This window comes from Dipodomys spectabilis, unplaced genomic scaffold, assembly GCF_019054845.1.
Source record: "Dipodomys spectabilis isolate Male_0828 unplaced genomic scaffold, ASM1905484v1 ptg000061l, whole genome shotgun sequence".
Classification (NCBI taxonomy): Eukaryota; Metazoa; Chordata; class Mammalia; order Rodentia; family Heteromyidae; genus Dipodomys; species Dipodomys spectabilis.
The window spans coordinates 5168358-5407873 of NW_024870738.1; the positions used below are offsets into that span (position 1 = coordinate 5168358).

General features: G+C 42.0%; 4 protein-coding genes, 1 non-coding gene and 1 pseudogene across 10 annotated transcripts; 4 read left to right on the forward strand and 2 right to left on the reverse strand.

Annotated features, from left to right (window-relative positions):
• Positions 1 to 81761: 81761 nt before the first annotated feature.
• Ctps2 (CTP synthase 2) lies at positions 81762 to 184437 on the reverse strand. 6 transcript variants are annotated; one of them, XM_042680448.1, is made up of 22 exons: positions 177407 to 177591; positions 177227 to 177322; positions 172946 to 173033; positions 171593 to 171797; positions 169807 to 169842; positions 168710 to 168880; positions 166988 to 167088; positions 160832 to 160948; positions 160070 to 160153; positions 158340 to 158420; positions 154025 to 154176; positions 152571 to 152703; positions 150406 to 150494; positions 149538 to 149632; positions 146814 to 146876; positions 146680 to 146723; positions 116895 to 116991; positions 108187 to 108242; positions 106761 to 106857; positions 98764 to 98908; positions 83398 to 83496; positions 81762 to 81986 (listed from the first exon to the last, which is right to left on the reverse strand). In XM_042680448.1, exons 4-21 carry the CDS (start codon positions 171756 to 171758, stop codon positions 83415 to 83417), a joined length of 1809 nt encoding a protein of 602 aa, XP_042536382.1. In that variant the 5' UTR covers positions 171759 to 171797; positions 172946 to 173033; positions 177227 to 177322; positions 177407 to 177591; the 3' UTR covers positions 81762 to 81986; positions 83398 to 83414. The 6 variants fall into 6 exon arrangements, with proteins under 6 accessions (XP_042536382.1, XP_042536381.1, XP_042536383.1 ...); XM_042680447.1 differs by lacking the exon at positions 177227 to 177322; XM_042680449.1 differs by lacking the exons at positions 172946 to 173033; positions 177227 to 177322; positions 177407 to 177591 and adding an exon at positions 184340 to 184437.
• Positions 128580 to 133602, forward strand: S100g (S100 calcium binding protein G). Its single transcript, XM_042680453.1, has 3 exons — positions 128580 to 128662; positions 129272 to 129415; positions 133390 to 133602. The coding sequence occupies exons 2-3, from the start codon at positions 129281 to 129283 to the stop codon at positions 133492 to 133494; spliced, it is 240 nt and encodes a 79-aa protein (XP_042536387.1). The 5' UTR covers positions 128580 to 128662; positions 129272 to 129280; the 3' UTR covers positions 133495 to 133602.
• On the reverse strand, positions 129583 to 129786 carry LOC122108567 (annotated as a pseudogene).
• On the forward strand, positions 160281 to 160387 carry LOC122108568. Its single transcript, XR_006147595.1, has one exon. It is a non-coding gene; the product is annotated as a U6 spliceosomal RNA (small nuclear RNA).
• Positions 184438 to 184540: 103 nt separating the features above from the next.
• On the forward strand, positions 184541 to 217552 carry Syap1 (synapse associated protein 1). The gene is made up of 9 exons (XM_042680434.1): positions 184541 to 184862; positions 191806 to 191924; positions 194041 to 194107; positions 197444 to 197517; positions 201643 to 201782; positions 211679 to 211827; positions 213599 to 213657; positions 214053 to 214200; positions 216899 to 217552. The coding sequence occupies exons 1-9, from the start codon at positions 184667 to 184669 to the stop codon at positions 217024 to 217026; spliced, it is 1080 nt and encodes a 359-aa protein (XP_042536368.1). The 5' UTR covers positions 184541 to 184666; the 3' UTR covers positions 217027 to 217552.
• A 9323-nt stretch (positions 217553 to 226875) lies between these two features.
• Positions 226876 to 227260, forward strand: LOC122108560 (10 kDa heat shock protein, mitochondrial-like). The gene has a single exon (XM_042680538.1). The coding sequence runs from the start codon at positions 226876 to 226878 to the stop codon at positions 227182 to 227184; it is 309 nt and encodes a 102-aa protein (XP_042536472.1). The 3' UTR covers positions 227185 to 227260.
• The last annotated feature ends 12256 nt before the right edge of the window (positions 227261 to 239516 follow it).

A 239516-nucleotide genomic window follows, 5' to 3' on the forward strand; every position in this document is an offset into this window, starting at 1 on the left:
GATGCTGCTAAATGTCCTCCAAAGCACAGGACAGCCCCACTGTGACACAGTTATTCAATCTAAAATGTCAAGTGTCCTCATTGAGAAATCCTGCCTTTGATTCAGAGTGAGTCCCTCCTTTGCCTAAAGGATATACTTATAGACCTAAAAAGGGCTATTACATAGGTAGATCATCCCTCTGGAACAGTCAATTTCTGGGCAACAATCCTAAGTTCTCAAAATGCCACTTAAATCTCAGGAACAGTTTCTAGAGCATCCCACAGTTCCCAGGTTAGCCAGACAAACTATATTCTAAATAGGTCCTTCGTTACATTCAAGATGATCATATTGTCTCTTCCTATTATCTATGCTCAATCCTGCTGATTCTGAGAACAGTTTTCTCTGGGAAAAAGACAGTGCTTATTTATTGTTTTGTTTTGTTTTTTAACTGTAAAGCAGTTAATAGTCCAAGCAAATAAAAATGGCTTCCAATGGAGCATTGCATTATGGGACTGCTGTGTGAATCATCAGAACCCTTTGATAAAAATTCACCTTAATTGCAAAGAATAATTCAGTTTTAACAAAATGACATTCGTTCCATAGAGGAAAAGATTTTCTTAATGTCAGAGAGAACACCAAGAACAGAGAGAATAAAAATTATATAGACAATGATTAAGATGGCAGCTCCCAAGAACAAAAGCAAAAAGATATGAAAGCCACATTTCTCCTTTTACCATGGCTTTTAATAATGCTAATTATTAGAGTGGCTTGACATTTCCCTAGTATGAAAGATAAGCTAAAATCTTCCCAGGAAATTTACTTCCGAAATTTTCTCAGACGAATTCAATAGTGCTTCTTATTAACCCTGGACTTTGTACCTTATCTGCTCACTTTATGCTAGTAGCTAGGAAAATTGTCCTCACTCACTGGAGTTCTTAAGAACAAGACAGGGAGGGTGCGGAGAAATGAAGAGTCATGGACTTCATGCCAACTGGCTTTAAATCATGATCCTCAGATCTCTGCATCCTGAGTAGCTAGGATTGCAGGCATGAGCCTCCAGTGTCCAACATGATTTCCCCTCTTTTTCCTCTTGTTTCCCTCATTTCTGAATGCTGTCCCTGAACTTTTTTGCTCAAAACTAGCACTCTACCATTTTGAGCCACAGCACCACTTCCAGTTTTCTGATAGTTAATTGGAGATAAATGTCTCATGAGCTTTCCTGCCCAGGTTGGCTTTGAACCACAATCTTCATATCCCAGCCTCCTGAGTAGCTAGGATTACAGGCATGGAACTGCCAGCACTAGGTTATTGGAAGCTTTTCAATAAAAAGAAATGAGATGTCATTCTTTCTGATAGAAGCATAGAATTCCATTTTATATATATATATATATATATATATATATATGCCACATTTTCTTCATCCATTCATTTTCTGAGGGGCATCTGGGTTGGTTCCATATCTTAGCTATGGTAAATAATGCTGCAATGAACTTATTTGTGCTGGTAGCTCTAGTGTGGCCTTGTTTGTGGCCCAGGAGTGAGACTGTTGAGTCACAGAGAAGCTCTATGTTTAGTCTGTTGAGGAACCTCCATACTGCTTTCCAGAGTGGTTGAACAAATTCGCATTCCCACCAACAGTATAATAGCATTCCCTTTTGGCCACATCCTCCCCAGCATCTGTTATTCTATGCTTCCATCAGAAAAAATGACATCATCCCATTCCTAAGGAAATGGAAAGACTTGGGAAAAAATCATATTAAGTGAAGACAACCAAACCCAAAGAAACATAGGCTCCATGGTTTCCCTCATTTGTAATAATTAGTGTATGTCTAGGATAGTCCTAGCAGAGGATCACAATAGCTCAATAGCTATGTACATATGACCATATAAAATGATGTTAATTGAAATGAACTCCAAGATATGGAAACACCAGGGGTTTTCTTTTGTTTTTGTTGTTTTAGTGTACTGTTTGCAGTTATTTATTTTTTTCTTTCATTTTTTTTCTTCTCGTTTATTCCCTGTTTTTGGTTTTGGTACCCTTTGTCTTGTATATAAATGTATGTGGTTTGGGAAAGGAAGGGGAAATCACAGAAATGGTGGGACACAGCGATACTCACTAGACACTATGTTGTAAATGAACTTTACACTTTAGTGGAAGTTCCGTCAGGGGGAGGACAAGTGGGAGAAAATGAGGGAGGGGGTAACACTGTTTGAAAAGAAATACACTTATTACCTTACTTATGTGACAGTAACCCCTATGTCCATCACCTTTACAATTAAAAAGGGAAAAGAAAAAGAAATAAGATTAGTCTGGCAATACTTCAACCAGTGTTTGTCAGTGGAGGCTTCATGACAGAAACACCTAGAGAGTCTCTAAAAATGGATGGATTCCTGGGGTCCCATGACATAGATGATCATTTAATTAGTATAGGATGCAAAGTGAGCAGTAGGATTTTTTAGGTTGCCCTCAGATGATTCTAATATATCAAATTATACACTAAACTACTGCAACCAGGAAAATTTCTAGGGATCAATACATCTCTTATTAAGGGTCCAGAGTCTCTTTTTCTAGAAGATTGCATCTGGCCTTTCACTCATTTTGAGGGGGGGGGCAGGGGTGTGTGTATGAGTTTGTGTGGGAGTGTCAGTACTGGGTTTTGAACCCAGGGCCTAGGAGTTGTTCCTTACTTTTATCAATCAAACTGGCACTCTACCACTTGAGCTCCACCTCCAAATCAAGCTGTTTGGTGATTAGTTGAAGAAAAGAGTCCCACAGACTTTGCTGCCCAAGCTGGCTTTCATCATGATTCTCAGATCTCAGCCTCCTGAGTAGCTAGGATTACAGGTGTGAGCCACCGGTGCCTGGCCTCCTTCACTGACTTTTAAAAATTGAATTTTGGTAACAGACAGTCATATTCACTCAGGTAGACATAGTCTACAGTGGCTTCTCTGCTTCAGCCATGGAAGGGAGTTATGATGATGGAGACCATATGGTCCACAAATCATAAAACAGCCACTGTGGCATTCTAGAGAAAATGCTGCCACCTGTGACGTAAAACGAATTTCAAATACATTAGTTGATAATATGGTGAATGTTTGCATTTTCTCTTAAAAACTCAAGGTACCATTGATTGTTTATACGCCTGCTATTGTTCATACCTTGTGAATCTTCCTCCCTATGATTCACTTAGACCTTGTCTTATTCTCCATAATTACTTAGGAAGTCTGGCAATATCACATCTCACAATGCTGAAGAGGAGAGGTGGTAAATTTTATTGTGATATATGAATATGAATATAACAGAAAACTTTTAAGATTACCTGCAATAAATAGCTTTTCATGATTGTCTGACACGTGATTTTTGCTGTTTTTTTATTTATTGCTATTGTAGAGTTGATATACACAGGGATTACAATTACATGAATTGGGTAATGAGTAATAATTCTTTTTGAACCCTGTCTCCCCTTCCCTCACTTTCTCCCAGTTTTTCCCTCCCATCCCCACCCACAAGATATACAGTTCATTTTCCACATCGTGTCTAGTGTATACCACTGTAGAATTTGCTTACCCTTGTTCCACCTTTGCTGTGGCCCCCTTACCTTCCCAAATACAAACAAACAAACAAGTCAAAAGGAAAAGGGGAAAAAACAGCTACAATGGCAACTAAAATTAGCTCTTGTTTTCTTTTCTTGGAGTTCATGTCATGAAATATTATTTTCTATGATCATCTGCACATAGCTATTGAGTCTCTGTCCACCATTCCTATGCATCTCCTCTTTGGCCTCAGTGTGTGAATGTCTAGAATCCTATATAATTTATCATGTCCCAATGTTGAGCAGAATGAGTATTTCTAAGTCTTTACATATATCTGAACCTTCTGTATACTGAGAAGTGAATCTCGTTCCTCTATATATTGAACATACAAACTATCAAAACAAGATTAAGGCTGGTGCTGGTTGCTCACACCTGTAATCCTAGCTATTCAGGAAGCTGAGATCTGAGGATCATGGTTCAAAGCCAGACCAAGCAGAAAAGTCCATGAGACTTTTATCTCCAATAAAGTACTCAGAAAAAGCCAGAAGTAGTGCTGTGGCTCAAGTGGTAGAGTGCTGGCTTTGAGCAAAAGAAGCTCTGGAACAACATCTAAGCTGTGAGTTCAAGCCCTAGGACTGGCACAAAAAAACCTTTCATATTACACTATTAGCATGCAATGCTTGGAACATATTTATATACACTATATGATGTAAGCTAGGTAATATGGGAGCTATGATCATTTTTGTTGCACTGTCTTTGGAGCATTTGGGAATTTCACTTTGCAGGTTTCCTAAAGCATTTGACTAATCATCCATGAACCCTAAAATAAACCTGTATTTCAGTGAACTTTTACTCATGAGGAATATATGGACAGACATCTGTAGGACTACCTAACCCCATCTTCATTTCCCAAGAGTATTCCCTGGTTGCATAATAATCTGGATGATTTGTTGTTTTTTTTCTTTCATGGGATTGTTTCTAACACATTTATAAGATTATTTCTTTGTTGCTTTGTATGTCCCTCCCCCACGGTATAACCCCTGTTTTCACTGTATTTGATGTTGTTATAATTTGTGGAGGGGAAGGGACAAAACAAATCGTTTAAATAGGGATACAGATGGACCCATTGCAACAATGAGACGTACAAGTCGTTATGTTGAAAACGAACTTTACAACTTTGGTGGGGGGGAGGGTTGGGTGGAGAGGTGGGATGGGAAGGGGAAACAAAGGAGGAGGCTACAATGCTTGATAAGAAATGCACTCATTACCTTGCCCATGTAATTGTAACCCCTCTGTACAGTATTTTCACAATAAAAAAAAGAAAGAAAATAATCTGGATTTGTAAGGTCATTCAGTGTGGTCTGCTTGCAGCATAGAAAGTGCACAGAGATTATAAATGGTTTGAGTATCTGTAATTCTGTGTCATTCATATGCACACACCTCTATCGCACAGGATATTTTTCTCTATTGCCTGCATAGTTAATAGGAACTTTATTAAACATTCATTTCTATGGGACACTGATAAGTCCTAGGAATCTCCACAGCTGGAGAAAGTGCATCAGAGCACGGCCCTGCTTCAATCACAGCCTTGCTCCAGTTCTAATAACTTGCAGGATGGCGCCAAGGGAGGCTGCTGGAAGCGCTTAGACACTGTGTGTAATCATGCCTCCCACATGAAAATCACTCTTGCATCAGTCAAGAACCCCACGAAGGAAGTAGAAGCATTAACTTGAATAGTAAAATCTGAGAAAACATTTAATGCATTTACTGTATGAAATGTTTTCACCAGTAGAAAGCCCTCTGATTGAGGGGAAGAAAATTGCTGAGAATTTACAAAGGCTAAATGATCTCACAGCTACTCTTAAATTTGTTTCTAGCTTGCTTGGAATCACACACTGTGAATGATGGTAGAGTGTACCTCAATATACCATACACATAATTTATTAATATATATATTGAGGAGAAGACACAGGAACTCATTTCAGTTACCTTGACATAACAGATATGGAAAACTGAGCTCCTTTCAGCTTTAGATTAGTGGTCCTGTCATCTCCTTGCCCAACCATATTTGGCCTTGTTTCCTGCTCTCTCATATTGTGATAGATGGCATCATTGTGGATTTCTGGAAATCCACTTCAGCTGAACACAAAGGGCCATTGACATACTTTTAGTGTTGATTGGATATGTGTTTTGTGAACCAATTGTCTTCAAAAGCAATCTATCTGTGGTGGGTCTGTGGTTATTTTTATCCTAGCCAGATTACTTAACTAACCAAAAGAGTCGTTTTCATGAGTAGCATAACAAACTTTAGTACATTGAGTTACAGAAAAATGAATTTTTTTCATTCAGTCTCTAAGCAGCATAAATGATACTCTGATCTTTCTGCTACCTGAATGGTCCAGCTAACAATGGTAATTATGGCTGGATCCCAGACATAAGTCACATCTCAAATACAAAGGGCAAATGTAAAATCTGACTGGCCTGCCTGGCTCCAAGGCCTATGCTGTCTGTACTTCCCAACAATTCGTCAGCTTCTGTTTTATACGGAGCAAGGTTATTGTTCATTATAATGAGAGGTGGATCAATCTTTTCTTAGGCATCTGACCATCTGATATTCTGTGTTGGGCGAATCCAAAGTTAAATAATCAGATGGCCCAGAAATTCCCTCCCTGAGTATATGTCCAAGAAAAATGAATATGAATATATGTAAGCACTTGTACATGAACATGGATAGCAGTGGCATGATTTCCAATAACCAAAAAGTGGAAACAGCCCAAATGTTAATCAACTAGTGAGTACATTAACAAAATATGGTACATTTCTGGGACTGATGGCTCCCGCCTGTAATCGTAGCTACACAGGAGTCTGAGAGCTGAGGATCACTGGTCGAAGCCAGACCAGGTAGTAAAGTCCATGAGACTCTTATTTGTAATTAACTACCCAAAAAAATCCAAAAGTGGAGCTGTGGCTCAAGCTTTTTTGATCAAAAAAGCTCAGAGACAACACCCAGGCCCTGAGTTAATGCCCAGGACTGGCACAAAAAATTCGGTATGTCTGTACAATGGTATTATTTAGCCACTGATGAAATTCCCATACATCCTATAACATGACTGAGCCTTTAATATATTATGCCAAATAAATGATGTCTAGCACAAAAATTCATGTAACACGAACTTTCCAGAAAAGGCAGAGATAAGAAATAGATTTGTGGTAGGGAGGTAAGATGGGGAGTAACTGCTTATGAATACAGGGTTTCTTTTGAGGGTTATAAAAAAAAATCTTTGGGTTACATTGTGTTGCCCAACTTGGTAAATATACTAGAAAACAGTGAATTCTGCCTGGTGAAATGGTAAATGTTATGGTACCTGAATTATCTCTCCATTTATTCAGCAAGAAAGGAAGTAAAAAAATGAAGGAAGTGAGAATAAACAAGAAATGAACTTGTACCAATATGGGAGAGGAAGGCTTCCCAAGGCCGGAATGCAGCCTAATTGGAGAGAATGTGGGCCCCTCCTCACTGGATGGTTATCCTGGCGATCAAATGGACCAGAACTGATCTGCACTCAGAACCATGGGCCATGGTGGCAAGCTGGAAATTGCTCCATCCCAGAATAGCAGTAGAAGGAGGATGTCTCTGAATTTGCTTGAAAGCTGGCTGGACTGTTACTAGTGGACAAAGCCTCAGGGGCACCAGCTACAAGGGAGTACAGCAGAACTCGCAAGGAAGTCATCCAGGCCCTGAGCCAGCCCATCACAAGTATGGCCCCTGCAGAAAACAAGTCGTGAAGCTACCCGTGACGGTGCTGCTGAGACTCACTGAGCTGAGCTCCACCTGGATCCTCCACATGTCCAGCCCACACCAACACTAATGCTCAGAAGAGAGGCCCCTTGCTCCTGCACAGCCTCACAGCACCCTCCACCGGAAAGCTTATCATTATGAGACCAGTGGATCCAGGGGAAGCATTCCAGCACAAAATCAAGGCACCAACCAGGGCATGTACAAGCTGAAAGACTGACAATGGGCACAGGTATTAACAGCTGTTCTTTAAGTTAACAAAAAAAAAAGAAAGGCTGGGGGAGAATGATGAAAGGGCGGTGCTGATGAAGATGCATTGCATTTATAAACTGCTCTGTTGAATGGAAACGCCTTGGCACAACTACTTCAACGTAATTTTTCACATGTATTTTTAAAAAAGAAAGCTTGTGGCAGGTGCCCGGGGTTCGTGCCTATGATGCTAGCTACTCAGGAGGCTGAGATTTGGGAAGCATAGTTTGAAGCCAGCCCAGGCAGGAAAGTCTATGAGACACTTATCTCCAATTCACCAGCAAAAAGCCAGAAGTAAAGTTGCAGTTCAAGTGGTAGAGCACCAACAATGAGTAAAAAGGCTAAGAGACAGGCATCCAGGCCAGGGTTCCATCCCTAGTACAGGTGCCCCCCCCACAGATGGTTTGTTTTCAAATAATTTTGGAAAACACTACTTAATATACCCCTCCCATCGTAGTGCTAAGACTTTCTATGGAAGCAAAACTTGCATCTCTGCTCAGTGATTGCCTGCTAGTTCACATCCTAGTTTTCCCCTGGAAGCTGCTTTCTGCGTGGTGTGGTGAGACGGGCATGGAGGGAGCAAAACAGGAGAGAAAGCGGGGCAGTGGCAGAGCAGCTCCTGATTCACACAGAGCCTGTCTGCTGCTGAAGGAATTGCTGTGGAACAGAATGCACACAAATGGAGTCATCTGGCCAGGCTCCCTTGTGGTATTCCATCATTTTATTTACTGCACACAAACCATAAGCTCTGCACATACTGTGGAAATACGGTTTATTTAGGTAACTAAAAATATCACCCAAATGGCATTTGGCCATTTCTGGATTTCTCAACTGCTTCTGTGTGCCCAAGCTTCAACTCTAAATTATCCCTTGATAGTATAGTGCAAAGAATATGGGATTTTAAAACCAGAATTGATGACATTAGGGTCAGAGGCCTTGTGATGCCAGAATCCTGCCTGGCCACTCATTTTTATTTTCCATTTTGAGATTCTAAGGGAATTAGAGGGCAAAAAGAAAAAAAAATGACTGGACAGGAATCAAAGCAGTGCCAGGCATTTGTAGTTGTAACTCTGACTACTCAGGAGAATGAGATCTGAGGATACCACCTTGATGCCAACTTGGGTAGGAAAGTTTGTGAGACATTTTATCCAATTAACCACCAAAAAGTGAGAAGTAGAGCTGTGGCTCAGGTGGTAGAGCACTTGCCTGAGCAAAATAGCTAAGCGAGAGCACTCAGGCCCTGAGTTCAAGCCCCAGGACTCTCTCTATCTCTCTGTCTCTCTGTCTCTCTGTCTCTCTCTCTCTCTGTCTCTCTGTCTCTCTCTCTCTCACACACACACACACACACACAAAGAAAATCAAATTAGTGGTTCATTATCAGCCCAATGGAAGGTTTAAACCTCAGCCAAGAACAAAGGTGTTAGTATTTGTAAGCCAAGGGGGGAGAGAGCCTCTATATCCCTTCAGTCTTACCTACAAAACCTAGATCCTCTCATTTGGGATCAGCTAGCCTTCAGATTCATCTGCTCACACATAAAATAATGTGTCTATATTACTCATTACAGCAAGGATTTTAGTAGCAAAACAGTGGAGACATAGAAGGTTCATCAAAAAAGACTCAATAAGACCCAGTACAATATGCAAAGGGAAACTATGCAACTGTAAACAGTGAAAGGAAGTTCACCTTCTGCTACTAAGAGAATCTCCAGAAACATTGTTGAGTAAAACCATGAGGGCAAGGAGCAATGGACTCCCTATGATTGTTTTTGTGTAAGAGTGGGGATGGGGAGAGGTATTTATATTTAAAAAGAGACCAAGCTGAGTGACAGTGTCTGTAATCCTAGCTCCTCAAGAGGCTGAGATCTGAGGATCAAAGTTCAAAGCCAGCCAGGAAAAGAAAGTCTATGAGACTCTTATCTCTGATTAACCAGCAAAAGGCCAGAAATAGAGGTATGGTTCAAGTGGTAGACCACCAACCTTTTGTGAAAAGGCTAAGGGATAATGCTCAGGCCCTGAGATCAAGCCCAATTATTGGCATACATGTGAGCACGGAAGCACAGGGACACACACACACACACACACACACACACACAAATATGACATAGCAAATAATAGATTTTTGTTTTGTAAGCCATGAAACTTAGGAGTAACTCTTTATCATAGTGAGATAATTAATGCAGATTTTCAAAACAGAATTCTGAATAGATTATTCAGAAATGGGACACACACACACACACACACACACACACACACACACACACACACACAAAGAGCCTTAAATAAATTTCTCTAATCATGGTATCCAGTGAAACAAAGATCAAGATTTTCAAATGGCATCAAAGCGCAACTATATTTTTTGCATGTGTTCCCTCATTCATTCCTTCAGCAAACACTACAAGCACTTGCTGCCAGACAAGGTTCTAGGAGTCTCTTGTTGCCTGTATACAACAACATGCAAAACCTACCAAAAGCTCTGCCCTTCGGGGACTTCCACACCAGTGAAGGGGACACAAGCATGTGTAGTGCGCTCCAAAATAAGAACAGCAGGAAGAAGAAGTAATGATGTCTGAGAAACAGGGACAGAGATCAATCAAGCTTCACTAGTGACTTTCAAAATAGTCTAGGTCACCAGGTGCTGGTAACTCATGCCAGTAATCCTAGCTATTTCGGAGGCTGAGATCTGAGGATCGCAGTTCAAAGTAAGCCTGGGCAGGAAAGTCCATAAGACTCTTATTTACAATTAACCAGCGAAAGGAAGAGGAGCTGTGGCTCAAGTGTTACAGTGCTAGCCTTGAACAAATAAAGCTCTAGACAGTGCCCAGGACCTGAATTCAAACCCCAGGATGGGCACCAAAAAATAGTCCAAGTCATTCTCCTCTTCATAGTGACTCATAGACAAGCTCAGGCTCTTTAAACCTTGTGACTCCACTTTCTAGGCTCGCGGTATCCTCCAAAGAGGGTCAGTAAATGAGGAAAGTAAAGAAGAAGGCACACTCATCTACCAGCTACCCTACAACCAAGAGTGGCCTGCATCACTTTCACTCATGCTGTGACAATAAAATGGCAGGTGGCCTGGCCTCCCTGCAAAGAAACCTAGGAAACGTCGTCCCGACAATTGCTCTGTACTAGAAAGGAAAGCAGACTCTTTGGCAGGCAACGATTTTTTTTTCCTCTCATCAGCAAAACATTCATTGATTTATCCCAGCTCAGCCTGCTCCGCTGCGGGGCCACGCTTAGGCCCCACAGAGTCACACCAAGGAGAACAAATGCCTCCCATTTTAATATCTCAAATCCCATCACCAAGAAATTCAATCTTTTATTTTCTGAATCATTTTCCTATGTTGTATTTAGCTCCTCAGCCAAAAAAAAAAAAAAAAAATGCAGTCACCTGGAGGGTGACATATGGAGTTCTCAATCCTTACCGAAGCTTATCAGATTTTCTTGCTCATGCCTTGAGATTAGAAATACCAGTTTCCATGGTAATTCAAGGAGCTTTAATGAAGGAATAGAAGGAGGCTGAGTTCCAATAACTACTCCTAGCTTTGCTAAGAGTGAACAATTTGGATTCTCCATCACAAAGTTTAAATTACCCCAGGCACCATCTTGACTACTTAGCTATAGTCATTCTCCCAAGTCAAGGGAACTGTGTACACATGCATATATCAGCTTCACAGTTCTCCAAGAGAAAAGAATGACCCTGGCTAATTGTACAAGTAGCTAAATGTCAGGAGTCATCACTGAGATGAGAGTGGCTCATCAAAGCAAATCTAGAACGAGAAATCTATTTAGAAGCTAAATGGGGTCCCTGAAAGGCCATCCCTGAAAAGAATGACTTCCCTAGCTGATTTTCTTTTAATGCAAAGATGCAGTCTTTCCTCTGACTTGCTCTGATTATTGTATCCAAATTGCATTATACCAGTCCCTTGGGAAATACAGGTGTGAGCTCCATTTCCACTTCCTGGGACTCCAAAGGACTTTGGAGGGGCTGAATTGGACTTTGTGGGGGGTTTCTCTTAATCTTTAAACATTCATGTGTTCCGGAGGCAATAGATGCAAATACAGAGATGCACTGCATTCGTTGGCAGATCCCAAATCTCTAACAACCTGTAACCTTAGACTCTCAAGAAATGTGTTCACGCAGAATAATTTCACAACCTCCCTTTGGAAAGGCAGATCAGCAACCTCAATAGTGAGTTAATTTTTTAACCCCCCCCCCCCAAAAAAAATACCTAGCCTTTCCTTAGTGAACACATCTGTACTGGTTTTGTCTTTCAAACTGAACACCATAGACAGAGCACGGTAGCAACTCTAATACAAAACAAGGAAGAATGGTTCATGGTCGCGGGGTTTCTGTCTGTGATGGGAGGATTAGATGCTGGGAGACAATCATCTCAATCATGTGTATAACATCTTTTGAGGATTCCTTGCTGGAAACCAGTTTTCAGTCTGCCACTGACAAAGACTTCAAGAGAGACTATAGCTAAAGATTGAGACTGATTTTTCTTTAAGTGACTCAAGAAAGAACACCTTTGAAGAACATCATTAAAGGTTTATGAGTTACCATAACAAAGTACCACAAGCTTGATAGCATTAAAAAGCAGAAATGTATTCCTTCCCATTTCTGGTAGCCAGAAGTCCAAAATTAATGTATTGGCAGAGACATTCTCCCTCCAAAGCCTATTGGGAAGGATTTCTCCATGCCTCTCCCCATTTCTGGACCAGCAGTTCCTTAGCTTGTGACTATGGCTACATCACTCCAATTTCTCTCCCATCTTTATATGGCCATGTTCTCTCTGTTTATCCTCTGCCTTTACATAGCATTTTTTCCCTCTTACACACCAAATCAGATCTAAATGTAAAAGCCAGTCTACTGCCCCATTCCCACCCTCACCCCTAGGTGACAGGTGCCTGAAATCCTGGAAGCACATGGGGCAGGAAACTTAAACAATAGCTCCCAGAGCCAGACCTGCACCATACACTCAAGAAACTCTTTGAACCCTTGACTACCTGCAACTCTGCTCCCCACCCTTTGAGCCATGGAGCTCCCTATGACCCTGTCCCCTAACCAGTACCATAGTTGAGTCCCTCTGCCCCTGCCCACAACACACCGCCTGTCTCCTAGCTCTCCTCAGGAGGTCACCATGCTATCCCTTTTCAACTTCCCACTAAAATTGATCTGGAAGGAAAAAAGAAAGAAAGAAAGAAAACAAAGAAAGAAAGAGAGAGGGGGGGGAGGAAGGGAGGGAGGGAGGGAAGGAGGGAGAGAGGCAGGGAGGGAAAGAAAGAGAGACAAAGAGAGAAAGAGAGAGGGGGAGGGAGGGAAGGAGGAAAGGAAGGAAGGGAGAGAGGAAGGGAGAGAAGGAGGGAGGAAGGGAGGGAAGGAGGGAGGGAGGGAGGGTGAGAGAGGGAGAGAGAGAAAGAGAGAAACAGAAAGAAAGAAAGATAAAGAGAGAGAGAAAGAGAAAGAAAGAAAGGAAGAAAGAGAGAAAGAAAGAAAGAGTGAGGGATGGAGGGAGGGAGGGAAGGAAGGAAGGAAACCAGAGTTTAAGGAGTTGCTTAGGTGGTAAAGCATGTCAACAGCATGCCTGGAGCCCTGGATTCGATCTCCAGCATAATAAATAAACAAACAACAAACAAACAAGTAAGTCATAGTGGGTTAGGGTCCACTCTAATTGACTAGATCTGTGAAATTTCTATTTCAAAAGAAAGAAAGAGAGAGAAAGAAAGAAAAGAAAGAGAGAAAGAGAGAAAGAGAGAAAGAAAGAAAGAAAGAAAGAAAGAAAGAAAGAAAGAAAGAAAGAAAGGAAGGAAGGAAGGAAGGAAGGAAGGAAGGAAGGAAGGAAGGAAGGAAGGAAGGAAGGAAGGAAGGAAGGAAGAGGGAAAAAGAAAAGCTCCCAGGTACTTCATATTATCCTTGCGGGGGGTGGGGCACCCAATTCAACCTATACTAAAAAGCTAGCCAGTGGAGTCCCAAATGTTATTGCAAAGATCATAAAGTCCACAAAGCTAGTATCGCAGCTTTGCAAAATCACACTTGAAGAGGCTGGAACAAGAATACAAATGGAGGACAAGCAAATGCAGCAGTGATACTCACTAGACACTACAGTGAAAATGAACTACACGACCTGTAGGTGGGGAGAGGAGAAAAAAACTGGGAAAGAGAAAAGGAAGGGGTGACATGGTCGTTACCAGACTTACATAACTGAAACCCCTCTGTATGCCACCTTTACAATAACAATAAAAAGTATTAAATAAAAATAGAAGAGAAATGGAAGGCCATATGCCATTCCGTCTAATCATACAGAACTTCACGACCAAGCCACACAATAGCCTGGCACACCCATGCCTACCCACCACACACACACACCAGAAGAGGACCACTATTGGGTAGACTCTTCATGAGTTGAGGGAAATGAGGCCCATCGAAGGCAACTCAGAAACATGGTATCTAGAAACACAGAAGCACTATCTTGGCTTCAAAGAGAGACAATAGGATGCAGTGCTTCCTGAGAGATCCATTTCTCACCCCAAGAATGAACATTTGTCTGGCAGGATGCATTCCTTCCTGAGAAAAATGCTCTCCCAAAACTTAAGCAACCTACCCAAAATGGAGATTACAGGAGCCTTCTTTATTTCAAGGATAAGCATCTGTTTTCTGGCAGGATGGATTCTTACCTGGAAGAAATGCTCAAAACATCCAGGAACTCAGAAACTGTAACCCCAGGAGTGATTAGAGCAATGTCAAGGAGGAAATTAGGGAGGGAGAAAGAAGGTAAAAGTATTCAAGCCCCCATAATCAGGATCAATTCATGATTACTGAAAGTAAGAAGCTACCGGCCTGACTTTATTTGTTCATTTATTTTGCCTGATTTCTATCAAAGCTCCCTATCTCTAGTTTGGATCATATTTTTCATAATATATGGCTGCTCTTAGGTGGGCAAATTAAAATAAACTTTATGAATATAAATCTTGTGTGTTGTGTGATCTCAACTCTGCTCTGAACATAAATTTTAAAAGACAGGAAGGAAACAGCCAAAGAATGGACTGGATCACTGGATTGGTTTTGTTTGTTGTTGTTGTTTTGTCGGTTGTGGGGCTTGAACTCTGGGCCTACAGCTATCCTTCAGCTCTTCAGCTCAACACTAGCACTCTACCACCTGAGCCACAGTGCAACTTCCAGCTTTCTGAGTGGTTTATTGGAGATAAGAGTCTCGAGGACTTTTCTTCCCTGGGCTGGCTTTGAACCACCATCCTCAGATCTCAGCCTCTTGAGTAGCTAGGATTATAGGCGTGAGCCACCAGCACCGAGCGATCACTGGATTGGTTGTTGCATTGTAGAGAACAATCTTGCTTCTTTGACCTTTGCTATACTTTTCATCTTTCGCAATACTCAGGTCATATTTTTGTAATGAGAAAAAAATATAGACACATTAAAATATATAATAGCCTTGCATTTATGTGATACTTAGGGGAATTGTGAAATATGACTGGCCATGCCAATATGCTATCTTTGTGTGTGTGTGTGTGTGTGTGTGTGTGTGTGTGCGTGTATATGTCTTTGTGTGTGTGTTCACACGTGTGCATGTGCCAGTGCTGAAATTTGAACTCGGAGCCTCATGCTTTTGCTTAGCTTTTACACAAAAGGCTGATACTCTACCCACTTGAGCCACAGCTCTACTTCCAGTTTTTTGCTTGTTAATTAGAAAAAAGAGTCTCCTAGACTTTCCTGCCCAGGCTAACTATGAACCATGATCCTCAGATCTCAGCTTCCTGAGTAGCTAGAATTACAGGCATAAGGCACTGGTACCCAGCACTATATGAAATCTTGATGTTTTTGTTTTTGTTCTTTTGTGCCGGTCCTGGGGAGTGAACTTAGGGCCTGAGTACTGTCCCTGAGCTTTTTTGCTCGAGGATAGCATTCTATTTGAGCCACAGCTCCGCTTCCAGCTTTTTTTGAGTAGTTTATTAGAGATGAGTTTCGGTGACTTTTCTGCCCTGGCTGGCTTCAAATGGAGATCCTCAGATCTCAGCTTCCATTGTAGCTAAAATTATAGGCGTGAGCTACCCGTGCCCAGGCTGATGTTCTAAATACTAGAACATTTCATCCATTTTCCATGAATTTTGTCTTGTAACTGTAACTGTTATTGATTTTTGTCTTGTAACAGTAATTGCTCAAGTTTCTCAGTGGCCATCTGGGCTTTCTTCTACTCACAGGAAAGCCGTTTACTGAAGAAAGGCTCATGGCTAATGGTTTTGACATGTAAAGCTGTTCAACTGCCCAACATGGCTCATTTAGTCACTCATCCTGTTCAAAAAGTGGACAGGAGTTCTAAACACCACTTTCATCTTTGACCTTTGACTCCAGGCTTCAGCCCATACAGCATACTGTACTGTTGTCAGCTCTCCCAGTTAACTTCATGGAGCAGCCCTTGGATCCTAAGTTATCACTTTCTTCCAGCACAATGTTAAAGCGCACCTTAGCTTTGTTCACTTTGGATATTTACTAATCACTATGAGCCATTGCCCTTCAACTACTTCTTTCTCTCATTTTGACTCTTTTTGCACCATCCCAACTGCTCCTTGTCCTTCTCACCCCTTCTCCTGATTTATCCTAGTGGCTTCAAATGAAGTTCTTGGAAAAGCACATTTCACAAAGCTGCAATATGTAGTAGACATACAAGATGGTTATATAGATGTGCCATCATTCCTTACGAAGTGGAAAAGTGAGCAACTTTGTTACCAACTTTTGTTTACAGGTTATAATGTTTAATTAGTGTATATTAACTATACAAAATAATGGGTTTCATTATGATACTTTTATGCATGCAGATAAGATGCCAATATCTTCTCTTATCCCTCCTCCCTTTGGAGACTATTTTTGTGTGTGTATGCTAGTACTGGGGCTTGAACTCAGGGCCAGGGTACTCTCGCTTAGCTTTTTTACTTAAGACCAGTGCTCTATCACTTGAGCTACAACTCCATTTCTGGCTTTTTTGGAGATTAATCAAAGATAAAAGTCTCATTGACTTTCCTGTCTAGGCTGGCTTTGAACCACAATCCTCAGATCTCAGTCTCTTGAGTAGCTAAGATTACAAACATGAGCCACCAGTACCCAGATCCTATGGAGACTTTTAAAAGCAGATATGAGCCTAAAGAAGATCTGAGAAGCTTGCTCATATTCGTGGAGTGAGTTGAGAAACAAACAAAAGCATGGACTATAAAAAATTAAAAAACATACAAACATATATGAGGAAGGATACTCAAAATAGCACTTTTTGTATTGCTAAAAAACATTAGAAATGAAGTAAATATACAGTAAAGGATGGTGGTAGAAATTATAGTGTCTCCAAACAGTAAGATACCATATATTAATACTTATTAAGAAACATTTGAGCAAAGGCTTACTAAGAAAGAATACCTTCTCTTGTTGAGATTGTTTTCAGAAAGAGAAATGGAATAAAAAAAGGGGGGTCGGGGGCTGGGAAGGTGGCTCAGTCGTAGAGCCTTGTCTTGCATGTCTGAGGCCCTGGGTTTGATTCCTCAGTACCACATAAGCAAAAAGAAAAAAGCCGGAAGTGGCGCTGTGGTTCAAGTGGTAGAGTGCTAGCCTTGAGCTGAAGAGCTGAGGGACAGCGCCCAGGCCCAGAGTTCAGGCCCCATGACTGGACCAAAAAAAACAAAACAAAACAAAAAAAAACAGCAACAACAAAAAAGGGGGAGCGTTGAGTGACAGAGGAGGTAAGTCTGATCAAGGTACATTGCACATACACACACACACACACACACACACACACACATATGGTCATGTCCAAATAAACCCCTTTGTACAACTACTAAATGCTAATAAAATTGTAAAACACATTTTGAAAAAGAGAATAGTTTCTTAACATTAGTTGTTCCTATACATATGGTTCTACCCTTTATTATCACAGAGTCCTTGAGGTATGTTTGTTATCTGGATACACTAATTAGCTCTCCCCTTTCCAGCCGCCTGCATCTCTACTACTTTTGAGATTTCACTTATTGGTTGTTGTGACCGTGTAACAATTTGCATAATGTTTCTTTCATTTAAAAAACTTGGCTGGGAAAGTGGTGTTGTGACTCAAGTGGTAGAGCGCTAGCCTTAAGCTGAAGAGCTGAGGGACAGCACCCAGGCCCAGAGTTCAGGCCCCATGACCAGACCCCCCCCCACAAAAAAACTGTTGGGGAGCCGGGCGCTGGTGGCTCACGCCTGTAATCCTAGCACTCAGGAGGCTGAGATCTGAGGATCACTGTTCAAAGCCAGCTGGGGCAGGAAAGACCATGAGACTCTTATCTCCAATAAACCACTCAGAAAACTGGAAGTAGTGCTGTGGTTCACGTGGTAGAGCACTTGCCTTGAGCTGAAGAGCATGGGGACAGCACCCAGACCCAGAGTTCAAGCCCCACAACCACCAAAAAAAATAATAACTTGAAATTGTGGTGGTAGGATAGGAAGGCAAAGGGGCTTTCAGAGGCTTTAGGGGAAGGTAGAGTTGTTCACACTGGAAAGGATGCTGAAAAACTCATTTTTTGCTGAGAAACATCAGCTTCTCTTTAGGGCCCACAAATTAACTAAAACCAGGACAAAAGCTTGGCATCTCTGCCTCCATGTTCTGTGTCTCTGCTCTAAGCCATTCTCTCTACAGTTACTTTGCAATCGCCTCTGAATCTGGAAAAGAGAGGTCTTATAGCAGATCAATAACATCTTTACTGCCCCTAAGAATCAATAGAGCCTCCTCAACACAGACCAGCCACCAGGCAACAATGAATTGTTTATCATGACCTGTGACAGGAATTCTAAATACAACACCCATGGAACCCTTCCCAAACTAAGGACTGAAATTATAATAAACTACCAGGCCATATTGTGACCAGGACTGTTTAATAATTGTACATACCTCTATCTCCTTTGTTCCCAGTTACCTGGCTATTTAGATGTGTAGGTCTGTACCCAGAATAGAGTTAAAGATATACAGAAGTACCGTCTTCCTGTGGCTCCCATGTAATAAATCCTCTTTCTCTGCCCTTCACCAAGACTCTTTATTTGGTATATAGGGAAATGGGATCAGATCTGCAAGGTGGAACTCCTAGAATTTGGGCCTGAAGTCTAAAAAGTTCCAGTTTCAACAATACTGGAACTGTATGTCCACAACATTGATATCATCACATTAACTCAACTATAAAACTTGTCAATAAGTTTCCATATAAATCTGTTTATTCTCTATATTCATAACCTCCTCTTCCCACTGCTGCCCCCACTTAATTCCTATAAAGGAGGTTCAATCACTGTGACTACAGCATTTATGGAAGGCTCCATAAAATAAGAAGAACTGGAGCAAAGCCTTCAAGAACGAGAGAACCTTCAGTAACTAGGCAGATGAAGAAGATTCCAGTACACCCACACTAAGTAGCATATCTGAGAAGTTTACCCTGAGGTCCTCTGAGGCGTGGGAGACTCTGGCCTGGCCTCGTAAATGGGCTCAGCTGGAAAGTGAGTAGAAAAGATGGTAGGTGGGGCTGGGAATGTAGCTTAGTGGTAGAGTGCTTGCCTACATGCATGAAGCCCTGGGTTCAACTCCTCGGTACTACATAAACAGAAAAAAGCTGGAAGTGGTGCTGTGGCTCAAATGGTAGAGTGCTAGCTTTTAGCAAAACAAGCTCAGGGACAGTTCCCAGACCCTGAGTTCAAGCCTCAGGACTGACAAAAAAAAAGAAAAAAGAAAAAGAAAAAAAAGAAAAAGATGATAGGTAGTTGGGAACCACCTTATCATGTCTGTGAAGCTAGGCGCTAGTGGCTCACACCTGTAATCCTAGCTACTCAGGAGGCTGAGATCTGAGAATCACAGTTAGAAGCCAGCCTGGGCAGGAAAGTCTATGAGACTCTCATCTCTACTAAAACTACCCTTAAAAATCCAGAAGTGGAGCTGTGGCTCAAGTGGTAAGTCCCAGGACTGTCATACACACACACACACACACACACACACACACACACACACACACACACACACACAAAGAAGGTCTGTGAATATATTTGAATCAAGAGTAAATATTATTCTGTAGTGGATAGAGGAAATGTAGGGTGATTCTAAGAAAGGACAAGAGAATATGGGAGTCGCTCTGGGAACTCTTCTGAACCACATGACCTCCCTCCCCAGTTGCCACTGAGAACCACTGCCACAAGAAAACATTATTCATCTGAGAACCACTGCCACAAGAAAACATTATTCATCTGAGAACCACTGCCACAAGAAAACATTACTCAGCTGAAGTGTTCAAAGTCAAGAGGAAACTCTTGACTGGAGTTCCACAGCAGCAAAGTAATAACTGTACTAAGAAACCACTCTCTCACCCCCCCCCCAGCTTTGTATTGGCCTTTCAGTCCTCTCATTGTGATTACCTCTGCACTTCCCCCAAGATACACCTTTCCTCACACCCTAGCTGAACAACTCAGAAAATCTTTGTCTTTTTGTTTCCATGTCAGAGTACAGACAGAGTTTGAAATTACCAAGAGAAATAATACAAGGAGATAAGAATAGCACAAAAAAAAGAGTCCATTTTCCCAAAGAAAGATTTGGGGACCAAAATTCCCTAAGATAGGCAGTGTCATTGAAGCGAGGAACAGGTGCTCCCTGCTTTCACTATATTTGATGTCAGTATAACATGTGGAGGAGATGGGGACAAACAAATCGTTTAAGGATTCAGGTGGATCTGTTGCAACAATGAGAAGTACAAAATGTCATGTCAAAACCAGCTTTACAATGTCGGAGGGGGGGGAGGGGGGGTATGATTGGGTGGGGGGGAGGGGGGAGGCTGGGAAGGGATGTGAAGGGTAAACAAAGGAGGAGGCTGCAATGCTTGGTAAGAAATGTATGCATTATCCTGACCATGTAATTGTAACCCCTCTGTACAGTATGTTCTCAATTAAAATAAAATAAAATTTAAAAAAAAAATAAAAAAAAAAAGAATAGCACAAAAAAAAGAGTCCATTTTCCCAAAGAAAGATTTGGGGACCAAAATTCCCTAAGATAGGCAGTGTCATTGAAGCGAGGAACAGGTGCTAGGCTGAAAAAAGAAATCAACAGCCAAATGGGAACCCCAAAGGCAAAAAGATTCAATGACATAGAGAGCCTGTAACTCAGCAAAGAAATCTGTCAAATCTACTTGTCTGCCCAGTTTCCAGGGATCCCAAAATTCTCAGTGGTTTTTCCTCATCCTCTCCAGGAAGCTACTCCCTCCTCCATCCTAACTCCACCATCTTGCTCTCTTATTTCTCTCTTAAGTTTCCTCCCTTTGATGTTCTGACTGGACTTTTGTTACTTATTGCGTATACATGTTAACTATATTTGTTAGAAAAATGGAGAACAGAAAAGGAATAGACGGGACTCGATCTTCAACAGGCTAGGACTGTTCATTGCCAGAGAGGGGCAAAGAACTTCCTACAGGTATGGAGGTTGGGCGAGGTACTGGAATTGGGGTCGGGTTTATATGGGTCTTAACAAGGAAGCAGAAAATACAAAATAGACTGGTCTTTTGGGGGCCAAGGGCAGTGTCCTTGGCCAGGTCCAAAATGGAGTGCTCTACCTGGGGTGAGGGGATTTCAGCTACGCCAAGGTTGGAGTGACCTGCCTGCGGACAAGCACGGGAGCCCATACCTGGTGTTTTGCTTGACCTGGGAGAATAAGGAGGGAATGGATCTTTCACTATTAACCTCAAGCAAGCATGCCAGATAGTTTCAACTTCAATGACTCTGTCCTGTATTTCCCATTAGAAGAGTCCAGGTTATCAGAGCCTACTTTGGGTTCAGAAACTCCTAACCTTTGATCTGTATAACTCTTACCAGAACTTCCCCTTCAGTTCTAAAGAGTTTTGGAGGTTATGATTGGCTCCGATGATAAAGTTTCACTTTCAAAATGTCCTGTGTCTGTCTAGGGCCAGGATCATTTCTCTTTGAATATGCTTCACAAGTTTACTCACGCTTTTCAAATGTAAATGCACCGATTTGACAGCGAGGTGTTTTCAGACAATGGTGTTCATCAGATGTCACTGCTGAATTGAAAAGATTTCTCCAGGGCTTCAACTCTAATCTTTCTCTGTTCCTAGCTCTAGAGATTTCTCTGTGTATCTTTATTCCTGTCAATAACTTTAATTAGCATCTGGAAAATGATGCCTTCTAAGCCTAGGTTTGCCATTTGGACTTTCCCCCCTGAGATTCACATGTAGTTCCAATTACCTAGAAGATATCTCCACTTAAGCTACAAGCTTCCCACACTACACATCTCCAAAATATACCGTTATCCTCCAGAACTTTCTCTTCTTCCTATGGTCAATGAATGGTAGCAGGTCCACACAAAAATCTGGCATATGATTTCTCCAGAAGCTAGAACTCATTTATATTGTATAAGCAAATGCCTACAAGTGTAAAGAAAATTTCAGGGAATATTTTGAGTCCCAGAACTATGAATAAAGAAAAGATTAGAAAGACAAACTCAAAGGCCAATGGGTTTTAGTGGACTGAATCCTGAAAAAGGCATCCAAGTCTTCTTCAGCCCGAGTGGAGAAGAAATATTTTCTTACAATAAAGTTGTATTGAAATAAGGACACTGGATCTAACACACACCATCTTGGTATCTTGATAGAAGTTAATAATAGATGGAGACGTTCTGAGAATTCTAGAGGTGACAGAGGACACTCTTTGGATTGCAAATATGTCATGAGTTGTAGGGCTCCAGAAAGCTCATGCTTCCCCTAGATAATTGTCCTCACTGTCCCTTATTGTTCCCTTAGATAGTTTACTCTGCCTGTGTATAACACTTCTGTTAGGGTTAAGCATCCCCATCTAGTTTGCTCTGTTTATAACCCCTTTATTAGGAATAAATATCTTCATCTAGTGCATGTTGTTTTATGTATAACACTTTTGTTAAAACTGTTAAGGCTTGGTCTCCACCCCAACATGTGATCTTTGTCTTTAAAAGCTATGTGCTAGCTCTGTTGTGGGCTGCTAGTGTTTGAGACAGGAGTCCACTATGCAGTTGCTGGGCTTTTAATAAAGACTCCCAATTTGACCTCTCAAAATGTGGCTTCTCTGTTTTCTCACCATACAACAGTATGCAAGTGCACACAAATGTATTCCCCGAAGTGTGGTATTTGCTGGGGAGAATTCGAACAATGTAATTCATTAGAAATAGCAATTCATGCCGGGCGCTGGAGGCTCATGCCTGTAATCCTAGCTACTCAGGAGGCTGAGATCTGAGGATCACGGTTCAAAGCCAGCCCGGGCAGGAGAGACCGTGAGACTCCTATCTCCAATAAACCACCAGAAAACCGGAAGTGGCGCTGTAGCTCAAGTGGTAGAGCGCTCGCCTTGAGCTGAAGAGCTGAGGGACAGCGCCCAGGCCCAGAGTTCAAGCCCCATGGCTGATCAAAAAAAAAAAAAGAAATAGCAATTCACAGTCCTATAAAATGAACCAGGCAACTCGCACTTGAAAAGTGTTGGGGGTGGTTAAAAAGATGGGCATAGGGCTGGGAAGGTGGCTCAGTGGTAGAGCGCTTGCCTTGCATGCCTGAGGCCCTGGGTTCAATTCCCAAGCACCACATAAGCAAAAAGAAAAAAAGCCAGAAGTGGCACTGTGGCTCAAGTGGTAGAGCGCTAGCCTTGAACTGAAGAGCTGAGGGACAGCGCCTAGGCCCAGAGTTCAGGCCCCACGACTGGACCCAAAAAAAAAAAAAAAAAAAAAGATGGGCATAGACAAATAAAGGAATGGAGAGAATGCAGTCATATTATTTAATGCATATCCTATAAAACTAAAATTGAGGGGAAGGAATGCTTTAGGATGGTGGAAGCAAATGATGAAAAGGAGCGAACTTGATCAAGACTCACTGTACTTGGAAAATGATTTGTTGACTGGGAATTCCTTTGTACAACTACTTAAAAGTGAGTACAAAATATTTTTTAAAAAAGATCACAAACCTAGGTCTCATTCATTTCCATGTCCCCAAACCCTAGCACAGGATCTACTCTACTTTTTTAAATTGTATTTTATTGTAAAGATGCTGCACAGAGGGGTTACAGTTACGTGAGTAAGGCAATGACTCCATTGCTTGTTACCCACTCCCTTGTTGTCCTCCCACTATCGCTTTCCTCCTCCAGGATCTACTCTATAGTAGTGTTCACTGAGTGCTTTTTATTTTTCAATTAATAATGGAGTCCTGGTTTTGTTTATGGTTTGGGTACCAGGCTTTGAACTCAGGGCTGGGTGCTTGCTAGCAAGGGCTTTGCCACTGAGCTACTTCATCTCTGGTTAGCTTTAGCGGTCCAATCAGCTTCAAAGCCCAAGCACACTGAGTTGGGGGCATTGGGAATTTGTCTTCGTAGGATCATGATGGATAGCTTGTGAACAACGTTTTGTAAGATTTATGTCTGCAATAACATCTTTTGTATCCCAGAATAATTTATAGCACCTTCAATAATAAATTATTTGACCTGGAAAATTCTTTATGAAATCAAGCACAAACGCACATATACATGAAATATCCTCTGGTCTTATCATTTTAAACCTTTCTAAGTTTGGAATGTTTTTCATACAGATATATTGGTTTTTTCAGAATTTGGGGGTGATTAGAATGCTCATTCAAAAGACTTTTTATTAAAATAATACTTCCGAATTTCATAACATCTGAATTTACAAAAAACAATATAATGGCCCTGAAAACATTTTTGGCATTGAAATTCATTCATCATTGTTTACATAATGATAAGGAAAGCTACAAATCTATTTAACATCTTGTCTTTGATTAAGCACATGAGAACGCGACTATCTAGCCAAAAGATAGGTCCTTTTATTATGAGACTCTGTTATAATACTTTTCTAACAAACTGTCAACTCCTTCCTGTCCTCTACCTTTTTATTTATATTCTATACAACTGTAGTGTTATAAATTGTACTAACTGAGGACTATTCACATTTCTAACATTGTGACAAAATACCTACGATAACTCAAAGGAAGAAAGGTTTATTTGGGTTTTCAACTTCAGATATTTCAGTCCATGATCACATGACCCCATTGCTGTGGACTATGGAAAAGAATGATAACATAACAGGGAGAGTGTGGCAGAACAAAGCTGCTCACCTCTTGGCAGCCAGAAAGCAAGACCAAGAAGGAGGTAAGGAGAAGGGAGAGGGAAGGCAGAAGAGGATGAAGAGCCGAAGAGGAAAAGGAAAGTCCAGGTTGAAAGTCACACTCTCAAACCCCTTACCTACTTCCTCCAACTAAGCCCCACCTTATAATAGCTCACTCTGCTAGGAACTCAGTAATCCATGATCCAATTGCCTCTCAATAGCGCCACCAGGTGGACACCAAGTCCTGGACACATTTCCTTTTTGAGGGACATTTCAGATCCAAATCATAATGAGGACATGGTTTAACACATTAGTGAAGTTTGGGCTATAAGTAAAAGAGTGCCAATATACTGTCAACAAAGATATTAATAGATCTACTTTGTGTATAAGATAAAATATTTACAGAAGTAGATAAATCTCAAATACCCTACTTTCCAGCTTAATAAATCTTTTATTAAAGAGCCAAAGTTAATCTTTTGATCTACAGATTCAACACAATCTCTATCAAAATCCTGGCTATCTCTTTGTTGCATAAATTGACAAACTGATGCTAAAATTAATATTGTAATGCAAGACTTGCATAGTAGTCAGAACAAAAAGAAGAACAGAGTTGGAGGATTCTTCCATCCCAATTTTAAAATTTACAATAATGTTGTAGTAATAAAGGCAGTTTTGTACAGACATATAGATAGAAGACGGAGCAATGGGATAGAGCTGAGAATCAAGAAAAAAAACCTTATTTTACGGTCAGTTGGTTTTGACAAGGGCAGTAAGTCAATTCAAGGGGAAAAATAGACTCAAATAAATGATGACAAAATAACCACATCATGCAAAAAAGTAACATGAAGTTTATACTTTATACTACACAAAAAAATTAACTTCCTATGGATTATAGACTCAAATGTAAAAGCTAAAACTGTAAAACGCTGCTGGGCACAGGTGGCTCACACCTATTATCTTAGCTACTCCAGAGACTGAGTTCTGAGGATCACGGTTCAAAGCTAGCCCAGACAAGAAAGTCCATGAAACTCCAATTAACCACCAGAAAACTGGAAGTGGCGCTGTGGCTCAAGTGGTAGAGCACTTGCCTTGAGCTGAAGAGCTGAGGGGCAGTGCCCAGGTCCAGAGTTCAAGCCCCACAACCAAAAAACAAAAACAAACTATAAAACATTTAAAAGAAATTCACAGGCCATGAAGACTCCACTGATCCCTAGTGGCCGAAAAAGAACAAAGAACACAATGTTTTAGAGTTTTCCTTTCTGTCTTCTTATTCTAGTACTGTACCTTTAACTCAAGGCCAGGGCACTCTCCCTGAGCTTTTTTACTCAAAGCAAGCACAATGTCATTTCAGCCACACTTCCACTCCCAGCTTTTTGGTGGCTAAATGAAGATAACAGTTTCACAAATGTTTCTGCCCAGGCTAGCTTTGAACCAATATCCTCAGATCTCAGCCTCCTGAGTAGCTAGGATTACAGATGTGAACTCCAGGTGCCTGGCTATGTATGTCATTTTAAATTTCTTGAAGCTGTATGCTTTAAAAATGAAAAAGAAACAAGTAAGATTTATTTTAATGTTTTGTTTAAATAACGTTTCAAAATATTAAGATATAAGCATTTAATAATATGAAAGAATTAATGAGTTATTGTCAGGTATTTTGTTACTAAGTCTTTGAAATCTAGTATATATGTAGTGCAGTTCAGCACGTTCCATCCAGACTAGCCACATTACAAGTGCTCAGTAGCTTGGAGGTACAGTAGCGGATGGCATAGGACCAAGGAAAAGTGACCCTGAAAGAAAACAGACCCTTGAATGATAACCCTTCATTCACCATGCTTCATTTAGCAGGAGAACTGAGCTAAACTCTCCATAGAAACGAGAGACCAAGGCCAGCAGGAGTGAGGCATGAGAGAGGAATAAGTAATGAGCTGGAAGCCAGCCCTCTTCTTAGGAATAATTGTATGTGTAACCAGCCCTCCTGTCTAATCCACATCTGCTGTGTCAAAACCCAATTTGCAATCTTACTTTCTACTGTATCAGGAACAACTTGCACTTCCTGATCTCTTTCTGTTTCCCTATTATTCCTTCTATACAATTTCTTTCAAAACAAGAAAAAAATCTGGCTCATTCTTGCTGTGCAGTATGCAATAAAGTCCTTTATCTCTGATCTAAAGGTCTTATATCTTCTGCCAGTATCCATAAGACTGTGACAGACTGACTCATTGGCTTGAAAGTAGGGTCAAATCTCAGATTTGTTACAATTGTTGACAACATCAGCCCATCCTTTAAGGCCTAATTAAGGTCTGAACTACTCAGCCCTAAGAATATGCCATACAGTATACTTTGTGACTGTTACATGTCCTCCTCCATTTTTTGGTTTGACTGCCTCCATCTTAGGTCCTCTGCCTTTTCCCCAAAATAGGATGACCAGACCAGGCCACCCCATTCCTGAAACCAGAGGTATCGCTAGCCTCCAGCAGCATCAGCAGAATACTGTCTATTCAGGTCTGTCCAGCTGCAGAGTACTTCCCACTTTGAGCAAAAATTCCTACCCTCAGCCTCGTTGTCTCCCCTTCAGCTTCCCTGGCACTATATAATTAAAACTCCTTTTCAAGGACAAGCTGCTACTCTCTATCCCAGGAGAGCTAGCCTATCAGCCCTAGCTGACAATAAACTCCTTTTGTTGTACGTGACTGTGTGTCTACGTGGTTCTCTGGGCTGTTGTTTTCAGTGATAATTTTCTTTGTGGCCACATTTTAACATGTCTTATTCCCTCCAGTATTCTATGCATGACACTTACTATAGTATTGCTGAGTTCTCCTTTCTCTTCCATCTTTACTCTCCTTAACCCTAAACCAGACCACCTCCATGAAATCAAAGCCATTGAACCTAAAGTTATGGGAAGGAAAAGCTAAAGAAGGCAGTTTTAATAGAACCGAAGACAACTCAGAGAACATTTGTCTTCAGAGGAAACAAAAACAGTTTCTACCTTTCCTAGACCAATCTGTGCAAATCTCTTTGGAATAAGAGATACTGTTAGGAAAATGGAGGAGAAAGAACAGGCTGTACTCATCTCAACAGGCGAGGAGTGTTTATTGAGGAACAGTGAAGAGCAGCAACCTTCCCACAGGATTGAAGGTTGTGCAAGGAAGTGGGGTTAGAGTTGAGCTTCTATGGGGTCTGAGCAAGGAGACAGAAGTTACAGGGGAGGTGACTACAGGTATGGGCAGAAAATAGGGCACCAATCTAGCTTGTGGTTATAACCATTAACATGAGGTATAGTTGGTATACATAGTGATAATTGACTCATCATTAGGGAGCAGAGGGGAGTGATCTTATTCCCAAGGTGTCAAGCTTTTAGTGTCCAAACAGCTCGTACTCAAGCACACTTGAGGTAGTAACTTATATATCTGTCTTTAATATTTTTGTTGTTGGTCATGGGGCTTGAACTCAAGGCCTGGGCCCTGTTCCTGAACTCTTTTGCTCAAGGCTAGAGCTCCACCACTTTGAGCCATAGCACCACTTCCTTGACTGCCTTGCCTTGACTGTTTGATCTTTACAGGATCCAGTTCTTAGCCTTCTGAGCGCTAAAGAGGTGGTATTCCAACCTCTTAATACTTTCCTGGTCTCACGGCTTGGCCTGAGTTCCCTACAGGCTAGGCCCACAATGTAATGTTTACGGCCAGGCTTTGGTCAGATTGCCCTGCCTGTGTCAAGCATGTGCATGCATACCTGGGGTCTTGTCTGGCATCTATCCATATGTACATGGGATAATAGGGTGGGGGTCCATCCTTCACTAAAGTGAACAGATTTTCCATTCTTTTCTTTACCAGAAAAAAAATGAATGATGACATGAACTTATTGGAAGATACATGATATCTACCATTCTATTTCATATAATTACACCAGGAAATTACAATTCTTTTTTTTTTTGGGGGGGGGGGGTCCGGTCATGGGGCCTGAACTCTGGGCCTGGGCGTTGTCCCTCAGCTCTTCAGCTCAAGGCTAGCACTCTACCACTTGAGCCACAGCGCCACTTCCGGCTTTTTTCTTTTTGCTTATGTGGTGCTGAGGAATCGAACCCAGGGCCTCAGGCATGCAATGCAAGCTCTCCACCACTGAGCCACCTTCCCAGCCCCAGAAATTATAATTCTCTTAACCTATATACCAAATGACATTTGAAAAATATAAAAATAATCTGGAATCTCATATGTGAGTTACTTTTCTCTTTCCTTCGTACCTTTTCTTTTTTCCTTTCTTCTTATCTACTTTCAAATCCACAGCATTAAATACACTTTTTACAGCTTTTTTAGGTGGGTGAAATGGTAATCTATAACATCAAAACAGCATTGAATCCAGGCACTGGTGGTTTATGCCTGTAATCCTAGCTACTCAGGAGGGTGAGATCTGAGGATCTCGGTTCAAAGCCAGCCCAGGCAAAAAAGTCCCTGTGAGACTCTTATCTCTAATTAACTACTCAAAAACCAGAAGTGGCAAAGTTGTTCAAGTGATAGAATGCTAGCCTTGAGCACAAAGAGGTTCAGAGACAGCAGCACCCAAGCCCTGAGTTCAAGCCCCACAACCAACAAAACAAAAAATACTATTGAGAGGCCAGGAGCCAGTGGCCCATGCCTGTAATCCTAGCTACTCAGGAAACTGAGATCTGAGGATCACAGTTTGAAGCCAGCTCAGGTAGGAAAGTTCCTGAGACTCATAGCTCCAATTAATAACCAAAAAGCCAGACATGGAGCTGTATTTCAAGTGGTAGAGTGCCCACCTTGAGCAAAAATCTAAGGGACAGCCAGCATTCAGGCCCTGAATTCAAGCCTCAGTTTCGATATAGAAGAAAGGGAGGAGAGGGGGAAGAGGGGAAAGCAGAAAGTCGAGAAGGGGGGAGAAGGAGGAAGAAAGGGGAGGAGGAGGAGGATGAAGACTTTATAATTATGTAGGGAGAGTTAGCAACCCCAGGGGAAGTGCTGTGATGGAATCATTATTTGCAATATAACAACAAAGGAATGAGGGCTGGGAAGTTGGCTTAGTGGTAGAGTGCTTATCTAGCATGCATGAAGCCCTGGGTTCGAATCCTCATAAACAGAAAAGGCCAGAAGTGGCTCAAGCAGTAGAGTGCTAGCCTTGAGCAAAAACAAGCTTAGGAACAGTGTCCAGGCTCTGAATTCAAGCCCCAGAACTGGCAAAAAAAAATGAAGTGGGGAGTGTTAGAGAACTAGGGGTCATTCACAGAAGACATGTGGCCACTGGCTTAGGAACAGTGAGGATTTTGCTTCTATGTATAATACAAAGGCCTAAAGGAGGCACAATAGTCACTGGTGAAAAATGGTTCCACCTCCAGGCTAAAGCAGGCCTGCCATTCCCAGCCTCTCTTGGCTCTCATGATCTGGGTCTGCCCACCATACCTGAGCTGCTCGAGAAGGACCAGTGAATTCCTTTTCTTCATCAGTGAGTCAAGAAAGAATTCCGTTGCCTACGCCCAAATCATTTGATGAATAAACTCTTTAGCTTTCCAATTAGAAGACTGATGATGCCTGCTTGGACTCCAAGCTCACCAAGCAATTTCCTGATCTCCATTTGTCTTCTCATATGTTAATTAGAAAAGCTGAACTTCTGGGTAACTATGTGCCTTATTAAAAAATCCATTACCATTTAGATCTGAAACTTTTAGTGATAAGGAAGAATAAGGTGAGTCTGCTCCAGAGAGAAAGATCTGTTTTCTATCTGTTGGCAGAATTGGATTTCTTATGCTACAATGCTAACAGAACATAGACTGTGACCATAGGAAGGGTCTCTATACACACAGGACAGCAACCCAGCCCCACCCACATGAGCCCTTCTGTGTAGCTCAATCTCCTACAGTACACTACCCTCTGGAGTCAGTTAGCACTGTGCCTTTTATTCTCCAGTCATGGAGATTGAACGCAGGGCCTAGGCAGAGTCCCTGAGCTTTTTTGTTCAAGGCTAGTGCTCTACCACTTTGAACCACATCTCCAATTTCAGGGAAGGGGTTTTGTGGTTAATTGGTGATAAGAGTCTTTTGTGCTCAGGCTGGCTTCGAACTGTGGTCCTCAACTCTCTCTCCTGAGTAGCTAGGATTACAGGCTTGAGCCACAAGCATCTGGTTTCACTATACTTTTTTATAGCGTTCTTGGAGGCAATGGGATAAGTAGGTTTCAATAAGGTTTTTGGAAGTTCACAGCTTCCCAATAAGGCTAGCTATGAATCTTGAAATAAATTTGAGCATAAAGCATCACATTTACCAAGTTGCTATTTATCATCCATAAAGCATCCCATACCAAAGCCATATGGAAAGAAATCGTTATCAAAAAGCAATCTGTGTCTCCTTATTGACTACACCTCATTAATTTCTCACTTGATTCTCTCTAAATTGTGTCAATGAATATTTGCTTGTTGGTTTCATTTCCTTAAACATGAGTAATGGTAGTAATTATGTCACCTTATATTTATGGAATTGTTTAGATAGTTTTCAGAAAATTTTCTTACCCAGTACCTCATTCTAATCCTCACAATGATCCTCCCCCCCCAAAAAAACTTTCCAACCTTTTTGGCAAATGGAAAATCAGAACAGTATGCCCCAGGTTATACAACTACTACATATTGAAGGGTAACATAAATTACTTGGATGTTTCCAACCCCAAAAACCCAACATAGTAGTTCTTGTCATTCTTGGAAGATTTGTGAAAAATCAACATTGCATGAGCATTACTTTGAAATATCTGGATCAGGGCTGGGAAGGTGGCTCAGTGGTAGAGCGCTTGCCTTGCATGCCTGAGGCCCTGGGTTCGATTCCTCAGCACTACATAAGCAAAAAGAAAAAGGCCAGAAGTGGTGCTGTGGCTCAAGTGGTAGAGCGCTAGCCTTGAGCTGAAGAGCTGAGGGGCAGCGCTCAGGCCCAGAGTTCAAGCCCCATGACCGGACCCCAAAAAAAAAGAAATAAAATATCTGGGTCAAAGCACCCCAAAAATATTTTAGTACAGCTGGACACCGATGGCTCACTGGTGACCTGTAATCCTAGCTACTCAGGAGGCTGAGATCTGAGGATTACAGTTCAAAGCCAGTTGGGGCAGGAAAGTCTGTGAGACTCAGCTCTAATTAACCACTAGAGGGCTGAGAATGTGGCTTAGTAGTAGAGTGCTTACTTAGCATGCATGAAGTCCTGGGTTTGATTCCTCAGAACCACACAAATAGAAAAAGCCAGAAGTAACACATGGCTCAAGTGGTAGAGTGCTAGCCTTGAGCAAAGGAAGCTCATGGACAGTGCCCAGGCCCTGAGTTCAAGCCCCAGGACCAATAAAAAAAAGAGTTTCAGCATTAATCCCTCCACTGTATACACAAGTACTGGACAAAGCAATCAGTGTTAATATTTTTTGTGCTGGTCCTAGGGCTTGAACTCAGGGCCTGGGTTCTATCCCTGAGCTCTTTTGCTCAAGGCTAGTGCTCTACTACTGTGATCCACAGCTCCACTTTTGGCTTTTTTGGTAGTTTAGTGGAGAAAAGGGTCTTGCAGACTTTCATGCCTGGGCTGGCTTCAAATATCTGATTTTTAAAAGCAAACAACTGCCAGATAATGTTGCCTCACACCTGCATTCCTAGCTACTTAGCAGGCAGAGATCTAAGGGTCACAGTTTCAAGCCAGCCCAGGCAGACAAATCTGAGAGATTCTGATCTCCAATTAACCAGCAAAAAATCTGGACCAGAAGGCATGGATCAAGTGGTAGACCCTTAGCCTTGAGTAAAAACCTTGAGTGAGAGCATTAGGCCCTGAGTTCAAACTCTAGTATTTGCAAAAAAATAGAGGGGGCTGTAGGCATGGGTCAAGTAGTAGCGTGCTTGCCTAGCAAGTGCAATACACTGAGTTTAAAGTTCATGACAGCCTAAATAAACAAATAAAACTATAGATAAATAGATAATAGATAGATGCATAGATAGATTATAGATATAGATAAATGCAGATGACTAACCAATCTTCCACTGAGCCACCTTCCCAGCCCATGACTAACCAATCTTCTACCTGACAAGTTTCAAACTTCTAAATAAAAACATATTGGATCCCTGTGAGTTCCATTAAGAAATCAATTGTTAGCTTGATACTTTATAGTCTCCTGATTTCGCAATCATCTCTTCACTGTCAGTGAAGTATCTGTGCAGTGTGAAGTACAATATTTTATGGCTTACCCAGTGCTATATGCACTTTACTAAGTTCCCACAGCAAACCCCTGTATGATGGTCTATCATGCCAGTATTTTTATCTCCATGTAACAGATGAGAAAACTAGGCCTCATGGTGACCAGAGGCTTTTCTCAAAATAAGTCATGTCAGAACTGCCAGGGCTCAGTAATTCCTGCACACTGGTCCAGTATAAAAATGGGTAATTGCCGGGTGTTGGTGGCTCATGCCTATAATCCTAGCTACTGAGGAGGCTGAGATCTGAGAATGGTGGTTCAAAGCCAGCCCGGCCAGGAAAGTCTGTGAAACTCTTATCTCTAATAAACCACTCACCAGAAAACCAGAGTGGTGCTGTGGCTCAATTGGTAGAGCACTCCTCTTGAGCTGAAGAGATGAGGATAATGCCCAGGCCCAGAGTTCAAGCCCCATGACCAACAACAACAACAACAAAACTGATAATCTAGCTACTCAGGAGGCTGATATCTGCAGATCAAGGTTCAAAGCTAGCCTGGGCAGGAATGTTGTAATTAATCACCAAAAAGCTTGAAGTGGAGCTGTAGATCAAGTAGTAGAGTGCCAGTCTTGAGTGAAAAAGCTAAGGAACAGCATCCAGTATCCAGTCCCCCCCCCCCCCCACGCACACACAGAGCAATGAAGACTTTCCTACAAACTCCATGGACATATTCTTTCTTCCCTAAGCCAAGCAAAGCACAGCTTTACTGTGTCCATACGTGGCATCTTATTTTGTTCCTGAGTCTCCTCTTCTTCACAATTGCCTCCTCCAAAAGGATTAATGTAAACCTGTTCTTGATAGATCCTTTTCTTCCTGTTCATTTGAGGGGATAGTTATAAGGATTAAACTTTAAAATGTATGTAAAAAAGACTTTGTAATCATGTACAGCGAGAGCACAGCTAGGAAAGTGTCATTATAATAATTACAGGTTATTCAGAAGCCGACAATAGCAGCTCTCTTCCCTCCTGCATTTCTCCCCCTCCTCCTTTTCTCCTTTACCTCCCCTCCCTTCCTCCAACCAAATCCCGGAGCAAAAGCAATCATCCATGGAATCAACAACCAATGTGGACTCCACTGGCCAAGAATACAAGACTATGGTCTCCTGGGTCACATGAGCGACCTTGACATTGCCCTACCTTCAGGACAGAGTAGTGGCCAATCTCAGTTTTTTACCCTAATTATTCATGACAAAAATTGTGACTAACGCTAACAAAATAAATGCAAGATGTTTAGATGTCAGTTAGGTATATTTTTTTGCATTGTCCTACTAAATATCAAAATCAAACATGTAATTGATTTAGCTGAAAAGAGTATTAAAAATAATGAAAATACACCCATGCCTTTTAAAGGACTTCCTGTTTATCTCCGCATCTCAGCTTGCGGGGAACCCCAAAAAAAGATAAAAATTTTCTAGGCTTTGGGGGTTTTTTGTTGTTGTTTCTTACTTTGCCAAGGGAAAATTATGTACAGCAATAGAAAGAGTACTCGCCCTTCTCGAACACAGATTATGACATCTGCTTTTTCATATGTTAATTCGTTCAAGTCACACTATTATCCCAAAGTGATATTATTATCTTTACCTTAGCAATTGGAAAAATTGGAGGCTCTGAAAAAAAATTATAAAGGAAGTAACTTTCCATGTCTTTGATACCAAAGCTGAGACAAAATGGTGCTGAACTGAATGACGTGGAAAGACCAAAAGGAAGAGACACAGAAGGGAAGGAAGAGCAGGGAAGGCATCAGAAGTTGTCAAGAGGCAATTAGCAGGGAGAGCCATTGCTTGACACACACACCATGCCAAGCAGTTGGACTAACAAACTGAAAGACCTTCCATGTACTTCCCAGTAGCAGCAGACATGGCACTCATCTATACACCTCCCAACTCAACTTCCCTGAGTACCAGCCTGGCTTCCAGCCACCTGTAACTGTGATGCACTGCCCTTGGGCTTTCTCCTGCTATTCCAGCAGTTCTCTCTGCTAGAAGCACTGGTAAATTAGCATCCTCCTGTGGATGGTCCTCAGCCAATAACTGACAAGAATGAGAGTGGACACAGCCAGGAGCTGGTGGCTCACATCAGTAATTGTAGTTTTTCAAGAGGCTCAGTTTTGAGGATCATGATTCAAAGCCAGCCTAGGCTTAAAAAAAGTCTATGAGACTCTTACCTCCAATTAACCAGCAAAAGGCCAGAAGTGAAACTATGGCTCAAGTGGTAGAACACCAACCTTGAGTGAAAAAGCTAAGGGACAGTACCCAAGTCCTGAGTTCAAGCCTCAAAACTGGTGCATACTCCAGTTCTTCTGCCTTTCAAAGGAGCTAACTTGGGTTATGTGGGAGGAGGTGTTCTACAGATGTTCTCCCTTGAGATTGTACCCCACTTGTCTATATTAGCAACTAGTTTAATACCCCACCCTTTATTGGCTGTTTTGGGGTTTTTTGTCAGTCATAGTGGCTGAACTCTGGTCCTGGGCACTGTCCTTCAGCTCTTCAGCTCAAGGCTAGTACCCTACCACTTGAGCCACAGCTCCACTTCCAGCTTTTTCTGCTTATGCGGTACTGAGGAATCGATCCCAGGACCTCATACAGACAAGGCAAGCGCTCTACCACTGAGCCACCTTCCCAGCCCCTATTGGCTGGTTTTTTAACCCCTTTCTTGCTTCCTCTCTCCCCTACCACTGTTCCTTGGGACTAATTCTCTAATAAACTATCCTCATGAAGTCTTATCTCAATATCTTTTTGGGAGGCCTTGAGAAAATAGCCTGTTTTATGAAGTTAGAAACTATGACAGACTTGTGTTGCAGTCCCTGAACTCCAACAAATGTATGCAATACAATTCCTTCCAAAGCCAGTCTGCAAAAGGTAAGTGGCTACAAAAGCCAATCCCCGAGCCAGCAGACACGCCCTCCCATCTCTATACTCCAGGTTCCTTAAGTTATGTTCAGAATCCCCAAATGTGTCTCACATCGCTGTGAACAAACCAGTCAGGTACCTGTCAGAGGAGCTGGACCTGCTCTCTCTCATCTGCAGCCTACAATGAGGCTCACCCATTCTTCTTTGGGGATCTCACCACACTGGGGTCACTCTGTGTTCCACAGGAAGGGGGAAGAATGCCTTCTTGCTCACCTTGATCACACTTCCTCCCATGGAGATCCTCCTGGCTTTGTCTGTGCCACTGTGACCATGGGACCACCATGAGTCCATGGGGCCATTGTAGAGAGCAGCTCCAAGACAGACACTATGTTGTCTTCATCAAAATCCTTCCCCCTAACTCTCCTGCCTACAGATCTTTAGAACCTCATGAGTCATCCCTTCGCACACATATGGGGATGGTAGGAGTGCTCCAAGACTTGCCCAGGCCGGCTTCCCTTGCCTCACTAACGCCATACAGACACAGCCATATCTACTAGCTGGCCACATTTCCTCTGATGGTTGCTGACCGCAACAATCAGAGCCAGTGAGTTTTGAACACTTAAGTCAATTGGGTCCAGTATGAAATTGGTGTAATAATTCCCAACATAAATCAAGTCTGTGAGGTGTGGCGATAATCTTGGTGACTTTTATTCTGTTCCATCTGAAACCTCATAGCCTTGTCCAAAGAACATGATGTGCATTTGCTTATCCCTGGAAATGTTGTCAAGTCCACAGTCGTAAAGTTCTCACCTGATTAGCCTTAGATAGCTAAGGGGAGAAATCAGCGGCCCAGGACTTTTGAAGTGCTTCAAGCAAAATATAATTGGGATATTAAGAAAAGACCAAGATGTAACCAACTGAACACATGAAACTAGAAAGATACTGCAAAGGCCACATTCTCTTTTACATGCCATTGTGTTACACACACACACACACATGCACACACACATACACACACACACACATATACAGGAGCACACAAACTTGTTTGAATAGCATATATAGCTTAGCTTACATAGAAGGAGTAGTATACAAATTCTGGAACTGGATTATCTGCAGTAAGTGAATCCAATGCCAGATCTGTCAACTTCTACCTTTATAACCTGAATAAATGCCTTCTTCATGTCCCAATTTTACTATACGAACACAAAACTAATAATTAACTTTCAATAGATTAATAGATTTTTTTGCCAATACTGAATCTTGAATTCAGAGCCTCATGCTCTCATTTGGCTTTTTTGCTCAAGGTTGGTGCTCTATCATTTGAGCTACAGCTCTACATCTGATTTTCTTGGTAGATAATTGGAGATAAAAGTCTCATGGATTTTCCTGTCTGGGCTAGCTTTGAACCTCATTACTTAGATGTCAGCCTCCTATGTAGCTATGATTATGGTTTAAACAACTGGTGCATGGGATCAGAATAACTTTTTTGTCAATTTTGGGCTTGACCTCTGGACCTGGGTGCTGTCCTTGAGGTCTTCAGCTTAAGGCAAGTGCTCTACCACTTGAGCCACAGCGCCACTTCTGTTTTTTCTGGGGGTTAATTGGAGATAAGAATCTCATGGACTTTCCTGCCCAGGCTGGCTTTGAACTGTGAGGCTCAGATCTCAGCCTCCTGAGTAGCTAGGATTACAGGCATGAGCCACCAGCCCCTGGCCGGAATAACCATTTTAAAAGGGCTTAAGAGAACAACTAGCACAGAATAAATCCTTTCTGTAATGGTACGTGTTTTGATATCTTCTTTTATTTTGGGGGGTACTAGACCTGGGGCTTGAACTCAGGGCCTGGGCACTGTTCCTGAGATATTTTTGCTTAAGGCTAGCACTCTACCACTAGAACCACAGCTGTATTTCTGGTTTTTTGCTGGTTAAGTGGAGATAAGAATCTCACAGATTTTCTCCTGCCTGAGCTGGCTTTAAACCTTGATCCTCAGACCTCAACATCCTGACTAGCTAGGACTACAAGCGTGAGCCACCAGCACCTGACTCTTGCCATCTTCTCCCTCAGTTTAGCAACCTGGGAATGTTTTCCAGTCCTTTCTACTAAATTGTAGATGCCAAGGACCTGGACTTCATGTTCATACTAATATTTCTCTAGCAGGGGCTTGTGTTTACAAGATGCCTGATAATAAATGGCTACAGAAACTAATAAGATTTGGTGTCTACCAAAATTGAAGCTTCCTCTAGGCCTATGGGAGATATTGTTGTCATGGCACAAAGAAACAATAATGAAATTAATTTACCACAACAAAAATAAGAAAGGAGATTGGAAATATTCATCTGAGACAAGGACTTCACTACTTTAAAACCTATGCAGCAGTGGAGACCAGGCATGATGCACAAAGATCCCTCTATTCATCCCAACAGTGCTGGAGGAGATTCTGTTTCCTTGTACTTCTGCCAACAATTTTCATCTTGAATACTCATTACAAACTAGTAGAAAATAAAGAGTCCAAAAAATCCATTAAACCATAAGAAATACGTGTGGTTTACATATACTGGGTAGACTAGGTTCCTTCAAATTTATTGAACATCTAAATTCTGAGGGATATAGCTCAGGAGAACCCAGGGCCTTAAAATTTCCACAGACCCTGGTTTCAATCCCCAGCATTAAAAATAAGTTATAGCATCATTCATAGAAATGAATGAAATACATAAATTGATTTTTTTGATACTCTACCACTCGCTTCCCCACAGTAATAACTGTTGCTATTTAGAGTGTATTTAGTCTAGTCTAGGCACTTTCAGTATATAATGATATCTTCCAGGTTAACATAACAAGTCAAAGTCAAGGGTTCACTCCTGGAATCCTAGTTCTCTGGAAGGTGGAGAAAGAAAGGCTTGTAGATCAAAGCCAGCCCAAGCAGAAAAGTTCACAAGAACACTCCTCAACCCATACTTGGATGCAGTGGCACATGCCTGTCATCCCAAGTTATGTGGAGGATAAGATTGGGAGGATCAAAGTTCTAGGCCAGCCTGGGCAGAAAAGTCTATAAGACACCATCTCTATGGAGAGAAGTTGAATGTGGTTGTTTGTGCTTAGGAGCCCAGCAACAATGAAAAGCTTAGTCATAGTCTGAAAGGTGATCAACACATAAAAAAATAACCATTAGGGAAAAAACAGGATTGGAGACCTGGCTTGGTGGTACAGTGGTATCATCTTAGCCTAGTAAGTGTGAGGCCTTGGACTGACAAAATACATATAGGCGGGCACATGCATGCACACACACACCTACTTTTGTTCCTTCTCCAAACCACAATTAAACTATGAGGAAGGGATTTTTTAATTCTGATGGGGAGGAACAGAAAACGACATTAAACTTTGGAAACTAGGGCTAGAGTGTGGCTTACATAGCGAAAGAATCTGCCTAACAAGAATGAGGCCCTGAGTTCAAACCCCAAGGCCAAATACATATGTGTGTGTGTGTGTGTGTGTGTGTGTGTGTGTATGTATATACATATACATTTATATTTTTATATAGTATATATTATATATATAAAACTAGGGGGAATATACATGGGAAAGTAGGGGAAATACTATTCAAAGTACTGAAGGAGTTTTTAATGATGCTATTAATTTTGAATTTTTGTGACTAAGCTACATAATTTTTTCCATTTAAGACTTTATTTGCATTGACATAAGTATAGTATTTGTATTTCTTTAACAAAAGAGCAGAGGCTGAGGATATTCTAAAGAAAAGAGGTTCATTTAGGTCATACTTTTAGAGATCCACAAGCATGGCATGAGCATATACTGGCTGCAGATAGGGCTTTCTGGTCTGCCACACATGGCTGTGGAAATACATACAAGGAGGGAGAACAAGACAAGACAGAAAGCCAGAAAAGATTCAGAGCTAAGAAATGTCCTTTCTGTAACAACTAACTTGTGTGGTAACTAACTGGGATCCCTTGATAACCACAGAAATCCTTTCCGAGGGCACTACCCCCAATAACCTAACTTCCCTCCAGTAGGTCCCACTTCTTAAAGTTTCCACTTCCTCTCACCATCACCACATTGAGGAACCAAGCGTCCAACGCTTGAACTCTTGGAGGACAAATCATATCCAAACCATAGCACTGTGATAAATGTAATATTTATGACTTAATCAGAAAATGTTAGTTTAATCCTAAGTGGAAGTAATTATCTTCCTGTCTGTATTAATGTATCATTCAAATATCTTTAGACATGTGTAAATTGCATCTGCAAGATTTGTTGTCTTGGAAATTATTTGTAAAGTTTCCTTGGTCAAGGATCTCATCTACTAAGTCCAGCAAGTTTAAGAAAGTGCAATGAAGTGAAGGAAGGGGCGACATTGTCCAAGAATTGTGCCCATTACTTGATTTATAGAATTGTAACCCCTCTGTACAATCACTTAATAAGGTAACAATAAAATTATATTTTAAAAAAGCACTTCCCAGTTTGGGGATAGCCCCTCAAATTGCCTTTGATGACCCAAATAAATATATTTCTTATCTGAAAAAAAAGCATGATGACTGGAATACACTCCCCAAACATATCTACCAAATAATGAAACTATAGTTCTCAAAATGCCCAATCTGAGCTCCACATATGGCTATTGACTAAAATCTAAGATATAGACTCTCTATGAATCAGCTTAACAGAAACTTGGTTATGAATATAGAAGGAAATATCCCCTTCTCTTCAAAGAACAACTTTGTAGAAAGTAGTTCATTGTCAATAAAATATATTGTTTTCCAATAAATATGTCTGCTTTCTTTTTACTAATATGAATTGCCCCAATATAGTGTCTACTTATAAAAGTTGAAGAGAAGATTGATTGGATATAAATATGTTACATCTGTCAGCATATATGATAACAAAACTGACTCAAACACATTGAAACAAAAAAAAACTCATTGAGTATGTTCACAAATAAAATTAAATTAAATTAAAAAAAAAAAAACTCATTGGCATCAAAGGCTTCAATCAGTTTCAATCACATACCAAGCCAAGTCATCAGGACTCACTAAAGTTCATCCTTTGATTTCCTAACATCTATATACTTTTCATACATAGATTTTTTTGCCAGTCCTAGGGCTTGAACTCAGGGTTGGACATTGTCCCTGAGCTTCTTTTGCTGAAGGCTAGCACTCTACTACTTGAACCACAGCGTCACTTCCAGCTTTTTCTGTTTATGTGGTACTGAGGACTCAAACCCTGGGCTTCATGCATGCTAGGCAAGCACTCTACCACTAAGCCACATTCCCAGCCCCATACATAGATTTTTAAATGCATCCTCTGAACATTATACAACTGTTCCATATTGTCATTAGTAGTAGGAAAGTCTCTTATTTAGCAATACAGCATTTTAAAAGTTTAAGCCTCACGGTTGCATTTAAAAGATGTAAAAATAATCTTTTAGATCCTTCCTCTTTTTTCTTTTTGCTTCCTGTCCTCCATGAGGAAATTAGCTTGCTTCATCATGTGCTCCCACAGGGGCTATGTCACCTGAGGCCCAAGAGTTGGTTGGAATCAACCAACCAACTATGGACTGGAACTTTTAAAAGTGTGAGCCAAGGATGGATGGGATTGGCAGAGATGGTGGAGAACAATGAAATGAGTAACATTGATCAAGATGCATTGTACTCACTCATAAACTGAACTGTTAAATCGAAGCCCCTCCATATAACTACGTAATATTTTAATTATATAAATTTAAAAAGTAAATGAAGTAATAACATCAAATAGTATGAGCCAAAATAAATCTCTCCTCTTTAAGTTAATTATCTGGGACATCTATATTTTGTTGGAGTGACATAAATCTAACACAGGGAGGAGGAAGGGAAAGAAAGAAAGGGAAGAAAATAAGTAGGAAAGAAAGAAGAAAGCAAAGGAATGGAGGAGGGTAAAAAAGAACTAAAAAAAGTTAAACCAGAGATACTCTACTACCATATTGCTAAAGAGAGTCTAGCTATACAACCCCATCATTCCTACTTTAAATGAATATTTCTTGGCCCTCCAACATAGTAGCAGAAGGCTGAGACTTTGAAGATGTTGATATAATTTGGAAATTTCACCACCAATTCCATCAGGATGTCCCACACACAGCAGTGTTGGCATTGCATCTTTGAAAGACAGATTTTATGTGACAAATAAAATGCTATCATGTTGATGTACCACATGGGCAAAAACAACTCAAAGTGTTTGTTTCACTAAAATGCAGAAGAGTGATCTTCATATCATTTCATTTGACAATTGTTGAACATATTTTGGACACAATGAAATATGTTTCCTATTTTGAAGGCTGTAGAGGTGAGCCAGGCATGGTTCCTATCCTCAAGAAATTTATAATCCACTGATTGTGAAAGTAAGGCTAAAAGGCTGGGAAGGTGGCTCAGTGGTAGAGTGCTTGCCTAGCATGCATGAAGCTCTGGGTTCAATTCCTCAGGGCCACATATATAGAAAAAGCCAGAAGTGGTGCTGTGGCTCAAGTGGTAGAGCATGAGCCTTGAGCAAAAGAACCTCAAGGACAGTGCCCAATCCCTGAGTTCAAGCTCCAGGACTGGCAAAAATGTGGGCTGGGGATATGGCTCAAGTGGAGGAACACCTACATAGGAAACATGAGGTCCTGCATTCAAACCCCAGTCGGTTCCACAAATAAAGAAAGAAAAAGAATAGCCGGGCGCTGGTGGCTCACGCCTGTAATCCTAGCTACTCAGGAGGCTGAGATCTGAGGATCGCGGTTCAAAGCCAGCCCGGGCAGGAGAGACCATGAGACTCCTATCTCCAATAAACCACCAGAAAACCAGAAGTGGTGCTATAGCTCAAGTGGTAGAGTGCTCGTGTTGAGCTGAAGAGCTGAGGGACAGCGCCCAGGCCCAGAGTTCAAGCCCCATGGCCGACCAAAAAAGAAAGAAAGAAAGAAAGAAAGAAAGAAAGAAAGAAAGAAAGAAAGAAAGAAAGAAAGAAAGAAAGAAAGAAAGAAAGAAAGAAAGAAAGAAAGAAAGAAAGAAAGAAAGAAAGGAAGGAAGGAAGGAAGGAAGGAAGGAAGGAAGGAAGAAAGAAAGAAAGAAAGAAAGAAAGAAAGAAAGAAAGAAAGAAAGAAAGAAAGAAAGAAAGAAAGAAAGAGAGAAAGAAAGAGAAAAAAAGACAACAATATCAGCAAGAATATGGAGAAAAAGGAATGCTTGCAAACTTGGTAGGAATGTAAATTAGCAGGGCCATTAAGGAGAACAGTGTGATAGTTCCTCCCAAAATTAAAAATAGATCTACCATATAATCTATCAATCCTACTACTGGATATATAATGAAAGGTAATAAAATCAGTATGGGAAGAAGACATCTAAACTCCCATGCTCATTGCAACACTATTCATAGTAGCCAAAAAATAGAAGAAACCTAGGTGTCCATGAAGTGATGAATGGATTAAGAAATGACACACACACACACACACACACACACACACACACACACACACACACACACACACACACACACTAGAATACTATTCCACTATAGAAAATTATGGAATCCGTTGTTTACGACAACATGAACAGAACTGGAGATCATTACATCAAGTGAAATAAGCCAAGCACACAAAGACACGTACAGAATAACATCACTCATAATCTGAATTGGAAAAAAATGATCTTATAGAAATTAAGAGTAGAAAAATAGTGGCCAGAGGCTGGTAGAATGAGGAGGAAGAAGGAATGAGGAAAATTTGATTAATGGATATTAAGTTATAGCTAGCAAAATAAATTCTGGTATTCTCTTGCTAAGTAGAGTGTTATGTATAGATAACAATAACATACCTTTTAAAGCTACAAGAAAGGTTTTTGAATGCTTTCTCCATATAGAAACAATAAATACTTGAGGAGATAAATATATTTATCTTGTTTAAAACATTGAATAATGTAATAGATATACAGATGTATATTGAAATATTAAAAAATGAACAAATGTATACTTTCAGATATCAGTTAAATTTTAAAGAAAAGGAAATGAAAAGAAAAAAGCAATGGCAAATCATTCGGTTTGACTGTGGTAATTCATAAGCAAGCAGTGGAAAAGATATCATCAGAACCAGATGATGGAGGGGCTGGGAAGTTAGAGTAAAGATAAAATAAATCCAGTGAAGGGTATGTCTCAAGTTGCAGTTTACATGAAATCAAAGATGGTATGGTAGTTTTAAACATGAGTCCACAAATCATTGATATGTATTTTGTGTGTGGAAGGAAAATAAATAACATGCCCAGAGGACAGATTGTGGTGTTTAAAAAAAAAAAAAAAAGCACTCAGGAATCCTTCCATATTCCTCTCCTCAAAAGGTGAAATTGAATTCAATTCCCTGCTTCCTGACTGCAGATTCTAATTAGTACTCTCTCTCCCTCCCTCCTTCCCTCCCCCTCCTCTCTCTCTCCCTCTCTCATAATAAATAGAATCTGATTGATGGCATATCACTTGCAAGGCTAGGTTACAAAGAGGCTGCACTTGCAGGAGGCTGTCTAGGAGGCTCCCATTCTCTCTCACGGTCTTGGTAGCTCTTTGTGGGAGGAGCCAGCTTCCATGTGCTAACAAAACCTTGTGAAGAGCCTCCCACGGTGAACTTGGAAACTGATCTTGCCCCAGGCATGCTCAAATGACTGTAGATGTGGAGAATACCTCGATTACAGCCTCAGGGAACAGCCTAATCCAGCTTACTAAACTGAATTGCTCCTACAATATGACCTATGGAAACTGTGAATCATTTTAATCTGTTAAATTGGGGTGGGGGGGGGATTTTGTTATGTAGCTAATACAAATGGTGTAGAAGGAGGAAAGACTGGAGATTTGGCATTAGGGAAGGCAAGAGACAACGAAAATGTAGAGATGAGGAGTGGAGAAGGGATCAATGACCAGCAATTGATGGAACTTTAATTGACAGAATTTATGGGTTGATTAAATTAGGGTCGAACTGAGTGAAAGATAAATGTTATAATGCTCTTTCCATGTTCCCATGAGATGACCAAGATGATGTAATGTCATGTATAATAGAATCTAGAAATGATTTGGAAGATCACGGTGATTTAGATGATTTCGTTGCCGTGTCTCTGTGTGTGGTGGTTTTAAGCATGGCGGCTCTGCTAACTAGCTGCAGGCACATTGAGCTATCGAAAAATCTATTGCAAGCTCAAATGTGTCTCACGTGGGGGACAGTTGATGAATTATTGAAATTGAGATTCTGTTATTAACAGAGAAAACATTATCTATACTGAGTAGCAAGACTCTAAAATAGCCAGCATCAGTGGCTAACATCTATAATCCAAGCTATTCAGGAGGCTGAGATACAAGGATCATGGTTCAAACCACCTCAGACAAAAAAGTCTGTGAGAGTCTTATCTCCAATTAACCTTTGCTGGATGTAGAGGTCTTGCACAAGTGGTAGAGCACCAGCCTCGAGAGTAAAAGCTAAGGGACATACCAAGACCCCGAGTTCAAGCCCCAGTACTAGCATTTTTAAAAAGACTCTAAAGTAGCTTCTTAGACTTATAATTCTGGAGTTATGGGAAAATAACAGTTGTTCACTCACAATATAATAAAATATAATACAAATCCAGGTAGTCTCGTAGATGGGAAGTGGAAAGGTAAAATGCCAAAATGGGTGGAATAAAAGTATATAAGAAGAGAGATTCTTTGTCATTGGGGAAGTGTGTGTGTGTGTGAGTGTGTGAGTGTGAGTGTGAGTGTTTGTGTGAAAGAGAGAAAGCAGTGTTTTATTTTTTAAATTTGTTTGTATATGATATAAGGAATGGTGAAAGTAATAGAAGAAATGCTTTAGGATATTTAGTTCCAGTACTATCAAAGTAATGGTGTAAACAAATGATTTAACAATAAATAATATAATCAAGAAGCCGGAACTCAGAGGGTAAATAAGTATGCATGACCTTCCTATTACACTGTATATCATGAACACCTTCCTATGGAAGTTTGTCTTATTAGTATCAAAATAGACACCTGTATATGAAATAGGATACATCTAGGCAGCCAATTTATGCACTTAAATAAAACAGCAACGTGTAATGCCTTCAGGAAATATTTGAAAACACATCAAAGATTCAGTTAATATAGAGGACTCCAAAGAAAGAATTAAAAGCCTTAGGGAAAAGCTTGCTGCCAAAACTAGAACAATAATGAGCTGAAGTTTTAAATTTTGTTCTTGCATTAGTTAATGCATTTGGGCAGAAGTGTTGCTCAGAATAAATTTACCTTAGTGCTCCTAATATTTAAATATTTTTTTTCTTTTTCAGCCTCTACTCACTGCAAAATTTCAAGTCGCTCAAGTGTTCTTCTTTAGGTCAAATAATCCTACAATTATACCTTCCCCACATAAGAATCTTTCTCAGCTTGTTCTGCAGTTCCAAGTGGACCCCTCCATCTTGGAAATACAGTTCATCAGACCATTTCTGCTTCTACAACTGAGGGCCCATAAGTACACTGTACTAGATTCCAGAAGTTACATAATCATTCCTCATACTAAAAGCTACCATTTATTGGGCATTATTAATAAGAAATAAGTGCAGACCTCAGCACACAACTGTGCAAGAACCCTGGCATTGGTAGGTAGCTCATGCCTGTAATCCTAGCTACTCAGGAGGCTGAGATCTGAGGAGCAAATTCAAAGCCAGCCCACGCAGGAAACACCTCAAGATTCTTATCTCCAATTAACCAGCAAAAAGCCAGAAGTGGAGCTGTGGCTCAAGTGGTATATTGCTAGCCTTGAGTGAACAAGGCTAAACCACAGCACCTAAGCTCTGAGTTCAAGCACCTGTACCAGCACAAACAGAAGAAAAATAGCCTAAATACAACACAATACCTATATGATCCACCACACATCTTATCGCATAGACATTGAATCCCTCACACATCATCAAGAGAGTTAAGAATGAGCATACTGTAGGAGGATATCTTGAGAGAGAGAGAGAGAGAGAGAAGACCACATTCATCTAATTATTACATAAGTATTATTATATTTGTTCTATTTTATTAGTTATTATTAGTCCTTTACTTGTTTAATTCATAAAACCAAACTTTACATTGATATAATGTTTAGGAAAAAATTGTGTGTGCATGTGCCTGCATTTGTGCATATGTGTGTGAGTGCACGTGTGTGTGTGTGTGTGTGTGTGTGTGTGTGTGTGTGTGGTCTAGCAATATGTGTAATTACAGGCATCTCTCACAAGGGGGGGTGTATCTTGGAATATGTCTCCCATTAGTAAGGGGACACTGCTGTATAAGATATTTTGCTTGTTTCTGTGCCAGTACCAGGGCTTGAACTCAAGCCCTTGCCTCATGCTCTCACTGTGTTCTTTTGTTCAGAGTTCACATTATACTGCCTGGACCATGCCTCCAGTTTGGATTTTTGCTGGCTAACTGGAGATAAAAGTCACATGACTTTTCTGCCTGGGCTAGCTTTGAACCTCAGTCATCCAGGGCTTAGCCTCTTGAGTAACTGGGATTACAGGCCTGAGCCACTGGCATCTGACTCTATCAGATGTTTTGAATACCACATGTGATTGAAAGCAGTCACTTTCCTTTTGTCCAGCCTGGCTTTTCTCAATGTATCCAACACTATTCTGGTTTCAAAGAAACAGGCAACCTTACTTCCTTGCCCCAATATGAAAAGTCTATATGAACTTTCTGAAATGGCTGATTCCACCGAAGAATTTGAAATTGCTTCTAATTGCCCTGAAGCTTTTTCACAGGCTTGCATTTCAAATAAGATGAACTGAGTAGGCACTCCTTCCCACTCTCCAAAAAAGAATAAAAAGCATGCAGAAGATACAGGTCCTCTATTTTTCTCCCCTCAATCCTCATTGGCCACAACTAAATGCATTAGTAAAGGTATGCAAAATGACATAAACAAGCCACTGGATGTTTAAATAGAACCAAACTATTTTTATTAAAGATAGTTTGTCACACCAATTTAAGCAATTATATGTGTGTGACTATTTTTCTTCTCTCCATAATTCTCTGATTGGATATTATTAGTTTTAATAGACTATGGCTAAATATTATCATCTTTTCCCACCCTAGTTTGCCCTTTAGAGATCTAGTTTTTAGTGTGTGGCTTAATCAAATGCAAGATATTCTAGAACCTGTGTTTTATAGGGCACACTTTTCCTTGGATTTACTTTCAATCTGTTAGTACGTGTTTTTGTTTTTTTTGGGGGGAGGGGTCTGATCATGGGGTCTGAACTCTGGGCCTAAGCGCTGTTCCTCAGCTCTTCAGCTCAAGGCCAGCGCTCTACCACTTGAGCCACAGCACCAGTTCTGGCTTTTTTCTTTTTGCTTATGTGGTGCTAAGGAATCGAACCCAGGGCCTCATGCATGCAAGGCAAGCACTCTACCACTGAGCCACCTTCCCAGCCCCTTAGTACGTGTTTTCTATTTACTGCTGTTTCTACTGAGATCTCTTACTTTCTCACAAACTCAATTGTGTAATTAAAATGAAGCTAGACAGGTACTGGTGGGTCATATCTGTAATCCTAGCCACTTAGGAGGCTGAGATCTAAGGATAGCAGTTTGAAGCTAGCCCAGGAAGGAAAGTCCAATCAATCACCAAGAAGATGAAAGTGGAGCTGTGACTCAAGTGGTAGAGTGCTAAGTGTATATATCACCCAGTTTGGAAGAAATAGTTGTATTGTCAAAGCTTGTAGAATCCACAAACTTTATATACTATGATAATGACAATTTGCCTTCTGACAGTTTGTGACTATAACAAAGTATCACTATCTCACAATGCTGTGAAATGTGTGAAATTTATGTAATCACTTAATCTCAATAAAAAAATTATTTTAAAAAAGAGCTCAGAGCACCCAGGCCCTGAGTACAAGTCCTAGGAGAATAAACAAACAAACAAATAAATAAATGTCCCACTCAGCACTTTCTTGGTGGTTTTGTCTATTTCATTTGTCATGGTGTCACAAATAGGTTCTTAAATCATAAATCATAATTGCACTTTAGTTGTAATATGTGTCTGAAAAAAATTAAATTTACTCACATTGATTTGGAGCCAAACAATACTGCTTTCAAAGGAGTTTCACATCTAAAAGAAAAGTTAAGAATTGATAATGAGTTGTATTGTACAGTGAGTAACTGTATGAGACTAGCAAGCTAGAAAAATTATTAAGTTACTTACATTCATCTGGTTCACTTTGGTGCTTCTGGTTATTTAACTCAAAATATAATATTTTTTATAATATTGAGGGTAAGTGATTACATAAATTTCACAAATTTCACAGTATTGTGAGATAGTGATACTTAAAGTCACAAACACACTTTAACCTTCACAAGGCAAATTGTCATTATCATGGTCTATAATGTTTGTGAATTCTATGAGTTTTGACAATACAACTATTTCTTCTACATCGAGTGACATGTACATTTCTTTCCTTTTGCTTAGTGTGAGCTGTTCCCTCTTCCTCTCTCATTCAAAATATAATATTTTGATGCTAAAATATATTTATTTTTCTTTTTTGTGGGGGGGATCCAGTCTTGGGGCCTGAACTCTGGGCCTGGGCGTTGTCCCTCAGCTCTTCAGCTCAAGGCTAGCGTTCTACCACTTGAGCCACAGCGCCACTTCCGGCTTTTTTCTTTTTTCTTATGTGGTGCTGAGGAATCAAACCCAGGGCCTCATGCATGCAAGGCAAGTGCTCTACCACTGAGCCACCTTCCCAGCCCCTAATTTTCTGGCCTGTGAAAATTACTATAATTATCTAAACAACATAAACTGTATTGCTGAGCAGTTGTTTTTTATTTGCATATATGGTTGAGGGTCTCATTACATTTCCGTACATACATACAATGTCCATTGATCAAATTGGCTTCTGTCAATCTTCCCCATCCCCCCCTTCCAATCTTCTTAAAACAATTCCAACAGGTTCCCTTGTTCTGTTTTCAAACAAGCATACAAAGTCTTTTGTTTTGTTTTGTTTTGGGGGTGTTGTTGTTTTTGTGTTCTGTGTTCTGTTCTGTTGTGGTTTTTTATTTTTTCTTTTACCATATTCATCCCCTTTTAGCCCTCTCGGATTGCCCTTCCCCTTCTCACTGGTACTCATCCCCCACTCCCACACCAAGACCCTGCTATACACTCCTGTCATTCATTTTCTTCATTGTATATTAATTGTTCAAAGGGGGTGCATGGTGGTAATTCACACGTGCATATATTATACTTCAGGCAGATTAACATCCTCTTTCAACATCCCCTTGCCCTTCTAATCATTCCATAGTTCCTCTTTCCCTCTCCCTGCTCCCCATATCCTCCTAAACAGTCCCACTGTGACAATCGACTTCTGTGTATATATAGATGATCATTTGAAGCAATACAACTTCCAAACCACTGTTTCCCCTAGACAATAGTTTTGCGATGACTTTGATTTATTCTTCATCTATAATTAACAGGCACAACAGCATTTCAGAAATTAGGCTCCTTTCAATCATTGCCCAGATGTTTATTAAACTCCTGGCATTTCTATTCATGTCCATGGAATAGGGATCAAGAAACGTAAACAGAGGTGGAGGCTCAGTGGTAAAGTAGTTGCCTTGGAGAGTTTGAGCCAAGGATAGAAGGGAGGGAGGGAGAAAGGGAGAAAGGGAGAAAGTGAGGAAGGAAGGAAGGAAGGAAGGAAGGAAGGAAGGAAGGAAGGAAGGAAGGAAGGAAGGAAGGAAGGAAGGAAAGAAGGAAGGAAGGAAGGAAGGAAGGAAGGAAGGAAGGAAGGAAGGAAGGAAGGAAGGAAGGGAGGGAGGAAGGGAGGGAGGGAAAGAGGGAAGGAGGGAAGGAAAGGAGGAAGGAAAGGAGGGAGGGAGGATGAGAGGGAGGAAGGAAGGAAAGAAGGGAAGGAGGGAGGGAGGGAGGAAGAGAGGGAGTCTCTGGCACAAAGAACACAGATAATAATGGCAGAAGTAGAAACATTGAAAATCAAAGCAAACAAAAACCCTGTTACATACTGAACTGTGTTTTGTTGAAATGTCTTTCCTGCCATCCAAGTCCATATAAAATGCGTGCGGCACCTAGGGCCTTTTTGCTGCCTTTGCACAAGGTTTGACATTTCATGATTTCCAAGTTCTACACTTAAGAGACAACAGTGACAAATTCAACAGATGTTCAAACACTTGGGATGCTTTTTCCTTCTCTAGGAATATCAATAGTATTTGTTAATAGCTACCATTTGTTGAGCAAATATTATTTGACAGTTAGAACAGACTTGCTACCTCATGTAATTCTCACCCCACCTCGCAGTTAGATAGTGTTCCCTTTACATAGTGAGGAGAGGGAGCAGAGAGGTTAACTAACTCGTCCAATCACTATGCGACCTGAGGTCTATTCAATTTTTAACTTTTCTGCTATGTCAATGTGTGCCCTGGCCCTGCTCAGACACCTGACATCAATACCAAAAGGAACAGATGCTCTGAATCAAGATTGAAATTGACCTTGATTAGAATACCAGACCCCAAAAAGATAGTCTTATTCTTAAAAAGATTTCTTTGCAAATAAGAGGTCTCATTCACTCCACAAATATTCATTGAATACCTATTGTGTGTCCTGATTTCTTTGAATTATTATATTTAAATTGAAAGGGATGCTACACACTGGATAACAGAACTAAGAAGAATGGAAAGAAAGGGAAAAACATATCATCTATAATGTATATATATAAAAGTATATATAAAGTATATCAAGTAAGTTCAGGGGTCTTGGACATGGTTAAAGGGTGCAGAGATCCTCAAGAATTCAAAAATGTGACTTTAAGTGGGACACTGGTAGCTCAAAACTATAACCCTAGCTACTTGGGAGGATGAGATGTGAGGATCACAGTTCAAACCCAGCCCCTTCAGGAAAGTCTCTGAGATTCTTAGCTCCACCTAACCACCAACAGGCCAGAAATGGAGCTGTGGCTCAACTGATAGCCTTGAACAACAACAAAAATAAATAAAAAAGCTCAGGAACAGCAATCCAACCTTGAGTTCAAGTCCTAGGACCAGCACAAAAATAATATGACATTAAGGAATCTCATCCTCAGGAAAGAGATTTATAAAGAGCAATTTGAGCATAGTGGATAACACCAGAGACAGAAAGTAGACCTTCAGACCACCTAGATTCTTGTGTGTCCTAGAACACTTAAGAGTTGATATGCCAGGTATGGGTTGTAGCAGTCCCATTCATGGGCAAAGGACCTACTGCTTAAGAATCTTGCCACAAGGGAAGTGCGCACCTTCAAGCAGGTATGTACCTCAGCATGGGACCTGGGCCACTTCCATCTCTGACCTCAAGTTAGAAGCCACACCAGTGGACTGACTGCCATTTGCAGCATTCATGATATGAACCACTTTTCCCAGGCAGTCCTAGAGCAGGAGAGAAGATAAATGTAGGTTCCACAGAGTGGCCAGTGGAATTCATTTGTGGATTTCTTATGACATATTCCTTGAGGCTCACAAGACAATCTGGAAGAAATTAGCAAAGCAAGAGTTCCAACAGAATGTGGGACCTGGAGAGGGAGCCTGGGAATTTGAATATCTACTCCATTTTCTGCCCCTCCCCCTTTTTGTGTGTCGTGGGGTCTGAACTCTGGGCCTGGGCATTGTCTCTCAGCTCTTCAGCTCAAGGCTAGCACTCTACCACTTGAGCCACAGCACCACTTCCAGTTTTCTGAGTGGTTTATTGGAGATAAGAGTCTCACGGACTTTCTTGCCCAAGCTGGCTTTGAACCATGATCCTTAGATCTCAGCCTCCTGAGTAGCTTAGGATGACAGGCGAGAGCACCCGGCCCATTTTCTTCCCTTTATAGTAAACACATTTGTCATTTGGCAATACAAGAAGATGAATGAAGTCTCACTGTATGAGTGGGTGTGTATAAAATGTGAAATAGTTCATAATTTCTTTTAATTCCAGAATTTCATTATTCCAAGTAAGTTTCATATTGAATTTATCAAATTGTCCCTGGTACCACCATGTTAGCTATTAGACAGAATATTTTAAATATTCTCCCTGAATTATGACTTTTTTTTTGTCGGTCGTGGAGCCTGAACTCTGGGCCTGGGCGCTGTCCCTCAGCTCTTCAGCTCAAGGCTAGCACTCTACCTACCACATGAGCCACAGTGCCACTTCTGGCTTTTTCTGCTTATGTGGTGCTTAGGAATCGAACCCAGGGCTTCATGCATGCGAGGCAAACACTCTACCACTGAGCCACCTTCCCAGCCCAGAATTACAACTTTGGACATCCACAAGGTTTCTGAGTTTAACCTACTCAAAGTGCAGGGCCGTGTGGCTGGGATACTCAGCTCCCATCAGCAGCAAAGACAAAGGGGCTGATGAATCAAAAATGGCCATTGCAATCATCGAAGAAAGTCACTTTTCAATCATTCCAATAAATGAATGCTTCATTCCTTACAGCAGGACATTGCCTCAGAAGACTTTTGAAAATGAACTGGGTAGTTGGCGCATTTTTAAGCTAGCTCCTGTGGACGTTTGTCACCTAAGTAGCCCTTACACTGAGGTAGTCCTAATTTTTTTTTTCAATTCATCAGTGGTTACATCAATCACTTTTTTATCTCCCCAGGGGTTTTATTCTGTCCTTCCCCCCAGAAGTCACCCCCAGCCATCAGCACTTCACGAGTTTTTTACAAAGGAAGTCGTTCTGGAATGAAAAGACTGAGGCCTCTAATGGATATTTGGGATGATTTTTTTTTTTTTTACAGCAGAGATAAATGTATGCATTGAAATAAGCAGGCTCTTACAATAAGTTGTGTGTGTGTGTGTGTGTGTGTGTGTGTGTGTGTGTGTGTGTGTGTGTCTTCTTTTTAGGGGCTGTTAAATTATTTTAATAACTGTAGTATAAAGAGGGACAAGAGTGGGGTATGGGGAAGGAGAAAGGGGGGAGAAAGAAGAGAGGAAAGGAAAGGGAGGGGAGGGAGGGAAGGGAAGAGAAGAGAAGAAAGGAGAGGTGAGCAGAAAGAAAGAGAGGACTGGGAGGAGAGGAGAAGAGAGCAGAGGAGAGGAGAAAGGAGGAAAGGGAAGGAGAGGGGACAGGAGAAGAGGGAAGAAGAGGAGAAAAAGAAAAGGAATGGATTTCAAAGATTATGTTAAGTAAGGGAAGACTGGCCCAAAGATACAAAAGTTGCTTTTCCTTTCTCCTATGTGGAAGGTAACAGGTTTGTAAATATATGAGTAAATGTTTTGGAAGGTATGCAAGTGTACACAGATGCATTAACTGAAATCCTGTAGATTCAGGCAAAATCATAGTTTAACAAAATAAATACCAGGAAACAGGTACTTGAAGGGGATGGGATAAGATGGGGGGGGGCAGAAAAATGAAGAGAAGAAAGGGGAAGAAATACAATTTTTTAAAAAACGGGCTGGGAAGGTGGCTCAGTGGTAGAGCACTTGCCTTGCATGCATGAGGCCCTGGGTTCGATCCTCAGCACCACATAAGCAAAAAGAAAAAAGCTGGAAGTGGTGCTGTGGCTCAAGTGGTAGAGTGCTAGCCTTGAGCTGAAGAGCTGAGGGACAGTGCCCAGGCCCAGAGTTCAGGCCCACGAACGGACCCCCCCCAAAAAAAAAACCCAATGCATATCCTACAAAATTAAGAGGTGGGTTGGGAGGGATAGGTGAGAATATAAAAGGGGTGACATTGACCAAGATGCACTGTATTCATAGAAGGCTTTGTTGAATGGCAACTCCTTTGGACAACTACTTAAAGATAATACAAAAACTGTGGGATGGCTCAACCAGTGAAGCAAATGTGAGGTCCCAGTACTGCCCAAAATAAAAATCAATCAATAAATAATAGTAAAGGTCTTCCAGTTCCTCTCCAATTGGAGAAAAGACACTCCTCTGTCTCTGTGTCTCTGTCTCTCTCTCACACACACTATAACAAAATCACCTAGACAGCATAGACAAAGCAACCAAGAACACTCTGAAAAGTTAATATCTTCGTTTCTTTTGCTGCTGTAGCAAATCACAATTTTAGTAATTACAAACAACACACATGATCTCACAGTGCCAGAGATCAGAATCCTAAAATGGGTGTGAAGAGCTGTATTTCTTCTACATGATCTAGAGGAGAGTCCACTGCCTTCCCTCTCCAGCTTCTAGAAGCCATCTTATGCAGATGGCTTCTGACATCAGTTTCTGTCACTACATCTCCAGCCTGCCTTTCTCTAATAAAAGACCTTGTAAATTACATTGCCTCCATCTAGACAGTCCAGGATAAAGTCTTAACTCGTCAACTGAATTTTGTTTTTTAATTGGTCGTGGGGCTTGAACTCAGGGTCTGGGTGATATCTCTGAGCTTTTTTATTCAAGGCTAGTGCTCTACCACTTTGAGCCACAGCGCCATTTCCAATTTTCTGGTGGTTAATTGGAGAAGATAAGAGTCTCACAGACTTCCATAGCCAAGGCTGGCTTTGACCCACGATCCTCAGATCTCACCCTCCTGAGTAGCTAGGATGATAGGTGTGAGCCACCAGCAGCCAGATTCAACTTAATTTTGCCATTCCCTTTATCCACACATTCCAGGGATTTGGATACTTTCATCTTTAGGGGGGAATGACCTGCCTATGACAGAGGATAGACAGAAGAGCAGGCAGAGGGGTGTGATCCTAAAGATACAAAGGATGACCAGGATGACTGCATGACTACATGACCATCTAGTCTCATAGGTGGCAGTGGTTGTTTTCTTTTAGATGTCATAGCTCACACTCTAGAGGCGAGTGAGAAAAACTCTGCTTCTTCAGCCATTGTATCTAAGAGTTTCCCAAGATACTTAGCTTTATTTTGGGCAGTATTCAAGTTTGAACTCAGGGCTTTGTTCTTGCTAGGCAGGTGCTCTATCGCTTCAGTCATGCTTCCAGCCCCTTTTGCACTGGCTATTTTAGTTTTGCTGGTCCTGGGGCTTGAACTTTGGCCCTAGGGGCTGTCCCTGAGCTTTTGTGCTCAAGGCTAGCGCTATACCACTTGAGCCACCACTTCACTTCCGGCTTTTTGTTGTTAATTGGAGATAAGAGTCTCACAGACTTTCCTGCCTGGGCTGGCTTCGAACCACCATCCTCAGGCCTCAGCTTCCTGATTAGCTAGGATTACAGACCTGAGCCACCCATGCCCAGCTGCTCTATTTTTGATACATGGTCTTGTTTTTTTGCCCAGGCTAACCTAGACCACAACCTTCCTACTTACACTATCCACAATAGCTACAATAGCAAGCGCATGCTCTGCTCTTTTCTGTTGAGATAAGGTCTTACAAATGTTTCTAACCAGGCTGACCTGGAACTTTGATTCTCCTGATCACTACCTCCCAAGCAACTAAGATTACAGGCATGAGACACAAGCACCCAGTGATACTTAGCATCTTAAAAAGCATTGTAGGGGCTAGCATGCATGAGGCCCTGGGTTTGATTCCTCAGCACCACATAAGCAGAAAAAGCCAGAAGTGGTGCTGTGGCTCAAGTGGTATAGCACTAGCCTTGAGCTGAAGAGCTGAGGGACAGTGCCCAGGCCCAGAGTTCAGACCCCATGACTGACAAAAAAAATTGAGTTGTTCTGGGATATGATAAATTACACAGGATTCAAGAAACCCATAGACAGTGAGACCAAAACAGGGTAGCCTTAGGAGAGAATCACAAAGGTAGAATACTCAAATGCCTTTTCATATGTATATAAAATAATATACCTAGTGAAACAAACTCCTAAGATATGGAATCAAAAGATTTATTTTATTTTTCTGATGATTCTGTGTTCTTTACCTTATATATGGTATATTCACATGGATATCTTCAAGACGGTGGGGGGGAGGACACAGAACTCGAGGAGAAAATGGTACAGCAATGGAGCTCACTGGACACTGATGGAAGTGAACTCTGTAACTCGTGGGTGGAGACAGGAGGGAGGGACTGGGAGAGAGTGAGGGAACAGAAGACACTGTACGAAAGGGAATGTACTCATTACCTGACTCATGCAATTGTAACCCCTCTCAACATCACCTCTACAATAACAATGAAGTAAAATTTTTTAAAAAGCATTGTGTTGTTAGTGACATCATATTAGGTGATTTTTTTTTTAAAGGCTGTGGAAATAATTTTGTAGAAAGACAGATCCTTGTTTGACCACTTTTTCCATCTTGTGGCATCCATCCAACAGGGTCCCAATAATAATATGACAGTCAGGCACCGTGGTTCACGCCTGTAATCCTAACTACTTTGGATGGAGGCTGAGATCCAAGGAGTACAATTCAAAGTCAGCACAGCAGAAAAATCCTCATGAGAATCTTATCTTCAATTAATTGCTCAAAAAAAAAAACCAGAAGTGGGGTGGGGGGAGGGAAGGGATAATAAGAGAAAAACAAAGGAGGGGGTAACAATGCTCCACAAGAAATGTAGTCATTACCTTACCTATGTAACTGTCACCCCTCCGTATAGCATCTTTACAATAAAATAAAATTAAAAAAAAAAAAAAAAAACAGAAGTGGAGCTGTGGTTCCAAATGGTAGAGCACTAGCCTTGAAGTAAACAGTTCAGGGGCAGCGCTCAGGCCCTGAGTTCAAGCCCCAGGATCACCACATCAACAACAAACTATACATATATAGAGAGAGACAGACAGACAGACAGACAGAGACAGAGACAGAGAGAGAGACAGAGAGAACAGAGAACTGTGAGGTTAGGAATAAAGGGTGAGGTTACACTGTAAACATTTTTCTTTGCAGGCTGCCACCTGTTAAGTTTGACTTTTGCCAAGATCTACTTGTTTAGCTTATTGTAATCTGGGTGGGAAGTAAAGAACACATGGAGAAAGAATCCTGAAAAGTAATTAAATAATAATTGTATGTGTAGGAGTTATCAGGAGAAAATAATGTTATGGAACAGGATTCAACTTTAGAAGTCATTCACCAGAGATCATAGAGTCCATTGTATGCTATTTAAGATATAAACCGTTGATCACTCTCTCACCTCCATTCTTTGTCTCCTAAAACCCCTGATGTTCAGCTAGGAAATATGCCATTAGGTAAAGACTACATTTCCCAGCCATCTGTTTGGCTATGTTGGTCAGGTGATCAATGGGCTACAAATATATTATCTAGTGATCTTATCAAAGGACTTTTTGTAATAGCAAGAACACAAATCTTTGTCCCTTCTTGTCTCTCTACCTCCTCTTCCTTCATCATATTGATCTGATGATTCTAGCTACACTTTGGAATTTTAGGATTTGAACAATGACCCCGGATGGCCAGGGAGGGGCGTGGTTAAGCTCTTTCATGTACTTTGTACAACCTTCACAGGAGCCCTGACAATTCCCCCTTCTAAATGACAGGCACGATTTCTATTGGGAGATTCTTTCGTAGCCAATTGATAAGCCATTTTTTAAATATAAATGTTTGGTTTAACATCTTGCAGCAAAGAGTACAGGCATGTTCCCAATTAGACTGCATATATCAGTACCCCAGGGTTATTCACATCTTTTTTTTTTTTTTTAACATGCCTTCCCTTGTTCTCTTGCTATAATTTTTTTGATATCTAGATAATTGGAACGGGAGAGCATAGTGACAAGAATGTAGCCAATATAATAACTGATTAATTAAAAATAATATAGTATTCTGAATTATGAGTTTAGTCCTGGTTTTATTTGCATATTATTAAGAATTCTTAAGAATGCTAGGGAAAATGAGAAGTCTACAAAAGATTAGCAATATCTGTATCCATCTCTATCTTAAGAATGAACAAATGGCTAGGCGCTGGTGGCTCACACTTGTAATCCTAGCTCCTCAAGAGGCTGAGATCTGAGGATTGCAGTTCAAAGCCAGCCCAGCCTGGGCACGAAAGTCCATGAGACTCTTATCTCCAATTAACCACCAGAAAACTGGAAGTAGAGCTGTGGCTCAAGTGGTAGAGTGCTAGCCTTGAGCTGAAGAGCTGAGAAACAGTGCCCAGGCCTAGAGTTCAAGAGCCATGACTGATAAAAAAAAAAAAAGCATGAACAAGTGGGGCTGGGAAGGTGGGTCAGTGGTAGAGTGCTTGCCTAGCATGCATGAAGCCCTGGGTGTGATTCCTTAGTACCACATAAACAGAAGAAAAAAAAAACAGAAATGATACTGTGGCTCAAGTGGTAGAGCAGTAGCTTTGAGCAAAAGAAGCTCAGGGACAGTGTCCAAGCCCTGAGTTCAAGCCCCAGGACTGGCAAAAAAAAAAAAATGAAGAAGTGAATGAACAATTGAATGAATACTAGATTTAACAGCCTTTCTATTCCAATATAAATTGTAACTTTCAGGCCCAACCAACTTTTCATGAAGCAACTGTATAATCTTATATAGTCTTAAAAACAAGTTACCATTTTTGTGAGTGTATTTGTTGAAATTACATAAAAACTGTGGCAGATATACAGAGCTATATAAGATAATAGCTCCAATATCATTTGAGAAGACAAATGTGAGGAAATTATATTCCTTTTCATTTGATGGAAATATTATTTGATAAGAAAAAAAGCCAACTTAGAAACAAAACAACTTAGAAAATACAAGCCACAAATATCAGAACAATGGTTAGTCCTTAATAAACAGAGTTTAAAGGGGGGGCTCCTACTGTCATTTTGCTATCCTCTACCAAACCATCCTATGACTTTGTCTCACATATTGCTAAAAGCCCCAATCTTAGACTCTAGGAAATTTACCCCCCAAAACAGCAATCTCAATCTTTACACACATGAGAGTTACTGGCCCTTTAAAAAGGCCCATGCAAGCCTAATCCCAGAACATTAATTCATCTTAATACAAGAACCTTTTGCACATTGGACAGAGACACTAGCATTTTCTCAATCATTCTAGGTAACTAATGTGTAGCCCAGGGTAAGATACACTGTCACAACAGCACCCTATTCCACCTGCAGAGCAACAACAGACTCACAGCATGCTTGAATTCAAAGATATACATGGCAATCATGCCATACTTTCCCCCAATCACACACCGAAGCTCCCTTGCTCAAGGCTTGTGCTCTACTTCTTTCCGCCACAGCACCACTTCTGGTTTTCTGTTGGCTCATTGGAGATAATTCTCACAGATTTTCCTGCCTGGGTTGGCGTTGAATAACAGTTCTCAGATCTCAGCCTCCCGAGTAGCTAGGACTACAGGTGTGAGCACTCCCAGAGGAATTTCTATCCACCATCCATTGTGTGTGTGCTCGCACGTGCATACGCATGCACATGTGTATGCATGCATGAAAGCACATACACATGCACAGGCACATGCTCACCAGTCCTGGGGCTTGAACTCAGGGCCTAGGAGCTGTCATTGAGTTTTTGCTCAAAGCTAGTGCTCTACCACTTGAGCCACAACTCCACTTATGGCTTTTTGCATGTTAATTGGAGATGAGAGTTTCACAGAATCTCCTGGCTGGACTGGTTTTGAATGATGATCTTCAGATCTCAGCCTCCTGAGTAGCTAGAATCACAGGTGTGAGCCACTGGCACCTGGCCTATCCACCATCTTTCTGATGCAAGTTGAGCATGCCCAGAAGTGCTTCTAGCTACCATTTAAACCTTGTAAATGTGTTCCATGACCTTGAGCTGAGCATACCCTAAAATGTGCTCATGATCTTTCTTTTCTTGAACTATGATCTTGAAATGAGTATGTCCTATAATGTACATCGTAAATTGCGAATGCTCATGGACGTGCCTATCCCCAAAGTGCTTCCCTATATGAAGATGTAAGCTCCACAAGCAAAATTCCTCTCTTCCTTTGTTGAGGAAGGCAGAATGTTTGGATCAATTCCATTGCTCTCCTTACCTGCTTCAGGTAATAAATATTTCTCCTGCATTTCATCTTCTGGTCATGCTTATTGGATTCACATCACCAAGAGGAGCACCCATTTGTGTTCAGTTACAGTATCAAGAAAACTGTTTCCTCAAAAGAATTCCTGTTCACAGTGTGCTACTTTCTGGTTTGGCTGTAACATTCTCTATGCAAGCATTTGGGCTGAGGATGTAGTTCAGTGGTAAAGCACTTATGTAGAACGCATTGAACCTGGGGTTCATTCCCAGCACTAGGAAAATAAAAAGATGAGTGGATGATTTGTTCTAGGCAGGAAAGAAGAAAGTTTTTTGTTTGTTTTTTTTTAATTAAGGGAGCAGTGAGATCTTAGCCCTGATTAGAGACCTAAAGGAATAATCAATTCTCTCTCCTCCACTCAACTCCAATCTCATCCATCTCAAAGCATGCTCTGCCGCCGGCGAGGGGGCCAGCCTGCTGTTTCCAGAACCATTACTACGTATGGGAGGCCAAGTAATACATAGTGCCTGCATTTCTCTTTTGCCTTGCCAGAGCAATATCTCACCAAAGCATGAAAAATAAGTACTAATATTATCATTTTAATCATTTGCATTCACCAAAAGGCTTGCTCTACTTTCTTTCTCTCTAAACACTGAAGTTGGGCTGGAAGGATGCGAGAAGTCCAAGTCACTTCATTATTGATTGTTGAGTCATTCTGGATGAGTTTTTAATCCAAATGATCTGGTTCAAATCCCAAACCTGTACCACCATTTTTTCTTACATGCGGAAATCAAAAGCTGGGATGAGAAGGTATAAGAGACATTGTGCATAATTAATTCAAACATTACACACATGAGTGTCTGTTAAATTATATAAAATTGATTAATCTAATTTTAGTATTTTTCCTTCTCTCCAACCTAATCTTGAATCAGAGATTTTCAGTAATCAGAGCAAGGATTTCCATATTGAAAATTATACACTTAAAATGCTAGAAATGTTTAGAATATTAACTAAATGGTTATCTTGTTAACTAATGTAAAATGAATATTACTTTCAGAGAATGAAATAAAAGACATAAAATACTGAACATAATTGCAGTGAAATTTTGATTATCTATAATCATGGAAAAGAAAAAGGAACCCAAATAATGAAAAATTAGAACATATTTCTGGAAGGGAAGACAAATGTCAACTCTTCCAAAACTAATATATAAATGGCATTAAAAATCAGCATGAAAATGAGAATTCTTAAAGGGTGAAGTGACTTCAAAGTTCATATGGGAGAATAAGTGTAAGCTTTGTATGCCCCTCCCTCACGGTATAACCCCTGCTTTCACTGTATTTGATGTCGGTATAATTTGTGGAGGGGAAGGGAAAAAACAAATCATTTAAATAGGGATACAGGTGGACCCATTGCAACAATGAGATGTACAAGACGTTATGTCAAAAACGAACTTTACAACTTTGGTGGGGGAGGGGGAGGGTTGGCTGGGGGGGGGGGGTAGGGGGAGGATAGGAAGGGAAGGGGAAACAAAAAAGGAGGCTACAATGCTTGATAAGAAATTACTCATTATCTTACCCATGTAATTGTAACCCCTCTGTACAGTATTTTCACAATAAAAAAAAAAAGAAAAGAAGGTGAAGAAAAAAATTAAAATAGTGAGAGGTAATTTATTCTTTCAGATATTAAAACTTACTGTAAAACCCCTTATATGGTATCTGCACAGGAAAAGATGAATAAATGACAAAAAAAGATTGGAAAAATAATTATTATAGATATAAAGCTAAAAATCTGAAAACTAGCTGGGCACCAGTGGCTCATGCCTACAATCCTAGCTACTCAGGAGGCTGACATTTCAGGATGATGGTTCAAAGTCAGCCCAGGAAGGAAAAATCCATGAGACTCTTATCTCCAATTAACCACAGAATACCAGAAGTAGAGCTGTGGCTCAAATGGTAGACACTAGTTTTGAGCAAAAGAGCTCAGGTAGAGCACACAGGCCCCAAATTCAAGCCCCAGTACCAGCACAAGAAATAAATATATTAGAAGAAAAGAGAATGAATGGATAACATGAGAACTCAAGATTTCCTAAGCAAGACTCTAGTCCCAACTAAAGCTACCATTACATTTCACTTCAATTGCAACAATAAACTCGTCACTGATCTGCCAGTTTCCACTGGAACTCTTCAACAGCACTTTCCCCTCTTCAGAGTGACCTTTAGGAAAGCTGTGTAGCTGGACATGGCTGGATAGCGAGTAGTTGCACTCTCCTTTCCAACCTTAAAGCTATTTATTTGTGCTTTTTCACTCTTGGGGTATGTGTGTGAGGGGGGTGATTCTTGAACTCACTTTGTTGGGAATTTTTATTGTATCTTTGTTTTGCATTTCAATTAGCTTTTATGATTGTTTTTATTTATACTTTCAAAATTGTTTTTTTTTTTTAATTGTCGGTCATAGGGGATGAACACTGGGCCTGGGCGCTGTCCCTCAGCTCTTCAGCTCAAGGCTAGCACTCTAACACTTGAGCCACAGCGCCACTTCCAGCTTTTTCTGCTTACGTGGTGCTGAGAAATCGAATCCAGGGCCTCGTGCATGCAGGCAAGCACTCTACCAATGAGCCACCTTCCCAGCCCCCTTGTCAAAGTTTTCACTGCAATACTTGGTACTTGGATGATTGTCTGTGTGTCTGTTTGTCTGTATTCTATGATGGGAGGCAAACTCAGAGCTTTGTGCATGCCAGGAAACAGCTCCATCACTGAGCTAGATCTCCAGCCCTTGATAGACATATATATATATATTTTTTTTTTATCATATGCTTTTACATATTTGACATTATATATATTATCATATATGATATCTATGTCTATATGTATGTTTATAGGTGTTTGTTATATTCACAGATATATGTACATATTTTGTGGTACTAGGATTTGAACTCAGGACCTTGTGCTTGCTAGGCAAGAGCTTTACCACTGAGTCACACATCCAAACCCTTGACTCATATTTTTAAGCTTTCCTTTTTCTCCAACACAAGTATTAAGATTGTAAGTTTCTTCCAGTACTGCCTAATCTGCTCCCTACAAATTTTTTGGATATGAAGTATTATCATTATTAATTAGCTATGTTTCCATTATGATTTCCTTCTACCTATGATTACTTAGACATGTTTTTATTAATTTTCAAGTATATGATATTTTCAAGACAGCTCTTATTAAAATGTTACAGAAATACCAAAAGTACATAAATCAAAGTACATACCTTAATGAATTCTCACAAAATGAATTTACCTCTGTTCTCACTCTCAGAACAAAAAATAATTCTCACAGAAGTGGAGCTGGGGCTCAAGTGGTAGATTGCTAATCTTGAGAGAGAGAGAGCCTGGGCCTGGGCTTCAAGCCTCAAGATCAGCATGAAAGGAGACGGGGGGGGGGGGGGGGGGGGGGGGGGGACAGAGACAGAGAGACAGAGACAGAGAGAGAGCACCATAACACCCCTGTGGGAAAAAAATAATAATTCTTACTCCTAAATGCCCTCAACACATCCATCCTAGCTATCACCTTCCCTGAAGGTAGCTAACTATTCTTGCTTCTGTTGCTACCAACTAAATTTTGTCTAGTTTTAGATGGATTTTGTGTGTATGTGCTGGTCCTGGGGCTTGCACTCGGGGCCTGGGTACTGTCTCTGTTTTTTGGCTCAAGGCTGGCACTCTACCACTTGAGCCACAGCTCTACTCCTCAATTTTTGATGTTTAATTGGAGATAAAAAGTCTCATGAATTTTCTGCCTGGGGGAGTCTGTCTTCAAACTCTGATCCTCAGATCTCAGCCTCTTAAGATCTGAGTAGCTAGGATTACAGGCATGAGCCCCTGGGGCCAGGCCTGGTTTCATACACACAACCAGACAGCATGTGTTCTTTTGTTTCTAGTGCCTTTCACTCTTCATCAAATTTGTGTGAATCATCTATTTTGGGGCATGCATATCCAACTCTGGGTAGACATTTCAGCTGTCTTTAGAGCTCAATTATTATGACTTGTGTTATTTTGTAGGCATTTCTACTCATCGACATTCTCACCAGCAGTTTGTAAGGTTTCTTTTTTTCTCTGCATCTTCACCAGCATTTTTGTTCTTCGTTCTCTCGATGGTTGACATTGTAACTGGGATGAGATGGAATCTCAGTGTCCTTGCATTTCCTTTATAGCTGAGGATGCTGAACTTTTTTTGTGCATCATAGGACTTGAACTCAGGGCCTGGGTGCTGTCCCTGAGCTTTTTGCTCAAGGCTAGCACTCTTCCACTTAGAGCCACAGCACCACTTCCAGTTTTCAGTGGTTAATTGGAGATGAGTCTCAGAGACTTTCCTACCTTGGCTGGCCTCAAACTGCAATCCTCAAATCTCAGCCTCCTGAATAAGTAGGATTACAGGAATGAGCCACCAGCACCCAGAAACATGTTTTTTAAAAAAGATTGGACGCTTTTCAACTTTTTGTGGGTATGTAGTTCAAGGGGTTGAACCCAAGGCCTCACATATACTAGGCAAACACTCTACCATTTGAGCTCTGCTCCCAATGTGTGAACTTTTGCCAAACATAACATGATTGTAGGCCAAATGAATAATTTAGAATATACAATACACAACCTCTGTCTTCCACACTCCCTCCTTTTACCCTCCCTCGCCCTTTCACTGGCTCTCCAGTGTAAAATTCCAAGTGAAACCAATAGCAAGAAACCAAAGGAAACTTTAAGCACTCAGACTTCCACAGCCATGGTTTATGGCCCAGGATCTTTGAACTACAGTCTAGCCTCATCCAGGACACAGCTGGCCACTGACAGGCAGTCCAACACAGTGTTTTAAAATTCAAATTGTGAAAGTCGGAATAATGAAGCCATCTGGTCCATATTATGTTGTCCAACAATTATAAGTAATGTGAGCTATAAATACAACAAGCAAAAGGAAGCAAACAAGAGACCATTAATCAATTCAGGGAATTTGCACGAGATATGATGACTCAAGTGTATTTACACAAACACAGAAAGTCCTTTTTCAGGAGACTCTTCGTACGTGGTGGGCTGCAACCGGCCCAGATTGAAGTATGCAATCTGCCAGCGTCCTTCAGTCACATAACCTCTCTGAAGTAATAAAAACTTGCATGACAATTTCACAGAGAACTTTCATGTTGACTTTTAAGAATGCACAGTTAGCCAGTGCTGGTGGCTCACGCCTGTAATGCTAGCTATTCAGAAGCCTGAGAGCTGGGGATTGTGGTATGAAGCAAGCCTGGGAAGGAAAGTCCATGAGAGTCTTATCTCCAATCAACTACCAGAAAACCTGAAGTGGCACTATGGATCAAGTGGTAGAGTGCTCAACTTCAGGTGAAGAGCTGAGGAACAGCACCCAAGCCCCATGACAGACAAAAAAATGCAGTTAGCCTGGCATAGTAGGGCATACCTGTAATTCCAGCACTAGGAAGGCTGAGGCAGGAGGATTTCAAGTTCCACGCCAGCTTCTTCCACCAACTGGGTAGCAGTTGTATTTGAAAGAAAACAGGACTTGTGGTTCAGAATCCAGTCACTTTATCATGACAGTTTAATGGATTGAACCCTGAGAAACAAATCACAGTTTTTGTTAGCTCTGCTTTAAGCACCTATGGGGGTGTGGTCCTCGCCACATTTCTGGATAAGTGGTTAGGATTATCTCTTCAGAGGAGAAATATTTCAAACTAGTCGAAAAGCAGCCAGTCAGAGAACTATGCCCTATGGAACTTGCAAGGGGCAGGATAAGCTGATCAACCAAAACTTTTGTAGCCCCTTTGAGGCAATAAGGAAATAAGGACAAAAGAATGAGGAGCAAAGAATACCTCAGTAAGTCCTCAGTATAACAAGCTTACAGGAAACAGCAACAAGATCCAACCCACCAATCAGAAAGCCATCTTTAAATACTCCAATTGAAAGCCTGGCGCTGGTGGCTCACACCTGTAATCCTAGCTACTCAGGAGGCTGAGATCTGAGGATCATGGGTCAAAGCCAGCCTGGGCAGGAAAAGTCCTTGAGACTCTTATCTCCAATAAACCACCAGAATACCAGAAGTAGCCCTGTGGATCAAGTGGTAGAGCACTCACCTTGAGCATAGAAAGGCTCAGGGACAGCACCCAGGCCCTGAGTTCAAGCAAAAAAAAAAAAAAATCACCAATTCATCCTATAAATAAGCTACAGCTAAGCTCTGTAATGAGGCAGGTGGTACAGGATGGCTGCCTTCCTGTGGTGTATCTATACTCCTCACTCCCTTTCTCTGTCATAGTTCCCTTCTGATGAACTTTTCTATCATTTTTGTTTTTGAAAAAAGTCTATAGGAGCCAGGTGTTTCTGGTTCACGCCTGTAATCTAGCTACTCTAGAGGGTGGGATCTGAGCATCCTGGTTCAAAGCCAGCACAGGCAGGAAAGTCTGTGAGACTTGTATCTCCACTAAACTACAAAAAACCCTACAGAAGTGGAGCTGTGGCTTAAGTGGTGGAGTGCTAGCCTTGAATACAAAGGCTCAGGGACAGTACCCAGGCCTTGAGTCTAAGCCCCAGGACTGGCAAAACAGAAAAAAAAATCTGCAGGAGCTTGAGGGGAAAATATACAACCAAATGTTTTGGTTCTGAATCTGGGCGACCAATAATCTCCTTACCTTTCCAATGGCTCCCATAGCCCCCTCAAACTGGATATATTTTAAACTGAATGAACACTCCTGGCATCCCAATCCAGACCATCTCTTCTATCCTGGCTTCTAATATGAGAAGGAAAAAAACCACCAGATGCAAAGTACCCATGTAAAAGAGGAAGATTTAACTATCAGGGTGATTTCTTAGAAAGGATTGTTTGTTCTCCATTCTTTCGTCCTTCCCTGCCTTTACCAGGGTATACTGCCAACAGAGAATAAATCGCATCCCTCACTTCTTTGGGGCTAGGGCTGTGTGGTTTTTTTTAGCCAATGGCGTTAAAGAAGAGGCTTTGCTTATTATGTTCATGTGGTTTGTCTTGGCCACTTTACTACACTTCAGCCACGGGCCCCAAGGACATGCGATGGGTAGCCACTAATGACAGCGGGCACAGACCACAAACAAGCCTGCCACAGAACCACGTGTGGCAGAGCTGCAGCCATCTGCAAATAGCTCAGTGTAAAAAATGGACAGAATGGTGAGACAAAGGACAAGGGGGAACCAGTGCAGCAGCAATATACACAAGACAGCATGTTGGCAATGATCTGCACAACTTGGTTGGGGGGGGGCAGGGAAAGTAGTGGAAAATGGAGGGAAGGGGTAACAAGGTTGACAAGAAATCTACTCATGGCCTTATTTATGTAGCTGAAACCCCTCTGTACATCACCTTGACAATTAAAAAAAAGTAGGTAACAAAAATTTTATATATATATATATATGTATATGCATATATATATAAATGCATGCTTTTGCAGGCCCAAAAGAGAGTGTGAATTAAGAACTCAAGTGAGAATGAGTTGACATTGTAGTCACGCTGATGAGGGTGAGAGGTGAGAGCAAATGCCAGTGTGAGATCTCTAGCGTGATTTGGAGTTGGAAGGGCCCAGAGCTATTCCTCAGATAAACAGAAAGCGAGGGTTAGGGTTGTAACCAAGAGCATTTCATTACAATAGAGACACATGCATTTGCGCATGCGCACCCACCCTAGCACTACAATGGTCACCTGCAGTGGAAAAAAAAAGCAGAAGCTAGGCACTGGTAGCTCACACCTGTAATCCTAGCTACTCAGGAGGCTAAGATCTGAAGATCATGGTTGGAAGCCAGCCCCAGCAAGAAAGTCCGTGAGACTCTTCTGCCAATAAATTACTCTGAAAGAGCTGGAAGTGGCGCCGTGGCTCAAGTGGTAGATCACTAGCCTTGAGCACAAAGAAGTCAAAGAACAGTGCTCAGACCCTAAGTTCAAGCCCTGGGACCAGCAAAACAAAAACAAAAAACTAGAAAAGCCCACCAGACATTTCACATATCAATAACTTATTAAACCTATATCAATCACATATTAAAAACCTATATGGGTCTGGACAAAGTTTACCACTTTGTCTTTTGATTATTATAAAATGGGATTTCTTTATTTTAATGTTTCTTTTTTCTCATATTTCTTATTTCTTTTTTCCCCTCATTTAGACATGTCCATATGTATACAATGTATCTTTTTTTTTTAATCTGTCCTGGGGCTTGAACTCTGGGCCTGGGCACTATCCCTGAGCTCTTCAGCTCAAGGCAAGTGCTCTACCACTTGAGCCACAGAGCCACTTCCCATTTTCTGGTGGTTCATCTGAGATAAGAGTCTCATGGCCTTTCCTGCGCAGGCTGGCTTTGAACCGCAATCCTCAGATGTCAGCCTCCTGAGTAGCTAGGATTACAGGTGTGAGCCACGGGCACCCGGGCACCGGGCTCCATACACTGTATCTTGATCTGACTCATCCCCTCTTTCAATCTTTCTCATTCTCCCCTACATTAAGTGGGATTTCTTAAGATTAAATAAACAATGGCGAAGGGGCTTCAAGAGTTTTTCCCCATCAGTTGGGTTCCCTTGCAGAATAAAGTCATCTCCAGATGATCCTCTGGGAGGGGGAAAGATGGCTTATTAGAAAAAAGACACTTTCAGTTCTGTAATGAGTCACATGCTACCAAGCTTACCTACCTCACTGCTGGCTTGGCACACCCAATGAGTCCTAGCTAAAGAAAACCTCAGGTGCAGACAATAAATACATTATCTTGATTAGATTGCCAATTTGTAGGCTCTGCATTTGCCCGCAGCTGTGGAATCCCAACCACAGCGGCCCTCCTTCCCCAATAAACCTGGAGTTGAAGTTCTAAGTAAATAAAGCGTACAGTTTAACCCCTCTTGTGCTATCATGGCTATCTTCCTAACATCTTGAGATGGCATAAGAGTTAATTGGAATTGCCAGAGCAAAGCAACCAAGCCAATGAAACCCAAAAATCTCGTAAGAATTTAGGTGAGCCAGGCTCTAAGTCTATGTGGAAATGTAAGTTACATGTGGTTTTTCCTTTCATGCTCTTTCTGAATGCTTCTTTCTGCCTAGAAGCAGAACTGAGTTTCTGCTACGCTGTTTCTACCAAACCAGAAAGCTACCCAGACCCAATTATGGATATTCCAAAATTAGCCAATCCATATTGTATAGCTTCAGATGAAATAGAGAAAAATGCATCCAGAAAAATACTACCATGCTGTGGTTGAGCAGATGCTGTGAGTCTGGAGGCTACCTTCTATCTGATTCAATTCAGTAGTTTTTGCAAGCATCCACCTTAACAATGCAGTTTGTGTTTGTCTGAACCAGTTTCATGCTGTATGAGGATTCAGCCTTCTCATTCTCACATCAAGAGGTATTTCCTCAGCAAGCACTTTGGCTCAAGCCTGTAATCCTAGCTACTCGGGAGGCTGAGATCTGAGGATCACAATTCAAAGCTAGCCCACGCAGGAAAGTCTGTGTGACTCTTATCTCCACTAAACTACCAAAAATGCTGGAAGCAGCACTGTGGCTCAAGTGGTAGAGTGCTAGCCTTGAGCTGAAGAGCTCAGGGACAGCACCCAGGCACAGAGTTCAAGATCCATGACCGACAAGAAAAAAGAAAAAGAAAAAAAAAATTCTCTTCTACATGAAGGGCTTCTGTTACTAGCTTCCTGGTAAGCACCAGGTTTGCAAGACACAAACCAGAAGATTACTTTTTTTCTATCCGATCCTTCTAATCAATAAAGAGAAGTCTCTCTCTCTCTCTCTCTCTCTCTCTCTCTCTCTCTCTCTCTCTCTCTCTCTATCCAGATAGATAGATAGATATAGATATAGATATAGATATACATTCAGCAGCATCACTAGGGATGTGTTCTGGATACAGTCTCGATTTGGGCTACTATAACAAATATACCGTAGATTGGATGATTTTAAGCCATAAAAACTTCTTTTCCACAGTCCAAAGTCAAAGTGCCGATAGACCTAGTGTTCCGGTGAGGATTCTCCTCCAGAGAATGGCAGATGGCTCTTGCAAATGGCTGCCTTCCCTCTGTGTCTTCCCATAGCAGAGACAACAATCATTTCCTCTCTCTTCTCTTAAAGGTATTAACTGCCATCATAAGGGCCTGACTGTCATGGCTTAATTTACACTCAAGGACACCACCACCAACTACCATCACCTTGGGTATTAGGATTTGCCATATGAACAGAGGGTGGACACATCAATATTCAGTCTGAAACACGCACCAAGCTTCCAGCTTGCAGGGGTCCAGCCATGGAGTATGGCACAATAAAGAGAAAGTTCACTGTCTCGACATCACCCGAGCCAGACTATAAATCAAATGTAAAACAATCTTCCAATAGACATTAAATATCACATCATTTACACAGACACTTGAAAGATTTTTCTGCTCCACAATTACAGTTTGACTTAACTGACATTTTAAAGCAACTTTGATTGGATCATTAACATCAGCAGCTCCCAGTCTGCTACATACTGCCTAGGTTGCCATTGTTCTGTTTTAGGTTAGAAAAGAAATACACTAATCCACAATTATTTACCCTCAAGCCATAGATAGCCAGGAATCAGAAGAGCCATGAAAAAGGTTCCTAGTGCAATCCTCACATTTAACAGATTCCCAGCTTCAAATCACAACTGCATTTCCTCTTGTTCATTCAAAAGCTAGAAGTTACACTATTATTACAGAACCACTTCATAATACATGTGTTAGTTCCACCCATCTATCCAGCTGTATCCTTGGTTGGAGTAAATGATTCTGTATACTGATTTCATAGTGTAAAAAGCCTAACACCTGCATGATCATTTCTCCAGTAAGATGCCATGCCATTGTTCCAGCCTTTGGGGAGTCATCTTAGACTCCGATATGATCCATATCAATCTCTCTCTATCTGCCCCTAACAGAATTGCATTCTCTAAACACAAGGCTCTAAATAACCTTTGCATCTCACTGTCTAGATCCCTATCGGCAATGCTGACTCAAAAAATTATAAGTACGGGGCTGTGGTTTGGTAATAAAGCACTTTAGCAGCACCCCCTTAAAATGTTAATGAATCAAATTACCATGTTTTTAGAAACAGGGTTTTTCTAAGTAGTCCACACTGGCTTGGAACTTGCCTTCCTCCTACCATAGCTTTCTAAAGGTTGAGATTACAGGCATGTACCACCTTACTCAGCTTACACATTTTAAAATTTTAAAAATGTTCATTTTATTTGATCCTAATGATGAGAAAGACCAAATATACTTATCAACCATAGCTTCTATCCACAGCTTGCCAAACAGTCTGGCTATTTTCTAAGCCATGCCTGAATCAAGGACAAAATATCGAAGTAACACACTGGCAATTAGAATTTGCTGTGTTTATTGTCCTGTGAATACAGAAAGTACTCATTACTTGCAAATGTTCTTAAGGGATTTCTGAACAAACCTGCCAAGTAAATTTCTCTCCTATATGCGCAGGCAAATAATCATAGCTGCTACAATAGCAAACCCAAATCAGTATCTTTCCTACCTCCAAGAATACTACTTGCATGTAGCAACTTCTAAGGAAAAGAGTAGCAAGCACTTGCTCAAATGCCAGGGGCAATGTGGTAGGAATTGGAGTAGCCAGGGAGTCACTGGAAGAAACAAAAAGGGTGCCAGATTACCAAATCCAATAGCAGGCCTCAGACATGGCCTGCTACACTGGTTTCACCCAAAACACCAAACTGAGATTTTAAAGAAAAAGATGCTGGGCTGAAGGCATTATTCAAGTGGTAGAGTGCCAGCTAAACAAGCAAAAGAGATTTGCTTTAAGGTTGTAAGAGACAACCTCAGTGTTGCTTTTGCTGAGCCCATGAATGAACTAAAAGCAATATAAAAGCTTGAGATCCCATGCCTGGCCCCTTTGCCTGTGTCCTTTGATCTGAGCCATTTCCTCCCACAGTCACTTTGCAAGAAGGATAGTACTTACCTACAAGCATCTTGTGACACAAGGCAAACTGCCCCTCAGACAGGCGATGCCTTCTTATCATCTTGTGACACTGCTGCAAGAGCTACAGACTGCCTGCTGGTCACTAATGACTCTTAACTGACACCAGGGCCCATCTGAGCAATCCTGTTAGACCACCTGACCCTCTGACGGCCTCTCAACACCGCTGGGACTTGGGATTGTTTTAACTCTGCATACCTTTCTCACTGCCTGCTCCCAATTCTCCCTATTTAACCTAAGACAGATGTCTGTACCCTTGACGATTGCTGAAGATGTATTAAAGTGCTGTCTTCCCATGACTGTCACGTAATAAATCTCCTTTCTCTGCCCTTCACCGTGTTCATTTATTTAGTATAAAGGGATGAATGGCTGGACTTGACAGGAGTTTGGGCCTAGGGTCTAAAAATTGGGGTTCATCCACATTGTGCTCTGTGTACCCTACCCAGGGATTCTCTCCCCTGAGGAAGTCATAAGTCAGCTGACAAAGACTCGCTCCTTGATCTAAATGTACAAGTTCCTCTGGGCTTCTCTGTCTATGGAAAGCAATTTAAGCCAGAATTCTCAGTCAGTTTGGAGAAAAATCTACCCTTGATATCTCACCAGCCTCAGCACCTTATCACCCTGCTTTGCCTTCAGCAAGAATTCTATTGAGCTGGTCTGGCAAGATTCCCCTTTAGCCCTGATGTCTCTGCATAGTAATTTTCTATCCACTGGCCCTCATCATGCCCTTTGGTTATAAACCCTTACTTTATCTAGTTGGAGTCCAAGCTGAGCTCAGTTACTACCCACTGAGAGACCCTTATACTTATTATGATAGTTTCCCCTGGAATAAAGTCTGCCTTATTGGTCTTTAACAATAAATAGTCTAAAAGTTAAGCTGTTCAAAGCTTTAGCTACTAGCTACATGAGAGCTACTGTGCATTTGAAATGTGGCTGTTTTAGATCGTTTAACTCATCTCATTGCAACAATGAGATGTACAAGTCGTTATGTCAAAAATGAACTTTACAACTTTGGTGGGGGGGGGAGGAGGATAGGATGGGATGGGAAGAGGAAACAAAGGAGACGGCGACAATGCTTGATAAGAAATGTACTCATTATCTTGCCCATATAATTATAACCCCTCTGTACAGTATTTTCACAATAAAAATAAAAATTAAAAAGTGGCTGTTTTGATCTGCTAGAAATGTGAAAGTCACACCAAATTGCAGACTTAATAAGAAGAAAAAAATGCAAAATATCCTATTAAGATTTTTTATTTTGCTAGGGATCAGTGGCTCACATCTATGATTCTAGCTACTCAGGAGGCTGAGATCTTAGGATCCTGATTCAAAGCCAGCCAGAAAAGACAACCCCAGAAGACTTATCTCCAGTTAACCAGCAAAAAGCTGGAGCTGAACACTTGGCTCAAATGGTAAGAGTACCAGACATGAATGAAAAAGCTGAGAGGTCAAACTCCAGTACACACACACAATAGTTGTTTTATTTTTATAGGCATATAATAAATTACATATAAGGAGTTTCATCATGATACCATTAATAATTTTATACTACACGTTGAAATTGTTTTATTGTATTCAAATTACTCAATTACTAAAATTTATTTCATGTTTATATTTACTGTGTTATTATGGCTACTAGAACATTTCAACAAACATGTGGGCTGGGTATAGTGGTATATACCTGTACTCTTAGCAGTTAGGAAACCCAAAGCAGGTGGGTCATGAGTTTGGGAGCAGCCACACTACCAAGTGAAATCCTGTCACACACCTCCACACACACCAAAAAAGAAAAGGAAATCAAGTAACACAGTCATTTACATTATACTTTTTGCATAGCTCAGGTCTCAAAAGCAGCTGGTATAAAGGAGAAAGAAAGATCTCTGAACTCTTCTAAAACCTGGGATAAATCTTGGGTTTCTCATCAACCAATGTCTGCCTGTTGCTGAAAAGAACCCCAGCATTCACAATGACTCACAATTTTGGGGATGCTCCACATCTGGGTAGTATTATTTGAAATAGAAACACTGTATCTCTGGTGCATCCTTGGGAAGTGTCTGGGATACTAGTCAATAACTGGTCTTGCCAGCATTGATAATACAAAGATGAATCTACTCAGCATCAACTCATCCCTCCAGACCAATTCAAGCACTGTTCGTAGCAAAGACTTCGCCACTTGGGTCACCACATTGTTCATGTTCTCTGCTGTATCCACTCAGAATTGGGCCTTTTAGCATATCCACAATACCTGGGAGAAACTAACAAATTACTGACCTTTCCCCCTGTACATTGTTTCCTCGGTATCTCCAATTATTATTTTTTCATGAAATGGAGAATTAGAATCTTACCTAAAATAAGGACGTTTCTTAAACCCTATAGCAAAAAGAAAAAAAAATCTTTGCATGATGTCTCTCAAGAACATAGAACAATCTGATAATATGACCTCTAGGAAGGAGAACAATGTATCAGAGCAAAGAGTTTAATGAGAGACTTTTCTGTAATCTTCCCATTTGTAACTGCAATTCATGCAGTCTTTTTTAAGATCCTTTCAAATTTTATTTTTACTGTATAGAGAAAAGAGGTTTTAAAATTTGAATTCCACTGGAGATACACTTTTAGATCAGGAATAAATAAACTTTTCCTGTAAGGGGTCAAATAGTTTAGCCTTTGTGGGTCTCCATGGCAACCATTCCTCTTTTATAGCAAAAAAAGCAACCATAGACAAGAAGTAATGGAATGTATACGACTGTGCTCCAACAAAACTTTATTTACAAAAGTAGGTGAGATTTGTCCTGCTACCATAGTTTGTATAGGGTGGGAACAGCTACTATAGTTTGCTTGGAACAGCAGTAGTGTATAGGTGTCCATCGTGTGTGTGTGTGTCTGTGTGTGTGTCTGTGTGTGTGTGTGATTGAATCCAGGGACTTCCTTATGCTAGGCAAGCACTCTATCATTAAACCACATGCCCAGCCTTATGTTTACATTCTTAAACAGATTTTTAAAAAAATATCCTTTCAACCTGAGTTGAATTTCATTTAATAGGGTTGGGGAAAAAAGAAAGATGAGGTTAGAAGTATAGCTCAGTGGCACAATACTTCCTTAGCAAGTACAAGGCCCTGGATTCTGTCCCCAGTGCTGCAAACAAAAAAAAAGGAAAGGTAATGGAGATACAGAATAAAACCATCTAGTGTGTAAGATAAAAATCATAACCTTCATAATATTCATTAAGAAAAAGTGAAGACATCCGGTGCTGGTGACTCATGCCTATAATCCTAGCTACTAATGCTGAATAGCTAAAGTAAGGTGAGAGAGAAATTAAAAATGTAACAAAAAGTAAGCCAGGTTCAGAAGCTGAGAAAGAAGTAGAACAATAAGGCAGAAAAATCACTAGAATAGCAAGAAATGGCATCAACTGTTCAATAATGCACACAACTGCAGTCTTTCCATCACTCTCACTTGTCTTTTAGATGTTAAATGAGATACACTGCCCCTAGAGGGGTAATTAGGTTCAAGAATAGAAAAGGCCTAGTTTTTATAAATCTGTGACCAAAAGGAATACCTGAAAAAGGTCTACAAAGTACACCCGTGTCACACGACTCTCTGGTTGTAAAACCAACCCAAATCCTTTGTCTCCAGGCTTGAGTGATAGTATCCAAACAGGATAATTGTGAAGGTGCAGGAAGGTATGTTGTTCTCACTGTACCCTGTTCCTGATACCATGCATAGCTTCTGGCAGGGAGCTCAAGATGAATGTTAGTGAATGCTTTATGGTAATTTTCTAGGTGCCAAGGGGCTGTCCAATATGCTAAGCAGCCATGCTACTACTACTCTACATTTTGTTCCATTCCTAGTTAAAAGGGAGTGTTCAAAGAGGGGGAAAAAAATCACCTAGCAAAACCAGAGAGGCTGGTTCATTGTTTCTTAAGTGCCCTTTTCCAGGTTCCATTTACATGCATTATTAGCCATCAGAAAAAGCACTTGTTAACAATGACTTTAGAAATCATAATCATTAAAATGGAAAACTTCCATTTAAACCAGACTACCCTTTGTGATGTTAAAAGCATCCCTCAGAGCTTTCACCCTCCTCTCTGTGAGGCCTATTCGAGCTTTTAACCTGGGCTTTTGATTTGGAGTCTCTTGTGATCTCTTCCAGCTATAATTTTTACAAGTAGAACCCTGAAGCTTTTTAATATTTTTGTTTACCACAATTATTCAGCTTATTTTCTTTACATGTGTTGGGTATGTTACTTTTCTGTGATATCTTTCAAAGTAATTCAATAGAATATGATGGCTTTTAAAAAAAACTTTAAGAGGAAAAAAATGAAGTGAACAGTTAAAGTATTTAAATTAGCGTGAAGGCTTATATATGAGCAACAAATTATCTTAAACATATTCATCAGGAAAAAACTAGGAAGTATACTACATAAAAATGTTGAATATCTGAGCCAGGAATGATACAAGCTAGTAGAAAAGCAGGGAAATGTGGCTATAGAACTTGCAGATGGCATGGTAAGCTGATTAGCCAAAACCAACCTAACGAGAAAAATGGAGATTAGGGACTACGAAAGATTGATGAGGTTAAAAGGACAAAAGAATGAGGAAATAAGGATAAGATAGTCAATTTTTGGTGTCACATCCAACAGAAAGACCCACCAATCAGAAATCCATCTTCAAGAACTCCAGTTCACCCTATTTAACCCAAGGCCCAGCTCTGTAACAACAAAGATGTTACAAGATGGCTGACTCAGGCTGAAGTGCTGTCTTCCTGTGGCATATCTATACCCCATACTCTCTTTCTCTGATATATTTCTTTTCTAATAAACTTTTCTATCATATCTTTACTCTGTTCATATCCTTCTGAATTCTGAATTCTTTTCCTGTTGGACAAAGGGCTGAGGTTATTTATTGTCCTAAACTTTTGATTAAGTATGTCTTTTTTCTGACTTGTACTTATCAAATGGTATCAATAAGGCAGGTGAGGGACACATGGGGCTAGATCCTGTCTTTATTTTCTATTTTGACTTTTTTACTGTAAACATTTTAATCATTTTTATGTCTATAAGTGTTCAATTAAAGTATGACTGAATCTTCCTCAAAAGTTAAGCAGAAATACCATATGACAGCGCAACTCCACTCTAGGTACATATCCAAAAGAATCAAAAGCACATACTCCAACAAATATTTGCACATGAATGTTCACAGCAGCACTATTCACAATAGTCCAAAGGTGGAAATGAGCCAAATGCCTATTAGCCAGCAAATAATGTGTGGCTGCAGATACATAAAGGAATTTTATTTGGCCATAAAAAACAAAGTTCAACTACATGATACAACATAGACAGAACCTTGAAACAGGTAAGATAAATGAAAGAAGCCAGGCACAAAAAGGTTACACACTGAATGATTCCACTCATATGAATATCTGGATGGGAAAATCTATATACATAGAAAAGAAATGGGAGGTTCCAGAGGATGGGAAGAAGGAAAAATGAGGAGTGACTGCTATCAGACATAGGGATTTATTTTGGAGTGATGACCACTTTTATTTTGGAGTGATGACAACATTTTAAAACTAGATAAAGGGAGTGGTAGCAACAAATGCCACTGTACTACTCATGTTATAATGAATCATTCTGTTGTGTAAATTGCACCTCAATTAAAATGCTGATCATGATTCCTGATTTTTGGATCTGCTATATACATTTTGTGTTTAAAGTGAGGATCATACTTGCACCACTCCAAGTCTTAGAAATGTTCATTTTTACTTTTTCCTGGGAAATAAGCAAGATGAGTAATCAAAATATCCTTGGCCAATATACAAATCTGTGGTTGAATTTCAGAGTAAGAGAGCAACTCATTTTTTTTTTTTACTTAATTACAACACAAGACTTGTTACCCTAGCACAGAGGAAGACCCTATTACCTGGATACTCGCTTATCACAGTGACATCATGACATCAGTATGTGCGGGACAAAACAAAAACAAAATTTCTTTCTCCAACACAGCCAAATTAATAAACTCAGAGATGAGAATGGAAACATCACCACGGAAACAACCAAGATTCAGAACATTATAAGGGAATACTTCTCAAAACTTTATGCTAATAAGTTTGAGAACTTGACAGAAATGGACCTCTTCCTAGCAAATATTGACATGCCAAAACTAAACCAAGATGAGTTAAACTATCTTAACAGGCCCATATCAAGCATTGAAATAGAAACAGCAATAAGAGACCTCCCAGCTAAGAAAAGTCCAGGACCAGATGGTTTTACAGCGGAATTTTACAAGGCCTTCAAAGCAGAGCTCACACCAATTCTCCTCCAACTCTTCAATGAAATTGAAAGAGAAAGCTCACTACCGAACACATTCTATGAAGCCATCATAACCCTCATCCCAAAACCAGGCAGGGACTCATCAAAGAAAGAGAACTATAGACCCATTTCTGTGATGAACATTGATGCAAAACTTCTCAACAAAATTTTGGCCAACCGACTTCAACAATTCATCCAAAAAATCATACACCACGATCAAACAGGATTCATTTCAGAGCTGCAAAGCTGGTTCAATATACGCAAATCAATTAATATTATTCATCACATCAACAGGAACAAGAATAAGAACCACATGGTTATCTCAATAGACGCAGAAAAAGCATTCGACAAGATCCAACACCCCTTTATGATGAAGGTTTTGGAAAAATTAGGAATCCATGGAACATTCCTCAATATAATAAAGGCTGTATATGACAAACCTACAGCCAGCATTATACTCAATGGTGAAAAACTGAAGCCATTTCCTCTTAACTCAGGAACAAGACAAGGATGCCCACTCTCTCCACTTCTCTTCAATCTAGTATTAGAATGCCTAGCTACAGCAATAAGACAAGATGCAGACATAAAGGGGATCCAAATAGGGAAAGAAGAACTAAAACTCTCCCTCTTTGCAGATGACATGATCTTGTATTTAAAGAATCCCATAGACTCCACTCCCAAATTACTCAAGCTGATTCAAAACTTTGGCAAAGTAGCAGGTTATAAAATTAACCCCCAAAAATCAATGGCTTTTCTGTATGCCAACAATGAGAAAAGTGTGGCTGAAATTAGGAAAGCAACTGCATTTGTAATAGCCCCACAAAAAATAAAATACCTCGGAATTAACTTAACTAAAGAAGTGAAGGACCTCTATGATGAAAACTAAAATCTTGAAAAAGGAAATCAACACAGAACTTAAAAAATGGCAAAACCTCCCATGCTCCTGGATTGGAAAGATTAACATCGTGAAAATGGCAATACTTCCCAAGGCTATCTACAAATTCAACGCAATACCTATCAAAATTCCACCCTCATTCTTCAAGGAAATAGAAGAGGCAATCCAAAAATTCATATGGAACAACAAAAGACCCCGAATAGCAAAAACGCTCCTCAACGGAAAGAACACTGCTGGAGGAATATCAATACCAAATTTCAAACTCTACTATAAAGCCATAGTAATCAAAACAGCTTGGTATTGGCATAAGAACAGACCTCAGGACCAATGGAATAGAATTGAAAACCCAGAAATGAACCTACAGACCTATAGCCATCTAATCTTCGATAAGGGAGCTAAAACAATAGAATGGAAGACAGACAGCCTCTTCAGTAAATGGTGCTGGCAAAACTGGTTATCTACATGTAGAAAACTAAAGCTAGATCCTTATATATCACCCTGCACCAGAATCAACTCCAAATGGATCAAAGACCTTGAACTCAAAGCAAACACTCTGAAAACATTAAAGGATGGAATAGGAGAAACCCTGGGTCTCCTTGGCTCAGGCCGAAATTTTCTGAATAGAGACCCGGAAACACAACAAATCAAAGAAAGGTTGGACAAATGGGATTGCATAAGGTTGCAGAGCTTCTGCAGGGCAAATGACATAGCTAGCAAGATAAATAGAAAGCCCACGGATTGGGAGAAGATCTTTACTAGCCATACAACGGACAAGGGTCTCATATCTAAAACATACTTGGAACTCAAAAAATTAAACCACCCAACAACAAATCCTCAAAGAAACAACTGCCCAATATTAAAGAGAAGCTTCTCTGAAGAAGAAAGAAGGATGGCCAATAGACACATGAAGAAATGTTCAACATCCCTAGCCATAAAAGAAATGCATATCAAAACAACATTGAGATATCACCTCACTCCAGTTAGAACGGCAAAAATCAAGAACTCTAACAACAACAGATGCTGGAGGGGATGTGGACAGAAAGGAACCTTACTTCATTGTTGGTGGGAATGTAAACTTGTTCAACCACTTTGGAAAGCAGTATGGAGGTTCCTCAAAAGACTTCACATAGAACTCCCCTATGACCCAGCAATCCCACTTTTGGGCATTTACCCAAATGATCACAAACAAGACCACACTAAAGCTACCAGCACAACTATGTTTATTGCAGCATTATTTACCATAGCTAAGATATGGAACCAACCCAGATGCCCCTCAGTAGATGAATGGATCAAGAAAATGTGGTATATATACACAATGGAATTCTATGCCTCCATCAGAAAGAATGACATTTCCCCATTTGTTAGGAAATGGAAAGGCTTGGAAAAAATTATATTAAATGAAGTAAGCCAGGCCCAAAGAAACATAGGTCCCATGGTTTCCCTTATTTGCAATATCTAGTAGATGTATGAGTCAAGCAGAAAAAGTCAGATAATGTGATGTTAGGAAAAAAAACCCTCAAATATGTATTTTAATGTTTTTGTTTCTTTCATGCATGTGTTTCTAACGCATTTATAAGATTATTTCTTTGTGGCTTTGTATGTCCCTCCCCCACAGTGTAACCCCTGCTTTCACTATATTTGATGTCAGCATAACATGTGGAGGAGACGGGGACAAACAAGTCGTTTAAGGATTCAGGTGGACCTGTTGCAACAATGAGAAGTACAAAATGTCATGTCAAAACCAGCTTTACAATGTCGGTGGGGGGGGGAGGGGGGGTATGATTGGGTGGGAGGGAGGGGGGAGGCTGGGAAGGGAGGTGAAGGGTAAACAAAGGAGGAGGCTGCAATGCTTGGTAAGAAATGTATGCGTTATCCTGCCCATGTAATTGTAACCCCTCTGTACAGTATGTTCTCAAATAAAATAAAATAAAATTTAAAAAAAATAAATAAATGAAAGTTAACTATAACTTACAAAAAAAAAAAAATTTCCTTCTCCATGACTGATTGTTGGAAAAAGTTTAATTAACTACAAAAATCTATGAATATCAAAGGTGGCCTCTGGAGAAAAATGGAAACTATTCCTTTGGTTCTGGTTCACAAGAGTAAGCATCAGAAGAATCCCTTTGAGTCTTTACAGTCCATGCTGGTAAACACTAGAGTGAGTCTTTACAAGTGTGGTGATTTCTTCAGGTATTTCCTTCATGTTGATTACAATTGCTTCAGTGGCTTAAAAAGAGAATATAAGTATTAGCAACATCAAAAATGAATAATACACATCTTTAAAATACCTCCAGCTAAAGCCAGATGCCAATGGCTCACACCTGTAATCCTCTATACTCAGGAGGCTGTGATTTGAGGATTGAGGTTCAAAGCCAGACTGAGCAAGAAAGTCTATAAGACTCTTTTCTATTAACTACCAGAAAACTGAAAGTGGAGCTGTGGCTCAAAGTGGTAGAGCACTAGCCTTGAGCAAAAAAACTCATGAACAATGCCCAGGCCCTGAGTTCAAAACCCAGGACTGGCACAAAAAAATGCCTCTAGCTGGGCACTGGTGGCTCACACCTGTAATCCTTGCTACTCAAGAGACTGAGATCTGAGGACTGTGGTTCAAAGTCATCCTGGGCAGGAAAGGCCATTAAACTCTTATGTCCAATTGACTACCAAAAAACAGAAGTGGACTGTGGCTCAAACAGATAGAGCCTTAGCCTTAAATAAGAAACATCTCAGGGACAGGGCCCAGACCCTAAACTCAAGACCAAAAAAAAAAAAAATCCCAAAACAAAACAAACCTCCCGATAAGCTGTACAGTGTTTTGCTTTATTCCTGAAGGTGACTGTGTTTAGTTAAACCTAAGTACACATAGCTGTGCTTCCCACTGATGAACATGTGCAGTATTCTCCTCAGATAAATACTAAAGAACTCACACTAGAGCAATGAACTGCCATCCCTACTAAAAAGAAGCTATCCAATTTGAGGTCTGTCACAACCCCTAGGGTAATCCCTGGCAATACCTGCCTCTGAGAATAAATTTAGGAAAGTGATGCAGGTTCCTGTCCTTTCTCATAATATGAAATAGAGCCACAGGAAAAATAAGCTGCCCTTGGACACCAATCTTGTCTCTAGTATCTTCCTACGAAGAAATAAAATGTTATTTTATTTTATACAAATCCAAAGGAATCTGCCATACAATGAGAGATCTACACTACAGTCAGTAAACTGTTTTTGTAAATAAAGTTTTATTGGCACAGGGCCATGTCAATTTCTTTCTTTCTTGCCTCTGGCTGCTTTCCTACTACAATGACAGATTTCTGTAGTTGTGACAAAGACTGCAAGACCCACAAGCCTAGCATACTTACTACCTGGCCTTGCAGAAAAATAAATGTGCCAATGCCCAACTTAAACTACTACAACTCTAAACAGCTATAGCTCCCAGATACTTATTTACTGGCATATTTATACACTCGTTTCTGAACTCAGATGCATCCTATTTCTCCCAAGTCCTAATTCTGAAGAGTGCCGTGGGCACTTAGATCTGTCCTGCTCTCTGTTCCCATCAGATAGCATCCCAAGGAAGCTAAGACCTGTAATATTCCCATCTACTTGTCGATTGGACTAGTACTTGAAGATTTCTTCTTACCTTCTCAGAAGACCCTGCTATTCCAAGTCATTCGTTAGTTGCATATCAGCTATATTTGGCTCTAGAAAGCTATCATCACTGGCAATGCTGGATCCATCACTAGAGCAAAAGAAAAACTAATTTAGCAAGGTGTTAAAAAAAACACTTACCAATTATTCATTTTCAGTTGCAAATATGTTCTATAATTAACTTCCAGCTAGAGAAAATACTAAGGAATGCTCTGTTATCACTTTGTGGTCACTAGAGGGAGAGGTGAGTCCAACCACATGCATGGCCTTCTTCTTGGGTCAAAGAAATGAATTACTTGCTGTCATTAGAAATTGGAACCTACTTATTGAGAAGATTCAGGGAAAAAAATCAGTTCAAGTTGAAATTTATCTTCTGGAGACCACTGATCACCAGTGAACTTCAACAAAACCTTGATTTCTCTCCTATGCCTCTTACTTATGGTCTGCTTTCTACTAGAGCTGTTCTATTTTTTTTAATGACTTAAAATGAAAGCCTGTGTTGCTAAGTTCCCCTTCATTTTCTAAGAATCTATTCTTCAGACTGTGGCCTAAGTCTTAAGCTATCTGAAATTGAGTATCACTTAGTTCTTTCCCTACTGATCTCAATTTGTTGTCAAGTGCATACAATATTACCTGGCTACTTGGGTTTTTCATACTTCACATTTCTGATGCAAACTATTTCCTTTTTGACAAGAAGGGTTTCAGGACACAATAAACAAAAATATGGTATGTTACCAGGTGCTAGTAGCTCATGCCTGTAATCCTAGCTACTCAGGAGGCTGAGATCATGGTTTGATGCCAGCACAAGAAAGAAGGAAGGCTTTGAGACTTTTATCTCCACTTGAGCACCAAAATAGTCAGAAATCGAGCTGTGGGGGCTGGGAAGGTGGCTCAGTGGTAGAGCCCTTGCCTTGCATGCATGAGGCCCTGAGTTTGATTCCTTAGTACCACATAACCAGAAAAAAAAAAAAAGCCAGAAGTGGCGCTATGGCTCAAGTGGTAGAATGCTAGCCTTGAGCTGAAGAGCTGAGGGACAGTGCCCAGGCCCAGAGTTCAGGCCCATGACCGGACCCAAAAAAAAAAAAGACCTGATTTCTGTCTTGGGGCTGGGAAGGTGGCTCAGTGGTAGAGTGCTTGCCTTGCATGCATGAGGCCCTGGGTTCGATTCCTCAGCACCACATAAGCAAAAAGGAAAAAAAGCCGGAAGTGGCGCTGTGGCTCAAGAGGTAGAGCGCTAGCCTTGAGCTGAAGAGCTGAGGGACAGCGCCCAGGCCCAGAGCTCAGGCCCCTTGACTGGCAAAAAAAAGAAAAAGAAAGAAAAGAAAAAGAAATCGAGCTGTGGCTCAATTGGTAGAGTGCTAGCCTTTTGCAAAAAAAGTTCAGTGATAATGCCCTGGCCCTGATTTCAAGCCCCAGGACCAGCACCAAAAACAAAAAAAAAAAAAAAACAAAAAAAACCCTGGAAATGATGCTCTGGATCTTTCCTGACAGTAGATCCATTAAGACCTCAGGTGAGAGGTGTTGTCCCTATATCCAGAGAAAAGGAGACTCCTTCCTCTGAGACACAGGGACAGAGAGAAGAATCTGAATAAATGGGCCCTGGTTCATTTCCCAGTCCATTCCATGACATCATACTCCTTACCCTATTCTATTTCTCCATAACTCTCCACTTTTCCTCAAACATGCTACAGAAAGCACTAGGGCTTATTTCCTCAACAAAGACTCTTTTTTTTCTGGTTGGTCGTGGGGCTTGAACTCTGGGCCTGGGCACTGTCCCTCAGCTCTTCAGCTCAAGGCTAGCACTCTACCACTTGAGCCACAGCGCCACCTCTGGCTTTTTCTGCTTATGTGGTGCTGAGGAATCGAACCCAGGGCCTCATGCATGCAAGGCAAGCACTCTACCACTGAGCCACCTTCCCAGCCCCTAACAAAGACTCTTATGTCACATAAAATTTATATTAAACTCAAAAGGGGTGACATGGGGTCAAGGGGAAAAGGGTAGATGAATACAGAAGAGAAAAATGGGGAAAAAAAAAAAACAGTCAAAAATCCGGTGTAAGCCACACTGGTGGCTCACACCTGTAATCCTACCTACTCAGAAGGCTGAGATCTGAGGATCATGATTCAAAGCCAGCATGGGTAGGAAAGTCTGTAAGACTCTTATGTCCAATAAACCGCCAGAAAACCAGAAGTGGCGGTGTGGCTCAAATGGTAGAGCACTCACCTCGAGCTGAAGAGCTGAGGGACACCGCCCAGGCTCAGAGTTCAAGCCCCACAACCAACAGAAAAAAAAAAAAGAATCCAATGTATAGCCTACAAAATTAAGAAGAGTGAGGGAAGGGGTGAAGAGGGGAAGGATGGTGAGAATATTCAAAGGGGTGACATTGGTCAAGATATATGCTATTCATAAACTTTGTTAAATGGCAAATCCTTTGTACAACTACTTAAAGATAATCATAAAAAGAAAAAAATTATATTAAATGAATGTGTATATCTTTCGTTAGTAATCTGTCTCTGGCTATCATGGCCTCAGAAATGAACCTAAGCTGGGGAGAGGAAAAAGATGTTTTTCCTCCCCTCCAGCAACACGAAAGAAAGGACTAGAGAACAGTAAACACAGCTGTGGATGGCTGATTCACTAGTCAGATACTATCCTTTTTGTTTCAGCTGCAGATTGGTTTTTGTCTGGGTGTTCCTCCCTAGATACAAAGGAATCAGTCATCCATGGCTGTTAGCAAATCTCACAGGGAACTTAGACTTGGTGGTCATTATGACTAGGGCCTGCAGGTTGGATCAAGACCTAGGAAACATGAAGATACACATATAAAAAGTTAATATACTCTCTAGTTGCTTTGCCTTGAAACCCTAGCCACTTCAGGTCATATTTTCACTGCAATTTATATGCTAGCAGCATGGAAGTTTTCTATTCCAACAAACATGCACATCAAAACCGGACACTGGTAGTTCATGCCTGTAATCCTAGCTCTCAGAAGGTTGAGATCTAAGGATCACAGTTCAAAGCCAGCCCGGGCAGGAAAGCCCATGAGACTCTTATCTCCAATTAACCACCAAAAAATCCCCAGAAGTGGGACTGTGCTCAAGTGGTAGATCACTAATGTTGAACATCAAAGCTCAGGGACAAAACCCAGGCCCTGAGTTTAAACCCCAGGACCAGTACCAAAAAAAAAAAAACCTCATTAGTCCAAAGGTTTGAGAAATATGCCATTTTCAAATTAGAAATCTAAGGGATGATCTTATTTCCTTGATTCACATATAGTATTCAGTATAGAACTGGTTGTTGAAACCCCTTATCACCATGCTGGGTTCCTTTAAAAATATATCTCAGGCCGGGCGCTGGTGGCTCATGCCTGTAATCCTAGCTACTCAGGAGGCTGAGATCTGAGGATCGCGGTTCAAAGCCAGCCCGGGCAGGAGAGACCGTGAGACTCCTATCTCCAATAAACCACCAGAAAACCAGAAGTGGCGCTGTAGCTCAAGTGGTAGAGCGCTCGCCTTGAGCTGAAGAGCTCAGGGACAGCGCCCAGGCCCAGAGTTCAAGCCCCACGACCGACAAAAAAAAAAAAAATATATATATATATATATATATATATATATCTCAATGAGTAAGCTCTGCAATTGAACCTCAGCTCTGAGACATAAACTCAGTTTAGGTCTTCTTGCTTGGTTTCAAGTAAACCATAACATTAATGAACTCCACTAGCGTGCTACTGATACTGCTAGGTAGTATTCATTCTGTGCCTGACCCATCCGGAGCATCTACTGACTAATAACAACCAGAGTCTGAATTCCAAAGCAGGTAAAAGTTCACTTTTTTAAAAAATGGAAGAAGGGCATGGTTTTAGAAACTCTATGCTGACAGGCTAAAAAACAATGATTTACTATACATATATTGAGTATTAAAAGATTCAAAACAAAGCAAAAAAGATTCTCTATCTTTTCTGGGTTGTATGCTCACTGTCTTCACTGACTTTTGGACAAACCAGCAGAGATATAGGGACACTCGAGCAGGGAGAAGAGATGGAAGATTAAGAACTGGGCTACGGAATAGAGTGTAGCTCAAGGGGTAGGGCACCTGTCTAGCAAGTGTAAGGCCCTGAGTTCGATCCCCAGTACCACCAAAAGAATGAATTGGACATAAAAGACAAATGTATCCCTAAGATTAGTAGAGTAAAAGATAAGTCATAGTTAGACTTTAGTTCAGGAAAATCACTTCTGCTGCATAAGAATTGCAGAACATTTTTGTAAACTGGCTGGAAAAGTCGATATAACTTTGTACATTCTACCTATGTCTTCTTTCCTAGAATAGAAAGAAGGGAGATTCAGAAAAAACTCCATTGCTTCAGGTGTCAAATTTTACACACACTTCTTTTCCCTTCAGTAAGCTCAGAGTAGAGTGTAGGGTAGGCTAACATCTTCTCTCTCAGATAGCCCCCATCCTATAAGTAGGATGTTTTTGCAGTGCTAGAGTTTGAACTAAGGGCCTTTTACTTGCTAATAATGTATTCTACTACTGAGCCATACCTCCAGCTCAAGATTTATTGATATCAATAATTACTTATTAGGGGCTGGGAAGGTGGCTCAGTGGTAGAGCACTTGCCTTGCACGCATGAGGCCCTGGGTTCGATTCCTCAGCACCACATAAGCAAAAAGAAAAAAGCCGAAAGTGGCACTGTGGCTCAAGTGGTAGAGCGCTAGCTTTGAGCTGAAGAGCTGAGGGACAGAGCCCAGGCCCAGAGTTCAGGCCCATGACCGAACCAAAAAAAAAAAAAATTACTTATTAGCCACATACCTTTGGATAGTTCACATGACCCTTGAGAATCAAAAACAAAGTAGCAATAACAAGTTGCCAATTTCACTAAAACATTGAAGGCTAAAAAAGACTGTGTAAAGTTCCTATGAAAACTACATAAAATGTGTAAGCTGTAGCTATTTATTATGGCTGCATACCCAATTCATAATATAGTATTTCCTTGAAACTCATAGAGATACAAAGAATCAGGAGAAATTGCAAAGGGCATGATTTTCAGAACTGTTTCCCATACTCATGGGATACAGCATAATTCCCAGCACCATACTAGCCAGTGGGCTTAGGTAGGTCTGTTTCTAACCTTTCTTATTTCCCATCTGAAGGCCATTTGCCCTAAGCTCTGTCAATACACCAAAATGGCAGAGGCAAAAATCTAACAAAATGAGGTTCCAGCTTGAGTTCATTCATCTCCACTGATTTTCTTTCATATGTGTTCAGAGATCCAGGGTAGGACAATAAAGTAGACCATGATGCTCTAGAACAAAATTATCAAAAGAAGTGCTACTGCCAAACTTGCTGACTTGAGGGCATTCATCTGCTGGCAAAAGAAACAAGTGGTAGAAATAAAAGGTGGGTCCCTGATGGACACAGAACAATGGCTCCTGCACATGCTACGGAATGCGGGTGCCACTCTGTGCTAGGCATGTGACTTGGGGTTTTATTTCTGTTTCACAAAGAACCAATGTAAAAGAAATCATAAGCTAGATTTATCTGAGTATATTTCCACTTAATTAAAAACATTTCAGCTCTGTCTTAAGACTAATCTATCTTTCTGAATAAATCTAACATTCACACTGGGTTCACCATGTTATACTGTTGTTGGTTTTTAGACAGTTTTACTATGTAGCACTGGACATTATTTTTTCTACCAGTACTAAGGGGCTTGAATTGAGCTCCTAGATGCTGTCCCCTAGCTTTTTCTCTCAAGGCTAGAGCTCTACCACTTGAGCCACTCCTCCACTTCCAGATTTTTGGTGGTTAAGAATCTCATGGATTTGGGGCTGGGAAGGTAGCTTAGTGGTAGAGCGCTTGCCTTGCATGTCTGAGGCCTGAGGTTCGATTCCTCAGCACCACATAAGCAAAAAGTAAAAAGCCAGAAGTGGCATTGTGGCTCGAGTGATAGAGCACTCACCTTGAGCTGAAGAGCTGAGGGACAGCGCCCAGAGTTCAGGCCTCACAACCAGACCCCCCCCCCCAAAAAAAAAAAAAGAATCTCATGGATTTTCCTGCTCTGGCTGGCTTCAAACCTTGATCCTCAGACCTCAACCATCTGAGTAGCTTGGGTTATAGGCCTGAGCCATGCCAGACTTGGCCCTAAACTTTTGATCCTTCTACTTCAGTCTTCCAAGAGCTGAGATTACAGGGAGGTATCATCACTAGATATTAAGATTTTCTGTATTAAATTCTATAATGTGAGCCAGGCACCGGTGGCTCACATCTGTAACCCTAGCTACTCAGGAGGCTGAGATCTGAGGATCACGATTCAAAGTCAGCCCAGGCAGGAAAGTCTGTGAGACTGTTATCTCCAATGAACCATCAAGAAAACCAGAAGTGGCGCTGTGGCTCAAGTGGTAGAATGCTCACCTTGAGCTGAAGAGCTGAGGGACAGTGCCCAGGCCCAGAGTTCAAGCTCCCATGACAAAAAAAAAAAAAAAATTAATGAGGGTATTCTTAAGCCTGCACTGTCCAAAACACTAGCCACATGCCATGGTGTCTATCTACATTGAAAGCAATTGGGATCAATTAAAATTAAAAATGCCATTCTTTATTTGCATTGGCTAACCTTCCAGTGCTCTGTAGCCATATGTAGTTCATGACTGCCATATCTTATAGTGCAGACCATTAAACATTTCACTCATTTCAAAAGCTTTTAATGGATAGTATTACTTACTTTTAAAACAAATAAATCCTATTTTAAAAACAAAATATAAGCCGGGTCCCGTAGCTCACACCTGTCATCCTAGCTACTCAGGAGAGGCTGAGATATGAGAATCATGGTTCAAAGCCAGCCCGGGCAGGAGAGTCCATGAGACTCTTATCTCCAATTAACCACTAGAAAACCGGAAGCGGCACTGTGCCTCAAGTGGTAGAGCACTAGCCTTGAGCTGAACAGCTGGGGGACAGGGCTCAGGACCAGAGTTCAAGCCCCATGACCGACAAAAAAACAAACAAAAAATTACAATCATCATGCAATAGTCCTTGTCATTTCATCAAAAAAGTTTTGTTTTTAAAGGTCTGTCTAAGGGGCTGGGAAGGTGGCTCAGTGGTAGAGTGCTTGTCTCACATGCTTGAGACCCTGGGTTTCATTCCTCAGCACTACATAAGCAGAAAAAGCTGGAAGTGGTGCTATGGCTCAAGTGGTAAAGTGCTAGCCTTGAGCTGAAGAGCTAAGGGACAGCACCCAGGCCCAGAGTTCAAGCCCCATGACCAAAAAAAGAAAAAGGTCTGGCTAAAATTGAAGCAAATATCTTTCATGCACATACATGCTCATACAAAGAGTGGAATCTCTCTGAAAAATAAAAAGGATTTCACAAGACAAAAAGCAAAGTCACAAGCAGCCATATACACACATGGGAATCACTATCACTAAGACACTCTCTTGACTTACAAAAGAGTTGATCACAATGGCTCCCATGTGAATCTTGACATTGACAAATAAAAGACGTATCACAGTGAGACAGATTTATTGAAGACATCCAGTTCCTGGTAAATTCCCAATGTAAGAAAACCTATTCCAAGGCACTAGTAAAAAAGCATCATAATGCCTAGCAGAGTCCATTGTAGGCTGACCACAGGCAGCTGGTAAATTATTTCTCCATTACCAAAAAAGAGGTAATTGGAATGTTGATTTTAGGGTTAATGACACAAGGCCATGAGTCAGTAGCTCACTCCTGTAATCTTAGCTACTTAGGAGGCTGACATCTGAGGATCCTGGTTCAAAGCCAGCCCTGACAGGAAAGTTTCTGAGACTCTTATCTCCAATAAACTACTCCCAAAAAAAAGCTGGAAATGGAGCTGGAGTTCAAGCCTCAGGACCAGCGCGCGCGCACACACACACACACACACACACACGTGCGCATTAATGACATAGGATTCACAGCATGCACATATTCCTCCATATTTTCTATCAAAATCCATTTCATGTGGGAAAACACATGTTTTAAAAACATGTTGCCATGCACACAGAAAGCATTGTTACTGCCATACTTACTTCCTTCTCAAAGGGCCCCTGGAAGCCATTAAATAGGAAAGCAACAGAATAACTTAGTATGCCTTCAATGAGTTTTGCATTTCATAGTAAACAGTAGAATACAACCCAATTCAAGCATTAAAAGCACAGTAGTCTGTAGTAGTCTGAACTCCATTCCTAGCTGGCAACCAAAACTTCAGCACTGCAGGGGGTCATGATCAATAAAGAGCACCTTTTAACCTATATATAATCCCCAAAGGAAGGAGAACTCAAGCATGATTTCTTAACAGTAATTACCAAGGTGGGCAGAGGGAGAGGTATAGAGGTGAAGTCAATCACAGGAGAGAGCTGTTTTAAAAGAAGTTTAAAAAGCATGACTCAAAAAAAGAAGCAAAAATAACAATTCTGCTCCCCACCCCACCCCCCGCCCCACCAATTCCCTTTTGTGTGAAATGTAACAGAGGCAAAAGTACCATTGTGACAATAAGTTAAGGTTTACAAAACACCATGTTGACTATTCTTCACACAAACCTAAAGACCAGGAGTAGTGACTTGAACCAAATTCCCCAGGAAGTGGCTGATACAGAAACCAGATCCATTGCACCTGACCTACTCATTGAATCTGTCACCATATAGGACATGAGCAGCCCCTAGCAATATCAAACATGCAGCCCAAAAGCCAAAAGGCAAGGTGATTATGGGTTTGAAATAGTTCTAGAAAACAAATACCAGATTCATGCAGAGAGAACTAGCTTCTTACACCGAGTCAAAGTGTGATCTTTCAGAGTCAGAGCACACAGAGCCAGCCAAAGAAGGGTAAGTGTGCCTTACAGGGAGGTAATGATCACTGCAAACAATGGAGAGAATTCTCTCACCCCCACCTTAACCACTGCCGAAAGCTGCCATCCTAATAGCAAACAGATCAGTATTTTCCTCCCACAGAGCAGTGCAGGAGTATATATCAACAACCAAGAGGCAATGGCATTAAAACCCTCAAGGGAATTCAGGGTACTGCAAGTTTGTTCCATATGGATTTATGTACATTTTCTCCTGTAAGCCAAAGGAAACCACTGAGGGCTTTAAACTCCAGAATAATGTGGGAGGATCATTTTGACAGCAGAAAATGGATTAGGAACAGGAAAGCTTGAGGCCTAGAGACCAAGTAGGAGGCTCTGCAGTAGGCAAGTGATCCAGGAGCTTAGAACTAAAGGAAACTTAATAAGAGTATAATAATAATAATAATAACTATTATCATAGACTAGGCACTGTGCTAAGTGCTTTATATGTAATGTGAAATTGAATCTTGATTACTATCGTGGGAATGAGGGACTATTATGACCCCCTCCATGTGTGCGTGCACTGCTGGGGATAGTACACAGAGCCGCCTTGTGCATACTAACTACTTGCCCTACCACTGAGCTACACCCTCAGCTCACATCATCTCTTGGTATCTGTAAGTTATATGTGAGCCTGAGTTTGTGAGTGTGTGTCTGTGTGCTATAACTGGGACTTGAACCCCCAAACTCCAATTCTTGCTTGGCTTTTTTGCTAATGACTGGCACTCTACCACATGAGCCATAGCTCCACTTCTGACTTTTTACTGGTTAAATGGAGATAAAAGTGTCATGAATCTTCCTGCCTGGGCTGGCTTCAGACCTTGATCCTCAGATTTCAGTCTCCTGAGTGGCTAGGATTACAGGCACTGGCACCTGACACTTTTCCTTCCTTCCTTCCTTCCTTCCTTCCTTCCTTCCTTCCTTCCTTCCTTCCTTCCTTCCTTTCTTTTTCTTTCTTTCTGTTTTTGTGCCAGTCCTGCTGCTTGAACTCAGAGCTCCACACTCTCACTTGATTTTTCACTCACAGCTGGTGTTCTACCAGTTGAGTCATACCTCTACTTCTGGCATTTTGCAGGATAACTGGAGATAAGAGTCTCACAGGATTTTTCTGCCTGGGCTAACTTTGAACCGTGTACCTCAGACCTCAGCATTCTGAGTAGGCTGGATTATAGTCATGAGCTACTACCATCCAGCCCTGTGAGGTGTTCTGAAGCTTGATGTGTAGTGACAGTGCATAAGAGCTTTACAGGGCAGCCACAGACACACATATGCTGAAAAGCAATTGACAAACTTTACACTCCAGTCTTTCATTTGTTGCTTACAAATGGAATTCCCAGGGCTAGTGCAGGTGGGTGACTCAGTGGTAGAGTGCATGCTTAGCGTAAGACTCAACCCCAGGGCTGGGAAGGTGGCTCAGTGGTAGAGCACTTGCCTTGCATGCTTGAGGCCCTGGGTTCAATTCCTCAGCACCACATAAGCAGAAAAAAAAAAGCCAGAAGTGGCACTGTGGCTCAAATGGTAGAGCACTAGCCTTGAGCTGAAGAGCTGAGGGACAGCACCCAGGCCCAGAGTTCAAGTCCCACGACCGGACCCCCCCCCCCCAAAAAAAACACTAGCTTTAAGCAAAACTCAGTGAAATGCCAAGCACTAGGGTCTCACGCCCATAATCCTAGCTACTCAGGAGACTGAAATTTGAGGATGGCAGTTCAAAGCAGCCCAGGCAGGAAAGTCTATGAGACTCTTATCTCCAATTGGCCCCCAGAAAACCAGAAGTTGCGCTATGGCTCAAATTGTAGAGTGCTAGCCTTGAGCACAAAAAAGTCTCAGGAACAGCACCTAGGCCCTGAGTTCAAGCCCCAGAAAAGATATTCCTGACAGAGACTATGTTTTTAGATACCAAAAAATTCACAATTACAAAAATCTTAGTGCATTGTATTTAATACAAGTCTCCTAATATTCTGCCTCCAAGTACATGAAACCATCTCATTTCACTCACTATACTATATGTCAGCCAGACCATGTAAGCTGCTGTTATCTTTTATACATGGGACAAATTATATTTAGACATTGGAAAACAGACATCATCCAAGAATTGTAATGGTTTGACAGACCTATAATTTTCCATTGGATTTATTTATTCTAAAAATATCTTATTAATTAGACTTATACAAACAGAGCTAACACAACAGGCCTGAGGCTGACATCTTTAGAAAGGCTTGCAGAGTTGGTCCTGGGCAGGTGTCTGGGTCTGTAGCTTCCAGAATGTGTGATCCCTAACTGATAAGATTATTTCCCTGAGCCAAGGTGGAGGACTTGAGCCAGAGCTCCACTTCCACTGTTCTGTGACCAGCTCTCAGAAAATCCCTAAACTCCCAAGACTCAAATGGGCTTCTCTGGGCAGAAATATCACCCACATGTTATGTTTTCACTGCTGGAAGGAGGATGCACTCTAGGTGATTTATCACAGGAGGGAAGGAACACAGGAAACCTGCAAATGGCTATCTGTAGACTCCACTTAACATCTTTTCCCTTACTGGTCCTGCTGTGCATGCTCACTGGGTGACAATGACAAACAACAAGCCGTGACTACAAGTAGATTCTGATTCCTTCTCAAAAATTACCAACTATGTAGGAGGTCTTGTGAAGCCTTCAAACCAAGACAAGAGCTTGATTGTACATGTACGTTTTAGTAGCTCATAACAACCTGCAAAATAACTACTTTGAAACTATTATACCACTGAATAGACTGCTACAGTTCTAAAACTAGGTGGAATTGGTCTTTATAACTGCTCTGCTATTCTCAAGATATTTACTTTACTAGCTTTCAATCTCCAAACAATATTCTTATTACAACTTCTCAAGTGCTCAAAGATAAATACTCTCTACCAGGCAGAATGCAGAGGTTACCACTCAGGTATTCTTACTTGAAACCGAATCTTTTTACACTCTGTGCCTTAAAGACATCAAGCTGTCTATATGCCATTTGAATAGCATCTGAGTCCATTTCCAGGCAAAGAAGTCATTATTCTAGTGTTCATTCTATAGTTGATTACAAGAGGAAATCTTGTTGGAAAGAAACACAGTTCCAGCTCAGCTCATATGAAAGCCTGGCCATCAAATCAGTTGCTTTTCCTAGTTCACAACTTCCATGAAGCTATTGTAGTCTTGGTGTCTGTCACTGGATTCATAGTCACCATCCTTGGTCAAAGATACCCCTGCAAATGCGTCAAGATTGGACTCGACTACATCCGTCTTCCTCTGCTACCTATATTTATTACTTTAATGGGTAACAAATGACGCCTGTGTGCTAGGGAGCCAGAGAAAGAAAGATAAAAGAAAGATGCTGACTGCCCTTCAGGAAGGCACGAGTTGGTAATTAACACATAGGAATTCTCTCACAACCCCAGAAGGCTATTAGTGAACTGGAATTCCAATATACACATCAGAATTTTATTAAGAGGACTTTTCTTCCATACAAGATATACTGGGCCTAGTTCAGGAATTGCTAGCAAGCAATTTTGTCAAAATCTGCCAGGGAGATTCATTCAGAGACCATGGCCTCCAAGCAGGAATTACCAGGCCAGAGGACACAGGTGTCCAGTGCTCGCAAACTACACAGGACTCATATGCTAGGAATGCTTGCCAACAGTCAGATCGTTATGAGTGAATAATTGCTCCCAGTCATCTAACGTATTCTACTGTCATCCCTCTCTTATAGTGCATGATCCTAAAGTAAAATAGAGACTAAAAGGAGTTATGAAGGGTCACAGTATGCATGTGACATAGAACTACACTGTAATTTGTTTTTATGTCAGTCCTGGGGCTTGAACGCAGGGCCTGGGCTCTGTTCTTAAGCTTTTGTGCTCAAAACTAGCACTCCAGCACTCGAACCACAGCTCCACTTGTAGCTTTTTGGTAGTTTATTGGAGATAAGAGTCTCATGGGCTTTTCCACTCAGGCGGGCTTTGAACCACAATCTTCAGATCTCACCCTCTTTAATAGCTAAAATTATAGGCATGAGCCACACTGGAATTTTTAATCTGCTACATAAACTACGAGGTCTGAGAACACCTCAGCATCTTCTTTATGTGAAATATCTTATGCAGTACCACAGCCCTTCAGTCATAGTATGGAAACCTTGGCTAAAATAGGGAAGAGCTTGGTGTTTCCTTACCCATTCCTCCAGCTCTGTACGCCCAGTTTGAAAGTCAGTGTACTGGTTCAAGACCGCAGACAGTGATCATTAATTCAGCAAGGCACCTGGCAGGCAAGCTATGTCATTCCATATGGACACATAGGCAAAGAAAAAGCTAGAGCTGTGGGCCTCTCCAAGCAGGTAACAGCACTAATATACAGGTTTGTGTAACTCATATTTACATACACACCCATGCACAGATCCTGGCAGCCCTTAATGACAGTAATACAAAGGCTGTTGGCTAGCATGAGGGTCAGCCATAGGAATTTTCTAAACAACTTGTAAGGTCGCGGTGATAATTACCTCCTCCTCCTAAGGCTATGCTAGTCTACTTAGTTCCTTCACTTGCAAACTTTTGACATAAATATTCTTCAATGAAAAGAAGTAAAGATGTTTGCTAAAGATTTTTTTTTACTCAAACCTGATCTTAACAATCATTTTATAGTTCACCTACAACAGTAAAAGACACTTTTTGCAACTGTCTTGCTATGTAGCCCAAGCTGGCCAAAACTCAGTGTGTAGCCCAAACTAGCCTAGGATTCTCCTGCCTCAGCCTCCTAGGTACTGGGATTACAGGCATGCACACAGCTAGCAAAATACATTTTTTTCATTACTAGAGATTAAACTCAGAGCCTTACACGTGCGAGGTAAGTGATCTACAATTGTGGCATACCCCTGGTCCACAAAATACATTTTAAATGTCAACAGTAATCAGAGTCAGGTAAATATGAGCTTGGTTTACAATAATGCTATGATAATGAAAAGAATAATAAAGGTTCAGGTATAAGGAAACAAAATAAAATCAACTGAACAAGGCCGAAATCCCTGCAGTAAAAACAAATTACTTAATTTACAATTTTTGAGGGAGAGAAGAAAGTCAGACTCCTACTTCACTAAAAATGAAGTTCATATAAATCTGACAAGAAAGAATAACAAAGGAAGTGAATTTGATCAAAGCACATTGTTTGGATTGTATAACAATATCAGAATGAAACTCCTTTGTACAATTAATATACACTAATAAAAAGAAAGCCCATATAGATTACAGACAAATTATAATATCAAAATAATAACATTAGGATTATTATTTATATGAAATTCTATAGGAAAAGGCTTCAGGAAAGATACTAAAAGCAAATCAGGAAAGTAAAAGATTTGGCTACATTTTTTTTTTTTTCTGTCAGTTGTGGGGTTGAACTCTGGGCCTGGACGCTGTCCCTGAGCTCTTCAGCTCAAGGTGAGCACTCTACCACTTGAGCCACAGCACCACTTCCAGTTTTCAGGTGGTTAATTGGACATAAGGGTCTCACAGACTTTCCTGCTTGGGCTGGCTTTGATCCTCAGATCTTAGCCTCCTGAGTAGCCAGGATTACAGGTATAAACCACCAGCACCTGGCTTGGCTACATAATTTTTTATAAAATATAAGAAGGATGAGGGAGAATTATAGAGAGGATGAATTTGATTAAGGTGCTTTGTATGCATATATGGAAATGTCACAATAAAACACTCTTGTAGCTGGGCGCCGGTGGCTCGCGCCTGTAATCCTAGCTACTCAGGAGGCTGAGATCTGAAGATCACGGTTCAAAGCCAGCCTGGGCAGGAAAGACGGTGAGACTCCTATCTCCAATAAACCACCAGAAAACAGGAAGTGGCGCTATAGCTCAAGTGGTAGAGGGCTCACCTTGAGCTGTAGAGCTGAGGGACAGTGCCCAGGCCCAGAATTTAAGCCCCAGGACTGACAAAAAAAAAATAAAGCCCTTGTATAACTAGTATACACTAATAAAAACTGTTTTAAAAACATAAAGGAAGTTTAAAGTCCTTATGTAAAACCTTTCTTTTCAGTACTAGGATTTGAACTCAGTGCCTGATACTTGCTAGGCACGCTCTCTACCACTAGAGTCAGGCTTTTAGCTCCCTCAGCTAAAACTTCAGGGAGAATAAAATTTGCCAGTAGCAACAAGAAAAAGATGATGAAAAGGATATGAACAGGCTACTCATGAAAGAAAGAGCTAATAAACATATACAATATTAAAATATACTTCCTTATTGGAGAATCAAGAAATGAAAATCTGATTTTTTAACTTAGAAAACTGATAACAATTTCTAAAAATAATACTCAATGTCAGCTGGGACATTATCACTGCAAATGTGATTAAATTGTTTTCATAAAGAGAAATGAGATTTAAGGTTAAAAAAAAGTGATCTTTCACTTTAAAAAAATTAAACAATATTAAGTTTTGTAAGCAATATAAGATAATAGTAACAACACATCTTGGGTCATTGCTGGAGCAGTAAACCAGTTAGTTACCTGGGAGACAGTTTACACATGTGCTGCAGGTAGGCATTCAGGTTCCCAGTTGCTGCAAGTAAGAGTCCCAAATATGGAGGGGAAGGCTTCATAGGCCTAGAAGAAAATTCAGGATGGAATTGGACACCAACAAAATATGGATGATCTGAAATGAGAGCAATCATAATGAGATTGAAACCAATATGAGAACTGCTTGAAAGGTTATCTCATTATTGAATAAAAAATTTAGTAAGTATTAAAATGATAATTTATCATCATTGTGAATTTCATTATCTCTTTTTGGTGAATTCCAAACTGTAAAGCATTTCACTGAAGAAGAGATCTGGAATATTACTTCTGGAAGGGGTTATACTGAGCAAAGTTAGGCAAGAGTGGTTTTCTGTTGTTTTTGTTGTGGTGGTTATTTATGCTGGTTCTGGGGCTTGAACTTAGGGACTGGGTGCTGTCCTTCAGTTTTTTTGCTCAAGACCAGTACTCTACCACTTGTGTCACAGCTCCACTTCTTTTTGATAGTTAATTAGAGATAAAAGTCTCACAGATGGGCTAGGAATGTGGCTTGGTGGTAGAGTACTTGACTAGCATGCATGAAGCCCTGGGTTCAATTCCTCAGTACAACATACATAGAAAAAGCCCGAAGTGGCGCTCTGGCTCAAGTGGTAGAATGCTAGCCTTGAGCAAAAGAAGCTCAGGGACAATGCCTAGGCCCTGAGTTCAAGCTCCAGCATTGGCCAAAAAAAAAAAAGTCTCACAGAATTTCCTGCCTGGACTGGCTATGAACCATAATCCTCAGATCTCAACCTTCTGAGTAGTTTAAGATTACAGGCATGAGCCACCAGTGCCTGGCTACAGCCACGCCTTGATATCATTTGTAGACTTACATTGGCTCTATTTTCATGATAGCCCTCAGACTTAGGCTAAACTTGAGTTATACTTTCTCTTAGATGGCTTCAGGCTATTTTTTTTCAGGCTATTTTCTAAAGGTCTTCTTCCCCAAGAGAAAGGTCTCCTGAGATGAACCATCACAACTGACTCAGTGAGCTGCCTTGGGAAAGAGCAAGGACAACTGTCTTTCTATTCAGAGAATCCTATTGGGTATTAAACACAGTACCATAAAATAAACTGATACTTTTATTTCAACCTATGCTACCTTATTCCTGTGATGAAGAGGCTCTGACTGATAAAAGAATGACCTTTCAACATGTTAATGGTGCTCATGCCCCAAGGTAGCAAGAGTTCAAGTTATTTTTCTTTTCCTTCTACTTTGCTAACTGCATGAACCTTTACAACGAACATAAGTTACATACACTATCATAGAGTGGGGAGGAAATTAAGTGATTTTCATAATAAGGTTTTATAAGAAGCCTTTCAGAAGAAGTACCTTTCCTTAGATATCTGGGATCTTCTGTTTAGGAATAGTAAGAACTAAACAAGCAATGTTTCTGGGTAGAAGGTTTCTACCCTTCTGCTGAAATAAGAGCTCTAAAAGCTAATGTATATCTAAGATTAAGAAACACAACTGAGCATTGATGGCTTATGCCTATAATCCTAGCTAATCGAGAGGCTGAGATCTGAGGATAGAGGGTCAAAGCCAACCCAGGCAGTTAAGTCCCAGAGATTCTTATCTCCAATTAATCACCAGAAAATCTGGGAGTAGAGCTGTGACTCAAGTGGTAGAGTGCTAGCCTTGGGCAAAATAAACTCAGGGACAAATGCCCAGGCCCTGAATACAAGCTCTACGACTGTCTTGCACACTTGCATATGCACACACACACACACACACACACATAAATATCGTTTGAGCGTCTCTAATCTCATAATTACTATAGTATAGGGTATGGTCAATATTCTCAAATGCCAAAAATAATTTTAATTGCTATATGCATTAAACTATGAGCTATAGACATTATTTCATAGGAAGAAGTAAAGATAACTTTAAAACTATTCAACAAGATGTTTAATCAAATGATCTAAAAATCTAGTATGGAATTCCCAAAGCACAATTCCTGGCACCACTGCTGTTAACTCAAAGCTGTTAACTACAATAATAAGGAAGTGACTATTGAAGAGCAATGTTTACTCTAAGGTTATCATCTAAAATTCTACTGTACAAAATGGTAGCCTCTAGTAGCACATGGCTATTCATATTCATTAGAAAAAATGGAGACATTTCAAATGCTCTATAATCTCACGTGGCTAGCAGATACCATACTGAATGGGACAGAACAATTCTGTTCTTGTAGTAAGTTCTATTGGACAGCTCTGTTCCCAGAGAGATTCAGTACAGATATACTCTGTATTTAAGCAGAAGCCTTCTTGAACTAGAGGGAAATTCAGGTATGAAACTTGGTTAGGGGGATGGTACTGTCAGGAATGTGTCCCCTCAAGGAAAGAAGAGAAACCATCCACCTTTAGAGAGTAAACTAGGCAATGTAGCTTTAAATGGAAGACAATGTATGTTATAGCATCTAGGGGTGCCTTGGGAAGAAAATAGACAGCAATCCTGTTTTTGTAATACTGTGAATAAAAGTTGATCATGTGATAGCCAGCAACAGAATATTTGAACAAATGGATCATTGCTCTGATTATTTTATCTAAAAAATTCTCTGCATTAATATAAACAATTGAAAAGGTTTTATTTTGAAGTTGTTCTATCAGTCAGATAAAGTACCTTTAAAATAATGGGCTTACTTACTCTGAACCAAATTCTGACATCATATAAATAGCAAGCTTTGTGTTTTTCTTCGGGTCCTTCAGAAACTATTAGAGATTCACACTATGCTTCCTAGTGGTACTCAAGACCAAAATTTTCTGGGGGAATTTCCCTTCATAAAATGAATTCCCTTGCAGTCAGCTTTGAAAGGTTGGAAGGTTTTACAGAGGCCCTCATTTCCTGTCCAACTCACATGAAATCTGAACGCATCAGTGAGAAGCTAAATCTTTGTGATAAAATGAAAAAGAAGCTTCTCAAGCTTGGCGCCTTTGGCTCACAACTGTAATCCTAGCTACTCAGGAGGCTGAGACCTGGAGGATCGAGGTTCAAAGCCAGCCTGGGCAGGAAAGTCCGTGAGACTCTTATCTCCAATTAACCACCAGAAAACGGAAGTGGTGCTGTGGCTCAAAGTGGCAGACCACTAGCCTTGAGCTGAAGAGTGCAAGGACAGCATCAAGGCCCAGAGTTCAAGCCCTACAATTGACCAAAAAAAAAAGAAAAAAGAAAAAGAAGCTTCTCAGGATTTGCTGACAATGAGGAGAAACAGAAGAATTCCAAGAGAACACATACTAGAACAAAGTAAACAAATCATTTTTTTCTTTTTTTTTTTCTTCTTTTTTTTGGGGGGGGGTCCGGTCGTGGGCCTGAACTCTGGGCCTGGGCGCTGTCCCTCAGCTCTTCAGCTCAAGGCTAGCACTCTACCACTTGAGCCACAGTGCCACTTCCAGCTTTTTTTTTTTCCCTGCTTATGTGGTGCTGAGGAATTGAACTCAGGGCCTCATGCATGCAAGGCAAGCGCGCTACCACTGAGCCACCTTCCCAGCACCATACAAATCATTTTTTTCTTAAGAAATTCCCTGCCTACAAACATGCATGTAACATACACAGGGGTCTATACCTATGCATAGAAATTAAAGGAGGCTATACTAAGGGGAGGAGTTCAAAGGTGTAACACCTCTGAACAACTGAAGTACTATTTAATCAAAACAATTGCCAAGAAGCAAAAATGGGCAAGGAGGAGGGGGAAAGGTTAAACAAATATAGTCATTATGGCCTAGGTACATTATGTAAAAATGGAACCATGGAACTTGAGAGATGGGATGGGGAAATGGGGGTGAATGACGGAAGGGTTGACACTGACTAAAAAACAATGTACTTATAACCTGGACCTCTTTGTCCAACTATTTAATAATAGTAGTAGTAGTAGTAGCAATAGCAAAGAAAAAAGGAAATTCCCTGCCCTTTCATGTGCTAGAAAGACTTAAGAGGTTGGAACATCAGTGATCCATACTTAAATTCTACATAAACACTTTCATCAGAAATACATCATCACTATTCTAATCCAAAACTCCAGGCAGGGGTAGACAATCTTAGGCAGAGTGTCAAATGACAAGAAGAAGAAAAATAGCAGTCACTGGAGGTGGTGAGCCTGAGTTTGTTCCAGTCCCCTCTCCTCTAGCACCTAACTAGATGGCCCTGAACATGTCACCTAACCTCACTGCACCCCAGGGTTCTCTGTAAAGAGAAATAGTGTCCATCCTGTGTATAAGTCACACAAGGGCATGTGTGGAGTCCCTAGAAAGGTTCTAGGGACTAGCATCTAGTGAATGCACAATAACTGGCTTGATTTCCCAATTTCAGGGTCCCAGTAAAATGCTAGTTTGTTCAAACGAGACTTCTCTTACATCAATTCTCTGATATCAGTTCTCCTTTCTTCTTGGGATTCCTAGAGTACTCAATCATATTAGTAACCAAAAAGAAAATGGGCAAAAAAGGAATTTGGGCCAGACACTGGTGGCTCATGCCTGTAATCCAAGCTATTCAGGAGGCTGAGGTCTGAGGATCACAGTTTGAAGCCAGACCAGGCAAAAAAGTCTATGAAACTCTGATCTCAAATAAACTACTCAGGCCAGAAGTGGTGCTGTGGCCTTGAGCACAAAGAGACTCAAGGACAGTGCACTGAGTTCAAGCCCCAGGACCAGCAAAACAAAACAAAAAGTCATTTGAGCCAGGAACCAGTGGCTCATACCTGTAATCCTAGCTATTTAGGAGACTGCCATCTCAGGATCCCGGTTCAAGGCAAGAAACTCGATGAGATTCTTATCTCCAAATAACCACCAAAATGTTGAAAGTGGTGTTGTGGCTCAAGTAGTAGAGCATTAGCCTTGAGCAACAAAGCTCAGGGAAAGCACTCTAGGCCCCAAATTCAAGCCCTAGTAGCTACACACACACACAAAAAGGCATTTGAAGTAGAGAATTAGGGCTAAGATGAAAACAGACAGGGCTGGGAAGGTAGCTCAGTGGTAGAGCGCTTGCCTTGCATCCCTGAGGCCCTGAGTTCGATTCCTCAGCACCACATAAGCAAAAAGAAAAAAGCCGGAAGTGGCACTGTGGCTCAAGTGGTAGAGCGCTAGCCTTGAGCTGAAGAGCTGAAGGACAGTGCCCAGGCCCAGAGTTCAGGCCCCACGACCGGAAAAAAAAAAGATGAAAACAGACAGGTTTAGAAAAAAGAGCTTGAGATTTAAAGCAAAACATTGAAAAACTGATTCTAGTACATCATGATTCCATTATCAGAGTATCCCTTATACACTGTCACACTGAATAATGACAGTAGTTTCACCAACAAATCTGAGTGACATGCACTGCACAGTCAGGGCGCTATCCTCCTTAGGAGGTGCTGAAAAAGGACACTGCTTCCATGCAAAAGGAACCTGAAGATGAGTCTGAGTTGAAGTCACCATGCACAGGGGCTATGGTGACCAAGGTGGCAATGCAATCTCAAACACTGTCTTTCTTTCTAGACAGACTTTATAAAACTTGATGACTGATTACAGGTGGACATGTAAAGGAGAAAAAGAGCTTAATGATCCAATGTAAAGTCTGCTAGTCTAGGAGAAAGTTTTGTTTTGTTTTTTGCCAGGTCTGGGGCTTGAACTCAGGGTCTGGGCACTGGCCCTGAGCTTCCTTTGCTCAAGGCTAGCACTCTACTACTTGAGTACTGAGAAATTGAACCCATGGTTTCATGTATGGCTAGGCAAGCACTCTACCACTAAGCCACATTCCCAGCCCAGAAGAATGGTTATTGAACAGGGGGTCAAATGCACTCCTCAGGGACATGGGATGATCTAGAAATGTTTTGAAATGTCACAACTAAATGACAGAGGGATGCTCTGTCTGCAACTGGAATATAAAGAACACCACATTGTACACAGGACAGCACCACCTCAAAAACTGATCAATGCTTAGTAAGGGTAAGAGACCCTGGATACAGAGATTGATGATATCTTAACATGGTCAGAAGGAAGAGCGTAGAGAGTATGAAAATCTAGTTTTAGATAAATTGACAAGAAAGTGCCAAGAGAACATTCAGAGAGACTAACAAATCAAGAAGAAACCTGAAAAAGTTCCATTCAAGTTTGTTCAATGAAGTGCATATGTGTGGGTCTAGACCAAGCTTACAAATATAACTGGTAAAAAGCCAAATAATACAAACTGTAGGCTCTGTGGGCCATAAGATCTCTTTCACTTCCATTGTAGGATCAAAATCAGCTATAGAGAATACATTATCAGGGAGTGTGACTATTGTCACGGGTCAGAAAAGCCTGTCCCAAAGTTCTTTCCTCTAAAGAGATCAGGAGGGCCTCAGAAGGAAGTTAATCACTCTGACCTTCCCCTTCCTTTCTGGGTGTGAGACATGCATGAACTCTGTTACATTCCAGGCAGATTTTGCTAGGTGCTGGTGGTTCATACCTGTAAACCTAGCTATTCAGGAGGCTGAGGATTACAGTTCAGCCAGACCAGGCAAGAATGTCTGTGAGACTCTTATCTCCAATGAATCACCAAAAAGCCAGAAATGGAACTATGGCTCAAGTGGTAAAGCACTAGACTTGAGCAAAAAAAAAAAAAAAAAAAAAAAAAAAAAAAACCCTCAGGGACAGTGCCCAGGCCCTGAGTTCAAGCCTCAGGACCTGTACAAAAAAGAAAAATAAACATTGTTTAAAAAAATTAAAGTCTTCATTCATCAGCTACACAAAAACAGAAAAACAGAAGGCCGGATCTGGCCCACTGGTAGTAGTTTGCTAACCTCCAAGCAAAGAATGTGAAGACAAAGAGCTGAGATCAGGTGTGACTGCAGGCTTATCATGTTCGTGCAGATCTGAATGAAAAGAACATTGCCTTCTGGCTCATCAATAACAAACTGTGTGCTTTGTGCCTGTGCTCTCAGGAGAGTTCCGGTCCAGCCATAAACAACTTCTTCCGTGCTCTTCCATACAAAAGTCCAATTCTTTTTGTTTGTGTGATGTTTAGTCTTAAAAAGAACTCTGAGTGCAGCGATTAGTGTTCAGAAGTTCAACGACAGGCTGGAGCTTGACCTTCGAGCACAAGCAATAGAGAAAGGCCAGAGAGGAGCCAGGTTTCTCGTGTAATGAACAGCAACAGTGGTTACATAGTGAGGTGGGCAATTGGTCATTACTTCCTCAAAGGAGGAGAGTAAGCAGAGGGGCACTGAATGGTGAGCTGCCTGCTTTTTCAGAGTCTAACCCTGAGGCTAGCACACAGGAGAAACCCCACAATACAGGAAGGGAAATGGCCAAGAAGCCATAGAATTGATAGACTTGAAAAGACTCATCTTTTTGTGGTGCATTTAAACTAATAAGCTCCAAAATATTAAGGATTACAATCAATGTATTTTTTTGTGTATGTGTGTGTCTATCTATACACGCATGCCAGTAGTAGAGCTTGAACTCAGGAACTGGGTACTGTCCCTTAGCTTTTTCCCTCAAAGCTAGTACTCTACTGCTTGAGCCACCCCTCCACTTCTGTCTTTTTTGATGGTTAGAGATTAAAAGTTTTAAAGACTTTTCCTTCCAGGCTGGCTTCAAACCATGATCCTCAGACCTCAGCCTCTTGAGTAGGTTGGATTATAGGCACCCAGCACCCAGCAGCAAGGTATTTTTTTGTGCCAGTCCTGAGGCAAGAATTCAGGGCCTGAGTGCTCTACCACTTGCCACAGCTCCACATCTGGCTTTCTGGTGTTTACTTGGAGTCTCATAAACTTTCCTGCCTGGTATAGCTTTCAACTGTGATCCTCAGATATAAGCCTCCTGAGTAGCTAGGATGAGCAGCATCAGGCAAGCAATTTATTTTTCATGTACTTTGTAGTTGCATGCTTATTTCAAAAGAGAGGAGAACAAAAAATAACAAACTAGATTTCAAAGTAGTCTATGGTTGACAAAAAAGATGTTACTTCACCATGAAACTTTACAAAAGCAAAGTGCCCACTTACTTTCCAGTTCAATGATTTCCATCCTCTTCCCATCAACATCCTGACCTACAAAACGTAGGTCTTTCTGCTCAAACTGGTTGATGAAATTAGGATTCACCTGGAAATGGAAGACAGTAAGCCAAGAAATTAAGTCTTTGAGCCACACTGCAATGCAGACATAGTTAATGAAAAGGGCCTGCATAAGCTGGGCAGACTTTCCACCTCATTGATCTTCTAATGAGAACTTAATTTCTGTGTTCAACACTCAATGTCTAATTTTAAGCTCAGGACAAACCTGGGACATACTGTTTAATCAAATCACCTTAATCTAGGTGTACAAAGTTCTACTTCCCAAAGATAAGAATCAAAACATAAGACCCAGACATTCTGTCTCAGAACCTTAAGATTGGCTAGTTGTAGCCAACTCTATACTAGTATCTTCCTTGAGCTGTGTGTATTTAACTATCTCCCCCTCTCCAAATTAGAAATTTCATGAATAACTAAAATTCTTCTTTCCCTTGAACTAGGAAAATATTTTGTTTTGGGTTTTGGTTTTTTGTTGTTGTTGTTTTTGGTCCTGGGGCTTGAACTTGAACTTGGTGGGGCTGTCTCTGAGCCCTTTTGCTCAAAGCTGGTGCTCTACCATTTTGAGCCATAGCTCCACTTCCAGTTTTCTGGTGATTAATTGGAGATAAGATTCTCACACGTTCCTATCTGCACTGGCTTCTAATTGTGATCCGCACATCTCAGCCTCCAGAGTAACTAGGATTACAGGTATGGGCCTAGGGACACTTATCTTGTCCCATTTATGAAGTAGATCCCAATCAGTTGAACCAAATATGATAAGCACATCCCTACAGATAGATGAATGTTACAAGAATCTAGATTTAAGATCACCAATGTTCAGCACTGGTTACCAATTCATAGGTTGATAGGTACCTAAGTTGACCTAATCAGACTGAAGAAAAATTCCATACATGTTGCTTATAGCCTTCTCGCAGCCATCAAGTAGACTACACAGAAGCCAAAGCAGACACACAGAAAAAGGCACAGAGGCTGTGGAAATGTACCCTCTAGGAAATGTAGTGCCCTAGGGATACTACTAAGCTGGACACATTTTCCGAAGAGTTTGCTTTTAATCACAGGGCTCTCCACACTAAATATTCAAAATATGGGCAGTAATTCATCATGAAAAGCATACCTCAGGGGCTGGGAATGTGGCTTAGTGGTAGAGTGCTTGCCTAGCATGCATGAAGCCCTGGGTTCGATTCCTCAGCACCACATAAACAGAAAAAGTCAGACGTGGCTCTGTGGTTCAAGAGGTAGAGTGATAGCCTTGAGCAAAAGAAGCTCAGGGACAGTGCCCAGACCCTAAGTTCAAACCCCAGGACTGGCAAAAAAGAAAAAAAAAAGGAAAAGATCAAATTGCAGACAAAGAAAAGCATACCTCATATCGATGTCTGTGTCTTTCTTCTATAAAAGGAACATCATCATAAAGTTTCCCTGAAAAGACACAAGAGATTAATTCTGCAATAACTGCCTTTAGGCCACATCCATTGGCACATATGTAGATAAACCTCTGAGATCTCTGCCTACCACAAGCCTACAAATGACTACACATTGAGTAGCAATCTAATTTCTCTTCTCTTCTAGAAGAATATGGTGGTAACTTCTTCAAAATCTTGAAGCAATTCTCAACTAAGCCATCATCATTGCATAGGAAAATATTCATTAAGGGATCCAGAAAATCTGCCATCCTTTCAAACATCTATCTACAGGAGTGAAAGACCAGGTAATATTGCCCACCCCCTTGCTTCTATATGGACTCACACCATACTTTGTCTAATAACCTTATTTGCAATAACTAGTATAAGTCTGAGTGAAGCAGAAAAGGTCAGATAAGGTGATGTTAGGGAAATGAACCCTAAGATATGTATTCAAATGTTTTATTCTTTCATGCAATTGTTTCTAACACATTTATAAGATTATTTCTTTGTTGCTTTGTATATGTCCCTCCCCCACGGTATAACCCCTGTTTTCACTGTATTTGATGTTGGTATAATTTGTGGAGGGAAAGGGAAAAACAAATCGTTTAAATAGGGATACAGGTGGACCCATTGCAACAATGAGACATACGAGTCGTTATGTCGAAAATGAACTTTACAACTTTGGTGGGGGGGGAGGGGTGGGGGGGGGATGGGGGGAGGATGGGAAGGGGAAACAAAGGAGGAGGCTACAATGCTTGATAAGAAATGTACTCATTATCTTGCCCATGTAATTGTAACCCCTCTGTACAGTATTTTCACAATTAAAAAAAAAAAAAGAAAAATAAGAAAGAAAGCAAAAGACTTGCCCAAAGCACATAGGTCATTCTGAGGCCCAGGCTTCCTCATATGGACCACAACACTTTTTCCACGACACCAGCCACCTCTGTGTTTTCACATATCACTTGACATATTAGTTTATATACTACCTTAAAAATAGGCTCATTCTGGACTAACAAATGTAGGCACAGTACTCAGCATACACTATGTGGAAAATGAACTATGCAACTTGTAGGCAAAGGTAGGAGGGGGAAACTGGGGGTAAGAGAAGGAAGGGATAATACTGTCTCCCCAAAAAAGAAATGTACTTACTACTTGATTTATGAAATGGTAACCCCTCTGTACAATACCTTAAAAATAACAAAATTGTGTTTTTCTGAAAAATATAAAACTCGACTTCTGGGATAGAGGTGTAGCTCAATGATAGAGAACTGGCCTAGTGTGCGTGGGATCAGAGGCCTGATTGCCATCACCATAAAATTAACTTCTAAGAATTGATCCTAGAAAATAGAAAAGAGGGCAATGATTTGACCACAAAGACATATGTAGTGCTGCAATATTTAATAGAAAACAGATAAAAACAAGCTGAACATCAAGAATAGAACACTGGGCTGGGAAGGTAGCTCAGTGGTAGAGTGCTTGCCTTGCATGCATGAGGCCCTGGGTTCAATTCCTCAGCACCACATAAACAGAAAAGGCTGGAAGTGGTGCTGTGGCTCAAGTGGTAGAGCACTAGCCTTGAGCTGAAGAGCTGAGGGACAGTGCCGAGGTCTAGAGTTCAAGTCCCACAACTAACAAAAAAAAAAAGACTGATGGACTGATTACATAATCATATCTCTATATTGCCTCTTCTGAACCAAGAGTGTGTGGCTGAGAACCAAGTGTGGAGCCCTGAGCTGTAGTACCTTGAACATGACCTATTTGTCAATGGACATGGAAATCAGTAGGAAGGCCAATGACTACAGGGTCAGGGGGATAGAGCCCATCATCAAATTCCTCTGAAGAATGGTCCCATTGGAGCATGTGATCAAACAGGCTGGACCAAGGACCAAGTAGGTTACAGAACCGCACTGTGGGAGGAGGCCAGGGACTATCCCACAACACCAACACTCCTCTCTCCTCAAGCTGCCCATTTTGGTTCTTGTGCCTGAGAGGCAAATATTCTACCATTAGGGTACATACCTAGTCTGACTAGCCTCATTTTTTTGGCCATACTGGAATTTGAACTCAAAGCCTCTAACTTGCTAGGCTGGTGCTCTACCACATGAGCCATACCTCCAGCCCTGATTTTTGCTGGTGATTTTAGAGATGGAATTTAGTTAACTTTTCTCTCCAGGCTTGCCTTGAACCTCATTCCTCAAAATATCAGCCTCTGACATAAATAGGATTACAGGTGTGAGCTACTAGCACCCAGCAGTAACCTTCATTCTTTTTTTTTTAGCGGGGGGGGGGGGGGGGGGGGGAGGGGTTGGGGTGGGGGGGGTGGGGGGGTGTCTGGTCATGGGGCCTGAACTCTGGGCCTGGGCGCTGTCCCTCAGCTCTTCAGCTCAAGGCTAGCACTCTGCCACTTGAGCCACAGTGCCACTTCCAGCTTTTTGCTTTTTGCTTATGTGGTGCTGAGGAATCGAACTTAGGGCCTCATGCATGCAAGGCAAGAGCTCTACCACTGAGCCACCTTCCCAGCCCCTAACCTTCATTCTTAATTCCAGGTCACAAACTAGACATTTGCCCTGAGCTGTGAAAGGATCACAGGTCAATCCAATAAGCCTGTGACACTGACCATCCCAGCAGCCACACCAGAGCAGTGCTTTCTCTGTGCCAGACAGTATGAGGATTCTTCCCTTCATGATGGAGACAGTAGATAGGCACTTTCTTTTTTTTTTTTTTTCTTTGTGGGTCGTAGGGCTTGAACTCTGGGCCTGGGCGCTGTCCCTCAGCAATTCAGCTCAAGGCAAGCACTCTACCACTTGAGCCACAGCATCACTTTCGGTTTTCTTGTTGTTCATTGGAAATAAGAGTCTCAGGGTGACTTTGCTCTCTGGGCTGACTTTGAACAGTATCCTCAGATCTCAGCCTCCTGAGTAGCTAGGATTACAGGTTTGAGCCACCAGCACCTGACCTGGCACTCTTCTTATTCTCATGCTTCAGCCATGGAAACTAAGGTGTAGTGAGAGTAAGCAGACACACACCACTCATGCCAGAGAGGCACAGCCCAAGGGGCTGCTGGTGAGTAGTGGGGGCCTGGAGTGGGCTCAGAGCCACTGTGCTACAAGTCATTGGTGAGGTGGTTATGTCAGTGCTGGTCTGGTAAGGGGAGACATAAATATCATCCAACCTGCTGGGACTTAAAGGAGCTATATCCCATACTTAGCAGCCACCATATTAACAAAGACACTTCAGGGAATGGCTTCACAGAAAAGGACAAAAAGAAGCAAAGGAAGCCCCCCACCCCCATACTGCATGAATTTGAGGTCTGTGTGGGGAAGGTGTGACTACTGGAAAGCTGTCACAGATGCTACCACACTCCCAGTCAGTGTCTAATAGCATGGACTTTAAAACTCTTCCATAAATCACCTCATTAATCCAGCCAAAGTTTCCTTTTAGTGTGCTTTCTAAAACTTCCTAATAATCTAATTACATTAGAAACTAGAAGCTGTTTTTCAGTATCAGTGCTTAGATAAGATGAAGGAAAGCTAAAGCATTTTTTTACCCCCTGAAAATAAAAAAGGATTCAGTCATAGCTCCATTTCTTTTGGTTCTCTCAAATCTTAGCTTTAACCACTTTGCATTTGCAACGCTATGAAGTTTACCAAGACTCTTAACACTGGGACTCATTCACTATCTTTGTAATTGGCCTCTTGCCTCTGTTCTTTCAGAACTCGGCCCTTTTTTCTCTTACAATAATGCAGACACAACCATTTTAGTAAACTTCTTCTCCTTAATGAGAAAATACAGAGAAGGTTCTAAAAAGAATGGAGTCTTTTCTCACAGCATTTAAGTTCCACCTATCTTGTTCAGGCAGCTTCACCTAAAGTCATGTTACACTCCTGCCCCCATCACATTCAGGGGCTTTCCTCGGTCTCCTGGGTAGCTGTCATGAGCCTGTGTCAATGTTCCCATGTTTTTTTGCACTGAGGAAGATGAGCATCTTCTCAGGATATCACCTTATCAGGAAATCACCATCTACAGCCATACAAATCACTGGTTCCTAATTTCTTTCTTTTTGCTAATCCTTGGGCTTGAACTCAGGACCTTAGTGCTGTCTCTGAGCTTATTTGCTCAAGGCTAAAGTAAGCCACAGTGCCATTTTCAACTATTTTGGTAGTTTATTGGAAATAAGAGTCTCATGGACTTTACTGCCCAGTCTGGCTTCGAGCCTCAATCTTCAGACCTCAGCTTCCTGAGCAGCAGTTCCTAATTCCTTCTAATGCATTCTATCTTTACCTAGATTGGATACCAGTAAAGGTCATTTTTAGCAACCCCACAACACCTTAGCCCAGGACTGTGCTCATGGGATAGCCTCCAAGCCCTTTGAGTCCTCTCTGTGTCTGTCTGTCTGTCAGTCGTCCCAGCTACAAGGGGAAGACTACAATAGGTGAATTGTGATCCAGGTACATGCCTGGGCACGAAGCAAGACCCAATTTCAAAAATGGCTAGTGTGAAAAAGGGCTAGAGATGTAGCTCAGTAGTACAGCACTTTAAGGCCTACAAGCTTGAGAGCCTAAATACAAACTAGTCCCAAAAAAACAGTCAAGGGAGGAGATGTTTTCTTCCCACTCCCTAAAACAGCAATACTCTCACTGCCTCTGCCTCGTTCTGGTTCTTATAAGGCCAGGAGTCAGCGATAACCCATTCCATGACTAAATAGGGAGCCTTTGAGTGTTGAGCTTTTGTTTTGTTTTCTTCTTTTTATTAGCATATATTAATTTTATGAAAGTGTTTCATTGTGATATGACCATACACACAAATAATGTACTCTGATTAAATTCACCCCTCTCTTACTCTTCCTTATATTCCTTCCTCTCTCCATTTTATTAAGTGCTTTTTAAAAGGCTTCATGATTCTATTTTCATAAATGCAAATGAAGACTTCTTTCAACACCCCCTCCACACAAACATTGCTTCTTAACCTCAAGCCACGCCCAGTTTCCATTTTAGGTTTTGAGGCCCTATTTTTGTTTGGCCCTCAAACTAGGAATTTTTTTTTAATTTCAAATGAATATAAACATTTCAAATGACAGAAGATTATACAACATTAAACTTTATAAGTGCCCATCATAAAGTTTGACTGGGCTACGTACCAGTGGCTCTTGCCACTGAGATCTGAGGATATCAGTTCCAAGCCAGCCCAGCAGACAAATCTAAGAGACTCTTTCCCCAATTAACCAGCAAAAAGCTGGAACTAGTGGTATGGTTCAAGTGGTAGATTGCCAGCCTTGAGTGAAAAAGCTGAGGGAGAACACAAAACTGTGAGCTCAAGCATGAGTAATGGCACAAAAAATAATAAAGTAAAATTAATTAATTAAAATTAAAAATAAAGTTTGATTGGAACACAATCATGTTCATTCCCTCACATTGGCAGATGGCTATTTTCAACACTGCAACAGTTCTAAGACTGTATGTCTACTATCTGGCCTTTATGAGAGAAATATCCTGACTCCCAAGTTAGATTATTTATTAGGTAATAGATTTGGGACAGGCAGATCTCTTCTTCCCCATGTTTCATTGCTAATGAAGACCTGAAATGTAGGCAGTCTACACACAAACAAACCAATGTTTGGAGGGATTGACATTACATTTTATAGCAATAAAAACAAACACCATAATAGACAGGCACTGGTAGTCCATGCTTTTATTCATAGCTACTTAGGAGGCTGAGATCTGAGGATCGTGGTTTGAAGCCAGCCCAGGCAGAAAAGTTCATGAGAGTTTTATCCCCAATTAACCACCAAAAAGCCAGAAGAGGAGTTGTAGCTCCAGTGGCAGAGCGCTAGCCATGAGTGAGTATGAAAGCTCAGAGACTGCACACACACACACACACACACACACACACACACACACACACACACACACACACACACACAGAAACACAATAATAAAGGGCTCATTTTGTTCTTGCTAACAGAATACAAATACTAATAGAAAAATAGCTAACGTCATTACAAATTAGCTCCTCCTTTCTTTCAGACAACCTGGCCAAATTAGCAGTCATAAAAGAGATCATAACCTTTGACATAATAATTCAATTCCTGGAAATCTATCCTATGGAAACTTTTGAAGGAACAAAAGCCTATGTCTAGATATTTAAATCAGCATTTTCCTAATAAAATGTCAGAACTGAACTGAAATGTTTATCAACGGGAAATTAATTAAGTATATATGCCAAGGGACAATCTGGAAAGTGTGTGTGTGTGTGTGTGTGTGTGTGTGTGTGTGTGTGTGCATGCATGTATATATATGCCAAGGGAAAAACTGGGAAAGAACAGGGGAAGGGGTGACATTGTTCAAAAGGAAATGTACCACTTACTTGACTATAACCCCTCTATACATCAACTTTTATTCAGATGTGGGGCTTGAACTCAGAGCATGGGTGCTGTCCCTGATCATACATGAAGAAATACTCAACCTCTCTAGCTGTAAAAGAAATGCAAATCAAAACAACACTGAGATACCACCTCACCCCAGTTAGAATGGCTATAATCAAGAACTCTAATAACAATAGATGCTGGAGGGGATGTAGACAGAAGGGAACCTTACTGCATTGTTGGTGGGAGTGTAAACTTGTTCAACCACTTTGGAAAGTAGTATAGAGGTTCCTCAAAAGACTCCACATAGAGCTCCCCTATGACCCAGCAATCCCACTTTTGGGCGTTTACCCAAATAATCACAAACAAGACCATACTAAAGCTACCAGCACAACTATGTTTATTGCAGCATTATTTACCATAGCTAAGATATGGAACCAACCCAGATGCCCCTCAGTGGATGAATGGATTAAGAAAATGTGGTATATATACACAATGGAATTCTATGCCTCCATCAGAAAGAATGACACTGCCCCATTTGTTAGGAAATGGAAAGGCTTGGAAAAAATTATATTAAGTGAAGTAAGCCAGGCCCAAAGAAACATAGGTCCCATGGTTTCCCTTATTTGCAATAACTAGTATATATCTGAGACAAGCAGAAAAGGTCAGATAAGTTGATGTTAGGTGAAATGAACCCCAAGATAAGTATTCAAATGTTTTTTTTTTCTTTCTTATGATTGTTTCTAACATTTTTATAAGATGATTTCTTTGTTGCTTTGTATGTCCCTCCCCCACGGTATAACCCCTGCTTTCACTGTATTTGATGTTGGTATAATTTGTGGAGGGGAAGGGAAAAAACAAATCATTTAAATAATAATACAGGTGGACTCATTGCAACAATGAAATGTACAAGTCATTATGTCAAAAAATGAACTTTACAACTTTGGCCGGTTGGGGGGGTGAGGGAAGGTAGAGTGGGGCACGGGGGGAGATGGGAAGGGATGGGAAGGGGAAACAAAGGAGGAGGCAACAATGCTTGATAAGAAATGTACTCATTGGGGCTGAGAAGTTGGCTCAGTGGCACAGTGTTTGCCTCGTATGCATGAGGCCCTGGGTTCGATTCCTCAGCACCACATAAGCAGAAAAAAGCTGGAAGTGGCACTGTGGCTCAAGTGGTAGAGCGCTCGCCTTGAGCTAAAGAGCTGAGGGACAGAACCTAGGTCCTGATTTCAGGCCCCACAACCGACCAAAAAAAAAAAAAAAAAGAAATGTACTCATTATCTTGCCCATGTAATTGTAACCTCTCTGTACGGTATTTTCACAATAATAAAAAAAAAGACTAAATAAAAACTAAGCACAAGAAGTTAACAAAAGACATAGATACACAAACTTAGACAAACTTAGGGTCAGTAATATCTATTTTCAAACATAATTTCTAATTTTTTTCTGTACTGGGAATAGATCCTAGGGCCTCAAGATTGCTGGGCAAGAGCTCTAGCGCCTCAGCTATGCTTCCAGCCTTAAGGATTATTAAATTTTCTTTAACCTGTTTGAAGATAATTGCAAACACACGATCATTGGTCCTTTTATTTAAAGTCTCCTTTTTTAAAGCTTTTGCAGATGAAGATGACCCACATACAAACCAAACACAGGAGAGAGCCTCTGGGGAGACATTTTTTCTAAGCAAAGCAAATGAAGACTACCAGTGTTTTATCCAAATCAATTTATACCTATAGTTTCCACGTCAGAAAAGTAAATTCCATTTTCATGACCCTGAAGGGGCTAACAGGTGACTAAGAAAAAAAAACAGGACCTGTCCTTGAATATAAAAATTAGAATCACTCTGGTAGCCTAGCAATTGTGTCTAACAATACCTCTAGGCTTTGCTTCCAGTGCAAAGGATTCAGTTTTAGTAAAGAATTCTTTTCTCTTTCTTTTTTTCATAGAACATTGCAAACAATGGCCTATAAATCAAATTTAAATTTTAAAAAGTAATATCTAAGCACTTTCTATTACAGCTGTGAATTTTTTGTGTATTTTTGTTTTTACATAGGTATTAGGACCTAAACTTAGGGCCTCATTCTCTTACTTGGCTTTTCTGCTCAAGGCTGGAGCCTTGAGCCACAGTTCCATTACTGAGTTTTGCTGGTTATTTGAAGATAAGTCTCACAGACTTCCCTACCCTGGCTGGCGTCAAACCACAATTTTCAAATCTCAGCTTCCTGAGTAGCTCTGATTACAGGTGTAAGCTATTGGCAGCCAGCTTCATTCAATTTCTTCTCAAACAAATGATTTAAGGAGACTTACTCAATATTGAATTTTCAGTTTTGAAAACAGTTCTTCTTAGTCCCAGCCTCATTGTTCCTCCCAAATTGCCAGGATTGTGTTCAGGCATATCGATCACCTTAAAAACAAGACAGATTTGGTTTTCATGGTACACAAAAAATGTAACTTCCCAAATTTCAAGCTCAGAGTAATGAGTAAGCAGATTCTGTAAAGGAGAATGTCTGATCAGTTCTTCCAATGATCCTGTTCATTTTTCCTATGCTCCTCCTATTGGCTTCCTTTTCCTTCCTGTCATTCAAACCACTTGTAAAAAAAATTAAAATAAGAATCTACCAGGAGCACCTTTATGACCCCCTTCTATCATTACTCAAACTATCAGTTCCAAACAATAGTCACACTTTGAAGTTCTGAACTTCTGAGTCCTCTGTTTGGTATTCATACCACTCTTGTGATGACCTTCTTCCCAATACCCAATGAATTCCTTAAACACTTCCCTTAAGTAAACTGTCAGTGCTTCTAGAAAGGTATACTAAACTATCTCTTTATAGAAAACCCTTTCATTGTTAAAAGATGACTCATTTAAAAAATGCCATTTAAGCTTCTGACCCCCAGAATGTGCTAAAACAGACCTCAGAAACCTAAATGACATTCTTTTTGTGTGTGGGTGCCAATCCCAGGGCTTGAATTTAGGGTGGGACCACTGTCCCTGACCTTTTGTGCTCAAGACTTAGCACTCTACTAAGTAAGCCACAGCTGTACTTCTGACTATTTAGTGGTTAATTGGTGATAAGTCTCCTGGGCTTTCTTGCCTGGGCTAGCTTTGAACCACAACCCTCAGATCTCAGCCACCTGAGTAGTTAGGATTTACAGGTGTTAACCACCAGTGCCCAGCCTTAGTGGCATTCTTGATCTCTGTCTCCCCCCTCTCTCTCTTCTTGATCTCTCCCTCTCTCTCCCACCCCCCCTCCCTCGATTTCTCTCCCCTCCTAATATCTGATCTGTCAAGTCTTGTTAATTTACACACGAACACATATAGACATATACACAAACCAGACCCTCTTGCCCTAAATGAAACCATTCTTTTTTTTTTTTTAAGCTGGTCATGGGGCTTGAACTCTGGGCCTCTACTACTTGAGCCACAGCACCACTTCTGGCTTTTTCTGCTTATGTGGTGGTAAGGAATCGAACCCAGGGCCTATGCATGCAAGACAAGCACTCTACCACTGAGCCACCTTCCCAGCCCTGAAACCATTCTTAACCCCTGAGATTATTTATACCTCTAGTACCCAATATCAAGAAGTCCATAAGCTAGATGGGGTCCTCTATGACCTCACAGAACAAGGTTCTTCCTCATGTCTGCCTTCCCTCTGTTTGTGCCTGATGTGTGCTTCTGTGCAAGACTGGAGTGGGATTGCTACTCCTGGCCATTGCATTTCCAGCCCCAGGCATATGAATCTGCGCTAGAGCATGCACTAAATGAATACATAAATGAATGAATGAACTCAGACTAAATAATTTCAGCTTTATATCTGAAGTTACACCATAGAAATTCAGAAACAAGTGACTTTTAGACGGCACTTATGTGTATGCGCGTGCGCCTGTGCACATGTGCGCATGCACCAATAGTGGGGCTTGAACTCAGAGCCTCACACTCTTGCTTAGTTTTTCCTGTTCAAAGCTGGTGCTCTACCACTTGAGCCACACCTCCACTAACAAGTGAATTTAATTAAAATCTGTTCTCTCCGTCTGGAAATGCATCTCTTTTTTTCTCAGCGCTGTTCACTGTGCTCTCGCAGTTGTGTTTCATCTATTTCGTTGAAGTTGTTACAACAGATTACAGTTGGGTGAGTCAACCTGTGCTAATGGAATTGCTGAGGCTTCTCTCAGAAAACTTCCTTTCTTCCTCCGCACCCGACATGCTAAATGCCACATACTGCAAATCCTTGACAAGTGGAATTAGCTGAACAATTTCAAAGAAAAATGTGTAATCTTATCAATGCCCTAAAACTTTTAGAACAATCTGAACCCTGTGCCCAAAGCAAGCTCTAAGAGTCACTGAGGGTAGGGGTGGAAGAAAGCTTCATAACATCCCTCATTGGATAGTCTGCTCAATTTGAAATTTCTCTTGGCCAGGTTAGCTCTTTCCTATCTTCTGTGGTTGGCTAATTATGGCTAGATTAAGTATTACTGGACTGAGGTGAGAGAGGGCATTTGTTTCCACTTGATGAAGCTGAGTTGCTTATGTATATATTTTCCAGGAAAAAGACAGATAAGGTCACACCACCTGCCACACATTCATAAGAAATCCTAAACAGTATTTAGAGCCTAAACTTCCATTTAATTTCTATTAAGTTCAAACAATGTGAACTGTCTAGGCAGATTGTAAGAGTAAACTCCCTGGGTTTCTTGTTAAAAGTATACTATGGTTCATCAGTCAGTCCACTCTTACGGTGATGGTCCAACTATCCAGTCTTTGTTTTTTACCTGTTGCCAGTCCTGGAGCTTGAACTGAGCCTGGGCGTTGTCCCTGTGCTTTTGGGCACAAGGCTAGCACTCTATCACTTGAGCTACAGCTCTACTTCCAGCTTTTTTGGTGGTTAACAGGAGATAAAAGTCTCACAGAGTTTCTTATCCCAGCTGGCTTCTAGCTGCAATCTTCAGATCTCAGCCTCCTGAGTAGCCAGGCTCACAGGCATGAGCCACCAGAGTCCAGATATAAAGAGTCTTTGAATGTACTATGTTGTTGTTGACAAGTTTGGTATTCCAGAAATGTCTGGAGCCAAATGCTGTAATACTAGCTACTCAGGATGAGATCTGGAGACCTGCAGTTCAAAGCCAGCCCAGACAGAAAACTATGATACTCTATCTCCAAAATAACCAGCAAATAGCAAAGCTGGAGGCATGGCTCATGAGCAGGCAAGTTGAATGAGAGCAGAAGGTGCTGGGTTCAAACCTTGCTACCACAAAAAAACAAAAAGAAAGAAATATTCTAGTCTGAACCACTGAGAACAAGTAAAATTATCCAGAGAAAACTTGCCATTTGGGGGTATTTGGAATGAAATTGACAAATACTCCATAAAATAAAACAATTCCTTGCTGGGCACTGGTGGCTCACACCCGTAATCCTAGCTACTCAGGAGGCTGAGACCTAAGGATTGCAGTGCAAAGCCAGCCCAGGCAGGAATGTCTGTGAGACTCTTATCTCCCCACCAGAAAACTGAAGTGGCACTGTACCTCAAAGTGGTAGAGGGCTAGCCTTGAGCAAAATAGCTCAGGGACAGCACCTAGATCCTGAGTTCAAGCCCCATCAACAAAAAAGAAAAGAAAAGAATTCCAAAGCTGAAATGTGGTAGTAAGGATTGAGAGAAAGAGAACTCAGTGGATATTAAATGCTTCAAGCCATTAAGTATTCCTTCAACATAGGGAGAAATTTGAAAATTCAGGAATGGTGGTAACACTATTTAGAAACCTGTAGGCAAATACCAAGAGAAACAGCTAGAATAAGAGAAGGTAGTGGAGAAAGGGGTGAAAAGTGCTGTCATTTTCATTATAGACCTTCTGAATTGTTGGCTTTGTCCATATTGTTATTATAATGAAAACACAAGTTTAAGACATCACGTGTGAACTATTATTAAGACCTGACACAAGGGTATTAGTTCATACTGTCCATGTCATGTTCAGGAATAAGAAATATGACCTTGTAAAATGATAGCACAGAAAGAAATCCCAAGGTATGAGAGCCATGGTGATGCCCTGACTAAAATGTGCAACCACAGGAAGCAGTGGAGAAGGAGAATTTCGTTGAAGAACATGTGAAAGAGCAGGAAATTAGATCAACTCCAAATGATGTCCAGAGAAGCAGGGAACAGAAAAGTAGACTGAGAGCTGGCAGGGAAGGTTCCATGGAGAGAGATCTCTGGGCTTCAGCCAGGCATACCCATCCCACACAAAGAACAACCTAGGATGGGTACAGCCTGGGGAATCCACTCTGGGAATGGAAGGCTGGAGCAAGGTGAACAGAGAACATATTGCCTTTCTGCCCACGACTGGCACAAAGCTACCCCACAGAGTTAACAGACAATGCAGCTCCAAAGAATGGTGGCTGATGGGCCCTCAGGTTATAAGCAGACTGATTCAACAAGAAAAAACCAAAACACCTTTGTTCCTTGCATTCACTTCTTACACACACACACACACACACACACACACACACACACACACACACACACACACACACACACACACACACACACACACACACACACACACACACACAGCCTGAAACAGAACACCACAGTTTCAACACACACACACACACACACACACACACACACACACACACACACACACACACACACACACAGCCTGAAACAGAACACCACAGTTTCAAAATATGCCTATTGAACCATTGTCACATGATCAAAAAACCTCAAGTATACTTTAGATTTTTATTCCAGTATACCCTAGATTTTGCATCTTAAGTGCTTTTTCCATTGGAAAACAATAGCGTTGGCCTCTCTAATTTGACTGAAATGATAGCTGTCATCCGATCCCTTGATCTGTCCTTTCCGTGGAACTGAGCCACACAGCATAAGAAAAATAAAAATGATCAATAAGTAATAAAGCCTTAGGAGACGTAAAAGTAGCACAAAAGGATAAAATATGGCACTAATTAACCTTTACTAATGTCTTCTGCAACCCTCAATAAAAGTGTAAGGGGTTCAAGTCTCTCAGTGACCCAGGTGCCTTAAACAACGAAGTTTAAGGAAATTATATTCTCTTATCACCAATGAACTTCCTCATAGTGGTGTGTTTGGGGCCTACTTGACCCAGCCTTGCCTTTGAGTATTTCTATTTCACCTGGGGACAACAGGAAAGTCTACCTATCAGCAGACCATTTCAGGTCTCTTGGACACCTAACACTGGTTCACTCAGACTTACAAAATTGATCCTTTGCAAAGATTTCCTGCCCTGTTCTTCTCCTTTGGCCCATTAGATTTCTCTGATTTTTTAAATTAATAAGTTTTTTATTGTGAAAATACTGTACAGAGGGGTTACAATTACATGAATAAGGTAATGAGTACATTTCTTATCAAGCATTGTTGCCTCCTACTTTGTTTCCCCTTATCATCCTTGCCCTCCTATCCCCCCTCCCACCGCAAAAGTTGTAAAGTTCGTTTTTCAACCTAACGTCTTGTACATCTCATTGTTGCAATGATTTTTTTAAGCTCTACTCTGATTTGAATTCGGGATAAATCATGCACAAGTTATACATACAGTATAATCCAGCTTTCTATCAGTAGTACACTACTAATGCTACCTGTCCTAGCAACCTCTGTCGCTGCAGATCAAATTAAAGTCTCCACGGTGTTATTTGGGTCTTACCTTCTGCAGGAGCACAGCTAGATTGAGCTCTCCTCATGGATTCTAACTACAAGTATCCAATGCTTGAGGATTCTCCCTTTTCCTCTCACCTCCCAACCACACAGTTCAATTCTTGACTAATGTCCTAAAGATGCCTTCTCCAAACCATTCCACAAGAGTCCATGCTTTAGGGGTACTATCTAGTTGTTCTCCCTATCATACTCATAATTAATACCAGTGCTATGTTCACTATATAAAAACCAAGCATAGCCAGACACTGGTGACTCAGGCCTGTAATCCCAACTACTCAGGAGACTGAGATCTGAGGACCATGGATTGAAGCCAGCCCAGGCAGGAAAGTACATGAGATTCTGATCACTAATATAATCACCAAAAAGCAGTAGAGTATTAGTCTTGAGCAAAAAGAGCTCAGGGATAGCACCCAGGCCTTGAGTTCAATTCCCAGGACCAGCATTAAAAACAAAACAACCACCAACAAATCTTAGCATAAAAAGTTGAAAAACATGGATTCACAAAAACTTGGGTAGAAGGTCAGAGATATATCTCTTTTTTTTTGTTTTTGGTCCGCTCATGGGGCCTGAATTCTGGGCCTGGATGCTGTCCCTCAGCTCTTCAGCTCAAGGCTAGCACTCTACCACTTGAGCCACAGAACCACTTCCAGCTTTCTTCTTTTTGCTTATGTGGTGCTGAGGGATTGAACCCACGGCCTCATGCATGCAAGGCAAGCACTCTACCACTGAGCCACCTTCCCAGCCTGAGATATATCATTTTTAAAAGTAATTTCTAAAGACTTTTTTTCTGTACTAGGGATTCAGCCTAATAATTTTTATACATTGTTTATTTTCAGTCAGTCCTTGGAGGAGATGTCCACATCGTAGTCCTGGGAACATAAGAACTTGAAACCTCACTTGGTCAAAGGCTCACAGATGTGATAAAGACTCCTGGGAGTCTTCCTGCTATGGCATGGCATGGCTGATGGCATCATATGGGCAAAGAAAGACAGAGGGAAAGATTTAAGTATTTCTATATAAGGACCCACCCTCTCAATAGAAGATTATCCTAGGTTATAATGGTAACCTCTGTGTAACCACATGGACTTTTAAAAATGGGAGGGAGCCAGGCACTGGTTGCTCATGCCTAGAATCTTAGTTACTCAGGAGGCTGAGACTGCAGGATCATAGCTGTAAGTTAGCCCAAGTAGGCAAGTCTGTAAGACACTTATCTCCAATTAACCACCAAAAAGTTGAAAATGGAGCTGTGCCTCAAGTGATAGAGTGCCAGCCTTAGGTGAAAAAGCTAAGGGACAATGCCCAGGCCCTGAGTTCGAGCCTTAGGACTGGCACACATGTGCATGCACACACACACACACACACACACACATATGCAGGCACACACACATGCACTCATACAGACACAGAAGGAGGCAGAGGAAGAGGGGTTGGAAACAGAAGGAGCCATGATGATGAGACAGAGGTAAGAGACAGAGATTGGAAGATGCTGCCCTGTTAACTTTGAGGATGGAGGCTGGAGCTGTGAATAAGTGCCCTATAGATGATAAAATAAAAACTGTTCTACTAGAACTTTCAGAAGCCTGTCCACCCACTTTGTACTTCTGACTTCCAGGACTGAAGGACAATAGATTTCTGTTGTTTCAAGTCACTGTTTGTGGTCATTTGTTATAGCAGCAATAAGAACCTAATGCAGTCCTTAGCTATACCTATAGACCAGAGGGAAGAACAGCAGCCATTTCAAAGCAGTGCAGCTTCAAGAAATTCAAGAAGTCATGGGAGTCAGGTGCCTAGGGTAATACAGTGCCTTTGGTAAAGAACAAAACAAAAATCCTCAGTAAGCACGGGTTATGAGCCAGAGGCCCCTGGGAACACCAGACCTGAAGACAAACATAAGCAGGCCTGAACAGTGAGACTCACAGGGTCAGGCAAAAGCTAGAAATAGTTAAGAAAATGAACTCTACCTGAGGGTCCATGGAGGGCAGATACCAGGTAAGGACCAGATAAAGGGACAGGTAAGTTGAAAGGGACAGGTAAGCTGTCCCTTTCAGAGATTAACTATAATTTGGTATAAAGGGTATGATCTTGTATAACAAGAACATATGACAACATTTCACACCCATCTTGTTTTGCAAGGTCTGGGGACATTAGTTAACACTGTACCACACTCTTCCCAATGGGAAATTTTTCAAGTAATCCATGCTGCTGACTTTGCACTGAGTAACACAGCCATAGAAGCCTAGAGTTCCCAGAACTTTCAGAATAAGTTCTCAGGAAATTATTCTGAAAAAAAATAAGTTCCTGAAAAAAATTAAGTCCGTTCAAAGATCAAGCAATTGAACAGCAAAGTGATAAATAACCTTTGCCTCTCCATTTTTTCCATTACCAACCTTGTACCTGTCATTATTCTCCCTTCTTTCATTTCAAAATGCACTCTTGTGAACACACCCTACATTTATCGCTTGTCTCCATATAGTTTTAGTTAATGTTTCATGAGGATATCTATTAGTGGATTTTGTGTTTCTGACTGCAGGTTTACCCTCATGCTTTGAATCGGTGTGTAAAGAGGAAAATAAGGCATGAGAGAAGTCTCTGGAGATGAGCAAGCAAAACACAGAGAAGACCCACAAGTTGTTTTCCAAGGTCTGTCAGCATTTGTTATAAGCCTTAGTTCTGACAAGCAGAATTTAATCAGAGTTTTTCCCCTTGAAATGAGAGAACTAGTAGTCAACATTGTTCCAAAAGTGCTTCTTAGAATGTATATGTACATGTATTTTATACATATATATCATCTATATTACATATGATATGTGCTGTGTGTTAAGGAAATGTGACATGTCATATAATATATCAATAGTAAAATTAGATAGTTATTCAAATCATTTCTTCAGTAGAGAGATGAGAAATATAATAAGCATCCATCACTTTAGCTCACAAGTGATCATTTGAGAGAATACATCATGATATAAGATGCTATCTCAGAGGCAGGTGGCTTCTAGCTGAGCCACCTGAGGAGGCTGAGAGCTGAGGATCACAGTTCAAAGCCAGCCCGGGCAGGAAAGTCAGTGAGACTCTTCTCCACTAAAACTATCAAAAAATCTGGAGGTAGAGCTGGTAGAACACTAGCCTTGAGAAAAAAAAGCTCAAGGACCAAAAAAGAAATCTCAAGGACAGAACCCAGCCACTAAGTTCAAGCCCCAGGACCAGCAGACAAGAAAAAGTGGTATCTCAACAACCAGAGAGGTTTGAATATGGTCTGTGGTAACAGCACCATGGTTATGTAGGAGAATATCTTTTTCTTTATAAGACACATGCTAACATATTTAGAAGAAGCTAGTGGATATCCACAAATTATTCCCAAATAGTTTAGGGGAGAAAATATGGGTCCAGAGAAAGAAAAAAATGTGGAAATGCTAACAATGAATCTAATGAAAAGGTTCATTTTACTATTCTTGCCACTTTAATGAAGATTTAAAATATTTGTGTGTGTGTGTGTTCACACGTGTGCCCGTGCACTCGTGCGGGTCCCCCCCCCCCCATGCACAGGTCCTGGGGGTTGAATTCAGGGCCTGGGCACTGTCTCTGAGCTTCTTTTGCTCAAGGCTAGTGCTATACCACTTGAGCCACAAGTTTCATTTCAGCTTAAGAGTCTCATGGGCTTTCCTGCCCAGGCTGGCTTTGAACCACGATCCTCAGATCTCAGCTTCGGGAGTAGCTAGGATTACAGGAATAAGCAACCAGTGTCCACTGTTTAAAATATTTTTAAAAGATGTTAAGGATTCCAGAAAATGGAAATGTGGCTTTTGTTGTTGTTGTTGGCAGTAGTGACAGTAGTGTTTATTTTGCTTCTGTTTTTCTTTTTAGAGGAGACAAAGGGGGACTGCAGAAAGGGAGGTAGGAAGCATGAATAAAGTCAGTCATGCTATTCAAAATACACTATGTGAAAAATGAACTGTGTAACTTGTGGGCAGGAAAGGGAAATTGGGAGAGAGTAAAGAAAGGGGTTACACTGTCCGAGAAAGAAATGTACTCATTATCTGACTTATGAAATAGTAACTTCTCTGTACATCACCTTAATAATAACAATAAAATTATACTTTAAAAAGCCGTATTACAAAGAGACTTATAAGAGAACAAACAAACAGATTAAGTCCTTCAAAAACAAACACTAAAAACTTTTAGAAGCATTACAGTGAAGGGTTTTAAGATCTAGTCAAATAGCGGCAATTCTGTATTCCAAATAAAATCCTTAGTTTAAAAAAAAAAGATGTTAAGGGAAAAAATATGTTATGATTTTCACAAAAGCCTTCTTTATTCCATGAGAACAAATTCAACATGGAAAAACAATAGACATTTTCTAAAATCTTTATTTAAATGCATTGCTGGGCTGGGAAGGTGGCTCAGTGGTAGAGCGCTTGCCTTGCATGCATGAGGCCCTGGGTTTGATTCCTCAGCACCACATAAGCAGAAAAACTTGGAAGTGGCGCTGTGGCTCAATTGGTGGAGTGCTAGCCTTGAGCTGAAGAGCTGAGGGACAGCGCCTGGCTTAACTTTCAGGTGGCTCACGCCGTAATCCTAAATACTCAGGAAGCTGAGATCTGAAGATCATGGTTCAAAGTCAGCCCAGGCAAGAAAGTCCATGAGACTATCATTAGCTCCAATAAACCACTAGAAAACCGGCAGTGGCACTGTGGCTCAAGTGGTAGAGCACTTGCCTTGAGCTGAAGAGCTGAGGGACAGCACCCAGGCCCAGAGTTCAAGCCCCACGGCCAACAAAAAAATAAAAAATCACAATGTCTGTCATAACTCCAACCAGTGAGTTAATACATAGTGTACACTGGAGCATACCAGAGATAAATATAGTGTAATAAAATAACAACACTTGCAAGACAGCAAAGACACATGGAATGAGAAATGCTCAGGACTGGTGGGAAGCTTTAAAGGAAGTCTATAAGATTTTACATTTGTTCTACAACGGAAATAGGTCCTAGAATTTTAGAGCTAGAAAAACATCCAGGAGAAATATTGTCTGATATTTCAAGCCTGAATTTGAAGGTGATATAATGCTGGCCAGAGAAAATGACACATGTGGAAATGTACATGTGTTTAAAAGCTGTTAAGTGCTATTGAAGTCTATCTGGAAGCTTTCTCTGTGAGTTACAATCAGCATTAATGATCAATGGCCCCTGGAAATGTCCTAGTTATTCCATGAAATGCTTTCCAGTAGAAATCAATTTTGTCTCTAATTTTAAATCCTGGTAGTTACAAAAAGTTTCAAGTATTTCTAATTGTCTAAGAAGATGACAACTGTTTTTTACAACTTGATAGAAATATATATTTCTACACATATATATATACACACATGTGTATGTCTGTGTATGTGTATTTTTGTGTGTGCATATATATATATATATATATATATTATTCTGGTACAGACTGAATAGACACACACATACACATATGGATGAGAAGCAAAAAGTCATGGAAACAGTAACGAAAAAGTTACAAATAAAAGACCATGTCACTCAGTAAACTTGCTTTGCCAAGTAAAAGCACAAATTATCATGTATCTTCTTCCCATTTCTTAAGCCTGCTTCTGAAGCAACACGTTTTTATTCATTCATGTATTCAAATATTGGAACACTTAGCACATACATGACTCAGAAGGACTTCAAGAACCATTCTGTGCTGGGGTTTTTTTTTGCACCCAACATTGGGCTTGAACTCAGGGCCTGAGTACTGTTCTTGAGCTTTTGTGCTCAAGACTAGTGCTTTGCCACTTGAGCCACATCTCCACTTCCAGATTTTGTGGCAGATTAATTAGAGAATAAGAGCCTCATGGACTTTCCTGCCCGGGCTGGATTTGAATCATGATCTTCAGATCTTAGCCCCCTTAGTAGCAAGGATTACAGGCATAACCACCAGTGCACAGACCATACTGTGCTTTTTTTTAAGTCATACAATATTGTCCTTCTGTGACAGCAATTTTTTCTAAATATGAAGATTTTTCAAGCTGAAATATGAAGCTACACTGAAAATAGTATTCCATAGAAAAGCTTTCTGAAATATGAACTGTGGGTAAATAATCATAATTCTACACTGAAGGGAAAATATAATCTAAGGGAAAAAAAACATTCAGGCTTACTCTTGGGACTCTGAACCATTAAGCAACTGTTGAGATGGCCCTTTATTGGATCTTGACCTTAATTAAGAGGTTCATGAAGTCTTCTGCTTGGGTTTCAAAAACCATTAATAATTAGCCTTAAATGGCAAACAAAAGGAAAATTTCATAATCTGGGTGGTGTGTCTGTAGAGACTATAAAAGTCGCATGATTCTTCTCAGCTCTTCATGCACTTACTCGGTTCTTCTAAGTGGCTCCACTGTTGGGTGACCAGGTCAGTGTGATCTTAGTACCACCTAGAGCTTCTTTTGCTTGCAATAATACTTTGCTTCCTTTTAGAATGGAATGACAGCTCAATGATCTGGAGAGAAAGTGAGCTGGTGCTATCTAAAGATATCACCAGGGAAACTTAAGATGCCAACAGCTGGAGTCAGGTACTCCTCAAGATTACAGCCTACAGAGTATAGACTATGTAAATGAAAAAGTGCATGCTGTTACTTTACTAAGCAAAATATTTGTCTCTGGGGACTATTTTCTCACAGATGTATTCTGTCTGAGTAGACATTCAACTAAACGACAATGATGATGGTAGTGATGGTGGGCTCTATGTGTGCTGCTAGGAATAGAACCCAAGGCCTTGTGCATACGGGTATTGTGCTACACCTCCAGAGGCACAATAATTGCTTTCAAAGAGTGTTGATAAGTACTGATGATGTTCCCATTATGATCCTCTCTTCTCCTTCCCTCTCTTATCCTTCCCTCTCTTATCCTTATTCTCCTCTAACCTTTGCCCAAACAGTGCCTAATAGTACTAAAATCTTGACAACACTCAGCATATAACTCTGAGCTTTTTGGTAAGTTCTTTTTCTTCCCAAATGTACAGAACACGAGAATGAGTGCTAAAAAGTCTCCTGAAGAACTAAAGAACATTTTCAAAAAATATGCAGCCAAAGAAGGTGATCCAGACCAGCTGTCAAAGGATGAGCTGAAGCTATTGATTCAGGCTGAATTCCCCAGTCTACTCAAAGTAAGTACCCATCTGTACTACATGGAGAACTAGCTGCTGATGGTGGGAGGGGAGAAGAGGAGCTCTTGTAGGATCTGAGGGCTGACTCTGAGATGCTAACCAGAGATCTGTGGGTAGGGACAACCTTAAGTAGATGAGGGATGAGGTGCCCTGTTGCTGATGTACTATGCTGATGTACTATGACCTGACTATGTCAGGTCAATGCATAGAGTGAGTAAAGCAAGCTCCTATTTTCTCTTCTTGCTCCAAAAGTCCATTTAATATAGTAAATGGATTCCTCTAGCCACTTCTTTGGCTAGAGAATGTGTTAGATATTATACTAATAACCACACATACTACAACTGATTTTAGCCCAAAGGCCAAGAAGCAATAAAAAGGTACTTTTTAATTAAAAACAGACAAAACTTGGAGAAGTATTAAAATTTTTAAAGCCTTTAAATTTTTTCCAAAAGGAAGAAAAGTAATCTACCAGGAAAGTGTACATAATCAATGGTAAGAGTGGTAAATTTTTCTGTATTTTGTGTATTTCCTATAAAAGGACAGACTATTATAATTTGGGGGGGGGAGTACAAAGACTAATGGCAAGCTCTGAAAGTCAGCTTATAGGTACCAAACAAATTTGCATAAGAATTGCTAAAGTTTTTATTTTGCCCATGTAATTGTTACCCCTCTGTACAGTATTTTCACAGTAAAGCAATAATTGCTAAAGTTTGACAGCTACACTATTTATACCATTACCTTCTATCGAAGATGAGACTGCATATTTATAAACATATGAACAACTAAGAGTTTAGTCCAAGTATCTTTGTAGGAATCCTAACAGTTAAAATATATCTTGCCTATCTGTTGCATAAGAAACTGAATATAGGCCAGATGCCAGTGGCTCATGCTTGTAATCCTAGCTATTAAGAAAGCTGAGATCTGAGAATCATGGCTCAAAGCCAGCCCAGGCAGGAAAGTCCATGAGACTTATCTCCAATAAATCACTCAGAAAAAGCCAGAAGTAGTGCTGTGGCTCAAGTGGTAGAGCACTAGCCTTGAGCAAAAGAAAATCAGGAACAGTGCCCAGACCCTAAGTTCAAGCCCTAGGATCAGCACCCCCCCCCAAAAAAAAAAGGAGATGGTAAATTTAACTATGTGTATATGTATATGTGTTTTGTTGCTGATGTTTTACTATCGTTTTGAAACAAATATCATTACATAGCCCACTCAGTCTATAGCCCAGCTAGCCTTGAACTAATGATCTAATTGTCTCTGTCTCCCAAATGCTAGGATTATAGTGCATACCACCACACTTGGCAAATGTTCTACGGGCTGTATGTCTTGTTTTGTTGGGGTTTTTTTTGTTTGATTTTGTATGCTGGCACTGGGGCTTGACTAAGGAACTAAGCACTGTCACTGAGCTTTTCTGTTAAGGCTACTGCTCTACCACTTGAGTCACAGCTCCACTTCTAGCTTCTTTTTGGTAATTTATTTGAGTTTATTATTTGGTAGTTTATTGGAGTTTCACAGACTTGCATGCTTGGCCTGGCTTCAAACCACAGTCCTCAGATCCCAGTCTTTAGCGTAGTTAAGATTATAGGCAAGAGCCACTGGCATCAGGCTTATATGGTTTTTAAATAAAATTTTATGTATGTTCAGATATAGATAATTTGAAGCAGATCTAAATGAAACTGTTATTTCCATAGGTTTCTTAAGTGCTATTTCGCCACAGACTGCTACTTAAAAAGGCCAAGTAGCAACGTTAAAATTTGAGTTTCATGACAGAAACAAAAAATAAAAAGTCTGCTTCAGACACCACAGGAATAACAATCATTGAAAAGCCTATGATTTCAGGTGACATTTCAAGCAGTGGCTCTCAAGCCTGGTCCCTGACAAGAGAGAGAACCTGTTGGAAATACAGATTCCCAGGCCTTCCCCACCTAGTGAGTTATCAGCTCTGGGTAGGGCTGGCCATCTGTGTTTACTAAGGTCAGTATGCTCATGAAGGTGATCCTGACATGCTAAAGCATGTGAGCCAGCAACCAAAGTCATCTTGGATACCCTAGAGGAGAGCCACAGGCCAGAGTTTGAGAAAAGCTAGGGTGATGTCTCCATTACAAGGCTGTGCTCTAAAGTTCATGTTGGAACCTCAAGTCCTCTGCTAACTAGCTAGAAAGTTAGTGGCTTTCTCTGGGATTCAGTTTCCTCACCTACAAAGTAGATTTTGCTGGGTTCTGGTAGCTCATAACAATAATCCTAGTTATTCGGGAAGTTGAGATCTGAGGATCACAGTCCACGCAGGAAAGTCTATGAGATTTTTTTTTTTTGCTTTATGTTTTGTTTTGTTTTGATTGCCAGTCCGGGGGCTTGAACTCAGGGCCTGGGCACTGTCCTGGGAGCTTCTTTTGCTCTAGGCTAGCACTCTACCACTTGAGCCACAGTGCCACTTCTGGCTTTTTCTATTTATGTGATACTGAGGAATTGAACTCAGGGATTCATGCATGCTAGGCAAGCACTCTACCACTAAGCCCACATTCTCAGCTTTCCATTAGATTCTTTAAAAAAAAAAAACACACATTTTTTTTTTTTTGATCGGTCATGGGGCTTGAACCCTGGGCCTGGGTGCTGTCCCTCAGTTCTTCAGTTCAAGGCGAGCACTCTACCACTTGAACCACAGTGCCACTTCCGGCTTTCTGAGTGGTTTATTGGAGATAAGAGTTTCACAGACTTTCCTGCCTAGGCTGGCTTTGAACTGCGATCCTCAGATATCAGCCTCCAAAGTAGCTAGGATTACAGGTGTGAGCCACAGGGCACACGTCTTCCATTAGATTCTTATATCCAATTAACCTCCAAAGCAGGAAGTAGAGCTATGGCTCAAGTGGTAGAGTACCAGCCTTACCATAAAAAGTGAAGGGATACTGCTCAAGTCCTGAGTTCAAGTTCTAGGATCAACACACACACACACACACACACACACACACACACACACACACAGAATCACCCTACAGGGTGGCTAGGTGGAGGGTACAGGCTACCCTAAAGGCTTCAGCTTCAACACAGTACAAGCAAGTGGGTGCTCATTGCCTGCTTCCACTAGCTATATGCTAGCCATAGGCTTGAAACCCAAGACAAAGCAACTCCTAGGAAAACCTTGGGGCCGGAGTCCTCAGCTATTTGTGGTCTGTGGGTAGTCTGGTAAAAGCCCATGGACCCCTACGCTGAAAAAGGACAAAATCAAATTTAAAATATGCCAAAATTGTTGCAATGGGTCACTGCAACAATGAGATGTACAAGTCGTTATGTCGAAAACGAACTTTACAACTTTGGTGCAGGAGGGGGAGCGGACGGGGAGGACTGGGTGGGGGGTGGGGGGAGGCTGGGAAGGGATGGGAAGGGGAAACAAAGGAGGAGGCTACAATGCTTGATAAGAAATGTATTCGTTATCTTGCCCATGTAATTGTAACCCCTCTGTACAGTATTTTCACAATAAAAAATAAAAGATAAAGAATTCAAAAAAATATGCCAAAATTGGGTACCCATGGCTGCCACCTGTAATCCTAGCTACTTGGGAGGCTGAGATCTAAGGATCGCAGTTCAAAGCCAGCCTAGGCAGGAAAATCTGTAAGATTCTTATCTCCAATTAGCCACCAAAGGAAGCCATAAGTGGAGCCCAAGTGGTAGAATTTTTGCCTTGAACAAAAAAGCCTAGGGATAGTATATAGCCCCTGAGTTCAAGCCCCAGGACTGGCACCAAAAAAAAGCCAAAATATTATTAAACAATACATGTGTAAGAGTGGAAAAAAGAAAGTACCTAGGTGTGTGACATGAACTGATACCACAATTAGCACCAGCTTTTCCACCTCTATCAGTAGCCTGTGCCTGGAAATTCACAAGACCTTCTGGAATAAATGTTGCCATGCCCCATATCCCAGAATTGTGTAGGGTTATCTAATTCCATTTCATTTCTCCCTCATCCTTTTGTCTAAAACCAGGTTGTAAGCAGCCTAGATGACCTCTTTAAAGAACTGGACAAGAATGGAGATGGAGAAGTTAGTTTTGAAGAATTCCAAGTGCTAGTCACAAAGATATCCCAGTGAAGAAAACAACATCCTAAGCCCTGGAAATCTTTCTGATGTGGAATTACTAACATCTCTGGTTGAATTCTTTGATTATAATGATCTGACTATGAGGCTCCAGTTATAGTTAATAAAGATATCCTTGGATTAAGTCTCCTTTTGCTGAGTACTGACTCATTATAACTTAATTTAAAAATAAGCCAAGTGATTTGCAGGGAAATAGATGGAACTAGAAGGAATCATGTTGAGCGAGGTAAGCCAAGAATGAAGAGACAAACGGTACATGGTCTCCCTCATAAGTGGATGCTAAATCCAAAAGGTTAGGTGATACGACAAAACTAACAGGACTTAAGAAACAAAGAACTCCCGCTCATCTGGTTGAACCACTACTAAATATCCTCATGCTGCTGATCACAAATATGGTATATAACATGTGAACACTGTTATATATTACAGACTGTGGTAGACAATTTGCTCCAGGGAAGTTAGAATGAACTTGTGACTTTGAAATTATGTAATCATTTAATCACAATAAAAAAAAAAAAAAAAAAAAGAACCTCGGGGAAGGGAGGGAGGGAGGGGATGGTAGGGGGAAAACAATGGAGGGGGTAACAATGTTCAAGAGGAAGTGTACTCATAACCTCACTCATGTAACTGTAACCCTCTGTATAGTAGCTTTACAATAAAAAAAAAAAAAAAAAGAAAGAAAAAAAAAAAAATAAGCCAAGTGCTGGTGGCTGGGTACTGATGGCTCACACCTTTAATCCTAGCTTCTCAGAAGGCTAAAATCTGAGAATAAAAGTTCAAAGCAAGACCAGATAAGGAAGTCCATGAGATTATTACCTCCAATTAACCACTAGAAAACCAGAAATGGAGCTGTGACTCTAAGTGGTAGAGCATTAGCCCTGAGTAGAAAAACTCAAGGATTGTGCCCAGGCCCTGAGTTCAAGCCCCAGGACCAGCACAAAATATTACAATAATAACTTTAATCTGATTCATCTAATCTTAAGGTTTAAAAGAATGGAAAAAAAAAAAAAAGGTTTAAAAGAATGGGACTTAGCATCTTTTTTTTTTTTTTTTTTTTTTTGGGTCCGGTCGTGGGGCCTGAACTCGGCCTGGGCGCTGTCCCTCAGCTCTTCAGCTCAAGGCTAGCACTCTACCCTTGAGCCACAGCGCCACTTCCGGCTTTTTTCTTTTTGCTTATGTGGTGCTGAGGAATCGAACCCAGGGCCTCAGGCATGCAAGGCAAGTGCTTTACCACTGAGCCACCTTCCCAGCCCCTTAGCATCATCTTATATGATCATATGTACACAGTTTTTTTTTTTTTAACTTTTCTGCTTGTCTTAGACATATACTAGTTATTGCAAATAAGGAAAACCATGGGACCTATGTTTCTTTGGGCCTGGCTTACTTCATTCCATTCCTAACAAATGGGGCGGTGTCATTCTTTCTGATGGAGGCATAGAATTCCATTATATAGGGAAGAGGCGCTGTAGCTCAAGTGGTAGAGCACTAGTCTTGAGCTGAAGAGCTGAGGGACAGCGCCCAGGCCCAGAGTTCAAGCCCCACGACTGACAAAAAAAAAAAAAACAGAATTCCATTATATATATATATATATATATATAAGAAAATGTGGTATATATATATATATATATATATATATATATATATATATATATATATATATATATACCACATTTTCTTGATCCATTCATCTACTGAGGGGCATCTGGGTTGGTGTGCTTATAAGGTAACATATGATTTTTTTTATTTCTTTTGTATGTTCTTCCCCCATGGTATAACCCCTGTTTTCACTGTATTTGATTCCGGTGCCCTGCATCTTATATATACATTTTTCTAATTTGGGGAAGGGAAGGGAAATAACAAAATGCTGAAATAAGGATACAGGTTGACGCATTGTAACAATGAGATATACAAGACACTATGCTGAAAATGAACTTTACAACTTGGTGGGGGGAGGGGGGGAGTGGGAGAGGTGGGGAGGGAAGGATGGTAGGGGAAAAGCAAAGGAGGGAGTAACAATGTTCGATAGGAAATGTACTCATTACTTTACTCATGTAACTGTAACCCCTCTGTACAGTATCTTTACAATAAAAATATATATTTAAAAATGGGACTTAGGGGGGCTGGGAAGGTGACTCAGTGGTAGAGCGCTTGCCTTGCATGCTCGAGGCCCTGGGTTCGATTCCTCAGCACCACATAAGCAAAAAGAAAAAAGCCGGAAGTGGCGCTGTGGCTCAAGTGGTAGAGCGCTAGCCTTGAGCTGAAGGGCTGAGGGACAGCGCCCAGGCCCAGAGTTTAGGCCCCACGACTGGACCCAAAAAAAAAAATGGGACTTAGGAAGTAGCTGAGGGGTAGAGTGTTTGCCTAAGCTCATGAGGACCTGGATTTGATCATCAGCACTGCAAAACACAAAAGATTTTTTAAGCCAGGAGCAGGTGGCTCAGGCCTATAATCGTACTCAGGAAGCTGAGATCTGAGGATCAGAGTTCAAAGCCAGCCTGGGCAGGAAATGAGACTCTTATCCCTAATTAACCAGCAAAAAGTGAAAGCAAAGCTGTGGCTTAAGTGGTAAAGCACTAGCCTTGAGCAAAAAAACTGAGAGTACACTGAGTTCAAGCATGTCAGTACACACACACACACACACACACACACACACACACACACACACACACACACACACACACACACACACACACACACACACACACACACACACACACACACACACACACACACACACACACACACACACACACACACAGGTTTAAAGAAATAAGAGGCCAGGAATTGCTCTATGACCTTGCCCCAAGACCACAATGGAAGGAATACTGAAGCAAGTTTACTTTATCCACTTTTCCAGGAGAATAACTATGTTCCTTGCTCACCCTCAACTACTGGTTCTTGGCATCACTTCCAATTCCAAGTTTTTTGTGTAGGCAGGTCCTAGGGCTTGAGCCTGAGCACTGTCTCTGAACTTTTGTACTCAAGGCTAATGCCCTACCACTTGAGCCACAGCTCCACTTCCAGCTTTTCTGTGTTGGTTAATCGGAGAAAAGAGTCTCCTGCCCAGGCTGGCTTTAAACTGCAATCCTCAGACCTCAGCTTCCTGAGTATCTAGGATTACAGGCGTTGAGCCACCAGCACTGAACTAACAACTCATTTTGCACTGTTCAATGCCTAGCAAGGAACATACTTCCAAAACATACACTTGTCTTTAGGTCATCTCCCGGTACTCACTGTGCTTTGTTTAATGAACAGCCCTTGAAGGAATAGAAGGAACACAAGGCTCTAAAAACCAAATTGCCAAGCTTTAATTCTGCAGTTGACATTAGAAAACTATGGGACTACTGCCACTTCAAAATGGAGAAAATGGTAAAAATGAATAGTTTTCAACTATACAAGCCCTCCCAAAGACTACACTAACCTTAGATGAGAATCACTGCTTACAAAGAAAGGTCTTTGACTCCAAAAGTTTCTTTAACCAAGTGGATTCAATAGTGTAAACTAGGCTAGGTACTGGTGGCTCATGCCTGTAATCCTTGCTACTCACAAGGCTGAAATCTGAGGATTGGAGTTCAAAGCCAGCCTGGAGCAGGGAAGTCAGTAAGACTCTCACCTCCAATTAAGGACCAAAATAAAAAGCTGGAAATGGAGCTGTGGCTCAAGTGGTAGAGTGCTAGCCTTGAACATAAAAAGCTCAGAGACAAGCACCCAACCCCTGAATTCAAGCCCTAAGACTGACATCCACAAAAATAGTAAGCTGTATATATCAGTCAACTTGGCTGCTGTCATTTCCCCAGTAGCTTCAAGGCCCTCTAAAGTAGGAACCAGAGCACATGATCATATACTTACCCAGTCTACCCAAGTTCAAGTACATGGCTATCTCATAGTCCACAGGATAGACTGGGCCAAGCACATCTCTGGGGAGTTCAATCTCACAACATAGGAAAGGTCAGGTTAGTGTAAGGATCTTATGCCCAGATGGGACTAAAGTAGCCAAATTTCATCAGTCCCAAGATACATAGGTGACAGTGACTTAAAGTATAGACAACAATACTCCAATTTGCATATGTACTTAAAAAGTAAATTCTCGTAGCATAGGCTCATAATCCCAGCAATAAGAAACTAAGGCAGGGGCTGGGAATGTGGCTTAGTGGTAGAATATTTGCCTAGCATCCATGAAGCCCTTGGTTTGATTCCTCAGTACCACATAAACAGAAAAAGCTGGAAATGGTGCTGTGGCTCAAGTGGTAGAGTGCTAGTCTTGAGCAAAAAAAGCTCAGAGACAGTACCCAGGCCCTGAGTTCAAGCCCCAGGACTGACCCCCAAAAAAAGAAAGAAACTAAGGCAGGAGAATCAAGGTTTAAGACAGTCTAAGCTACAAAGACCTTGGCTAAAAAAAAAAAAAAAAAAAAAAAAAAAAAAAAAGCCAGGCATCAATGGCTACCCTCTGTAATCCTAGCAATGCAGGGAGCTGAGATCTGAGAATCACCATTTGAATCCGACTCAGGCAGGGAAGTTAGTAAGACTCTTATATCCAATTAGCCACCAAAAAGCCACCAGAAATAGAGCTGTGGCTCAAGTGGCAGAGCACTAGTCATGAGCAGAAAAAGCTCAGGGACAGTGCCAGGCCCTAAGTGCAAGCCCTAGGACTGGCACAAAAAAAAATTCTACAAGTACACACTAAAAACTAATATATTAGGAGAGACTGGAAAGATTCACACAGGGATAAGAGAGCCACTTTTCACTTAATATCATACTGACATTTTGATTTTTAGAACCATATGAAATATGTGTCTTATGAAAAATAATGAGCTGAGCACCAGTGGGTCACACATATAATCCTAGCTACTTCGGAGGCTGAGATCTGAGGATCACAGTTCAAAGCCAGCCTGGGCAGGAAAGGCTGTGAGACTCTTGTCTTCAATTAACCAGAAAAATGCTGGAGAACTTCTGAGAAGTAATTATCATTCAGAGAGTGAAGATAAGGGTATGGATTGTAAAAACCTAACTGACTTCCCAACAGGTAGGATGAATTCATGCTCCTATAGTACATGAGCTGGTCTCACCTAAACAACTTTAATAGCCAGGTTAGTGTACATGTTTTATTTGCTGGCCTTTTATTTCCTTTTTATGGTGCTGGGGATTGAACCCAGGGCTTTTGAGCATGGTGGTCAAAAGTCCTACAACTGAGCTATATCCCCAGCCTGTTGGCTAGTGTCAATGAGAACTTATTATAATGTTACCATTAAGTTTGTTTTCATTTTTTAAAATTTATTCTATTGCAAAGATGCTGTACAGGGGGTTACAGTTACATGAGTAAGGTAATGAGTACATTTTTAGTCGAACATTGTTACCTCCTCCCTTGTCATTCTCCCACTATCCCTTCCCTCCCCCACTCCTCCCCTCCCCCAAGTTCTAAAGCTCATTTCCGACATAGTATCTTATGAGTATCATTGCAATGGGTCATCCTTTTCCTTTCAGCATTTTGTCATTCCCCTTCCCCTCCCCAAATCAGATAGATGTATAGCTCAATAGCTATATACATATAACCATACAAAATGATGCTAATTGAAATGCACTCCAAGACTTGGAAACAACAGATTTTTTTTTGGTTGTTGACCTTATTGTCACCAATGTATTATAACTAGTTCTTCCTTATTTTTTTCATTTTTTTCTTTTTCCATTGGTTTATCCCTGGCAATCATTGTCTTTGATTCTGGTATCCTCCATCTTATATGTACTGGTTGGTAAAAGATAGTTTTTCCCTTTTTTCCCCAAGAACTAGTCTTTCCTTGTTTTGTGATGAGACTGTAAACAGCAGGAATGAATATGATGGACCAACTACTAGCATCTCTGCTGAGCATCTTTTTGTTCAATCAATATATCATGTTAATTGATTTAATTCCTGAGATAAGCACACTATGCAGTCCTGATTATTTTAGAATGCTGTTAAATTTGAAGTTCTACTATTTTGATTGTCACAGCTTCCATTCCTATCCACCAGTCTACAGTTTGTTTTTCTTGTGTTTTATTAAGGTTTGGTATGTAGCCCATGCTAGCTTCTCATTTTAGCCTCTGTTCTAGGTACCAATTAACCCCTCACAGAGTAAACATACATTATTTCAAACACCTTCAGCAAAGCATTATAGAAGCTGACACAGAGGCACACATTTCATCTAAAACCCCAAGTAACTCTGAAATCATGCCAGAGAAAAAATTAAATGGGAGCCAGGCATTCACCTGTAATACTAGCTACTGAGGAGGCCGAGATCTGAGGATCGAGATTCAAAGCCAGTCAGGGCAGAAAAGTCTGAGAGACAATAATCTCCAATTTAACACCAACCAAACAAGGTGGAAGTGGAGCTGTGGCTCAAGTGGTAGACCATCAGCCTTAAGCACTGGGACAGCTCAGGGACAGTTCCTAGACCCTGAGTTAAAGCCCCAGGATCAACACACACACCACACACACACTCTCTCTCTCTCTCTCTCTCTCTCTCTCTCTCTCTCTCTCTCTCTCTCTCTCTCTCTCTCCCTCTCTCTCCCTCTCAAGTGGTTGAAATACCTCTAAGGCATTGCCCACTGAGCTCAAGGGACAAAAGCTTTAAAATACATTAGCTTTGCAATATTCATTTCATCATTTATTGTTAACATTGCAGATACCCTTATTACTCACTAATGGGGGCTCCCTGCAGGCTGCACTGTCTCTTTTCATGTAGCAGACTCAGTTCAAGGGACTAAATGGGCAGGGGGTAAGGAAAAGATGCCCACATACTTTAGGCATGGGCTATCATGTCCCAGATGAGAATGGTTTTTATTAAAGCTTTCCTATAGTTGACAAAACTGTATATGATCAAGATGTCCAACATAAGTTTTAATGTATGCACACATTATGAAACAATTACTAATATCAAATATCACAATTTGTGTGTGTGTGTGTGTGTGTGTGTGTGTGTGTGTGTGTCTGTATGTGTGTTTTAAGAACCCAAGCGTGGGATGGCTCATCTCTATAATCCTAGCTATTTAGGAGGCTGAGATCTGAGGATAGAGGTCAAAGCCAGCCAGGGCAGGAAAGTCCGTGAGATTCTTATCTCCAAGTAACTGGAAGTACAGCCATAGCTCAAAGTGGTAGAGTGCTAGCCTTGGGCAAAAGACCCTAGGGAGAGTGCCCAGGTACTGATTTCAAGCACCCAGGATTGGCAATAAATAAACAAACAAAAACAATATTAAGAACTATATTAAGAACTATAGTCATGCAGTACAAATCACATCAATCTTTGTTGGATTGTTTACAATATTTTTTTGCCAGTCCTGGGGCTTGAACGCAGGGCCCAGCACTGTCCCTAAGCATCTTTTGCTCAAGACTAGCACTCTACCACTTGAGCCACAGTGCCACTTCCAGCTTGTGGTATCGAACCCAGGGCTTCATGCATGCTAGGCAAGCACTCTACCACTAAATTACATTCCCAGCCCTACAATATTTTTTAGAAATTAATTTCTATTATGTGACTAAGCATACATTTAGAAAAGAACTGAGGCATAAGATTTTTGGAAACCATGAACTGAGTTTTGTTCTTCAGTTCATTAGGAAAATTATTCCAACTATCTTCCAATTAATAAAGGTAATTTAAAGTGTCTATTAGTCAATAAACTCTTCTCATCTGAGAAAAAGAACTATAGTAACTATGCTATACATTTGATCTCCAGAATTACTCATCTTACCACTGCAATCTTTTCCCCTTTAGCCAACATCTTCATTTCTTCTACTCCACGACCTTTCTACTGTCTGTTTATAGGAATTCAATGTGTGTGTGTGTGTGTGTGTGTGTGTGTGTGTGTGTGTCGTGTGCATGGGTGCACATGTGTTAGTACTAAGGCTTGAACTCAGCGCCTCAAGCTCGCATTCAATCTTATTTGCTCAAGGCTGGTGTTTTACCACTTGAGTCCCAGCTCCACTTCCAGCTTTTTTGGTGTTAATTGGAGATAAAAGTTTCACAGACTTTTCTGCCTAGGCTGGCTTCAAACTGTGATCCTCAGATCTCACATCCTGAATAGTTAAAATTAATAGGCATGAGCCACCAGTGCCCAGCTGAGTTCAACTTCTTTAGATTCCACATGTGAGAAGGGACAGTATCTATCTTCCTATGTTGTGTTATTTCACTTCATTCAATGTCCTCCAGGTTCCTATGCACTGTTGCAAATGGCAAAATCTCCTTTTTGAAAGCTGAATAGTATTCCATGGGTGTATATGGATGAAGTGCTATCCATTCAATGGTTGACAGACACTGCTGCTTCTAACCTTTGGCTATTGTGAATATTGCTGCAATGAATGTGGAAGTACAGCTGTCTTCTGGATGCATTAATTTCATTCTTATCTCTCGAATATATAACCACAAGTACAATTGCTAGGTTATACAGCAGATCTACTTTTGAATTTTTCAGCTTCCTCTCTGCCGTTTTTCATAACTGCTGGTATCTATTTACATTCCAATCAACAGTGTACAAGGATAACATTTTAGGAGAATTTTTCTTTCTCCAGATACAAGGCTAACAGCATGATATCAACTCAGAACCTAAAATTAACACAAAGACAATATTAAATGACTCAGGCTCCAAGACTTGTCCATAAAAGGTTATTTTACCCATATAATAGCTGTATTCTTGATAATCACACTTATGAGGGGAAAAAACTTTAAGCTCAAACCAACTCCTGAGTGACTTCTATTAGATCTTTTTATCAGCTAGGAAATGCTTTCCTCAATATTCTAAAAGCAAATCAGAGAGTAAAATAATAAAAGCTGTCTAAAAGGTTATTTTTAATGGGCTATTTTTTAAAATCTCTTAATTTGCATACTACAAAAAGTTGTTGAAAAACAAGGAAGAGGAACTATTTCAAACAGGGCTTTAACTAAAGGCAGGAAAATGTAATGTATTCATTATGCTTAATGTATAACAAAAATTACTCTTTGCATAAATTAACTTTTAAGTCTAAGTGGCTATGTTTCACTAATCTACTATCAGATGTAAAATTATTTTTAACTTTAAAAATTGTTAGATCAAAAATTTGTAATTATGGGACCTGTTTAAGTATATTGAGGGAAGGGAGAAAAACAAGATGTGAGAAGCTGAACAATACCAAAAATCCATTGCATCTGTGAATGAAGATGGCAAAATAAACCTTACTGCAATCTGCTTAATAAGAGGAATAGTGGGGATGAAGAGAGAGTAAGCTAGGGTTCACACTGACTTAAGTATAATATATGCAAGTGGGAAATGCCACAGTGCAACCTCTTTGAAGAATTAACATACACTAAAAATAATGAATGAGGGCTAGGAATGTGGCTCAGTGGTAGAGTGCTTGCCTACCATGCATTAAAGCCCTGGGTTCAATTCCTCAGTACCATGTACACATTAAAAGCCAGAAATGGCACTGTGGCTCAAGTGCCTTAAGCAAAAGAAGCTCAGGAACAGTGCCCAGGCCCTGAGTTCAAGCCCCAGGACTGGTAACAACAACAACAACAAAAAAAAAAGAATGATAGGAATGCAAAACAGGTCCTACCTACTGTGAAAGGGGAAGAATGGAGAGGGTGAAGAGGGTAAATATAGTCAAACTACTTTATGCCTATGTGTCAAAACTGAACATTGAAACTTGTTGAGACTGGCTTGGGGGGGAAGGAGAGGTGGGAAGAAAGTGAGTGACAGAGAGGGTGATTTGATCAAGGTACATTATTATATGTATGTATGGCGATGTCAAAATGAAATCTCCTTGTTACCACTAATTGATGCTAATGTGAAATGTGAGGAAAATGGATAAAGTCTTATTTATGATAAATAAAATTGAAATAATACAAAATATAGCCATCCCAGCTGTCCATTTGTATCTTAGTGCAAACACTTTGAATTTCTCCTTACCAATAGCACCATCCATTGCATATGTTGTGTATAGTTGTGAGGTTTTCTTGGTGGTGGTACCAGGATTTGAACTCAGAGAATTACACTTGCTCAGCTGGTACTCTATCACTTAAGCCATACCTCCAGCCTGGCTTTTTGTTGGTTCTATTAAAGATGAAGTCTCTGAAATTTTTCTGTCTGGGCTGGCTTTGAACTGAGATCCTTTAGGTCTCTCTCAGCCTCCTGAGTAACTAGGATTACATGAGTGAGTCACAAGCAACCAGCCCCTCCCACACATACAACCTTACCCACGCTCTTGCTATATTTTGAACAGATAACATGGACTCTATTTCCAGAGTGGGATATCTTAGGAGTATTCAGACTTTTAAGTTAGAACTTCCAACAAACATAAAAGAAATACTTACAGGTTAACAAATTCACATGCCTAAACAGTAAATCAAAATCATTCCTCCTGTAAGTATCTCATACACCAAAACTGTTCATGATACCATCTACTATACTCCAGATGAACTGGAGATCTAAAGCTAAAGTCAAGGTCAAAGATGTCAACACTGACAAAGAGTTAGAATACAAGTCCAGCTGTGTTCCTGGTAAACATCATCCAGAAGGCAGTGGAGACTTCTGCGAAGCAGGCCCAAAGAACAGAGTTGCTGCAGATCCCTAAATATTCTGCCACACCTCAGAGTCTACTATTATACCTCATGAATCAAGCAGAGAAATGACACAATAGAATGTACTTTCCTCACTTACTCCTGTGTACTCTCAGACAGCATTTTAGAGATGAACCTATTTCTCCTTTGTTTTTGTTTGTTTGTTTGTTTGTTTGGTGTCAGTTCTGTGACTTGAACTCAGGGCCTAGGCACTGTTCCTGAGCTTTTCTGGTACAGGCTAGAGCTCTACCATTTTGAGCCACAGCTCCCACTTCCAGTTTTCTGGTGGTTAATTGGAGAAAGTCTCACAGACTTTCCTGTCCATGCAAGCTTTGAACTGCAATCCTCAGATCTCAGCCTCCTGAGTAGCTAGGATTATAGGCGTGAGCCACCAGTACTCAGGTAAGTAATTGTTATTTGCTCAAGTAAAGTGACTCCTCAGGTTTCACGGTCTTGGCTGCTTTATGATTCTATCACCTTAAGTCTTTTTTACTTTAATAAGACTTCTCACCATCAGCACAACTGCTGGTTCTTAAGGCTATTTTTCTCCAGCAAACTGATTGCAGCCCATAAAAATGTTCAATAGCAATTAGGTTTTATTGTTTTCATCTCACTTATGTGTAGAGGAGCCATCAAAATGTAAAATGTACATATCCTCTGACTTAGCAATTCCCCTTGTAGGAATTCATCCCACAGATGTGTCCACACGTGGGTGCAGAACACAGGTACAGGGAGACTAATTTGCAGTATGATTTAAGGCTAACAAACAGTACAACCTAAATACAAGATCAGTGAAATAAATACTGATGCGTCCATAAAGCAGACAGCAGGGCAAGCTGTGAAAGATCTCTATGCATTGATGTGGAGTGATGAATACAGAAAGCAAGATGGGAACAACATCTCTCAAGCATGTAATGTAAGGCGTTTTTTTTTTTTTTAAGGGTTTATGGGGGTTATGAGATATAGAGAACTTGCCTACTATACATGAGGCCTTGGGTTCAATCTCTATCACTGCCCAACAAAGGGAAATATGTATCCATACCTATATTTGGGTAGATGAGTGTATATACAGGCGGGGTGGGGGGGGTGAGTGAAGGGGGGAGGAAATGCAACAAAGGCTTAACCTTGCCAAAGCTATGTAACAGTGCCACCTACTGATCAAATCACTTCCTAATCAAGAGTAATCTTAGAGAAGAAAATGCTGCATTTTCCTGGCAGAGCTATTTCAGTTATTAGTCAGGAAATCCATTTATATTAAAGCCTCATAAGGAACTCTTCGCTAATATTAGGCCTTCTGAGCGTAAGACTTAAAAGTACCATCTGCCTGGGAAGTTATGGTTCATTATGGTTTGAATTGCAATCTATAAAAAGTCATAAAGAGTATTTCTACATCCTTCCGTAGGGTGATCTCCAGCATATAATATTCAATGAAAAAGCAAAGCAGAGAAAAAAGCGCATGAAGCATACTACCATTTATTTAAGAGGGGGAAGGGTTACAGACAGACAGATTTACATTTTGTGTGTGTATGCCAGTCCTGAAGCTTGAACTCAGGGCCTGGACATTGTCCCTAAGCTTTTTCCACTCAAGGCTAGCACTCTACCACTTGAGCAACAGTTCCACTTTCAGCTTTTTTTTTTTTTTTGGTGCTTAATTGGAGGTAAGAGTCTCATAGACTTTTCTGCCCCATCTGGCAGGAAAATTCAACCAACAGGAAGTTGTTGATGACCAAATTACAGTTGGAAATTCTCCATTCCTTTCATTGAGATTCCTGGAGGAAGGAGAGATCATAGGAAGGGGGAGATCTCATGATACATGGGAAAATTCTAGTTCCGATCATTCAAGCATAAAACTCAAAGCAAGGGAGGACCTGAGATGGTATGGAACAGAGCACAACAAACTTTAGGGCCCAGTAAAGAGCCCTGGATTGAATATTTAGGGGAAAAGGAACTGACAGCAGATGAGGACCACAGCAAGAATGCTTGTCATTTTTGTTTTAGAAAGATAGATGGCCACCAATGTGGAAAATAGACAGACTGAGGATGAGGCTAGAGACAGGACAGCTCATTTATTTATATTAGCTGTTACAAATTGTTGTCACAGCCAATTTCGTCCTTTCCTAAACATTAAGCTTGAAAAGATGCTGCAAAGAGAAAACAGGCTAAGATTGTGTGTTTCTTCAAGCACAGTTGACAAGATAAACTAGCAAGAACAAAGCAATTTGATAGAAAAAAACAACAGGTAATAAGAAATTCAAGTACAATTTTAAATGTTCTGACACTGTAAAGGAAAAAATAATAATTTCCCTTTATGAGTGTAAGCAAGAAGCAGGAATAAACTACAATGACCAAATCAAGAAAGATTACTTGCCAGCAGGGAGCTGGTGGCTCACATCTATAATCCTAGCTACTCAGGAGGCTGAGATATGACGAGCGCGGTTCAAAGCCAGTCCAGGCAAAAAAGCCTGTGAGACTCTTATCTCTAATGAACCACCACAAAACCAGAAGTGGCGTTGTGGCTCAAAGTGGTAGAGTGCTAGCCTTGAGCTGAAGAGCTCAGGGACAGCGTCCAGGCCCAGAGTTCAAGCCCCATGACCGACAAAAAAAAAAAAGGACTACTCACCAAAGGAGTGGGGGCATTTGGCTCAAATTCTGTGGAATTAGCATCTGAAGGTTGAAGAAAAAAATTTAGTAATTGACTAATAGTGCTGAAAACATGTGAAGCAATATTTGTTTTAATCAATGATTAAAACTTACCTTTCAAGTTAAGGCAGTTTCTTGCAAATTCAATCACTGCTAGCTGCATCCCAAGGCAAATGCCTATTGTAAAAGCACATATATAAAGCAAATGAATCCAGTGTGTATTGATTCACATTTTTACATCTTCCCCATCTAGTTTGAAGACTCCAAGAGAGCAAAACTGCTGTTTTGTTCCCTGCTGTCCCCCACCCTACCCCCATGGACATTCAGAAAAGTCCTTGGGAGGCTGAGATCTGAGGATCAAGTTCAAAGCCCAAAGCCAGCCCAGACAGGAAAGTCCACGAGATTTTTATCTCCAATAAACCACTCAGAAAACCAGAAGTGGCTTTCTGACTCCAGCAGTAAAGAGCTAGCCTTGAGCTGAAAAGCTGAGGGACAGCTCCCAGGCCCAGAGTTCAAGCCCCATGACAGACAAAAAGAAAAGGAAAAAAAAAGAAGAGGGTTGGTGAGAATACCAAGGAACAACCTAAGGCCTGGGGTTGAAAAGGAAGGAACTCCAGAACAGAGGGACAAGCATCTGGAAGGCAAATCTACAACCAGCCATATCTATCCTTAAGTGAAGGCTTCTAAATTGCATTTTTTGGTATGCCAGTGCTGGGGCTTGAACTCCAAGGCCTCAATACTATCACTTGGCTTTCACTTTGCTTAAGGCTGGTGCGCAACCACTTGAGCCATACACCTACATCTGGGTTTTTGCTAGTTAATTGGAGTTAAAGAGTTTCTTAGATTTGTATGCTGGGCTGGCTTGGACACACAATCCTCAGATCTCAGATTTCATGAGTAGCTAAGATTATAGGCATAAGCCAACAGCACCCAGCTCTAAATTATGTAGGCTGCAAGGTTGTGACAGAGTGCCTGATTTGTTTAGAGCATTTGTACTAACACCCCAGTTCAAGAGAGAGTCTTGCCAGGTGCTAAGGGCTCGTGCCTGTAATCCTACTTGGGAGGCTGAGATCTGAGGATTTTAGTTTAAAGCCAGCCCAGGTAGAAAAGTCTATGTGAAGGGCTGGGAAGGTGACCCAGTGGTAGAGCGCTTGCCTTGCATGCATGAGGCCCTGGGTTCGATTCCCCAGCACCATATAAGCAAAAAGGAAAAAAGCCGGAAGTGGTGCTGTGGCTCAAGTGGTAGAGTGCTAGCCTTGAGCTGAAGAGCTGAGGGACAGCGCCCAGGCCCAGAGTTCAGGCCCACAACTGGACCCAAAAAAAAAAAAAAAAGAAAGAAAAGTCTATGTGAAGCCAAGCACTGGTAGCTCATGCCTGTCATTCTAACTACCAAGGAAGCTGAGATCTGAGGATTGCAGTTCAAAGCCAGCCCAGGCAGGAAGCCCATGAGACTCTCTTCTCCAATTAATCACAGAAAAAGCCAGAAGTAGAGCTGTGGCTGAAGTGGTAGCATGTTAGCCTTGAGCAAAAGGAGCTCAGAGACAGTTTCCAGGCCCAGAGTACAAGCCCCAGTACTGGGAGAGAGAGAGAGAGAGAGAGAGAGAGAGAGAGACAGACAGACAGGCAGACAGACAGACACACACACACACACACACACACAGAGAGAGAGAGAGAGAGAGAGAGAGAAGAAAAGCCTATGTGACTTTTATCTGCAATCAACCACCAAAAAGCTAGAAGTGGAGTTGTGGTGCTGGCCTTGAGGGGGAAAAAACAACTCCGATCCTGAGCTCAAGCACCAGAAGCAGCACAAAAAAAAAGGAGTCTCCCTGGGCTGTACTTTACTCTCTTCTCAAGGAGATCCAAAATCTGGCTTTGGCTTGAGGGCCGGGATCTAGTTGCTAGTCTGCAAAGCGGCCCTAGAATCTTCACTGTGCGAAGGAGACAGCAGCAGGACAGGCTGGCTGTGAGCATGAGCCTGGCAGACAGCAGGGAAGGAGATGCAAAACTAACTAAATAGGGATCTTGAGAATAGCAGAAGACAGAGATCTCTCAGGGATGCTCCCCAAACCATCTCCACATTTACTGCAGCCCACCCATTGTGCCCACTAAACACATATTAAGGAGCAGCACAAATGACAATGTTGACATATACAAGGTATGCAGGGGAAGCAGAGGAGGAAGCAATCAATAACTTTGCCTGCCAGAAGAAAAATCAAGAAACTGGAAAGAACCAAGGGTCTTTCTACCATAGAGATGGTGGACAATATGTAAAAGAGACTAATGTGATGTATTACGATAAAAACTTTATTTACAAAAACAAGCCAGAAGCCAAAATTAGCCTGCAAGATATAGTTTGCTAAAGTCTGTAGCAGACTATTTGTTGCCTAAACTCTCATATCTAAGTACACACCCTCACAAAAACTAACCTTATGCCTGAATGCTAGCATAGGTCTATAATTCCAGCACCTAAGAAAATGAGGCAGAAGCCGATCTGAGGATCGCAGTTCAAAGCCAGCCTGGGAAGGAAAGTCCATGAGACTCTTATCTCCAATAAACCACTAGAAAACCAGAAGTGGTGCTGTGGCTCAAGCTGTAGAGCGCTCGCCTTGAGCTGAAGAGCGCAAGGACAGCGCCCAAGCCCAGAGTTCAAGCCCCACGACCGACACCCCCCCCCAAAAAAAAGAAAATGAGGCAGAAGGATCAAGAATTCAAGTCAGCCAAAATAACATGAGACCTTAAAAAAAAAAAAAAAGCACACACAACCTTGGTAGGTTTTACCTATTCTAAGGACTGAAACCTATTATGTGCTGAAAAATCGAATACACTCATGAGTTTTACCTAGAAATGGGATCTTCTTTGTCCTTGCCCAAGAAATGGCCTGAAGTTTTCCCAGTGTTCCTCTGATTCCAAATCCTCCAGGCACAAGAATACCACTGAAATCAGCACAAGACAAAGGGAAAATTGGGGGGGGGGAGGTTAGAGTTTGTTTTCAACCTTTCATGTTTACTGATCCTATAGCCAAGTGTTTGGCACAATCACTAATGAATATATATGAGGTACATTTTCAGGATCAGTTGCATGATTACACATCCTGGACTTTCTTCTTAAAATCTTTTCAGCTGGTGCTGATAGCTCATACCTGTAATCCCAGCTACTCAGGAGGCTGAGATCTGAGTATTAAAATTCAAAGCCACCCAGGTCAGGAATGTCTGTAAAGCTTTTATCTCCAAATAACCACTGAACACTGGAAGTGACACTGTGGCTCCAAGTGGTAGAGCACTAGCCTCGGGCAAAAATGCTCAGAGACAGCGCCCAGACCCTGAGTTCAAGCCTCATGACTAAACCAAAAAATTAAAAAAAAAAAACTAGAATTAAAACATAAGAAAGTTATCATGTTTGTGCTTGAACTTTGTACACATAACAGCCATCTCTGTATCCTTCAGTCAGTGGGATCCACACACTTAACCTGTAATGCAGTCTCCCCGAGCTGCCAAATAAAACCACTTTCACGCATATGTGCCCTGCATTTACATGGTACATTTCAAAGCAATGCACTGTGAATTCAGTACAACCACCTGCAATGACCACAAAAATTTCTAACTATGGTTCCGAAGTACACAAAAATGAGCAATTGGGGTAAGTGGAATAATTATGGAGCAAGCACATGGCATTGTCCTAACTGGTGGGGGCTGTCCCTGGTACTCACTCAGCCTTGCACAATTTCTGCCAAGCCTCATGGAATCTCACAGGATCCTCAGCTTTGGTGACCTGCTCCAAATCGATGGAATCTATGTACTGAAAAACATCCAACAGAGTAAAGGAGAATTTAAGAAAAACAAACACTCAACCCAGGGACTGGTGACTCATGCCTGTAATCCTAGATACTCAGAAGACTAAGATCTGAGGATCCCGGTTCAAAGCCAGTGTGGGCAGGAAAATCCAGGAGAGTCTTACATCTAGTTAACCACTAAAAAGCTGGAAGTTTAGCTGTGGCTCAAATGTAGAAGGCTAGCCCTGAGCAAAAAAGCCTAGGAACAGTTCGCTGGCCCTGAGTTCAAGCCCAAGTATCAGCAAAAATGTATCTATAGAAACAGAAAATCATTATTTGTTAGATATGATTTCCACCATGTCAGAAAAGAAAATATAGCATTCCATGGGCTGGGAAGATGGCTCAGTGGTAGAGCGCTTGCCTTGCATGCCTGGGTCCTGGGTTCGATTCCTCAGCACCACATAAGCAAAAAGAAAAAAGCCAAAAGTGGCACTGTGGCTCAAGTGGTAGAGCACTAGCCTTGAGCTGAAGAGCTGAGGGACAGCGCCCTGGCCCAGGGTTCAGGCCCCACGACCGGACCCAAAAAAAAAAGAAAGAAAGAAAATATAGCATTCCAAAAATATGGATTCTCAGCCATGCCTGTAATCCTAGCTACTCAGGAGGCTGAGGATCACGGTTCAAACCCAGCCCGGGCAGGAAAGTCCGTGAGACTTTTATCTCCAATAAAACACTCAGAAAACCGGAAGTGGAGCTGTGGCTCAAGTGGTAAAATGCTAGCCTTGAGTTGAATTGCTGAGGGATAGCGCCCAGGCTCATAGTTTAAGCCCCACGACTGACCAAAAAAAAAAAAAAATATATATATATATATATATATATATATATATATATATATGGATTCTATTCCAATGCCCAAAAAAATACAAGGAGCATGAACCATGTATTTACCTTGATATGCAACGTGTAATTTCAGAAACGTGCCTTGAATCTATACAGAACAAAGTTAGCACAGCAGGCCTGGCTGCTGTCCTGGAGAAGGCCTACTTCTGACATGATCACTTGGCTGGCTTCTGGAATCTTGGACTTCAAGAGAACTCCTGTCATTCTATGAATAGCTAAGGGAGGCTCATTGTACCTAACATTGTTTGTATAAACATTACTAATACCAGGCCTCTTCTTTCCCTCTAGGAGTCTAAAATTTTGGTACAACATGGTCACTCATGTGACCAGTCACCAATATAAAAATGCTGGACTTGCCAGGCACTGAGGGCTCATGCCTATAATCCTAGCTACTCAGGAGGCTGAAATCTGAGGATCGCAGATCAAAGCCAGCCCAAGCAAGAAAGTCTACCAGACTCTTTTTTTTTTTTTTTGGAGGCTGTGGGGCTTGAACTCTGGGCCTGGGCGCTGTCCCTCAGCTCTTCAGCTCAAGGCAAGCGCTCTACCACTTGAGCTACAGCGCCACTTCCAGTTTTTTAGTGGTTTATTGGAGATAGGAGTCTCATGGTCTCTCCTGCCCGGGCTGGCTTTGAACCGCGATCCTCAGATCTCAGCCTCCTGAGTAGCTAGGATTACAGGCGTGAGCTACCGGCGCCAGGCTACCAGACTCTTATCTCCAGTAAACCAGCAGAAAATCAGAAATGGAGCTATGGCTTAAAGTGGTAGAGCATTAACCTTGAGCAAAAAAGCTCAAGGACAGGGCCCAGGTCCTGAGTTCAAGTCCCACAACTAACAAAAATGCTCAAGGCCCTGGTTTCCATCCCTAGCACTATGGGAAAGAAGGAAGGAAAAGAGAAAGGGAAGAGTCCTGAATCTCTAATGAGCTTCCCAAACATGCCCATCTTTGCTCACACCTGGTCCCCCACACACACCCCCCCAGACTTTACCTCAGGCAACTTTTCCCTTTGTTGATTTTCCTTTGTTTTCTTGGACTACGATACATCTTAGCCGTGATGTGACTATGCCCGTACAGTTGAGTTCTGTAAATCCTCTTGGTGAATTATCAATCCTGTGGGATAGTCTTAGGAACCCTTCAACACAACCTCCTTGAAACAACATTCTGGAGTGAGTGACTGAAATATCCAGAAAAGTAGACAGGGACTTACCATCAGATTCAGTTTGTGGTTGATTGCCAAGGCAGAATGTTCCAGGGCTTTGAACACGGAGGCATAGCAGTCCCTGAGTTTGGTATATTTTCCCACTAGGGCAATAGAGCATATTTTCTGTAACCTTTCATACCTGAGAAAGAAGACCAGCTCAAAGTTTATATTCGTGAGTTACAAGCTCACATACAGCCCTTGCTCTTATTCTCAGACACCTAATACAACCTTAGGAGCAGACAAGACTCACAAACTTGTACTTGACTCCAATCTCCCCTCCAAAGATCCAGAATCCATTCATCCATTCAACAGATTTTAAAAATTCTAAGAAATCTCAAGCCAGGCACCAGTGGCTCACACCTGTAATTCTAACTACTCAAGAGGCTGAGATCTGAAAATCACAGTTCAGAGCTAGCCCAGGCAGAAAAGCCCATGAATCTCTTATCTCCAATTAACTACCAAACAAGCCAGAAGTGGAGCTATGGCTCAAGTGGTATAACACTAACTAGCCTCGAGTACAAAAGTGCAGGAACAGCACCCAGGTCCTGAGTTCAAGCCTCAGGACCAGCACTAAAAATAAGAGAAAAAAAAGAAATTATAAGATTGGGCTTACATAAGCAGGTACAGACATGGGAGGGGGAAAAGCATTCAAAACAAAAAAATACATATTTAAAAAGCCATCTCCTAAACAAGAGCTGTTCATACATTAGTTTATTAAGGTGAAATATGTATTCTGTTTGTCAATAAGAAACATTCCAATATTAACTTCTTAAGGTGACCTTGTATAAGAAAATGCATTCTGATTGTCTATATTTAAAATCGTTACATTCCCAACTGGCTCACAAAAGTCTGATTATTCATGGTGTGCCTGAAAAATGGTGCTAAGAGGACTATTTAAAATATTACAAGCCATTTAGATCATTTTTATGAGAAAATTCCATTCTACAAAAGGCACTCAATCACATTTCACCATTAGAGACACAATCTTTTGTGTTGCTTTTGTCAGGAAATCTGTTCAGAGAACATGAAAAATATGTGAACTGAAATTAAGTCTGTAGGAATGTCATCTTGAGGCTGAAGATTCTTTAGGCCTTTGAAAGAACACTTTCAAAACTCCTTAGAAAAATATTACCAGCCAGGTGCCGATGGCTCACCCCTGTAATCCTAGCTACTCAGGAGGCTGAGATCTAAGGACTGTGATTCAAAGCCAACCCAGGCAGGAAAGTCCAGGAGACTCTTATCTCCAATTAACCAGCAAAAAGCTGGAAGCAGAACTATGGCTCAAGAGGTAGAGCACTAGCCTTCAGCTCAAAGACTCAGCCAGTGCCCAAGCCCTGTGTTCAAGATCTAGAAGTAGCAGCTCCCATGGGAAGGGAAGGAGGCTTGTAGCTCCTCTCCTCACGAGCAAGGTCCCAAGGCGGAGTGAAGGGGGCAGTGCTTAAGTAACTCCTTTCACAAACCTGTCAGCCATATTTCTCCACTTGAAAAGTAAATTATTTGAAGAATCACAAATGGGCAGGTCCAATTTCTCTTTGAAATATTTCACAATGCCTTGTTCTTCCAAAAGCAAGGGCACTCGGTATGTAGAAGAGACATCATGGATACAGATGACCTGATCAGTAATAATAAAACATCACACTTAGGTGAAGCAACTTAACTATCCACCAGAATGAGACAAAACTCAAGAGAAACTAGCGGTTTATTTATACCAATATAAGAAAAGCAAGAAGCTGGGCACCAGTGGCTCATGCCTATAATCCTAGCTACTCAGGAGGCTGAGAGCTGAGTATCGTGATTCGAAGCCAGCCCAGGCAGAAAAGTCACCCTGAGACTCTTATCTCCAATAAACTACTCAAAAAAGTGGAAGTGGTACTCCGGTTCAGGTGATAGAGCACTAGCCTTGAGCACAAAGAAGCTCAGGGACAGCACCCAGGTCCTGAGTTCAAGTCCCAGTACCAGCAGGGGAAAAAAAAAGCAAGAAAATCGAGCATGATCCTGCATGCCTGTAAACATTTGGGAAGCTAACACAAGAGGATAACATTGGAGGCCAACCTGTGATGCATAGTGAGATTCTACTCCTGAACTATTTCTCTTATTATTCCCTAAACAATATCATATAACAACTGCTATCATAGCATGTATATTGTCTTAGGTAATATATGTAATCTAGGGCTAAAGTATGCAGGAAGATTCACATAGGTTATAAACAAATACTGAGCCATTTTCTATTAGGGATTTGAGTGTCCAAGGGCTTTGATACCCATGGGGGGTGTCCTAGAAACAGTCACTTGAGAATCAAGAGGGATGACCATATCTGGATTTTGTCCCCAATTCCTGGCACAGCTTCAAAAACCTTCAGAATTTCTGGATTGACAGGAATATCTTTGTCAGGCAACTTGGCTCAAACTCCATACCTTCTACATAGTTTTAGAATCAGGCTACTCATCAGAAAAAAAAAAACCAACCATGTGATTAAAGCACTGGAATTTATAGCCACCAGCCTGAAATCTGGGGAGAGAATGGTGACTGAGGACTGAGTTGAAACACATGGCAAAATGTTCAATAAATCATGCCTATGTGATAATTTCTCAATAAAACCTCTGTAGAGTGTCAGGCACCTGGCTCATGCCTGTAATCCTAGTCACTCAGGAGGCTAAGATCTGAGGATTGCATTTTAAAAACAGCCCAGGTAGGAAAGTCCGTGAGACTCTTCTTTTTTGTTTTGTTTTGCCGGTTCTGGGGCTTGAACTCTGGGCCTGAGCACTGTCCCTGGGCTCTTTTTGCTCAAGGCTAGTGCTCTACCACATGAGCCACAGTGCCACTTCCAGCTTTTTGTGATTAATTGGAGATAATAGTCGCATGCGTTTTCCTGCCCAGGCTGGCTTTGAACCATGATCAGATCTGAGCCTCCTGAGTAGATAGGATTACAGGCTTGAGCCACCAGCTCCTGGTTCATGAGACTCTTATCTCCAATGAACCCCCAAAAAGCCAAAGGTGGAGCTATGGATCAAGTGGTAGAGTACTAGCTTTGAGAAAAAATAAAAAGCTCAGGGAGAGTGTCTAGGCCCTGAGTTCAAGCCCTAGGACCGGCACAAAAAGAAAATAAATAAAATAAATCTGAATGGTAGGATGCCAAGCTGATGTCATTTTAACTGGTATTAAACTGCAATGCTCTAGCTGGGCACTGGTGGCTCATGACTATAATACTAGCTTCTCAGGAGGCAGAGATCTGAGAATCACAGTTGGAAGCCAGCCCTCATAGGAAAGTCCATGAGACTCTTATCTCCATAAACTATTCAGAAAAATCCAAAAGTGGTGTTGTGGCTCAAGTGGTAGAGCACTAGCCTTGTGCAAAGGAGCTGAGGGACAGAGCCCAGGCACAAGGTTCAAGTCCTAGGACCAGCAAAAAAAAAATGCAATGTTTTATATGTCAATATCCAAGACACACTGCTCAAACTACCCACCTTGAAGTGTAGATTAAAGCAGTACCATTGAATACACACCCCTTGCCTTCTAAGTGTGTGCATGGGTATTACTTGTTCTTTCATTTGTTGCTACAACTACTTATAGTTGCTTCGGGTCATAGCCATGTCCCCTGCTCCCTTCATTTGGATAAGTTTACAAGGGCACCTTGACCACAGTAACATTAATTATATCTGTTAGAAGAAAGAATAGCCAGATGCCGGTGGCTCATACCTGTAATTCTAGCTACTCAGAAGGCTAAGATCTGAGGACCACGTTTCAAAGCCAGCCCAGGCAGAAAAGTCCCCTGTGATACTCTAATCTCCAATTAACCACTCAAAAACCAGAAGTGGAACTGTGGCTCAAAGTGGCAGAGTGCTAACCTTGAGCAAAAGAACTCAAAGACAACACCCAGGCCCTGAGTTCAAACCCCATGACCAACAAAAAAAAAAAAAGAAGAAAAAGAGACAGATACCTTTAAAGAGTAGGTACTGTCTGGCTGGAGTTCTTTTCTACACTTATTCTAATGGGCACTTGACACCCTCTCAAGAACATTCAAGAGGCTACTTACAGGCATGTAATGATTTTGTCATATACTAAGTAAGTACCCAAAATGATCTGCCAACTCTGTGTTCAGTTTGCCCAAACCCATACCTATAAAGTCATAAGATGCTTAAATATCACTAACTTGACACTCAGACCATAGCGCCTCTCTCTGGCATGTCCACCAGTATAATTCCAAATGCCAAAGTATCACTAATATGGAACTCTTATCTCAATTACAAATTAAACCTAAACCAGAGCCAGGTACCAGTGGTTCACATCTGTATTCCTAGCTACTCAGGAGACAGATCTGAGGATCATAATTCAAAGCCAGACCAGACAAGACAGTCCATGAGACTCTTTTTTTCGGGGGGGGGTGGGGGGGGGAATCATTCACAAGGCAAGGCTTGAACTCAGGGCTTAGGCGCTGTCCCTGAGCTCTTTTTACTCAAGGCTGGCACTCTACCACTTGGAGCCACAGCTCCATTTCCAGTTTTCTGGTGATTAATTGGAGATAAGAGTCTCACAGAGGGGCTGGGAAGGTAGCTCAGTGGTAGAGTGCTTGCCTTGCATGCCTGAGGCCCTGGGTTCGATTCCTCAGCATCACATAAGCAAAAAAAAAGCTGGAAGTGGTGCTGTGGCTCAAGTGGTAGAGCGCTAGCCTTGAGCTGAAGAGCTGAGGGACAGTGCCCAGACCCAGAGTTCAGGCACCACGACTGGACCCAAAAAAAATAAAAAATAAAAAAAAGAGTCTCACAGAGCTGGGTGCCAGTAGCTCACGCCTGTAATCCTAGCTACTCAGGAGGCTGAGATCTGAGGATGCAGTTCAAAGCCAGCCCAAGCAAGAAACTCTGTGAGACTCTTAGTCTCCAATTAACCACCAGAAAACTGGAAGTGGTGCTGTGGCTCAAGTGGTAGAGCGCTTGCCTTGAGCTGAAGAGCTGAGGGACAGCATCCAGACCCAGAGTTCAAGCCCACGACCAACAAAAAAAAAGTCTTACAGACTCCTACCTGGGCTGGCTTTGAACAACGATGCTTGGATCTCAGCCTCTTGAGTAGTCAGGATTACAGGAGTGAGCCACCAATGCCCAGTTCATAAGATTATCTCCCTAATTAACTACTAAAAAGCCAGAAGTAGAGCTGTGGCTCAAGTGGAGGATTGTAAGGCCTTGAGTTCAAGCCTCAGTCTCAACACACAAACAAAATTTAAAATGAATAAAATAAAGCCAAGCATCAGTGGCTCACATCTGTAATCCTAGCTACTCGGGAGGCTGAGATCTGAGGATAGTGGTTCAAAGCCAGCCCAGGCAGGAAAGTCTGAGACTCTTATCTCCAATAAACTACTCAGAAAAGGCTGGAAGTGGCACTGTGGCTCAAGTGGGAGTGCATTAACCTTGAACACAAAGAGGCTCAGGACAGTGCCCATGCTCTGAGTTCAAGCCCCAGGACTGGCAAAGTCAAGATTTCTTTCATTTAATGTCTAAGGAGCTGTGATTGGATTAAAGTCCCCCAAAGTAGCTGGGTACCGGTGGCTCATAGCTGTAAATCCCAGCTACTCAGGAAGTTGAGATCTGAGGACCGCAGTTGGTAGGGTGCAAGTCTTGAGCAAAAGGAGCTCAGGGACAGGGATCAGGCCCAGAGTTCAAGCCCTAGGACCAGAAAAAAAGCCTCTCACAAAGCAATGCCATTATTGAACAATTGTTCAATAAAACACTAGCATCAGCAGGAGTAGCTGCAAGACAATAAATCTAAATTTCAGCAAGCATTTACCTGTTCAGGGTTCACGTGACAAAACATAGAAATCTTCTCCTTCACAGCCATCTCGATGGGTGTGGAACTTCGGCAGACAATCTGTCAAAGGCAGGGGCACACAGCTCAGCAAGCCAGCAGCAGGCTCTTCATGATGACATACATTTTCAGGAAGACACTTGACCAAGTACCTATACTCACTCCTTCCAGCCATGCCACTGCACTATTTGAAATTACTTTGAGCACTAACACAGGCAAATATCATTAAGTTCAACACAAATGTACCAGTAACACCCCAAAACATGAAGTTGTATCTGATGAACAGCCCAATGTAACTACTTTAAATACAATAAAAGAGCTAGATTGGGGGCTGATGAAATATTTCTCTAAAGGGCCACATAGGAAGTAGTTTAGGTCTGCAGGTCAGACTCGCTGTCCTGATACTCAACTTTGCCAAAGCTATCAACAGCCCAGTGACAGTGGCCTATGCCTGCTACTCAGGAGGCTGATCTCTGAGGATCATGGTTCAAAGCCATCCAGAGCAGGAAAGCCTGTGAGATTCTTAGCTCCAATTAACCAGCAAAAAGCCAGAAGTGGAGCTGTGGCTCAAGTGGTAGAGTACTAGCTTTGAGTAAAAAAGTCAAGTGAGAGCATGAGGTCCTAAGTTCAAGCCCCAATACCAGCCCTCCCCCCCCAAAATGTAATCAAATGGGGGATTGTATTTGTTTCATAAATAAAATACGAATTAGGGGGGCTGGGAATGTGCCTTAGTGGTAGAGTGCTTGCCTAGCATGTGTGAAGCCCTGCGTTTGATTCCTTAGTATCACATAAAGAGAAAAGGCCAGAAATGGTGCTGTGGTTCAAGTGGTAGAGTGCTAGCCTTGAGCAAAAATAGCTCAGGTACAGTGCCTAGACCCTAGGACTGGCAAAAATTTAAATTAAATTAAAAATAAGCCAAGTGTTGGTGGCTCACGCCTGTAATCCTAGCTACTCAGGAGGCTGAGATCTGAAGATCATGGTTCAAAGCCAGCCCAGGCAGGAAAGTCCATGAGACACTTATCTCCAATTAACCACCAGGAAAATGCAAGTGGCACTGTGGCTCAAGTGGCAGAACACTTGCCTTGAGCTGAAGAGTTGAGGGCCAGCACCCAGGCCCAGAGTTCAAGCCCCACAACTGAACAAAATAAAATAAAATCTGAATTAGGAAAACAGAAAGCTGACTTGTGAGTCCTTATTTGTGAACCCTTGCCCTAGCCTATTGTCAATACTCAGATTACCTGCTATAAGGACACATTACTGTTTAGTCTAACAATCAGAGCAGTGGGAACCCAGCTTAGCAGAGAAACAGGATAATCCCAAAGTCTCCTTTATTAAAGGATCCAGGAATTACATAAATGGCAAGATAATATACCTGGCCATTTCTCTAATCAGCCAATCAAATGAGAATGCAAGAAGAATAGATGGTCAATTTCAGGATAAGGATAAAGCAGACCTTCCTCACTCCCAGACACAAAAAGCTTGTTGTCATGGGACCCATTTGAGAGCATCAAAGAACCTAGATGATGTTCAAGATTAAGGTATTAAAGATGTAGCTCAGTAGAAGAGAGCATGCTAAGTACCAGGCCCTGGGTTCCATCTCCAGTGCCAAAAGAGGGGAAAAAATATAACTAGAGGTTACAGATTGTGACTAGAAGTCTTACTCGAAGACACCTCAGAGACAAACATACTCACTGTGCTTGGGTTTAACTCACCAAGTCTGGAGACAGGCCCAGTCCCCTCAGAGCTCGGACACTGTTTTGGGTGGGTTTAGTTTTTTGTTCTCCGGTAGCACTGGGCTAAAAAATAAAAAATGAAAATGGGTTTCTATCATGGTTCCTCAGTTTCAAGTAGGGGTCACATAAAAGACTAGAGGAAAATTGGTCAAAGGGAGAGGAAGGAGAAAAGTTAAGAAAGAATAGATGAGTGCTCGCTTCGGCAGCACATATACTAAAATTGGAACAATACAGAGAAGATTAGCATGGCCCCTGCGCAAGGATGACACACAAATTCATGAAGTGTTCCATATTTAAAAAAAAAATAGATGAGGCTAGGTGCTGGTAGCTCATGCCTGTAATCCTAGCTACTCAGGAGACTGAGATCTAAGAATCTTTGTTTGGAGCCAGCTGGATGAGTTCAAGCCTCATGACTGACAAAAAAAAAAAAAAAAAAAACAATAGGACAGAGAAAGTGGCTTAACAGAAAAAGCCAGAAGTGTTGCTGTGGCTCAAGTGGTAGAGCGCAAGCCTTGAGCAGAAGAGCTCAGGGACAGCGCCCAGGTCCAGAGGTCAGGCCCCACAACTGACAAAAAAAAATAAAAAAGAATAGATGGGGTAAATTGGATCAAACTAAATTAGATGCATGAATGTTATATATCACAATGAAACACCTTTATACAATTAATTTTGCTAAATTATATTTTTAAAAAGAGAAAATTGATCCAAGTTGCCCTTCGCATATTTGTCTGGAAAGCCTACCTGTGGGACAAGGCTGACATGAATATTGTAGAAATTCTCTCTTTTAGCTTTAAACTGGAATTGTCTGAATGCTTCTACAAATGGCATTCCTTCAATGTCACCAATGGTGCCTCCCAGCTGCAAATGCAAAACAAAGACACAAATGAGCAAACATCTTCCAATGTACACAGATGACTAGAAAAATTCTTAGTAGATTAAGCATAAGACCTCATATTTGGGCTGAGTGTCAGGTGGCTCACACCTAAAATACGAGCTACTCAGGAGGCTGAGATCTGAGGATCACAGTTCAAAACCAGCCCAGGGCAGATTTTTTTCTTTTTTTGGTCAGTCATGGGTCTGAACTCTGGGCCTGGGCACTGTCCCTCAGCTCTTCAGCTCAAGGCTAGTGCTCTACCACTTGAGCCACAGCACCACTTCCAGCTTTTTTTTGCTTATTGGTGCTGAGGAATCGAACCCAGGGCCTCATACATGAAGGCAAGCACTCTACTACTGAGCCACCTTCCCAGCCCAAATCTGAGAGATTCTTATCTCCAATTAGCTAGCAAAAAGCAGGAACTAAAAGGTATGGTTCAAATGGTAGAGCTCCAGCCATAAGCCAAAAAACAGAGTGAGAATATAAGGCCCTGAATTCAAACACCAGGATAAGGAAGACTAGGTAGGGAGAAAAGTAAGATCAAGGAAGATTTTTTCCTGGCTGGTCTTGAGGCTTGAATCAGAGCCTGGGCTTCTTTTTGCTCAAGGCTAGTGCTCTACAACTTGAGCCTCAGTACCACTTCCAGATTTTTCTGAGTAGTTTATTGTAGATAAGAGTTTCACAGGACTTTCCTTCCCTGGGCTGGCTTTGAACCACGATCTTCAGATCTCAGCCTCCTGAGAAATTAGGATTACAGGTATGAGCCACTGGCAGACAGCTAAGGAAGACTTTAAGAAAATAAAATTTGCCAGGCATGGGTGGCTCAAGCCTGTAATCCTAGCTACTCAGGAGGCTGAGATCTAAGGATGGAAGTTCAAAGCCACCCCAGGCAGGAAAGCCCTGTCAGACTCTTATCTACAATTAACCACCTAAAATCCAGCTGTGGATTTATGGCTCAAAGTGGTAGAGCACTAGCCTTGAACAAAAAAGCTCAGGGACATCGCCCGTGCCATGAGTTCTAGTCTCATGACTGACAAAAAATAAAAAGAAAAGAAAATATATAAGAAGATAGAAAGAGCCCAAACATAGGCCACAGAGCAGCACGATAAACTCAGTTTTACCAATAGCCCAGTTGGAAGGTAGATATGAAATTCAGTGACAATACCAAAAAGGCAAAAGCCACCTGGCTCTGCCTAGACTGCTAGAATGAAATAGTGAATCTCTCTCTTTTTCTCTCTCTTTCCTCCCACATCAAACACATGCATACGCCTACATATATTTAAATAGTCTCCTTGAAGTCCTTGTAGTACTAGAATTAAATTACTATTATTAAAACATGCTGGCTTTCTGAAACAAACAGAACCAAAGCCCCATGAATATTACTGGCAGTGTAATCCTTCAATAAATGTCAAGTTAATTTACAATGTGTTTCCAATAACACTAAAGCATTTTACTTTTGACTATGATAAAATTCACCTTAACCCATTCAGCATTCCCATATTAAATTCTTAAGGCTACCACAAATTCTAAAATCAATTCTCTAGCATTTGGGCATATATACATGCAAAGTGCTATCTTAGGAACTCAGAATTGAACAAGAAGCCTAAGACAAAAACTGAAGAACAAGAATCAAGAATAAAACTTGAGACTAAGGGGCTGGGAAGGTGGCTCAGTGGTAGTGTGCTTGCCTTACATGCATGAGGCCCTGGGTTCGATTCCTCAGCACCACATAAACAGAAGAAGTCAGAAGTAGATGCTGTGGCTCAAGTGGTAGAGCGCTACCCTTAAGGTGAAGAGCTGAGTCCAGGCCTAGAGTTCAAGCTCCACGACTGACCAAAAAAAAAAAAAAAACTTGAGACTAGTGATCGTGGCTCATAGTCTATACTCCTAACTTCTCAAGATGCTGATATGGAAGATCATGGTTTGAGGCCAACCCTGACCAAAATAATCAGCACAATGATGGAGTAGAGGTGTGACTCAAGTATAGAGCACCAGAAGAGTTGGGCAGAAGGTACAGAACTCGAGGGGAAAAGGCTGAAAAAGTACAGCAGTGGGGTGCACTGGACACTGATGAAAGTGAACTATACAACTCATGGGTGGAGATGGGAGGGAAGGGCAGGGAGAGAGTGAGGGACAGAAGATACTATACGAAAGGGAATGTACTCATTACCTGACTCCTACAATTGTAATCTCTACATCAATACAACAATAAAGTAAATTAATAATAAAAAAAGAGATACATGAAGACAGAGACAGAAGAAATTGGATAATAAAGAATAAAAGTAACACCAAGAAAAGTACTAAGTGTGCCGGTGCTGGTGGCTCACGCCTGTAATCCTAGCTACTCAGGAGGCTAAGATCTGAGGATCATAGTTCAAAGCCAACCCAGGCAAGAAATTCCAGGAGACTCATCTCCAATAAACTCCTTGGGAAAAGCTAGAAGTGGAGCTGTGGTAGAGTGCTAGCCTTGAGAAAAAGAATCTCGAGGACAGCTCCTAGGTGTTTGAGTTCAAGCTGCAAAATCGACACACACACAAAAAAACACTAGTAGAATGCTCTAGATGGTGGGGAATGAGGGATCACAGTGAGCCAAGCTTCAGAATTCATCGACTTCTCAGGGTTTAGCTTTCTGGATGGAGAGATCTAGAATCTACTTCTAACCCTGCTCTCTCTTTCAAACACTACTGAGACTTGGAGCCCATCTTTTCTGTTGATGCTGGTGGGGGTTATGAAGCTTGAACTCGGGGCCTGTGCCTACCAAGATTTGGAGCCCATCTTTTTTGTTGGTGGTGGTGGTGAGGCTTAAACTAGGGCCTGTGTGTTGTCCCTGAGCTCTTTTGCTCAAAACTAGCACTCTACCATTTTAAGTCACAGCACCAGTTCCAGTTTTCTGGTGGTTAATTGGAGGTAAGAGTCTCATGGGCTTTCCTGCATGGGCTGGCTTTGAACCGCAAACCTCAGCCTCCTGAGCAGCTAGGATTATAGGTGTGAGCCACCGGTGCCCAACGGAGCCCATCTTTGATGGTACAAAAATTACTCAGGTTTAACATGCCCAAACTCTACTCTGTACCCCGTGCCATAGTCTGCTTCTCTTGGTATTTCCTGATGTCCCCCAATGACATCTGTTCCCATTAACTGGCTGGAGCTAGAAGTCTAGAAATCATCCTAGCTACTCAGGAAGTTGAGATCTGAAAAATCTCAGTTTGAAGCAGACAAACTCACAAGACTTCTGATCTCCAATTAACTAGCAAAAAGCTGGAACTGAACGTATGGCTCAAGTGCTGGAACACCAGCAGTGAACATGAAGCCTGAGTTCAAGCTCCAGCACCAACTTCAAAAAAAAGAAAAAGAAAAAAAAAAGGTGGTGGAGGGCAAGACTTTAAACATTAGCCTTTTCTGCCCTCATGTGGCCTCCTGTGGTACTGCATACTCTCAGCCCATTTTGAAGTTCTCTTTAGCCAGCAGCTTTAAGTTTCAACTAATTGTCAGCCGAAGTGCAAAAAATATTAAATGGAAAACCAGAAATAAACAATTCACAAGTTTTAAATAACCTGTATTTCAACATATTGTTGTCTTTGTTCTATCTTACACTTATTCTTAATCTTTTTTTTTTGTCTGTCATGGGCCTTAATCTTTTTTTTTTTTTTTTGTCTGTCATGGGCCTTAAACTCTGGACCTGGGAGCTGTCCCTGAGCTCTTCAGCTCAAGGCTAGTGCTTTACCATTTGAGCCACAGCACCACTTCCGGTTTTCTGGTGGTTTATTGGAGATTTCTGGTGGTTTATTGGAGAGTCTCACAGACTTTCCAGCCGGGGCTGGCTTTAAACCATGATCCTCAGATCTCTGCCTCCTAGTAGCTAGGATTACACAAGTAAGCCACAGGTGCCCAGCCTATTCTTTCTTTTTTTTTTTTTTTGGTCAGTCATGGGGCTTGAACTCTGGGCCTGGGCGATGTCTCTCAGCTCTTCAGCTCAAGGCGAGCACTCTACCACTTGGGCTACAGTGCCACTTCCGGTTTTCTGGTTATTTATTGCAGATAGGAGTCTCATTGTCTTTCCTGCCTGGGCTGGCTTGGAACCATGATCCTCAGATCTCAGCCTCCTGAGTAGCTAGGATTACAGGCATGAGCCACCAGCACCCAGCCCCAGCTTATTCTTAATCTCTTAATGCACCCAATTCATAAATTAAACTTGTTAATGGAGTTGCAGCTCATATGGTAGATAGAGCATGAGCCTAACCTTGAGCAAAAAAGCTAAGTGAGGGGCTGGGAAGGTGGCTCAGTGGTAGAACGTTTGCCTTGCATGCATGAGGCCCTGGGTTCGATTCCTCAGCACCACATAAGCAAAAAGAAAAAAGCCAGAAGTGGCACTGTGGCTCAAAGTGGTAGAGTGCTAGCATTGAGCTGAAGAGCTGAGGGACAGCGCCCAGGCCCAGAGTTCAGGCCCCACGACCGGACCTAAAAAATAAATAGATAAAATAAATTTTTAAAAAAGCTAAGTGAGAGTACAAGTTAAACCCCAGAAATAACACAAAAATAATATTAATTAATTAGTTAATTTTACCATCCCTAAATGTATGTGTAAGATTTGGTAACTTGCTGGGTGCTGGTGGTTCACACCTGTAATTCTAGCTTCTGTAAGAGGCTGAGATCTGAGGATCATGGATCAAAGACAGCCCCAGCAATAAAGTCTGTGAGACTCTCATCTCCAATTAAACACCAAAAAGCCAGAAGTGGAGCTGTGGCTCAAGTGGTTAGAGCAGTAGCCTTGTGCAAAAAAAGCTAAGGGGCAGCACCCAGGCCCTGAGTTCAAGCCCTAGGATCAGCAAAACAAAACAAAACAAGGTTGGTACCATGGTAGGCAGTTTCCCAATCCAAGGAATACTCTAGAACATATTTCCTACAGATAAAAAAGGAGAAACAGTTGGATTGAAAATTGCAGCAACAGCAAAGTGAGAAGTTCCCACTCCTCACATAGAGATGAAGGGAAGAAGACAAGAAGTCATAATTTCAAACACTAACTTTTTTTCTTGTCAGTCCTGGGGCTTGAACTCTGGGCCTGGGCACTGTCCTTGAGCTCTTCAGCTCAAGGCTAGCACTTTACTCAGCCACAGTGCCATTTCCAGTTTTCTGGTGGTTAATTGGAGATAGTCTCATGGACTTTCCTGCCTGGGCTAGCTTTGAACCTTGATCTTCAGATCTCAGCCTCCTGAGTAGCTAGGATTATAGGTGTGAGCCACCAGCACCTGGCTTAACTTTCTTTTTTCATGTGGGTGGTGGTACTTGAACTTGAACGCAGGGACTAGGCACTGTCCTTTACCCCACTCAAAGCTGGTGACTTACTACTTGGGCCATACCTCAACTTCTGGCTTTTTGGTAGGTAAGAGTCACATGGACTTTTAAGTCTCATAGACCCTAAGTCTCATAGCTTAAGGCTCATAGACTTTCCTTCCTAGAATGTCTTCAAACCACAATCCTCAGCTCTCAAGTCTCCTGACTAGTTAGAATTACAGGAGTGAGCCACCAGTGCCTGACTCAAATACTATCTTCCTTCTTTTTTTTTTGGTGCCAGGAATCCAGGGCCTGATATATGTTAAGCAAGCACTCTATCATGAAACCACAATTCCCAGCCCTCAAAGACTACATTCTTTCTTTGCCTTCTGACTTCCCTAACCCAATCTCTGTCTGCTTCCAAAGTACTTGCAGCTATGTTTTCAAATAGCACGCTCTGAAACACACTGTATGATATGGACACTGGAACAGACTATGCGGTACAAACACTAGAACACACTGTGCGGTACAGACAGGGCAGGCTACAAGCACCTCAAGGGCAGAGATTATGCCCATCCCAGGCCCTGGAGATGACATTGACCTTGACATTAACGATTTGTCTCACTACATAGAACACTTCCCTCCCATCCCAGCACCCAGGAAGCCATCTGTACATAGCTGTGGAGTAAATGAAGAGCAGAGGCACAAAGACCCCACAAGATAGAAGGTGGTAGTTTGTAAAGTTCCATACTTGCCTCAATAACGCAGATTTGAGGTTCTTTCATATTACTGTCTACAGGCACCTTGGCTTGATTCATAACCCACTCCTGGATGGCGTCAGTAATATGGGGGACAACTGAAGGAAACAAAGAACCACACTGTGAAAAAGAAAAACGTTAGCCAGGTGCTGGTGATAAGAAAGTGAAGGTACTGGAAGGGAAAGAGAGGAAAGGAGAGGGGAAAGGGGGGAGAGGAGAGAAGAGAGGAAAAGGGAGGAGAAAGGGGAGAGGAAGAGAAGGGAGGGGAAAGGAGGGAAAGAGGAGAATGGGAGGAGAAAGATGAGAGGGGGAGGGAGGGGAGGGAAGAGAAAAAGAGGGAGGGGAGAGGGCAGAGGGAAGGACTATAATACCAAGGAAGTAATATGCCAGGAGAGAGGCTGGCAAGCTGGATGCTAGACTCCCAGGGAGCTGCAGAAAGTGCATAGTGCATGATGGTCACACTAGCCATGGAGGAGCAGCCCGATGCCCCACTGTGGCCCTGAAGCTCAGGCAGGGGTGGAGCAAACCCATGTGTGAAGGTCAGTGGAAGAACCCACAGGGCGCGTCTCCACAGCCATGTGAGACCCAGAGACCCAGCAATGCTGGAAAAAGCCCCAAAGCTGCTGGTCCCCGTGAAGAAACAAAAAAGTTAACTTGAAGCAGGCTCAAGGAGAGCCTCCACCTCCTGACTTTTCGTGTGCATGAAACAGCACCAATAGCCCCTGGCAGCTGAGAGGAAGAACGCCGGGCTCCAGTGAACACTTACAGCTCATTTGAATGGGGAGCATGTCACCCCCACCTGGTGAAGTTGGCACCATTTACTGGCCAAGCTCACCCAACTTGTCCAACATGCTGGGCTCAGCTGGGCTTTGCCCCCACAGGAGTGGCTCAGAGGTCAGGAAGCAGGACCCAGGTCAGGGGCTTTGCTCTCTCCCCATCACTGGGACACAGGTTTTCCCAAGATCTACACTGCCCAGTTCCACCGGAGGATACAATGATCTTTTTTGTCACCAGCTCTCTGAGTTGTCTATTGGAGGGCAGAGAGCATGACAGAAGGAGGTGAAGGAAGACTGAGGAAGAGGAAGAGAAACAGGATAAGGGAGGAGGAAGAGGGGAGAGGAAGAGGGAAAAAGAGAAGAAAATGTAACTATGAATGTGGAGAATAAAAAGAAAGTACGTTTTAAGAGGATATGAAGTGTTAGCGCTCAGAGTACATAACTTGTCCACTTTTAATTTAGGCAACATGCCTATAGAATAGAATACCTTAATGTGGGTGGGGATGGGAGGGAAAAACCTGGGAGAAAGGCTGGGAATGTGGGCTTAGTGGTAGAGTGCTTGCCTAGCATGCCTGAAGCCCTGGGTTTGATTCCTCAGTTCCAAATAAACAGAAAGGGCTGGGAATGTGGCTTAGTGGTAGAGTGCTTGCCTAGCATGCCTGAAGCCCTGGGTTTGATTCCCCAATACCACATAAACAGAAAAAGCCAAAAGTGGTGGAGCTGTGGCTCAAGTGGTAGAGTGCTAGCCTTGAGCAAAAGAAGTTCAGGGACAGTGCCCAGGCCCTGAGTTCAAGCTCCAAGACTGGAAAAAATCTGGGAGAGAGCAAGGGAAGGAGTGACATTGTCCAAAAAGAAGTGTACTCATTATCTGACTTCTGTAACTATAACCCTTCTGTATATCATGCTTATAATAACAATTTTTAAAGGAAAAAATATATAATACCTTGAACTGTTTTCCCCAGGTAATCGCCACGCCTCTCCTTATTGATCACATGCTGATAGATTTTTCCAGTGGTGATATTGTTGTCTTTATAAAGATTAATATCCAAAAACCTTTCATAATTTCCAAGGTCCAAATCAACTTCTCCACCATCATTTAAGACAAACACTTCACCTACCATTAACAACAAAAAAAAGGAAAAAAGCAAGACAACTTTAAAACGTGATTTCATTGAAATTGATCACTTTACTAAGTAAAGATCTAGTAAGAAAATATATTTAGGCCAAGCACCAGTGGCTCATGCCTATAATCCTAGCTACTCAGAAGGCTGAGATGACAATCTCAGTTCAAAGCCAGCCCAGGCAGGAAAGTTCATAAGACCCTTATCTCCAATTAACCACCTAAAAATCAGAAGTGGAGCTGTGGCTCAAGAGGTAGAGCTCTAGATGTGAGCGGAAAAAAAAAGCTCAGGGATAGCACCAGGCCCTGAGTTCAAGCCCCATAACCAAAAAGAACAGGTGCAGATTCACACAAGCCTTATTTGAAAATCTTTGGGTATATAATAAGCATCATAATTTGGAATTATTGGTATTATAGAAACATAGTATAAGCTGGGCACTGGTGGCTCATGCCTGTAATCCTAGCTGCTCAGGAGGCTGAGATCAGAGGATCATGGTTCAAAGCCAGCCCAGACAGGAAAGTCCATGAGACTCTTATCTCCAATGAACGACCAGAAAACCAGAAGTGGCACTGTGGCTCAAGTGGTAGAGCACTCGCCTTGAGCTGAAGAGCTCAAGGACAGTACCCAGGCCCAGAGTTCAAACCCATGACCAACAGAGCATATTTCATGTGTTAGAAAACTATCGAAAGCATCCCATAATCAAACACATTCCAAAGGAAATAGAATGAAATAAAGATTATAAGTAACCACAAAGGTATAAAGAATTTTTGGAAAGTTTGAGAAAAGACTCATAAATTTATGACATATTTTAGATTTTTCAGAATGTTGGATTTCAGAGTTGTAGACAAGGAAAAGGAGCCTAAAAACTATCAGTAATATGCATTATGGGGACGGGGCTATAGCTCAGGAGCAGACTTGCCTAGCATGCAGGAGGCCCTGGGTTCGTTCCCCTGCACTGGAAAAAAACACACACACAAAATATGCGTTATGTATCAAAAGCTTGAAAACATCCTTATTTTTCAAATCAGAAATTATGCACCTACAAATTGATGTTTAAACTTGACTTACAGATTTTTTTGTGTTGTTTATGTCAATAAATTGAACACTTAACTGCTATGTACAGGTTCTGTGCAGGATAGAATATGTAAATATGTCTACAGCATATTAAATTTTCAAAATTAGATTCAAAGGAAGCATAACTCTAAGAGTCAACAATTCCAAATTCAAAACTGGACAAAAGTAGCTGAGTGACACAAGGCCAAACTGTAGTTCCAGCTTTTCAAGAGGCTGAAGTGGGAGGTTCACTTGAGCTCAGGAATTAGAGACTTACCTGGTCAACAGAGGGGGGAAAAAAACGCAAAACTAATAATATGGGTATTAGAAAACAGGGCAGAAAAAAAAAAAAAAAAGAAAACAGGGCAGCAGATACCCCAGGAGTTATGGACTGAGACCAAGACATACAAAGGACTTCTGTTCTTGACCAGGGGCTGGTTATACAATAGGTTCATTTAGAGAAAATTCATCAAAGCTATACACTTATGATTTATGCAATATTCTACTTGAATATTAAAAAAGTTTTTAACATTAAAATGTATTAAAATAGTATTAAAATGCAATGTTACTGGGCACTGGTGGCTAATACCTGTAGTCTTAGCTACTCAAGAAGCTGAGATCTGAAAATCCAAGTTCAAAGCTAGTCCAGGTAGGAAAGTCCATGAGACTCTTATCTCTAAGTAACCAGCAAAAAGCTAGAAATGAAACTGTGGCTCAAGAGGTAGAATGCTTGCCTTGAGCAAAAAAAGTTAAGGGAGAGCACATTGCCCTGAGTTCAAGCCCAGCACAAAAAATGAAATAAATGGAAGAATGGTAAACAAATACAATCATGCTATTCAGTATACAAAAATAAAATAATAATGCCTTGTTAAAATAATTTATGTACAACAAAACCATTATTTCATACAGTAAGAAATGTTAAGAAAATATTCCTGTGATCATAAAACAAAATATAATCCATAGCAAAATAGGACAATGTTACCAAATGGATTGACTATTTGGAATGTGATCAGTGATCTTAAAAATGCATCTGCTGGGGCTGGGAATGTGGCTCAGTGGTAGAGCGTTTGCCTTGCATGCATGAAGCCCTGGGTTTGATTCCTCAGCACCACATAAGCAAAAAGAAAAAAGCTGGAAGTGGCGCTGTGGCTCAAGTGGTAGAGTGCTAGCCTTGAGCTTAAGAGCTGAGGGACAGCGCCCAGGCCCAGCGTTCAAGCCCCATGACCGGACCCCAAAAAAAAATGCATCCGCAACCATGGGAACATTTACACATTCATAAGGTCTGATCCAGCAAGTATATTTCTGAAACTATATTCTCAAGAAATTACCCAAAACACCTGGGCACTGATGGCTTACTCCTGTAATCCTAGCTACTCAGGAGGCTGAGATAAAGATTGCAGTTCAAAACCAACACAGGCAGGAAAGTCCTTGAGATTCTTATCTCCAATTAATCAGTAAAAAGCCAGAAGTAGAACTGTAGCTCCTGTAGTAGAATACCAGCCTTGAGTGGAAAAAGCTAAGGGACAGTGGGTGCCCAGGCTCCTGAGTTCCAGCCCCAGGTCTGGCACAAAAAAAGGAAAAACAAAAGTAGTACCCAAAATAAAGAACTGCAAGTCTGTTTAGTGCATTATAAGAAAGGTTCTTTTTCATACCATGTTCATAAGGAGAAAAAGTCCCGGCATCAATATTGATATAGGGGTCAATTTTGATAGCAGTAACACGAAGTCCACATGACTTAAGAATTGTCCCAATGCTGCTGGCGATGATCCCTTTACCAATACCTGAGATGACCCCACCAGTGACCAGGATATACTTCATTGGCGAAGGAGTAGTTGGTTGCCCACTATCAGGTAAAATCTGAGAAACAATGAAAACAAGAGTCAGGGAGCACTGCCCATTTAAATTAACATGTTGGATTGAAACTCCTTTGTACAACTACTTAAAGATTAAGAGGAAAAAAGGGCAGGGGATAAATAGGGAGCCAGCCAGGTGCCAATGGCTCACACCTGCAATCCTAGCTACTCAGGGGGCTGCAATCTGAAGATCCCTGTTCAAAGTTAGCCCAAGCAGGAAAGTCTGAGAGTCTCAGCTCCAATTAACCACCAAAAGGTGGAAGTGGAGCTTCCACAAAGTGGAAGGTTCAAGTGATAGAGTACTAGCCTTGAGCAAAAAGCCAAGCAAAAATTCTAGGCCTGGCTGGGAAGGTGGCTCAGTGGTAGAGCGCTTGCCTTGCATGCCTGAGGCCCTAGGTTCGATTCCTCAGCACCACATAAGAAAAAAGAAAAAAGCCAGAAGTGGCACTGTGGCTCAAGTGGTAGAGCACTAGCCTTAAGCTGAAGAGCTGAGGGACAGCGCCCAGAGTTCAGGCCCCACGATCAGACCCCCCCCAAAAAAAAAAAGCTGGGCTCCGGTGGTTCACTCAGGAAGCTACTCAGGAGGTAGCTACTCAGGAGGTTGAGATCTGAGGATCATGGTTCAAAGCCAGCCTGGGCAGGAAAGTCCGTGAGACTATCTCCAATAAAACCACCAGAAAACTGGAAGTGGCGCTGTAGCTCAAGTGGTAGAGCGCTAGCCTTGACCTGAAGAGCTGAGGGACAGCTCCCAGGCCCAGAGTTCAGGCCCCACAACCAGACCCTCCAAAAAAATTCTAGGCCATGAGTTCCAGCCCCAGGCATATGCACAGAGTGCGCGCGCCGCGTGCGCACGCACACACACACACACACAAATTCTCAACACAAACCTAGAGGTTTTTTTTCTTTTATAGATCCAAAAATATATCTTAATATTTATCTTTTTCCACTCCTACTGTCCCTGGCAGTCACCAAGGTGATAAGTTCTTCCCAGCCAGACCTTACCCACCACACTATTTCTCTACATCAAATAAACTGAATTCACTTACATCATGACCCTAGGCAAATTCTTCAACTGTTCAAAGCCTGTTTCCTCCACAGAGTATGATACTAAAACCTCAGAGTTGTACAGGAATTTACAAACAGAGTGCTTACCTGATAAATTAAGGATGGCTATTCTTCAGAGCCACCTATTTATTAACTGATTCAATCAGCTCACAAATCTTTATTGAACATCTATTTCCTGTGGATGGGAAAAGAACAAAAAAATCAAAAGTCCTGCTCTTTCAGTTTTCATTTTCTTGTAAAATGAAGGAGTAAATTAACTGGACGCTAATTATATCTTATTCTGGCACTGTCATACTGTTTGATTAACTTTCAATCTGTAAAAGTTAGCAAAATGATAGCAAAGGGCATAGCTAGCAAGATCAATAGAAAGCCTATTGATTGGGAGATCTTCACTAGCCACACAATGGACAAGGACCTCATATCTAAAATATACTTAGGGGCTGGGAAGTTGGCTCAGTAGTAGAGCACTTGCCTTGCATGCCTGAGGTCCTGGGTTCGATTCCTCAGTACCACATAAGCAAAAAGAAAAAAGCCGGAAGTGGCGCTGTGGCTTAAGTGGTAGGGCACTAGCCTTGAGCTGAAGAGCTGAGGGACAGTGCTCAGGCCGAGTTCAGGCCCCACAACCGGACCAAAAAAAATAAATAAATAAAAAATAAAATATACTTAGAACTCAAAAAAGTGAATCCCCCAACAACAAATCCTCAAAACAACTGCCCAATTAATAAATGGGCTAAAGACAGAAAGAAAGACTTCTCTGAAGAGGAAATAAGTATGGCCAATAGACATGAAGAAATGTTCAACTTCTCTAGCCATAAAAGAAATGCAAATCAAAACAACATTGAGATTCCTCCTCACCCCAGTTAGAATGGCTATAATCAAGAAATCTAATAACAACAGATGCTTGGAGCGGATGTGGCCAGAAGGGAACCCTAACCCATTGTTGGTGGGGGTGTAAACTTGTTCAACCACTTTGGAAGACAGTATGGAGGTTCCTCAAAAGACTCCACATAGAGCTCCCCTATGAACCTTGCAACCCTAGTTTAGGGCATTTTCCCAAACGATCACAAACAAGGCAATACTAGCACAACTATGTTTATCACAGCATTATTCACCAGAACTAAGACATAGAACCAACCAGATGCCCCTCAGTAGATGAATGAATCAGGAAAATGTGGGTATGTGTGTGTGTGTGTGTATTGTGCAAATATATATATATATACATATATATTTATTGGAATTCTATACCTCCATCAGAAAGAATGACATTGCCCCATTTGTTAGGAAATGGAAAGCCTTGGAAAAATTATATTAAATGAAGTAAGCCAGACTCAAAGAAACATAGGTCCCATGGTTTCCCTTACTTGCAATAACTAGTATACGTTTAGGATAATCTTACCAGACAAGGAGAAAAGGTCAAAAGCTATGTACATATGACCATATAAGATAATGCTAAGTGAAATGAACCCCAAGATAGGGACACAAGGGGTTTTTTCTTTGTCACTGTTGTTTTTAATGTACAATGTGATTTTTTTTGTTTCTTTTGTATGTTCTTCTCCATGGCGGGGGAGGGGAGGAGGGGGGGGAGTTAGGAGGTGGGGAGGGAAGGGATGGTAGGAGAAAAAAAAAAAGGAGGGGGAGGGCTGGGAAGTTGGCTCAGTGGTAAAGCGCTTGCCTTGCATGCCTGAGGCCCTGGGTTTGATTCCTCAGGACCACATAAGCAAAAAGAAAAAAAGCCGGAAGTGGAGCTGTGGCTCAGGTGGTAGAGCGCTAGCCTTGAGCTGAAGAGCTGAGGGACAGCGCCCAGGCCCAGAGTCCAGGCCCCACAACCGGACCAAAAAAAAAAGGATGGGGTAACAATGCTTAATAGGAAATGTACTCATTACCTTACTCATGTAACTGTCTGTACAGTGTCTTTACAATAAAAATATTTTTAAAATATTTTTAAAAATTAAACTAAATAAAAAGCAAAATGGAAAATGCCACTGAAAACTGGAAGAAACCAGGCACTGGTGGCTCATGCCTGTAATCCTAGCTACTCAGGAGACTAAGCTCTGAGGATCTCAGTTCAAAGCCAACCTAGGTAGAAACGTCCCCCAGAGACTCTGATCTCCAATTAACAACTGAAAACCGGAAGTGGTGCTGTGGCTCAAGTGGTAGAACACTAGCCTTGAGGGCAAAGAGGTTCAGGGACAGCACCCAGGCGGGCCCTGAGTTCAAGCCCTACAACATACAAAAAGAAAGAAAGAAAGAAAGAAAGAAAGAAAGAAAGAAAGAAAGAAAGAAAGAAAGAAAGAAGAAAGAAAGAAAGAAAAAGAAAGAAGAAGAAGAAGAAGGAAAGGAAGGAAGGAAGGAAGAAGGAAGGAAGGAAAGGAAGGAAGGAAGGAAGAAGGAAGGAAGGAAACTGGACATTTATGTGAAATCTCATTATGACTAAGAATTTTTCATGAAAGAAAATATATTACATAAAAAAGCAGAACATAAAATTGAATATCTTAAGTATGTTTTTATTGAGATTGAAATCTCAATAGTTTAGACCTTAGTTTTTATAAATACAAACCATGTCAAGACAGGCACTGGTGGCTCATGCCTGTTGTCATAGCTATTCAAGAGGCTGAGATCCGAGAATCACATTTCAAAGCCAGCCATGGCAGAAAATGTTTGAGATTCTTCCCTACAATTAACCACCAAAAAAAGCTGGAAGTGGAGCTGTGGCTTAAGTGGTCGACTCCTAACCTTGAGCAAAAAAGCTCAGGGACAGCACCTAGTCCTTGAGTTCAAGCCCCCAAACCAGCCAAACCTACATAAATAAGTAAGAATAAATGAGGTCAAATTTTAATATGTTTAGTAAAGAGTGAAGAATAAAGAGGCTAAATGTGATTCGGTTTGTAGGCAGTCATTAGTTTTCTAAAAGGCAAAATTGCCTTTTTAAAGCACATTTGATACTTTAGAAACTCCTTTCTGAAAAAACCTAACTTAAACCAAGGCAATATTTAATCTTTTCTGCCTCTTTTAAACAAACAAGTACGTTGGGGGGGGGGGGGGGCTTTTTTTTTTTTTTTTCCTAAAACTGCAAGGGGGAAAAAAGCAGGCTCTGTTCTAAATTACCTCCTCCGATCTCCATGGTTTCTGGTGTGGAGACTGAAATTTTTTATTTACTTACACAAATTGAACGGAGCAGGTTTATAAAATAGCACAGTATAAAGCTATGCTGCCCAATAAAAATATACATAAGCCAGGTATGTCATTTTAAATACTGTAGTAGCCTCACAAACGTTGAGGCAGGGGGGAGTTCATTTGAACAATATTTTTTTAAACCAGCGTGCTCAAACTGGGAATCCACGTAAGAATTTACCTGTGAGATTGTTACCACCTTTGCACTAAGTCTTGGGAATTCTGGTGCATATATTTGCAGGAAGTCTCAATCCAATAGCCACGTGTGGCCAGTGGATCCCACATTTGATGGGGCGGGGTCTAGAGAAACTCAAAGTGCCAGAGACACCAGGGGATCCCTATTCAACGATGACCATTTGAAAAGTCATATAAATCAGACACAGAAGGGGAATTACTGAATGAGCCCATTTTATGAAGTTGGCACACCTGCCAGCGATGAAGGAAAGAGTGGGGTGGGGGAGGGGTGATCTGAACTGGAAAAAAAAAAAGGGGTGTGAGGGAACTTTTTGAGGTGTAGTTCTATGGGTGGATAATTCACCATATCCCACCCCATCTGCTCACTTAAAATGAAGCGTTGTGTTGGGTGGAAACAATACACACACAACACTAACTTTAAAATTCTGCCCCCTCATCCCAAGCTGTTTTTGTAGCAACTAGCTACACTGCATCAGGAATGCAAGGGTCGTTGTTTACCAGGTTAGAAGAGTGCAGGTCTTGGGGGACGAGGGTGGGGGGGTGGGGGGGGGGACAGAAAGTGCAAGTCACGAGTTGCTGAGCGCCAGCCTCACCCAGTTCCCATTTGGGGCTTCACTTCCGCCAACGCCATCTCGGGGTTCTTGGCGCTTTCCCGGGCAGGCGGGCCGGGGTGGGGGAAGTTGGGCCTCGGGGCTCTGGCAGGGCTGAGGTAAAATCGCACCCTGAGGAAGCGCCGGTCCAGATCTCGGGGCGCAGGCTGCCACGGGAAGGAGTCCAAAAAACACCGGGCATGAGTGGGCGTCTCCAGTCTCCGGGTCCTGCCTGGCTGCCAACGTGTGCAAGCTAAGCTTGGGGCGCACGACGCGCCCTCCCGGGCGCCCTCGATGAGGGGACAAAGATGTCGGGTCCCATATATGCAACGACATTACCGGGGTGCAGAGCGCGGGCGATGTGGCCCTGGGGCGGGGGGGTCCCTAGGGAGGAACCTAAAAGTGGAGGTACCTGTGTTTTGGCGTTGAAGCCCAAGAAGGTGGTTCGTGCGCGCTCCACCCCGTTGCCCGCCGGGAGCTCACCCTGTGGGTTGGGGAGGGGGCCCGCCTGTGGGAGAGTAGGGGCGTCACCAGCAGGTTCTCCGGTGCACGGCACCCCGGCCTGGCTTGGTGCCGAGCCCGGATCGCTCACCTTTCCCTCGCCGCCTTGCCTCTGGCTCCGCTGACTCACCCCGGGGAGCTTGGGGTTTGCAATCGGGTTGGGTGCAAGGATCGAAAACAAGCGCCTAAAAAGCGATTCCTCCGGCCCAGGCGGTTCCCGTCACCCTTTGCTCGAGACGCCCTTGGCCCGGGGCCTCGCTCAGCCCCAGGCCTGCTCCTCCCTCCCTCCTGTGGCTCACTGGCAAAGACACTTCTGGTGAGAAGCTTGACCTCGGATCCTCCACTAGCTGGGGGCCCTTTCTTGAGCTCTGCTCTGTCACAAGCCTTGCTGAGACTCGTAGAACGCCAAAAGAACAGAACCCCCGCCCCCAGAACACAAATACAAAAACCCATTAAAAGCAGTTCACTTCGTGGAACAATTAGGTAGCCAGGAAAAACGAGGCAGAGTTAGGAGAAAAATCGTTTGACACTAAAAGTTTCCTAAGAGGATAGTATTAGTGCTACTTCAGGCAAAGAACAGAAGCAAACACGTGGGTTTGAAGTGAACAGAAGTTTGAAGTGAACTCACGCTTTAGGAAAGTTGTGACTTGTGGGGGGAGGGGTTGTTTTTTTGTCAGTCCTGGAGCTTGAACTAGCCTTGAGGAAAAAAAAAAAGCACAGGGACAGCGCCCAGGCCCTGAGTTCAAGCCCTAGGACCAGCCCCACACACACACACACACACACGCAATTTAACCATAATTGTGTAGTGATGCCCACTTATACATTGAAACACAGTTATATAAATGAGATAGACCACTGCTCAGTAAAAGACAATTTCAAAACAAAACGAAGTTTATCTGCACCAAGGATGAAAGTGGTGGTATGGGAAAATCAGAAGGAGCTTAGAATGTGGGACTGATTTCTGGGAAATGAAAAAAAATGTTACTGGAGACTTAGCTCCCCATGAAAGAAAAGAAAAACAGATTCACCTTGCAAAAGGCTGGAGGCATAGAAGCATTTGTTAATTAACCAAGTGGGGGTGGGGCAGTGGAAATAGGTTTGGTCCACATTTTACTACTTTATTTCCTTTCTACAATCAAGATGCTATGATCTCCATTTTAGAATGAAGAAACTGAGGCACAAATATGTGAAACGTCTTTTTTTTTTTTTTTGGGTCCGGTCGTGGGGCCTGAACTCTGGCCCTGGGCGCTGTCCTTCAGCTCTTCAGCTCAAGGCTAGCGCTCTTCCACTTGAGCCACAGCGCCACTTCCGGCTTTTTTCTTTTTGCTTATGTGGTGCTGAGGAATCGAACCCAGGGCCTCAGGGATGCAAGGCAAGCGCTCTACCACTGAGCTACCTTCCCAGCCCTCTTTTTTATTTTTTTATTTTTTTTTTGTCGGTCCTGGGGCTTGAACTGTGGGCTTGGGCGCTGTCTGTGCGCTCTTCAGCTCAAGCAAGGCAAGCGCTCTAACGCTTGAGCCACAGCACCACTTCCAGTTTTCTAGTGGTTTATTGAAGATAAGAGTCTCATGGACTTTCCTGCTCGGGCTGGCTTTGAACTGCTATCCTCAGATCTCAGCCTCCTGAGTAGCTAGGATTACAGGTGTGAGCCACCAGCGCCTAGCTTAAGTGAAACGTCTTGACCAAAGGTAAATTAGTTATTATGAGTAACAAAGCCAGGACATTAATGACAAATACCTGTGCCCACAAACACTCTGCACAACCTAGGCCCTCATCCAGTTAATCTAATTCTATTAATCCATGAGTATAAAAGAGACCACGTAGGCCGGGTGCCAGTGGCTCAAGCCTGAAATCCAAGCTACTCAGGAGGCTGAGATCTGAGGATAGTGGTTCAAACCCAGCCTGGGAAAGATAGTCTGTGACACTATTATTTCCAATAAACTAGCAGAAAACTGAAAGTGGCGCTGTGGCTCAAGTGGTAGAGTGCTTGCCTTGAGCTGAAGAGCTGAGGGACAGCACACCCAGGCCCAGAGTTCAAGCTTCGTGACCGACAGAGAGAGAGAGAGAGAGACCATGTAAGCCAGGTGCTGGTGGCTCACGCCTGTATTCCTAGCTACTTAGGAGGCTGAGACCTGAGGATAGCAGTTCAAAGCCAGCCTGGGCAGGAAAGTCTGTGAGACTCTTATCTCCAATTAACCACCAGAAAACTGAAAGTGGAGCTGTGGCTCAAAGTGCTAGAGCACTAACGTTGAGCGAAAAAGCTCCAAGTCAACACACAGGCTCTGAGTACAAACCCCAGGACAAGAAAGAAAAAGAGAGAAAGAGAGAAAGAAAGAGAAAGAAAAAGAGGGAAAGAGGGGGGGAGGGAGGGAGAGAGAGAAAGAAAGAGAGAGAGAGAAAGAAAGAAAGAGAGGGGGAGGGGAGAGAAAGAAAGAAAGAAAGAAAGAAGGAAGGAAGGAAGGAAGGAAGGAAGGAAGGAAGGAAGGAAGGAAGGAAGGAAGGAAGGAAAGAAAGAAAGAAAGAAAGAAAGAAAGAAAGAAAGAAAGAAAGAAAGAAAGAAAGAAAGAAAGAAAGAAAGAAAGAAAGAAAGAAGGAAAGAAAGAAAGAAAGGTCAAACTAATTCACCCTCTAGGTAGTGAAATTAAACCCATCCTGGGCTTCTGACTCAAATTACAAGCTGTTTCCAATCAAGCATGGAACAAATACCTTTCTCTGAAAAGGGCCAATCACTTTCAGGTTGTCATTGTCTTAATAAAATCTAGATAGTCATTGGTCCTAAGACATCTCCTGACTTTCAAAGTTGAATCAACAGTCAGACCAAAATCAGATTGGAGTATCATTAATGCCCTGGATTATAGCCTTAAAATTACAAGATTTTTTTGTTTGTTTTTGTGGGTCGTGGGACTTGAACTCAGTGCCTGGGCACTTTCCCTGACCCCTTTTGCTCAAGGTTAGTGATCTACCACTTTGAGCCACAGCACCACTCATGGTTTTTTGGTGGTTAATTGGAGAAAAGAGTCTCACAGCCTTTCCTGCCTGGGCTAGCCTCAATTCTCAGATCTCAGCCTCCTGAGTAGCTAGTATTACAGTTGTAAGCCACCAGCATTCGTCATGCTTTATTTTACATACATTTACAACAGTTTTAAATTTTATTACTCTAATGAATGAAAAATATATATCACTGAATTATACACTTTAAACAAATGAATTATAAACTATGTGAATTATATCTCATGAAAGCTGTTTGGGAGCCAGGATGTTATGGCTCACAACTGTAATTCTAGCTAAATAGGCTGAAAACCTGAAGCTCTCAGTTTGAAGTCAGCCCAAGTAGAAAAGTCTGTGAGACTCCATCTCCAATTAACCAGCAAAATGCTGGACTGGAGGCAGGGTTCAAACAGTAGAGCTCTAGCCATGAATAAGAAAGCCCAGTGACAACCAAAGGCCCTGAGTTCAAGCCCCAATACTGGAAACAAAATTAAATAAAGCTGATAGCAGTGGGCTTGGGGGGGAGGGAAAGAGGGAGAAAAATGAGGGAAGGGATAACAAGTTAGACAAGAAATGTACTCACTACCTTACCTATGTAACTGTAACTCCTCTGTACATCACCTTGACAATAAAATTAAAATTAATAAAATAAAATTTTGGAGGGGGAACAAAAACTTGAGTTGGGCTTATAAGGTTAAAGTCCTGAAACAAAATAAAATGTAGCTGAGCACTAGTGGCTCACAACTGTAATCCTAGCTAGTCAGGAGATTGAGATCTGAGGATTACAGTTCAAAACCAGCCCAAGCAGAAAAGTCCATGAAACTATTATCTCTAAATAACTACCAAAAAGCTATAAGTGGAGCTGACTCAAGCAGTAGAGAGCTACTCTTGAGCAATAAAGCTCAGGGACAGTGCCTAGACCCTGTGTTCAAGCCCAGGACCAGCACCAATAATAAATAAATAAATGTCATTCTGAAAAACTGGACACTCAGGAAATCAGAATTAGAATCAATCCCCCATTTATTCTCACAGGTTATTGGAACTGTCATACACTTATCAAAATGGAGTGAGGCAGGGAGGAATCCTGAGTATCTTTCCAGAATGGATGACTGGAGTTTGATCTTACAAAAAGTTCCTTGAAGTCCTTGATAGTTATTTTAAAAAGTTAAAAATAGGGCTGGAGCCGGGCGCCAGTGGCTCATGCCTGTAATCCTAGCTACTCAGGAGGCTGAGATCTGAGGATATGGGTTCAAAGCCAACCAGCCAGGGCAGGAAAGGGCAGGAAAGTCCGTGAGACTCTTATCTCCAATAAACCACTCAAAAACTGGAAGTGGCACTGTAGCTCAAGCAGTAGAGTGATCGCCTTGAGCTGAAGAGCTGAGGGACAGCACCCAAGCCCAGAGTTCAAGCCCCACAACCGACCCCCCTCCCCCTAAAAAAAATAGGGCTGGGAAGGTGGCTCAGTGGTAGGGTGCTTGTCTTGCATGCACGAGACCCTGGGTTTGATTCCTCAGCACCACATAAGCAGAAAAAGCCAGAAGTGGTGCTGTGGCTCCAGTGGTAGAGTGCTAGCCTTGAGCTGAAGAGCTGAGGGACAGCACCCAGGCCCAGAGTTCAAGCCCCATGACTGACCAAAATAAAAAGTTAAAAATAACTCATGGATGGAGATGGGAGGGAGGGAATGAGAGAAAATGAGGAACAATCAAGACTGTACAAAAGGTAATGTACTTATTACCTGACGCATGTAAGTGCACCTATTTCTCCTTATCCTGTACAAATTTGAAGCCAATTCCAGCCATGTTTCCATGTCTTTAGTCAACATCCCAATATGATCCTCTAAAATTAAAGATGTTTTTCTTTTTGCCGGTTGTGGGGCTTGAATTCTGGGCCTTGGCGCTGTCCCTGAGCTCCTCATTTCAAGGCAAGCACTGTACACTTGAGTCACAGTGCCACTTCTGGTTTTTCTGGTGGTTAATTGGAGATAAGAGTCTCATGGACTTTCCTGCCTGGTCAGGCTTTGAACTGCGATCCTCAGGTCTCAGCCTCCTAAGTAGATGGGATTACAGGCATGAGCCAACCTCACCTGGCAAGAATTTCTTTTTTTTTTTTTGGGGGGGGGGGGTCTGGTCATGGGGCCTGAACTCTGGGCCTGGGTGCTGTCCCTCAGCTCTTCAGCTCAAGGCTAGCGCTCTACCACTTGAGCCACAGCGTCACTTCCGGCTTTTTTCTTTTTGCTTATGTGGTGCTGAGGAATCGAACCCAGGCCTTCATGCATGCAAGGCAAGTGTTCTACCACTGAGCCACCTTCCCAGCCCAAGAATTTCTTTTAAAAAGCATATCCCCACATAAAAATACCATTTTTCCCAACTTATAAATTAACAGTTCCAGGATGATGATGTAGTTCAGTGCTACACTACTTGCCTTGTGTGCTCAAGACCCTGGATTCCAAATCCAGCACCAGAAAAGAAAAAAATAATGCTGTTTTTCTCCATGAGCTTTAAAAAAGAAGGAAAATTAACACACTTCAACATGAATGAGTCTTGAGGGCATTATACTAAATGAAAGAATCTTGTCATGACAAAACAAATATTGTATGATTCCACTATATGAGTTATCTATGTATGATTCCACTTATGAGTTATCTACCACAGTCAGGGAGAAAGTAACTTGAGAGTTGCCAAGGGTCAAAGTGGAAATGGAATCAACAGATTTCCAATTTGCAAGATGAAGTGCATTCTAGAGATTGGTTACACAACCATGTGAATGTTCTTACTATTACTGAATTCTAGATTCAAAAAATAATTATGGAGTTGGAATCTCGAAGGCATTTATGCCTTAGCACTGTGTGCCCACCTGTACTGGGGCTTGAATTCAGGGCTCTTGCTTGGCTTTTTCACTCAAGGCTGGACCTGTACCATTTGAGCCATATCTCCTCTGTTTCTGGCATTTTTTTTCTGGGTAATTGGAGATAAGAGTCTCACAGATTTGCTGACCTAGGTAGTTTTGAATGGTGATCCTCAGATCTCAGCCTCCTGGGAAGTTAGGATTACAGACATGTGTCACACAACAGGCATCCTAAATTCTAACTTCATAATTCCTTAATTTCATCAATATATCCAAATTCCATATATAAACGTCAGAATTTTTCATTTTGTCTAAGGATCTAAATTAAATCCAGAAGTAGCCAAAGGTTCAAATCTTGTCTCTTAATGTAAACGTTTCTCCACCTTCCTCGTAATGTATTTAAACAAACAGAATAGACTCGTGTTTTTTTTTTTTTTTTTTTCCTGGAGTTCCTTACAAGTCTAAATTCTGCTAATGACATCCCATGCTGTTGACACCATCCTCTACCCTTTGTACTTCCTGGAAGTTGGATTAGAGGCTCTGGGTTAGTTTTTTTGTTTTTGTTCTTTGAGTTGTTGGGGTTTTTTTTGTTTTGTTTTGTTTTTGTCGGTTGTGGGGCTTGAACTCAGGGTCTGGGCACTGTCCCTAAGTCCTTTGGTTCAAGACTAGCGCTCTACCACTTAGCGCTCTAGGCACAGCTCCACTTCCGGTTTTCTGGTAGTTCACTGGAGTCTCATGGCCTTTCCAGTGTAGGCTGGCTTTGAACCACAATCCTCAAATCTCAGCCTCCTGAATAGCTAAGGTTACAGGAGTGAACCTCCAGCGCCCAGATCTGGGTTAGTTTTTTGTTGTTGTTGTTTTTTTTTTTTTTTAGTTCCGGTCGTGGGCCTGAACGCTGTCCCTCAGCTCTTCAGCTCAAGGCTAGCACTCTACCACTTGAGCCACAGCGCCACTTCCTGCTTTTTTTCTTTTTGCTTATGTGGTGCTGAGGAATGGAACCCAGGGCCTCATGCATGCAAGGCAAGCACTCTACCACTGAGCCACCTTTCCAGCCCCTCTGGGTTAGTTTTGACTAGAGCCCAGAAAGAGGCCTAAAGACATCCATTTCCACCAGGACCAGCCCAGCCGGACTAAAAAGGGCAAATCACTACCCAAGCTGCTTAGAAGCAATTTAAAAAAAAAAATAGCTTACTCAGATCATCCTAGTGCAAAGATTCGTCTTTTCCCTACCAAGCTAGAGGAGTAGGAAAAGAGACAGGACTGGAAGATGCAGGGACAGCCCTTTGTCCTGGTTCCCTGCGCACAACACCTACGTCACGACCCACGTGACAGGGGCGGAGCCTTCTAGCGGGCACTGCGCTTGCGCGGTCTGGAGTAACTACGTCATAGAGGTGTGCCCCGGTGGAGCTGCTGCTTTAGCCACCTTCCCATTTCCGGTCAGCTCCCTGAGCGTTAAACAACTGGCAGCTCCGGCTCGGGTTTCCGTTGAGGGGGCCGCGGTGCGGGCCCCTGGGGCGGGATGTTCCGTGGGCTAGGTATTTGGTTTGGCTTGCCGCAGCCGGAGGCAAAAGACGAGCAGGCCCAGAGACGCGAGCAATCCACGGGAGACGCTTCCAAGCAGACCCCGGAATCGGAGAAGGAGGCGGAGTCCGCCGAGCTGGAGCAGCCTCTAGACGGAGAACAGGAGCTCCTCCAGCAGGCCAAAGGCCTTGGCAGTGAGTCTGGGAGTTGCCTCTGGGTGCGAGACCCCCTGACTGGGAAGAACGGTCGCGTAGAGGGTGGGGGGGGCAGGGAGGCGTGTCTTTCGATTTGTTCTCCTAGAAGCAGGAGACTTTGGTGCGGATCTAGGCAAGGTGGAAGCGTCACCTGGCAAGCAAGTCCTGTCCCTGAAGTTTCTGATGCTACCTACGTTCTGCTTCATAATGCTCGTATACTTTGACAGCAGAACGAAGCCGTCTGGCACGACATCTTCAAGTTTGACAAGGAATTTTTGTTGTTCCAACTCACCAACTTTCACCCTTAACTCCGCCCAGGGACCGTTGAGGAGCCTGAATCGGTGGTTTAAAAAACAAACCAAAGAAAACTTGCTTTTTTTCCCCTTCGAGCAGCCTAAAAGTTGGGGTCTCAACTAAACTAGCCGGGTTCACAGAATGGTTCTCTTTTTATCCTTCTGGTGGTAAAGGGTCTAGCAATCTATACAAGTCCCAGTGGGATATGCTTTGTGAATACTACCTCACTTTATCTGTTAAGCATCCCTAATGCCTTAGGGTTATGAATAAGCCCAGCATAATACTGAAGTGTAATTTGAATTCAGATCCCTCTAACTTCAAAGCCCACAATCTAGTTTACTGTCTAGTTAGAGATGGAGGAGGGCTGGACTGTAGACATAAAGTGTATAAACAGTAGCCGATTATAGAGATGCTTTGGAAGTCTTAATCAAAAAAGAATGACTTTGAAGACTATAATAGTAACTGATTATAAAGACACTTTGGAAGACTTAATCAAAAAAGAGTGACTTTGAGGCAGTGAGACCTACAATAGGTGAGCATTAAAACTGAGGAAACTACAGCAAAGATAGCCAGTAAATGTAGCAAGTTTTAAGGATTCACTAGAAGGGAGAGATAAGCCTAAGAGTGAAGGAGAAACATTTCAGTAAGAAAGGCCCAACTGTCAAGCGCTGGTGGCTCACGCCTGTAATCCTAGCTACTCAGGAGGTTGAGATCTGAGAATCACAGTTCAAAGCCAGCCCAGGCAGGAGAGATTCTTTTTTTTTTGGGGGGGGGGGGGTCCGGTCGTGGGTCCTGAACTCTGTGCCTGGGTGCTGTCCCTCAGCTCTTCAGCTAAAGGCTAGCAGTCTACCACTTGAGCCACAGCACCACTTCTGGCTTTTTTTTTTCTGCTTATGTGGTGCTGAGGAATCGAACCCAGGGCCTTAAGCATGCAAGGCGAGCTCTCTACCACTGAGCCAACTTCCCAGCCCCGCAGGAGAGATTCTTATCTCTAATAAACCACTAGAAAACCGGAAGTGGCACTGTGGCTCAAGCGGTAGAGCGCTCACTTTGAGCTAAAGAGCAGGAGAGCACCCAAGCCAAGAGTTCAAGCCCCACAACCAGCAACAACAACAACAAAAAAGGCCCAAGTGAAGCTGGATGCCTGTGATTCATGCCTGTAATCCTAACTACTCAGGAGGTTGAGATCTGAGGATCACGGTTCAAAGCCTGCCTGGGCAGGAAAGTCTGTGAGACTCTTTTTTTTTTTTTTTGGGTCCGGTCGTGGGGCCTGAACTCTGGGCCTGGGTGCTGTCCCTCAGCTCTTCAGCTCAAGGCTAGCGCTCTACCACTTGAGCCACAGCGCCACTTCTGGCTTTTTTCTTTTTGCTTATGTGGTGCTGAGGAATCGAACCCAGGGCCTCGAGCATACAAGGCAAGCGCTCTACCACTGAGCCACCTTCCCAGCCCTCTGTGAGACTCTTATCTCCAGTTAACCACCAGAAAACCAGAAGTGGAGCTGTGGCTCAAGTGGAGAGTGCTTACCTTGAGCTGAAGAGTTCAGGGACAGTGCCAAGGGCCAGAGTTCAAGCCCCACGACCGACAAAGAAAGAAAGAGGGATGGAGAGAGGGAGGGAAAAGAAAAGCCTAAATGTGCATAGAAGTACTGTAGGGCTCAAGGGGTAGAGAAAACAATCATAGTCTCAGATTGGGAGCCCCAGGCTCCCAAATACTGCACAAAAGAAATAAAACTGAGTGCTGCAAAAAAAAATAAAAATAAAAAAATGAGGGCTGGGAAGGTGGCTCAGTGGTAGAGCGCTTGCCTTGCATGCATGAGGCCCTGGGTTCGATTCCTCAGCACCACATAAGCAAAAAAGAGAAAAAAGCCAGAAGTGGCGCTGTGGCTCAAGTGGTAGAGTACTAGCCTTGAGCTGAAGAACTGAGGGACAGCACCCAGGCCCAGAGTTCAGGCCCCACGACTGGACCCTCCCCCCCCCCCCCAAAAAAAAGGAAATGACTATTGCCAATGTTTAAAAAATAAAACTGGATAGGGCCTAGGTGTTGCCTGTAATCCTAGCTACTCAGGAGGCCGGGATCTAAGGATCATGGTTCAAAGACAGACTGGGCAGGAAAGTCTGTGAGTCTCTTATCTCCAATTAACTAGCAAAAGGCCAGAAATGGTACTATGGTTCAAAGTGGTAGAGAACTAAGCTTGAGCACAAAAGCTCAGGGGACAGCACCCAGTCCCTGACTTTTAAGTCCCATGACTGGCATGGGGGGGGGGGGGAAGACAAGAGCTGAATGTATGTTTCAAAGGTTTGAGGAGATAGGTTTGACTAGAACAGACAGGTAGTTAGGGTAGAAAAATGTGAGATGAGGTTAGGAAAAATAGGGTGTAGGTTTAACTGGATTCCATAAAAAAATGAGAGCCATTTGCATGTATCATGAGGGCAGTGTCAAAGTTAAGTTCTTTTACTTAGGGCTTTACTGTCAACCTGGAACCTCATATTTAGTAATAATACCCTCTGAATATTTTCTTTTTTTTCTCTGAATATTTTCTAACAAGTGTTTTTTTTTTTGTTTGTTTGTTTGTTTTTTTTGAGTCTGGTCGTGGGGCCTGAACTCTGGGCCTGGGCGCTGTCTCTCAGCTCTTTAGCTCAAGGCTAGCACTCTACCACTTGAGCCACAGCACCACTTCCGGCTTTTTTCTTTTTGCTTATGTGGTGTTGAGGAATCGAACCCAGGGCCTCAGAGGCATGCAAGGCAAGCACTGTACCACTGAGCCATCTTCCCAGCCCCTCTAACAAGTGTTTTTGTTATTTGCTTTTGTGCCAAGTTTGAACTCAGGGCCTGGGCACTTGCCTTGAGCTTTTGAACACAAAGCTAGCACTCTTCCACTTGAGCCACAGCTCTACTTAACCGTTTTTTTGGTGGGTTATTAGAGATAGAAGCCTCACGTGCTTTCCTGCTGGGGCTGGCTTTGAACCACAATTCTCAAGTCTCAGCCTCCTGTGTAGCTAGGATTACAGGCTTGATCCCCTGGCAACCAGCTTAGTGTTTTGGGGGAAGGATCCACAATGAGAATGTTGCTCAGTAGCAAGTTCTTGCTTAATATGTGCAAGGTCCTGGGTTCCATACTCAGTACCACAAAAAAAAAAAATTTTGTGAGTTTTTTTTTCTGATTTTTTGTTAGCATATGCTAATTGTACAAGGCAAGTTTCATTGTGACATTTGCATACATACATGCAGTGTACCTCACCAACCTCATCCCCTCTTCAAACAATTTCAATAGGTTTCCTTATTGTATTTTCATTTATTTATTTATTTATTTTTGGTCCGGTCGTGGGGCCTGAACTCTGGGCCTGAGCGCTGTCCCTCAGCTCTTCAGCTCAAGGCCAGTGCTCTACCACTTGAGCCACAGTGCCACTTCCGGCTTTTTTCTTTTTGTTTATGTGGTGCTGAGGAATCGAATTCAGGGCCTCATGCATGCAAGGCAAGCACTCTACCACTGAGTACCTTCCCAGCCCTCTATTTTCATATATGTGTATTAAAGTGCTTGACCATATTCAGTCTTTTTTACCCTATTCATCCTTCCCTACCTACTGTCCAAGAGAGCCTGTTCTACTCTCCCGCCTGTCTCCTGTCACTGTTTTAGTGTATATCAATTGTACTGAAGGGTTTCCCCAGGGTATTACACATTGTGCATATATTATAATCAGGATACCTCTCTATTGCTCTGTGTTTCTCTGTCTCATCACTATCCATTTATTATAAGGAAACTCACTGAAAGGTCTTAAACAATGTGTTTTTAATATACATACCTAACTTGGAGCTAATGCTGTCCTCTTCTTTCCTCACTAGATTTTCTATTTTAGGAGGCTGAGGTAGATGGAAGTACTGTGAGACACACACATACACACACCACACACACATATTTCAGAAAACTAAGACCTTGCTTCTGAAATTCATGTGATCTTAGGAAGACATAAAGGTTCTAATTTGTACACAAACTTTGATAGAGGCAAGAGAAGTTATCAGATTTTTTTATTTCTACATATTAATCTTTTTTTTTGCCAGTCCTGGGGCTTGAATTCAGGGCACTGCCCCTGAGCATATTTTGCTCAAGGCTAGCACTCTACCACTTGAGTGACAATGCTACTTCCAGCTTTTTCTGTTTATGTGGAATACTGAGGAATCGAACCCAGGGCTTCATGCAAGCTAGGCAAGCACTCTACCACTAAGCCACATTCCCAGCCCTACATATTAATCTTAAACATATGTTATCTTTGGAGTAACTGAGCCCACAGTCTTTCCAGGGCATTAGATAGATAGATAGAATCTTTAAGAAGCCCCATTTTTGTTTTTTTTTGGGGGGGGGGTGTCTGCACACAGGGGTCCTGGGGCTTGAACTCAAGAGCATAGGCTCTGTTCCTAAGCTGCTTTTGCTCAAAGTTAGGGTTCTACCACTTGAGCCACAGCTTTACTTCCAGCTTTTTAGTTGTTAGTTGGAGAGAAGAGTTGCATGGAGTTTCCTGCCTAAACTGGTTTTGAACCATGATCCTCAGATATCAGCCTCCTTTTGGGCATGAGCCAATAGCACACAGCTAGAGATTCAGAGTTTTTATTCAGTTCTGGTCAGATAGGCACTCTATGCCTGCCATGAGCCAAATGTCTAGACTGCAAGAAGAAAACAGGTATTCAGCATAAACCATATTGTTCATACAGTTTAAACACAGCTACTCTTACTAGTTTGTGGAATGGTAGGAACCCTCCAAGAACTCAAGTCAAGATAGCAGCCATTTAGCCAACTATGAAAGCAAAGTTTTTTGTGAATAGGGGGTGAAACGGTGATTGAGTGCTTGCTTAACATGCACAAGGCCCTGGGTTTGATACCCAGTGAGTCTTCCATGAGCTCCCACTTAATGCACTCACCACCTTCAATGTTCGCACATGTGCATGAGCGCGCACGTGCACACACGGCAGCACCACCTTGGGCAGGCTACCAGCTGGTCTGCTTATCCTGAAGGCCTAGCACAATGGGACTGTTGCTTCTGCTCCAGTCCCTGTAACTACTTCTGTCCACAAGGCTGTGTTGAACTTCACTACCTTGGAGCCCTCACAGCTGATGTTGGTCATTCTCTCTTGCTGTTCACTCGTAGGCCATCAGTAGCTCTCTAGAAACGGTTTGTTCTGCTCTGAGTATAGCTGCCTTGGTTTATTGCTCTTTTGTTGTCTTGATTCTTTGTTTTGTTTTTGCGTCCGGTTGTGGGGCCTGAACTCTGGGCTTGGGTGCTGTCCCTCAGCTCCTCAGCTCAAGGCTAGCACTCTACCACTTGAGCCACAGCACCACTTCCGGCTTTTTTCTTTTTGCTTATGTGGTGCTGAGGAATGGAACCCAGGGCCTCATGCTTGCAAGGCAAGCACTCTTACCACTGAGCCACCTTCCCAGCCCCTGTTGTCTTGATTCTTTAATTTCCTTATTTAGGCTTAAAAATAGACACTCCTTAAGGATGATAACTGTGCCTTGAGGATGATAACTGTGAGTTCAGTAAACTGTATTTTGGCAATCACTAAAATTTGAGAATAGAGATGATTATGCTAAATTCCAGTTTTTATAATCTTTAAAATAGTTGTTCAAAGGCATTGCCATTCAACAAAGCAGTTTATGAATACAATGCATCTTGTCCAATGTCATTCTTTTCATCATTCTCTCATAAAATAGCAGTTTTTATTTTATTCTTCACCAGTCCTGGGGCCTGGGCACCGTCACAGAGATTCATAGACTCAAGGCTAGTGCACTACCACTTGAACCACATGTCTGCTTTCAGCTTTTTCTGATTAGTTTATCGAAGGCAAGAGTATTACAAACTTTCCTGCCCTGGCTGGCTTTAAACTGCAATCCTCAGATCTCAGCCTCTGGAGTAACCAGAGTTACAGACATGAGTCACTAATGCCTGGTAACTGGGAATGTGGCTTAGTGGTAGAGTGCTTGCCTAGCATATGTGAAGCCCTGGGTTTGATTCCTCAATACATAAACAGAAAAAACTGGAAGTAGCACTGTGGGTCAGCACCCAGGCCCAGAGTTCAGGCCCCATGACTGACAATATATCTGGAAAAGAATTAGCTAGGCACCAGTGGCTCACACCTGTAATCCTAGCTACTCAGGAACCTGAGATCTGAGACTTGTGGTTCAAGGCCAACCCAGGCAGGAAACTCCATGAGACTCTTTATTTCCAGTTAACCACCAAAAAACCAGAAATGGTGCTGTGGCTCAAAGTGGTACAGTGCTAGCCTTGAGGAAAAGAACTCGGGGTCAGCACCAAGGCTCCAATTTCAAGCCATACAACTGACCAAAAAAAAAAAAAAAAAAAAAGAATAAATTATCTCTGTACTGAATATGTACAGACTTTTTTTCCTCTTCCTTATCCCTAAATAATATAACTACAGTTTATGTAGCATTTACATCATACTAAGTATTATAGATGGAGATATTTAATATAGGAGGTTGTAAGTTCTACACAAATACTATGTTGTTTTATATAAAGGACTTGAGTGTTCACAGATTTTGGAATCTGAGTATGTTCTGAGATAGATTTCCCACAGATACTGATGGAAAACTCTCACAAACATTGTACTTGAATGAAACATCCACTGTTTTTATCCACTGCAGATTATCTGTTTAACTTCGCAAGTGCTGCTACAAAGAAGATAACTGAATCAGTTGCTGAAACAGCACAGACAATAAAGAAATCTGTAGAAGAAGGAAAAATAGATGACATCATTGATAAGGTACATTTAAACATCTTTTGGAAGTAGAAATTTATAAAATTTATTAGCAGTTAATTTCATCCCTTCTGAACTTTTTTTAATCCAAGTAAGATACCATGTTATTGTGATAATGTTTAATTATTGAGATTCTTTTTCTTTCTCATTGTATAAAAGTACTTTTGTATAAATACCTTTGATTTTAACACAGCAGGCTGTGTCAAGAAGATCAGTAGTTAGAGGCCAACCTGAACTACTTGGGGAGACCTTGCTTGAAAAAAGGGAGGAAGACAGGCACTGATGGCGCAGGCCTGTAATCCTAGCTACTCAGGAGGCTGAGGTCTGAGGATCACGGTTCAAAGCCAGCCTGGGCAGGAAAGTCCATGAGACTCTTATCTCCAATAAACCACTAGAAAACCTTAAGTGGCACTGTGGCTCAAGCAGTAGAATGCTCGCCTAGAGCTGAAGAGCTGAGGGATAGTGCCCAGGCCCAGAGTTCAAGCCCCACAACCAACAAAAAAAAAAAAAGGGAAGAGCTAGGGACCTGGCTCAAGTGGTAGAATGCCTGCCTAGCAAGGACAAAGCCTGGAGTTTAAAACCCTGTACTAACAAAAAATAAAAATAAAAACTTTGTTTACACTTTAATATAGTTTACTGCTCGATTATAACAAAACTTTAATATAGTTTAAATTTCTTTTTTTCTTTTTTTTTGGTCAGTCATGGAGCTTGACCTCGCGGCCTGGGCACTGTCCCTCTCTGAGCTCTTTTACTCAAAGCTAGTGCTCTACCACTTCAGGCCACAGCACCACTTCAAGTTTTCTGATGGTTAACTGGTGATAAGAGTCTCACAGACTTTGCTGCCCAGGCTGGCTTTGAACCACCATCCTCAGATCTCAGCCTTCTGAGTAGCTAGGATTACAGGTGTCAGCCACTAGTACCTGGCCAAGTTTAATTTTAAATTTAACTATTTCAAGATATATATGTATGCCTTTGTATGATTGTGTGTGTGTGTGTGTATGTATATGTGTGTTGGGGGCCAGGGGGTGGTGGTCCTAGAGCTTGAACTCAGAACCTGGGCACTGTCCCTGAGCTTTTATTTGCTCAAGGCTAGCACTATACCACTTGAACCACAGCTCCACTTCCAGATTTTTGGTGGTTAGTTGGAGACAAAATTCTCATGGACTTCCCTGCTTTGATTGGCTTTGAACCGCAATCCTCAGACTTCAGCCTCCTGAGTAGCTAGGATCACAGGCGTGAGCCACTGGCACCTGGTCTTTGTATGATTTACAAACAGTTGCTCATCAGGAGCAACTGTTAAACTTCAAAGGGTGACTTTGTTTTTTGTTTTCCTAGTGCTAAAATTCAGGCTTAGGGGATTTCACTTATTGTTAGTCATTTTTTTTTTTTTGGTCAGTCATGGGGTTTGAACTCCAGGACTGGGTGCTGTCCCTGAGCTCTTCAGCTCAAGGTGAGCGCTCTACCACTTGAGCCACAGCACCACTTCCAGTTTTCTGGGGTTAATTGGAGATGAGTCTCACAGACTTTCCTGACCTGGCTGGCTTTGAACCACAATCCTCAGATCTCAGCCTCCTGAGTAGCTAGGATTATAGGCGTGAGCCACTGGTGCCCTGGCTATTAGTAATTCTTTTGTGGGGGGCGGGAGGGGGTCCAGTCATGGGGCCTGAACTCTGGGCCTGGGCACTGTCCCTCAGCTCTTCTGCTCAAGGCTAGCGCTCTACCACCTGAGTCACAGCGCCACTTCCGGCTTTTTTCTTTTTGCTTATGTGGTGCTGAGGAATCAAACCCAGGGCCTCATGCATGCAAGGCAAGCACTCTACCACTGAGCCACCTTCCCCGCCCTAGTAATTCTTTTTTTAAAAATATATATTTTTTATTATAAAGATACTGTACAGAGGGGTTACAGTTACATGAGCAAGGTAATGAGTACATTTCCTATTGAGCATTGTTACCCCCTTATTTGTTTTTCCCTACCATCCTTCCCTCCCCAACTCCTCCCTCCCTCCCTCAAGTTGTAAAGTTCAAAGTGGTCATCAGTTAAGCCTTAGATATTGTTATTTAGATATTTTTGCTATGTGTACTCTTTACTAGAATGAAAACCACTCTGCCCTTTTTTCAACAGACAATTATAGGAGATTTTCAGAAGGAACAAAAAAAGTTTGTTGAGGAACAACATACAAAGAAGTCTGGTATGGTATACATTTGCCTTACTTAACTTGCTGTGTGTGCATTCGTGTGTGTGTGTGTGTGTGTGTGTGTGTGTGTGTGTGTGTGTGTGTGTGCGCGTGCATGTGTATATGTCTGTGAGGGGGATATGTATTTTATAGTGCTAAGTACTTAACTAAAGGTCTTGCTGATGCTAGGAAAACATTACTACTGACCTACAACCCCAGCTCTTCCACCTACCTGCCACTAGATTTGATTAAGCACCTAGTATGTGCTAGAACCATACTAAGGCTCTGAAAATACAAAAATGTGTATAAGGCTGAGTTACAGACCCTATGCTTAGCTTGTATAGGATCCTAGATTTGATCCCAACACCAAAAAAAGGGGGCATTAACCAGCCATCCTTCTGACAGCAGAAGGACTAGTGATGAGAAGACTCACCCATAAACCTTTAGGTTTAAAGAAAGGGATTAAGTTATTCCCAGGGCTGGGATAGTGGGTGAGAACAGCCCCTCTAGGGAGTTGGCTCTGAGGAAGAGCATTTTAATTACATTTTGACACATCCACATATTCACACACAAACAAAAATTACACAAGCCAGGTAAGTCATTTTAAATACTCTAGTAGTGGGGCTGGGAAGGTGGCTCAGTGGTAGAGTGCTTACCTTGCATGCATGGGGCCCTGGGTTCGATTCCTCAGCACCACATAAACAGAAAAGGCCAGAAGTTGTGCTGTGGCTCATGAGGTAGAGCACTAGCCTGATCTGAAGAGCTGAGGGACAGTGCCCAGGCCCAGAGTTCAGGCCCCACGACCAACTAAAAAATAAGAAAATAGGGCTGGGAAGTTGGCTTAGAGGTAGAGCGCTTGCCTTGCATGCCTGAGGCCCTGGGTTCGATTCCTCAGCATCACATAAGCAAAAAGAAAAAAGCTGGAAGTGGTGCTGTGGCTCAAGGGGTAGAGCTCTAGCCTTGAGCTGAAGAGCTGAGGGACAGAGCCCAGGCCCAGAGTTCAGGCCCCACGACCAGACCCAAAAAAAAAAAAAAAAACTCTAGTAGCCACGCAAATGAAGTAAAAATAGAAAGAGCTGGAGTTAATTTGAATAATCTTATTTAACTCAATCTGCTCAAAATTGGAATTCACGTAATAGTGTGTGTGTGTGCGCATGCGTGCGTGGGAGCGTGCCAGTGTTGGGGCACTCTCCCTGAGCTTTTGTATTCAAGGCTGGCACTCTGCCACTTGAGCCACAGCTCTACTTCTGGCTTTTATGGTAGTTAATTGGAGATAAGAGTCTCACAGATTTTCCTGCCTGGGCTAAGTTCCAACCTTGATCCTTAGATCTCAGCCTCCTGGGTAGCTAGGATTATAGGCATGAGCCAATAACACCCTGGTCCATTTTTCACTTCTGAAACCCTTTTTCTCACTCATAATCACTCACCTTGTACTGTTTTTTTTTTTGTTGTTTTGGTTTTTTGCCAATCTTGGGGCTTGAACTCAGGGCCTGGGCACTGTCCTTGAACTTCTTTTGCTCAAGGCTAGCACTTGCCACTTGAGCCACAGCATCACTTCCAGGTTTTTCTGTGTATGTGGCACTGAGGAATCCAACCCAGGGCTTCATGCATTCTGGGCAAGCACTCTACCACTAAGCCACTTTCCCAGCATTGCTATTGTTTTCAAGATGAGGTCTTACTATGTAGTCAAGACTACCAAATGTCCTTTATGACACAATGTCTTCCACAATCCAATTAAGGATAATTCACTATGTAGTGGATGCTCCCAAATGTCCTTTATAACATTTCCAGTCCCTTCTTGCCACAATTCAATTAAGGATAAGATAATTCAGTTCTTTTCCATATGTCTTACCCTCATTTAATCTCTTAACTTTCCAATAACATTTCTTTGTCTTTTATAACATTAAAAGTTTTGGAGAGGGGCTGGGAAGGTGGCTCAGTGGTAGAGCGCTTGCCTTGCATGCATGAGGCCCTGGGTTCAATTCCTCAGCACCCCATAAGCAAAAAAGAAAAACGCTGGAAGTGGCGCTGTGGCTCAAGTGGTAGAGCACTAGACTAGAGCTGAAGAGCTGAGGGATAGCGCCCAGGCCCAGAGTTCAGGCCCCACAACCAGACCCCCCCAAAAAAAAAGTTTTGGAGAATACTGTTCCCTTTTTTATTTTTATTTTATTTTTTGTCGGTCGTGGGGCTTGAACTCTGAGCCTGAGCACTGTCCCTTAGCCCTTCAGCTCAAGGCTGGTGCTCTACCACTTGAGCTACAGGGCCACTTCGGATTTTTTCTGGTGGTTTATTGGAGATAAGAGTTTCACAGACTTTCATGCCCGGGCTGGCTTTGAACCATGATGCTCAGATCTCAGCCTCCTGAGTAGCTAGGATTACAGCCGTGAGCCACCAGCGCCCGTCTACTGTTCCCTTTTTTAATAGCATCATCTACATTTAGGGTTTTTCTGATATTTTCTCATGATTAGATTCAGATTATTCATTTTTGGCCAGAATAGCACATAGGTGATATTATGTTCATCTTAGCATACCATGTCTGAATGTATTTATTTGCTGATAGCTTTTTTTGTAGTTCATGGGGCTTGAACTCGGGGCCTGCGTACCATCCCTGAGCTCTTTCGCTCAAGGCTAGCACTCTACCACTTGGAGCCACAGCACTACTCCTGGTTTTTTGGTGGTTAATTGGAGATAAGAGTCTCACAGACTTTCCTACCTGGGCTGGCTTTGAACTACTAGCCTCACACCTCAACTTCCTTTGTAGCTAGGATTAGAGGTGTGAGCCACCAGCACCCAGCTCTGATGGTTATTTTAATACTCTGATTACAGTGTTGTCAGATTTCTTTATAGTGTCATTCAAATAGAGTTTGTTTTGATTTGTTTGGGGGACACAGTTTTAGGGGGTTAAACTCAGACTCATAATTGGTAGGGATTCTACCACTTAGCAATACATCCAGCCCTTCTTTGTACTGGTTGTTTTTGAGATAGGGCCTCGCTTCCTGTCTGTACAAATGCTTAGACCATGATCCTCCTATTTTAGACCTCCCATCATAGCTGGGATGACAAATATACACCACTACATAAAAATGCCTAGGCTGACTTCAAACTTGGATCTTCCAAATCTCAGCTAGGAATACAGGAGTAAGTAACTAGTGCTCAGTTTAAGTAAAATTATTTTGACTAAATGCAAACATACATAAAACTCACAAATTAATTAAGTAAAGATATTACAATAACTTAATATTTACTGGTAAATGGCTGTTTTAAATAGTCAAATAGATATTTTCTCATTCTTTAAAATCATAAATTATAATATAGCCATTGTAACCTATTTTTTTTCCACCTTCTGTACAGAAGCAGCTGTGCCCCCATGGGTTGACACTAATGATGAAGAAACAATTCAACAACAAATCTTAGCATTATCTGCTGTAAGTATCTTATGATATATATAATATATATATATACAGACTTTCTTCCTGTCATGATACATCAGTATGACTTTATCTTTAGCAGAATTTTTTTCCTTTTTCTTCTTCTTTTTTTTTTTTGCTAGTCCTGGGGCTTGAACTCAGGCCCTGGATACTGTCTCTGAGCTTCTTTTGCTCAAGGCTAGAACTCTACCACTTGAGCCACAGTGCCACTTCCAGTTTTTTCTGTTTATATGGTACTGAGGAATCAGACCCAGGGCTCATGCATGCTAGGCAAGCACTCTACCACTAAGATGCCCTTTTTTTACATGAGACATTACCTGCCTCATGCAATTTTTTTTTAATTGTGAGTCCTGGGGCTTGAGCTGAGGGCCTGGGCACTGTTCCTGAACTTTTACTGAAGGCTAGCACTCTACCACTTGAGTCACAGTTCCACTTATGGCTCTTTCTGTTTATGTGGTACTGAGGAATTGAACCCAGGGCTTCATGCATGATAGGCAAGCACTCCACCACTAAGTCACATTCCCAGGCCCCCCCTCCTTTATTTTTGTCAGTCATAGGGCTTGAACTCTGAGCCTGGGCGCTGTCCCTCAGCTCTTCAGCTCAAGGGTAGCGCTCTATCACTTGAGCCACAGTGTCACTTCAGGTTTTCTGAGTGGTTTGTTGAACCACGATCCTTAGATCTCAGCCTCCTGAGTAGCTAGGATTACAGGTGTGAACCACAGGCACCTGGGTTTTTGTTTTGTTCTGTTTTGTTTTTTGCTGGTCCTGGGGCTTGAACTCAGAGCCTAAGTACTGTCCCTGAGCTGCTTTTGCTCAAAGCTAGCATTCTACCACTTGAGCCACAGTGCCACTTCTGGCTTTTTTTCTCTTTATGTGGTACTAAGGAATCGAACCCAGGGCTTCATGCATGCTAGGCAAGCACTCTACCACTAAGCCACATTCCCAGATCCCCAGTCCTTTTGTTTTTCTTCAGTACAATTTTTATTTTATTTTTTTTGGGGGGGGGTCAGTCATGGGGTTCGAACTCTGGGCTTGGGCACTGCCCCTCAGCTCTTCAGCTCAAGGCTAGTGCTCTACCGCTTGAGCCACAATGCCACTTCCAGCTTTTTCTACTTATGTGGTGCAGGGGAATCGAACCCAGGGCCTCATGCATGCAAGGTAAGCACCCTGCCACTGAGCCACCTCCCCAGCCCAATTTTTATTTTCAATACCAATTCTGAGGCTTGAACTCAGGACTTGAGCCCTGTTCCTGAGCTTTTTTGCTCAAAGCTAGCGTTCTACCACTTGAGCCATAACTCTCCTTCCAGCTTTTTTGTGGTTAATTGGAGATGAATGTCTCATAGACTTTCCTGCCTGGCCTGGATTTGAACTGCAATCCTCAGATCTCAGCCTCCTAAGTAGCTAGCTAGGATTATAGACACGAACTACTAGCACCCAGCCAGTTTTAATTTTCTTGAAACAGACAGAGCCTCCTACCTCCATCTCCAGAGTGCCGGGATTACAGATGTGCACCAGCACACCTGGCAATAATGTTTGTTTGTTTTGTTTTGTGTTAGTTATGGAGCTTGAACGCCAGGCCTGGGTGCTGTCCCTCAGCTCTTCAGCTCAAAACGAGCACTCTACCACTTGAGCAACAGCTCCACTTCTGGTTTTCTGGTGGTTTACTGGAGATGAGAGTCTCACCGACTTTTCTGCTCAGGCTAGCTTTGAACTACAATCCTCAGATCTCAGCCTCCTGAGTAGCTAGGATTATAGGCATGAGCCACTGGCTTCTGGCCTGACAATAGTGTTTTGAGATACATTACCATAGGAAGTTTTTTAGGCAGCATTCTAGTTTCTGTGAAGGAAATGATTGTATTCTCTATTTTCTCTTTACCTATATGTACTTGTTGAAAATTGATAGGACAGTATTCCACAGGCTGGCCTGCAAAACTTTACCTGAAGACTTTGGAGGAAATGCAGCCAGACTTGCTAGCGATTGTTTGGTATCTGACAGTTTGCAAAAGCACTTTCCCACACACTACTCTATTGAACCTCACAGCACTTCTGTATAATAAGTCAGGCTTTTATCACCTTGAGACAAGTGAGAAGATTGAACAGAAATGCGGGTGATACCTTCATTTCCTCTCTGTATTCTCTACTCAACTGGCAATGCTCAAGAGAGTAAAGGCCAGGCTGATATTTTCACCCTAAGCAGCTAGCTCATTGCAAGGCACATAACTCCATCAATAGATATGTTAGCAGGGCTTTTTTTCCCCCAGGATTTTTATTTTAATCCACTCTTTTTTTTTTTTTTTTGGAGGGAATGCAGATTGAATCTCAGGGCCCTGTATAGTTTAAACATGGTTCCTGCCACAGAGTTATACAACACCACCCCTGCCTCCACTGTTTTTTCTTCGTTTTTCTTTTATTAACATACATTAGCAACTACACAAGAGGAGATTTTAAGCCAGGTGCTCATGGATCGTGCCTATAATTCTAGTTACTCAGGAGGCTGTGATCTGAGAATCAAGCTTTAAAGCCAGTCTAGGCAGGAAAGTCTATAAGACAATTACCACCAATTAAGCACCAGAACAGCTGGGAGTGGAGCTGAGGCTCAAGTGATAGAGCACTAGCCTTGAGCAAAAAGAGCTCAGGCCCTGAGTTAAAGCCCCAGGACTGGCACAAAAATAAAAGGAAATTTCATTGTGATACCTATTTAAATGACTATTAAAATGGGCCCAGTTAAATAAATTATGGTAAATTACAGCTAGTTTGATGTAAACATTGGAACCAAAAAGTTTTTCATGACCTTGAGTGAAAGTCAGTCAATCATGGTATATGGAATACTTTCCTTTTTTTATTTTTTATTTTATTTTTTGGGTCTAGTCATGGGGCCTGAACTCTGGGCCTGGGCACTGTCCCTCAGCCCTTCAGCTCAAGGCTAGTGCTCTACTACTTGAGCCACAGTGCCACTCCCGGCTTTTTTCTTTTTGCTTATGTGGTGCTGAGGAATCGAACCCAGGGCTTCATGCATGCAAGGCAAGTGCTCTACCACTGAGCCACCTTCCCAGCCCCTATGGAATACTTTCCTATTGATGTCAATTTATTTTTTGCCAGTTTGGGGCTTGAATTCATGGCCTGGCATTGTCCCTGAGCTTCTTTTTTCAAGGCTAGCACTCTACCACTTGAGCCACAGCACCATTTCCAGCTTTTTCTGTTTATGTGGTACTGATGATTCGAACCCAGGTCTTCATTCATGCTAAGAAAGCATTCTACCACTAAGACACATTCCCAGCCCAGCCACATTCCCAGCCCTCTTTATATACCTAAAGGTACTTAATAAAACATGTGTTTTTATGATTCATAGCTATAATTTCCATGAGTTACATGATTAAATTTCCCAGCCTCCCAAGAGATTGGTGAGAAATAGAAAACACATCAAAGGGCCAGGCACTGGTGGCTCCTGCCTGGAACCCTACCTGTTCAGGAAGCTGAGATCTGAAGGTTGTGATTCAAAGCCAGACCAGGCAGGAAACTCCTTGCAACTCTTATCTCCAATTAACAACCAAAAAACTGGAAGTGGAGCTGTGGCTGAAGCAGTAGAGCACTAGGCTTGAGCAAAAAAGCTCAAAGACAGCACCCAGGCCCTGAGTTCAAGCTCCAGGACAGACAGACAGACACACACACACACACACACACACGCGCGCGCGCGCGCGCGCGCGCGCGAAAATACAAGAAAGACTCTGTTGTTCTCTCATCTGTTAATCAAGCAGGTCAGTGACAGATCAGTGAACTTTGTGGCTGAAACTTTTTGGTAGAATTTAATACTTTTTCATCAATAATACGCTGTGTTGGGCTGGGAAGGTGGCTCAGTGGTAGTACACTTGCCTTGCATGCCTGAGGCCCTGGGTTCAATTCCTTAGCACCACATAAGCAAAAAGAAAAAAGCCAGAAGTGGCGCTGTGGCTCAAGTGGTAGCGTGCTAGCCTTGAGCAGAAGAGCTGAGGGACAGTGCCCAGGCCCAGAGCTCAGGCCCCATGACCGGACCCAAAATAATAATAATAATGATAATACGCTGTGACCTGTTAATTGCATTTTGTGAATTTTCCCCTGTATTCTTCCTCCCCTTTTTCATCGAAGGATAAGAGGAATTTCCTTCGTGACCCACCAGCTGGTGTGCAGTTTAATTTTGAGTTTGATCAGATGTATCCAACTGCCTTGGTCATGCTGCAAGAGGATGAGCTGCTAAGCAAGATGAGATTTGCCCTCGTTCCTAAATTGTAAGTACTGTGTTCTCAGACTAGAGTGGTGGCTGCATGCTGACATGCTTGCTGTTCTGAATGGCCTTGGTGATTATACCATGCATAATATTAGTAAGAATAATTGAGAGGGGCTGGGAAGGTGTCTCAGTGATAGAGTGCTTGCCTTGCATGCATAAGGCCCTGGGTTCAATTCCTCAGTACCACATAAACAGAAAAAGCCAGAAGTGGCACTGTGGCTCAAGTGGTAGAGCCCTAGCCTGAGCTAAAGAGCTGAGGGACAGGGCCCAGGCCCAGAGTTGAAGCCTCACAACTGAAAAATCAGAGACAGAGAGAGAGGGGGCGGGAGGGGAAGAGGGGGGAAAGGGAGAGGGAGAGGGAGAATGGCCTCAAGAGTCTCTATTTGTAAAAAAATAAGGCCAGAAACCCTGCAGCAGCTCCCAGCTGTCAGGATGCCAGGGAATGCAAACCAAAGGCAGGATATTTGGGGTGGGATGAGAAATGCTCTTTTATCCTAGTTAGAAGGTAGAATGGGCTGGGAATGTGGCTCAGTGGTAGAGTGCTTGCCTAGCATGCATGAAGAAGTCCTGGTTTTGATTTCTCAGTACCACACGAACAGAAAAAGCCAGAAGTGGTGCTGTGGCTTAAGTGGTAGAGTGCCAGCCATGAGCAAAAGAAGCTTAAGGACAGTGCCCAGGCCCTGAGTTCAAGCCCCAGGACTAGCAAAAAGAAAAAAAAAAGGTAGAATGGCTTTTCCTTCAGAAACAGTAAATGTACCCTATGAGTCTGGAAAATGTAATTCACATCTACAAAGCTCATCAGGACCTTTGCCTTTTCTCAGGCTGACCACATTCTGTATTCAGTAGCTGTGTTCTTGTTTTTCCTGTGGATTTTCCACCACCAAAGGTCCTTTCTTCCCCACTCTGAAAATCCCTACTGCTTAAAGCTCCAAAGCAAGCACGTATTCTGTGATGCTTTTCCATGGCCCTATCAGCAGAGGGCACCCTTCTCTTCTGCAGCTTCCCTTGGGCTTAGTATCCCCTATGAACATGTGCGTGCCTGCGTGTGTGTGTGTGTGTGTGTGTGTGTGTGTGTGTGTGTGTGTGTGTGTGTGTGTGTGTGTGTGTGTGTGTGTGTGTGTGTGTGTGTGTGTGTGTGTGTGTGTGTGTGTGTGTGTGTGTGTTTATGTGTGTGTCCTGGGGCTTGAGCTCAGCCTGGGCTCTGTCCCTAAGCTTCTTTTGCTCAAAGCTAGTGCTATAACACCTAAGCCACGTGCCACTTCCTGCTTTTTCTGAGTAGTTTAATGGATTTAAGAATCTCACAGACTTTCTTTCCTGGAGTTGGCTTTTGAACTTTGATCTTCAGATCTCAGCCACCTCAGATCTCAAGATCTCAGCTAGGATTATAAGAATGAGCCACCAGTGCCTGGCTCAAACTGGGATTTGTTTGTTTGTTTTTGTTTTGTTGGCCATGGAGCTGGAACTCAGGGCCTGGGTGCTGTCCCTGAGCTCTTTTTCTTCAAAGCACTGTACCAGTTAGAGCCACAGCTCCACTTCCAGTTTTCTAATGGTTAATTGGAGATAAGAGACTCACTGCCTGGTGCCCGTGGCTCACGCCTGTAATCTGCACTACTCAGAAGGCTGAGGTCTGAGGATCATGGTTCAAAGCCAGCCGGGGCAGGAAAGTCCACGAGATTCTTATCTCCAGTTAAACACCAGAAAACCATAAATGGCACTGTGGCTCAAGTGGTAGAGCGCTTGCCTTGAGCTGAAGAACTGAGGGACAGTGCCCAGGCCCAGAGTTCAAGCCACATGACAGGCCAAAAAAAATGAGTCTCACAGACTTTCCTGCCCCAGATGGCTTTGAACTGCTATCCACATATCTCAGTTTCCTGAGTAGCTAGGATTACAGGTGTATGCCACCAGTACCCAGTTGTGCTGGTGGGTTTTTTTTGTTTGTTTGTTTTAAATCAGCTTTCTTTCTTAATCTGTGGATATTCCAGCATTCTTTTTTTTTTTTTTTTTGGTTGGTCGTGGGGGCTTGATCTCTGGGCCTGGGCACTGTCCCTCAGCTCTTCAACTCAAGGCGAGCACTCCATCTCTTGAGCCACAGCGCCACTTCTGGTTTTCTGAGTGGTTTATTAGAGATAAAAGTCTCATGGACTTTCTTGCCCAGGGTGGCTTTGAACTGTGATCCTCAGATTTCAGCCTCCTGAGTAGCTAGGATTACAGGCGTGAACCACAGGCACCTAGCTATTCCAGCATTCTTATTCTTGTTCTGTAGATGTAGGCTCTTACAGTTTCATGAAGAGAAAAAGTCTGATTTTCTCAAGATACTCTTCTGTGCAGTTTGCTCAGAATCTTTGTTTGGGTGACTGGAGGCCTGCCTCAAGTGATAGTGCACTACTCACATAGCATGCACAAGGCTCTACATTCAAGCCCCACTCTCTGCCAGAAAAGGATCTTTGGACTTGGCTGTTTTCATGTTGCAGATGCCCCTTACCCATCCTTCTGCACTAATGAGGCTGTATACTGAAAGAGTATTTGACTACTGCATGTTGGGAAGAGGCCCTTTAGACCAGAGACTCAATAGCTAAATAGCAGAAAGGCCTGACTTGTCATAGTCAATATATAGTCCATCCCTGACCCCTGTGGCTTTTGTATGGTGACACGTCCCAGTCTCAACTCTACCAGTCATGGCTCAGCCCCATATAGTAAACCATCTGCCTCTGCTTCATGACATGCGTTAGTTGTCTCTCCATACCTCTTGTATGGAGCCTAGCTGACCTTCAGATGTGCCTGCTGCTACCTCTTGTTGCAGGGCCTTTCTGAGCGTCTACCCAGTAAGCAGGCCTGCTGCCCTCCGTCCAGCAGCTTTCTCTGCTCAGCAAGTAGATGACTATTTGCATATTGACTTTTCAGCATCCACTGTCCTTCCCTGGGATTTATCCATGTTATTCCTTTTCTGTTAATCTCTGCCACATGTCTGTGGCATTTTCAGAGGGAGTACAGTGGGCACATATTTGTTTTGCTTGGTTTAGCCACAAAGGGATTGTCACAAATGTTCTTGCCCTTGGGTCCACACAACAGCACAAAAGTGGCACTGTGGCTCAAGTGGTAGAGCGCTCACCTTGAGCTGTAGAGCTCAGGACAGTGCCCAAGCCCAGAGTTCAAGCCCCATGACCAACACACACACAAAAAGAGTCTCACATAACAGCACGTCTTGTCTGTATGAGAAAACCATTTTGGACATGTTTTTCTGGACTTGGCCAAACAGATATACAGACTCAATCTCTCTCTCTCTCTCTCTCTCTCTCTCTCTCTCTCTCTCTCTCTCTCTCTCTCTTTCTTTCTCTCTCTCTCCCCCCTTCTCCCCTTCTCCCCTCCCTCCCTCCCTCCCTCCCTCTCTCTTATTTTTGTCAGTTGTGGTGCTTGAACTCGGCCTGGGCACTGTCCCACAACTCTTCAGCTCAAGGCAAGTGGTCTACCACTTGAGCCACAGTGCCACTTCCAGTTTTTTGGTGGTTTATTGGAGATAGGAGTTTCACAGACTTTCCTGCTTTGACTTGCTTTGAACCCCTATCCTCTGATCTCAGCCTCCTGAGTAGCTAGGATTTCAGGCATGAGCCACTAGCGCCAGCCTGTATTGTTTTTGCTTTTTTTTTTTTTGCTGGGCTTGGACTCAGCCTGTGCTCTGTCCCTAAACCTCTCTATGCTCAACGCTCTACCACTTGAGCCACAGCACCACTTCCAGCCTTTTCTGTTTATGTGGTACTGAGGAATTGAACCCAGGGGTTCATGCATGCTAGGCAAGCACTCTACCACTAAGCCACATCCCCAGCCCTTTGTCTTTCTCTTTATTTTTCTCTTTCTCTTTTCCTTTTTTTTTTGGCAGTACTGGGCTTTGAATTCAGCCTCACTAAGCAGGCTTTCTACCATTTGTGCCATGCCTCCAACATTTTTATTTTTCTTTCTAGTGAAACTCTATTCTGCATAATTATTAGCACATTGATAGTTTTTACAGCTTTACCCTACCCTCCCAAAAGAGGAGTATGTGCTTTATGACCAAATTCTCATCACCGATTTTTTTTTTTATATAATAATAGGGTTTGATCTCAGGCCCATGTCCTTGCTAGCTTCCTAGGATGGAACTATACTGCTTGAGCTATACCTCCATCTCTTCTTTTTTGCTGGTTATTTGATGATGGAGTCTAGCCAACTTTTTCTGCCCAGGCTGGCCTCAAACTGCGATCCCTCATATCTCAGCCTCTTGAGTAACTGGATTATAAATGTAAGCCACCAATGCCCCAACGCAAATTCCAGCTTTAGACTATGTCTAAAATATTATCTTAAGGATATAAGGAAAAAATGTGCCATCTCATATCTTAATTCATAATTCATTTGCTCATAAAACCCTAGGAATTGAGTCTTGTATGTGTCTGCATGAAAAACAGACAGACAGACAGAAGGAGGGAGGGGGAGAGAGTTCCTTCATCTTAGAATTTGAGGTCAGGTCTCTTCTGTGTAATTGACTTAAAAGGACGAATATCAGGTATCTGGACTGAAGTATGTGCTCCAGACTTGTAGGCTCCATCAACTTGACCATTCCTGACCATTCCAGTCTCTCTCAGCCAACACACATTGGGCTCCCTACTGTGACTCTCATGTCAAGGTTCAAGAGACTCCTGAGTTGTTGGGACCTGTAGCCTAGAGTGCTTATGGCAGGATGTAACATCCATAGTTTTGGTTCTTGATGATTCTGGAGACTCTACTGCCAACAGTAATTTTAAATTTTTCAAAGTGTTTGAGAATTGTTTGGCAATTGCCACTTCTGATTTCTCACAGACTAAGCACTTTAAAATTTGTTGTTGTTGGTCATGGTGCTTGAACTGAGGATGTTGGCATTATTCCTGAGCTCTTTTGCTTAAGGCTAGCACTCTACCACTTTGAGCCACAGTGCTGGTTTTCTGGTGGTTAATTGGCAATAAGAGTCTCATAGACTGTACTGCTTAGGCTGAGATTTGAGAATCTGAGTAGCTAGGATTAAAGGCATGAGCCACCAGAGCCTGGTAGACTGAGTGCTTTAATTCCAGTTTTCTACTGCTGGTTTTGAGGATCATTTAGAAATTATGGGGACTGGGGGCTGGGAAGGTGGCTCAGTGGTAGAGCGCTTGCCTTGTATGCCTGAGGCCCTGGGTTCGATTCCTCAGCACCATATAAGCAAAAAGAAAAAAAGCCGGAAGTGGTGCTGTGGCTCAAGTGGTAGAGCGCTAGCCTTGATCTGAAGAGCTAAGGGACAGCGCCCAGGCCCAGAGTTCAGGCCCCACGACCGGACCAAAAAAAAAAAAAAGAAAGAAAGAAATTATGGGGACTGGAATATGGGGACTTTATCGAGGGGGTAGATTGAGACAGGGTCTCAGTATGTAGATCATGCTGGCTTGGAATCTGCTTTTCAAGATTGGGATTACAGGCATCTCAACACTTGACTTTACTTACCACATTTTGTAAGCCCTTATCTGTTAGAAATGCTTACTGAAATATTATGGATGAAAGGATATGACATCTGACTTTTCCTTAAAATTTTGCAACCCTTACCCGAAGGAAAGCATGTGTACAGGAGAGAGGAAAATATGCTGATAATCATGGAACTTAAGTTCTGTATATGGAGTTCATTTTTGTAGTCTTTCTGCTTTTATTTTGTTGAAAATTTCCATAGTAAAACAAATCCGAACCATGCATGATAGTACCTGCCTATAAACCCAGCACTCAGAAGGCTAAGGCAGGAGAATTGTTAGTTAAGGCCAGGCCTATGGTGAGACAGTGTCAGAAAATAAAACCCCACACACAATCTAAAAACAAGCCAGCCATCACACACAAATACAGGGCTTCTGGACTTCCCCTGACACCCAGATGTGCAACATGATCATTTGAGATATTCTGTCTGGACAGAAGGAATCAGTATTTATGAACACTTTAAAAAATAGTACATTTGCTCTGTATTTTCAAATGTACATTAGTATGTTAGCACTTCTCTGTGACAACCTAATGTATGACCCAGATGAGGTTCCATCGTGTATTGTCCTCAGGATTTGAAAGCCCAAGGCTAGAAGACTTGTGGCATTTCCCCCATGTTTCCCAAAGGATGTTCACAGATTACTAATGCCCTAAAGTAGACAATGAAAGTGGAAGTAGTCCAGTAAACCAGGAGGTGTTGTGCTCAGTTATTGCCTTATCAGAAAACATCTTGGAACCTTTGGTATAGTCTTCTCTATTGTGATCAGAACGATTTCTGATTTATGCAGTATGCCTCTTTCATATCAAGAGGGAGAGTCTATGAATGTCCAGGAGGCTGAGATCTGAGGATCACAGTTCAATGCCAGCCTACACAAGAAAGTCCATGAGACTCTTATTTCCAATTAAGCACCAAGAAAAGTTGGAAGTAGAGTTGTGACTCAAGGGTTAAAAAGTTCAGGGACAGCAACCAGGCTCTTAGTTCAGACCCTAGACCCTAAGACTCCAAAATAATAATATTAATAAAAGTGGCTTTAAATGCCAGTGTCTCACTCCTATAATCCTGGCTACTCAATAGACTGAGATGTGAGGATCATGGTTTGAAGCCAGCCTGGGTAGGAAATTCCATGAGAACTCCAGTTCACCACAAAAAAAACCAGAAGTAGAGCTGTGGTTCAAGTGGTTCAGGGCAAAGCCCTGAGTTCAAGCCCCAGTACTGGATCATATAAACATACACACAGATACAAATATACCCATATACCCTCTGTAATTAGTATTTTTAAGCAGGGACTTTTTTTTGTCAGTCATGGGGCTCGAACGCTGGGCTTGGGCATTGTCCCTCAGCTCTTCAACTCAAGGCCAGCGCTCTACCACTTGAGCTACAGTGCCACTTCCAGTTTTCTGGTGGTTTATTGGAGATGGGAGTCTCATGGTCTTTCCAAGCCCAGGCTGGCTTTGAACCACGATCATCAGATCTCAACCTCCTGAGTAGCTAGGATTACAGGTGTGAGCCACCAGCACCCGGCTAGCAGGGACTTTTGGAACTATTAATACTACATTCTTCAGCAAATATTCTATGCATTCTTATATTTCTATCCATTAAGACTTTTTTGGGGGGGTCAGTCATGAGGCTAGAATTCAGGGCATGGTTGCTGTCTCTGAGCCCTTTTATTCAAAGCTAGCACTCTACCACTTTGAACCACAGCTCGACTTCCACTTTTCTGGTGGTTAATTGGAGGTACCAGTTTCACAGACTTTCCTTCCTAAGTTGGCTTTGAACCACAATCCTCAGATCTCAGCCTCCTGAGTAGCTAGGATTACAGGCGTGAGCCACCAGTGCCTGGCAACTCATGCATTTTTTTTTTTATCCTGGGGCTTGAACTCAGGGCTTAGGCACTGTCCCTGAGCTTCTTTTGCTCAAGGCTAGCACTCTACCACTTGAGCCACAGTGCCACTTCTGGCTTTTTTCTGTTTATGTGGTACTGAGGAATCGAACCCAGGGCTTCATGCATGCTACACAAGCACTCTACCACTGAGCCACCTTCCCAGCCTGACTCATGCTTTCTATGTAGTGGACAACCTGTTATTATTTATTGATGCTCAAATTATCCTTTCGGCGAGCAGCAACCAGCTGAAACTGACTTCTGTCGATTCAACTCATCCCCATCACTGTTAAATGCTTATTTTCTCTCCAGGCTCATCTTGTTCTTTCCCTTCTGTAATCCTAGGATCAGCCATTTTCCATGGAGTGAGTGCTTGCCCCTTTTAGTGGAAAATAGTATTTAGAAAGCACCTAGTGTTCTCCTTGGCCATTGCGGTTGTCACTCTTCCTCACCCTGTCAGAGGACATAGCTAGTGAGTGTGTATGTGCTCATTTATGTATCCGTGCAATGAACACTCCGCCACTCTGTGCTTGTGATACCTAACAAGGAAGATCACTGCCATTTTTCCTCCTGCCATCTTTCTAACTCCCTTTTCTACCTTTAATCTTTTTGCCTTTTTAATCTCTCTGCAGGTAACCAAGCTCTTTTGCCTCCATTCTCTCCTCTACTTGGACTCCCTTCTCTCCCTGCTTGGCTCTCACACTCCATTCCAAAGCACTTTACTCCACTTGGAGCACCAGTACTGCATGCCAGACAAGTCTAATATGCAGCCAAGTTTGAGAACCACTGAGAGTTCTCTGGTTGAACTTTAATTCAGCAGGGGTGGGAGGGTTAGGTATTTCTGCTTTTCTGTGTTTTTTTTTTGTTTGTTTTTGTTTTTTGGGGGTTTTTTTTGGCCAGTCCTGGGACTTGAACTCAGGGCCTGGGCCATGTCCCTGAGCCTCTTTTTGCTCAAGGTTAGCACTCTACCACTTGAGCCACAGCACCATTTCTGGCTTTTTCTGTTTATGTGGTACTGAGGAATGGAACCCAGGGGTTCGTGCATGATAGACATCACTCTACCACTAAGCCACATTCCCAGCCTCTGTTTGGTTTTGTTTTGTTTTTATGATTGTCCTGTGGTTTGAACTCAGAGCCTGGGCATGTCCCCTGAGCTTTTGTGCTCAAGGCTAGCACTCTAGACTTCAGTCACACTTCTGGCTTTTTTTTTTTTTTTTTTTTGGTACCTGTCCTGGGCTTGAACTCAGGGCCTGAATGCTGTCTTAGAGCTTTTGTGCTCAAGACTAGTACTCTACCAATTTTAGCCACAGCTCCACTTCCAGCTTTTTTGTGGTTAATTGGAAATAAGAATCTCAAAAACTTTCATGCCCAGGCTGGCTTTGAACTACAATCCTCAGATTTCAGCCTCCTGAGTAGCTAGGATCACAGGCATAAGCCACAAGCATCAGGCCAAGCGTCCTTCCAAATTTTTGGTGGTTATCTGGAGGTAAGAGTCTTATGGACTTTCCTGCACAGGCTGGCTTCTGTGATCCTCAGATCTCAAGATTTGTCTCCTGTGTAGCTAGGGTTACAGGTGTGAGCCGCCAGTGCCTGGCCAGGGTTATGTTTGTTTTTGTTTTTTAATCAATCAAAGGCCTTGCCTCACATGTGTGATGTTCTAAGTACCATTCCCAGCATCACACACACACACAAAACCTCCTATAAACCATTTCACAACTCATTGCTCTTACTAGTTGCTAGTTTTTAGTACGCCACCAACCATTTTGTTTCATAAAGAACAACACCCACAGTGCTTTCTTAGTGCTGAAAAGCACGTAATAGCCCAGGAATCAGGAGATACCTTTGGAGTCCTGGCTCTGCCTCTAGCTCTAGGTTAGTCACACTGCCTTACTACCACCATGCCTTTTCTTTCTGCCAATGGCTCTGTTGATGTCATTTGTACCTAGAAATGCTGAGGTCCCAGTGCCTTTCGGTAACTTGCTTTTTGTTGCTGTCCCTGTTGTGTTTATCCTGTTGTTCAACTTTCCCTTGTAAAGCAAATGCAAATGTCCTTTGAACCTCACTGGGATTGCATAGTGCTCCTGAATGTCTTGCATTCCAGGGGCCAGGGGTGTAGCTCTTGTGGTAAAGTGCCTGTGTTGTGCAAGTGTGAAGCTCTGAATTCCATCCGTTGTACTAAAGAAACAAAGAGCTCATGCCTGTAATCCTAGCTATTCAGGAGGCTGAGATCTGAGGGCAGGAAAGTCCAAGAGACTTATCTCCAATTAACCACAAAAAGCCAGAAGTGAAGCTGGGGCTCAAGTGGTAGAGTACTAGCTTTGAGCAAATAGAGCTCAGAGACAGTGCCCAGGCCCAGAGTTGAAGGACTGGCAGAAGGAAGGGAGGGAGGGAAGAAAGGAAGAAGAAAGGTAGGAGGAAAGAGAGGAGAGGAGAGGGAGGGGGAGAAGGAGAGGGAGAGGGAGACGATTGATTCCAGTCTCTGCTGTACAGCATTCTCACATGTGCCCCTATGTGTCTTTCAAAGGGTGAAGGAAGAAGTGTTTTGGAGAAACTACTTTTACCGTGTCTCCTTGATTAAGCAGTCAGCACAGTTGACCGCCCTGGCTGCCCAGCAGCAGGCCTCTGGAAAGGAAGAGAAAGGCAATGGCAGTGAGGATGGTTTGCCCCTGACAGGTAAACTCCAGAGGAAACGATCACTGTGGCCAAAAAAATAATTACTGTAAAAAATATTCTTAGGTGACTTAGTGTCTTGTATGTGTACCAAATATGTTGACATCGCCATGTCGAAAACTTCTTTTCAAAGGAAGTGGTCATTCTTCTCTGTTGCTGTCTCTCTGACACAGCTTATGTGTTTTCTTTTTTTCTTCTCTCTCTCTTTTCTCGTTCCTTTTATTTCTCCCTCCAATGTCTACATCTCTTTTTGCCATTACCATGTGACTTTTTCTAGCTTCTGTCTGCCACTCTGATTTAGTCTCCTCCTCCTCTGTGTGTCTTAGACTTTCTTACATCCTGGCTTCTTCAGAATGTGTGATCTATAGAACAGAGCTCCAGTCCACTCTGAGTCACCAGCTCTGAGCTTGGCACTGTCAATTTAGACATCTGACACTTTATTCTTGTGACATACGAATCCTGGTTGTAAGGCAAAGTGTTTGATAATATCATCAACCGTTTGCCATCTATAATGAGATGCAATAGTATCAACAACCATTTGCCAACAAATGAGAAATGGTGTTTGTATAATTTAATATTTTCATGAGTACCTACTGCACATAGGTAATTCACCACCAGACTCTAATCCCATAAGAAGTAGGGTAATTTTGTTTGTGGAATTAAGCAAGACAGGATGTCCAAAAGTACAGGTTGTATAACTAGGAAAGCCTCTGAAATTGCATTTAGAGGCAGGTAAATAAATGAAATTCATTCAATAAGAGGCTGGGAAGGTGGCTCAGAGGTAGAGCGCTTGCCTTGCATGCCTGAGGCCCTGGGTTCAATTCCTCAGCACCACATAAGCAAAAAAAAAGAAAAAAGCCAGAAGTGGCACTGTGGCTCAAGTGGTAGAGCGCTGGCCTTGAGCTGAAGAGCTGAGGGACAGCACCCAGGCCCAGAGTTCAGGCCCCACGACTGGACCCCCCCCCCCAAAAAAAAAGAAATTCATTCAGTAAAATTGGTCATTTTGCATAGATGTTAACATCCATCCAATGGTCTATCATTCCTTCTCATTCCTTAGTATTACTTTTATTCCTGAACGCCATTTTATCAAATACTGCTTGTGTAGCAAATGGAGATGAGACAGCATTCAAGCATTTACTGCCTTTAAAGTCAACTAGAGAAAACACAGCTGAGAGAAAGAATACCAGGCTTGAGTGTTACATGTTCATTTCTGCTTTCTAGTAGCAGAGAACTTGGTAAATAATGTTATTCCCTTTATTCTAAAAGAAAGAGCACAATAAATTTTGCCAACATTGAAGTCCAAATCACTTCCTGCTGGAAATTTTATAGAGAAGGTACATTGAATATGGTAACATATTAAAAATATCCCTCAAAGTAAAAGGTCAAGATGGTTGCACCTGACTGTTTTCTTCATAAAATACATAAGAAGGGGCTAGAAATGTGGCTTAGTGGTAGAGTGCTTGCCTAGCATGCATGAAGCCCTGGGTTCAGTTCCTCATTACCATATAAACAGAAAAGGCCAGACGTGGTGCTGTCAAGGGGTCAAGGGGTAGAGTACTAGCCTTGAGCAAAAGAAGCTCAGGGACAGTGCCCAAGCCCTGAGTTCAAGTCCCAGGACTAGCACAAAAAAAATAAGGAAAAAAAAAGCCAATCTTAAAGCTTATTTCTGAAAATGATTTAGAATCATTTTACTTATAGATATTTTAGCTGTTATTGTAATATATACTCAGAACTGAATCAAGCAATTATTGTCTCTTTTATTCTCACTTCTTAGAGGCAGTACGGCCCAAAACGCCACCTGTCGTAATCAAATCTCAGCTTAAATCTCAAGAGGTAATACAGTTTTGCATTGTACCTAGTAGTTAATGTCTGGAAATGTAGTAACTGGGTTAACTATCTCTGATGCCATTTAAAACTGAAGAGGATGGGTTGATCTGTTTGGAAGATGATGACTCCAGTACAGAAGAGTCAACGACCTATAGCTGACACACAAGGTGATTTACTGCCATACATAATTCTCAGTGTGCTCATTAGGGATTTTAGCAAATGGTCAGAGTGATCTCAGCTAGGAAGGAGAGTAATAGCCTCAGGTGGTAACTCATTAAGTTACCAAGCAACTACAAGTTAGTATTACAGCCAGCAAAACTTAGGTTGTAGTAAATTCTGAGACAACCATAAGCATGCATGTCACATAGAGAACACCAACAAGAGCTCTCGTCCCATTTCAGGATGAGGAGGAAATTTCTACTAGCCCTGGGGTTTCAGAATTTGTCAGTGATGCCTTTGGTGCTTGCAACCTAAATCAGGAAGATTTAAGAAAAGAAATGGAGCAGCTTGTACTTGACAAAAAGGAAGAGGAGACAGCTGTACTAGACGGTAAACAATTTTTTTTAATGAAACTTTAACCTTTTCCCAAATTTCAAAGTTGATTGTGTGAAAGTGTTAACGGCAATTGGTCAAAAATATGTTGCAAACTTTGAGCCAGGGATGTTGGTGACTCATACTGTAATTCTAGCTACGTGAGAGGCTGAGAACTGGAGGATCAGGGTTTGAGGCTAGCCTGAACAAGAAAAGTCTGTGAGACTCCATCTCCATGGACAGGAAACTGGACACAGTGGCACACACTTGTGATCCCAGCAAGGATGAAGAGCCTAAAGGTGGACAGATTACAGCTTAAGCAAATGCCTGGGAGAATCCTAAAAGTAACTAGTGAAAAACAGGGCTGGAGGCATATCTCAGCTGCATTGTACCAGCCTAGCAAGCACAAGGCCTTGAGTTCAAACCCCCAGTACCACTAGAAAATATGCACACAAAGAGCATCATTTCCAGAAAGGAACAGCCTGCCTTTTAAAAACTAATTGTAGCTAGGCACTGTTGGCTCACACCTGAAATTCTAGCTGCTCAGGAGGCTGAGATGTGAGGATGGCAGTTCAAAGCCATCCTAGGCAGAAATGTGCAATATTTCTTGAGGGGACTTCTTGTATTCCTTCGGCCCATTGGGCCAAGTTACTGGCTTCCTACTGCATGAAACACAAAAGGATCGAGTCCATCACTATCAAATGAAGAGTTTTCTGATGCCATCTCAGACTTAAAATGCATCCAGAAGGCCAACTGTCCTCACAGTTGTGTAGAGTGCCAGCTAGAACAGGAGCCTGGAAAGAGGAACCTGAACACTGTCTACATGCTGCCGCAGCCAGGAAGAAGTCTGAAGGACAGATTTGAGAAGAAAAGGGAGGAGGAGTGAGGGACTAGCCGGGTCAGTGAAAACCTGTATTGTGTAGGCCCGCAGAGCCTGTCTGGAGATAGAGTCTTACTGTGTAACCCAGACTGGCCTTGAGCTTTTGATCCTCTTGTCTCGGTCTCCCCAGTGCCAACCCCGACTGGTTTCTGATAAGACATAGCCTCTGATCATCACAAAAGCAAGGAGCTCTTAAGCCCATACATTTCTGGCAGCTGTCTCTCTTTTTTCTGGTGATTGTACCCCTAGCAGAAGCCACAGGGGCCAGCAGGATTCCTAAGGCTTTACTGCTCCAGGGGAACTGAATTTTCTCTGAATTCCAACCTGAGTGATGATTTGGATTACATCATATTCTGCATATTGGCTCAACCAGAAGTTGTAGGCTACTTAATGACAGTTCCATCTTGCCTCTGTCCCTTCACATGCAGCTTAGAACTCAGCAAGCACTTAATGAATTACTTGTGAGATTGGTGCTTTCCCATACAGTATGCAAGGTCTTTTCCTTGGTCACTGCTTCAGGAAAACTAAAACGCTTTTATTTTATTCTCATTTCAACTATAGCTACTTAAAAGGGTATGTGTGTGTATGACAGTGCTTTGTATGTGTGTATGTGTACATGAGAGAGAGAAAGAGAAAAGAGTGAGCCCAGTTCTATAGGTCCTAAATAAGTGTTAACTGCTTTTGCTACCATTATCCTCATTCATAGTGGTAAAAATTAATTTGCAACCAAATATTATGAATTACTCATTTAAATAAAAGGAAAAACAACAGCTTAGGTAAACAAAATGTACAATTATCTGATAGCTTTGGTTCTACATTAACAAGTTTATCTTTCTAATTACATTGTTCCTTGGTCTCTGTTAAAAGTTCATTCCAAGGGCTGGGAAGGTGGCTCAGTGGTAGAGCGCTTGCCTTGCATGCCTGAGGCCCTGGGTTCGATTCCTCAGCACCACATAAGCAAAAAGAAAAAAGCCGGAAGTGGCGCTGTGGCTCAAGTGGTAGAGCGCTAGCCTTGAGCTGAAGAGCTGAGGGACAGCGCCCAGGCCCAGAGTTCAGGCCCCACAACCAGACCAAAAAAAAAAAAGTTCATTCCAAGCCAGGCCCCTGTGGGTCATACTTTTAGCTACTCAGGAGGCTGAGATCTGAAGATCCAGGTTAAAGCCAACTCAGGCAGGGAAGTCCATGAGACTCTTATCTCCAATTAACCAGAGAAGTATAGAAATGAAACTGGCTCAAGTGGTAGAGTGCCAGCCTTGAGCAAAAAAAGTTAAGAGATGGTGCCCAGGCCCTGAGTTCAAGTCCCAGGACTGGCAAAAGAAAAGTATTTTCCTAAGCACTTACACTGAAGATGCCTGAGACATTGAACTAGGGTTGTGGCTTGTGGGAAGCCCTGGGTTCCACCTCCAGCACAGGAAAAAAAAACGAAAGAAGGAACTACTATGATGAGGACTTTTGTTGGTAAAGTTGACTGAATTGGTATCACCAGCTTTAAGAATTCAGAGAGACATGTAACTGTAACCCTCTGTATAGTAGCTTTACAATAAAATAAAATTAAAAAAAAAAAAAAAGAATTCAGAGAGAGGGCTGGGAAGGTGGTTCAGTGGTAGAGCGCTTGCCTTGCATGCTTGAGGCCCTGGGTTTGATTCCTCAGCACCACATAAGCAAAAAGAAAAAAGCCAGAAGTGGTGCTGTGGCTCAAGTGGTAGAGCGCTAGCCTTGAGCTGAAGAGCTGAGGGACAGCGCCCAGGCCCTGAGTTCAGGCCCCGCGACTGGACCCAAAAAAAAAAAAAGAATTCAGAGAGAATCTTTGTTTTCCTTCCCCTTTGTTTCTTGTAGAAGATTCTGCTGATTGGGAAAAGGAGCTACAACAAGAACTTCAGGAGTATGAAGTGGTGGCAGAGTCTGAGAAGCGGGATGAAAGCTGGGATAAAGAAATTGAGAAGATGCTCGAAGAGGAAAATTAGATAGCTCTGGAAATAAAAGAGTCTTAAACATTGTGCAAACTTACATTAAATTCTAAATGTTGGCATTCACCGAATCAAAAGACACAAGAGTATAACTGTATATGATTCAAAATTATTCTTTTTTTTCAAGCTAAAATTTACCTCTTCTGCTTTCATTAAAAGTATATATACAACAATTATTCTAATAGTCAAGAAAAGGGTTGTAACATTTGTTCAGATAAATTGAATTATAGTTGTTCTTATAGCTAATATAGACATCTTTGCACCAGAGCTTCAAGTAAAATTTTAGAATTTTGTTTTGATGAAGTCAAAAATATAATTTATTCTTCAGTCATGCTTTTCTAAATATGTGTAGCATCTTTGCACTTCTGTTATACATGAATGTTTTAAGTACTTACCTAATGGATTAATTACTATCAGAGTGACCAAATTGTACCAAAGAACTGAAGCGGAAGCACTTTCAGAACTATTTTCTTGCTAGGTGTTTTCTAAAATTCTATCTAAAGACCAAAAGGTAAAATATTAAGCTAATTCTAATACTACAAACATCACCCAGTTAAGAAACACTGCAGGGCTGGGGCTCTAGCTCAGTATTCCAGTGCTTGCCTAGTATGCACGAGGCCCTGGATTTAATCCAGCACTGACATTTTTTTAAAAATAGAAAAATAAATACTGTGTAAAAATATTTGCTTTTTTAAAAATTGATTTTTCCATAGGCCTTTTTTGTCTTTTTCTTTTAGTGCTGATATGGGGCTAAACTCAGGGCCTTGCTCACTCTTGTACCCTTTCCCTCCGTCCTTCCCCCCTCCCCTCCTCCTCCTCTTCCTCCTCCTCCTCCTCCTTTTTCCCCCTCCTCTCTCACTTCCTCTCTATCTCTTTCTCTACCTTCTTACTTGGACAGGTGTGCTACCGCTTGAGCCACACTTCCAGCCCAGCATTTTCCTAGTTAATTGGAAATGAAGTCTCTTAGACTTTTATGCTCAGGCTGGTTTCTAACCTTGAATCCTCAAGGTCTCAGTCTCCTTTGTAACTAGAACTACACACAAGAGCCATATGCACCTGGCTCTCATTTAAAAACAAAAACAAACTATACCACAGATTTTACAGCAAGGTTTTTGTAGAGTGGAACCTTCTGTTAACCTTTTTTGTATTAATAGTCTTCAGTATTCTGTTTATCTTAGTCTTTTGTTCCCATTGTAATGCTCATTACATATGAATGTTATAACTTTGTCTTAACTACATTATTATTCTCTTTAGAATTATATTCCTCTTAAGTACAAATTCTGGAACTTAGTGATTAATCCTTGTATTCTTCTATACCAATAGGCTCCTGTTGTTCAGAGAATATAATTTTAAGAGCAAGCACTGTTAGATAACTTCCTCAACTTTTACTTCCTGACCCTTTCATATTTTTCATAGAGACTTTAATTCATAAAGGGGAATAAAACCAAGACATTGCTTTATAAGAAAAATGTATATATTTATATTCTTGGGCCCTTTGGCAAAGGTACTCAATGAGAGTTGGGACTTGATGTAAGCTTTACTCTCTCGTTAGTCATTGGAGATATGCAATGTGAATGTCTGTGCTAGACTGCCTCTCCCAGCCAGTATTGCAATAGCCTCATGTTCTATGAATCCACTGACTGCCATCATCAAAAAATTTCCACTTGGGCTGGGAAGGTGGCTCAGTGGTAGAGCACTTGCCTTGCATGCCTGAGGCCCTGGGTTCCATTCCTCAGCACCACATAAGCAAAAAGAAAAAAGCCGGAAGTGATGCTGTGGCTCATGAGCACTAGCCTTGAGCTGAAGAGCTGAGGGACAGAGCCCAAACCCAGAGTTCAGGCCCCAGGACCGGACCAAAAAAAAAAAAATTTCTACTTGCATGGGCTGGGAATGTGGCTTAATGATAGAATGCTTGCGTAGCATGCATGATGTCCTGGGTTTGGTTCCTCAGTACCACATAAACAGAAAAAGCCAGAAGCGGTGCTATGGCTCAGGTGGTAGAACACTAGCCTTGAGCTTAAGAGCTCAGGGACAGCACCCAGGCCTAGAGTTCAAACCTCACAACTGACCAAAAACAAAAGATTTCCACTTGCAGGTGGGCTTCCAAGATGACTGGCAACTTCTGAAGTAGCTCAAATGAAGGGAAAATAATTTTGTCTCATAAGTTTGCTAGTGGAAAAGAAATGCATTAAATGTTTTTTAAGCAACTAAAAATCCTAAATGCAAGCAGAGGAGGACTTGGTAGTGCATGGCTCATATGAACTGAAAAAAAAAAAAAAAGCAAAGAGGTCAGAGAAAGAAAAAGCACTAAAATGCCAATAGAAGTATGCCAAGGTTAGTACTATCAGTTTACATGATGCAATTGGCCAGCAATGTCTTTCAAGTTGTTGCCAGTATCTCTTGCTGTATTATAAACCAACTTGATGGTGCATTGCTCATGGAAATGAAAAGATAAAATAAGGTTTTGTACAGATCATAAGAATACAGAAATAGGGCTGGGAAGATGGCCTAGTGGTAGAGTGCTTGCCTTGCATGCATGAGGCCCTGGGTTTGATTCTTCAGCACCATATAAGCAGAAAAAGCAGGAAGTGGCCCTGTGGCTCAAGTGGTAGAGTGCTAGCCTTGAGCTGAAGAGCTGAGGGACAGCGCCCAGGCCCAGAGTTCAGGCCCCATGACTGGCAAAAAAAAAAAAAAACAGATATAGGCTGGGCACTGGTGGCTCACATCTGTAATCATAAGTATCCGGTTCAAAGCCAGCCCTGGGCAGTAGACTCTTATCTCCAATTTGAAAAAGAAGGCAAAAGTGTAGCTGTGACTTAAGTGGTAGAGCACTAGCCTTGAGCAAAAAAGCTCAGGGACAGGACCCATGACCTGAGTTCAAGCTCCAGGACCGGCCAAGCAATAGATCTGTACATACAGATAGGGATTCATCAAGATGCTTAAGTAACCTGCAGATTCAACTTGAATTGTTCCTTTAAAGGGAAAACTATAACCCTAGTTGGAAGTAAATTATTTAGTATTTACTATATGAGGAGAGTGGGTTCGCTAACAAGATATATTGAGCATAAAACAAACTCCAGGGTTGGGAATGTGCTCAGTGGTAGAGTGCTCGCCTAGCATGCATGAAGCCCTGGGTTCAATTCCTCAGCACCACATACACAGAAAAAGCCAGAAGTGGCTCAAGTGGCAGACTACTAGTCAGGAGCAAAAGAAGCTCAGGGACAGTGCCCCGGCCCTGAGTTTAAGCCTCAGGCATTGGCAAAAAAAAAAAAAAAAAGACTCCATGAAATATAATAAAAACATATTTTGTTGCACTATGGGAGTTATATGCCTACTCAGTGTAATTCAAGAATCAGACAGCCGGGTGCCGGTGGCTCAAGCCTGTAATCCTAGCTATTCAAGAGGCTGGGATCTGAGGATCGAGGTTTGAAGCCAGCCCAGGCAAGAAAGTCCATGAGACTTATTGCCAATGAACTACTAGAGAAAAGCCAGAAGTGGCACTGTGGCTCAAGTGGTAGAGCATTAGCCTTGAGAAAAAATACGAAGGGATAGTTTCCAGGCCATGAGTTCAAGTCCCAGGACCAGAAAAATACAAAGCCAGCCACCCTAGGCTGGCTGCCCCAGAGATGCCAATGGGCTTCACACTGGTTCAGGGATGAAGGTAGTAGAAGTTTCTATACCTCCATGAATTCTTTCCCTTCCACTAAGTGTCCTGGAACAGTAGTGTGTTTTGATTCATTGATATCTCAGATCCCAGTTATGCTGCCGACTCTTCTTGCCATGCTGCCAAATTTAAGAGAACCTAAAGTCCAGGACAATGAAGACATATCTTGTGAAATCAGGTATTTCTACAACCACACGTTTCAAACAAGAACAGGCCTGGCCTGCTAGTATGGCTGTGTACTACTGACACCACACATTTCCAAGGAGCATGATTTCTATGAAATGTGGTCAAGGCTCTCATAGCCTTTTTCTGTGGGACCTTAGCAGCCTCAGAGCGCCAATGGACCTTGAAGAGATAAAGCTTCTGTCTGACATGGTTGCAATGAGTTCAACTAAAAAGCTAACTATGGCCGGGCGCCGGTGGCTCACACCTGTCATCCTAGCTACTCAGGAGGCTGAGATCTGAGGATCACAGTTCAAAGCCAGCCTGGGCAGGAACAGTCTGTGAGACTCTTATCTTCAATGAACCACCAGAAAACCGGAAGTGGTGCTGTGGCTCAAGTGGTAGAGCACTAGCCTTAGCTGAAGAGCTGAGGGAAAGTGCCCAGGCCCAGAGTTCAAGCCCCACAACCAACAAAAAATAAATAAACAATAGCTAACTATATTACTTTATTTACAGTTGGAGCAGTTTATGTAGAAAGTAATGGCTGCCAGTCCTAAAGTCCTAGTCCGGGCCAGGGCTTCTACTTAAGGTCTGGGTGTTATAACTGACTTTCTATTGCTCTACGCTAGTACTCTACCACTTGAACCAGAGTTCCACTTCTGGCTTTTTGGGGGAGTAGTTTATTGGAGATGAGTCTCATGGACTTCCCTATCAGGGGCTAAGTTCAAAATTAGCCTGGCACCAGTGGCTCACAGTTATAATCGTAGCTACTCATGAGGCTGAGATCTGAGGATTGAGGTTTGAAGCCAGCCCAAGCAGGAAAGTCTATGAGACTTGTATCTCCAATTAGCCACCTAAAACAGCTGAAGGTAGAGCTGTGGCAGGAAAGTTCATACTGCAGCTCAGCAGCAGACAATTCCTGCCAGTGTTTTGGTTTTACTGCCAGTACTTCTGAGCCTCCTTGGGTTTTTGTCTCCGAAATCTAACAAATGAAGTCCAGGACAATGGAAGATGAGTGCAAATAACTTCATTCAGAAGAGAATCATCTGGCCAGAAGGCTGTCACCATCATGCCAATTTTGTTCATGCTCCCTTCTTTTATGTGGTTGCTTGTATGTCTCTCCATCTCCATCTCCATTATTCTCTCTCTGTGTGGCTGACTCTAGGAATTCTTCTTTCTATAACCACACGTTTCCAACAACAACAGGCATGGCTCTGTTTATAATTAGGTGTTTTGGAGAGTAACACTTTATTGGTCAAGTCCATTCTAATTGGTTGTTAATTCCTATCAAGTCTCTTCTATAAGACCTCATTTCTAGGATCCTTGGAAAGTTCCAAAACTAGAGGGGGATAGGGAGGGGCAGAGGTAAGATGTTCTGCAACAGTATATTTTTGGCACCTGATTTCCACCTGTGAGGCCAAGATGCCATCCAGGAGCCCTGAATCCTAAGTAACTTACTCTGTGATTGCTGAGAGGGACCATGCAGCTTGCTTCCTGGGAAGTGGCAATCCCAGGGAACCTTCGAAAATTAAGTCCATGCATCATTTAGATTTTTTTTAATACCTGCTTTTGGTATGGGTATGGGGAGAAAGGCATTTAAGTGTGGATCTGTGTCTCAAGTGGTAGAGTGCTAGCCTTGAGCAAAAAAGCTAACAGATAGTATCCAGGCATGGAGTTCAAGCCCTAGGACCAGCACACAAAAAGAAAAATTGGAAACTACCCACCTATCTTAAAACAGGATCTTGATTTTTGTTGTAGGGTAAATCATCTCAGGAGCCACATTTTAAAATATATAATATTGGATTCTTTATTACAGTTTACAGGCTTTGGGCCTCCAGTTGTTACAAAGGCATGCAGAATGTAAATACACATAACACAGCTAGGAAACATGCTAAAGAGGAAAGAAATAACAAGAACAATACCAACAAGCCAGTTCAGCTCCAATGGAGAGCTGAATTGGGACTCCATGATGACTGGAGACAGGAGACAGGACACAGGATATGATCACTGAGACACACGTAGCATGGTGTCCAGCGGCTAGGCTGGTCGGGGCCCAAATAGGTCGGCGCAGGGGGCAGATCCTCAGGAAATTCCCACTACCAGGCACTAGACTGACAGATTCAGTAACCTATCTGCCAAGTGCCTGCCCCTGCCTCCAGGGGTCTGGGCACGCCCATTACCTGGGAGGCAGGTGATGGGGGGTGGGGGGGTGGGTCCCTTCCCCTTCTCCCAGCATGAAGACAAGATGCCAGACCTATAATCCACCAGGTGGCCAATATGGCCCCGCCCAGACCTGACCTCCTTACTTCCATTTGAGCTGGTGATGGCTCTTCCATACTATGGAATCCTGTGCAATATTTTAAGTGATGAATTCCACATGTACAATGGCCAAAAATAAGTTATTAGACACATGACATAATGGGGATGTTGCTATTGAGAGAAATGTTTGGTGAATGACAAGCCAGACATTTGACAAAATTTCCAAAAATAAAATAAAATAAAAAGAATGTCACTCTTCTGTTAGTGAGAGACTGCCCTAATCTCTTTAGGAAAATGTCAACACTATGGCATTACTGAGATGAAAGTTGAATATGTTCTTATTCCTCTCAGTGTAAGTACAAAGTGGTATAACCACTTAGGAAAATACCATTACTCAGTAAAGTTGAAGAGAAACATATCCTTAGGCATACACAGCTAGGTGACAGTGGGCAATAATGTCCCTGACGGTGGTTGTTCTAAGGACCTCAGGCAACACCCCACCCAAAGTCAGCCACCAAGTGGAAATTATAATTCCACCGTAGTGAGAACCAGAGTGGAAAAAACAACAGCCACACACTGTGTTGTAAGTGAGTGGACACCGACAGAATGAGAAGTAGAAAAAGCAAAGCCTGGAAAGACAAATTTGACCTCCCATACATAAGCTTTGAGCTTAACTGTGTCAATAGTACAACTCAAAGGCATGGCTACCACCAAAAGCATTACCTAGAAAAATAAAAGGTCAGGAGGGGCACGTATCATGGGTAATGAAATGAAAATGAGAAGTTAACCAGGACACCAAATAAGAAATATATAAGGCTTGCCACTATCCATTACAGCTAGAGCACAAACTAGTCAGAGAGCTTTACTGAAAGACAAAAGATCTGCACAAGCTTAAAGGAACTCTGCAAAGATTGAAGCCAAGTTACTGCTCTCCCTGGTAGGAAGAAACCCTGCTTCAGTCTTCCCAGTTAAATGTGTACAGTCTCCTTTTACAAAATAATGCATTAAAGGAAAGCTGCAGCTTTTAACTTGAAAATCAATTGCTTGCAGTGCACCATGGTTATGCAAATAAGAAGCTGAGTCATTGCCCTTCACATTAACCCTCACAGCTCCCAAGTCAGGCAAGCAGAGGCCTAGTAAAGGATTGTGTTGGGTAGAGGATTTTATGGAGTGCTTAAAATGATGGATCTGTGCCGTGCAGCTGCAGACATAGCTCAGTGGCACCATGTGGGCTTAGCATACACAAAGCCCTGAGTTCAATTCTCCGCACCAAAACAAAATGTTCAATATAAAAGGCAAGTTATTCAAATTATTTACTAGGGTGATAAACTATATGTGATATGCACATATAGGTATGTGTGAGATGATACAGAATTTTCTGTTGTTACTCAGTGGGCAGAGGCCTCCACAACTCTTCTGGCTCACCAGCTAGCAGAAAACACTAGCTTCTATCCCTATAGGAGCAGGCAAAGGCCTATTTGGTGTTGTAGCTCAGCAACAATGCCTGGCAGTGGAGCTGCGACATTGCCAGAGCTGCTGAGCCTCTAGGGTTCCTGCATCAAGAGCTGGAACAGGATGGGAAGGTGGCTCAGTGGTAGAGTGCTTGCCTAGCAGGCACCAAGCACTGGGTTCGATTCCTTAGTTCCACATACACAGAAAAAGCCAGAAGTGGCTCTATGGCTCAAGTGGTAGACTGCTAGCCTTGAGCAAAAGAAGCACCGGGAAGGGCTGGGAAGGTGGCTCCGTGGCAGAGTGCTTTCCTTGCATGCATGAGGCCCTGGGTTTGATTCCTCAGCACCACATAAGCAGAAAAAGCCGGAAGTGGCGCTGTGGCTCCAGTGGTAGAGCGCTAGCCTTGAGCTGAAGAGCTGAGGGACAGCACCCAGGCCCAGAGTTCAGGCCCCACGACCAGAAAAAAAAAAAAATAAAGAGTTTGAACAATGAAGTCCAGGACAACGAAGGATGAATGTGGCACCACCAGAAGAAGTATCTAGCTCTTCTTCAGGTGTTTTCTCTATGCCTCTCTTACACACATACACATTTCCCCCTCCCCTGCCCCCCCATGGCCTCTTTCTAAAACCCTGGGCTGTATACTCTGATTAGTTATTTTGGAAGCTAACACTTTATTACTCTGTCCCAGTTGGAACTAGAAGGGAGGAGGGGTAGCTTGCACCTGGTTTCTGCCTGCTAGACCATGCTATCCTTGGGAACCCGAGCCCTGTCCCTATGCTTTTGTGCTCAAGGCTAGCACTCTACTACTTGAGCCACAGCACCACTTCCGGCTTTTTCTGCTTATGTGGTCCTGAGGAATCAAACCCAGGGCCTCATGCATGTAAGGCAAGCACTCCACCACTGAGCCACCTTCCCAGCCCCTCTTCTGGCTTTTTCTGAGATAAGAGTCTCATGGACTTTCCTGCCCAGGCTGGCTTCAAACCGCCATCCTCAGATCACAGCCCCCTGAGTAGCTAGAACTACAGGCATGAGCCACTGGAGCCCAGACACGCTTGTAATATAAAGAAAATAAAAGTTATTTTAAAAGATAAAACAGGGGCTGGGAATGTGGCTCAGTGGTAGAGTGCTTGCCTAGCATGCATGAAGCCCTGGGTTCAATTCCTCAGCAACACATAAACAGAAAAAGCTAGAAGTGGCACTATGGCTCAAGTGATACAGTGCTAGCCTTGAGCAAAAAGAAGCTCAAGGACAGTGCTAACGTCCTGAGTTCAAGCCCCAGGACTGGCCCAAAAAAGATAAAACATAAAAGCTAGTACAAAAGAATGCAATATATTTCATTCATAATTTTTACCTCAAATATATTTTGAAGTGATATATATTTTACTTATTTATTTATGTATTTCTTTCTTTATTTTTGTCGGTCATAGGGCTTGAACTCTGGGCCTGGGTGCTGTGCCTTAAGGTGAGTGTTCTACCACTTCAGCCACAATGCCACTTCCAGTTTTCTGGTGCGTAATTGGAGATAAAAGTCTCATAGACTTTCCTGCCTGGGCTGGCTTTGAACCATGATCCTCAGATCTCAGCTTCCTGAGTAGCTAGGATTATAGGTGTGAGCCACTGGCGCCCAGCTGCTATGTTTAATATATTGAGTTGAATACCTTCATTATTAAAGTTAAAACGAAATCATCCTACAATGAGTGTCTCCCTTTGTTCTGATACCTGGCACATTCCATCATTGTTGCTATTACAGTGTTTTATTATTTGGGTAGAGAGATTTCAAGGTTAGCCTGTTCATTGAACATCAGATATCACTGATATCTGAATATCCCTTCAAACAAAGGATGGGTTTTGCTTTATACTCCCTACAAGACAGGTGTCTATCCTTGAGCTAAGTATTTTCCTTTGCAAGAGCTTTTTGTGCCCAGAGGAGTCATTTTTCCTGTTCTATTTCCAGGAAAGTTTCTCTTTCTTTCCTTCCTTCCTTCCTTCCTTCTTTCTTTTTTAAGATATCTTTGCTCAGTCTCTGATTATGCTAATCAGCTGGGCACACTGACAAGGTCAGGAAAGAACTGCTCTTTTTTTCCTTTCCTTTTTTTTTCCCTTCCAATTTACTAAACGTTGCTGCTATACAAACTTCAAGCAAAAAAAAAAATAGTGTCTTAAGTTTTTTTTTGGCTTATGTTAGTTATATGGGAGAAATGTTTTTGTTGCAATCCTGGGGCTTGGACTCCAGGCCCTAGGCCTCGTCCCTGAGCTTTTGTGCCTCAGCTCAAGTGCCAGGAGAGTCTGAGTAGCGAACGGGAAGAGTCATGGCTGGACAAGCATTTAGGACATTTCTTCCTCTGTTTGACCAAGTGTTGGTCAAAAGAAGTGCAGCTGAAACTGTAACCAAAGGAGGCATTATGCTTCCAGAAAACTCTCAAGGAAAAGTATTGCAAGCCACAGTAGTGGCCATGGAATCAGGCTCTAAAGGGAAGAGTGGAGAGATTCAGCCAGTTATTGTGAAAGTGGGTGTTACAGTTCTTCTCCCAGAATATGGAGGCACCAAAGTAGTTCTAGAGGACAAGGATCATTTCTTATTTAGGGATGGTGACATTCTTGGGAAGTATGTAGAATGAATACATCACTAAAATAGCATCATGTGAAGCTGCCCATTCCATGGAAGTTCTGAGCTCTTTCATCATATAAATAATTTCCATATCTCCTTTTTATAATAAGCTGATAGTAACTAAACTAATATCACAAAAAAAGAGTCTCACAGACTTCCCTTGCACAGGCTAGCTTCAAATCTCAATCCTCAGAGCTCAGTCTCTGGAGAAGCTAGGATTACAGGTGTTAGTCACATGCACCTAGCTCATAGTTGCAAATAATGTTTTTGGACAGTATTTAACCTCCTTCATTCTGCCCCCTACTCCCTATTAATTATTAGCTTTTTTTTCTGTCTGCTGCTCCCATGTATACTTGCAATGTATAAAGTTACTCACTATGTATTCCATTCTCCCATGTCTTCCTCCTAAGTAGTGTCTCTAGCTGTCTGTATTTTCGCTCAAGCTCTCTGTTCGTACAGTATTTGTCTGAGAATTGCTGGCTCCAGGTTTCCCATGCCTCATTTTCCCTGCTGTATCAGGCCTTAAGAGTCTTTGGTTGCTTTCTTTCTTTGTACGTATGTAAGTCACTTTCATTATCAGGACAAAATGCCTTAGACAAACAAAACTGAAGGGAAGAAGGATTTCTTCTGACTTACAAGATTTGAGGTATCTGGAGGTATCTGGAGGTATCTTTGAGGTGAGCTGGTTCTATTGCCTTTAGGCCTGAGGCATAGCAAAGCATGGAGGCAAAAGGGCATGGAGGAGGAAAGCTGTTCACCTCACAGCAGCCAGGGAGCAGAGGGAGAAGGACTGGGGCATGCCTTTAAAGCATGCCCCCATTAACCTACTTCCTCCAACTAGATCCTAGCTCCTGATAGTCCATTCAGCCATAAACATAATAACATCATGCATGCGCATGCACACACACACGTCTGAGTCATCTTTTACATTTCCTTTCCTCTGATTTCAAAACAATCACATCTGTAATCCTAGCTACTCAGGAGGCTGAGATCTCAGGACCACAGTTCAAAACCAGCCCAGACAGGAAATTCTGTGAGACTCATCTCTCCAATTAACCACCAAAAAGCTGAATGTAGAGCTGTGGCTCAGGTGGTAGAATACCAGCCTTGAGTGAAAAAGCTCAGCAACAGTGTCAAGCTCCACAACACACACACACACACACACACACACACACACACACACACACACACACACACACACACCCTGCAGTACCGAAATAAACAGTGTATGAAGGTGATTATTTAGAGGCTGGACACACCCATGTTGTGGTTCAGGACAGAAATAACCTTTTCTGTATCCATCAGCCAGCTCTCACCCTGCCTATCCCAGCTGTCTTCCTACTCTGGTCCCTCACAGCTGAGTGTCCTATTTAAGGGAACAGCTTCCAAGTGGAACAAATATATATATATATATATATATAAACAAAAACTTGGCTTAGGTGTGCGCAGTGGTAGAGTGTTTGCCTAGTGTTCAGAAGGCCTTATGAGTCACCTGTGCACATGCACCCGTGCGCGCACACACATACACACAGAAAATTAAATTAATTTTTTTAAATTAAAAACTCTAATATCAAGTGAGATATTAGAAAGTATGTATTTATGAAAAGATCAACAGCATACTAGAACAAGAACATTCAGATAATAAGAAATAGGACTAAAGTAATTAAAATAGGATGGCATAGATTTTTTTTAAAAGAAATTCCTCAGAAGTATTAGAAGAAAAAAATGAGATTTTTCAAAAGTAGAGCAGAAGAAGCTGAGTGACTGGAGAATGCCAAGCTTGAGGGGTCAGCCTGTGTTATGTAGCAAAATCTTGTGTCAATTTTTTTTTTTTAAAAAGAAGCTGGGAATGTGGCTTAGTGGTAGAGTGCTTGCCTAGCATGCACGAAGCCCTAGGTTCGATTCCTCAGTACCACATAAACAGAAAAAGCTGGAAGTGGTGCTGTGGTTCCAGTGGTAGAGTGCTAGCCTTGAGCACAGAGAAGCTCAGGGACAGTGCCTAAGTTCTGAATTCAAGCCTCACGACAGGCCCCCAGAAAAAAAAATTTAAAAAGAAATAGAAAAAGCAAGGAAAAAAATGCAGCAGAGAAATTAATATGTATTAGTATGAAAATACAATAGCAAGTAGAAAAGATGATCTCAATACCTGAAAATGGTGGCCTCTAGAGAGTAGTTGAGGAAGGGGATCGGTGAAGCATGGAGACTCCTGACTGTTTCAACCTTGCTTTTAGAAAACAGAAGTAGAACATTGGGCCAAGCCCTAGTGGCTCAAGCCTGGAATCCTAGCTACTCAGGAAGCTGAGATCTAAGGACTCTGGTTCATAGCCAGCCTGGGCAGGAAAATTCCTGTGGGTTCTATCCCCAATTGACTAGCAAAAAGCCAGGAGCAGAAGTGTGGCTCAAGTGGTAGAGCAGCAGCTTTGAACCACAAAGCTCAGAGGCAGCACCCAGGCCCTTACTACAAGTCCCAGGACCAGCACATACACATTAAAAGTGGATAATCATGTAAAACAAGTGTGCAGCTTGATATAATGAGTGTTCTACAGTGGCCCGGGAAAAGTGCTGCAAAGCAAACACTCTGCTCAAGAAATAGAACTTTGCTACCTACTCAGGCCAATAAACCATGCCCTAGAGGTCAAATGTAATTCACTGAACTTCCCTTACCCTTGGGACAGTGACACTGCCCCAGGGGCTGTTTCTGGGGAGAGGCTTAAAGCTCCAATTCCCTTTACACTTCAATGAAATTGTGCTGAGGAAAAGAAAGAAAAGAGGGCTGGGAAGGTGGCTCAGTGGTAGAGCGCTTGCCTTGCATGCCTGAGGCCCTGGGTTCGATTCCTCAGCACCACATAAGCAAAAAGAAAAAAGACAGAAGTGGCGCTGTGGCTCAAGTGGTAAGAGTGCTAGCCTTGAGCTGAAGAGCTGAGGGACAGTGCCCAGGCCCAGAGTTCAGGCCCCACGATCGGACCCCCCAAAAAAAAACAATTAAAAAAATAAAAAAAGAAAGAAAAGAAGGGAGGGAGAGAGGGAAGAAAGAAAGAAAGAGAGAGAGAGAGAGGGAGGGAGGGAGGAAAGAAAGAAAGAGAGAGAGAGAGAGCCAGGGTGTGTGTGGGGGGGGGGGGGATAGGAAGGGTTGGGAAGGGAAAACAAAGGAGGAGCAACAATGCTTGATAAGAAATGTCCTCATTACCTTGCTCATGTAATTGTAACCCCTCTGTACGGTATTTTCACAATAAAAAAAGAAAGCAAGAGAAAGACATAAGGAAGGAAGGAAGGGAGAGAAAGAAACGAGAGAGAAAAAGGAAGGAGCGAAGAGAAGAGAAGAGAAAGGAATGGAAAAGACCTTTGTCAGTTATCCCAGAACCCTCGGCTTGGGCTGTTCAATATCATTGCTCCCTTACTCCCCACAAAGATCACATTGACTTCTATAGACATTATTTCCTTGTGTTTCTTCATACTTCACCCAAGTTTAGGTTTGACCATTTGTGTGTGTGTGTGTGTGTGTGTGTGTGTGTGTGTGTGTGTGCGCGCGCGTGCGTTCGTGCGCGTGCGCACACGTTTGCACTGGTACTAGAACTTGAATTTAGGGCCTTATGCTCTTGTTCCATTTTGCTCACAGTTGGCACTCATCACTTGAGCCACACCTCCAGTTCCAGCTTTTTGCTGGTAAACTGGAGATGTCTTTTGGATTTGGCTGCCCAGGCTGGTTTCAAACCTTGATCCTCAGATCTCACCCTCTTGAGTAGCTGTAATTACAGGTTTGAGCCCCAACACCCAGCTTGATATCCGTTTTCTTTCTTTGTTTTTCTTTCTTTCTTCCTTCCTTCCTTCTTTCCTTCTCTCTTTCTTTCCTTCCTTCCTTTCCTTTCTCTTTCTTTTCCTTCCTTCCTTCCTTCCTCTCTCTCTCTCTCTCTCTCTCTCTCTCTCTCTCTCTCTCTCTCTCTCTCTCTCTCTCTCTCTCTTCTTTGCCTGTCCAGGGCTCAAACTCAGGGCCTGGCACTGTCCCTGAGCTTTTTTGCTCAAGGTTAGCACTCTATCATTTCAGCCAAAGCTCCACTTCCAGCATTTTTAGTTAATTGGTGATAATAATTGGGGATTTTCTTGCTTGGGCTGGCTTCCACCTGCAATTCTCAAATCTCTGCCTCATGAGTAGGTAGGAGTATAGGTGAAATCCATTGACACCCAGCTTGATGGCTGTTTTCTTATCAGAAAGCATAAAATGGCTTGTGTGGACATGTAAATTGCGATTTTCATTCTAAATGGTTAAAATGGTAAAATTTACCATAAACAATGCTTATTTTGTGTATGTGTCCTATGCACTGATGTATATAGAAACAAAAAATTATGGATGATGACTATCATTTATAAGTGATTATTCCAGCCAGGTGCGGGTGGCTCATGCCTGTAATCCTAGCTAGTCAGAAGGCTGAGATCTGAGGATCACGGTTCAAAGCCAGCCGGGGCAGGAAAGTCCATGAGGCTCTTATCTCCAATAAACCACTAGAAAACCAGAAGTGGTGCTGTGGCTCAAGTGGTAGAGTGCTGGCCTTGAGCTAAAGAGTGCACGGACAGCACCCAGGCCCAAAGTTCAAGCCCCACAACCGACAAAAATAAATAAATAAATAAAATAAGTGATCATTCTGTTGTTTTTTTTTTTCTGGTCCTGGGGCTTGAACTCTGGGCCTGGGCACTGTTCCTGAGCCTCTTTGTACTCAAGACTAGTGCTCTACCACTTGAGCCGCGCAGTGCCACTTTCATCTTTTTCTGAGTAGTTTATTGGAGATAAAAGTCTCATGGACGCCAGGTGCAGGTGGCTCACGCCTGCAACCCTAAGTATTCAGGAGGCTGAGATCTGAGGATCATGGTTCAAATCCAGCCCAGGCAGGAAAGTCTGTGAGACTCTTATTTCCAATAAACCTCCAGAAAACCGGAAGTGGCAGTGTGGCTAAAAGTGGTAGAGTGCTCACCTTGAGCTGAAGAGCTCAGGGACAGCGCCCAAGCCCAAAGTTTAAGCCCCATAACCGACAAAAAAAAAAGAGTTTCATGGACTTTTCTGGCCGAGCTGGCTTTGAACCATGATCCTCAGACCTCAGTGTCCTGAGTTACTAGGATTACAGGCATAAGCCACTGGTGTCCCGCTCATTCTTTTTTTGAGTGGGGGCGGGGCACAGGGCGTGGAGCTTGAACTCAGGGCCTACGTGCTGTCATAATTGACCATTCTTGACTGTATATCTATCTGAAAATGTGCCACTTAGTATGGTCATTTTTATAATAGGAAACATCAATTAGGCAGTTTCATGACAGACAAAAAAAGTTGAAAGAAAATAAAAATGTTAGCAGAATTCAATTAATAAACACAAGTCAAAATTAGGCTCAATGAATCACAAAGACTGTTCCAGAAGAAAAGAGAGAGAAGGCTTAACAATATTAAGAATAATAAAATGTCACAGTAACTGCTGGCTGCCTTGCCAACATCAGTGATGTTATATCTGTAGATCGCAAAAGCATTATGCTAAGTGAAAGAAGCCAGACACAAAAGGTCACATGTATGATTCCATTTATATGAAATAGCCAGAATAGGTAAATTCATGGAGACAGAATGAAGATTGATAGTTGCCAGGGGCTGGGGGAGGGGAAGGAAAGAGGGAGACACTGCTTAATGGATTTTATTTTAGAATGATGGAAATATTTTTGAATTTGACAGAGGTGGTGGTGACACGAATTCAGAATATACTAAATGCCACAGAATTATTCACTGTAAAATGGTGACTTTCTATGTTTTGTGAATTTCACAATAAATTTTAAAAATTGATATGATTCTAGATAAACAAGTAATGTATCTAAACCCATATATATATACATGTATACACACATATACATACATACACGAACACACATATGTACTCTAAATACTTTGGAGACAATAAAAAACATTTTATTTATTTATTTATTTTTATTTTTTGGGTCTGGTCATGGGGCCTGAACTCTGGGCCTGGACGCTGTCCCTCAGCTCTTCAGCTCAAGGCTAGCACTCTACCACTTGAGCCACAGCGCCACTTCTGGCTTTTTTCTTTTTGCTTATGTGGTGCTGAGGAATCGAACCCAGAGCCTCATGCATGCAAGGCAAGTGCTCTACCACTGAGCCACCTTCCCAGCCCAATTAAAAACATTTTAAAAAGAGACTGGGCATTTAATATCAGGAATTAATGTTAGCAGTGCATTTGATGATGGCATTGTAAATATGTTCCTCTGTCATTCAGGACCTCTCTTCTGGGACTTCCCTCTAGATCATCCCAGGATTGAGTCACTGACACTACTAAAACCAGGCCTGAGCTAAAGGTCACCAGGATGTTCCCATTCTAGCTAGGCCTATCTTTGAACTGTGATCTTTACTCAGATCTCAGACTCCTGAGTAGTGAGGATTACAACTATGAACCACCAGAGCGCCTTGTTCAAGGTTTTTCCAAATGAGATCTTAGAGTAGGCCCTGGAACCTATATTTTATCATCTCTGTGTGTACACATGCTTGAACTCAGGGCCTTGTGCCCTTGCTTGCCTTTTTCTGCTCAAGGATGGGGTTCTACTATGTAGGACACACTGCCACTTCCAATTTTTTGCTGTTTTTTTGTTTTGTTTTGTTTTGTCAGTTGTTGAGCTTGAACTCTGGGCCTGGGCGCTGTCCCTCAGCTCTTCAACTCAAGGCAAGCGCTCTACCACTTAAGCCACAGCACCACTTCCAGTTTTCTGAATGGTTTATTGGAGATAAGAGTCTCACGGACTTTTCCTGCCTGGGCTGGCTTTGGACTGTGATCCTCAGATCTCAGCCTCCTGAGTAGCTAGGTTTACAGACATGAGCCACCTGCACCCGGCTGTTTTTGCTGGTTATTTGGAGATAAAAGTCTTTTAGATTTATCTGCCTGGGCTGGCTTTGAGCTTCCATCCTCATATCTCAGCTTTCTGTGTAAGTAGGATTACAGGTATAAATTGTTTTCATCACATTTTGGAAAACGTTAGTGAAGAACGATAGTATTTTTTTTTTTCTGGTCGTGGGGCCTGAACTCTGGGCCTGGGCGCTGTCCCTCAGCTCTTCAGCTCAAGGCTAGCGCTCTACCACTTGAGCTACAGCGCCACTTCTGGCTTTTCTTTCTGCTTATGTGGTGCTGAAGAATCGAACCCAGGGCCTCATGCTTGCAAGGCAATTGCTCTACCACTGAGCTACCTTCCCAGCCCAGAACGATATTTTAAGTAAGAAATATTCTCTTTTGAAAATATTCTCTCTCTCTCTCTCTCTCTCCTTCTCTCTCTTTTGTGGGTCATGGAGCTTGAACTCTGGTCCTGGGTGCTGTCCCTGCACTCTTCAGCTCAAGGCGAGTGCTCTACTGCTTGAGCCACAGCACCACTTCTGGTTTCCTGAGTGGTTTATTGGAGTTAAGAGTTTCACGGACTTTCCTGCCTGGGCTGGATTTGAACCGTGATCCTCAGATCTCAGCCTCCTAAGTAGCTAGAATTACAGGCGTGAGCCACCAGCACCCAGCTTCTCTGGCTCTCTTTTTTTTTTTTGTCAGTTGTGAGGCTTGAACTCAGGTCCTGGGTGCTGTCCCTAAGCCTTTTTGTGCTTAAGGCTAGCACTCTACCACTCGAGCCACAGCGCCACTTCCAGGTTTTGAGTGGTTAACTGGAGATAAGAGTCTCACAGAGACTTTTCTGCCCAATGTTGGCTCTGAACCATGATCCTCAGGTCTTGGCCTCCTGAGTAATTACTATTACAGGTATGAGGCCCTGGTGCCCAGCTCTCTGTCTCTCTGTTGGTCTCTGTCTCTCTATTAGTATTTTAAAGCAGTACTGAGAGTTAAACTAAGGGCCTTGCACTTGCTAGGCAGGTGCTCTACTACTTGCACTAAGTGAGAAATACTTTCTTACTGAAACTTAATGTCCTGGGCTGAGAATGTGGCTTAGTGGTAGAGTGCTTGCCTGGCATGCATGAAGCCCTGGGTTTGATTCCTCAGTACCACATACACAGAAAAAGCTGCAAGTAGTGCTGTGGCTCAATTGGTAGAGTGCTAGCCATGAGCAAAAGAAACTCAGGGACAGTGCCCAGACCCTGAGTTTAAGCCCCAGGACTGCAAAAATCAAATGAGCAACAACAACAACAACAACAAAAAACACCCTTAATGTCCTAATGACTTTCAATAAAACTTAAACTCATGAGCATTATATGATTCCTTCTCATTGTCTCTATAGAAATATAGTTTCCATTTCCTTGAAAGGCCAAGTGTTAAAGAGATCAATCAAAACAAATGCCAGCACTTTAAAATATACTATATAGATATAGATACAGTATTTTTGCAATGCATATAGCTCTTTTATTTTGGTCTCTCCATTTCTTTTTAATACTGAACATTCTTCTCTCTCTCATTTTGTTTCGTGTGTGGTAGGGTACAAGGAATGGAGCCAAGAGCCTCTACATGCTAGGTAAGTATTCTATCCCCCAGGCTCTTGAGGATAGTTTTTTAAATTTTTATTATTAGTTTTTTATTGTTATTATAAAGGTGATGTATAGAGGGGCTGGGGATAGTTTATTTTTTATTTTTTTCTTAATTTTTCTCTTGGTTGTGGGGCCTGAACTCTGGGCCTGGGCGCTGTCCCTCAGCTCTTCAACTCAAGGCTAGCACTCTACCACTTGAGCCACAGTGCCACTTCCAGCTTTTCTTCTTATGTGGTGCTGAGGAACTGAACCCAGGGCCTCATGCATGCAAGGAAAGCACTCTACCACTGAGCCACCTTCCCAGCCCCGAGGATAGTTTTTCAAGTGTCTGCTTTTTGCTAGAGCTGTCATTCTGACAATCTGTAGTATATTCAAAGCCTGCTTTCAATATGCCTGAATGACATGGGTAGAAAGTATGATCATTTTTCAAATAGTTCAGTGTTTGCCAGAAATGCAGACATCTATAGCAAATGCAGAAACTGGCCAAACTCCTCTAAGGACTAAAATCAAGGTTAGCACAGAAAGAGTATTGGGTAATCAAATCAAACAATAAATTCTTTGTTCTATGAAACGTAAATACCCCTTTTCACTGCCTACAACCCTAATAATATGCAACAAACATGAAATTCAAGTCTTGATAAAGTGATACTCTTGAATGATTTAAAGGTTAGGATCTTTTCTTTTTCTGAAAATACTTTGAGGTAGACAACTCAAACTAATGTGGTTAATTTAACTCTTACTGACCTGTTTAGAGGAAGCTCAGCCGTCACTTGAAACCTGCTTTAAGCCTCCCCAGTGCTACATTTAACCCTCAAGAGGTTACTCAGCGGCCGGCCAGGAGCTGGTGGTTCATGCCTGTAATACTAGCTAACTCCAGAGGCTGAGATCTGAGGATCCCAATTCAAACCCAGCCTGAGGCAGATAAATGTGAGATATTTATCTTCATATCTTCAATTAATCAACAAAAACCTGGAAGTAGAGGTATGGCTCAAATGGTATGGTGTCGGCCTTAAGCAAAATAGCTACAGGACTGAGCTTAGGTCCTGTCAAGACCCAGCACTGGTGGCCGCGTCACACACACACACACACACACATACACACACACACACACACACACACACACCTGAGGTTACTCTGTAATACCTAACTCCATATTATTAATTATGCTATTGTTTTTGGTATATTTGACTGTCCATTGTTAGCTCTTTATTCTAAATGCAGGTATGCCTGGTGTCTAATAAAGTGTTCAAAATATGTGTGGCTCAAGTGGAATAGTGCTAGCCTTACGCACAAAAGTTCAGGGACAGCACCCAGGCCCTGAGTTCAAGTCCCAGGACAATCTCCCCCCCCCTCCCCCCCAAATAGTAGTTTTTACTTGATTGCTAAAGACACAGGGCTGGGAAGGTGGGTTAGTGGTAGAGTGCTAACCCTAACATAAATTAAGCCCAGGATTTGATTCCTCAGTGTCACATAAACAGAAAAAGCTGGAAGTGGTGCTGTGGCTCAAGTGGTAGAGTGCTAGCTTTGAGCAAATGAAGTTCAGGGACAGTGTCCAGGCCCTGAGTTCAAGCCATAGGACTGACAGAAAAAAGAAAAAAAAAGTTAATACACATCTAAATACAGTTGGGGATGTCACTTAGTGGTAGAAATCTTGCATGACGCCTGGGTTTCACCCCCAGCACTGGAGCCATTATATTCACAACCCTTAGTGAGCCTTGAGATAATTCCTCTACCCAATGAGGAGCTGCTGTTCTTGTGGCCTTTACCCTATAGTCAAGCACAGTGCACGGGCACAAGTCTTAACAGAGATAATACTTCCCAGAGCAAAGGTGAGAACACTGTGTGTAGACAGGACAAGGGGTGCCCCTTAAAGGCTTAGAAATATCAACAAGTGATAGCCTTTGAAGACTGAAAATATAAGTCCAACAAAGGATCCCAACAGAGATAAGTGAAAGGCTTTCCAAAGCCTGGGGGGGGGGGGGGGGTAAGGCTTTACTGTCACTTCTCCAAAGATATCTGAGATAAAAATCTCCAGAAAGAACAGGTCAAGCAAAACATCTGATTGGTTGGTTCTCCTGTAGGGAAAAAAAAGAAGAAGAAAGAATCTGACACAAAATATACTTTCACCCAGCTTTGGAAGTGGCTTGTTGCTACATTCTATTGGGAAGTAAATCACTAAATCTGGCTCTCTTTCAAGAGAAGGGAAATCAGACTCTACCTTTGGAAGGGAAAATTTTGTGGATAGATTGAAAAACCACCAGAGCTTACTTTAGAGATGTTTATAAGATGTCCTAACCCAGGCCCTGGGTTCAATATCTAATACCACAAACAGCAAATAAACAAAATGCCACATGTAAGAAACAGATTTCTAAATTTCATTTTCTCACAGAACCAGAAATGGGTTTGTTTCTCTTGAGCAACCAGTTTTTATTTTGTAATGCTGTGAATCAACATAATTGTATTTTCCTCTTTACTTCGTTGCTCAAAATAAAAATTTGACTACCGTGTGTGTGTGTGTGTGTGTGTGTGTGTGTGTGTGTGTGTGTGTGTGTGTGTACTGGGACTTGAACTCAGGACTTCATAGTCTCGAAGGGCTCTTAATGGGCTTTATCCACTTGAAGCTGGTACTAGGTACTATACCAATCACGTCTCCAATATAGTTTTTGCTGGTTATTTTGGAGATGGAGTTCTCCAGACTTTTCTTTTCTTTCTTTCTTTTTTTTTTTTTTTTGCTGGTCATGGGGCCTGAACTCTGGGCCTGAGTGTTGTCCCTCAGCTCTTCAGCTCAAGGCTAGTGCTCTACCACTGGAGCTACAGCTCCACTTCGGCTTTTTCTGCTTATGTGGTGCTGAGGAATCAAACCCAGGGCCTCATACATGCGTGGCAAGCGCTCTACCACTGAGCCACCTTTCCAGCCCTCCCCAGACTTTTCTGCTTGCACTGGTTTCAAACTCCCTCCCCCCTCTACTCCTCAGTATCTAGGATTGCAGAAGTGAGCCACCAGTAATGGGGCAAGATAAACTATTTTTTCATCTATCTATCTATCTATTCTTAAACAACTCACACAATCATGAAGTAAAAATACTCCCAATTCATCATCCAGGAAAAATATTATTAATATTTTAAGGGATAATCTTCTAAAGTTCTCACGCTATTATTCTACAAAGATTAAATTTTTTTCTCAGTCAATTTTTAAAGTGCTTGTAATTTTAGCAGCTACCTGATTCTCTACTGTACTATAATTAACTATGGTGCATTTTGTCTCTATTCTCTGGAGAATTGCACTACTGAACTGATACATTTATTTTACATGTTGCTGGGACCTTTTTCCTTCACAAAAATGAGATGTGGTGGCTAAGGCCATCCTTTCTCTGGAATCTGGGTATGGGTTCATTATCAACTGCCATCTATGTCTCAAACTATGCTTTTGTGTTGAAATCACAAGGCTGGATTGAGGTGTTTGGTTCTGTCTTGTGAAACAAAATGATGATACCTTTTTCAAATTTCCAAAATAATTAAAATTAGTAGATGGAATGTCTTCTATACTGAAATTTTAATCTCGTGAACGCTATTGAAATTTTGGCGTCTGCTATCACTGTTCTGTATTCAAAAGTAATAAAACATGCTAAAGGATCTGAACAAATGTTCATTACAAATCTTTTAAAACCCTATGAATTTCGTGACAGTGTGCTTTTCAGAAGCTTGGCCGTTGGTGATCTGGTTATCAGAAGGAAATAGGGAATATTTCCAAGGACCCCTCCCCCACATCATATCGAGAAAAATAACTTTCGACAAATCAAGTTTGACGATTTTACCTAATGATACGAATGAAGGAGAAGGCAGGATACATTCATCCAATA

Coding starts and splice junctions, on each gene's coding strand:
- Ctps2 (XM_042680449.1), bottom strand. CDS start 171,758: ATGAAGTATATCCTGGTCACTGGTGGGGTCATCTCAGGTATTGGTAAA. Junction 167,089..168,709: donor CCTGGGGAAAACAGTTCAAG/GTATTATATATT, acceptor TGTTTCCTTCAG/TTGTCCCCCATATTACTGAC. Junction 149,633..150,405: donor CAGAAATTGTGCAAGGCTGA/GTGAGTACCAGG, acceptor TGCTGATTTCAG/TGGTATTCTTGTGCCTGGAG.
- LOC122108560 (XM_042680538.1), top strand. CDS start 226,876: ATGGCTGGACAAGCATTTAGGACATTTCTTCCTCTGTTTGACCAAGTG.
- Syap1 (XM_042680434.1), top strand. CDS start 184,667: ATGTTCCGTGGGCTAGGTATTTGGTTTGGCTTGCCGCAGCCGGAGGCA. Junction 201,783..211,678: donor TTTGCCCTCGTTCCTAAATT/GTAAGTACTGTG, acceptor TGTCTTTCAAAG/GGTGAAGGAAGAAGTGTTTT. Junction 214,201..216,898: donor GGAGACAGCTGTACTAGACG/GTAAACAATTTT, acceptor TGTTTCTTGTAG/AAGATTCTGCTGATTGGGAA.
- S100g (XM_042680453.1), top strand. CDS start 129,281: ATGAGTGCTAAAAAGTCTCCTGAAGAACTAAAGAACATTTTCAAAAAA. Junction 129,416..133,389: donor AATTCCCCAGTCTACTCAAA/GTAAGTACCCAT, acceptor GTCTAAAACCAG/GTTGTAAGCAGCCTAGATGA.